The following is a 288,358-nucleotide window of genomic DNA, read 5'->3' on the forward strand; positions in this document are numbered from 1 at the left end:
GAGCTCAAAATATGTGTTGAGTCACAATGATCAATAACTATTTTAAGAAGCTGTAATATTTAACGTGAAAGCTTTTGTTATCTTGGAGAAAGTGTAAAGCGGAATCTGACTGTCAGCAATGGATCTTACAATTTAGGATATTAGTCATTCTAATTAGAAACGCAAACTTACTGAATGTAAGGAAGTAGAATAATAATAATTATTAAACTCAAAATGTGTATTCTGAACAAACTAACTATATATTTAGTTTCAGGATAACTTATTTTGTCAAAGACATCTTCCATGTAATCTTTGATTTTCACAGCAATTTTTAAAGGAGAGTGAAAAAGATTTGTGTGAATTCCTGTGGAATGTGAAATCTCACAGTTGATTAGCGTGAAGGTGTTGCGGTGCTGGGAAATAGGGATTGAATAACTTTTATAGGCCTGAAATGAAGAAGCTAATGGGATCTCAGTTTGGAGTCTGGAGATATTAGTTTGCTTGTACTACAGCCAAACAGAAGCTGAGGCTGCCAGTTCTGTGGTTACTGTCAGCCTTGGAGAACTGATTTGAAGTTGTTATTGGTTTTAGATCTAGTTGACATGTTGAAAAGTGGGTTTTCAGCCAATCATCAGCAAAAGTGCCTTTGGAATGACCAGGAAAATTGATTATGCAGATAGCACGTCAGAAATTGATTTCAGCCTTAGATGCAGTCCATGAATCAGTGAAACATACTGGCATCTAATGCTGACTCAACATGGATCAAGCTATTTTGCCCTAAGGGTAATTCCCTAAGAATATAGTACACTTCCTCCCAGTCTTTATATAGACTTTGTAATCCGATTCCTTAACATCTGCTTTCAAGCACAAAGTTAGTGAAAAAGTTATTCAGTGTTATTGAAAAAAAAAATGTTACTATACCTTGTGCGTGGCAAAGATGAAAAAGCAACATCACTAACAATCCATTATGAGAACACAGTCCCATGGTGGAAAACAGATGTCCAAAGTGGCCTTCTTTCTGGAGGGTTGGTGTGTATGGGTTTTTTTGTGTTTGAGATGGATGCAGGATTGGAATTAGCTGTCTCCAGGTGTGTTGAACTCAAAAGCGGAGTTCTCTGGACTGGGATGCTTGATATCCCTTTGGGATGGTGTATCGAGGATTTGCCCTTGTCTGGAAAAGTCGCAAGGCTCTGCGGAATGCTGCGTGGACTCCTCGGAGTAGCGGCACCAAGCCATTATGGTATGTCTCACTCGTGTAGTAATTAAGGCCTTCCTGTGAATTCGTCCGGGCAGTACATCAGAGAAATAGGCCCATTCAAGAGTATTCAAACTCTCAGCCCTTTGTGCCACAGTTTTGATTTGGAACTTAATTTTTATTTAGTTTAAGGTAAACATGATTAAAGGAGTAGTTCCCTTTTTTAAAAAAACAAAAAAACTGTTGCTGATAATTTACTCACCCCCATGTCATCCGAGATGTCCATGTCTTTCTTTCTTCAGTCGAAAAGAAATAAAGGTTTTTGATGAAAACATTCCAGGATTTTCTCCATATAATGGACTTCAATGGGAACCAAACGGTTCAAGGTCCGAATGAGAGTTTCAGTGCAGCTTCAAAGGGCTTTAAACGACACCAGACGATGAATAAGGGTCTTATCTAGTGAAACGATCGGTCATTTAAAAAATCAATAAAAAAAGTTTAAGTTTTATAAGCACAAATGCTCGCCTTGCTCTGTTCTGTGATGAGCGTTCATCAAAATGAACAAATCTTCCAGTCATGACTCGAAGGGTCCTAGATAAGACCCTTATTAGGGATGCACGATATATCGGCCAGCATATCGGTATCGGCCGATATATGTTCAATTTTAATGTTATCGCTATCGGCCTGGTAAGAAAATGTGGCCAATATATTAAAGCCGATAAATAATGTATTATTCCCTTCAGCTGAGACGCTTGTTGAGCACTGTTTATGTTTTTGAATTTCTTGAAATATGATTGAAATCTCTTCAAAAAATGAAAATACGGTTCGGTACAACTGCAGCGCAAATCTGTCATATCGGGTATACAACGCTATAATGAGAACATCATTATAATCGTGCGCTTGGGACATGGATTTAATTGTGAGACTTTTGTTTTTGTAATCAGGCTCTCAAAATTAGATAAAAATTGGATGGAATTTTTTTCAATAAATGGATTTAAATTTATCGCCCAATATATCGGTTATCGGCTTTCAAATATAAAGAGTTATCGGTATCGGCCAAAATTTTCATATTGGTGCATCCCTAACTCTCATTCATCATCTGGTGTCGTTTAAAGCCCTTTGAAGCTGCACATTTGGACCTTGAATCGTTTGGTTCCCAATGAAGTCCATTATTTGGAAAATCCTGGAATGTTTTCATCAAAAACCTTAATTTCTTTTTGACCGAAGAAAGAATGATGTGGACATACATATTGGATGACATGGGGGTGAGTTAATTATCAGACAAAGTTTTTTAAAAAGTGAACTACTCCTTTAAGGTAAACATTAATTAACCTTAATTCATAAAATAATTTAAAAACGTATTATCCTACGCTATCTCACGACCAATTCGTACGAATTCTAAACCCACGTGACGGTTATGTTTAGGGGCGGGGTCAGGGGTAGGTCATTCGTACGAATTCATACGAATTGGCTAATTCGTAAAATATGTACGATTTAGCAAAATCGTACTAATTCGTACGAGTGAGGTCGTACGAATTGTTACGAATTAGCCACCTCGTAAAATTCGTACGAATTCCCGTGAGATCGGGTTGGTACTTAGCATATTTATATTGATCATATATTGATTTTTTTTGGTACCATATACCTACACACAGTATATTTTGTACTGTATATCATGATAAATTTATGACTTTATGGATGATTTCAGTGATGTCCATAACATAGCCATAATCATAGCTCTACAAAACCAAGTTACATAGACTTTTTTAATCATTATTTTTGGAAAGTGAACAAATGAACATTATTTGACCCCTTTAACCATTTGTGTAAAATCAAATTCTTAAATGATTTTGCCCCAAAAAACAGCATGCCAAGAAATCCATTGAATGCTGTTTTGACCCTATTCATGCACGTCGTGGATTCTTGAGTTATTAACAGTTGTTTGGATCGTCTATTACAATAAGTAAAGATCCTATTGATTCCCTTGATTTTCATTCCATAACGTCATAATGACATATATTCAGTTAAAATAGTTTTGGTGATTAGGTCCAGCACCTGAAATTTCTTCTCACTAATTAACAAAAGCTTGAATGCCTCATGTGTTCAGTCGGCTGGCCTTTACTCCTTCAATTCAAAGAATTCTCGGAATGCTTTTGCCCTCAGTTCACTGTTCTGAATGGGACCCGAAAAGGAGGCATGATTGTAGTCATTGACTTTGCAATTCACATCATAACTAGTTCACATGACCATCATAGTTTCTGGCACATTGCCCCAGCCCTGAAACCCTTAACTTTTTGTAAGAAGTTTTGTTCATGCACTTTTTTCCGTGTTTTAAGAGTTGCTTTGTGTTTGATAACGCTCGCTCATTTGCTCATATGACAAAACCCCTCTTATAAAACTGAATAAGGTGAGAGGGTACGCAATCAATGGCTCTGGGAGAAGTCGACCATGTCTCAAAGGGCACAAATTAATTTTAAATGGTCACTAAAATAGTGTTTTATTTTTTCCTAAATAGCAAAATCTGTTTGAAACCCACTGCTGTGGACAGATAGTTCTTTTTCAAGAATCTCCTCTTGTTTAATTATTCTCTCAGGCTTTGTTGGTGCTGTGGTTCGTGACTGTACAGAGATTAGACCAGTGTAGTCTGACAGTGAGCTATGCTAATGCAGTCACATGCCGCTCACATTGTGTGCGCTAAGTCCCGGCAGGAGAGAGGCACTGTTAGCTTGTGACTGCACTGGGATTACTGAGCCATGCAACGCAAGACCCAAACACACTCCAACAGCGGAAGGGAGCTGAACACACTCTCTCACACACACACAAACACACACACTGGCTTGAGGCCCTGAAATTCACAAGAATAAACAATTCCTTTATTTCACTTTCAAAGGGAATATTATTGTGACGCTCACTTATTTAAGATGTTGTCACATATGCATGGGCAGTGTGACTTGAGATAAGACATCACTATTAAGAAACACCATAGGGAATGCTTTCGGGCTTTTTTTCATGATGCTCATTTTTTGTCTTATATTTTTTGTCTTTGTAGTCATTCAAAAGTACTTGAAAATCAAGTTTCAATGATTTTCTAAACTAAAAATATGATATGTCCTTATATAAAGGAATTCAATTATTGAAAAGAAAACCTTATTAAATCACCTAATGTGGTTGTCTACACTGTAAAAAAATATTGATGGTTTAACTTAAAAAAGTAAGTAACCTGGTTGCCTTAAAATTTTAAGTTCATTGAACTGGAAAAAGTGTGTTAATACAATGAAGGAGATTAATTTAATCATCAGAAACTCAAAATTATATGTTATCTGAACTAAATAAATTATTTAAGTTGATTTGACAAAAGAAAAATTGTTGTGATTACTAAAAATATTGTTGGTTTAACTTAAAAAAGTAAGTAACCTGGGTTGCCTTAAAATTTTAAGTTGATTGAACTGGAAAAAGTGAGTTAATACAATGAAGGAGATTAATTTAATCATCAGAAACTCAAAATAATAAGTTATCTCAACTAAATAAATTATTATAAAGTTGATTTGACAAAAGAAAATATGTTGTGATAACAAATCTTGAAAATATTTTTTACAGTGTAATTCCTAATCCATTTGTCTAATAAATCTGGCATTGCACATGCAGGTATATTATGAATATTGTTGGCTCTTTGACAAATTGCTTTTGTTCTCCTTTTGTAAATCATTATTTTGTACACTGTAAAAATGAATATGCAATATATAATCAATAAAATTGTGCCAACAGATTACAAGCAATATTATTAATTAAATTTAACAAATTAAAATTGAGTAATAATTAATCAAATTGTTCCATAAAAGTTATCCATTAAAAATGAGTAAAGTTTACACCAAAAAAATTTAAAAAAATATCTGAATAAGGACAGAGGTCAAATATTAATTAAGAACTCTTTATTTTATACTGCCAACATTGAAGACACCCGATGTTAACAAGAAGAATCACTGATGGAGAAACCTAAAACAAACACCGATCACCATAATGGTGACTTAAATTTACTTAAAACAAATAAAGGTTTTACTCATTTTAAATGGTTAACTTTTAAGGAATTACTCAATTCTAATTTGTTAAATTGAATTAATAATATTGCTTGTAATGTTGCCACAATTTTTTTGATTAAATAAAGCGCATTCATTTTTACAGTGTAGGTTAAACTTTTGTATACCAAATCAGTCATGTGGTGCAACCAAAATACTTTCAAAAAACTTAATGATGTCCATGAATGAATTGATGTATAAGTGTTTACCAATATTATTCAAAATATATTTGAATTTCACAGAAGGAAAAAAAAAAAGTCACACTGGTTTGGAATGATGTGAATAAATTATCACAGCATTTTCATTTTGGGGTGGACTATTCCTTTAATGATGACAACATAAGGGGTTTTTAGAGGACAGCTCTGTCTAACTTTTAAAAGTTTCTTTGGATCAAAGTGCAGACTCTCCCTTAGCCTTCACAGCTTAATGTCAGCATGCATGACACTCTAGTGAGAGTAACATAGAGGATCCACTTGCACACATCCCTAATACCATAATTTTAGACAGGTATCAAAATAGTATTCATCTTATCACAGCAGAATCCATGCAAGTTATGAACAATGCGGTTTGCGTATTCTCTAGTAAGATTATGTTGTTGCAGGCGTTTTCAAAGAGACCGGCAAAAAATAGTATCAAAAGGAGATCATTAAAAACATCACGGCTGATATATAAACACTCCAATCGTTAGTGAGTACAGGGTGTGATCAAAGTCTTTCATTTGAATCATTATGACAGCTTCAGCTAAAAAATTATTCACTATAGCATACGCCAGCCATGAAAAAAAGCAACTAATTATTTTGAAAATCTGACAAAGATGATGTCATGGTACCTAAAAATGGTGGCTTAGCTTGTGTCCCTACATGTGAGTGTGTGTGGAACCGAGAGAGAGAGGGGAAGAGAGGGAGAGGAGCATGTTTGATGTGGATTTCGAGGTATCTAGGACATCTTTTTAGGTCAAAAACTTCAGAAATTCTGTTTTCAGAAAGCTTCCATTTTTCATATGTAAATCAGCTTCATGGAAGCAACAGAAACAACAGCTCCAATGATATATGCGTTATTAATATTCAGAGAGAAACTTCTAATTTATGCAGCCTTCGTTAGGAAACTTATCAAAGGAGAGAACCAGTAACCGTGGCAATACCAGTCGACAGGCAAGCTGATTTTGTGGTGTGGTTGTTGGCATGTAGCCTATACGTCTAAAAAAGAGAGATTTTGTCCTGTTCACTCCCAATTAGGAGGATATACTGTAGGTCTGCCATTGAAACAATGCCTATTTAAAGGTTTATATTACTTATATTACTCCTATCTCAGATGATGTTTGGGTGCGGTTAACGTGGCCCTGTGATCCCCTGCTGGTGGATGCTGTAACTACACACACGCACACACACACACACACACACACACGCACACACACACACACACACACTGCTTCATTTGTCCTATCGAAGAAGTCGGGGAAACCTGTCTGAAAACAGGTGGATTTGTCTTATGAACTTTTTGAAGCGTCAGAGTGGTGGTAGTTGCGTAATTGTCAATGGAGAGTACAGAAGTCGCTCAAGTTCATCAAAAAGATTATCATTTGTGTTCCGAAGATGAACAAAAGTCTTACAGGTCAAGTCAAAATGACATGAGGGTGATGACAACACTTTCAATTTTGGGTGAACTAACCTTTATATAATTACTATACTAAAGCTAAATGTATAATCAATCCACGAGGGCACATGTCCAGAAGGTGACTCTTAAAATACAATATCTATAGTTTAAGTATGACGTTCTGTCATGGTGATTTATTGACATGGATTGTAAGGTCTTAAACATATTGATTATTATGCCATCCAAATGGAATATCATTAACTTAATACCATTTAATACCATCAGTCTGAAAGTAAACAGATAGAAATCCACTCTCACTTGATTCTGGTCCAAAAAAAATTAAAAAATAATCAAATAATAATTGTCATGGTTTAAGTAACTGAATGGACCACTTAACACTCTCTGGTATTTGCTGTAAATAATTTTTTTTTCTTCCAATTTAAATTGTAGTCGTTTTATTATGTATTTTGCCATTTTTTTGTCATTGTCATTCATTACTTTTTTTGTTTCCTTTATATTTATATTAACTTTTTTTTTAGTTGTTAGCTTGGTGTAGAGTTATTAATTCAGTTAGCTTTACACCAATATATATATATATATATATATATATATATATATTGGTTATATATTCCATTACTTCACCTTTTGACTTCAGCAGCATTCTTAAATAAAAAAGCATATCAAACCATATGAGTTTTTAGAGCTTTTAGGACCCAAAGCTATAATGATATCGTTATCATCAAGAGTTTGATAGCCTACAGAGCTTCTTATTCAGTTAGCACCAAGCTGGCTACTAAAAAGCAAAATAAATAAATAAACATAAATATTAAGGAAACAAAACCTACTAAAACTACTGTTTAAGGATGCTTCTGAGGGTAAAATGTAAAAGTAATGAAAGCTGCTTAAAGTTACAAACCTGACCCACCTCCAGCAAAGTGTAAATATAGCCTAGCATCATTACTTTTTTTTTCTCTCAGACTCAGTTAGCATACCCACTAGTCGATGTGTGGGACAGCTTGCTCAAATGGGTCTCCGTTCAAATTCTGTTTCTTCATTGCCAAACTGATGTCATATTATTTATCTGAGCCCTATGTATGTAATCAATGGAACCGACAGGGTTCCTCCCTTTTTCGAGAGATCATTAGACAATATCCTGTGCTTAAATAGAGCGCTTATATAAGCATTGTACATTATGTAAGTGGGATGTCTTCTTTATTAATATTTCATAAATGTGTGGTGGGTGGTCGTCTGTGTTTGATGTCACTCTTGAATTATCTGTGTCCCTTGAACATTCTCGGTGGTCCTCCACAATCACGCCGAGAGCGCGCGCCTGTGAGTCTGTGCACGTGAGTTCTACCGTGGGAGGGCGAGGGTGTTTTCGCGATCATTATTTAATACAGTCAAAGTGTACAGACAGACATAGACTACTGAGTCAGAGAGGTAGATATCTTTCGTAATTCCTACACGCACACCCTCTTTAAACAAAGAAATACTGAGGGGATTAAAAAAAGACACGAACGGTGAGATAAAACTGGGTGGGTGCTGAAAAGAGAAAGCAATATCTGTATGTTGTCGGCAGAGGGCGCATGCGTCTTTATAGAAACCCCTTATATCATCGATTTGAAACCTAAAACCTTACATCAGCATGTCCTTTTTCACACACCTCCCCCTTATCTCTCCATAATTTACACACTTTCTCACACAAACACCTCTTTTTCTTTATTCGTCGTAATATTATTGTTTTAAACTGTCACTATCGCATGCATAATTTCCTGTGAGAGCGAGAAACAGAAGGAGAAAGAAAAGGGAGGAAATAGAGGGGAAAAGATTCCTCACAGCATCTTCTCTGAGGCAGAATTGGGTCAGGCAGCCTCTAGGGTGTAAGAGCATAGGCCTACCTACCAGTCGTAAAACCTGTGTGTTGTGTGTGTGTGTGTGTGTGTGTGTTTCTCTACCAGAGCTGCACTTGAGTGTACAACGGTATTACATTTTCCAGTGATGTCTTAAGGTCTGATGTGTCTCAGATTTACTTTAATGACTCATAACTTTAACGCCAGCTATCCCAGCTTCCTGAGTCTTAATGGATTTGAGTGTGTGCGTGAGATGGATAGAAGTTAAAGTAAACGACTGATTGAAGGTTATAGCGTTAGAAAGAATGATTGTCCCGTGTGTAACAGCAGATTGGGCTCTTTGTGTGTGTGTAGGTGACATTTTGCCTACATTGTTGGGGGTCCAAATGTCGCCATAAGGATAGTTAAACCTGAAATCAGCTACAGCATTGTGGGGACCAGCTAACAGAATTCCCACGAGGAAAATGGCTTAATCAACTTACTAAATCGTTTTTTACATATAGCGGAATCTGACACTGAAAGTAGACTACCGGTCAAAAGATACATTGAGATATCTGATAATAATAGCAACAACATTATTAATAATTGAGCAACAATCATTGAGCACAATTGAGCACCAAATCAGCATGGCTGTATCTTTGTAATTGATGTAATGCATGGCTGCTGAAAATTCAGCTTTGACATAACAGGAATAAAATACATTTTTAAATAAATATACATAGAACACTTTTAAATTGCAATATTATTTCCAATATTACTGTTTTTACTGTATTTTGATCAAATAAAATCAGATTTGGTTAGCATAATAAACTTCTTTTTTAAAAACATATTGTTTAGGCTAAGTTTAATATTAACACAAAGAAATGTACATCTGTGTAAGCATAATTACTGTGGTCTGGTCGTGTCGTTGATTGTACAAAATGAAAGAACAGGTGTTTACATCCCACCATTTGGATGTGGCCACTATTTCATCAACATGACAACTGAATCTGGTTTGGCCAAACAGCGGGGGAAGTAGTGCCTTGAATGACAGGCCTCTGGTGTGATGTCATTACAGTCCATGTGGATTGCCTCAAGAAAAGTTGATATGGGTTTCAATCATTCATTTTCCATTGCCAGATTGAAAAAAAAAAAGTTGCCCCAGTCGGATCTAGAAATGAGGTGAACTGATGTCATCTGAGAGGACAGATGGGTGAACCATTTTTGTATGTGCACTATTGTAAAATATGGACAATGGCTTTGTCATAATAACATGGGGTTTGGTATAGCATTCCAAAAGTAGAGTGTCTACTTGTGAGATACGTGAGCATCGTGACCAAGGGCTCGACACAGTATTTTTTTAGTTTGATATACTGTACATGTTTCACGTAATAACTACTTTTTTAACCAAATTAATACTTTTATTCAGCAAGGACACTTTACATTGTTTAAAAGTGACAGAAATATTCATAATGTTACACAAGATTTCTATTTTTAATAAATATATGATGTTCTTCTGAACTTTCTATTAATCAAAAAAATGTGCTGACAGTTGACATTGTCATGTCAGAGTCAGAATTGTCATTTGTCATGGTTGCTGAAAACTGAGCTTTGCTATGATGGCATCACAGAACTAAGCTACATTTTAAAATAAAATGAAATAGAAAACAGGTATTTAAAATAATCACAATGTTATTGTTTTTCCTGTATTTTTGATTAAATAAATGCAGCCTTGGTGGACACAGTGTAACGAATTATCCACTGATGGTGTGTCGAGTTGAGAACTCATGTGTGTTTTTGTGAACAAAATACAAAAACAAAACTAAAGTACTAGGACTTAAAGGGATTGTTCACTTTGAAATGAATTTTTGGTATGTTTTAGCTTACCTCATGGGCATCCAAGATGTAGGTGTCTTTGTTTCCACAGTATTTTCAATTTTGATATTTTTAGGTCAAACCGTTCTTGTCTGTCAGTCATATAATGGAGGTTTATGGGGTCCACCTCAAAGAGCATGCACAGAGAAGTCCAAATTAAACATGATTTAATGACTCGTAAATGTAAGTACACATTGATGGCCTAAGACACGCGGTTTGTGTGAGAAAACGAACAGTATTTATATCGTTTTTACCTCTTGTAACCACAGCCACGTCCAAGTAATCTGCACTGGCGCTTCTATCTGTGCAAGCGCGCCGGAAAGCCCCAGAAGTGATCTCTTGTGCGGTTGCAAAAAAATAAATAAATAAAAATCAATGTTCTGTTGATATATCGAAATCATCTTCCATTGCAATTTCCTGTATATCTAAATATGTTTAGATCTTCACAGTGAAGGTACACGCGCGAGAGATCACTTCCGGGGCTTACCGGCGCCAGCCGGCGCGCTTGTGCAAATTTTTTGTTTTATTTATTTATTTATTTTTTGCGCTTGTGCAAATAGAAGCGCCCTCGCCCTCAGATCACTCTGACGTGGCTGTGGTTACAAGAGGTAAAAATGATATAAATACTGTTCGTTTTCTCACACAAACCGCTTGTTACGTGTCTTAGGCCATCAATGTGTCATTAAATCATGTTTAGTTTGGACTTCTCTGTGCATGCTCTTTGAGCTGAACCCAGGGTGGACCCCATAAACCTCCATTATATGACTGACCCACATTCTCATCCTAGGGCGTCATATAGTGACACTTTTGAAATTTCGTCTAAATCCAACGCACATGGCACCCTTTAGCGTCAATATAACACGCACAGAGCTTTGTTCGGTTATGGTAGGTTTAGTTCTGGGGTAGGTTTAGGGTTACACCACTAGGAGGCGCCTTCTGGCACATATATATATATATATATGCATCTCATATTGATGCTAAAGGGTGCCATGTGCATTGGATGTAGACGAAATGTCAAAAGTGTCAGTATATGACGCCTTGGGATGAGAACGGACTGGACTGACAGACAAGAACGATTTGACCTAAAAATATCAAAATTGAAAATATTGTGGAAACAAAGACACCTACATCTTGGATGCCCTTGCGGTAAGCTAAAACAGATAAAAAAATAATTTCAAAGTGAACTATCCCTGGCTTTAACTAGTATTCTTTCGAATCACTCTCACGGTATATTAATGTTTTTGACCGATTGTTCTGCACAGCTATTGGCTGCATCCACAATTGTGTACTTCCCTACAATGTTGTAGGTGAAAAACAGTATGTGACAAAAGAACTATGTCGGAATTCACAGTACTCGTAAAAGAGTAAAAAGTACTACTTCTGGCGAGATTAATACGATGGACACTTTACTTTCCCATGAGGCCACAGGAGAGAGATTCATTTACGACTGGCGCCGTAATTCACATGATAATGACAACATTGCGAATGTAGTACGTCTGAATTACATTCCTACTGCACGCATTAATACTATAGAACATACTTTTTTAGTGATCGCAAAGTAATTATTTTTTTTCAAAATAAGTAGTAAAAGAGCATGCGATTTCGGACGCAGACATGACAAATAACCAATAAACAAAACCCAAACATATCCTCACTCAACGTCTTTGTGAAGGATGCATTACGTAAGCCTCCAAGCCTATACTGGAAGAATACTTGCTTCCTGTTCCCTAACTTGAAGGGTTAAGGAACAGGAAATCACAAGAAATGAACATTAAAACCCAAACAGACGTTTCAAAAATAGGCTTTAATGTTGTAAAGCTACACTGTGTAATTTTTACCCCCATCTAGCGGTGAAAAGGTATATGACCATCCAGTAAATATTAGTTTCTGTTCCTCTCAGTTCCAATTTCGTTTTAACTCCTACGGTGGCCAATGTAGTCCAAGATTGGCTTCCAGTTCGACCTCGTCCATGAGTGTTAACTCAAACGTAAACGCGAAAGGCGAAGCTTGAATTAACGGATATGTCCCTCTTTGGCTAATGTACTTTCAAGATGGAGGGGCAACATGGCGACCGACATTAGAGCCCCTTACCCGTATGTATTTTCAATGGCATATTATACACACACGAGAATACTTTATTACTTGAACGAAGTAAATATACATTAATGAGCACATTTATTTTTGAAAGAACTAAGTGTTTTTAGCTAAGAATAAACTAAAAGAGTTACACATTAAAATAAATGTTAAACAATAGCCTAGTTTTTTTAATGACAAAATATAATGTCATATTTCTTCTTATTGTTAGAATAACATTCATGTGTTTGGACAGATAAAAAAAAAAGGATCATGTGAATTTAAATCGGTAAAATGGATTTTATTATGGGCTTTTTTGTGGAAGCAAAACAATCTGACATTACAAATTTGGTGCATCCTATTGAAAAAATGCTCCAACCGCCCATCCCCGTATCTGTCTTCTTCTCCAAGATATTCCCATGCGATCTAATGAACAGATGATCAAAGCTGTTTCTGGGACTCTGCTATACGTCTAATGGTCCCTCTACTGTTAAGCCTGCGAAGGAGGAGAATATAAGACAAAGAAGACAGAGGAACATGAAACTGAGGCTGTGCGCGTGAGAAAAAAGGAAAAAAAGAGAGTGATAAAGATGTAATGTTGATATAGGGACAATTAGATATAAGACAGGAACAAATCGCAGTGAAAAAAATACCCAGTGCATTGAGCAGTGTGTGTGTGTGTGTGTCCATCGTGCATGTAGGCCACAATGTCAAGAAATATTAAAAGACACGTAAGAGTAAAGAGCATTCAAAATAGACTAAATATAAGATTGTGTATGCAAGCCTAATTAAGAAGAAACACCTTTCTTCACACTTCTGGTCTCGCTTTGAGTGTGAGATAAGGAGACAATGCATGTGAGGAAGGAGAGTGTGTGTTGATTGTGTACATGTGTGAGAGAGAGCTGTGTGAGAATGTGTGGTTGTGTGTGTGTGTGTCTCATCACCATACAGCTGAGACTGCAGGTGGTGGATCTTTCAGTGAAAGACTGTCTCACATTTCTAATAAGAATCACTGCCAGATAACGCACACAGGAGCCACTGTTTATCGCACACACATACACACACCACTGCAAATCATGAAATAATCAAGCCTGATCATAAAGCATGTTGGACACATAAACACAATTACAGAGCCGATCTCCTAAACAAATGTTTTAGAATGTATTAAATGTCTATCGTTTATGATTCTCTAAATAACAATAAAACAGGTATCAATTAATCCTATAAAGCAGCCTCCGCTACATACGCAATTAAAAACAATGAAATATGAATTATGGGATCCACTATTGATCATTAAAAAAATTCAACCCGTCTTGGGTGTTTAATGCGTTTGCCCTCCAGAGAGACAGTGCAGAGATTAATTAGGGTCTGAACACGCACGCACACACACACACACACACACACGCACAAGTGACTTTTTATAATCATAATGATTTTTATCCTGTACAAACTCTATCCCCCTACACTAACCATACCCCTAAACCTATCCATCACAGAAAACTTTCAGCATTTTTACATCTTCAAGAAACATCTCTTTGTGATTTATAAGCTGCTTTACTCATGAGGACCTCAAAATGTCCCCACAAGGACAAGGATTTCGGATATTGGCATATTTATGGAGACATTTTGTCCCCATAATGTTGGGTTTACCAGACCCCCCCCCCCCCCCAACACAAACACACACACACCCAGGGGATTGATTCATAGAGAGTTATGGCTGTGCTTCTTTGACCCCTCATCTATTACAGCGAGGTGCTGAGTTGCAAGTGTGTACAATATGTCTGCTTTCGAGCGTTAATAAAGGTTTAGACTCGACCTCTGAATTGTCGTTCCAAATCCGTATTTTGTCCATATAAAAAACTAATGGCTAACTTTGAAGACATTCATAATATAGGCATATTGTACAGCTAATATCTGAAAAAGCAGAATAGGGACACTTTAAATATTATTTAAAATATATTCCTTTGTGTAAAGGTTAGAACGACATGTGGGTGAGTAAATTATGACAGAATGTTTATTTTTATACAGTTTATTTATGTGAATCCAAATACAATACAATAATTGTTTTTACTCTTGCCATCATTCACAGGTTTTTTCATACCCATCTTCCCTTTCATTTATTAAATATTTCAGCTCGTTTGAAAACGCTTCCAGCTTCCAATAAAAGTGTACAGTATAATCTCAGCTCCCTTTATGTAAAATATCATATTTGAACTGTTATTATATTTCCATTCCACAGATATTCACCCAAAATCTGTGCAGAAAGTGTGAAAAGGGGCCTGCTCATTATTCACATTCTCTGTTATTCATTTAGCCATGTGAAAACAAGAGATGAAGGCTGGTATTGGGTCATATAGTGTGGTTTACATGTTGTGTAATTGAGTGTTTGATGTGTTTGTCTGTGTTGCTCCCATAAGCACAGGAAGCACTGGGTGGGCTATTCGACCTAGTTTTTATTTTCACACAAACACATCCACACTCAAAATATCATACATCGGCACAATGGTGCTCATAATGTACTTGAATATGTATGCTGTTAAAGCATTGTGTTGTGTTGTTAATGAGTTCACAGCAAATCTAATGAAGCCATGGGATGTCCTGGAATAGATGCACTGTGTGTGTGTGTGTGTGTGTGTGTGTGTGTGTGTGTGTGTGTGTGTGTGTGTGTGTGTGTGCGTGTGTTGTCTTGATGAGTTAATGAATGATGATGAGCTTTCTATTGCTCTGAGCTGAGCTCCCCTTTGGGCTTGTATTAACATGAAGTTGTTCATTCGGCCCTCTTATCTTTGTTACATCTCCCACAACAAAAACAAGTGGATTTCCTGCTAAAATGCAGTTTAAATGTAATTGAAATTTTGTATGTAGCTTAAAAAAATCTATTCCAATTCGTCACCCCCCTTTACGCGCGCGCGCGCGCGCACGCGTGTGTGAGTGTATGGGCTGCATCCTGCATATCTTTGTTCGTGTCTTCATCAGATATGTGTTGAGAATCAACTTGCCTTCGACTCTTCTGCCTTTGCGCGACCCCGAAGACCACCTGAGAGTCTGGAGAGTATTTTTAAAAGCAGGGTACGAGCGCGTCGTTTGAATCTCAGCACTTCAAAAGCTTCTAAAGCCATTCACTCGTCGGGTTTTTGAGAACCGTGCAGACATCACTCGTCTTTTGTCGGAGTTAGCGGATCTTGGACTCTCACTTGGGCGGATAGAGAGACTGATCTCCACCGGAATCTCCTCGCACCGCGACTGTACCTGGAGAATCCGGTAAGAGCTCGCGCAGCTTCAAGATGATGCGAGGTCGTCCGGTCCTTTGGTCAAGTGTGTGTGTGTATGTGTGAGAGCTGTGATATTCGCTGAAAGACAAACTATATAGGGAGTCAGTTCAGGAAAAAAAAAATGTCTGGATGTGCTTTCACAGAACATGTCGCTATTCAGCCACAATGTGCAGAACGCTCTAAAATTGAATTATTTATTAGATTTGGACGGGCTGTCGAACATTTTAGGACAGGATGAACTCATTAAAAGTCTTGAAGTTTGGTTGGTTTTCAAACTTTCACAGACTGCGTACTATTACATGCAAACCACACTGTAAAAATGCCCGTGATATTAACTGGAATAATGCCAAAGTGCTACAGTAAATTACATTAGCATATATAGGCCTACATTACACATTACACTTTAGACAATACATGTAATGGCCTGCATGTCATACATTTTACAATACATGTAAAAAAAAAATAATGCTTGCTTAAATTTGAGTGAATTGATAAATGTTCACATTAAATTAATAATTACGCTATAGGTCTACATTATTGTTTAAATAATGTTATTTATTTATCAGGTGATAATTATGTCATTGTGCAGAAAATGATCACATTTTACAGAAACAAATAGATTTAACACTGAAATGTATTGATATATTTAATATCATACAGCCAAAATGCATCTTGTGACACAACGGTCACTGTATTTTTACAGTTAAGTAAAGAATTCATAAAAACGTGGTGTGATTCTTTTTGCTTAAATCTATTGTCTTTATTTTGCCATCTATACTTTTAAATGACATTAAATAATGTTTACATACTGTATATGCCTGTGAATGCTCTTGAGAAGCAGAGGTCACTTTATTCTAGAGATTCTCTGAGAGACAAGAGGCTTGCATAAGCAGTTTTTTATTTCTGTTCAGCCCTGTCATATTTTGACACTTTCTCACAAGACTTGTGTAAAGTGCTGACTTCTTCCCGCTGCTCTAATGTGTACCGAAAAGACAGCCCAGTTTGAATATCCATGTCCTCCCATAACTCAGACACATGACCGTATTATTTTAAAAGTAAGAGTAAAATCGAATGGAAAACATCGTGTTGTCCTAGAATAGAAGTTCTATAGGCGCTTTTCTCCTATTTCAGCGCCTCTAGATTTAGGCGAAGTGAAAATGAGAGAGAGAGCTAGAAATGAGCTGTTTCTCCCTCGTGCTGTGAGGATGACTTAGTGTCTCTCACCTTCATCTTGACACCTCATCTATTATCATTAGGCACACAGTCAAACAACTCTCTCAAGATGTGGGTGTGAAAGTGTGTGTACGAATGTGCGGGAGTAGATGAGTGTGAAAAAAAAGAGAGAAACAGAAAAGGAACTTAACATCTTCTCGTTCTGAGTTCATGATTGACAGGCCTGGGTCACAGTCTTGACCTGCTCTATTTTCACTCAAACATACATACTTGACTCTTTTGGTGGTCAGTGAATTTACTTGATGTGACCCTTGACCTGTCAGGCAGTTGATCCCTAAATGATTTAACCTACCCGTAACAGTTCTGCAGGGGGATAGAGAGACGTTAGACCAGTGTTTACCAACCTTTTTTTTTTTGTCTTAAAGGGTTAGTTCACCTGCAAAATGAAAATTCTGTCAGTAATTACTCACCCTCTTGTTGTTCAAACCCCGTAAGACTTTCGTTCATCTGCGGAACACAAATTAAGATATTTTTGAGTAAATCTGAGAGCTGTCACTCCTCCATAGGCTTCTATTGTAATTAAACTCTGCTGGCCCAGAAAGTCAGTAAAAACATTGTTAAAATGTGACTACAGTGGCTCAACCTTAAGTTTATCAAGCGATGAGAATGCTTTTTGTGTGCAAAAAAAAAAACGACTTTATTCAAGTAATTTCTTTTGTGTAGGCCTCTGAGCTCACCTAGTGTAACTGCCATAGACAGTAAAAGAAATGGACACAGTGACCCCATAGACTTCAACTGAGAAAATTGATGTCAATTAGAAGCACTCACTTCCTGATTGCCAAGCGCACTGCGCAGGCTCAAACTGAGATTGACGACTTATGTGATGTAAGCAACCTGTCTCACAGTTGTTCATCTTCTAGTAGCTGTGCCAAGAGGAATCTGAATCATTCCCTTCTGAATGTTGCAGAGCCAGAGATCATGAGGATTAGCTGTCCATGAGCTCGCACAGGAGCAACTTTACAACTCTCTAAGGGCTTCTCCTTTGACTTTAATGCCTCCACGTCTCCCTGATTGTGCCCAAGCTTCTAGTTCTGTCTATACGCGTGTTATAACAGAGAGTTGCGCGTTATGACGCAATCGTTAGCCTATTTTTACAAAAAAATCTCCCCGGGGAGACTTCAGTTTCCGGCTGATGGATTACCCCCTTGCTAACTGCGCAGCACTTCTGGGTTGTAGACTGTAACAAAAAAATATTGTTGGGTTAACTTAAAAAATGAAGTAACCTGGCTGCCTTAAAATTTTAAGTTCATTGAAATGGAAAAATTGAGTGAATACAATGAAGGAGATTGATTTAATCATTAGAAACTCAAAATATGATGTTATCTGAACCACATAAATAATTGAAGTTGATTTGACAAAAGAAAAAATGTTGTGATTACAAATGAAAATATTTTTTACAATGTACTTCAGAACATGGCTCACTATTAGCCAATGCTGGTCATGTGTGTGATGCTTGTGATGCTGGAAATAGTGAGCCTACGTTCTGACGGCGTACTTACAGTACTTTCTGGGCCGGCAAGTTTTAATTACGATAGAAGCCTATGGAGGAGTAAGCCAGCTTTCAGATTTAATCAAAAATATCTTAATTTGTGTTCCGAAAATGAACAGAAGTCTTATGGGGTTTGAACAACATGAGGGTGATTAATAATTTTTGACAGCTCTCTCATTTTTGGGTGAATTAACCTTTTAAGTAAGACACCAAACTAGAATTTGATTTGATAAATAATACAGTAAAACAGAGCACAGGGACTGGGCAGATTATGTATCCTTTAAAGAAAAAAGTCCTTTTTGTGGGATTTATTAAGACTTGTTACTAATGCGAGACAAAGCAATTGTCTTAAAGGGGTGGTTCAGGATTTTGATTGATAGCCTGGCATTATAATTTATTTTTTTTGGTGTACTGTGGAGAGGGTAAAACTGGTTTTAATGGCAGGCAGTTACCGTTGATTCATGCTAGCCTAGCACCGGCGAACTATGCAACTAGAATGACTGGATGAAAATTTTTGAAAACTGTCTCCAATGATATATTAACAATAAGACTAACTTGGAAATGAGGACTGATGTCCAAAATCCTGAACCAGCAGCCCATTCTCATCCTAAGGCGTCATATACTGACGCTTTAGCCAATATATGGGCCAGAAGGCGCCTCCTAGTGGTCTAACCATAACCCTACCCCAGACCTAAACCTACCATAACCGATATAGACGCTAAAGGGTGCCATGTGTGTTGGATGTATACGCATTGGCAAAAGTGTCAGAATATGACACCTTGGGATGAGAATGCGTTGGAATGACGATTATTTATAGTTAATCGAGTGAAGCATAAATAGTTATCACGATTTACCATAAATACGATACGCCATTTAATATTTTTGTGAAAGCGTGATCAATGTTTATTTTGAAATACTTGAATAAATACAAAATCATAAAAAACGTCATTTATTTGAAATGGAAATTTTAATGCTGTAAATGTCTTTATTGTCATTTTTGATCATTTAATTTGTCTGGCAGAAACCTCAAATGTCCAAAACCGCAATTTTTCAGGAATTGGAAAACAGTTACTATATTAAAAAATATTTGGTCAGACACTTGCATGTGTCATTATATAAAAAAATTACTAAAATCAAGCTCAAATGGAGAATGTCGAACATAGCTAGCCAATGTGTTTTGTCCGCCATTTGAAGGCAGTAAGTGCATCGCATTACATTTTCATCAACTTAGGTTATAAATTTTATTGTAATTTGCCCAAAATCTCATGTAATGAGATGAAGTGCTATGTGCGCACATGCTATTTATGACAGTATTGATATGACTAGGTGACAAATGCTACGCTCCTCAAATGCATAAAACATTAGCCTTTATATAAAGAGAATTTCTTGAGTAAATAAAGTAATGTACTTATTCAAAAAACCCGTTTATTTACCCTTGCAAACAAGCAGAGAAGGTCCAAACATGTGGTATAAGAGTGGTGCAGGTGTGACGTCACAAGATTCCCACAAATTCAATGTCACCACCAATAAGCTTCTAACAACTCTTTCAGTTTTTTTTATCTAAAAACATTTCCCCAGAACGTTTGAGTTAGAATAGTTTATAAGAGCACAATTATAAGCATAATGAGGCTGTAAAAGCAGATTCAGTTTACCTGTTCAGCATAATGTTTAATCTCCTGTAGTCCAATTTTGCCTCTTGTTAGTAACCGCCTTTTTCAAGACATAACAGCTTCAAAAAATCACGAGCGGGGTACCAATGTATATGCCTCGTTCACTACAGACCTTATTTCAGCCAATTAACCAAACCCCATTAAAAAAACCCCATTGACTTCAGAATCGGGACAATGGATCCGGGAGTGCTAAAATGCTAAAATGCTAACTTGATATAGCCTACAAAGTCATAGATATCTATATAAAGGCTAGATGTCTTAAGGCGGAGTTTCCATTGTCATCACCGGCAGCCATCTTGTCACAGGCAAGCTGATGTAAAACGAGTGGTCAGGACGAACACAAATACTCTTATCTCGTTGAAATCTTGACGGATTTACAAACGGTTTGGTTTCTTACAAATGTTATTAACGTGGCTATAATTATCTGGATGATTATTTATTTATACACTTATTATTCATATCATAAGTATGCATCTCTGACGTTTATAACAAACCAAACCGTTTGAAAATCAGTAGAAAATTGAGCAAGTTATGGTGATTTAAATAGGACCATTAATGTACCATTAACACAATGTTACGAGTGAGTGAGCACAAGATGGCCGCCAGGTGCAGACGTCGACCTCCATTGGCCAGCAGCGTGGACGAGATATCTAGCCTTTATATAGATATATATAGATATATATGTACAAAGTGATGTCATACCAGCACCACGCTGGTGGGAGAAGTTATGAGGTTTGATTGACAGTTTGAGAATCCAATGAATATATGTTAACTCACACGCTCTTTTTAGTTTCATTGGTTAAATATTTGCAAAAACCCATGAACAGATGTAAAGTGTGACACAATAGTAATGATTTATGAAAAAAAAAATGGAGATACGAGGTTTCACATATTTAAAATATAGTTAATTTAGATAGATATTGTCGTACAATTGTTTTACCATTAGATTAAAATAATACTTATAATTAAAAAAAATATATTGTTTCTCCTCATGCGAGCATAGGCAAGTGCTTTGAATGCTTATGCATAAATCCGGACCTATACTTTTGAACGGTAGTTGTACACTGTATATTCAAATATGTTCCATGTCACAAATTGACTTAACACCCTTTTTTCCCTTAAAAAAACAACTGCAAATTTTCTCTGCAAAAATTGTTTAACACTATTTTAACGATTTGATTGCCCTAAAATATTTTATTTTAAAGTCGTGATTCCTGTTTTAACAGGTTTAAAAAAAAGCAAAAGCAAAATCTTTGCAAGTATCCTCTTGGGTATTTGTGACCCTGAGTGGGAATCACTGCCTTACATCAACTATGACAGCATCTGATATTGCCACAGTTCATGGAGACTGCATTTTTGATCTTTTGTCTGGAAAACAGTTGCATGATAATGAAGTGTTGGTGTAATGCTGTCATTTCGGATGATTGTATTCAGCTCACTCGCTTTTCTCTCCTTCTCTCTCTCTTCCAGATTGACTCAAATAGATCAGAGAGGTAAGTGAGATCTTCACGTTGTTTTTTTTTACAGCTTGAAAAACTAACAAGCAGGGTGACAGAGTGGGAATGAGAGGTGAATTCTGGCACGGCAAAGATCAATCTTTACATTTCTTAAACCAGAAACTCTTTTAATTACAAGATATTTGAACAGTCACGAATGGAATCTGCATCGAACTCCACAGAATTGGAACACCCGTCTGCACTCATGCTGCTTCTTGTGTGTTTGTTTAGGAGATATTTTGCATAATTTGAAAATGCTTTCAGCTACTGAAGATTTTGTACTATCAGCTCCATTTAACACATATTACTATGTTTAAATCCACTAAAATCAACACAGAAAATGCAAAAAAGTAATCAGATTCCTTCTGGGCCTGGCATGAAAATGATGGTATTCAGTTCAGTTGTTTCATCTACAGTAGCTACTTGTCTTCTCTAAATATGAAGAATGCCTATCCAGAGCAGTTAAAAGCATAAAAAGGCCATTTTTGCATTTTTTCCTTTTCTTTCATAGCTAGTAGATAAGGCTTGTCTTGTCTCATTTTCAACGCCCTAACACTGTTTAGACATTTTAATGTGCCTTTCTGTACAAGACCATGCTGGAAGGCGCTGATGTCCACTAAGATCAATAAAACCTCCATTCAGTGAGGGGTTGAAATGTCTTCTCTCTTTTTCACTAAACCCTTTTGGTTTTTCTCTCTCTCTTTCACACACACACGCACACGCACACAAAGGGCTGACTGTTTTAGACTCTTCAGTCTGTATACTGTCTCACTCAGGAACGCACGCTCTGCATATTAGACCCTACTGATCATATATTGTAATAAATAGCCAATGCTGAATTTATGTTCCCATCACTTCTCAGGTAATATTTACAACCTGTTCCCAATCAATATTGTGATAGATGAATGAAAGTGAACAGCACAACCTAGTGGCCACTTGTTCTTACTGCAGTCACACCTTTCTGCTCTTAAAATGCAAAAAAACACCCCATCTGTCATAGCAATCTCACACAAGAGCATGATCTCTCTCACCGGTGTTAGTATTTAAAAATAGCCCCTATCCAGATGTTTGCAAGTAGCCTACAGTATAAAGTGGGGTCCATTACATAATGACATATTTTTAGCATTATTTCTAGGTCACTAATCGAATGTAAACAAATTTGTAGCAAAGGTCAGACGTTCTTGCTTCTATTGAAGCACATGAAATGCTCAATGAAATTTTCTCAAATCATGCCGGAAGCTTTTGTCAGCTCGAGTAATTATAAATTACAATGCCGATTTTATAATCACACTTCCTATTCTAATCATTTAAAGAGACAAAATGCCAAACAGAAGCATTTTTACTTCTAGGTATTTTCTTCCACAGTATTTTTGTCTTGCTTTCCAGTAAAAATGTCAAAACACACTTAAATCAAGATACACTTAATGACTTAAAGTATTAGTTTAAGTTTAAAATAATAACAAATATTTGCAGACAAGGTCAGAAAAATAATCTTAATTCAAAGGGAAAACAAGATTATTTTCCAACCCCATTGTCAGATTATTGTTATTGTTTTAAGCTCAAACTCCCTAATTTTGATGTGTTTTATTTATTTATCAGAGAATCAGACTTAAAGCTGCAGTCTGTAGCTTTTTTGGGGTTAAAAATGTGAGAACATTAAGTAGTCACGCAATGCTGACGTTGTTAATTTGAGAACAAAGTATAATTTGCATGGTTTTGCGTGATATGATAAGCAATTGTTAGATTTAATCAGCACGATTTACTGCAATGTAAGAACCAAAACAAAAGTGGATGTGTCTTACTAATTCAGATATCATTTTCCAGTGAAAATGATGTTGGTCATACTTCCAAAAAGAATAATCGGTGATTCTGAATGGCAGTATCCACACCGGCGCAGTGACTGACAGCCTCACAGTCTCCTCAAACATTGTGTTCATCCTCGCTGTGCCGTGTCGAAGTACAACTCACGTAAAGTTGATAATTCCGTGAATAACTGCAATTGTAGACTTCGAACAGAGATGGCGACAAAGAGGAAAGACTGCAGCTTTTAGACTGCGAGGGAACCGGTAGTGCTAAAATGCTAACTAAAATGCTAAAATGCGTTTTGGCCTACAGAGTGATGTCATAACTCCGGCACTCTATTCGGTTGTTAAGTCGTGACGTAATCACGCTCTGATAATACTGTTTCCGGGTCCAAATGCTGGGTCCTCTCTACCGCTTTTGCCGTGTCCCATGTTGTTTAAATAGATCGGAGTTAAAAAAAACAAGTGACATTCAACTGTCATTCTACCGCTTTCCCTGTGACGAGAAAGAAAAGAGAAAATGGCTGCAGTTGATAAGGATGAGCTACACTAATCACCCTATTGGAGTTAAAAGAGTTTAAACCTTTTTTGACTGCCAAGGGTGCATCACTAAAGTAGGACGTGATTGTAAATAAATTAACAGGTTCCGCCATTGTAACGTTAATTAGATATGGACGAGCGGAGCGCTTGGACCCGGAAGAGGCTAAACGTCACGCGTGACGTCAGACTTAACAACCGAATACGTTACAGCACTGGAGAAAAGTCGTTTGCAACTTCCGGTTCACGGGGACTTTAAATATTTCTTGATTTAAGAATGTTTAGACATTTGTAATGGAAAACAGGACAAAAATATGTTGGAAGAAACTTTTTTTTTTTTTTTTTTTTTTTTTGCAGTGCACCATATGCCAAATACACATACACTATTGTTCAAATACTTGGGGTCAGACAGATTTTTTTTATTTTTATGTTTTTTAAAAAGTATCATATGCTCACTAAGGTTTGTAGTTTTAAGTAATTAAATATTACAATGTTAAATAACTCATTAAACAACTCATTAAAATATTAAATTTGTTGGCAAAGCTGAATTTACCGCAGCAATTGTCACCTGTGCACCTGATCCTTCAGATATCATTTTATCATGCTGATTTGGTGCTTAAGAAACATAAAAAATTGTTAATGCCTGTTTTCAGAATTCATGCATAAATATAGAAAGTTCAAAATAACAGCATTTGTTTCAAATAGAAATGTTTTGCATCCTTATAAATTATTTTTAATGCATTTTCGCTGAATAAAAGTATTAATTTCTTTTAAAAAAAATCTTATTGACCCCAAACTTTTAAATGGTACATATACACTGGATTATATAGGTCCATTTTCTGTCGTGCAGAGTATATCTTAATACAAAAAGTCTAATAATAGGAAGATTTTCACACCATCTGGTTAAAGTGACAAGCTCACCGTACGATCCTCATATTCTGACAGATGTCTGTTGATCTCAGAGCATTAGTGCTAGAACACCTGAGTCAGTCGTTTCCAAACTCGACTGAAAAAATCATAAAACAGTCAAATCCCAACTGGTGCTTTCAGTGAGTGTGTGGATGTTTGAGAGAGAGAAGGATTTAAAAGGGCTGCGTGTTGAGTGTTTAATGAGTTTTTCATCTTTCAGGAGAGTCCTGTGGAGTCTGTCCTTCTTTCACCCAACGAGAGACATCTGAGTTTAGACTCAGTTTAGACTCATTTTAGCACATGTAAGTTGTCTGCATTATCACACACACACACACACACACACACACACACACACACACTGGCTCTGTCCAAAACCTAGCTTATAGCCTTCTGAGTCATAAGCGACTGATTTGGAACTCTTTAGGTAGCAGCAGCAGCTCGTAAAACACACAAGTGACCCGAATTGTTTTATATATTGTTTTGTATATTTAGACTGATGCTGGACTATCTTGACCAAGAGAGGGTTACTCTCTGTAAAGGTTTATATAGATAATTGCTTACAGTGGTGGGTGTGCTCCTTTCACAGGGTCTTTCATGCAATTGTCTTCTGTCCTTGGTATGGTGAAAGCTACCCATATCTGGGACCCTGATAAATGCAAATTCCTATTGTAAGTGTCTGTCTCACTTTGGGCGATGTTTTGTCTTGGTCCGAGTATTTAAAGAAATGCTGCAAAGGGCATTTGTGCCCATCACAGACTCTGCATTATGTATTTTTCTATTGTCAGGTATCTTTTACTCATTATTTCTGAGCATTTGATGATATTGATTTTCTTTGAATTGATTATGTCATTAGCATGATACATTTACCTGACTAATAATAAAAAAAATTACATTTTTTTATTTCAATATAGACTTACTCTGAAATTATTAACTCTAGTAGATTATGTTGCATCCATTGTTACCGCAAATCTGAGGACAAAAGTCCAGTTTTGAGTGGATCATAGGGCGCGCCAACTAAGATTTTAGCGATCTGGCAAAAATTTGGCACTAAAGGCTAATAAAGGGAATTTCTGTTTAGGACAACACAATGTTTATTATAAAATTATTATAGCTATCAGGGCGAAAGTAATATTGGTCAGCTTATATCTGTACACTTTCGCTAAAGATAGTGTTACTTTAGTTCAAGTTTATACAGATCAATGGGGACTAAACAAAATACTTTTATAGAGTGTAAGCATGGCAGTGGCCCTCTAAACAGTATAGTCAATTACCTCTGTCCAGTGACCAAGACTGGTGAGTTTGTGATCCTGGGATCCACGTTAAAACGGTCGGCTCAAGACTCTTCAATAAGAGTTCAATATTAAAGAGTTAAATAGAATAATCAAATGTCTATTAAACAAATAACCAATTGCCAATCCAACCAAAACTTGAGGTCGTGATAAAATGGAGTTAGATAAAAGTAAATCGCAATTAATGCCACGCTGAAAAGACAGATCGCACAGTAACCCTTCAACCACTCTTTTGAAACCATTTTTGGGCCGATTGGGCGGGCCTTACAATATAGAGTTTGACTTTAGGATGTTGCTAAGCTAACAACATTATATGCTCACACAAATAGTAGATAAAATGGTACCATTTTTGTATTTATTATTTTATAATTGTTTGCCGACAATCTTCTATAGCCTATTGGTCAGTTAAAAAGATAACTCTGCCCCAAATCAATTACAAATTTCTATATTTATTATTATATTAGTTTATTAAAGAATTTTAACACAGATTTAGCACTATTTGGATTTAAATAGGCAAATACTTAAAGGAGTAGTTCACTTTAAAAAAAACTTTTGGCTGATAATTTACTCACCCCCATGTCATCCAAGATGTCCATGTCTTTCTTTCTTCAGTCGAAAAGAAATTAAGGTTTTTGATAAAAACATTCCAGGATTTTTCTCCATACAATGCACTTTACTGGTAACCAAACGGTTCAAGGTCCAAAAGACATTTTCAGTGCAAACTGCAAACTGTTCAAAGGGCTTTAAACGATTCCAGACGATAAATAAGGGTCTAATCAAGCGAAATGATCGGTCGTTTAAAAAAAAAAACAAAGTTTAAGTTTTATAAGCTCAAATGGTCGCCTTGCTCTGTTCTGTGCGCGCGTTCGTGCGTGTTTTCCTGTTTGAACTCGTTTATCAAAATGAACTAATCTTTTTTCATGTCATGTGGTTCATTCAATGAATGAAATGAACAAATTGACTCGGGAAAAGATTCGTTCGTTTTGATAAATGAGTTTGAACAGGAGAGCCACGAACGTGCATCACAGAACAGAGCAAGGCGACTATTTGGGCTTATAAAACTTAAACTTTTTTTTTTTTAAATGAGCGATCGTTTCACTTGATAAGACCCTTAATTATCGTCTGGAATCATTTAAAGCCCTTTCAACAGTTTGCAGTTTGCACTGAAACTCTAATTTGGACCTTGAACCATTTGGTGCCCAATGAAGTCCATTATATGGGGAAAAATCCTGGAATGTTTTCATCAAAAACCTTAATTTCTTTTCGACTGAAGAAAGAAAGAGAAGAATATCTTGGATGACATGGGGGTGAGGTGAGTAAATTATCAGCAGAAGTTTTTTTTAAAAGTGAACTACTCCTTTAAGAATAGTTTATTATTGCAGTGATTATTATATTTCTAACATGTTATATGAATATGCTATACAACACGGTTGTCATTTCTTAAACAACCATGTAGGAAAACACATCATGGCCATATTCCAGGATGGCAAAGCCAAGATTCATCAGGCTCAAATTAAATGTTGTGATGTTATTTCCATCAAGAGGTGCGTCATTTTTTTGGTCAAGATCTTGTATTGACAATGCAAGAGTCAAGCACTCTGTAAACTCTCCCTTCAGCATCCAAATACTTTCAATGAATTTAAGGTCTGGACTCAGAGGTACTAATTCATGTCTGAAAATGATTCTTCATGCTCCCTCACAACCATTCTTTCAGAATTTGAACCTGGACATTGTCATCCTGGAATATGGCCATGATGTGTTTTCCTACATGGCTGTTTAAGAAATGAAAAGCTACTACACATCAATTTACTGTTAGAAGCTACACACTCCATTAATTAGGGTTAGATGAACTGTTGCCAAACATATATACTAGAAACATAATAATCACTGCAAAAATGATCCTAGACTCTTAAGTATTTGCCTATTTAAATTTAAATTAAAAAAAAAAAAATGGCAGTGCAGTGGCCGGGCAGTGTCATAAGTGAAAAGAAAATAGAAATGAATACTTTTAAGAAAAGATGCATTAAATTGATCAAAAGTTAAAGTAAATACATTTTAATTTAACAAAAGTTTTCTATTTCAAATTAACACAGTCTCATCCCAAGAAGTCATACAACTGACGTCTTGGGACGTCTTTTGACCATACGTCAACATCCGCCTTTTTAGGGTACCCTTAAACGTCGGTTACATGACGATCCCGGGTCGTTGTTACGAACTGCTCCGAGACTGGGAGATGTAGATCCAAATGCAGCTTTAATATAAGAATAGTCGTACAGGCAGGGTCGAGAATCAGCAGACAGGACAATGGAGAATACACAATGGGAATCCAAGAAGCAGGCAGAGGTCAGGGCAGGCAGCAATAATCAAAATCCAAGAACAATCCAAAAGTCAAAAAACCAGAAAACAAACACAGAAAATGCTCAGAAATGCAGACAAACAGTACAACAAGACTTCGCAGGGATTGAACAAATGAACCAGGTATATATAGACAGACAAACAGGATGATACACAGGTGAATGCTATAAGAGAACGAGGTACAGGTGAGTGTGATCAGTGAAGATGAGTCCGAGCAATGAGTTATGGGAAATGTAGTCTGAGAGTGATACAAGACTAATCTGGAGTGCCTTCTGGTGGGTATCAAGGGCACTCCAGCTGGTGACCGTTACATAGCCCCCCCTTTAAGGAGCGGATTCCAGACGCTCCTCAAAATGTCCAGGAGGGAGGTGGAGCAGAGGCGGACCTGGGGGCGGGATGGAGGGCCAGGCCCGTGGAGCGGAAGAGGACCTGGAGACTGCGGCGGAGCTGGCTGTGGAGGCGACCAGGTCGGAGCAGGCTGTGGAGGTGGCCAGGGCGGAGCTGGCTGTGCGGGAGGCCAAGGCAGTGGAGACCCCTTGGGTGGCCACGGCGGTGAAGACCCCTCGGGCGGCCACGGCGGCGAAGACCCCTCGGGCGGCCACGGCGGCGAAGACCCCTCGGGCGGCCACGGCGGCGAAGACCCCTCGGGCGGCCACGGCGGCGAAGACCTCTCAGGACCAGACACCGGCTCAGGAACAGACACTACAACAGAAATGGTCACAAGGACAGATACAGACACAGAAACAAACACTGGATCGGGAGCAGACACTGGATCGGCCATCTTGTCCGGAGACACTGGATCGGCCATGTTGTCCGGAGACACTGGATCGGCCATCTTGTCCGGAGACACTGGATCGGCCATCTTGTCCGGAGACACTGGATCGGCCATTTTGTCCGGAGACACTGGATCGGCCATCTTGTCCGGAGACACTGGATCGGCCATCTTGTCCGGAGACACTAGCTTGGAGGAGGCCATCTTGTCCGGAGACACTGGCTCGGAGGAGGCCATCTTGTCCGGAGACACTGGCTCGGAGGCAGCTATCTTGTCCGGAGACACTGGCTCGGAGGCGGCCATCTTGTCCGGAGACACTGGCTCGGAGGCGGCCATCTTGTCCGGAGACACTGGCTCGGAGGCGGCCATCTTGTCCGGAGACACTGGCTCAGAGGCGGCCATCTTGTCCGGAGACACTGGCTCGAAGGCGGTGACGTGAACAGAATCTGGATCAGCAGAAGTGATTTGAACAGTCTCTGAAACAGCCATCTTGTCTTTAGACACTGGCTTGGAGGCGGCCATCTTGTCTTTAGACACTGGATTGGCAGAAATGACGTGAAGCATCTCTGGCTCGGTAGAAGTGACGTGGAGCGTCTCTGGCTCGGCAGAAGTGACGTGGAGCGTCTCTGGCTCGGCAGAAGTGACGTGGAGCGTCTCTGGCTCGGCAGAAGTGACGTGGAGCGTCTCTGGCTCGGCAGAAGTGACGTGGAGCGTCTCTGGCTCGGCAGAAGTGACGTGGAGCGTCTCTGGCTCGGCAGAAGTGACGTGGAGCGTCTCTGGCTCGGCAGAAGTGACGTGAAGCGTCTCTGGCTCGGCAGAAGTGACGTGAAGCGTCTCTGGCTCGGCAGAAGTGACGTGGAGCGTCTCTGGCTCGGTAGAAGTGACGTGGAGCGTCTCTGGCTCGGTAGAAGTGACGTGGAGCGTCTCTGGCTCGGCAGAAGTGACGTGGAGCGTCTCTGGCTCGGCAGAAGTGACGTGGAGCGTCTCTGGCTCGGTAGAAGTGACGTGGAGCGTCTCTGGCTCGGCCGAAGTGACGTGGAGCGTCTCTGGCTCGGCAGAAGTGACGTGAAGCGTCTCTGGCTCGGCAGAAGTGACGTGAAGCGTCTCTGTCTCGGCAGGGCTGACATGGAACTCTGGCTGGGCTGTCTCGGCGGGACGAGACTCTGGCTGGAAGGTGAGCGCAGGCTCGGCAGGGCTGACGGTAAGCGCGGACTCGGCAGGGCTGACGGTGAGCGCGGGCTCGGCAGGGCTGACGGTGAGCGCGGGCTCGGCATGAAGCTCTGGCATAACGTGAAGCTCTGGTTGAGTAGATACCACGGGTTCATGGAGCTCCTTCTCTACAACGCCCACAGTAAACAAGGAACCGCTTAGCAAAAGGGCCTGGTTAATATAGTCCTCTAATGTCCCGTGACGATTGTGTAAGGGCATGAGTGAACTGAGTGGTTCAGAGAGTCCTCCTCGGAAAAAGATCATTAAACACTCTGTGCTCATTGAGGCGAAATGGGCCAGTTCAATGAACTCAGAAACATAGTCCTCGACGGACCGATTCTCCTGACGGAGACGCAAGATCTGGACGTCTGGGCTTCTTGTTGGCATGGCTGCTGGATCTCGGTGTGGCGAAGTCTTCTGTTACGAACTGCTCCGAGACTGGGAGATGTAGATCCAAATGCAGCTTTAATATAAGAATAGTCGTACAGGCAGGGTCGAGAATCAGCAGACAGGACAATGGAGAATACACAATGGGAATCCAAGAAGCAGGCAGAGGTCAGGGCAGGCAGCAATAATCAAAATCCAAGAACAATCCAAAAGTCAAAAAACCAGAAAACAAACACAGAAAATGCTCAGAAATGCAGACAAACAGTACAACAAGACTTCGCAGGGATTGAACAAATGAACCAGGTATATATAGACAGACAAACAGGATGATACACAGGTGAATGCTATAAGAGAACGAGGTACAGGTGAGTGTGATCAGTGAAGATGAGTCCGAGCAATGAGTTATGGGAAATGTAGTCTGAGAGTGATACAAGACTAATCTGGAGTGCCTTCTGGTGGGTATCAAGGGCACTCCAGCTGGTGACCGTTACAGTCGTCATGCAACTGACGCTTTACCTTTAACGTCGGCTAGGTGACGGGGTAGGTTTGGGGGTAGGTTTTTACACAACATCAAAAAATTAAACATAACAACTGTTTCAACACAATGATAAAAATATATCACCAAATCAGCATATTAGAATGATGTCTGATGGATCGTGTGGCACCGAAGACTGCAAAAAAGCTTATAAATGCTTTTAAATCAACATTTCTCTTACATTGTTCACCAACGGATACATTTAAGTTTTTTGCAGTGCATTGTGTGGTACCATTCTCTGTGAATGATGCACACTTTTAAACTTAAATATCAGAAGGAGCACAGCCATGTGGAACAACCTTCACATGTTTGTTTAATGTCTTAAAATGCCGCCTTAGAAGGCAGCTCATTAGGATTTGGAACAGAGCCAGTTTTAGGAGCTTTAGACTGCTCCCCTTTTTACATGAGCAAGTACAAATGCCTCTCTGTATTCCCCACATCCCTGTTTCCCGCTTCCTGTGTTCTCACACAGTTGTTCCTGAAGTAGCTTCTCTCTGACCAGCTGCTGTCAAAGCCTTGCAGCAAATAACGCGCGCACATGAATACTGTATATGACCATAAAACCTCAGCGGATTTAGCGCGTTAAGAGTGCGTGTGTGTTTTATAGTGCATACACTGCTGCATTATTGAGAGCTACTCACAGATGCATCCAACTCTTTTTGACACTAAAGATGTAATCCACTAAAAATACTTACTTACCTCATCTCCCCCTTTCTGTCTCTCTCTCTTCCTGTGTTGGTTTTCTTTCTCCCTCTTGTCTCTCTCTCTTCCTTGTTGCCCTCTTTCTTTCATCCTTACTCCCTCTCTCCAATTATTTTCTTTCACTTCTTGATTCACTTCTCATCACTCTCTTTCTGGCCCTCTCTAGTGTGTGTGTGTGTGTGTGTGTGTGTGTGATCGCGTCTGACTGTTTTAATGCGCTAAACTGGAGCTGCATTAGATGCATTAGATCGTTTTTCCCCTCTCCTTTCAGTCGCTCAATAACTATCCCTTTCTTTTTCTCACTCTCCTTTCTCTCTATCTCTTTATTAGAGGTGGTACTTATGAATCTGGTAGTGCATTAAAGTGATAGATGAATATAGTATATTCCACATCGCTCATCTATAAATAGACGGTGCAAATAAAGCATTAGGGAAAGCAGACGCAGCACCTCGTCCTCTTCTGTTTATTGCCACAACTTTTTACTGCTGATTTTAAGGCAATATCACATGCTGTGAGACTGCTGCTGCCCTCCTCTGGAGGCTGATATTTTAACATTTTAAAAGCCAAAAGAAATAAAAATGTTTCTTCTTTTTGTCTCATATCAGCTTTCGTAAACTCTGACGAGCGGCATGTGGGATATTAAAAGGTAAGAACATCCCAAGCAAGCTCAACACAACACCAGTTAATCCAGGCTTGGTTTGCAGTTTGTTGTTTTGTATTATAGTATGTATCCAACCATGTCTCTCTCAGCCAGTTTTGTGCATGATTTCTTGGTAGGAAGTGGAACAGTTCTTCCTTTGACATGTTGTGTCAAAGGATGAAGTAGACTGGCTAGATCATTTTTGCCTCAGGAGTAGGCCTAATTTGCACTGGCCTCTTAGTTGAGTTACAGCAAAATGCAGCCCAATAGACTGGAGTCAGACAAAATCTACAACAAAATGGAAATTAGTTGGAGATTTGACTTGAAAAGTAATGTGAGAAAGGTAAAATATGGCTGCATATTATATTATATATTATATTATATTATATTATACTGTATTATTGTACTTAACAACAGCATGATGGCAAGTGTGATATTGATTTAACAAAACAGTTAAACAAAAGAAATCAAAATTGAGTCTACATTTTAGGAAAACTTTTTTTTCCAGCAAGGACACATTAAATAGTTTAAAAGTGGAAGAAAAGAAATGTATAATGTTAGAAAAGGTTTCTATTTTAAACAAAATTTTCAAACAAAAGTTTCTAAATTTATAATAAAAATAATTACTCTTGAGCATATTAGAATTATTATTCTGAAGGATCATGTGACAAGACTAATGGCTGCTAAAGTAATGGCTGCTTTATAGTTGCATTATTACAGTATGAAGATCAAGCATTTATTTGAAAAGAAATACACTGTAGCTCAAGCAGTCAATTCAATTAAAACATTTCACAAAAACGTGTTTGTAAGTTTTCAGGGTATGATGAAGTAATAAATATTTAGTTCAAAATGAAGATTAACAATTCGTGGACACTTTCTGGTTGTCAAATGTTGTGGGACATGTTTATAGTGTGTAGTTTAATATGATGGTTAACTTGAGGGGAACTGACTTTTTATATCCATAAAAATTGACCAGTGTGACTAAATTGTCCAAATAAATGTAGTTCATTGTAAGACTGGAAACATTTCTGAACTCACACACAACTGAGTGTGGCTCTTGGGTGGAATATGAGAATATAAGAAATTACATCTTACTCATAAAGACAAGATATATCTTTGAATTTGAGAGAGATTATTGAAATCTGAGGGGGAACTTTCATAACGTTGATCCTTACTTGTGCACATGAAATCACTGAGAGAGAGAGAGAAAATGTGTGTGGTATTTTAGGTGTGCAATAGTGTGGATATAAGTAAATTATCTGATTATTGTCACTTCAGCTGAACATCAAAAATAAAATAGGCTCACACATAGATGAACTGTGACTAACAGCCCTTTGTGTGTGTGTTTGTGTTTCTTTTGCAAGTCTGTTCAATTTGTTGTTTTTTAAAGGGTCATGAAACCCCCCTCTTTCAGCTCAAGTCTACCTCACGATCTTTTTGAAAATTGCAACTTAAATGGATGTGTGGATGGCTGTGAGTAGAAGGGAGGCGAGTGGGTGTGGCACTGCAGGGGAGAGGGTAGGGCAGGATAACTGTCATCAGCCAGTGGCCCATGTATATTAACTGTCACTAAAAATCAGTGGTAAAAAGTGAGGAAATGCTAGATTTTTTATAGCTGACAAAGTTAAAGTGTAATGAAATACACTGACATCTTATTTTGTCCTTTCAAAAATAACTGAAGGCCCATATTAGCTTACAGTAATCATAATTCTATTTAAAACATATTAATGTACATGTACGCTTATACTGTCTTTATAATATATATATATATGAATATATATGAATATATGAAGAGTTCAGATGCAAAAGCCTCTAAGTGCCATTTGAAATGTTCTCCTAGAATGATCATTTTTATCAAGCTTGTATATTTAAGTTCAGTAATTTCACTTAAATGACAATTAATAGGTAATCTTCATTGCAATTTAAGTGAAATTACTGAACTTAAATATACAAGATTGATAAAAATGATCATTCTAGAAGAAAATTTCAAATGGCACTTAGAGGCTTTTGCATCTGAACTCTTCATATATATATATATATATATATATATATATATATATATATATATATATATATATACTTGTATATATAAATTCATATATTTGAAAATAATTCATTTTAAATGATTATAAAGATATACTACTTTTGCCTGGGTGAATAGTATTCGCTGAGTTTTGATTAAGTTTAGAGACGTGCTCCAGAAAACACCCTGTTTATTTAATAGTTTTTTCATATTTCTTAAGTCTGTGTCACCATAAAAGACGAAGTATTTTAAATCTATTTTCCTGCTGTGTAAAAAAAATCCAGCAAAACGTGCCGGTGCGCTTGTCGACCTCAGAGGTTTAATAAAACTAAGGCAAGTAAAACGGTCAGGGTTACATTTTAGACACAGACACCTCTGAAGGAATAGAAAAGTCCTCAGGACTTGGTACCGCATCACTCACAAGACGCATCTTGGATTGGTGAGGCCGAAGTCCACCATTCCAGTTCTCAAAGCTCTCTCGCTACAAAAATGCGTGCTACACACACACACACACACACACACACAGTTTAGATGTGTCTGTGGTTGACAGTAGCACCTTATTGCAGTGCATGAGATCCAGGGGATGGAGTTGGATCTATATCTAAGGGGTGGAGATTGGTAGGATTAGGAGTGTGGTTAGGAATCAGGGAGCGGAGATGGGTAGGTTTAGGTAGATGTAAGGTTCCAACTCCTCCCCCAGGATTTTGTGTTCTGCAGTGAGGACCATCTCGTTGTTGATAGCCAACCAACCACCCGCAGCCAGAGTCTAGCCCTGGCAGCATCGCAGGGAAAAATATTCAATGCACTGGAACTTTTGCTCATCTACTGTGCGATCTCACAGTTTGACATGTCGGTCATTGGAAAGATCCATGTGGTGTCATGAATAATTAAGAGACAGTGTCTTCTCATAGGATAAGAAAACTCACTCTCATGAATAACTAAGAGACACCAATGAGTCATCAAAACACTTACAGTGCACTGCCACGTCACAGCCTGTGAAAAACTAAAATTTAACCATTTTCCCCCTACTATTAAATCTAAAGATGCAAACATTGTCTTCAATGGTGTTCAACACATACCTCTGTTAAAATCTCAGAAAATTGTGTTTTATGACCCTTTAATTTTAATTAAATAAAAAGGTCAGCTGAAGTTGAACAGTATGAGAATGACTCAAAATCGGCTCAGGAAAAAAATAGACACTGGTCATGCACACAACATGTGTCTGTGTGTACGAGTTTGTTTGTGTGTGTGTGTCAGAGGAGAGATAGGAAGAGTGAATATCTGGGTTGGGTTGATTTTCTCTTTCTTTTTCACATGCTCACACACAAGAAATCAGATTAGTGTGAGGATTACAGAGCACCAACCATTTTAGAGAAATCGAATGAGCATCTAAAACACAAAATCAGTGACGGGGAACGCTAAACAATCTATAATAAATAGTTCACCGGAGAATACAGATCACAGATGATATGTTACCCATTCTTATCTTTCATTTTCAAAGGCCAGATCGAGATTAATTAAATGTCAGCACACTGATGTCGTGTGCGTGTGAGTGCATGCGTTTGGTGTCTTGCTGCGTGTTAATTTGGTGCGAAATGTCGAGTGTCTTCTGCTCTTACGATGATACTCAATGATGCTTTATTTAACATGATGCATTATACATAACCATACATTTGTATGGTTGATTAAGAGTGTTTCCAGAAATAACTCTTCTTTATGTGCGTGCTAGTGTTTGTATGCAAGGGCTGTCGGGTCTGTGGTTACCTGGGCACTTTCTGCAACTAAAGCAAATTACTGCCTTCATTTACATATCGCTGTGGGAACTAGGGTACTGATGAGGCATACATCTTTTTGTCTGTGTGTGTGTGTTTGTGAAAGAGACAGTCAGCATGAGAAAGACAAATTTCATTCTGCATTTATTTTGTGTATTGTTCAAATTCAGCCCAGTAGAAAAATTGGCACCTTAATTTGCATATAATTAAATTCTGCTGCAGTAAACAGTTAATTAAAACAGTTCATCATAAGTGTCCCCCTTATTTCTCGCTTCCGCCTGAGACTCCGAAATGTTTTATTTTGTGTTGTACACAAATAGGCAATATAACAATGTTTTTTTATTTTATATATATATATATATATATATATATATATATATATATATATGTCCTTATAACTTATGTCCTTATATATATATATATATATATATATATATATATATATATAAATATATATAAAATATGTCCTTATAACATACAGTATTTGTATTACAACTTGAATAAGTAAGCCATTCATAAGATGAAGTAATATTCACCATGATGTGAATATTATTTCAAAAATATTATAATAATAATATAATATTATATACAACAATAATATTATTTCAACACTGTGAAAAATATTGTTGGTTTAACTTAAAAAAGTAAGTAACCTGGTTGCCTTAAAATTTTGAGTTCATTGAACTGGAAAAAGTGAGTTAATACAATGAAGGAGAATGATTTAATCATCAGAAACTCAAAATTATATGTTATCTGAACTAAATAAATTATTTAAGTTGATTTGACAAAAGAAAAAATGTTGTGATTACTATCACTGTAAAAAAATATTGTTGGTTTAACTTAAAAAAGTAAGTAACCTGGTTGCCTTAAAATTTTAAGTTGATTGAACTGGAAAAAGTGAGTTAATACAATGAAGCAGACTAATTTAATCATCAGAAACTCAAAATAATAAGTTATCTCAACTAAATAAATTATTATAAAATTGATTTGACAAAAGAAAATATGTTGTGATAACAAATCTTGAAAATATTTTTTACAGTGAACATCCAACATAACACAACAGCCAATGGCGTAAGTTTGGGGGTGAGGCTATCTATTTGTTTGACCAATGACAGATGGGTTAGTGTTTGGGGGAAACATGCTTGAAAACAGTGCTTTAAAAAATGCATTTGATGATGCATTCAAAACCTTTAGTCTCCAGTGCCACCATTTTCCAGAACTGCATCCTACCTGGAGTCTCCAGAAGTACAAGACTTTTTCCTGAAATATGACCCAAACTTAATAAGAATCACAAGCTGAAGTGTTGTGAAATACATGAAGACTGTTCATAGACAACCCATCTCTCTGAAGGCTTTATGGACACATAGGATGAGAGTGACTTTTAAGGGACCAGCACAAGTCAGACAACAGCAGCGGTGGCGAGGGAGTCGTGCTGTGAGCTGCTACTAACAAAGAGCAAGATGGGCCTTTCAGGGTAGCAGATTGACTTAAAATCAACTCTCGAAATTTACTGCTAGATTCTGGAAGATGAATTCTTGTCATGCTGGTCCTTCAAGAGTCACTCCCAACCTATCTGTCTATAAAGCCTAAAAAACTCTTCATGTATTTCACAACACTTCAGCTTGAGATTCTTATTAAGTTTGTGTCATATTTCAAGATTCTTTACTAAAGTCTCTGAGATCCGGACACCTTGTTCTTCTGGAGACTCCATTGCAGTTCTACCAGAAAGACTCGGGAGAATAAATACTGTAACAATAAATACATTTATTAATAGCCCAGCTGCAATACATTTCTTTGGCGTAGGCCCCGTCCATAGCTCACAATTCGAGGGTCCGGTTTCCTGAAGACGAAGGCAGGGGCACAGCCGACCCCCTGGGAAGTATAGAAAGGGACCATCCTGGTGGTGGTGGGTAGGATGGGGGGAAAGCAACCATCTTGGAGATGGTGGGGAGGATGGAGGTAAATCATAGCGTCAGAATCTGCGAACTCAAACATGTGTAAGTACCGGCCGTTTATACCGCAAGTATTAGACACGATTGGATAGATGAGAAGGTAATAAGTGACGAAGCAATTGAGTCTTTCTGGCAGTCAACATGTGTCTTTTCTTCTTGGCCTGGTTTTGTCTGACCCTGTTAAAGCAATGAGCATCTTGCTGTCCATTGGTCACGCCTTAATTGAGCAATTGCATTTCTCTCATTTACTTTAAAGTGCAAGTTACAGTAAATCTCTTTTTGGCCACTTTACATAAAAGAAAACCTGCTTAATGATTATGCACACCTGAATATAAGGTGTTTTTCACTTCCAGTGTTTTTCACTTAATTGTAGTTATTAAGATTGGTGTGGTTTGGAACTGGTGAAAGGTGCTTGGAGAAAAAAAATATGATTAGAATATTAAATCTGCAGTCTGTAGCTTTTTTTGGGCTAAAAATTATCCAAAATACATACAGTAACCAGCCAGTGTTCACAACTCTCTGCTTGCCGTAGCTCGATTCAAAGCGGTAAGCTTGTAATAATGTTTTTAATTCCAGTGGTACTGGTGGATTTCCGCGGGAGATTCAAGCATGTCTTTGCGTCATTACGTCACATCTGTACACATAAAGAAGAGTCTCGACTAGTAGACTATATTGCATGTGAGGATGTTGGAGGTGGAGATTTCTAGCCTTTTCTCATTGCATTTGCTATAATTAAACTTATCAATTTGATGGCGGATCCAGAAAGGTTCAAACGACAATCACCAGTGACAACAGATTCACCCGCTGTAAAATACGAAAGACTTTGTTCGGACTTCGAAGTAGCTACAGAAAAAAAGAGACTGCAACAGGACCCATGCGAAAACAAGGATACACATCAGAAGGACATTCATGTAGTCACGCAATGCTGACGCTGTTAACATTAACAATTTGAGAACAAAGTATAATTTGCATGGTTTTGCGTGATAAAGTGTTCAAAACTTAGCGATAGTTAGATTTAACTGCAATGTCAGAACCAGAATAAATGTGGATGTGTCTTACTAATTCAGATGACATTTTCTGGTGAAAATTATTATGTTGGTCATCCTTACAAAAAGAATAATCTGTGATTCTGAATGGCAGTATCCACAACGCGGTGACTGACAGCTTCACAGTCTCCTCAAACATTGTGTTCATCCGCGCTGTGCCATGTCGAAGTACAACTCACGTAAAGTTGCAAATTCCGCGAATGACTGCAATTGCAGATTTTGAACAGAGATGGCGACAAAGTGGAACATCTGTGAACTGCAGCTTTAACTTGCATAAAAGTTATGCGTGTGTGTTGCGTATATATAATATATATATATATATAAAGAAAGAATTTACAGTTTATTTTAATAAACTCTACTTTATATTAATATTATTTATTACATCGACATTTTAGGTGAGCCAAGTGCTAGTTGTCATGCTGCATGATAAAGTTGTCACAAGGCCTATAAGTGAGCTTGTTGTAAAAGTGCTGGTTGGTACAGGCTGTAAAATCAAATGTGTTTTAAATTTACACATTTATTTAAAATACTTTGTGTTTTAAAATCGTTTTACTTTTATATTTTCCTGAAAAGCCTGTAATGGGCCATTTCATGGAGGATCAATTGTGACAACTTACCCCTTCTTATTTCGGTAGCCATAAACAGAACTTAATAAAGTTAACATTAGAGATATTGACTGTAGTTAAAAGTGACAACTTACCCCAGTCTCCCAATTCAAATTATTAGCCTTCATAACCTACTTTAGTGTCACACATTAATATTAGGCTATCATATAGATCTTAAAAAAAAAAAAAAAAAAAGAATAATTCCTTTTTAAAATATATATAACCCTGTGAATTAAAACAGTGTCATGTATGGTCTCAGTAGCCTATCAAACAAAACAATTTCAGGATGAGTTGGACCCTGAACGGTTAATAGCCTACACAAACTGTCAAATCTGACTGACCTGGTTTCTGGACGCTTACCTTAAGTGTCTCCAATGTGCAAATGCAATTCCTCCAAATTATTTATTTTCCCTGAACCGAGGATTCATTCCGGGGCACCTGACGTCACTCCGCCGTCGCCGCTCTGTCCTGCCTCGAGCCCGTCCCTCGTATTCCGCTGTGCGTTTGCGTGAGTGTGCGCGAGCGCTTTTGTATGCTCGCGCGCTCGGCTGCACACACACAGCATCAGCATCATCAAAAAGAAAGACCTGCGAGCTCTTCTGCTGCTGTTGTGCTTTTTATAGTTCAGCCCTGCACCGGTGAACATCAGAAAGGAGAGGACGGGCTTCTGGATTATATCTCTGGTGCTTATAGATGATTTCACGAAGGTACCGAGCCGGTGAGACCCGAATGAAAACCTGAACCCGACAGCGATGTTGATCAGGTAGGCGAGGAGTAAAAGCCTCATCCGCTCCCTGGTTATTATAGACCAACTAGGAAATTAAAAAAATCGTTTCATTGTTATGATCAGTCATCCACTCGAGCTTGCATGTGAATCGATTGTCAATCATTGTTTTTTTTAATCGTTTTTAAATCATTGGCAGGCTAATAGCCTACAGAAGACCATATTGCATGCACATTCCCACTTTTTTGGGTGCTGCTTTGCAAGCATATCAACATTATGATATGGAGTATTGCATCATATTCCTTATATTTCTTATATATTCCTTATATATGGCTTTGTTTACAAAATCACACACACACACAGACACACACACACACACATACCTATATATATATATATACATACATACACAGTATACAGTATACAAGCATATGTTGTTAAATGAGAATTTAGGCAATTGCAATTGGCTTTATTGTCTTAAATGGCATGTATTTCTGTGGTGGCTTCCCCACTCTGCTGCTTTTTAGATCATTCAGTGATGTTCGGGGAACCCAGTGCCCGAGGGCATTATGCCGAGCTTAAAGTATTACTGTGACGGAACGGTCTCCACGGATAAGCATATTCTTAATGGACCAATAAACTGAATGACTCTACATTTGAACAAAGTTCACATTGAAGGGGATTATGCGTGATGACTTTTGCTATAGGCTTCCTCGTAATGCTCTTAGTGTGTGTGAGAGAAATTGAAGGGAGGGAGAGAGTGAGGGATATTATGATGTTAGGGTATTAAGGTTTGCATACAGTATGTAAGAGAAAGGAAAGGAGCGGAGAGTTCGGTGGTTGGTCCGAGGTGTAAATATTTGATCTGTAATGCCCAGAGCACAAGCAGTGAGAAAATGACAGATGGACGAAGAGAGCGCGAGAGAGAGAGACAGTGATTTTCTGACTTTTGAATAATTTATTTCATTCCATACCTGCAGACTAAGGGTTGCTCAGAGCACACTTGAAAATCTGCACTATTTAAAAAGGAAGATACCTCAGCTTTAGTGGCATATGGTTTATATTAATAATGTAGATATCACAGAGGCACAGTCCCTGTGCTTATTGCCCAGATGTACGTCTTTGATACCATTTATAGGTGTGGGTCTTAAGTGCTTCAGCTAGAAAAAAATGTTGTGCTTATGACACTGAGCTGAAAGCGAGCTGTAAAATCTCTTCCTGAAACTGGAGAAGAGTTTAATAGCACTGATGTGCTCAGTGCTTAAAGCTTGATCAGCTCAAGTGTTCTGCATGTGCATTACTGTCAAACCATATGGTTCAAGTACTTTTTGTATGCGATTTCTAAACTTCTTGAGAACAGCTTGTACTCGGTAGCAATTATATAGTGGTAAAGTTGGCCTGATGGACCAGGGCAAGTGATTGAGTGTCAAACAACTGGCTCAATTGGTCAAATACTTATGCCAGAAGTTATGTTTGGGTGTGCTTCTGTGTTTAAAGCTACACTGCTGAGCAATTAGTGATACAAAATAGTGAGGAGTCGTCAACGTGTGATGTATTCCTGCAATGGAATAGAACCGAACTTTTGCATACTTGACAGTAGAGTTTTAAAAACTGAAAGCTCATGGCACTAGATGCTAAAAAACAGTCAGATGAATTGCAAAGAAGTCTATTTGATGCATTTTCTAACGTTGACAACAATTAAAAAGTATAGAACAGGAGCACGTCCTGCCTGTTCGCCATTTTAAAGTAAACATTACTTTTGCAAACTTACTTGTGGAATGGAATATTCAGTCAGAAAATGGTATATTTGTTTCTTTTCTGTTATTTGATGTACATTTGTAAATTTTAAAGAAGCTATAATGTTTAATATAAAACGTTTGAAAAAAATATTTTTCATCAGTCCCTCGGGGCCGGAAATTTTCTGATTGCTAAATCATTTTTAGTTGAGTCCTGTTTTGACTGTATTATTGTAATATTTGAGCAATCGCAATCAGCTCACTCACAGCATGATTAGGATTACCGACAGGAGACAAGACTGTTGCTTATAGATAAGAGGTAGAATAAAGCATGGCTCCCGGGAATATTTCATTTCATGTACTTTTTTTTTTTTAATGACAGCTAAACTGTGCAATTGACATCCGATTTCCTAAATTCTATCTACATAGTTTCTTGTTTAGCTCTTTTGACTTTTGCTTCTTACATGACCGAATAATTTAAACTCAGATTCATTTTTCATGTTCAGCTTTTTATTTATATTGCAAGTTGCTGTGTAATAAGTGGGATAATGCACAGACGGATAATTTACAGAGACGATCGTTATTCTAAAGTAAACCTCAACGGGGTGATCCAGTAATTACTGGCTGACTGTACATTATCACTTGTAATCTATGTTTTGAGCATTAACATACAGTAACTGTCTAGGAGGTTATATTTTCACTTCTCTCATGTCACATCTGTTTTCATTCATTATGCTTACTTACCAGTCTAAAATGTTTAAGGTGACGCATGTCGATGTCATTTCAATGACACTATTATCTCCAAATGGCACCGCAAAATTTTGTCTTTCAACAAGTTTTCCAAACATCTGCCATTGTTCAGAAAAACATAATTCCGGCCCAAATATATTCCATTAACAGCCATTGTTGGTATTTCGGGCTTCTCAGGAAGTAAACAGAGGAATGTTTAGAAAGTGACACAGTAAAATAATTAACTGATAAGTAGCTTCTAGTTGTCCGTACATTAACATTGAACAATTTACCACTTTACCTTTAAAGGTATACTCCACTGGTTTTTTTTTTTCATATTAAACTATCATTTATACCTCTGTCGTCTCAGTACGGGCACTCAATCGATCTGGCGCGCGAGACACTTTGATCGCACTTAACTAGCCCAGTACATTCAATGGGCTATATGCACGCATAAGTTCCGCATTTGACGTAAGGATGCTCGTCCATTTCCGGTTGTGTAGATTAAAGCGGAGGAAAACCGGAGAAAACGGGATTATGGCAGAGTCTTCAATATTTACTGTCCTCCCGTCTTTGAAACGAAACGTACATACGTTTAGATGTAATTTTATATATAGTTATGTTTATTTAATATAATTTTAAAAAGAAGCATAAACACAACGAGGGGTGTCTGTTTTATCTGTTTTTGTGACTAACGTTTCATTAGTATAACCATGGAGTATAAAATTCAATATAAATTCTCGGTATTGCATTGGACTCTATGATCGGCGGAAGTTATCGAGCATCCCTAATGCTTCACCGGAAATACCGCCGTGCATAGAGCCCATTGGATCCAAGCAGAGAAGCGACCAAACACCTCCACATTTTCCCTATTTAAAATCAGTTTCACGAGTAGTGTAACTCGACCAAGAATGGTGACACAAAATAAACCGTTGCGCTTTTCTAAGCATGTAAAGTGGATAACTAAAATGTTTGGTGGAATACCACAGCAAGCGCCTCATCATTCTTGGTCGAGTTACACTACTCGTGAAACTGTATTTAAATAGGGAAAACGTGGAGGTGTTTGGTCGCTTCTGCTTGGATGAATGAACTGGGCTAGTTAAGTGCTATCAAAGTGTCTCACGAGCCAGAGTGATTGAGTGCACGCACTGAGACGAGAGAGGTATGTATCAACTCGTCTTAGTTAAGGGAATAATATGAAAACACGGTGGAGTATCCCTTTAAAACAGCTTATAGTATGTGTGGTTCGTTGAACTTAAAGGGAGATCTTGCAGGATGCAAGCATTTTCTAGTTTAATTTCCATATGCTAAACATCAAAGAGTGGAGACCTTGTAGTGATGTACAGTACAATTCATCAATCAGTTTCAGATCTTTTTTTTTTTAAGCATTTTTGCCTCTTTTTGGATAGTGGAGCCAACTTAATATATTCACCATGGCTTAATGTGGTAGGCAAGGCAAGTTATTTTGACATGTTGTTTTAATGCAACATTGCAGCTGATTCACGAAACACTGAATCGGTCTAAATCACTCATGAGTTAATGTTCAATTCAACAACTCTGAGTTCTTTCAAACTGGTTGTTTCATGAATCACTTTGATTCAGTGATTTGTTAATGTATTTTTTTAACATGATGTAGGAAATATTCATATAAATAACAATGTTTCAGCTTTATTTTTTGGAATATAAACACTGACTGTACAGGACATAGGCAACCTTTTGTGTCCTTGTACTGTATTATTAAATCTGTCTAGACTTTGTTTTATAGCTTTTAGTGACTTTCACAGCTATTTAAGCCCATATCTTATTTCTTGAATTGAATGTATTTGTTGTTTGTTTTTTAATGGTTATATATCTTACATTCAATACTCAGTAATTTCAGTTTTAAATTTTAAAAGCCTAATCAGGGACATTGGTTGCAAATTAGTCTTGGCTAGAAACCTGTATGCGTGGCAGCTTTGTATTCATTATAAAGCAATGTTTTATGCATTTGTCCCTGTCAAATAAAATATTAAATAAAATAACTAAAATATGTTAAATCAGTTAAAGAATATCGTATTGACTGTAATTTTGTGGTTTTCAGTTTCAGTCTGTTCAGTTACTCCCCAATAGTTATATAGAATTCAAGTAACATAAAGGAATACACATTTGCAGCACTGTTCTTGAATAGAGAAGTCTGATTCAAGGTTGGCCCATTTTTCTTTGGAACTTATTTAGAACTATCCATGAGTGGTTTATAGATTCATTTTCTAGTTTTACTGCCCACTGTATGATGGAAACTACCTTATGTATTATGCTTTGCATTCACTGATCTAGAATGTCCTTATATAGATAAGTGTTTGCATTCCATTTTCCACTGAATTCTGAAATACATGGACTTGACAGATATAGGAATATAAAGTATACAAATTATAAAGTATACAAATATAAAAATAAGAAGTCATCAGGCACTTTTAAATGGCTTGTTATTGATTATGGTATGTTTTAACTTAGTGCTGCAAATCCCATTGGTTGGATATAAAATAGGACATTATGGTAATCCATTTAAACAAGATGTTTGTCTTCTCAAGTATGTGTTCCCCCCCAAATATCTAAGATGTTGATCTATTCTCAAAATATGTATTTTGGAAGTATTCAGATCTTTGTTTCATGTTTGAATCATTTAGCAATAATGAAAAACAATTACATAAAAACTGGACTGAAGTTTTGAAATAAACAGGCTTTCATTTGTTTATTCACAGCAAAAAAGATTTTTCTTCCTCAGTATTTTTGTCTGTTTTCCAAAAATAAAATAAAAATCTTAAATCAAGAAGATACATTTACTTGAGAAGCAGAACCTTTTGGGAGATATTGTTCAAGTTTTTTTTTTTTTTTTTTTTTTTTAGCTTAAACTCAATTAAATTTGATGATATTTTTAGAAAACAATACCTAAAGGGTTTATTCACACAAAAATGAAAATTCTCTCATTAATTACTCACCCTCATGTTGTTGCAACCCCGTAAGGCTTACATTCATCTTCGGAACACAAATTAAGAAAATTAAAATCTTTTTGATTAAATCTGAAAGCTGGCTCACTCCTCCATAGGCTTATAATGGATTGAAACTTGAAGGCCCAGAAAAGTTATTAAAGACATTGTTAAAATAGTCCAAGTGACTACAGTGGCTCAACCTTAAAGGGATAGTTCATCCAAACATGAAAATTCTGTCAGTAATTACTCACCCTCATGTTGTTCCAACCCCGTAAGACTTTGGTTCATCTTCGAAACACAAATTAAGATATTTTTCATTAATCTGAGAGCGGGATCACTCCTCCATAGGCTTCTTAACTCTTTCCCCGCCAAACACGGAATTTTCCGTGTTTAATGAAAAAACGCATCCCCGCCAAACACGGAATTTTCCGGGTATCCGTGTTTTAGGTGGTATACGGTAAGGAAGACCCTCGCGCATGTTCTGAATGAGTGCGCAACTCTTTGATTAGAGAAAAAGATTGCAATCGTCTCAAACAGTGGAGTAGTGAGAATGTATCAGACAGACAATGCAGAGGTATATGGCTGAAGTACTGGAGGTTAATGGACTCGGAGTCCGATCACTCTTTATTTGATAATTCTGAATCTGATCGGGACGAAGTAGTCAGTGAGAGAGATGCACATGTTGTCACAGAAAGTTCTAGCCATGGACGTGCCGCAGATAGATCGTATAATATTATGACACTATAATATGTGTGTGTGCAGGCATTTATGTGTGGCTGTCTAAATATGAAGGTGTAATTGTCAAATTATTTCTCTCTTTGTGCACCTTTACCACATTGTAATATGTATTTGTGTGTGTGTGTGTGTGTGTGTGTGTGTGTCTAGGCCTGTTTATTGTAATTCCAATTATTCATTATTCACAGGTAGAACACAGAGAGGCAGAGGCAGAAGTTTTATTGCAAAAGTTACATTTCCCTTACATCCTGGGAAATTTGATATATTTTACATTTATTTATGTTTTTAATTTATTTTGGAAAGTTTTATATATGAAGGAAACAACATCTGAATGTATTCTGCTTTTAAATGCACTTGTTTGATAAAAATACCTTTTTCTCAGTTTTTTGTCCAAAATGTTGTGTTTTTGACAAAACCTACCTCTGTTCAAGAGGCAATAAAAAAAGAACAAATGAAGATAAAATAGAAACGTTTTTTTTTTTGCCTAAAAGCAGAGGCTCAGATCTTTATTTTTATATATATCATCTTCATATATTCATGGAAGAAAATATTCAGCGGGGCATTAAAATTTAGCGAAAATCGTCAAAAACCCTGGCGGTGGCTGGCAACTTTTTTTTAAAACGCTGGCGGGGAAAGAGTTAAAGGGATAGTTCACTTTTAGCTTACAAGGGCATCCAAGATGTAAGTGTCTTTGTTTCCACAGTATTTTCAATTTTGACATTTTTTGGTCAAACCGTTGTTGTCTGTCAGTTGCATAATGCAGGTATGGGGGTCCGCCTAAAAGAGCATGCACAGAGAAGTCAAAATTAAACGTGATTTAATGACTCATGAATGTAAGTACACACTGATGGCCTAAGACACGAAACGAGTGGTTTGTGTGAGAAAACGAACAGTATTTATATAATTTTCACCTCTTGTTAACAGCCGTCGAACTGATCTGAACTGAACTGAACCATCTCCAACATTACGCCGGAAGTGATCTCTCGCGCGTCTACGTCACGCAATGTTTACACAGAGATTTCGGGAGTTTTACCTTTCACTAAACATATTTACATATATTGAAATCGTCTTCCATTGTGATTTCCCATATATATAAATATGTTTATTGAAAGGTTAAACTCCCGAAATCTCCGTGTAAACATTGCGCGACGTAGATCACTTCCGGCGTAATGTTGGAGACGGTTCAGTTCGGCTTTCACGCTGTTCTGAATGGCTATGATTTTTGATTGACGTGTGCCGTCTCACAGTCGCTTCGCGTCTAGTGTGGACAGACACACTTCCTGTCGCTGGAATTTTATCACGTCGTGTTTAGTTAGGACACGGTGTTAACGTTACATTGGCAAACTCATTAGTGAATTACTCTCCGTTTGTTTTCCTTTCTATATCAGCTATGGTGAATAACTGCATCATACCTGGATGTTCAGTCAGGCGAAACTAGAATGGTTCACATTACAACACAAACGCTGTCCGTGTGCTTGTCTGATTCAGAGAATTCTTCCAGGAAAAACATGCCATCGTTGAAATTCTCTGCGGCAGACGGACTCTAGCTGTGTCCGTAGCAGAATTTCAAAACCCTCTTCTTCCATATCATTTTTAGTTTCTTCTGTCATTGTCATAACTTACTATCTCCACAGCGCTTGTTAGCTTAGCTTCCAAACAAGATGGCTTACATGATTTCAGTTTCTTCAAGTGAAGTCCCACCCACTGATCTGTAATAGTAGGGAATAATGAGGAGCTAAGTTTGTAGTCTCTAACTTTACAATGAAATGTGACTTCCTGCTTAATGTGACACAAAATGACGATTTTTGCATCATAATAAGCATAAAGTAAAACACTTAAATGCTTATTTTTCCCATCTCAGGGGAAAATAAGTGAATAAACCATGACCATTCAAAAATATGACTGGGTTTAAGCTTAATGCAAATGGGTGAAGAATAGGTGAAGTGTCCCTTTAATTTTGTGTCTATGTGTCCCTTTAAGCACAAATAGATGAGAAAGAGAACAGAATTCAGTGTCCGCGTGCTGTCAGCACATGGGCTCCAGTCTTCTTGTGCTCGATGTTTAAACTGAAAGGACTTAAAAACTGGCAAATGATAAACTTTTATTATAAGATACACTGTGCAATTAATCCATGAATCACATGTTCTGAACTGAGGGGCAGCTAGCCTGTACATGTCATGGATCACTATACTTGACATTGCATATCCTCCGATATGCTCAAACAATATATCGTGCAGCCCTACTGTGCATTAAACAGTTTTAATGCACACCTTCCAGCCAATCAGAATCGTATTTAGAGTCTTTTGAGAGAGACCATGGTATAAAGTTATTTAGACAAACATTTTATTTGTAATGAATTGCAAGTTCTGCACATCCAGGCAAGTAGTTCTTTTTGTTTGTTTTATTGAAAACAAATGTGATGCGATCTGGGAAATGCCGTCGCTGTATGTTTTCAGTAAGGTCTAAATATAGATTAAATGTCAGTTTTTTTGTCAAAATTGGGTTTTTATTAAATTATTTTTCTATAACATCTTGTTTATCATCTCTGAATATATCTTGGGAAAATTCACTAGTTTAGTGCAGAAAAATAGCGATTTATAATGTCCAGCTGAAAAGACTGTGTGGTTCTCTTTAAGAACACACAGGCGGAGCGGAGGGGCAAAAAACAATATCTCCAATTTAGCTCTCAACACTACAAAGACCGTTCACTGATCAAAATAAAACACATAACAGAATAAAGTCCAGTCCTGTGTGAACTACAACAGTCCGCAAGTTTTTATTTATTTATTTTTATCCAGCGTTATATCCATCGAACAACGAGTTTGAAGCTGCTCGTTTAAAAGACCTTGCTCGTCTCTCACTCGTTCAGTTTCTAAACGGTTTTCACTGGTTGAATTTTGAGTTCGTAAGCTTTCGAATGGTACCTAATCTATGATGATTACTAAATTATGTGATATGAAAAAAGGCTATAAAAAAGGAGTGCCAGTCGTCCCGCTAGCAGGACGTGAGCGTTAATTAAACCTGTTTTTCTCAAAATTTCGTTTCTGAAAATCATGGCGATCAGCCGACTTCAGATAACCATAACTTTTGTTACAGACAAATGATAAAAGAAATAAAAACAGATTTGGAAAGGGTTTGAACCCAGCTGTAATACGGTCTCGAAACCTGTAATATGTCAAATTTTACCATGTGGTGGGTTTTCCCAGATCGCATCACAAATGTGGAATGTAACATCTAGAAGGTTTTTAAACGTTGCATTGAAGTATAACAGAAGCCACTTGAAATACGCAGAGGAGAGGACCCATATGATTTTGTCATGCTGGGCCTTCCATATGAAGAAGCTTGGGGTCACTTTTCGCCAGGGTGAGACAGATGTGTGTACCTGTTAACTGTCACAGCTGCTCCATGTCAAAGTAGCTCTAATTGGAGTTCTGCATTGTCAAGGCAATGAGTGCCTGCCAGCAAGACTGTCCCACATCTACATGTCATTTTGTTCTCATCTGTCTCTTGCCCTGACAGCTGCATCTGTTGTACAGAGACTTAATGAGGGGTTTTGTAGAGTTTGTGTTTGTTACAGACTTACATGTTCTTGTGTTGAGTTACAGCGGCCATATGGCCAAAGAATTGTTTTTCCTTGCTGTTATATGTTTGAGTGCTCATGTGATGGGATGCATATTAGAGAAGTTTGAGCTGTTCGAAAATGAGAAAACTTGGATTTGATTCCAATGTACTTTGTACCTTAGAGAACAAACATTTGGAAACACTGCAATTTTCCTCCCCAATATTGCAAATCACCTTATGTAACTTTCGTTATTACCATGTCCTCATCTGAGACACACATACTGTACACACTACACTCTATAAGCACAAACAAATATAAACAAGTTTCACTAGCCTTCTACATGAACAAACAGATTTGCTTAGAAGATCAGCAGGGGTCTGTAACCTTTTTCAGGCCAAGGACCCCCTGGTGGATAAAAGACCGAGCAGGGACCCCCTGTTACATTTGAAGTCTGGCCTTCAATAATATGCGTATAGAATGAATGTATAATGCTTTACATTACAAAACCATAAATGATCATTAACTATGTACAGAGAGTTTTCATTTTTAAGTTTAATTTTACTTAATGCATTCTAGTGTGGAAGGGGCAATGTAATTTAGCTGAGTTCATTTGATTAACTCTAGCTTAATTGTATTGAAGTTTACTAGGGCTGGGTAAAAATCGATTCATCAATGCATTGCAATTATTTGTTTCTCAATTCAATATTGATTCATCAAATCCTATGAATCAATTCAGCCCACAGGCCAGTGGTGGCGCTGTGGGCAACACTCTAGTGAGAGCGTTCAGCGTTGTACAAGATGCGCTTTACCAAAACAGCAAGATGGCGGACAGCAGCTGCGCCCGTTCAAGCCTGCACCACCAACTAGGGGTGTAACGGTACATGTATTCATATTGAACCGTTTCAGTACGCATTACAAACTGAACGATTCCTTGGACCATTTTTTCCTGCCGACGTAAGTCCACAGATCAGCAACATTCACCATGGATTTAAAGGGACAATGTGTACTTTTTAGACATTTTATTTTCTAAAATCAATGTTTGTATTCATAAATATGTCCTCAATGGTGTACAAATACCTCTGCCAATTATCTGACTTATCCACGTAAACGAAGAATTTATTATCTTTATATACATGGGACAGGTAGGTCCACATGGTTTCCATGTAGTTCCGCCATCTTGAAAAACTATAATAGCAGAGAGGGACAAAAAGTACTAGGCCAACACGTTTCCACAACGTGTTTTCGTTGTAGAAACGGAGGAGCAGAGCAGTGAGAGGCGCTTGGCAAATTTCACAGTCAGAAATTCACTGTAACATTCATTTGTTCGTTGTGTCAAGTTGTTGTTTGTTTGAAATAACAAACCTGTTCACCTGAAGGAACACTCGACGAAGTGCTATTAGAAGACATCCTGTCATAGCTTTTTGGTATATAATGGCTACCGTAGGTGCAACGCGCATTTGAAAAAGTGAGGCGCTGGAGAGCACAATTCATTTAAATGCAAAATACAATTTTTATATATATATCAATATTTAAATGTTATTTTTAATGTGATGACCAAAAAATTATTTGTTCATCCTTCAAAGATTACCCCCATTTATAAAGCTGAAAGTTTCAAGATGTAGGAAAACTCACAATTATTTTAAAAAATATTTTTCCTTTAATAACAAGGAAACTTCTCTGGAATTTCTTCCTTTTTGCTGACGAAAACACACCGAACCGTGACAGCACTATCGTTTCCAACCGAACCGTGAACTTTGTGAACTGTTAACACCCCTAACATTTTGTGCTTCTGTTTACATTTCTTGAATTTATATGAAGAAAGAAATATTCTTTCTACTACTTACAGTAACATGCACTTTAGAGGTGTTAATAAAGCACCTGTTTCTTACAGTTGTGGTTTGTATTCAACACGTGTACAATATTGTACAGTTTGTTCTGCTAAAATAAACCATGTCAAGAAACATGCTGGGGTCAACTTTTTCTTAAACATTGGTAATACTGCACACAATATAAAAAAAATATACTCGGGTACTTAATTACTTGTGTATTTACTTATTATCGAATCGATATCGAAGCTAATAAATCAACATCAAATCGAATCGAAATCGAATCGAAGCCTCAAGAATCGAAATGGAATCGAATTGTGAAATTCCTAACAATACCCAGCCCTAAAGTTTACTCACCATATATTTTACAAAAACTACTTCCCGTTGAAGACCCCTGCTTTACAGCATTAATAGATCAGCAGTTGTATGTATTATTGGCATTGCAGCTCCATCAATAGTTAATAAGCCACATTTTAAATTGCCGCTCATGTCCATGGGCCTTACAGCACAAATTGATTTAATAGTTAAAAACTGACATGGTTCAGCAAAATAAGAGTGCATCGCTCATTCAGGGTTTGTAAAAGAGTTTAGTGGCTAGTCATTCAATGTTTTTTAATGTTGACCTTGTGTTAGATTTGATTGAGATGTTTTGCTAGGTTTGACGTCAATGACATCAAGCAGCATTGCTTCTCGCATATCTTGTAATTGAACGCCTATGAGTGTGTTTACATACCAAAATGACAAAAAGCACCATCATTATCAAATGTGGCAGATTTAGATGGCGTATTAGGTTACATGTCAATGGCATCAAACAGCATTGCTTTTTACACATCTTGTGACCAGTGTCAGTGAATGCGTTTAAGTACATGCATGTTCTTAAACCGATTATGCTTAAAAACTGGCATAAACCTGCTTAACAATAAACCAATCGTCACTGCTAGATTTTTGCATCCTTCCTTCAGATGTTAGCGCATCCAAAGAGAGTGAGTGTTTCTAGTTGTATCATAGAAATACCCAAGAAATTGTAAAAACGTGTTCTCATCTTGTGTAGGCGAATGAGAAGTAGTACAGTCATAGAAACATGAGATGAGAATATGAGTGTACAAGTTTCTGACATTTAACATCATGGAACTGAATCAACTGAATGGAATACATAGAGTGAAATACATGCTTACATTTTGGCATCACCATGGTCAAATAACCTGATCTTGCATTGCATTATTGTTTTGCATGTATGATGGATGTATCATGAACAATTATATGCTTTTGAAACCTGAAATGTCCCCAAACAATCAATCAGTCAGCGTGTCTGAATCATGTCTGAAGATAACAAAAGGGGGAATGGATATCGGATGGACGGATATCTACGTTTTTAAACGTAACAAAGTGAAGTAAATCAAGAAGTCAGATTTTGCATCTACCTAGTAACAGAAAGGTTTGTTGAATCATACAAATGAAGAACCAATCTTATTGTTGGAAAATGATGTGATGTATCATGTCACATTTGACATGCTCCTATGCTATAAAAACTGTTGCATTGTTTTTGCTGGTGGGATTCTCTCTGAAATTTGTCTGAGATCCTCCGGCCGTCAAGGCATTCGAAGAAGAAGTAGAAGTTTTATTTATATAGCGCCTTTCCAAAGCTCAATTACAAGTTGAGCCAGACCGATTTATCGGCAGGCCGATATTATCGGCTGATATTAGGCATTTTCCAAACTATCGGTATCGGCAGTTATAATGGTCGATAAATGAATATTTCAAAAATAAAATAAAAACGGACGAAATACGCTTGAACCATGTCATGAGTGTTGAAGTTGTATAGTTTGTCCACCAGAGGGCACTCTACACAGTCCCTGTTGGCAACACTTGTTGAGTTGGTCACCAGACATACATTGCTTGAATAACAATTAAAAGTACATGCCCATCAGTTCTCAAATAAGCATGACAAAATTTGTGACTATCATGCCCAGTTTTGCTGCTGTTTAATAAGCCGAGAGTGAAGCGGAAATAGCTAGTAATAGTTACGTTACGTTGTTACAGTGTAGTTGACTGATTGTCCTTTTAAATTTTGACAATTAGGTTACGTTGTTACAGAGTAGTTGACAGACTGTCCTTTTAAATTTTGACAATGTGACTGAAGAATTTCTTTAATAGCGCGTGACAGTTATAACAATAAGACGTATCATCTCTCCTTGGCCTGTTATGTTGATAATGTATGTTTTACAATTTGCAGTATGACGTTATCCATTCCTAAATTATGGCTCACCATAGACTAGCTAGCTAACCACAAAGCTAGCTAATGCCACTATCATCGATCTGTTCTGTTGTGACAATAAAAGAAACAAATTTCTTTTTAAAATGAATTATCATATTATTTTAGTTAAAACTCATAAATAACTACAAATTACTAATGTTAGGGAAATAAAAAAAAATATCGGTCGATATATCGGAATATCGGATTTTAAAACCAACAAATATTTGTATAGGTATCGGACTTCAAAATCCTTTATCGGTTGGGCTCTAATTACAAGCTTACTTTACAATACATTTAGACAAGTCACATAGGTTACATATAATCACATTACCCAAAATGCATGTTAAATATGTTTTTAACTGGGTCTTGAACGTAGCCACAGATGAGGTATTACTCAGTGTAAGAGGTAGCAAATTTCATAATTGAGGATCATTAATACTGAATGCCCTTCCACCTACAGTAGACAACCGGAAACAAGAGATGGACAGTAAACCAAGTTCAGCTGACCTTAGAGACCATGTGGGGCGGTAAGGGTGGAGTAGGTCAGACAGATATTGTGGAGCAAGACCATTTAATGCTTTGAACGTTAGAAGCAATACCTTAAAGTGGATACGTGATGCCACAGGTAGCCTGTGAAGTTCATAAAGCAGAGGAGTAATGTGTGCAGAACGCCTTGTAGAGGTGAGAACTCAGAAATAAGACCAAGAAATAAGGCATTGCAATAGTCCAGACGTGATGTGATTAATGCATGAATTCAAAGGCATTGTCTGGAGTCTGTTTAGTTATTGCTGTGCTGCAGGTTAGTGGAACACTAGAGACCTTAATCCCAAGTGATAGTGTTCAAAAAGGAACGAGACGTCGTTCGACTCGGGGGTTAGTTTGCGGTCAGGTAGCTAAATATCCAGCCAGGATATTCTTTAAAACATCTCAATTTGTGTTACGTGCAAGAAAGGAAGCTGTATGAGTTTGGAACGACATGCGAATAAATACTGGAAGAAGTGTAATCCCTATCCCTTTAACAATGGACGATGAGGGTATCTCAAAAGACAGCTCATCATTCACTGTTGTTTAATATGATGTTAGCTCTCTCATTATCACCTAATTGCAGGCTAATTGTGTCAGTGCATGTTAACATGATTGGTGCATTAATAAATATCAATTATTTGACTCATTGCATCTGAATAAGTAATTAAGATGCAGATTTGTTTAGTCAGCTATGTCTCACTATTCCACAAATACACACATATGCGCGTTTGCTGATGGCTTACTTTCATAGTCTCTTATGTTTCTCTCTCACTGTCTCTCTCATATGCACACAGACGTAGCCACAAAGCTTAGCTATCGACCTCTGACACAAATGGAGTTGAAGCAGGAAATATCAGGTTATCATAATGATCTCTGTTCTTTTCAGATTAGGCAGGGTAGCATATGGCTCTAACACAGGGGAGAGGAATATAATCCACACACACACACACACACACACACACACACACACACACACACATGTACACACGTCGGGTTTACAATCTTTGTGGGGACTCTCCATAGACGTAATGGTTTTTATACAGTACAAGCTGTATATTATCTCCCCTTAACCCTACCCATAAACCTACCCATCACAGAAAACTTTCTGCATTTTTACTTTGTCAAAAAAAAACCCAAAAAAAAAAAAAAACCATACGGTATGATTTAGAAGCTTGTTTCCTCACGGGTACCTCAATTGTGTGACATGAGTCTGTGTGCATTCAGTTTGAAGTCCCCACTGGGATAGAAAAAAACATGTACACACAGACACACAAAGTCACAAATACACACTTACCCAGTTTGGTAACACTTTATTTGAAGGGGTGTGAATAAGACTGACATGACACTGTCATAAACATGACATAACACCTGTAATGAACATGAAGGAGTCTTTATGAATGTTTATGACTGTTGTCATTAAGTGTCATTCGGTAAATTATGACACATTTAATGCAAAGTTGACATTGTTTAAAATTACTTTGTTATGACAACTTGACATTATCAAAGACAAAAAAATGTCTTGATTATGACAACTTGACATTAACAAAGACAGAAATGAAAGAAATCATAACCTGTCAACCTGACATCTTTATAACTAGTCCAACGTGTTCCACTTTACTTGAGGTAAGGGACAATATTAATGACACTGTTGTTAAAGCATTTGACAGTGTAATAACCCTTAATGACATCTTTATAACTAGTACAATGTGTTCCACTTTACTTGAGGACAAGTAAAATATTCATGTCACAGTTATAATGGTGTCAGGACAACCAAAGTTAAAACCAACCATAACATGGTAATGTAATGTTAACACAAAGCTAAATAACTTATTTAAGTTTGATAATCAGACCTGTTATGACATATTTGTGATGGGTTGACAGGTTATGATTTCTTGGTTAATGTCAAGTTGTCATAACAAAGACATTTTAAACAATGTCAACTTTGCATTAAAAGTGTCATAATTTACCGAATGACACTTAATGACAACAGTCATAAACATTCATAAAGACTCCTTCATGTTCATGACAGGTGTTATGTCATGTTTATGACAGTGTCATGTCAGTCTTATACCTCTTGGCGACTTTCCATAGACAATGATTTTTATACTGTACAAACTGTATATTGTATCCCCTACCCCTAAAACTAGCATTTTGTCCCCATAACTAGGACACGCGCACACACAAAATTATTATTTTAGAAATTATTTTCGATTTGGACAATGTGGATATTGTGCATGACAATATCCACAATTGTCCAAATCGAACATAACTTCTTATTTAAACCTGTAAATAAACAGTTAGTTCTACAATACAATTTTCAGCAAGAGTCAGTGCTATTTTGACCTTTGTTCAAGAAGATGCTCTTTCAAATAATGCTGAACATAGATCATCAGACTTGTGAAGTATTCCAGCTTGAGTGCATGCTTTAAAAAACGAAAATAAATAAATAGATAAAAAACTTTGAACTCTGACTTTGAATTTTATTCATTTATTTATTGTTAAATAATGTAAAAATGTTTTAAAAAATTGTTATAATCGTTAAATTAGAAATATATAAATTAGAATAAAATAATAAGCGTTTTCATTAGTGGTCTTAGACTTTTAGATGTGACGCATCTTTGGTGGATATACTCGGTTTATTTGTGCTTTTGCGTATGCCTTGCGTGCATCTACGTATTTTCCTGATAATAATGTGTATTAGGGATTGTGTTAAGCTGCTGCGGAGTGTTTTCCAAGTGAGGCAGATGGTGTGTGTGTGTGTGTGTGTGTGTAGGTTTAGGGGTTTGAAGGGCTTCAGTTTTACATGAGTCAGAGATCAGATTGACCCATTTCCTCCACAGTCGAATCCAGACATGTGGAAACACACACACACACACACACACATTTGGGGTTTGTATGTGTCACCTTTCCCTTCTTTCACTCCCCGTTTCCTACATCATCCTGATTCCCTACAGGAAGTGACACGTGTGGTCTTTTCTCTCTCAGCACTGTAAAAGTGAAGGAAGCCTCAGAGTGCAGTGGAGGAATTAAATATGGATAGGAGACGGGGGAGGCAGCACGGATGAGGGGGTCTGCAACCACTCTCTCTCTCCTAATGATGTGATGTGATGTGACAAGCGTGGTGCTCATGGGGGCAGAGTTACCATAGCGATTCCCAACACACCCCCCATCTGTGGCAGTCTCCCATGCACAGCATCCATATTTAATGCAACTTTTACTTAGTGCAGTTCAACTGCCCACCCAACTCTCTCTCTCCCTCTCTCTCTTTCTTTCTTGTTCTCTTAGTTATATTTTCAGAAGTGAGATATATTATACATTTATGGGCTCTAGGTTATAATTATTGAGTTTATGGTAAAGTTTTCCGGCCTGCTGGGGAGAGAGAGGCCTTTAGGAGCTATCATGTATTATCATTCCATGCTGTTGTTTTACTTAAAGCTTTACAGAGTTATTGTAATCTGAACTTTTTTTAAAAACTTTTTTGTCCCACTTTTGTTAAAACCAGAACAGATGTTAACAGTTTCTGTTCGTCCAACTATCAGCAATTTCCCCCCAAAAAAACTTTTCTGCTAACTCGGCTGACAGCTTTAAAGTGTGAGAAATGGCAAATTGTTTTAAACTTTATCGCTGAGAAATGTTTAGCACGCTGGAGGACAATTACTGCCAGTGAACCAAATTAAAGGAATAGTTCATGCAAAAAGGAACATGATTAATTCACCCTCATGCCGTTCCCGAAAAACATACACCACTGTTTAAAAGTTGGGTAAGATATTTTTTTTTATGTTTTGAAGATTCTTATGCTCCAAAAGGAGGTATTTATTCGATCTAGAATATTGTGAATACAGTAATATTGTGAAATATTATTACAATCTAGAATAACTGTGGTCTATTTTAAAGTAACTCAATCCTGTGATGGCAATTAATTTTCAGCAACCATTACTGCAGTTTTCAGTGTCACATGATCCTTTAGAAATAATTCTGATATGCTGATTTGCTTCTCATTATATTATTCTCAATATTGAAAAGAGTAATGCTGCTTAATATTTTTGTGGAAACCTTAATTAGTATTTTTCAGGATTCTCTGGTGAATAGAACGTTCAGAAGAACTGCATTTATTGTCTTTTATAACATTATAAATATCTTTACTGTCACTTTTGATCAGTTTAATGTATCCTTGCCAAATAGAAGTATTCATTTCTTTTAAATAATATGTATTTTTCCTTGTAAGACTGAAGATCTGTTGCAGGATGTCTTCATGGAACTTTTCTGTAAATGAAATTGAATGGGGACTAGGGCTGTCAAGTTTAAAAAACAATATAATTTTAAATAATTATATAAAAACGCATAATTTGTGCCAGTTTTGATGTCAACGACAATCGTCCTTGATGCATCACATTTGAATATACCTAAACATGAATGACAGAACTTTAAGTAGTTAAACATTTCATTAAGTACAGCTTCAGAAGATTTATTTGTTCATTCATTCATTGTTTATTTATTTTTTTTTTAACAGCCCCCATTTGGTTTGGAATAACATTAGGGTGTGTAAATGGGTGCACTATGCCTTTAATGCAAGCCAGACTCTCTGCCTGTGAAGGCTCTATGTTAAATGATATGTTCAATGTTCAGGAATTGATTGACCACTCAGTAATTTGTTATCTGATCCTCAGAGAAAGTCTTACACACAGAGTACTAATTGATTAATGCGATCGATTCATGTCATGTGCTGCGGCCTACACATGTGACTGACAGATATGGTTGCTTGTTCACATGTGTATTTTAGGTTATGAGTGCACTTACAGCTTGGTGATCCACATAAACAGACAAGCCAATGAGAGGATGGCCAGAGGTCACATGGTCTACAGAAGCGCCCACCAGCCGGTACTACTTATTCTACTGAGCGTGCTCCAGCTGGTGCATACGCAAAGTGAGTACACAGGCATCAAAAACATATCAAACAGTGGCAGGATCCTCTGAAACTCAGAATAATTGATGGCTCTTTTCATGAAATGCTCTAGTTCCCCAATCCTCACCAGTGTAAAGGATAAAGGCACACTTTAATGCAGCTTACAAAGTATGTAATTAAAAAAATAAGGTTTGTGAACATGCTAAGCAATTTCATAATGCTAAACCAGTTGGATGGATTATTATACTACCCTCCTTTTGTTTCTTTCACTACACCAAATGTCCGGATCAGTGTTTACCAGACAACTGTGCCCTTCGCTGACTACGTAAAGAAATGACGTCAACATTTAATACATGGATTTAATCTTTTCATTCTGCGAAACATTTAAGCAGATAATCAGGCCTGCATTTTGGTTGTAGAAATGCCATTGTGTTTTTAGTTTTATGAAGAATTTGAATGCAGAAAAAATTATTACATTTCATTAAAATATAGTTAATTGTATTAATTTAATGTATTAAATAGATTTATTATGTGGGTGGTGTAAAAATATTATTAAATTATTTTTTTATATAATTATTTTATTGTAAACATTGTATTGTTCTCTCTATGGTCTTTGTAATTGAATATAAAATATATATAAAATATAAATATGAAAATGGAAGAGTAGCTGCACTCATTGGCTTTCTTGTGCAAATGTTTAGGGCTGGACCCGAATATTTGAATATTTGTTCAGTGGGTTGGTATTCGATTTGAAAATGTGACATTCGAATATTCGTCTTTTTTTTTTCTCTATACTGTCCCTTTTTACCTGTTATTAGCAATCTAAATTAATCTACTGCGAAATATTAATTGAAATTTGTGATGTTGTTATTGAAATTGTTATTGCTACCATGTTCTCTATTTAGGCCATTACATTTTGTTCATTTATTTTTAATTTTTCTTTATTTAAATGTTTTTTTTAAATTTATTTAAATCTGCCCTACTTTGTCAGTAAGACTATACCATTTACTCACCTTCAAGTTGTTCCAGCCCTGTACTGTATGAATTTCAATACTCTGCTAAACATAAAAGATGATACATGTATCGATATGTTGGTAATGAAACAGTTAATGGGCCCCATTGACTTCATAGTATAAAAAATACTATGGAACTCAATGGGGCCCATCAACTGTTTGGTTACCCAAATTCTTTAAAATGTCTTTGCATTCAGCAGGAAAAAATAAAATCATACAGGTTTGGAACAATTGAAGGGTGATTAAATGGTGACAGAATTTTCATTTTTGGGTGACCTATCCCTTTAACCATGCTTGTGTTCACTCAGTCATTGTTAAGTATGGGTCACCTTATACAAACCACCAATCTCTGTCCTTCTTGGCAGGCGCTCCTCAGTTCACTCGTATGCCCACTGATCAGATAGGTGTTCAGGGCGGCGTCGCCTCGTTTGTATGTCAAGCCACGGGAGATCCACAGCCCAAAATCACATGGAGCAGAAAAGGCAAAAAAGTCACCAACCAGAGATTTGAGGTAAACTCCCGACCCCTGACTGCACATACACAAACTGTACAGTCAGCTTGCTTACACATGGTGCAAGCAGCAAACTAAGGTTGTAACACTACTAAAGTGAGATTCCCATAGTACACTTCCTGTAATTTCACACCTTTGTCCTGGCTCAGTGGATTCCATTGACATGGTCTATAAAGACACACAAGCTCAGGGAGTTACTAACACATTTTCTCTGTCTGTAGGTGATAGAGTTTGAGGATGGTTCAGGGTCTGTGTTGCGAGTGCAGCCGCTTCGGACTCCACGAGATGAGGCTATATATGAATGTGTGGCATCTAATGATAGGGGGGAGATCAGCGCTTCCACACGTCTCAGCGTTCTCCGAGGTAAGTACAGGATCTGACTGGAAGCTTCTTCAAAATAATTTGCTTTAGCTTGGAGTTCTGATGCTGTCAAGCTTACCTGATACATGGCATTTCTGCTATTTTTAGAGAAGTACCACAGAATTTTGGGAAATACCAATTAGAAGTAATTAGAATGATTGTTTTCATGCAGTGACCAATAATCAATATAATGGCCAATATACAGCTATTGGCCAACATTGAATCTACACTTTTTACACATTCTGATTTTGGAGTAAATTCCTCTATGATAGATCATGTTGCACTTAACTGTATTTCAAGCAATTCAAAACCATCATGGCGAACAGTGTCACAGTGTTTGCACGTTGTGAGTGTGAGTGTGGGAATGTGTAGGGGAATATCGGATTTTAAAACCAACAAATATTTGTATCGTTATCTGCCTTCAAAATCGTTTATCAGTCGGGCTCTACTGTTCAACACTGTTTCACAGAAAAAAGTGGATCAGACCGAGAACCAAAACACACAATAGTAGGCAATCATCAGGAGCTAGAGATGCGCGGTTGGTGGTTACAGCGGCGGATGACGTGACGAAAAAATATTTGTATTAAATTCGGGTGGTTGAACCAATCAAATGAAAAATATATTTATACATTGGTAAATATTGTTATCTGACTATACCTACATCCAAAAAAACCCAAAACAAAACAAAACAGTACACTTTGAAATAGTCAAATTTTCAGGTAGCTAGTTGAGTCTTGTTATTATCAGAGATGGCAACGTCGGCGATGGCGGACGAATGAAGAGTTTTGTGATGCGGTTGCAGATGAAATAATAGCCCATCCGCGCATCTCTAGCAGGAGCATAGACACTCATGAAGGGGTGCCTGTGTTGCATAGTGTTTGTTTTAGTGATTTCCAATATCAATAGAGGTGTGAATGAAATGTTTGTTTTGTATTCATTAATTTCAGAGGACCAGCTTCCCACTGGTTTCCCTAATATTGATATGGGTCCTCAGCTGAAGGTGGTGGAGCGTTCTCGCACTGCTACCATGCTGTGTGCAGCTAGCGGAACACCTGACCCAGAGATCACCTGGTTTAAAGATTTCCTCCCCATAGATACACACACTCATGGCCGGATCAAACAACTACGCTCAGGTGTGTGTGCTTTGAAGGATTTGCTGTGTTTGTTCTCTTATTCTCGTCATTTGTTTAAAGGTGCACTTAGCTAATTTTCCTCATTAAAAAATAAATAGTACATTTTACAACTATGTTTTAAATTATGTACACTGACATGAGATGAAGAGTCATATCAGTAGCTTTATAAAAAATGGTTTAGTCTACACGGAGCTGGTCTCCTCGTGGGGACAGCCATGTTGATATCACATGACCAGCTGTGTTTTTACAAATAATGCTAATAATAATGTAGTAAGTTTTCTTCATATATATAGGTATGCACCAATATTAAAATTCTGGCTGATACGATACAGGAAAGCCTATAATTAATAATAATAATGTTGTGCCCAATATTAAAACGATATACTTCTTTGTCTAAATAAATTAAAATCAATCATCTAAATAAATCATCTTAAATGCTAAATAAAGAATGCATCACAACTAGGGCTGTATAATTATTTTGTATATATATATATATAAAAACACACACATGCATGTATATTTAAGAAAAATATATTATTTATACAGTATATAAAATATTTATATTTATTTATAATATAAATTATATGTAAATCTATACACAGTATATACATGAAAATAGTTCTTAAATGTATACAAGCATGTGTATGTATGTGTATATAATATATATATATATATATATATATATATATATATATATATATATATACACACAGTGCCCCCACATATATTATGTAAACCCAAACTTTTATTTTGGATGCGATTATTCATGATTAATCGTTTGACTGCCCTGATCACAACATTATAATGTACAGTATGAAAACCGATATTTTTTTTTAAATTTTGTTAAGGATGTAGAGGATCTAACAGTGCAAGTTAAAATGTAAGCGCTTTTATGTAAGTATTTTTAAGTATTTTTACTGTTAAATGCCGGTAGATCTAAATGTAACCTAAAAATTGCATTCACAAAATAAAATATCGGCTGATACTGATATATCTAAAAATTCTAGTATTGGACAATAATCAATGTTGTACTGACATTATATATATATATATACAGTATATACTGGTGAAACTCAAAATTTTCATTAAAATTTATTAACATTTTTCGAATTTCACCTGTGTGTGTGTGTATATATATATATATATATATATATATATATATATATATTACTATATTCTTTTAAAAAAACATAATTAAAAATGTACATGTAAATGTTTTACTGGTCTGTAAAAAAGAAACAAGGAAACCAGAAAATACAATAGACATATAAAAGATACAACATAACAGTGGGAAAAATATAATGTCTAGACACTCGGTCACTGCAAGACCAATGAAACAATCCATGTGATTCCATGCCACGCAAACTTGCGCGCAAAACCTCTCTGAGTGCATCTTTAAAGAAATCATGTAGCCTAATGTCCTTTCTCACACACACAGTCTCAAACACACTGTTTCTGCTGTGTGACGACATTAAGTGATAAATGTGCTGTCTCTCTTTCTGTGTTTTAATCTACAGAGTCCTTTGGTAAGTGTGTTATTCTGAGGCACAACACACACTCACTCATGTTCAACCACAAAACACACAAACATGCCGTTATTGGTAAAGCGCATGATATATCTACAGCATAAGTTGAATTTCCCCTAACAATATAGTCACCCTCTCTCCACACACATATAGTCAGAACATAGTTTAACACTCAGTATTCACGCACAGTAGATAGTTCTCCTTACCCGAGCGCTGCCCCTCTAACGTGTGGTACTGAGCCTCTCGCTTCCACTCTCACTTACGTTTTCTTGCTCCCTCCTTCACTGGCTCACTCTTTCACTTCTCCAAACACTCACTGCCCTTGGCATTGGATTTCCTGCATCACTACCCCCTTCTCACTCTTTCAGATCTCTCTCTCTTTCTCTCTTTCTTTCTCTTACTTTATTATCTAGATAGGTTTGAATGTCCTAATGCTGAATGTTACAGTGGCTTTCACCCAAAACCGTGGCCTTTTTGGCTTTCCTTTCTCTGGGCTCGAGTCTGCCTGTCTTAAGTCTCTGTGTTCTTCTCCATGAGTTTTATGATCAACTTTTTTAGAAAGGTGTCATCCAGAGGTTGTGCTACGAATAATTGTTATCCGTCACTGAGTGGACTTGGTTGTAGATTTTTCCGTCATGTCCCCCCCAGTTTGATGAGATATTGATATTACAAGAACTTTAATGGAAAAAGTTTTTCAGTAGCAGACTCTTGGCTTTTTGTTTTTATTTCACTCTTTGTTTTTGTAATCTGGTTATTAATGAACAATAATTATAAAGTATTGTTTTTCTCCTCGAATAATTATTTAGATTTCACAGGTGTTCTTTAATGCTATGTTCACACTTGTCAGGTTTGGTTCAATTAAAAAGAAACTCTGGTGCGATTGCTCTTAGATTTGCTTATTCAATGTGGACCAAAGACATGTAAATGAACCCAAAATAGTATGTAATGATGTCACAAGATGCGAGCCTAAAAAGGAAAGAATTCTTAAGCATACCTGATTTTTCTCATTATAGGAGCTATGTTGTTTATCATTTCGGCATATGTATTAGAAACAGTCTCTCCTCACAGCATTTTTGTTTGTATGCACAATGGAACAATTTCTGGCACTCTTTTGATTCCTTTTCCCATTATAAGCTCTTTGTGAGCTCTCAGCTGGTAAAAATACCATCATATGTATGTATGCAGATACAAGAACCACGTTTAGTACACACAGCATTGTTTTGGATGTTAAGTTCCGTTTCAGAATATACATGCATGTCATAAAAGCTGGGTTTTTTTCTTTGTTTTGTATCTTTAGGTTGGCTGTTAAAACGCTAAGCAAAACAGGACTAAATGTATCATTTTCTCTTTTGGTTCAGAGACTCCATAGTGTGAAGCAAACTACAAGTGTGAACCTAAAACTTTTTTACACCTTTTTTTTCTTTACTTCTAATTTGGGTTGTGCCCGAAGCTTAAATCCAGATTCACAAAGGCATGGAAAATGTATTCTACAGAGCCCCTAAAGGGACATGCTGAGGCTTGCAGCGGTAGTCGGTTATTAGAAAACATCAAATTTCACTGATCATGGGAAGATAGGAGGAGAGATAACTGACAGGACGAGATCATAAGATTTAGTGCACAACAGCTCCCGAGTGTGATTGACAGATATCTTATCTTGTAAAATGTGGTGTCAGTACCATAGATATGTATATAAAGGCTAGATGTGTTACGGCGGAGTTTCCATCGTCATCACCGGCGGCCATCTTGTCACAGGCAAGCTGATGTAAGATGAGTGGTCAGCACGAACACAAATACTCATATCTCGTTGAAATCTTGACGGATTTACAAACGGTTTGGTTTTTTACAAACGTTATTAACGTGGCTATAGTTATCTGGATGATTATTTATTTATACACTTTTTATTCATAAGTATGCAGTGTCATAACTACATCTCTGACGTTTGTAACAAAACAAACCGTTTGAAAATCGGTAGAAAATTGGGCAAGTTATGGTCATTTAAATAGTACATGTACCATTAACACAATGTTACGAGTGAGCAAGCTACCTGTTACAAGATGGCCGCTAGGTGCAGACGTTGACCTCCATTGTTCCAGCAGCGTGGACGACATATCTAGCCTTTATATACATATCTATGGTCAGTACCGCCTCTCCCTCCTCTCAGTGCACGTGATAGAGAATTCGAAAGGGAAAACAAAAAGCGAGCATGCATTCAAAAGTCATTTCAATACCCCACATATTGATAGCTACTCCCTGATGCCCGAAAATTATATACAATATAATTCCACAACTAAATGATTGTGAAAATGCTACAGCATCTATGGATATTTTTTTACATCACCATAGAATGCGTCATTTATTTATTTTATTTTTTTCGAACATATTCGGCTTTGGGCACATCTCTTCTTCTAATCCCTATTTGCATACTATAAGTAACTCTGCAATTACATGTCAACTAACTCTCGTTCATTTACAATTGTATTAGGAGACTGGGTTAGATTTGGGGTTAGTAGAATAAGTTGGCATGTACATGCAAAGTTACTTATATTAAGTAGAGGCTCTGTTGGGGTACCATTAAAATAAAATGTTAAAAGATATTAAGCAGACAGTCTACTAATAGTCTAAAAACTGGTACTTGACATGTTGCAAAGGAACTCATAGCTAGTAGAATGTCTACAGTGAACTATCGAAATAAAGTGTTACCACACATTTTACTATGGCAATGGCTAAAAATGTGTCTGAAATATAGGGATACAAATTAGACCAGAAGCTTTTTTTTTATAAATTTTTTGTTTTTGTAAAATTGCAACCATATTTGAATATATTTATAGAGTATAACCATTATACTCATTAAAATGTGCTAAATTATGGAAAATGTTCAGTTCTTTTTTGGTTAAGACAACCTCTGTTGCCATCTTATAAAATCCCAACATACACTTTGCACTTAAGACATGAAGAGTCTCCCTCCCCTCTCTCTTTCTTGCACACTTTATTTTTGCTGTTTCTATTTTATCCCTCTATCTTTCTGTTTTCTTTCTCTGTATCTACTTTTCACTCTCTCTCTGTCACTTTGTTTTTTTTTTCTCATTCTCCCTCGCTGCACTAACTCGTCTTCTCTTTAATCTCCCATCTGCTTTCATTCTCACACATCCAGGGGGTACGCCTATCCGAGGTAAGAGACTAAAGCAACCCACCACATCTATCTTCACCTATCTATCACTCTCTTTCTTTCTTCCTTTTCCCCTCTCCCTTGCTCTCTCTCTCTCTCTCTCTCTCTCTCTCTCGCTCTCTCTCCCTCTCTCTCTCTCTCTCTGATTGTTTGACTAACCGTGCCATTTTCAGAGACTGTGTTTATCATGATTAATGTTTGGGTTCTGTTGGTTGCCATGATAAAATTACCTCCCCTTTACGCAGATCTTATCTGAATGTGTTATTTTCATGGTGAATTAAAATCAAATAGACATTCATTTTGTGAGTTGATAAAAATAATTTGAAATCTTTACTTTAGGGGAGAAAAATGAAAGAGGATTTACTTTAGTGGTTGTTCAATGTGGTTTTTAAAGGCCCCATGGCATTGTCTGATGCAGTTTTCTTTCTTGTGGTGATGTATTAGCTATTGAAAAAGGAAGCATGGGCAGGACATACTGAAAGGCTAATCTCTAAAACGTTTATATGAGGTAATAAAAGGAAGGATGTTCTCATTCTAGCTATCAAATTCTTCAAGCAAAAATTGATAGATGAGTCATTTTTTATTTTTGACCTGTTGTCCCAAAAGGCTATACATTTAAAATGTGTATATCCTCTAAAAGTGCCTAGCATTTAAACAAGTTCAAAGCTAACTGCCATGGAAAAATGTTTGGAATATAAAATTTTGATGGGATCTTTAAACTTTTATGTGTATTCCCCTTTCGAGGTAGATAAATAGAGTAGTAGCAGATATCAGAGATGACTTAAGGCCTCGATATACTTCAAGTGAAATCGAGGAATGAACTGATGTGATGAAATGAAGTTGGTTTGGAGTTCGTTTTGGGAGATCAAAACAGTTTACCAAAGCGAACTTTCCGGAAAAGTTTTCTACGCCTGGTATAGTTGGGTGTGCACTGAGGCTCCGCCTTCTTTCTCAACTTTTCTGGTTTTCCGCTAGAAAAACATGAACACACTGGAGAGCTGCTTTTATAGATGAAAATGAAGTTGTATTTCTTGATGTTAAAGGAGCATTTCACCCATTTCAGCATTAATCTGTATTGAACGTGGATCATATATGTAGTCGAAATGTAAAAGAATTTTTGAATTTGGTGCCCTGACCGAGAAAAGACAGAAAATAACCGAGGGACGCATTTGTATGTAAGACAACAACTCCCACAATGCACCACATTGCACATCTCCGCAAGCCACACCCACTAATCCGGAAAACTGCAAACAGAGAAATCACTCTTCCGTCTACAAGGCTAACATTAGCTGTCACCAGAGTTTGAAATTCATTTCACACAAAATTTCTCGTTAGTTGGCTGGGGCGAGCAGGACGATCGAGGGCGAGGGACGTAAGAGGATGGCGCGAGGCCGGTTGCGGGAGTGATAATGAAAGACACCATGCGCTGGTCTAGCGAAAGCATAAACTGAAGAGCGACGATGTCAGATCGAGAGAGAAACAGGCCTGATTTTATGATGTGTTTTGTGTAACGTTACAGCAGTCGTCAATGAGGGGCTGCTGGCTTATACTTTCGTTTTGTATTTGTACATTTTACTATTAAAATGATGAAATGTTCGCCGGTTCCCGCCTCCTTCTTCCCACAACAACGAACCCCGTTAACGTTACATTGGCAAACTCATTAGTGAATTACTCTTCGCTTGTATTTATTTCTATATGGTGAATTACTGTATGATACCTGGATGTTCAGTCAGGCGAAACTAGGATGGTTCACATCACAACACAAACGTCCGTGTGCTCGTCTGATTCAGAGATTTCGTTCAGGAGAAATTGCCATCGTTGAAATTCTCTGCAGCAGACGGACTCTATCTGTGTCTAGCATGCAGCGATAGCACGGGCACCAGCAGTCTGCCTCAGCTCGAGCCAGTCCGAACTCCTCCGCGAGCACATGCACAGCAGTCCGCCTCAACTCGAGCCAGTATGGGCTCCTCGTCCGCGACAGGCAGCCGCCTCCTGTTCCTCCATCAGCCTCAGCTGCTCTAACCTATACTGCGGCTTAAAAATATAGCCACGAACATCAGATTCAAGCAGCAGAATTTCAAAATCCTCTTCTTCCATATCATATTTAGTTTCTTCCATCATTATCATACTTCCTGTCTCCACAGCGCTTGTTAGCTTAGCTTCCAAACAAGATGGCTGATATTGATTCAGTATCTGCAGGTGAAGTCCCACCCACTGATCTGTGATAGGCCTCTAGGGTGAGTGGGTCCCACACCCTTGAATAATGAGGAGCTAAAGTTTGTAGTCTCTAGACACTTCAATGAAATGTGACTTCCTGCTTATTATGACGCAAAATGAAAATTTTTTTACGTCATAATAAGCAGGAAGAAAAACACTTAAATCCTTATTTCTCCCATCTCAGGGGAAAATAAAGCCGTGTGTCCAACAAAGCGTTTTTTTGCCAGCTGAAAACGCTTGACGCTCTGCTGAAGACGCTGTGCTTTGGGCGCTTGAGAGCGTTTTGTCAGCATAGTGTTTTTTCCGTTGAGACGTTTCGTTGCTATGATACAGAATATCCGCAGCACAGTTTACTTGTAACTGATTTCGCAGATAATTTGTTTAATACTAAAAAAATATTTTTCATCCATTTTGTTCAGTTAGCTCTTCTGGTTGATGCCGTTGTAAAGAAAGAATGTTGTGACAGTTGGTCAGTATGGTATTAGTCCCGCCCCTCCTCCACTGTGATTGGACGGCTGGGTAAGAATTGACAGTGATGAGCGCTACATTTTTCAACTCTCAGCGACCAGTAAAAAACGCTGGGCGCTTGGCGCTTCAGCGTGAAAAAAACGCTCAGCGCTTCGTTGCGCTCATGGCGTTTAAAAAACGCGGCACTCCCATTGAAAACAATTGAAAACATGCGCCAGGCGCGTAAAAAAAACGTTTTGGTGGACACACGTCCTAAGGGAATAAACCAAGACCATTCAAAAATATGACTGGGTTTCTAAAGATACAAAGCGTAATGCAAATGGGTGAAGTGCTATATAAATAAACGTGACGTAACTTTACTAGAGTGCCTAATTGCAGAGCTTGTGCAAACATATCCACGTTGCTATGATCAGAAACTTTTCTTATGCTTTATTAAAATGCTTGCTGTGTCAATTTCATTGTGTTTTTATTTTTATTATTGAGAGGAAAGCGCGCAGCATGTATTTACATATTTATCAAAACTTTGCTCTCAGCAGTATGGTCACATATTTTGAACTTCGTTTCATATATTGGGAAAATATAGACCAAATTTATTTTTTTCTGTCAGTCATTATTGTGACTCATTTTACTGTAACTAACATTACAGAAAATATTGATATTTTTCTGAAATGATGTTAATTAATTCCAATTAAAACATTTTTCCTGCTTTTGCTGTTTTTCCCATGCTCTTCTGATCCATCTGCTGACCTTTTCACTTATTTCTCTCGCTAATTAAACATCACTTCATTTTTCAGCTAGAAATTTCTACTTGGATGATAAATCAGGCATTTTATTATTTTTATCTTGTCTTTTTAATGAAGTAGTATCCGGCTGCTCTACATGCTGTGCAACAGCAATGTTGTGTCTCTTTTTGGAGTATTTTCTGTCTGTCTATGTCTATATCTAAATATTAAAGGTGCTCTAAGCGATGTCACACGTTTTTTAGGCCAAAACATTTTTTGTCACATACAGCAAACATCTCCTCACTTTCTGCTAGCTGCCTGTCCCCTAAACACACTGTAAAAAAAATGCGGTCTATGCAGACAACCCAGGCTCCACAAATGGCAACAAAAACAAACTGCGGCACCCTGCTCCACTAAACATAACAAACTGTTCCAGCCAATAACTGACAAGAAGGCCCTGGGGGTGGGGTTTGGGGGTCAGTGCAGATGAGGAGGAGGAAGGGTCTATCTAGCCTCCGTTTTGTTTGAAAATACTTTAAACGTCAACAAGAAGTCACGTCACCTGACATCGCTTAGAGCGCCTTTAATATTTACTGGTAAAAAAAAATTATTATTAAAGGAGACTTGACTTGCTTTGTTTCTCTTCGGTAAGAACATTTGCTTGAATGCTTTGTTTTTGAGTTATCAAGGCAATATTTTAGTATTTAGTTTGTCTAAATACACTTATGATTTATATGTTGTTTTAACTCTCTTGGCCACTGTAATTTTGACCTGATATTTACATTACACCCACACTCTCAGAAAAAAAGGTACAAAATCTGTCACTGGGGCTGTACCTTTTCAAAAGGTAAACTTTTGTCCATTTTAGGTGCTAATATGTACATTTTAGGACAGGTGCTAATATATACATTTAGGTTCTAATATGTACATTTTAGGTGCTAATTTGTACATTTAGGTGCTAAAATGTACATTTAGGTGCCAATATGTACATTTAGGTGCTAATATGGATATTTACTTGCTAATATGAATATTTTAGGTGCTAATATGTACATTTAGGTGCCAATATGTACATTTTAGGTGCTAATATGTACATTTAGGTGCCAATACATTTTAGGTGCCAATATGTACATTAGGTGCTAATATGGACATTTATTTGCTAATATGTACATTTTAGGTGCCAATATGCACATTTAGGTGCTAGCCTATTATGTACATTTAGGTGCCAATATGTGCATTTTAGGTGCTAATATGTACATTTTAGGTGCCAATATGGACATTTAGGTGCTAATATGGACATTTAGGTTCTAATATGTACATTTTAGGTGCTAATATGGACATTTAGGTGCTAATGAGTACCATTAAGATACCAATATGCACCCTTTAGATACAAAAGCATACCTTTTGAAAAGGTACAGCCCCAGTGACAGCTTTTGGACCTTTTTTCCTGAGAGTGCAGTTTGTGTGGTGTTGGCATGTTTGAGTTTCAGTTAACAAAATTGTTGAGCTCTATGGACAGCATCTGTGACATACTTTAGATTTTCCATAGAAAATAATTTTTACTAATCCCTTAGTTTGTGAAAACAAACAGAAATTGTGTGTACAGTAATGCACTCATAATAGATGTCAGTAGAGCAAGGCAAGTCTGGGAAAGGTCGACCGACCGAATCGTTGCAAATACATTTTTTATATATATTGTGCAGGATTTATAATTTTCTTTTAATTAAAATAATAAATTAATTCCTTTTTTTCATTAATTTTATATTAGACTTTTTTCCGACACATGATCCGACTAATAATTTGGTTATGCAAGACATAACCAAGAAGTTGGGAAAAAAAATGAATATGTCTCTTACTGACTTTGTGAAAAGTACGTGATATTACAGTAAGTAGGCCTATATTGACTTAAATAAAACAATATACAGTATAAAATGTCTTTGTTTGGTGAGTTAAATTATTTTCTGTGATGATCAACAGCATGCCATAGATATTGTCGATAGAGCTTAACTTGTACAGAATATGGAACATTCCATCCCAAGGACTGGGCTCGTCTGGTGACAAAGTATGTGCACGTGTCGTTGTGTTGTAAATGTTTTGCCTTTATATGTGCATATGTATCCAGGTGCTCTTCAGATTGATCAGAGTGAAGAAACTGATCAGGGTAAATACGAGTGTGTCGCAACCAACAGTGAAGGAACGCGCTACTCGACACCAGCTAACCTTTACGTCAGAGGTACAGCTTTGAGTAACTTATTTGAGTGCTGTAGAATAAAATGTTTTAACCTGTAATTACACATTCTTATGAAAAGATACATGTCAAAGCAAATCTCTGTAGTCTGATCTGTCTGATTCTTCTTAGATCATCTCCTCTTATTAAGGTCGTAACCATGTCTTGAACACTGTGGGGAAACAAAGTTTTTTTTCATTTAAAGAAATTAAATAATTAAAGGATTAAAATGAATTCAAGTGAGTAAAGACGAAATAAGAATGGTAAAAGAAGTTCCGGGTCTAATTGTAGCCAATATAGTTGTGAAGTAATCCATTTAGAAGATTTGCAAATAATTTTTTATTTCAAAATATGCACACATTCACTCTTGTTTGAATGTCTAATATGTAAAAACGTTCATGTCTCGTCACATTCAGTTATTTTCAATTCAAAATTCCGTAATTGAAGTAAAGAAGTTGAGAAGTTTGCATCACTGTATATAGAGTGCCGAAGTGATGACGTCACTTTGTTGGACAACTCGGAAGCTAGCGGCGTTGCTAGCTTCCGAAAAAGCTATGTATTTTTTCCATAGACTTTTGGAAAATCACTAAAAATAAGATCTCTGTTCAACAAAGAGTTGTGACCCTTACACGTTTTGTCTATCAAGATAATCTATACAAGTTAATCCAAAATTTATACATTTTGAAGCCTATATAAAGTTTAAAAAAACACAAGCAGACACAATATAGTTTAAAAAAAAAAACCACAAGCAGGTTATAACTAGTGTGTTTTATGTCAGATCAAACCGTGAAAATATTTAGAGGCTTTGTTAACCACAGACTTTATTTCAGGCGATTTAGCAAAAACCCATTCAAAAAACCCATAGACTTAGGGCAAGGGAAGCGGAAGTGCTAAAATGCTAACTCACTTCCGTTTTGACCTACAAATTGACGTCGTAACTTCGGCACTCTATTACTTTGGTTCATTAAAGATACATCTGTTGTTAATTATTAAATGTTAAGCTGCTTGTATCTTATTACGCACACACCCTTTCACTGTAAAAACTAAAAGTGTTGCGTTGGAATTCACACTCGTGAATACTAGTAAGCCCCGCCTTCTTAATCTGATTGGCCATCATTTTGACATTGACAAGCACTGTTAGACCACTGAGGCAGACCATCCTAAGAATTTCACTTTTTAATTTTTCTGTCATCCTAACAACAAACAAAGCAGGGCGTAATAGAGAGCACCAATAAGAAATATTATATATTGTGGGGGGTGGGACGGCAATTTGTCCATTTCTATTTAAATACTTGTCCCCCTCAATGCCTTTGCTGGTTACGGCCCTGCCTCTTACATACCTTAGACATGTTGTCATTGTTTGTTTGTTTCTCCCTGTTGGCTCACGTCTCACCGCTGGACTCCTGCGTAGAATTAAGAGATGGTAAGTGCTCTTCAAATCAGTGCTCTGTGTCTTACTCTAATCTGAGTTTCAGACCCTCACATCTACTGTACATAATCCTTCCCCTCCACTGGGATTCCCTCCCTCCGGACAGACTAACTCACATTCCAGATCCTAATACTGCATATGTCATTTGACACTAATCTGCCACATTTTACCTGATCCTTCTAAACTGCATTCCATAATATTATGCTGATAGAAAATGATATCATAGTAATACCATGTAATCATATGTACAATTTGTTTCATACATTCATCCTAGGTTACTGTATTTGTGTGTTTGTAATAGTAAACTGTATACTTTTGCTCCACTAATTATTTTCACTATTTGTAAGCAGGGAAAAGTGTAAGAATTTTATTCTGAAAGTAAAATTTATAATATAAAATATATTTCTTGGACTCAATGAAATGACAAGAAATCATCTATAGGACCATCATTTAAAAATATTTCCAAAAAATGGGATTACTAATGCATCCCAGTTTTGTTATTAGCATTTTCATAAACCAGCTAGTAAAAGCCAATATAAAAAATAAAAAGATACCAGTTTGAGAGATACTTTTTTTATTTAATGCTTGGATAATTGGAGATGTATTGTACTAAATATATGAACTTATTATATTTATGAAATATATTATACTTTTAGTCTTAGGATAGATTTGCTTTGATAAAATGACATGATGAAATGATAAAACAATTTAGAATATGTACTTTGAAATGCCAAATACAGTTAAAAATGCATATCACTTTTTAATGTGCATATCTCTATCACAGTCAGCTGTATTTGATGGTTTATTTTCTTTATATAACATTTCTACACATATTCGATGGCTTCTTCTAGTATATAGTCACCTGATAACAATTATGCATAGTTTGATCCATTAAAGAGGTGACACAGTCACTTCTTATACTTCTCTCTTCTCTACAGAGCACATTAATAACCTGTAGCGTACAACACCCTGAGGGCGTATCATATTAAGTGGTGCTCTCCGTAGCATTAATAATGTCTTTAGCATGAGTTAGTAAACGGCTCACTGTCTTTTACACCCTCAGTGCGTCGCATCCCTCCTCGGTTCTCAGTGCCACCGATGGATTATGAAATCATGCCGGGAGGAAGTGTGAATATCTCCTGTCAGGCAGTGGGTGTTCCCATGCCATATGTCAAGTGGATGCTGGGAGCCGAGGATTTGACACCAGAAGATGACATGCCTATTGGACGAAATGTTTTGGAGCTCACAGATGTACGCCAGTCTGCCAACTACACGTGTGTGGCAATGTCTACTCTTGGAGTTATTGAAACTGTTGCCCAGATCACAGTCAAAGGTACACAGGAGTGATGTTAAAAGACTCTCAAAGAAAATGCCTTATGTTATTGAAGAAAGAAAAAAAATGTTTAGTTAAACTATCATTTCTAGAGGAGGAGCCAATATTGAGGAAGCAGGGGGGCTGATGGTTGTTCCAAAACCTTGCTATGTCTTGCCTGGCTAATTAAAACGTAACCTCATATAAGTCAATGACTTGGAACACTCTTCATAATAGGCTATGACTCACTCTGAGTACACATCAAACACGTTTGATTTCAAAAGGATTGTTTTTTAAGCAAACAAGCTGAAAGAAGCATAAAAATTGCTTTTCTGCTTTAGAATTTGGCAAGTATTAGCTATTATATAGGAGGCAGTATAACTGCTGTCTATCTTTTGTTACAACCTTTGCATTAGGAACGTCTGTAATGCCTTTAAATGCTATCAAATGTCGTGCAATTCCATGATACCAAATGAAAATAGTTAAATAGTATTTGCATTTTTCTTAAAGTAATTTTATTTTTCACTACTATTCATAAGTTTGGGGTTGGTATGATTTTTTTGTTGTTGAATGTTTTAGAAAGAATTCTCTTATGCTCAACAAGGCTGCAATTATTTGAACATACATCAAAACTGTAACATTGTGAAATACTATTACAATTTAAAATAAATGTTTTTTTGTTTTTTTTTAAATATCTTACAATGTAATTTATTCCTGTTAAATCAGAGCTGAATTTTTAAATTTTGTAAATATTTTTTTTTTTACTTCAGTCATCAGTGTCATATTATATTATATTATATTATATTATGAATTTTTTAATTTTTTAAATATTTTTTTTACTTCAGTCTTCAGTGTCATTATATTATATTATATTATATTATATTATATTATATTATATTATATTATATTATATTATATTATATTATATTATATTATATTATATTATAATACAGTACATTTGTGCTGCTTAATTTTTTTTGTGGAAATCGTGATGCATTTTTTTCATGATTCTTTTATGCATGTCAAGTATTTATTTTAAAGTACTATTAATTTTAAATAGATTTTTTTTTGTAAATCTTTGTAGAAATTTTCCCTAATTTATTTCTCTCCTTCTCCATAGCCCTCCCCAATCCTCCGGGAGCTCCAGTTATCATGGAGCGATCTGCCACCAGCATTACTCTGATGTGGGACAGTGGAAATCCACTTGCTGTTTCTTATTACATTATTCAGTATCGCCCCGCCTCCTCCACCGACTCCTTTAAAGAAATTGATGCCATAGCAACAACTCGTTACAGCGTGGGTGGACTCAGCCCCTACTCGCACTACCATTTCCGGGTCATGGCGGTGAATTCGATTGGCCGAGGCCCACCAAGTCAGACCGTGGAAGCTCGCACAGCCGAACAGGCGCCTAGTTCCCCTCCTCGTCGTGTCAGAGGTCGCATGCTCAGTGGTTCCACAGCGATGGTGCAGTGGGAGGAGCCAGAGGAAGCCAACGGTCAGGTGGTTGGGTACAGGGTGTATTACACGTCGGATTCGTCTCTGTCTGTGAGCCAATGGGAGAAGGAAATGGTTCGAGGGGCTAATTTTTTAAACATACGAGACCTGACACCCAACAAAACATATTATATTAGAGTGCTTGCCTTTACCGCAGTCGGAGATGGACCTCTTTCCAGTGATCTGCACATCATTGCCAAGACAGGAGGTGTGCAGTTTGTAAAGTTGGGATTATTTTATAGATTCTAATATTGCAGCTTATTTTGTTTCGGTTGCATCATTCCCTAAGCATTGTCTTTTTGCCTCCTTTCTTTTCTAGTCCCATCCCAGCCCACAGAGCTGAAGGCAGAGGTGAAATCAGAGACTAGCATTCTTCTGTCGTGGATCCCTCCTGCTCACAGCGGCACAGATGCCATCACTGGTTATGAGCTCATTTACAGGCTTGGAGATCAGCCAGAGCAGGTATGCACACAGACACACACATACAACATTTTCATTTTGTGGTGTCTGGTTTAATGCTGTTTCCTTTACACCTCTATCTTCCAGAAAATATCATTTGATCCAAGCTCCAGTTATCTGCTGAAGAATCTGAAGCCGTTTTCCACCTACATATTTCAACTAGCAGCGCGCAGTAAACACGGCCTGGGGGCATTCACCAGTGAAATCACCGTTCAGACTCCACAGACACGTATGAGTGATTCTATAATTGGAGTTACATTTTACATTTTAAAAAGTTACGAAAAAAAAAACTGTTCCAGTAACTTATTGAAAACGTATTCAATTTTAATAATTCAGTGCTTGCCAACATAAGTTACTTCCTATAAAAATACAGATTTCTTTATAGTATTGTTTGTGAACTTCGTTACTGTGTAATCATCAGTGATAAAAATTCGTTTCCTTATGATATTATGTTTTACAAAATAATTTGCCTAAGTACTTTTTAAATGAAAAAATATTCTTAGAGAGAACTCACACATACTTTTCAGTGGGAAAGTGACATCATTTCCTGTATCTTACATAGTTGTGGGTGATAATTCCACCAATTTAAAGGCAAAGTTTGGTGCGGTAACATAATTGACACAGGATTTATAAACACAATTTTATAAGATAAAAGTTATTTTTAAATAATTTAATGTTGTAGAATTAGGAAAATGACTATTTAGGGCTTTTATAAATAAAATAAATGAAATATTACCTAAAGTAAAATAAAATATTTTGATTTCACAATGATATACTAACTTATTCAAACAACAAGAAATCATTATTTTAAGCTATGTATGTAAGACATTTTTACAGAAAATATGATTTTGTTATGGCCTGCAATATCGTTTGATCCATGGCAATAGGTTCAAAAGTTATAGTAATAAACATTTAACATTTTAAAACATATTCTAATAGAAAACTGTTTAAATTGCTCAATATTATTGTTTTACTGTACTGTAAATGCAGCATAAAAGGTTTCTTTTAAAGTCATTAAAAAGTCTCACCGATCCCAAACTTTTGAATGGTAGTGGATCTTTAAAAAAATCTTTTTTGACTCAAATAGGGTGACAGCATTAATCTTGAACAGAATCATTCAATTAAAGAGTTTATTTAATTAAAGAGTTTAAATACAGCTAATAAAACACCTAGATTTTATTTATTTAAATAATAACTGTATCAGAAACATAGTGATAATCAGCTGCATTACCTAAATTACATGTCATGTATCTTGCATACTCACTGAATCAATCAGTATGAACTGATTCCTTAAACAAATCAGTTTTTTTTTCACTCTAGACATAGAGAATACAGTTTAAGAAAGCGTGTTTTTCATTGCATTTGTTCACTCGGCTGTAAAGACTTGGATTCTGACATGACACACAACGCTTCTGGTTAGAAGTTGTCTGGGAAAGATACGGTAAACCGCTGTCAGGCTATTGAAAATTTAGTGAAGAGTAAAGAGCAGGTAAGAATATGAGACACTCAATGACAATCATCTGGAAAGAGGGAGTCAAACAAGTAAGTTTTACGTTGAATGTATTCGTTTTTCGTTTCAGTTCACCATACGTGAACGATCACTTGCAGTTTGATGTCTTGCTTTATTTGACCTGTGTGTGACAACACCACATTTTACGTGTCAATTTTGTCCTTTTATGTCTTTTTTTTTTCCATTCTCTGATTTCATTTCATTTCCACACATTATCATCCACAACAACACTTAAACTAACCACCGCTGCCTCAACACACACTATTAAACCCACCCAATCAGAGTCCACTTCCCCTCCCCAGGAAGTCACATGCATAAGCCCCTCCTCCACAAGTCTACTGCTCAGCTGGGCTCCACCCCTCACAGATGAAAACGGAATCATAACAGGATACTCCATTCGATATGTGGCGGTGGAACGGGAGAATGACCCTGTGCAGAGGATCCCGAACATCCCATCGAACTGTTTCCGGTACCGGATAGAGGGGCTGAAGAAAGGGACCCTGTACTCTGTGACAGTTTCTGCCCACACTGACACAGGTCAAGGGCCTGAGAGCCTACCGATATTGGTCCGCACAGAGGAAGACGGTATGTGACAGTGCCTTAATTTGACCCTTAACCTGAAGCTGAGCCTCTCCCAAAAGTCCTTCAACATTTGCCTTGGAGAAGTCCCAAGTTCCTCTTTGGATTTCCTTCATTCAGAATTATTTTTCCATATGCATAAATAATTGCATTTTTGTCTTATTCACCCTGGTGATAACATGTTCAGATCCCGTTCCATGGCTAAAGCTTTTTCCCAAAGGATTTATCAAGATAATTGAACCCCTACCATACCTCTTTTCCTGGCCTTTCCTTGTCCTTCTCCCGTGAGCTGAAAGGAATGTTCAGCTGTGACTATATGTCCTTTACTCAAATGCCCCTTTAGTGCCCAGCGCACCGCCGCGGGGTGTGGATGTGGTGGTCTTAAACGCCACCTCTGCTAGAGTGTCATGGAAACCTCCAGTTGCTGAGCGACAGCATGGAAAGATCCGTGGTTACCAGGTGACATACGCCAGACGAACAGCAGGGGAGAGAACAGTCTCTCCCAGAATTAGGGAACACCTACTGAGAGAGCCACAGGTAGGAGACCTCATGGACACACACACACACACACACACACACACACACACACACACACACACACACACACTTCTGAATATATGTGTTCTTTAGAAATGTGGTGTTTATTTTTGAGTTGTTCTCAGCTTGAAAATAATGAATTCTTGATCTCAAAAATCAAAGACTCTCCAAATTCAAAGGCACGCAACTTCACTCTTTTGACACCAAGATGTTCCGAAATAAAATAAAAATTATATTCACGCATTAGAAAGTCTTAAAATAATGTTTTATGGTAGTTTTCTTATTCTGACTTTTAAACAAGTCTTCAGTCAGTCTATAAAAAGTGTTAAATTTGACTTTTCATAAGAAATTAGATCATATTTTAAAGTTTTTGGTAAACTTTTCTTTTGGTAAAAAAAAAAAAAAATCTTGAAAATGTTCCTTAGTAACACTATTTCGTTTTGTCCATTTAAATTTTTTAAATGAAAAATGCATGATTCTACCAATAAATTCATCAAATTTTCTTGTTTAACACATTTTCATTCCACATAATTTTTTTAGCCATATATATAGTTCTATTGGACACTTAATATCTTAAGTGAACTTTAATTCTAAAGGTACGATTACTTTACAAAGCAAAGATGTCTAGAATATAATACATAGACCTCGACACTTTGCTTTAATAATAACCTTTAAAAAAAATGATATGATGATTTGATCAAGTTGATTTGGTATGTGTGAATTTTTATATTTTGTGTAATGGAAATGACTTTTTTATGTTTTTAGAGAAAAAGTTGGATGTACTAATTAACACAACAATTATAGCTAGCAGTAAATTCTGAGTGTTTAAAATAAATAAAATCTGCCCAAATGTAGTACCAACTAGTCAAGCACTTAACAAATGCTGAAATGTTAAGGGTTGAGTTCACAGCATTCAATGCAGCATGAATAAATTATGAATAAATTACTGTTATAGGATTACGGTTTGAAGTAGTGCCACAAATTGAAGAATCGCTCACATACTGTATACTAGGGCACGATGTAGATCCTAACTATCTCTTGATCTGGATGAGCTGTTTGTTTGTCAGTAATTAGGCTTCTTAGCTCAGCTAATGCTCTCTAAATGGACTTTCATTTTGCTTTAATCGTCAGATAACATCAGTATCTGCTTATCCGCATGCTAAGACAGAACCTCAGATAACTATCTTAGAATCTAACAGCCTTAAAACCACTATGTAATTGTTCCAGTGAACCTTTCACACCATTTATTCTCAGTAGACCTTTATTCATTGTGTTGGAAATAATCATATTACATCTTGGCATTCAAATTCATTTTACTTCTTTGTGTGTGTGTGTAAACAGCCACAGAATGACTCGAAACAATATGTGAGTATAACTATTTTAAACATGACCATGAATTTTAATACATTTACTTAAACCAAAGTCCCTTTAAGGCACATCAGTTCACTCTGCGGCCATCTTGGTAATGTTCCAATCCAGACAACTGTATTTTATCTAGGCAATAGGCATGTACAGCTCCTATACTTGAAGTGGGGGGAAATGGAATCTGTATATCAAGATGATTTTTTCAATAATGAATTTCAAATAAAATGGGACATTTAGTTTCTTTGATTTTTTTTTTTTTTTTTGTAATATTGTTTTAGTAAGTGCATGTGTTTATTAGGACCTGATTTTGACCGATTTATGGCCAAACACGGAATACTCTGTGACCGTGGCTGCATTCACCTCAAAAGGCGATGGAGCACGCAGCAAGCCTATCGTCATCAGAACTAAACCATCATGTGTGTACACCCTCTCACATACATACACGTTCATGTTTTGGTATACACACTTTATTTTCAGTGTTAAATAGAAAGTTCACCCAAAAATGAAAAGCATTTACTTATCATATAATTCCAAATCCAGTCTTTTTTTCATAGAACACTAAAGGAGAACATTTTAAAATAGTTTTATGCTCTTTTTAATGACAATTCCCCTTGCCCTCATGTGAGCTGTTGAACGTTTCAAATTGTAAGGTGTGAGCTCAACTTTTTGATTAATAAATGAATCATTGAGACCAATTCTGTGCACCAGATCAATAGATTCATTCTACTTGTATTAACTTAAAAATGCTTGAAAGAAAGCTATGGCAGGTGTCAAGATTTTTAGTGAATAACACTGGATTTTGAGTCCATGAGGTAAACTTTTCAATTCATAAACAAATCATTCAGACCGATTTTGTGAACCGGATCAAACGATTCTGATTCAAATGAATTATCTGTTAACAAACTGGACTACTTCTCTTATTCACTCTTAGAAATATACCAAGGAAACCTATGGTAAATGTCAAGATTTTCAATGAATTCATTTTGTAGTCAATTTCAGTGAGTCTTTTCATTTTAAGGGGGTCCTATTATTCCCTTTTATGAAGTCTTGATTTTGTTTTTAGGGTATACTAGAATATGTTTTCATGCTTGATTGTTAAAAAAACAATTTTTTCACACATTTTACATTACTACAGCTCTCCCCATTCTGCCTCGAACACGTCGTTTTCAATTAAGCCCCTCCTTTCTGGAATACAAAATGTACTGTGATTGGTTAGCTGGCCCAGTGTGTTGTGATTGGCAGTGCTTTGTGCGTGTTCAGGAAATGTCCCGCCCCTCTACATCTGTGAGTCCTTGATGATTGCGTCAATTTCAGACTAATTTGAGCGCGATTCAAACCCTGACAATGTTAAAGCTGCAGTCTAGAAGGGAAAACAAGATTATTTTCCGACCCCATTGTCAGATTATTGTTCTTGTTTTAAGATTAAACTCCCTAATTTTGTGTTTTATTTATTTATCAGAAAATCAGACAAACTACAGTCCATAGCTTTTTGGGGTTAAAAATGATCCAAAATACATATTTGAGAAAATACATTACCAGCCAGTGTTCAAAACTATCTGCTTGCCGTAGCTCGATTCAAAAGCGGTAAACTTGTAATAATGTTTTTAATTCTAGTGGTACTGGTGGATTTCCGCGGGAGATTCAAGAATGTCTTTGTGTCATTACGTCACATCTGTACACATAAAGAAGAGTCTCAGCTATTAGACTATTTTGCATGTGAGGATGTTGGAGGTGGAGATTTATAGCCTTTTCTCACAGCACTTGATATAATTAAACTTATCAATTTGATGGTGGATCCAGAAAGGTTCAAACGAGAATCACCAGTGACAACAGATTCACCTGCTGTAAAATGCAAAAGACTTCGTTCGGACTTCAGAGTGGCTAAAGAAAAAGAAGAGACTGCAACCGGACCTATGCGAAAACAAGGATACATATCAGAAGGACATTATGTCACGCAATGCTGACGTTGTTAACATTAACAATTTGAGAACAAAATATAATTTGCACGGTTTTGCGTGATATGTTAAGCGATTGTTCGATTTAATCAGCGCAATTTACTGCAATGTCAGAACCAGAACAAAAGTGTGTTACTTGACATTTTCTGGTGAAAATTATAATGTTGGTCATACTTCCAAAAATAATAATCTGTGATCCTGAATGCCAGCCTTACAGTCTCCTCAAACATTGTGTTCATACACAGTGCCCTGTCGAAGTACAATTCTTGTAAAGTTGATAATTCTGCGAATGACTGCAATTGCGATTTCAAACAGAGATGGCGACAAAGAGGAAATACTGCGGACTGCAGCTTTAACAAACGAGAATCATGCATAATGAATTTCATGCACTTTGCAAGCACGGATTTCACAGGACGTTTCAGAGAGTGATATTTGTTGGAAAACCAAGGTAATAGAAACAGTAATCGATCTCTAAACCATGGTTAATTCTCCCAAGGAGCAGTGAACCGTCTTACAAAAATGAGAGCTTACAAAAGCTGTTCTCCATAAAATGCGCTGCGCACAGATAAACGTTAAAGAGTTAGTTCACCCAAAAATGAAAATTAAGTCATTAATTACTCACCCCCCATGCTGTACCAACCCCGTAAGACCTTCGTTCGTCTTCGGAACACAAATGAAGATATTTTTGATTAAATTTGAGAGCTGTATAACAATCACATTGGCTGCCTAAGGGACTGCCTCTTGACGGCCCAAAAAGTCAATGAAGAAAATGTTTAAATATCCCAAGTGACTACCGTGGCTCAACTATATGTTTATCAAGCGACGCGAATACTTTTTGTGCGAAAAAACAAACAAAAATAACGAGTTTATTCGACTATTTCTTTTCTTCCTTGTAGGCCAGAAACGAGACTTCCTTAGATTTCCACGACGCATGCGCGAGAATTGCGATCTGCTTACACCAGCTTACACTACTTCAGATCGCAAATCTCGCGCATGCGTCGTGGAAATCTAAGGAAGTCTCGTTTCTGGCCTACAAGGAAGAAAAGAAATAGTCGAATAAACTCGTTATTTTGTGTTTGTTTTTTCGCACAAAAAGTATTCGCGTCGCTTGATAAACATATAGTTGAGCCACGGTAGTCACTTGGGATATTTAAACATTTTCTTCATTGACTTTTTGGGCCGTCAAGAGGCAGTCCCTTAGGCAGCCAATGTGGTTGTTATATAGCTCTCAAATTGAATCAAAAATATCTTCATTTGTGTTCCGAAGACGAACGAAGGTCTTACAGGGTTGGTACAGCATGGGGGTGAGTAATTAATGACTTAATTTTCATTTTTGGGTGAACTAACCCTTTAAGCCTTATGAAGGTCAAACAAATGAGCTTTGGAAATGGGGTGGACAATACAGCATCTCTTTGACATAGCGACAACACTGTCTTCTCTAATGCAGCTCAACCAGGCCTCGTCCCCTTTTTGGGGTACTCAGTGGGCGGAGATTATTTAAATGAGAAACATTATGACTTCATAAGATCCAGAAAAATCACGTTGTAGTCTAAACTCGTTCGTTGTGGTTCATAAAAAATTGATTCTGTTAAATAAAATATCTCCCTTTGGAAGGGACTTTGAGCTTCGTAACCTTGTAGATACTGCCGATCTTTTTTATACTCAAACAGCAAAATTGCACTCAAGTGGAAAAGCATAATAGGACCCCTTCAAAGAATGAAAGCTTTGGTCCCTGTTCAGTGCAATTCAGTTGAAAAGAGCACTGTCTTCTTTTGTAAAATGTGCAATTTTACAAAAGTCTTTTTTGGAGCTGTGAGAAAAATTCTTATTTTTGAGTGAACTTTTGTAATAAAAGTCAAGTATTTCACTCAACCTAACACATTATGACTTCACTACAGCGCTATACATTTAGTGTTGATCTAAAGTATTGTTCTCTACTCCACAGTGCCAGGTTTGCCCCTGCTTACAGTTTCGCCATCAGAAGATGGCACTGCCCTACTAAAATGGCAGCCTCCCCCTGCTGGTCTGTCTCCTGTGCTGGGCTACAGGCTCTCATATGGCCTGGCTGACCCGACCTCAGACTCCTTCATGGTGCAGGAGCTAGACGCTAAGGAACGCACCTACACCGTCTCCTCTTTGAGTGCAGGGATGCTGTATGTGTTCCGGCTCGCAGCCCGTACCATATGGGGTTATGGTTCAAGCGCTCAGGTCACATTTTTAACACCAAACGTGGTGCAGACAACCACAGATGACATGGTAACAATCCCGGGGACAACGGACGGTCAAAATGTGAGCATACAGGAAACCTTGCCAATTTTGGCTAACTTAACGGCTGAAAACATCAACTCCTCGTCTGTGATCCTGAGATGGGAGCGACCTAGAAGCTATGACCGGATCCAAGGTTACCGCGTGTGGTTCGCTGTCACCTATAGTAATGGCACGGATATTGCCATGGAGTCAGACGTTTCAGAGACTACAGTGGTTCTTAATGGCCTACGGCCAAATACTGAGTATGTGGCGAGAGTGTGCGTGCTTAGCAAACACAGCCCTGGGGCGTATAGTCTCCCAGTATCCATCAAAACACAACCAGCACAGGAAGGTATGACACTTGTATATCCTCACAGACAAACATTTACTGTCAGGCAACACTTCCTAATCCAAACCACTACATTTTCTTTACTCTGGAAGGTTTTTTTTTTTGTTTGTTTGTCTTGTCAGTTTTGTCTGTCTTTGTTGGTCTGAGTCTCTTGTTTGGTGACGTTCACTAAGCTCAGATAAAAGGTGAGAATCTTTCTAAAAATGGGTCTAGGTATACGTGGAGTGCTCCAACGATGGTAAAGGTAAGCCCTTGGAAAAGAGTGGCGAGTTCTTAATTGGAGTACTGGATGAGAAAAGAGTGACTAGCTCTTTTTTTTCTCTTTTCGGCTCTGTGCACACTTTGTAGATAACAACCTGATGTGGTAAATGTTTTTTGTGGAAACGGTTGAAAAGATCCTTTGATGTTCTGCTCATACTGGAGGCTAGAGGTTCTGCTCAGGTGAGCTGAAGTAATGAAGTGTCTTGTGTTGATCTTTTGTTCTATTTCTCTTTAATAGTGTTTGCCGTGAACTTCAGAGTGAAAGCTGCCATGAAGAGTTCTGTACTGCTGACCTGGGAGCCACGAACCACCAGTAATAAAGCACAATCTCTCATTGTAAGTACCGCAAAAAACTGCGTATGTGTCTTCACATGAGTCAGGTTTTGCCTATTTTTTTTGGGGTCTACGTGTAGAAAGCAGTTTATAAATATGAAATAATTTGATGTTGAAAATCTAAATGTGTGAAAAAGTTAGGGCAGTGGTTCTCAACCTTTAAAGAATCCAAGAAAATTTTCAAAAGCCTCTCATATAGACAAAGATATTTCAGCTTTTGTATTGTGTAAACTTTTGCCGACCTTTTGTATTGTCAAGCATCTTAACACAAACTAGTAGTGGCAATATATTAACATAAAACAATAAGGTTAAACTTTATTTCGATAGTCACTTTAGACGTTCTACTAATTATCTACTAAGTAACTTTTCAACTACATGTCAACTAACTGTTATTAGAGTATTAGTATATTATATTAGACTGTCAGTAGACTGTTAGGTTATGGTTGGGTTAGGAGAATAAGTTTACTTGTAGTCGCCAAGTTACTTATAGTCAGTTGAATGTTTTTTGGGGGACCAACAATAAAGTGTTAGCAGATATTAAGCAGACAGTCTACTAATACTCTAATGACAGTTAGTTGACATGTAGTTGAAAAGTTACTTATAGTTAGTAGAATGTCTAAAATGGACTATTGAAATAAAGTTCAGTTTAAAGTTCAAATTAAATTCAGTATTTCTAGAAGTTTCAAGAACTGAATGTTTTTTCATGGTTCACATTCTTTGTAAGCAAGACATTTACATTACTTTCCCTGTCATTTGTTTTTTTTTAAATATGTTTTACTCAAAATAGAAATTTCTCTAAAATATTTAAGAGCTTGACTTGACTCGAAAAATGTACATTCGGAATAGACATTTCAATAACACAATAGTTTAGGGTCCAATGCTCACTATTAACTAGTTGCTTATTAGCATGCATATTACTAGGATATTGGCTATTTATTAGTATATTAATGCCTTTTTCTGAATGACCATATTCTACATCCCTTAACCCTACCCAATACCTTAACTTAACAACTATCTTACTAACTATTGTTTAGGAGTTAGCAATTAGGAGTTTATTGAGGCAAAATTTTTAGTTAATAGTGAGAATTGGACCCTAATCTTAAATATGAACCTTTTTTTTTATTATTGTAAGATTTGATTTATTTTCCATGTCTAGAAATCACACTTTTCACACTTGTCCTCGTACTGTATATCCCGTTTTTCCAAGACCACGGGAACTCCGCTCTTTTTATAAAAATGGTTAAAATAACAAACAGGATGTCAGTTTTATCTTATTTTAAAGCAGTTTTTTTTCTCATTTTAAATCATTTAAAGTCATATTGTGGTGCCCATAATGGCTTGGTTATGTGATAGACAATATTATTAACTCAGTATAAAAATAAACGTTGGGCGTGTGTTTTGTTCCACCATTGCTACCCTTCACAACATATTGAGGTGGAATTGTGTATGACAGTGTTGGTATAAAAGTGTGAGTGTGTGCATGTTAACAAGTTAACAAGGTGTCAGTCTTAATCTCACTCTGCCTTCCTCTTGAGTGTGTGTGTCACAACATGCTCATAGTCTTTGCTGGTGTGCTTTAGAGTCCATTCTCTCTTTTTCCCTCAGATCTCATATGGTGATGGCGAAAGTGTGGAAGTGGATGGGCGGCTCGGGCAGAAGTTAGTGACTAATCTGAAGCCCCAGTCTCTATACACCTTCTTGTTGACCAGTAAAGCTGATGGCATTGGAGGTTTGCAGCACCGCGCAGATGCCATGACCGCTCCAAACCTGCTGACCAAGAAACCCCAGCTCCTGGACAAGACTAGCTCTCAAAGCATCGCTACCCTACAGCTGCCCGCTGTCCAGGGACAGGCTAATGTCAGGTCAGCAAAACACCAAAGATTGATTCAAATATTCAAAATGATTTCTGAAAATTTGTGAAACTCTTTATTTCCAGCTTTAAATAAGATATTGAACTCCATATTTCCAGTGATGTCTCAGAATTTTAAACTCAACTGAATAATGTATGTTATACTGTTTAAAAGTTTGGGGTCAGAAAGATTTTCTCTCAAAGCTGGATTTGATCAAAAATACAGTAAATAGAATTTAAAATAACAGTGTTAATATATTATACATTATCATATATATATATTCCATTTTGATATATTTTAAAATATATTTTATTCCTTTGATGGCAAAGCTGAATTTTCAGCAGGCCTTACTCCAGACTCCAGTGTCACGTTATTCTTCAGAAATCATTTTAATGTAGGCTACTAATTTATTTGGTTTGCAAAATATTTTATTTTGTCTAAAAACAGTTGTTAATACTTTAATAACTTAAATAAATTAAGTTATTTTTGTGAAAACTCAAACAATTTTTTTCAGAATTCTGTTTAATAGAAACTTCAGAACAGCATGTATTTGAAAAAAGGTTATGCTAATTTTATATATATATATATATATATATATATATATTCATTATTTATTACAGTAATCTGAATAATATTTTTTCATATTTTCACAAAGCAAACAATATTTAACTGCCGTCATTTTGGGCGGGAAAAGACACTTTTCTTCATGAGATTCACCCATTATAATATAATATCATGTTTATAATTGAAGGGGTTTCTACATTGTGGTTGTCCCTCTGAAGAGGCAGAGAGGAGGAAACTTCCAGAATTTATGGAGTGATCCAGATGAGATGAACATTGATGAGGTACTACATTTTTGTAATGAAATGCTGATGTCGTAATTTAAATATTTCGGTAAATCGTTCACTGTCTTTGCTGACAGTTTTAAACACATGTTGGTTCAGCATAAGGCTGTGGAAAAGCAGTGTCTGTTGTGGTTAACTTGTCTCATGTCATGTGCTTGTCCTGTTTTCTGGTTTCTCCAGCTACTGAGGGAGATTAATGGCACCGGTCGCTCTGTGCGTCTTCGGAGGCAGGCGGAGGCAAAAGCATACATCAGTTCTTATTTCCAGAATCTTCCAGCCGAGTTTAAACTAGGAGACGGCCGTGTCTATGGAGCATTCATGAACCGACCGCTTGTGAACGGACAAGAGTATGTGTGCTTCGTGCTGGCTATTCTTGAACTGGGCCAGAACGTAAGTCCTTCTTTTCTCTCTCTTGTTGAATGTTTTAAGGTCTACAATTCAATATTTAAAGCTACACTGTGTAACTCTTTTAGTTTATTCTTTGCTAAAAACATTTAGTTCTTTCAAAAATATATGTGCTCATTAATGTATATTTACTTCGTTCAAGTAATAAAGTATTCTCGTGTGTGTATAATATGCCATTGAAAATACATACGGGTAAGGGGTTCTAATGTCGGTCGCCATGTTGCCCCTCCATCTTGAAAGTACATTAGCCAAAGAGGGACATACCCGTTAATTCAAGCTTCGCCTTTCACGTTTACGTTTGAGTTAACACTCATGGACGCGGTCGAACTGGAAGCCATGTTAATCTTGGACTACATTGGCCAACGTAGGAGTTAAAATGAAATCGGAATTGAGAGGAACAGAAACTAATATTCACTGGATGGTCATATACCTTTTCACTGCTAGATGGGGGTAAAAATCACACAGTGTAGCTTTAAGCAATAATTTATAAAAACAATGTTATATTTTGAGTACAGTGCCTGCAACCCTTTAGCTGTCTCTGTATTCACAATACCTTTTCTTTTTCTATTAATATTTATTTTATATTAAAATTGTGTATATATTTTTATCCTAATATGCTAATTGTCTGTTTGATCCTTGATTGACAGACTGTGTACTCCACAAGTCCATTCTCTGATGCCGTGCTGTTCTCCGATGTTGAGCCGCAGCCAATCGTAGATGAGGAGGAGGGGCTTCTGTGGGTGGTTGGGCCAGTGCTGGCTGTCATCTTCATCATCAGCATTGTCATCCTCATTCTCCTCTTTAAAAGGTGAGATTGAGAAGTAAAGTGTATTTAGAAGGAATTTAGAATTCAAAAAGGTGAACGTAGATCAAATGACATCAATTGGGGTTCCTACAGTGGAAATATCAGAGAATTTTCTTTTAAATTGGAAAAATCATAGTTAACATACATTGCTCTGCTCTAAAATGTTCTAAAATCTAAAATTTTACCTGTTAGATATTGCTTTTATGTAGAGTAAAACTTGAAACCATCAATTCACTCAATGAATCTCTTGAACTATTCACAAATCGGCATGAATGATTCATTGATTTGAATGATAAAAAAGATAATAGGCATAGGAATAAAAAAATGCTAGATGTTTTATATTTTACTTACGCAGAATCCTTATTTCTTTTGTCTTCCCTCGTTTTATCTGTGCACAAACCAGCAAACCAGACAGGTCTGTGTATTATGTTTCTCTGTAAATCTAATTATGCTCGAAATGCAATATAAACTATTTCCTACTAAGTGAGTGTTGCTTTAATGCCCCTACGCGTGTGATGTTACAGGAAGCGGGCAGAGCTGGAGGGCAGGAAGTGCAGCTTTCCCAGCAACAGTAAAGCCATGAGTTCCCAGCATCCATCTGATCCAGTGGAGCTACGTAGAATCAACTTCCCAACGGCTGGTAATATACTGATGAAAAGATATGTCACTAACACACACACACAGGTACAGAGTGCTGAAGAATCAATTTCCCAGTCCTTATTTAATGCTCACACACTGTCGGTTTAAACACAGTGTTGTCTTTTTTTCTAGGTTTGCGTGCATCTATCATTGGTTATCGACGGTTATCAAGTTAGTTATGGGTTTTGTAGTCTATATTAACTAATTAACCCCCATATGCTCGCACATATGCAGTAACTGGTTTGGCTTTTTTCATCCTCTTAACTCATTTGAGTCATTACAGAGGTCTATGTAAACAAGCTTTTCTCTCTGCTCTGACTGACATCACAACACCTTACACACATCAGCAAACACACACTTTCCATATGGTTGAACTTTCATATATATATATATATATATATATATATATATATATATATATATACATTAGCTAATGCTATTTTCTATCCCCTAACCCTTCCTCAAACCCTCACATAAACCTTCCTACATTTTTAGATTTTCATTAAGACATTGTTTATTGATTGTTATGGACATTAAATGCCCACAATGATAATGGAAATTGATCTAAATACACACATACATAACTAGTTATCTACAGGAGGACATTAAAACAAAGACGTTTTTAAATAAAGCTTTCTGTAATAAAGATTACAGTAATGTTGTTGATGTTGAATCAATGTTGATCTATGACTTTGTTCTTTGTTAAACAGACAACTATTGCAGACATTAAATTAACTCTTCTCAATTATATTCTAAATGCAGCAATATTGATTTTTTTGCTTTAAGTCTAATTTGATCTGATTCAGCAATTTCAATGCTAATTCCATCTTGCTTAATACTTCTGACTGTATTGTAATCTATACCCTCCACCAAACATCATTCAGTAATGTTTTTATAGTGGGATGTGAATATGAGGCCCTGCCCACAGACACCAAAAAACGTTGGATATCATGAAATAATATCAATCAAGTTTTCTGTGAGGCTGTTTACTTCACCAAATAAAACATTTGTGTACCGGTATATTCTTTCCCACTGAGTAGGTAAAAAGTGAATAATCTAAACAATTCTATTTAAATAGTATTATTTAAATAAATTAATTTATAGTTGTCTAATCATATTACTTTACAGCATTTGTCATTAAAAAAGAAAATGATTTTGGTCTATCCTTTAAATGGAATGAGCTGTTTTAAAACTGTTCATTGTACATTAAATGTATTAAAACAGGATATATTTACATATGGCCCCCTAAAAGTACAATTAGCCCAAACTATCCACTTTATTTAAATTGGTCTAAACCATCAATGTTATTACATTTAGAAGATGAATCTCTGGGTGCAAACAACTACGACACAAATCCTTTTACATTCTTTTAACAATTTCTATCCTCAAAACACACACACTCATGAACCGTAGTGTTAAAATATAGATCATATCACTAACATTCTCTCACACTGCTCAGAGCACTTAATCCAGTAACATGTTGTGCTCTCAGAGTGTGAACTGATCTTTGTGTTTGTGTGATGTGATTGACAGGCATGACCAGTCACCCTCCAGTTTCTGTCTCAGAACTATCCACTCACATAGAGAGGATGAAAGCTAATGACAACCTGAGGTTCTCTCAAGAGTATGAGGTCAGATCACTCTCACACACACACACACATACATTCGCACCCTGCGGATGTACATTAAAAACATATTGGCCAATGATGTACATTAGCACCACATTTCTGCATGCTTTAAGTTCTTTTTCATGTTCTTTTTTGTGTATGAGCACTAACGTCATTGCACAGGCCATGTGATGTTTGTAACGTCAAGTACAATATGGGGCTTGTCCAGCGTGATGTGTAATTCATGGCGTGCTTCTCTCTTGTAGTCTATTGATCCAGGGCAACAGTTCTCATGGGAACAGTCTAACCTTGAGATTAACAAGTCAAAGAACAGATATGCCAACGTCATTGCCTATGACCACACCAGAGTATCACTCTCCAACAATGATGGTGAGTGTGTGTGTGTGCTAAATATTGCTGTTTCTCTGTGTATTCATTAGAAATAACACAGGAGTATTAACATTGGAAATCAACTTAAAGCTATTACCTGTTCACATGGCAACTAGCACCATTGCTTTTTGTTATCTCTAAATGGTCACATACTGTACCAGTGTTGGTAAAGTAAAAACCATTTTGAGTAAACTAAATGAAGCTGAAGTCAAATAAAAAGTCAAATAAAACATAAATATCAGAGAAGATAATTTAATTCGAAATTGCCGATTTTGCCAACTTTTGCACCTTACTGAAATAAATGTATCACTAAAATTGAAATAAAAAGAATGAGAATGAAAACGAAATATAAAAAACTAATTAAAAGTAAAAAAAGCACATAACAAATTTAATAAACCTTAAACTAAAACTAATATAACTGAAAACATAAAATTAAAACTAATTTAAAATATTAATAACTACTATGATTGCACATAAATAATAGTAAAATAATGCTGATACTTTGTCCATGATCTAAATCGTCTCTGACAAGTTGATAGATTTTTTTTTTTTTAAATCCTGTTGTCATTTTGTCATTTTAGTATAATAAATATTTTTAAAAATTAGATCTGAAACACCACGGATGGAATTGAATTATATCTCTCATTTAATTACACCCATTAAAATTTATGACAGGCATTTTCGATTTTTTTGTCTCTTGTTAGGTTGAATGTGATTTTGTTTTTTCCCATCCAATCTTGTTATGCAGGTGTTCCTGGTGGTGACTACATCAATGCCAACTTCATAGACGGGTACCGCCGACAGGGCGCTTACATCGCCACCCAGGGCCCCATGCCAGACACGTTTAGTGATTTCTGGAGAATGGTGTGGGAACAACACACAGCAAATATCATCATGATCACCAAACTTGAGGAGAAATCCAGGGTGAGAGCACTACATACACAAACTCAGTCCCAAATCCTTGCTGTCCCTACTACCCCTATATAGGTATACTCTTGACTAAAAAAAGAAAAAGCACACTCACACTTTGATTAGCACTAGAACATTAGCAGCAGCTCAAAGCACACTTCTCTTGTTAGCATGTTGCTAAGCTAACAACAACATGGTCTACTGTAATAAGCACAAACATACTGCACACACAATTATCAATTAATTCACCTTCACCTTTTTGATTTGACCTTTTTGCAATGGATTCTGTAAAGGATATCTGCAACGCTGTATTTAGCTCTATTCACAATGAGTAAACTGTAGTAGTGCATCTTATATCTTACAGAACAATGTACACTATCATTCAAATATGTGGGGTCAGTATGATTGTACCCAGCTGTTATTATTTCAATTACAAATAACTATTTTCTAATTTAATATATTTTGAAATGCATTTTATTAGGGATGCACCGAATATTCGGCCACCGAAAATTTTCGGCCGAAAATGGCCCAAAAGTGCATTTTCGGTTTTCGGCCGAAAGACTTTTATCACCGAAACAATACGGCCGAAATGTTGTGATGACGCAAACAGAAACCGCGACCTGCACGTGCTTGTCTGAAGCAACATGTTTGCGGTGCGGACGTATTTCAGTGAATCTGAACCCGTGAGGAGACGGAAGTTTATCCACCTATACCTGCTCTAAACAATGCGCGCCGCCATGACAACGACTCCGGATGCGAGCGGGTCAAGTATAAACTGTGGAGACTCGCGCTGCGGAGGTAGGCGAAAGTATGCGCGAGTCTCCTCAGACAGCGCGCACACCGCTCCAAACGGTCGAGGCGTTTATACTGGACCCGCTCTCCGTCGTACTATTCCTTGAAACGACAGGGGACGACTCAAGTAACTATCCTCTAAACATCAGGAATCGGTGAGAAGAAGAATAATCATGTAAAACCCAGTAAACTCTGAGATTATTACTTGTGTGACATTACAAAAAAATATATATGGGAACATGTATGTATAGAACTAAATTAATGCTCTCTTAAATATTTTCTACATTCACTAAACAGGTTTCGTTAAGTTTCATGTGCATTTGTATTAATCATGGACCTTTGTTCATTTAAAAAGGCTTTTTATCCTATTGTATGCTAAATTTTTAAAATGTAAGAAACTAATTTAGACGTGCAAAGGGTGCTGGTGTGATGAGAAGAAGTTCGCACTCGGCTTTGTTTTTATGAGAGAACATTTAATTTTAAAACCTTTCTGCAGGCCATTAGATTATTATTTAATGTACACATGAGTGGGGTCAAAAACATTTTACTTTGAATTTTATTTTATACTGTACATTGTGCTAAATAAATATTTGCAGAATTTGTAATTGATTTATTCTTTGAAAATTTTATATTAATTTTTGCAATGCCTTGATTTTAGTAACGTTTGTACACAGTCATAGCCATAAATGCAATGATACTGATAATTGGCATAATTTCTTTCGGTGTTTCGGTTTTCGGCCTTGGTTTCCTCTTTTTCGGTTTTCGGTTTCGGCCAAGAATTTTCATTTCGGTGCATCCCTACATTTTATTCCATCATCACTTCATATAGCGTCATTACTTCAGTCTTCAGTTCAGAAATCATTCTAATATGCTGATCATGAAACATTTCTTGTTATTATTATTATTAATGCTTATTATTATTTATTATTATTATTATTAACAGTTGTACTGCTTGATATTTTTTTACATTTATTTTAAGTATAACAAAAATATTAAAAATATTTTTACATATATTTTAAATATTTATTTTCAATTATATTATAAATGTCTTTACTGTCACTTTTGATAAATGTAATGCTGCATTCCTCCTGAATAAAAGTATTAATTTATTTTTAAAATAGATCTTTCCAACCCAAAACTACCTGTAGTGTATTTGCAAACACTAACTGCAGAACGTAAAGTTTTAACAGTAAGCTAAATGCTTGTCAAAATCACATTTTTATCAGGAATGTAACAGATTTTCAGAAGCTATGGCCATTTATGCAGCCCACCAATACATTAAACTAACTAAAAACTGTTTGACTAAAATCTGAAACAGTCTTTGCATCAGGATCAGGATCAAGGTAGTCAGCTGACTAGATTTTGGAACAGAACTACTGAGAGATTGAACACTTAATCAAACTCACACACTTACTACTGTACATACTAACCTAACTAACCATGTTTAATCAAACACAGCATTGATATTTTGCATATTTCTCAGTGAATCTTGTGTGGTGTTACGGAGCAGAGTAAGTCTTATGATGTTTGTCTGTTACTCTCCAGATGCCTTCGTATTTCTTCTCAAAGGCAAGACGTCTCACTTGGCTAATTAGACCACTCTCACTTTTCACTTGAATGGTTGATATTTCGTGTCACACCTCTTACTCCTATCTCTGCTTCATCCTTTATTTACACCTACTCTCTCTTCTTCTGATCTGTCTCTTCTCACTTCCTCTTTCCTGTTGACTTCAGAGACACATTTTGCCACAAGTCACAAAGTGTAACTTGATATTTTTGGCTGATTATCACACTATCACTGCATGCCAAAATGTACTCACAACGGGTGTGTTTCAGTCCATTCCCTAGTTCCCTTTGATGGGAATGAATAAAAATGAGACGAGTTAAAGGGGCATTCTTTTAATTTCTAGGGAGTGAACTGTTCAATGCACTGGAATGGTTTTAATAATGAGGCAACCCACTCCCCGGTAGTATACTATTATTGAACTAGAGAGCAGACTGACACATAGCCATAGTGAGTACTGTTATTGATGGAAAGCAGCCAGGCTAAAGCCAGCCAGTTTATCTCAGCTGGTTCTTTTGCTCTCCTCTAATGTTTCCTTTAACATTGAGACATATGCAGCTGTGAGAGGTTAACTAAGTGTCTGCTGAACTGTGTGCAGAATAAGTGTGATCAGTACTGGCCCAGCAGAGGCACAGAGACATACGGACTCATGCAAGTCTCGTTACTGGACACGGTGGAGCTTGCGACCTACTGCGTCAGGACTTTTGCCCTGTTTAAGGTAACAAAACACCAGTGATCAGCGCATAAACACAGTATACCAACACTTCATCACCTCACAAACCTTACGGCGCGGTCGACCTGTTGGTTTGTGGAACCCTAGACGAGTAATGAAACTTTGAAAATGCTCAAAAGTGAATACATTAGTCAAACCATTCAGGTACAAAATCCATTAAATAAATAATTGAAACAAAACCTATATATTGTATAGAAACACAACACTTGAAAAATATATAGAAAATTAACATTTTGCAGATGAAATGCGCTCTGACATCATCATCTCTTCGCCAATGTCTGAGTTTCTTCTCCATATTGTTCTTGATAAAATCTTGCAAAAGTACTGCAAGTTCACCAAACACTAGCTTATTTTTCTGCTTAGTTCAGGCTAAGCTTTTTCTGCTTATTCAAATTCAGAGCAATGCATGAATAAATGATGCAGATTACTGCTTTGTGCAGCTTTTATTTATGCTGTTGTTGTATTTTTCAAACGTTTAAATTATTATGTGGATTATTCAGAAGTCATCCTGTAAAGTTTTTTTTTTAGTTAAGACTGTTAAGACCATACACACTAGATGGGAAGTATGTTGAATAAGTAAGATTGAACTAATTTTGTTGCGGAATGCTGCTGATTGAATGAGTAGTTTGGATGAGATTATGTTGTATGTGATGATTTGTACATTTATAAATGGACTTATTGCATTATTCTATTCTAGAAGTATCTGTACTGAATTGTGTTGTTTCTGTGTGCAGAGTGGGAGTGGTGAGAAAAGGGAGGTTCGTCAGTTCCAGTTTACAGCATGGCCAGATCAAGGGGTTCCTGAACATCCCACTCCTTTCCTGGCTTTCCTCAGACGTGTAAAAGCCTGCAACCCCCCAGATGCTGGACCCATTGCAGTCCACTGCAGGTAACTAGTACAGAATTAAACAAACATATTTATATCCAGTCAGACATGCAGGGTATGATTCTGAGAAACTATTTATACGTCTTTTTTTTTCTCAAATCATTGGCCTAAATTTTATTGACTATTTACAAAATGTCAATGCACTGAATGCTTTTTGTGGAATATGAGTTTTTATTTTAATTTTGCTTGAACACAACAAAGGAACTTTACTATATACATTGATGCGTTTTTTTTTTTTTTTTTTTACAAATTAACTGACACGAGAAAAATGTAGATTACATAAAATTACATGTCAGAATACAAGAGTACCAAGTACCAGATTTACTTACAGCTTGCGCCAGCTCAAACCCTCTTTTGGCGTTAAAAACTACTGTTAGGATTTACCAAAGACGTGCAGTGAATTAATTAGCGCTGAAAAGGCGTGGACAGGGTTATTTTTGCAGTTTCTCTTTCAGACGCAAAATTGAAGAGTATTTACATGAATCACTCAAGATGATTTGCAAGGTTTGCTTTAGTCAACTTACTGATATTCCTGTCAGGTCCACTATCGTCAAATACGATTGACAATTAGCATACAGTTATGATTGGCGGTATGGTCCACTGAGTCTGCTCTTTTAAAAATTTGTAATGACATTTTCATAACGACAGATGCTGGCCATACCATGGCTTTAGTGCTATTAGATTTGAGTTCAGCTTTTGACTTTGTAGCTCACAATATTCTCCTATCTCGGCTAGAATGTTCGATCGTAATCTCAGGTATGGCACTCAAATTGTTCCAGTCTTTCCTATCAACCAGAAGTTTTTCTATTAGATTAGATACTCATCTATCTTCTGCAACTCACCTAAATTGGGGGGTACCTCAGGGATCGATTCTGGCACCCCTACTATTCTCACTCTACATGCTCCCTTTTGGGATCAATTATGAATAGACTTGGTGTGTCATAACACTGTTATGCGGATGACACCCAACTCTATATATGTATAAAACATAACAATAACACTAGATGTAAGAGCCTACAAGACTGTCTTCACGAACTTAAGCTGTGGCTCACTAACAACTTCATGTTGCTAAATGACAACAAAATCCAAATCATCTAATTTGGACAGACATTGTACCGATCTTGGTACCATCATACCATACCTCACTTCCTTAGTTTAAAAACTTAGGATTTTACCTCGACAGTAGTCTTAAACTGAACAAACAAATGAATGCCACAGTTTTAAACATTTACGCCGATTAGCCAAAGTCAAGCCTTTTTTAAACAGAAATAGCTTTGAAACAATTATTCACACATTTAACTCAACACAAATTGACTATTGTAATTCATTATATGTCGGGCTACCTCTCTCTTCTATCTCTTGTCTCCAGATGGTTCAAAATGTGGCTGCCCATCTGCTTACTGGCAGCCTAAAACAAGATCACATCACCCCAATCCTATACTCTCTACACTGGTTACTAGTCCAGTTCAGAATTGATTTTAAAATTGTATTATTTGTTCATAAATCTCTTAGCAACCAGGCCCACAAATATCCGGTTGGGAACCCCTACCGTTTCCTGAGATTTCCTGATCTCATCATTTATGAACTTACTCAATATAAAATACTGTTGTATTAGAATCTAAATGTAACATTTTAATAAATTTGTAACAGTACAGTAAATATAACAGAACTAACATGAAATGCAGATATCATTAATTCAAGATTTTAAAGTTCAACATAATTCGAGAATTTATTCTGATTCAAGGGGTAATCAGAATGCCAAATCCTGACTGGGCGAGAGGAGGAGCTTTTCAAAAGATGTAAACAACACTGGTCCAGAAGCACTTCCTGTTTCAGTTTTTTAACACTACATAAAAGATACAACCAACATAACATTTAAAACTGAATCTGAAAGTTAAACAAGCATCTTTAAGATGTTTTCTTTACATGTGAAATAAAGAAAAGAGTTACAAACTGAAACAGGAAGTGTTTCTGGACCAGTGTTGTTTACATCTTGTGAAATGGTCTATATATGTCTACAGTGATTGGCGTCATATTCCTAATAGGTAGACGTGGATCAGCTGATGCGAGCTTGACTAACGTGACCTGCCAGAACTGACGCTACTCGATTTGCGTGATTTGCGTCATTATTTACCGCCCCCAAAAAAAGCACGTCTTAAACCAGACGCTAATTTGCATTGCTCTTGGTATATTGCGTTGGTCATTATGTAAATTGAAATAAACATAAATAAAATATTTTTATTGCATTTTATTAACCAAGAGTGAACAAAGCAGGCACTTACAACAATCGAGGGGAAAATACATGGGAAAAGAAGAAAGCAAGGGAAAAATAAATAAATAATGATTGAAAAATATAATATACATTTATTAAAAAAATATAATTTAAAAAGTTTTCTCAGGCTTCCCTCATCTAATATGAATGTTTTTATGATATTATTAATTATTAAGCGGGAGACAATCACAAATACTTTTTCATACAACCTTTAAATCAGAATGCACTATTGTGAGTGCTTGTGACAGAAGCATTTTCTCTCTCTCTCTTTCTCAGTGCTGGTGTTGGCCGAACGGGCTGCTTCATTGTGATAGATGCCATGTTGGAACGTGTGAAGCAGGAGAAGACGATAGATGTTTATGGTCACGTGACTCTGATGCGATCTCAGCGAAACTACATGGTGCAGACAGAGGAGCAGTACATCTTTATTTATGATGCGCTGCTGGAGGCCGTTTCCTGCGGCAACACAGAGGTACCGGCACGAAACCTTTACGCCTACATCCAGAGACTGTCACAGACAGAACCGCCAGAGCACATCAGCGGAATGGAGCAGGAATTTAAAGTGAGTTCATCCCACCAATGTAATTTTGTGAATTTGAAGGGAACAGTGACATAATTGGGAATTAAATTAAACAACCATGAGCTGAACTCAAAGATCTAAGACTTTTTCAATGTACACAAAAGGTGCATTTCTCTCAAATATTGTTTACAAATCTGTCTAAGGGAAAACGCAGATATTTCCCTGCGGTTTGCTCTCTCGTTTACACGAAAACCCCGTTTTTATCACAGAAAACGATTATTTCTAAAATCTCCGGCCAAAGTGGAGATTTCAGAAAACGCCGGTTATGTGTTGTCGTGTGAACTGGGAGAAACATCGTTTTAGGTTCTCTCTTGTCGATTCTGAGGATTCTGATTGGCTTACATGGCTTTATCCTTAACCCCTACACTGCCGCCAATAGGTTTGGCATAGATATGATGGCACTCGACGGCGTATTTATGCGGGTGTGTGAACGGGGGATGGGGGGTCCCTTTATTGTGGCCAGCCTAAGGCACACCTGTGCAATTAAGAGAGTTCAGTTCATGAAAAATGGGGGCAGTGTATATTTTTTCTTGTTGCCGGCAGTTGTACATTGCTTTTTATTGTTCATAAAATTAAGAAAATTGTTTTGCTAATTTCTTTTTTCTTTATCTCCATTTCAGCGGTTAGCTAATGCCAAAGCGCATAACTCCAGATTCGTCAGTGCCAGCCTTCCATGCAATAAGTTCAAAAACCGACTGGTCAATATCATGCCATATGAAACCACACGTGTGTGTCTGCAGCCAATCAGAGGAGTGGAGGGCTCAGACTATGTCAATGGCAGTTTTATAGATGGCTACAGGTACATTGTGAATTTTTTATATTTACTGGAACAAATAAACACAACTTCAAAATAAACCACTGACACATCAACATTTGCTGGTGAAATTCTCCATTTTTGAAGCTTTAATTTCTTTCTCATGCTCTCTAGGCAACAGAAAGCGTATATTGGGACTCAGGGGCCACTGGCAGAGACTGTTGAAGATTTCTGGCGGATGCTTTGGGAACACAATTCTACTATAGTAGTTATGCTAACTAAACTCAGAGAAATGGGAAGGGTTAGTTCACACATACACACACGTCAATAGTGTTTAGATGCTGATCAAGAACGATAACTATATTAGTGTCCACACCAGCGGGCGATATCATTCTGTTTTTTTGTTGTTGTTTTTTGTCACCTGCCCCTTTAAATGTTCAAGCTCTTTAAAGCAGGATGGATTCTGATTGGCTGTCAATATTCATTCATCAGCTGGAAAAAAAAAACATTTTTTGAATGTGATACCTACAATATCATTTCTTTGTGCAGTTATTGTTATATTTGTGGTGTGGACGATTTTTATAACTTTATCTTTATACTATAGTTGTCATCCTTGATGTAGAGGTGGGATTAGCATCCCTGTTGATGCTAATCAGTGTTATTCTAGTATTGTTTATTCATATACTTTGAATTAGCATTTTTTTTATAGGTTTTAGTTTTGAATTTGTGCTTTTGTCATTTTCATTAGTTTTTGTTCTTCTAAAATATTACTATTTAGGTTTAATACGTTTTTCAGTTTTCAGATTTCAGTATTATTGTGCTTCATCAACTAATTCCAGTTAGCAACATTTCTAATCATCATTTGATTTACATTTTTCATCTAACATTTATATCTTGTTTTAGCATTTCATTTGACAAAAATGTTTTTAATATATTTAGTTTTAGGTAAACGGTAATAGAAGCTAATGGGTGAACGTCTTTCTTATGCAGGAGAAATGTCATCAGTATTGGCCATCTGACAGGTCAGCACGGTATCAGTATTTTGTGGTGGATCCCATGGCGGAGTACAACATGCCTCAGTATATACTCAGAGAGTTTAAAGTCACAGACGCAAGGGTAGGTCAAACACTCATTAAAATATCATGGAAACTTGTAGAGTGAATATACATTTGCCTATTGTGATGTAATACCTGACCATTCAAATATTCGTAACTCTTACCCCACCAGCGTTTACTGAAAAAGTTGCCAACTAGCGCCAGCATTTTTGATCACACAATTTCATGGCCCCCAGAATATTTTGTTTTATGAATATGTAAAAAGTTAATATATCAAAAGAAAGAATTGAGTCTCTGTTTTTAAAGACCCATTTTATTCTAGCTTCATTTATTCTTTTTTTTCAAGACAACAAACAACAAAACAAAAAGCTGAGAAAATCTTGTTTTTCTCAAAGACTTCACCCAGATCAGATTTAGAACGATGATCTAAACATAGATAGAGTAGACTGAGACCATCAACACCACCAAAGATTCACAGTCCTATACCTTTTTGTGGGATCGACATTTTTCTCTGTTACGTTTGGCAGTTTTGATTTTATATGCTGTTGAATATTTAATGATCATATTAGCTTTCTTGTGCATAAGCAACTTTTATCCGATTCTTCTGTGCTGTGTCTGAAATCGCCCATTATACACTCATTCACTATTCCCTACAGTAGTCCACTAATGTAGTCCACTTGAAGGAGTGAGTGAATTCGGAAGGGCTGCTGCTTTTGCGTAGTTTGTGCTTGCTGTTTAATAATTATTTGAAACTTTAGCAAACTGGCAGCTCCAGTAAGATGAAAAGATATGTAAACCTTAAATAAACAATCATAGCCACATTGGACCAGTGGTTTGGAAAATGGATGGATGGGTGATTCGGCTGTGGAATTCATTCGGCATTATATCATAAATAATGGAAAATCTCTTCAATAGTGGAGAAAGAGTTAAATGGCTTGTATTGCTTTTGTGTGAAACTTGCATTAGTGCTGTCTGATGCTTTGAGTTGGTTCTTTATATATATATATATATATATATATATGTGTGTGTGTGTGTATTATATAAATCCTTTACATGGTGTGAGTTGGTTCTTTTGAATGATTCAGTCAGATCGATTGGTCTGCATAAATTATTAGCATTGGGATTTCCAACTTTTACAGACCAGAGACTCCCAGAATAAAAAAAAGCTAGGTTTTCTCGATTACACTTTATGAAACTTTAATTTGGAACATTAACTAACATTACTACTATATATAATGCTTAAAAGTCAGCTGGCAAATTATTTATTAGTTAGAAATGTCATGAAAATGTTATATGTTTTATAAAACTTCTCCACACAGAACCCTGGTTGAGATGCTGCTGCTGTCTGTCTGTCTCTCACTGGTGTGTCTCTCTTCTAGGACGGGCAATCCAGAACGGTCCGGCAGTTTCAGTTCACGGATTGGCCAGAGCAGGGTGTGCCAAAATCTGGTGAAGGCTTCATTGATTTCATCGGTCAAGTGCACAAAACAAAAGAGCAGTTTGGTCAGGATGGGCCGATCTCAGTACATTGCAGGTGAGGAAAATAAATCCTAAATAATTTAGGATGTATTTTATTCCTTTTTTTATTATGTGTTCAGTGGTTATTTTGGCTGACTTCATTTTTTTTTATCTTTTTGCAAGGATACCTACCAAATATAAAATATATACAATAGATTTGAGTCAAATCACTTCATTATTTGCTTACAGTTCATATTTAACCGCAAAATGTCATGATTCAAGTCTTACAAAGAGTTGTGAACTAAAATGAATTCTCACATGTTCTGGGATGTGCGTGTGCAGTGCTGGCGTTGGCAGGACAGGTGTATTTATCACTCTGAGTATAGTATTGGAGAGGATGCGTTACGAGGGAGTGGTCGACATCTTCCAGACTGTCAAAATGTTGCGTACTCAAAGACCAGCCATGGTGCAGACAGAGGTGAGAATGTGTCCTGCAACCCATATCATGCAGTACTGATGTCTTTCTACCCATAATTTCATCATTGCTTTAGACTAGTAAGAGTTAATCACTTTTAAAACCGCTGAAAAATTCTGTTGATGTTAAAATACCTTTTCCCGTCGTAGCTTAACATGCAGTTGTTGGTTGACTCTCCCTAAAAGCTCTATTTGCTCCATTTAGAAACATTGGCTCAAGCGATGACATCATGTTTTTTTTTTTTTTCATTATTGTGACTTTCTATGCCATGATTTATTTTATTTCTTACTATTGTGACTTTATATCTCACACATGACTTTTCTTATAATTTTGACTTAATGTATCATAAATACAACTTTCTCCTCATAATCTCCTTTATTTAGTAGTTGACTTTAGTTCTTACAATTGTGACTTTATTTCTCACATTTGTGCTTTATTACTTGTGATTATTTGTGACTATTGTTATTCAAGAAACAAAAAACAAATATTAGACATTTTTTTTGTTATTGTGACTTTATAGCTCATAATTTTATCAAAAATATCAAAAATAAGCTCAAAAATATTACTCATTATTATGACTTTATATTCCTCAACTGTGACTTTCTAGTAACTGATTTTTATATCTCATAATTACAACATTTTTTCTTATAATTATGACTTTATTTCTCATTGTGACTTCATATGACATAATTGATAATTTCTTACAATTGTGACTCTATTACTCTTAATAATGACTTCATATCTCACAATTGTTACTGAATATTTTACACAAAATAATATACAAAGTTTATATTACTCTCCATTTTACTTTTATCTTGGAAGTGTAAAAGTAGTAACATTGCAGTAGTATACTGATCAGCTCTGAGATTCGGATCAAATGATGTGTGTGTGTGTGTGTGTTTGCCCTTCACAGGAACAGTACCAGTTCTGCTATCGAGCTGCGCTGGAATACCTGGGCAGTTTTGATCACTATGCAACCTAAAACCTTTCCCTGGACCAAGAGCCACGTCATCACCCACCGAGACCTGCGTCTGATCAATCTGACTGCCTCTTTGTGTTGCCCACAGCTCCAGAGTCTGTTTGAGTTCTCTAGACAGCACACGTTTTAACAGCCAGTCAGGGAGGGCAGCTGAGATACAGAATTGTCACAACAAATTGTTGCTGTAATCATTTAGCTGAAAGTTGTCAAGTCATATTCGGGGGTTGAGTGCAGATTTGGCATTACAGCTAACAGGCCAACACATCCAATGAAATCTCCTGAAATCATCCATGTGCCGTCTGGACCAATTCAACAGACCAATGAGACTGTGGGAGACGACAATAATCAACAATTTGATGGTACTTCTTATGTCATAATTTGTTTAACAAAAAAAAAAAAGTAAGGTCATGCAGTCCGGGTTTAGCGTTTCCACTATTTTTTTTTTTTTGTCACCAGTTGTATAGTGGATCCACCAACTCACTTGTTTAAGTGATAGAGACAAAATGAAGTTCAAAAGAACCCCTAAGTATTGGTGCTTATGCCAGTAACCTGTTCGTTTATCTGTAGCACACACACATAGATATATACGTACATATCTATCACAGATTTAAGACAAGGAGAAATAACACAAGCTGAAAATGGAGATTTGTCTCAAAAACTGTGCAATATTGAACGTGATGGCACCTTCAAGTTTTAAACCACTCAAGTATTAGCGATATTGTCACTGTAATTATATTGTCTCATTAATCCTATACAATGTAAAGTATAAAACAAATTTGTTATTACGCATATTAGCTATATATATATAAATATATATATAAACTGTCAATGTATTGAGTGATATTTATACTATGTGAGTGAGGTTCTTGTCAATGCACACAAGTTAAGAAAAGTATTGACTGCAGTAAAATTTTAAAGTTTTTTTTTTTTTTTCCACTAAACTATTACCAAAATAATTATTGAGATGCTTTCGATCAGGTTTGGAAGTTCAAATGTTGGAGCTTAACTCTCTAAACATGAGTTGATGTGTTCAAAACAATAACATAATGGATCATTTGACACTGGTAGTGCCTTATCATAGTCACATGTTTAAAATGGTTATATGTTCAATATTTATGGATATGAACCTGCTTTTATCTTTAAAAAACACATATAAAACAATATATATATATATAAAACAGAATTAAATACAGTTATATCCACCCGAGTAAATTTTAATATATGATATATTTCACACACAGACCAACTTGAAGTATCAGTGCGGTTTATTCATTGAGGTGAAGTACTGCCAAGAAGACTAGACAATTATATTATTGAAAGCCAATATGTGTCCATTTTTGAGAGGGCACACGTTTATTGCATCTATATTGGGCCAAGAGAATTGCATATTCCATTACATATATAATAGCTATTACATTATAAATGATTTGCATTTGAAATTATAATTCAGTAAAGTTTTCCGCAGTTTCAGTCCATACCGCTGCAGGAAACTTCCAGTTCTAATGGTTAATGTCTGCTTTCTTGTTTATCAGTGTTGTGAGGTGTCATCATCTTCACATATGTTTGAAAGCATCAATGATGTTGGTGTGTCAACATCAACAAAAAGAGGATATGACTTTTTCTTGCCGGTGAGGACTCATTCGAAAGGCAGAGCTACTTGCTTCAAACTAAATGAAATTGAAACATGTTCAGTGTAAGTTTGATGTCTAAAATTTGATTAATAAACATCAATGCATGACAAATTAGAGCTACAACATAAAAATGACCCTGACGTCTCTATATGAGTGTCATGGCCCATGACGGTCTGGTTATGGGTTTGGAAATGACTGCACTCTTGTTCTATGCACTAACCCTTACTATTTCTTCAACACAGAATGTTATTTGTATTGAACGAGATTAATTTCACAGTGTTGCTCACAGTGTGTGCATGTAAAGAGAAAAATAAGTTTTGGTTACAAAGCTTAAGACAATATGCGCATAATGTTATTGTTGAATACTTTAGATGACAGGGTGGTATAAAATGAGTGATTTTTCTTCTAATAGTCATCATTCAGTAATTCCCAAGGAAGTCTGGTCACTGCGAACTTCAGCTCATTTTACTTTCGGTGTAAGGAAATGTTTCTTTCTTTGCAACATCTTTGTCTTTGAGTACTTTTTTTTTTAACCAGAGTTGAGTTAGTTTTGTATTTGAAAATCTATCTTGCAAATCTACCTTCTCCATATTGTTACACCTTACAGCATATTAATATCACAACCAAGTTTCAGGGTTTTTTCAACTTTCAACTTTTGTTGAAACTAGCTATGCTTATTTTTTCAAGAGGATATACATTAGCGTTTGTGTAATGGGACATTATCTGCTAATGTCAAAAAAATAAAAAAATAAATTCATCTATTTTCCAGTGCATGACAGTCCCCATTTGTACAATATGAAGGCACCATCTGATTTTGATGAATCATGACATTGTTTCATGTGAAAAATAAACTAGCACAATCTATATCATGTAATCTGACCAAATATGCATTGTATCACAATTTTCATATTGTCAAATGTTGTGAGTGGTTTTACAATTTCACCCATCAAGTAATGTGAAACACGAAAGGGAAATCTTTTACCTCTGATTTTGTAGTAAATGTAAATATTTCAGAGGACGTTTTCTTTTTTAATTTCCTACTTTATGTTGTAAGGACAGCTGTGTGAGAATACAATTGTATTGGAAAAATTTTATTTGTTACAAATAAAATGGTAAGAATAGTCCAGTGAGTCATTATTTATTTCCTCTTGGTAATGGTTTGTGGGGCTTTCTATTATTCACAACAAGTGATTGGTTATAGGCCTATTGACCAGTGAAATGGCCGTGATATAGCCTAGACAAACGTCTCGGTTACGTATGTAACCCTCGTTCCCTGAGTAGGGAACGAAGATGTTACGTCGGATGACGAGAATGGGGTTTCGTTTAGAAAGCCTGTCATCTTCAAATATTATAAAACGAGACAATGGCGATGAAATGCCATGGGTCTGTGGAATTTGCATAGCGTATCTCCGCCCCACCGCATGGGTATTTAAAGGGTTAGTTCACCCAAAAATGAAAATTAAGTCATTAATTACTCACCCCCATGCTGTACCAACCCCGTAAGACCTTCGTTCGTCTTCGGAACACAAATGAAGATATTTTTGAATTAATTTGAGAGCTGTATAACTCCCACATAGGCTCCTAAGGGACTGGCTCTTGACGGCCCAGAAAGTCAATGAAGAAAGTGTTTAAATATTCCATGTGACTACAGTGGCTCAACTATAAGTTTATCAAGCGACGAGAGTACTTTTTGTGCGAAAAAACAAACAAAAATAACGACTTTATTCGACTATTCCTTTTCTTCCTTGTTGGCCTGAAACGAGACTTCCTTAGATTTCCACGACGCATGCGCGAGAACTGAACTGAAGTAGTTGAAGGACATCGCAATTCTCGAGCATGCGTCGTGGAAATCTAAGGAAGTATCATTTCAGGCCAACAAGGAAGAAAAGGAATAGTCGAATAAAGTCGTTATTTTTGTTTGTTTTTTCGCACAAAAAGTACTCTCGTCAAATTTAATAAAAAATATCTTCATTTGTGTTCCGAAGATGAACGAAGGTCTTACAGGGTTGGAACAGCATGGGGGTGAGTAATTAATGACTTAATTTTTTTATTTTTGGGTGAACTAACCCTTTAAGGACAATGCAGACCCAATGGCAGTCATGTCTTCGCTGAGGAGCCGGGACTGAACTCAGGCGTCTACCCAGCGGTACAGCGGAAGTGGCAGGGAGACGTAACCCTAAACATTTGTAAATGTTAAAAATGGCTCTATAGCGGTAAGGGGAAACCGGAAAAGCTACACTGCTGAAATTATGTATAATCTGACCTATCACAGCCCTTGCTGTCTGCGTCGCCTCGATGCGTAGTTACAAATTTTTGGAGGTGCACGTCGAGCTACAGCGGAGGGTTCGGAGAGGGGTTCGTGTTGACGCAGAGGGGTCTGCGGGGGTACGCCGTCGTTTCGACGCAGAAGCATAAAACAGGCTTAACCCTACTCAGGGAACGAGGGTTACAAACGTAACCGAGACGTTCCCTTTCGTAGTCACTCCGAGTTACGTTGGATGACGAGAATGGGGTCCCCGTGTAATCACGCCACCTTCACAGCTGTCGTCCAGTGCCCTGCGAAAGTCTGATCCCTCTGTCGTGAATTTGGCACGGACGAAGGAGTCCTACTTAATGCAGGAATACCAAGGTACACTGGGAAACATATCTCAGAGGAAATATGCCTACCCGTAGGGAGGACTTAGGAATACACATATGGCCCAATATGGGGGGCTTCATATGGAAGAACACTAAAGTATCCAGCCCGTGGGGTGGCAACTTTCAACTCCAAGAGTGGCAAGGTGGCTTGCCAAGGGAAAGACACATGCTCAAGGAGGCTTACAGTAGAAATACACGTGGGGGTTGCTCAGAGGAGGAACCATGCACACGGAGGCACCAAGACACACGCAGGCCATAGACACTGGTGCCAGCGTCAACAGTGCTGGAGGAACTCATTGCTTCAGACAGGAAGGCTCACCTGAGGAGAATATTGCACGTATCCAGTCCATGGAGTGGAATGGCAAGCAAGCGAAGACACCTGAGCGGATCCAGTACTAGCTGGTTGAAGCGAGTACGCGAGAGGACAAAGGCTCCACTTGGAGATTATAGAATCTGGCGAATGAGTTAGCTGTTGCCCAGCCTGCAGCTCTGCATATGTCTGCCAGCGAGGCGCCATACGCTAGAGCCCAAGAAGAAGCCACACTCCGGTTGGAGTGTGCCGTCACACCTAGGGGCCTTGCTGCTGGTAAGCCAAAGCAATGGCGTCAACTATCCAGAGGGACAACTTCTGCTTTGAGAGAAAAAAACACGATAGGGGTACCACTGTCGTTTTTTTTTCGGGTCGAAATTTTGAGTTTCAATATCTCAGCTCTGGAAGGGTCTAGAGCCTCCATTTTTGCACTCAGGTTTAAGTCTCATGGCCCTCTATCAGAATCCAGAGTTTTGAGAGGATTGGAGAAACTTCATTTTTCGCCTGAAAAAAAAAACGAAAGGGGTACCACTGTCGTTTTTTTTTTCGGGTCGAAATTTTGAGTTTCGATATCTCAGCTCTGGAAGGGTCTAGAGCCTCCATTTTTGCACTCAGGTTTAAGTCTCATGGCCCTCTATTAGAATCCAGAGTTTTGAGAAGATTGGAGAAACTTTATTTTTCGCCCAAAAAAAAAAACGAAAGGGGTACCACTGTCGTTTTTTTTTTCGGGTCGAAATTTTGAGTTTTGATATCTCAGCTCTGGAAGGTTCTAGAGCCTCCATTTTTGCACTCAGGTTTAAGTCTCATGGCCCTCTATCAGAATCCTGAGTTTTGAGAGGATTGGAGAAACTTCATTTTTCGCCTAAAAAAAAAAACCAAAGGGGTACCACTGTCGGTTTTTTTTTCGGGTCGAAATTTTGAGTTTCGATATCTCAGCTCTGGAAGGGTCTAGAGCCTCCATTTTTGCGCTCAGGTTTAAGTCTCGCGGCCCTCTATCATAATCCAGAGTTTTGAGAAGATTGGAGAAACTTGATTTTTCGCCCGAAAACTGAAAAAAACGTAAGTGGTAACACTGTCGTTTTTTTTTTCGGTTCGAAATTTTGAGTTTCGATACCTCAGTCTGGAAGGGTCTAGAGCCTCCATTTTTGCGCTCAGGTCAAAGTCTCGCGGCCCTCTATCATAATCCAGAGTTTGAGAAGATTGGAGAAACTTGATTTTTCGCCCGAAAACTGAAAAAACGTAAGGGGTAACACTGTCGTTTTTTTTTCGGGTCGAAATTTTGAGTTTCGATATCTCAGCTCTGGAAGGGTCTAGAGCCTCCATTTTTGCGCTCAGGTCAAAGTCTCGCGGCCCTCTATCATAATCCAGAGTTTTGAGAAGATTGGAGAAACTTGATTTTTCGCTCGAAAACTGAAAAAAACGTAAGGGGTAACACTGTCGTTTTTTTTTCGGGTCGAAATTTTGAGTTTCGATATCTCAGCTCTGGAAGGGTCTAGAGCCTCCATTTTTGCGCTCAGGTCAAAGTCTCGCGGCCCTCTATCATAATCCAGAGTTTTGAGAAGATTGGAGAAACTTGATTTTTCGCCCGAAAACTGAAAAAAACGTAAGGGGTAACACTGTCGTTTTTTTTTTCGGGTCGAAATTTTGAGTTTCGATATCTCAGCTCTGGAAGGGTCTAGAGCCTCCATTTTTGCGCTCAGGTCAAAGTCTCGCGGCCCTCTATCATAATCCAGAGTTTTGAGAAGATTGGAGAAACTTGATTTTTCGCCCGAAAACTGAAAAAAACGTAAGGGGTAACACTGTCGTTTTTTTTTCGGGTCGAAATTTTGAGTTTCGATATCTCAGCTCTGGAAGGGTCTAGAGCCTCCATTTTTGTGCTCAGGTCAAAGTCTCGCGGCCCTCTATCATAATCCAGAGTTTTGAGAAGATTGGAGAAACTTGATTTTTCGCCCGAAAACTGAAAAAAACGTAAGGGGTAACACTGTCGTTTTTTTTTTCGGGTCGAAATTTTGAGTTTCAATATCTCAGCTCTGGAAGGGTCTAGAGCCTCCATTTTTGCACTCAGGTTTAAGTCTCATGGCCCTCTATCAGAATCCAGAGTTTTGAGAGGATTGGAGAAACTTCATTTTTCGCCTGAAAAAAAAAACGAAAGGGGTACCACTGTCGTTTTTTTTTTCGGGTCGAAATTTTGAGTTTCGATATCTCAGCTCTGGAAGGGTCTAGAGCCTCCATTTTTGCACTCAGGTTTAAGTCTCATGGCCCTCTATTAGAATCCAGAGTTTTGAGAAGATTGGAGAAACTTTATTTTTCGCCCAAAAAAAAAAACGAAAGGGGTACCACTGTCGTTTTTTTTTTCGGGTCGAAATTTTGAGTTTTGATATCTCAGCTCTGGAAGGTTCTAGAGCCTCCATTTTTGCACTCAGGTTTAAGTCTCATGGCCCTCTATCAGAATCCTGAGTTTTGAGAGGATTGGAGAAACTTCATTTTTCGCCTAAAAAAAAAAACCAAAGGGGTACCACTGTCGGTTTTTTTTTCGGGTCGAAATTTTGAGTTTCGATATCTCAGCTCTGGAAGGGTCTAGAGCCTCCATTTTTGCGCTCAGGTTTAAGTCTCGCGGCCCTCTATCATAATCCAGAGTTTTGAGAAGATTGGAGAAACTTGATTTTTCGCCCGAAAACTGAAAAAACGTAAGGGGTAACACTGTCGTTTTTTTTTCGGGTCGAAATTTTGAGTTTCGATATCTCAGCTCTGGAAGGGTCTAGAGCCTCCATTTTTGCGCTCAGGTCAAAGTCTCGCGGCCCTCTATCATAATCCAGAGTTTTGAGAAGATTGGAGAAACTTGATTTTTCGCTCGAAAACTGAAAAAAACGTAAGGGGTAACACTGTCGTTTTTTTTTCGGGTCGAAATTTTGAGTTTCGATATCTCAGCTCTGGAAGGGTCTAGAGCCTCCATTTTTGCGCTCAGGTCAAAGTCTCGCGGCCCTCTATCATAATCCAGAGTTTTGAGAAGATTGGAGAAACTTGATTTTTTGCCCGAAAACTGAAAAAAACGTAAGGGGTAACACTGTCGATTTTTTTCGGGTCGAAATTTTGAGTTTCGATATCTCAGCTCTGGAAGGGTCTAGAGCCTCCATTTTTGCGCTCAGGTCAAAGTCTCGCGGCCCTCTATCATAATCCAGAGTTTTGAGAAGATTGGAGAAACTTGATTTTTCGCCCGAAAACTGAAAAAAACGTAAGGGGTAACACTGTCGTTTTTTTTTCGGGTCGAAATTTTGAGTTTCGATATCTCAGCTCTGGAAGGGTCTAGAGCCTCCATTTTTGTGCTCAGGTCAAAGTCTCGCGGCCCTCTATCATAATCCAGAGTTTTGAGAAGATTGGAGAAACTTGATTTTTCGCCCGAAAACTGAAAAAAACGTAAGGGGTAACACTGTCGTTTTTTTTTTCGGGTCGAAATTTTGAGTTTCGATATCTCAGCTCTGGAAGGGTCTAGAGCCTCCATTTTTGCGCTCAGGTCAAAGTCTCGCGGCCCTCTATCATAATCCAGAGTTTTGAGAAGATTGGAGAAACTTGATTTTTCGCCCGAAAACTGAAAAAAACGTAAGGGGTAACACTGTCGGTTTTTTTTTCGGGTCGAAATTTTGAGTTTCGATATCTCAGCTCTGGAAGGGTCTAGAGCCTCCATTTTTGCACTCAGGTCAAAGTCTCGCGGCCCTCTATCATAATCCAGAGTTTTGAGAAGATTGGAGAAACTTGATTTTTCGCCCGAAAACTGAAAAAAACGTAAGGGGTAACACTGTCGTTTTTTTTTTCGGGTCGAAATTTTGAGTTTCGATATCTCAGCTCTGGAAGGGTCTAGAGCCTCCATTTTTGCGCTCAGGTCAAAGTCTCGCGGCCCTCTATCATAATCCAGAGTTTTGAGAAGATTGGAGAAACTTGATTTTTCGCCCGAAAACTGAAAAAAACGTAAGGGGTAACACTGTCGTTTTTTTTTTCGGGTCGAAATTTTGAGTTTCGATATCTCAGCTCTGGAAGGGTCTAGAGCCTCCATTTTTACGCTCAGGTCAAAGTCTCGCGGCCCTCTATCATAATCCAGAGTTTTGAGAAGATTGGAGAAACTTGATTTTTCGCCCGAAAACTGAAAAAAACGTAAGGGGTAACACTGTCGTTTTTTTTTTCGGTCGAAATTTTGAGTTTCGATATCTCAGCTCTGGAAGGGTCTAGAGCCTCCATTTTTGCGCTCAGGTCAAAGTCTCGCGGCCCTCTATCATAATCCAGAGTTTTGAGAAGATTGGAGAAACTTGATTTTTCGCCCGAAAACTGAAAAAAACGTAAGGGGTAACACTGTCGTTTTTTTTTCGGGTCGAAATTTTGAGTTTCGATATCTCAGCTCTGGAAGGGTCTAGAGCCTCCATTTTTGCGCTCAGGTCAAAGTCTCGCGGCCCTCTATCATAATCCAGAGTTTTGAGAAGATTGGAGAAACTTGATTTTTCGCCCGAAAACTGAAAAAAACGTAAGGAGTAAAACTGTCGTTTTTTTTTCGGGTCGAAATTTTGAGTTTCGATATCTCAGCTCTGGAAGGGTCTAGAGCCTCCATTTTTGTGCTCAGGTCAAAGTCTCGCGGCCCTCTATCATAATCCAGAGTTTTGAGAAGATTGGAGAAACTTGATTTTTCGCCCGAAAACTGAAAAAAACGTAAGGGGTAACACTGTCGTTTTTTTTTTCGGGTCAAAATTTTGAGTTTCGATATCTCAGCTCTGGAAGGGTCTAGAGCCTCCATTTTTGCGCTCAGGTCAAAGTCTCGCGGCCCTCTATCATAATCCAGAGTTTTGAGAAGATTGGAGAAACTTGATTTTACGCCCGAAAACTGAAAAAAACGTAAGGGGTAACACTGTCGTTTTTTTTTTCGGGTCGAAATTTTGAGTTTCGATATCTCAGCTCTGGAAGGGTCTAGAGCCTCCATTTTTGCGCTCAGGTCAAAGTCTCGCGGCCCTCTATCATAATCCAGAGTTTTGAGAAGATTGGAGAAACTTGATTTTTCGCCCGAAAACTGAAAAAAACGTAAGGGGTAACACTGTCGTTTTTTTTTTCGGGTCGAAATTTTGAGTTTCGATATCTCAGCTCTGGAAGGGTCTAGAGCCTCCATTTTTGCGCTCAGGTCAAAGTCTCGCGGCCCTCTATCATAATCCAGAGTTTTGAGAAGATTGGAGAAACTTGATTTTTCGCCCGAAAACTGAAAAAAACGTAAGGGGTAACACTGTCGTTTTTTTTTCGGGTCGAAATTTTGAGTTTCGATATCTCAGCTCTGGAAGGGTCTAGAGCCTCCATTTTTGCGCTCAGGTCAAAGTCTCGCGGCCCTCTATCATAATCCAGAGTTTTGAGAAGATTGGAGAAACTTGATTTTTCGCCCGAAAACTGAAAAAAACGTAAGGGGTAACACTGTCGTTTTTTTTTCGGGTCGAAATTTTGAGTTTCGATATCTCAGCTCTGGAAGGGTCTAGAGCCTCCATTTTTGCGCTCAGGTCAAAGTCTCGCGGCCCTCTATCATAATCCAGAGTTTTGAGAAGATTGGAGAAACTTGATTTTTCGCCCGAAAACTGAAAAAAATGTAAGGGGTAACACTGTCGTTTTTTTTTTCGGGTCGAAATTTTGAGTTTCGATATCTCAGCTCTGGAAGGGTCTAGAGCCTCCATTTTTGCGCTCAGGTCAAAGTCTCGCGGCCCTCTATCATAATCCAGAGTTTTGAGAAGATTGGAGAAACTTGATTTTTCGCCCGAAAACTGAAAAAAACGTAAGGGGTAACACTGTCGTTTTTTTTTCGGGTCGAAATTTTGAGTTTTGATATCTCAGCTCTGGAAGGGTCTAGAGCCTCCATTTTTGCGCTCAGGTCAAAGTCTCGCGGCCCTCTATCATAATCCAGAGTTTTGAGAAGATTGGAGAAACTTGATTTTTCGCCCGAAAACTGAAAAAAACGTAAGGGGTAACACTGTCGTTTTTTTTTTCGGGTCGAAATTTTGAGTTTCGATATCTCAGCTCTGGAAGGGTCTAGAGCCTCCATTTTTGCGCTCAGGTCAAAGTCTCGCGGCCCTCTATCATAATCCAGAGTTTTGAGAAGATTGGAGAAACTTGATTTTTCGCCCGAAAACTGAAAAAAACGTAAGGGGTAACACTGTCGTTTTTTTTTCGGGTCGAAATTTTTGAGTTTTGATATCTCAGCTCTGGAAGGGTCTAGAGCCTCCATTTTTGCGCTCAGGTCAAAGTCTCGCGGCCCTCTATCATAATCCAGAGTTTTGAGAAGATTGGAGAAACTTGATTTTTCGCCCGAAAACTGAAAAAAACGTAAGGGGTAACACTGTCGTTTTTTTTTCGGGTCGAAATTTTGAGTTTCGATATCTCAGCTCTGGAAGGGTCTAGAGCCTCCATTTTTGCGCTCAGGTCAAAGTCTCGCGGCCCTCTATCATAATCCAGAGTTTTGAGAAGATTGGAGAAACTTGATTTTTCGCCCGAAAACTGAAAAAAACGTAAGGGGTAACACTGTCGTTTTTTTTTCGGGTCGAAATTTTGAGTTTCGATATCTCAGCTCTGGAAGGGTCTAGAGCCTCCATTTTTGCGCTCAGGTCAAAGTCTCGCGGCCCTCAATCATAATCCAGAGTTTTGAGAAGATTGGAGAAACTTGATTTTTCGCCCGAAAACTGAAAAAAAACGTAAGGGGTAACACTGTCGGTTTTTTTTCGGGTCGAAATTTTGAGTTTCGATATCTCAGCTCTGGAAGGGTCTAGAGCCTCCATTTTTGCGCTCAGGTCAAAGTCTCGCGGCCCTCTATCATAATCCAGAGTTTTAAGAAGATTGGAGAAACTTGATTTTTCGCCTGAAAACTGAAAAAAACGTAAGGGGTAACACTGTCGTTTTTTTTTCGGGTCGAAATTTTGAGTTTCGATATCTCGGCTCTGGAAGGGTCTAGAGCCTCCATTTTTGCGCTCAGGTCAAAGTCTCGCGGCCCTCTATCATAATCCAGAGTTTTGAGAAGATTGGAGAAACTTGATTTTTCGCCCGAAAACTGAAAAAAACGTAAGGGGTAACACTGTCGTTTTTTTTTCGGGTCGAAATTTTGAGTTTCGATATCTCGGCTCTGGAAGGGTCTAGAGCCTCCATTTTTGCGCTCAGGTCAAAGTCTCGCGGCCCTCTATCATAATCCAGAGTTTTGAGAAGATTGGAGAAACTTGATTTTTCGCCCGAAAACTGAAAAAAACGTAAGGGGTAACACTGTCGTTTTTTTTTCGGGTCGAAATTTTGAGTTTCGATATCTCAGCTCTGGAAGGGTCTAGAGCCTCCATTTTTGCGCTCAGGTCAAAGTCTCGCGGCCCTCTATCATAATCCAGAGTTTTGAGAAGATTGGAGAAACTTGATTTTTCGCCCGAAAACTGAAAAAAACGTAAGGGGTAACACTGTCGTTTTTTTTTCGGGTCGAAATTTCGAGTTTCGATATCTCAGCTCTGGAAGGGTCTAGAGCCTCCATTTTTGCGCTCAGGTCAAAGTCTCGCAGCCCTCTATCATAATCCAGAGTTTTGAGAAGATTGGAGAAACTTGATTTTTCGCCCGAAAACTGAAAAAAACGTAAGGGGTAACACTGTCGTTTTTTTTTTCGGGTCGAAATTTTGAGTTTCGATATCTCAGCTCTGGAAGGGTCTAGAGCCTCCATTTTTGCGCTCAGGTCAAAGTCTCGCGGCCCTCAATCATAATCCAGAGTTTTGAGAAGATTGGAGAAACTTGATTTTTCGCCCGAAAACTGAAAAAAACGTAAGGGGTAACACTGTCGGTTTTTTTTCGGGTCGAAATTTTGAGTTTCGATATCTCAGCTCTGGAAGGGTCTAGAGCCTCCATTTTTGCGCTCAGGTCAAAGTCTCGCGGCCCTCTATCATAATCCAGAGTTTTAAGAAGATTGGAGAAACTTGATTTTTCGCCTGAAAACTGAAAAAAACGTAAGGGGTAACACTGTCGTTTTTTTTTCGGGTCGAAATTTTGAGTTTCGATATCTCGGCTCTGGAAGGGTCTAGAGCCTCCATTTTTGCGCTCAGGTCAAAGTCTCGCGGCCCTCTATCATAATCCAGAGTTTTGAGAAGATTGGAGAAACTTGATTTTTCGCCCGAAAACTGAAAAAAACGTAAGGGGTAACACTGTCGTTTTTTTTTCGGGTCGAAATTTTGAGTTTCGATATCTCAGCTCTGGAAGGGTCTAGAGCCTCCATTTTTGCGCTCAGGTCAAAGTCTCGCGGCCCTCTATCATAATCCAGAGTTTTGAGAAGATTGGAGAAACTTGATTTTTCGCCCGAAAACTGAAAAAAACGTAAGGGGTAACACTGTCGTTTTTTTTTTCGGGTCGAAATTTTGAGTTTCGATATCTCAGCTCTGGAAGGGTCTAGAGCCTCCATTTTTGCGCTCAGGTCAAAGTCTCGCGGCCCTCTATCATAATCCAGAGTTTTGAGAAGATTGGAGAAACTTGATTTTTCGCTCGAAAACTGAAAAAAACGTAAGGGGTAACACTGTCGTTTTTTTTTCGGGTCGAAATTTTGAGTTTCGATATCTCAGCTCTGGAAGGGTCTAGAGCCTCCATTTTTGCGCTCAGGTCAAAGTCTCGCGGCCCTCTATCATAATCCAGAGTTTTGAGAAGATTGGAGAAACTTGATTTTTCGCCCGAAAACTGAAAAAAACGTAAGGGGTAACACTGTCGTTTTTTTTTTCGGGTCGAAATTTTGAGTTTCGATATCTCAGCTCTGGAAGGGTCTAGAGCCTCCATTTTTGCGCTCAGGTCAAAGTCTCGCGGCCCTCTATCATAATCCAGAGTTTTGAGAAGATTGGAGAAACTTGATTTTTCGCCCGAAAACTGAAAAAAACGTAAGGGGTAACACTGTCGTTTTTTTTTCGGGTCGAAATTTTGAGTTTCGATATCTCAGCTCTGGAAGGGTCTAGAGCCTCCATTTTTGTGCTCAGGTCAAAGTCTCGCGGCCCTCTATCATAATCCAGAGTTTTGAGAAGATTGGAGAAACTTGATTTTTCGCCCGAAAACTGAAAAAAACGTAAGGGGTAACACTGTCGTTTTTTTTTTCGGGTCGAAATTTTGAGTTTCAATATCTCAGCTCTGGAAGGGTCTAGAGCCTCCATTTTTGCACTCAGGTTTAAGTCTCATGGCCCTCTATCAGAATCCAGAGTTTTGAGAGGATTGGAGAAACTTCATTTTTCGCCTGAAAAAAAAAACGAAAGGGGTACCACTGTCGTTTTTTTTTTCGGGTCGAAATTTTGAGTTTCGATATCTCAGCTCTGGAAGGGTCTAGAGCCTCCATTTTTGCACTCAGGTTTAAGTCTCATGGCCCTCTATTAGAATCCAGAGTTTTGAGAAGATTGGAGAAACTTTATTTTTCGCCCAAAAAAAAAAACGAAAGGGGTACCACTGTCGTTTTTTTTTTCGGGTCGAAATTTTGAGTTTTGATATCTCAGCTCTGGAAGGTTCTAGAGCCTCCATTTTTGCACTCAGGTTTAAGTCTCATGGCCCTCTATCAGAATCCTGAGTTTTGAGAGGATTGGAGAAACTTCATTTTTCGCCTAAAAAAAAAAACCAAAGGGGTACCACTGTCGGTTTTTTTTTCGGGTCGAAATTTTGAGTTTCGATATCTCAGCTCTGGAAGGGTCTAGAGCCTCCATTTTTGCGCTCAGGTTTAAGTCTCGCGGCCCTCTATCATAATCCAGAGTTTTGAGAAGATTGGAGAAACTTGATTTTTCGCCCGAAAACTGAAAAAACGTAAGGGGTAACACTGTCGTTTTTTTTTCGGGTCGAAATTTTGAGTTTCGATATCTCAGCTCTGGAAGGGTCTAGAGCCTCCATTTTTGCGCTCAGGTCAAAGTCTCGCGGCCCTCTATCATAATCCAGAGTTTTGAGAAGATTGGAGAAACTTGATTTTTCGCTCGAAAACTGAAAAAAACGTAAGGGGTAACACTGTCGTTTTTTTTTCGGGTCGAAATTTTGAGTTTCGATATCTCAGCTCTGGAAGGGTCTAGAGCCTCCATTTTTGCGCTCAGGTCAAAGTCTCGCGGCCCTCTATCATAATCCAGAGTTTTGAGAAGATTGGAGAAACTTGATTTTTTGCCCAAAAACTGAAAAAAACGTAAGGGGTAACACTGTCGATTTTTTTCGGGTCGAAATTTTGAGTTTCGATATCTCAGCTCTGGAAGGGTCTAGAGCCTCCATTTTTGCGCTCAGGTCAAAGTCTCGCGGCCCTCTATCATAATCCAGAGTTTTGAGAAGATTGGAGAAACTTGATTTTTCGCCCGAAAACTGAAAAAAACGTAAGGGGTAACACTGTCGTTTTTTTTTCGGGTCGAAATTTTGAGTTTCGATATCTCAGCTCTGGAAGGGTCTAGAGCCTCCATTTTTGTGCTCAGGTCAAAGTCTCGCGGCCCTCTATCATAATCCAGAGTTTTGAGAAGATTGGAGAAACTTGATTTTTCGCCCGAAAACTGAAAAAAACGTAAGGGGTAACACTGTCGTTTTTTTTTTCGGGTCGAAATTTTGAGTTTCGATATCTCAGCTCTGGAAGGGTCTAGAGCCTCCATTTTTGCGCTCAGGTCAAAGTCTCGCGGCCCTCTATCATAATCCAGAGTTTTGAGAAGATTGGAGAAACTTGATTTTTCGCCCGAAAACTGAAAAAAACGTAAGGGGTAACACTGTCGGATTTTTTTCGGGTCGAAATTTTGAGTTTCGATATCTCAGCTCTGGAAGGGTCTAGAGCCTCCATTTTTGCACTCAGGTCAAAGTCTCGCGGCCCTCTATCATAATCCAGAGTTTTGAGAAGATTGGAGAAACTTGATTTTTCGCCCGAAAACTGAAAAAAACGTAAGGGGTAACACTGTCGTTTTTTTTTTCGGGTCGAAATTTTGAGTTTCGATATCTCAGCTCTGGAAGGGTCTAGAGCCTCCATTTTTGCGCTCAGGTCAAAGTCTCGCGGCCCTCTATCATAATCCAGAGTTTTGAGAAGATTGGAGAAACTTGATTTTTCGCCCGAAAACTGAAAAAAACGTAAGGGGTAACACTGTCGTTTTTTTTTTCGGGTCGAAATTTTGAGTTTCGATATCTCAGCTCTGGAAGGGTCTAGAGCCTCCATTTTTACGCTCAGGTCAAAGTCTCGCGGCCCTCTATCATAATCCAGAGTTTTGAGAAGATTGGAGAAACTTGATTTTTCGCCCGAAAACTGAAAAAAACGTAAGGGGTAACACTGTCGTTTTTTTTTTCGGTCGAAATTTTGAGTTTCGATATCTCAGCTCTGGAAGGGTCTAGAGCCTCCATTTTTGCGCTCAGGTCAAAGTCTCGCGGCCCTCTATCATAATCCAGAGTTTTGAGAAGATTGGAGAAACTTGATTTTTCGCCCGAAAACTGAAAAAAACGTAAGGGGTAACACTGTCGTTTTTTTTTCGGGTCGAAATTTTGAGTTTCGATATCTCAGCTCTGGAAGGGTCTAGAGCCTCCATTTTTGCGCTCAGGTCAAAGTCTCGCGGCCCTCTATCATAATCCAGAGTTTTGAGAAGATTGGAGAAACTTGATTTTTCGCCCGAAAACTGAAAAAAACGTAAGGAGTAAAACTGTCGTTTTTTTTTCGGGTCGAAATTTTGAGTTTCGATATCTCAGCTCTGGAAGGGTCTAGAGCCTCCATTTTTGTGCTCAGGTCAAAGTCTCGCGGCCCTCTATCATAATCCAGAGTTTTGAGAAGATTGGAGAAACTTGATTTTTCGCCCGAAAACTGAAAAAAACGTAAGGGGTAACACTGTCGTTTTTTTTTTCGGGTCAAAATTTTGAGTTTCGATATCTCAGCTCTGGAAGGGTCTAGAGCCTCCATTTTTGCGCTCAGGTCAAAGTCTCGCGGCCCTCTATCATAATCCAGAGTTTTGAGAAGATTGGAGAAACTTGATTTTACGCCCGAAAACTGAAAAAAACGTAAGGGGTAACACTGTCGTTTTTTTTTTCGGGTCGAAATTTTGAGTTTCGATATCTCAGCTCTGGAAGGGTCTAGAGCCTCCATTTTTGCGCTCAGGTCAAAGTCTCGCGGCCCTCTATCATAATCCAGAGTTTTGAGAAGATTGGAGAAACTTGATTTTTCGCCCGAAAACTGAAAAAAACGTAAGGGGTAACACTGTCGTTTTTTTTTTCGGGTCGAAATTTTGAGTTTCGATATCTCAGCTCTGGAAGGGTCTAGAGCCTCCATTTTTGCGCTCAGGTCAAAGTCTCGCGGCCCTCTATCATAATCCAGAGTTTTGAGAAGATTGGAGAAACTTGATTTTTCGCCCGAAAACTGAAAAAAACGTAAGGGGTAACACTGTCGTTTTTTTTTCGGGTCGAAATTTTGAGTTTCGATATCTCAGCTCTGGAAGGGTCTAGAGCCTCCATTTTTGCGCTCAGGTCAAAGTCTCGCGGCCCTCTATCATAATCCAGAGTTTTGAGAAGATTGGAGAAACTTGATTTTTCGCCCGAAAACTGAAAAAAACGTAAGGGGTAACACTGTCGTTTTTTTTTCGGGTCGAAATTTTGAGTTTCGATATCTCAGCTCTGGAAGGGTCTAGAGCCTCCATTTTTGCGCTCAGGTCAAAGTCTCGCGGCCCTCTATCATAATCCAGAGTTTTGAGAAGATTGGAGAAACTTGATTTTTCGCCCGAAAACTGAAAAAAATGTAAGGGGTAACACTGTCGTTTTTTTTTTCGGGTCGAAATTTTGAGTTTCGATATCTCAGCTCTGGAAGGGTCTAGAGCCTCCATTTTTGCGCTCAGGTCAAAGTCTCGCGGCCCTCTATCATAATCCAGAGTTTTGAGAAGATTGGAGAAACTTGATTTTTCGCCCGAAAACTGAAAAAAACGTAAGGGGTAACACTGTCGTTTTTTTTTCGGGTCGAAATTTTGAGTTTTGATATCTCAGCTCTGGAAGGGTCTAGAGCCTCCATTTTTGCGCTCAGGTCAAAGTCTCGCGGCCCTCTATCATAATCCAGAGTTTTGAGAAGATTGGAGAAACTTGATTTTTCGCCCGAAAACTGAAAAAAACGTAAGGGGTAACACTGTCGTTTTTTTTTTCGGGTCGAAATTTTGAGTTTCGATATCTCAGCTCTGGAAGGGTCTAGAGCCTCCATTTTTGCGCTCAGGTCAAAGTCTCGCGGCCCTCTATCATAATCCAGAGTTTTGAGAAGATTGGAGAAACTTGATTTTTCGCCCGAAAACTGAAAAAAACGTAAGGGGTAACACTGTCGTTTTTTTTTCGGGTCGAAATTTTTGAGTTTTGATATCTCAGCTCTGGAAGGGTCTAGAGCCTCCATTTTTGCGCTCAGGTCAAAGTCTCGCGGCCCTCTATCATAATCCAGAGTTTTGAGAAGATTGGAGAAACTTGATTTTTCGCCCGAAAACTGAAAAAAACGTAAGGGGTAACACTGTCGTTTTTTTTTCGGGTCGAAATTTTGAGTTTCGATATCTCAGCTCTGGAAGGGTCTAGAGCCTCCATTTTTGCGCTCAGGTCAAAGTCTCGCGGCCCTCTATCATAATCCAGAGTTTTGAGAAGATTGGAGAAACTTGATTTTTCGCCCGAAAACTGAAAAAAACGTAAGGGGTAACACTGTCGTTTTTTTTTTCGGGTCGAAATTTTGAGTTTCGATATCTCGGCTCTGGAAGGGTCTAGAGCCTCCATTTTTGCGCTCAGGTCAAAGTCTTGCGGCCCTCTATCATAATCCAGAGTTTTGAGGAGATTGGAGAAACTTGATTTTTCGCCCGAAAACTGAAAAAAACGTAAGGGGTAACACTGTCGTTTTTTTTTCGGGTCAAAATTTTGAGTTTCGATATCTCAGCTCTGGAAGGGTCTAGAGCCTCCATTTTTGCGCTCAGGTCAAAGTCTCGCGGCCCTCAATCATAATCCAGAGTTTTGAGAAGATTGGAGAAACTTGATTTTTCGCCCGAAAACTGAAAAAAACGTAAGGGGTAACACTGTCGGTTTTTTTTCGGGTCGAAATTTTGAGTTTCGATATCTCAGCTCTGGAAGGGTCTAGAGCCTCCATTTTTGCGCTCAGGTCAAAGTCTCGCGGCCCTCTATCATAATCCAGAGTTTTAAGAAGATTGGAGAAACTTGATTTTTCGCCTGAAAACTGAAAAAAACGTAAGGGGTAACACTGTCGTTTTTTTTTTCGGGTCGAAATTTTGAGTTTCGATATCTCAGCTCTGGAAGGGTCTAGAGCCTCCATTTTTGCGCTCAGGTCAAAGTCTCGCGGCCCTCTATCATAATCCAGAGTTTTGAGAAGATTGGAGAAACTTGATTTTTCGCCCGAAAACTGAAAAAAACGTAAGGGGTAACACTGTCGTTTTTTTTTTCGGGTCGAAATTTTGAGTTTCGATATCTCAGCTCTGGAAGGGTCTAGAGCCTCCATTTTTGCGCTCAGGTCAAAGTCTCGCGGCCCTCTATCATAATCCAGAGTTTTGAGAAGATTGGAGAAACTTGATTTTTCGCCCGAAAACTGAAAAAAACGTAAGGGGTAACACTGTCGTTTTTTTTTCGGGTCGAAATTTTGAGTTTCGATATCTCAGCTCTGGAAGGGTCTAGAGCCTCCATTTTTGCGCTCAGGTCAAAGTCTCGCGGCCCTCTATCATAATCCAGAGTTTTGAGAAGATTGGAGAAACTTGATTTTTCGCCCGAAAACTGAAAAAAACGTAAGGGGTAACACTGTCATTTTTGCGCTCAGGTCAAAGTCTCGCGGCCCTCTATCATAATCCAGAGTTTTGAGAAGATTGGAGAAACTTGATTTTTCGCCCGAAAACTGAAAAAAACGTAAGGGGTAACACTGTCGTTTTTTTTTTCGGGTCGAAATTTTGAGTTTCGATATCTCAGCTCTGGAAGGGTCTAGAGCCTCCATTTTTGCACTCAGGTTTAAGTCTCATGGCCCTCTATTAGAATCCAGAGTTTTGAGAAGATTGGAGAAACTTTATTTTTCGCCCGAAAAAAAAAAACGAAAGGGGTACCCAGAGTGCTCCCTCCCACAGGTGGAGAAATTTTTGAATTAACAAATAAGAAAAAAATGGACTTTTCCTCTTTTATTATAGAACACAAACTACTTAGACAAGGCGCTATTGCCTTACACATCTCTCTCCATGACGGTGAGAGACACATTTATACATTAGGCAGTAAATGAACCAAGAACATCTGATCTAACATTAACACACATAACTATCACAAAAACTTAAAGATCTTACTGCAATAACACAACTCTCAATAAAAAAATACCCATAAAATTACACATAACCTGCAGCAGTCTTGTCTGTCTTCTCATTAGCAACAGTATTTTTGTCTACTTATATTCTATACTTGAGTTTACATTTTTTTAAATGAATTTGACTAATAAAAAGTGTGGATTGGTGCTTTATCCTGCCTTTTTAAAATAGTTGAATGAATGATCGCGAGATGCGATCGTAGATCAGAACGCCCGCAGCATAGAGGAGAATGAGTCAACTCTGAAAATTAATTAAGCATTTTGGTCATGTTAAAGGGTGTATTGGATGGGCTTTTATTCCGGGTTTGGTTTTATTTGTTGGAAAAATAAATATAGAAATATAATTTGACACAAGAGGGCAGTAAAGCCCTATTTATGGTTGTGAGTTTAAACTAAACCGTGACATCTACACGTTTTCCAAAGTGGACCAACTACAGCTCACTGCATCCTGCGGTGGATATCCAACCCGGCCCACATCCAAGTGTGACGTCAGAAGCCACGCCCATCCACGTGTGACGTCAGAAGCCACGCCCATCCATGTGTGACGTCGGAAGCCTCGCCCATGTCCAAAGACGGCACGTGACTCAATTTGATGTGATTGGTGACGTGTACACATGCTCAAAATGCCGCTGCTTCCTGTCGGAATATGTTTATGGTTGTTATCATAGTAGTTATTGATTTATAATAAAGATGAGGTTATTTGTGTAGAGATGTGGCACTACAGATTATTGGTGCAGTTAAATTGTGACGCTTTGGCAGGCTTGGAATCGTCTAAATCACAAGCACTCCCTTAACAGCTGTATTAGACAATACGTTTGCATTGCTCACTGGTTTTGTAAGTTAATGACAAGTAAACAATGTACCTTAAAACGATATTTTTGTATTTCTCTTGTATTTCTGTTACAAATGGTAATCAATAATCATGGTTTTGCTATAATAAACATATAAGGGAGCATCTATACTTAAACTAAAATGAGTTTTTATCTCTTTCTTAATTATATGGGATCCAAACTGCACTTATAGTTATCCCTTCTTAAAAATAATTAAGAAAAAAATTTTTTAAACATTTCTTTCTATGTGGTTATAGAAATATTGCATTTTCACAAATTAAGAATTCACCTGTTAATGCCTGTTATAGCAAATTACTTTGAAATGGCAGAATGGAATTTATGTAAACCTTAAATCATATACTAATATATAATCTACTCATTAGTCATTATAAGCAAAGTGAGATATTTCATGCCTTTATGTGTTATAAATTTGATGATTACGGCATATAGCTATGTTGAATTACCGAAATAAATGAACTTTTGCACAATATTCTAATACATAAAAAAACAGTTAATCTCTCGCTTCCTCTTCTGTACAGGTTTTATGAGTTTAACATATCAAAATATCATCATAGTTCAAAATATCTTGGTCACAAATGATTTTTTTAATGTAATATTTTGTGTTAATACATCAAGTTTACACATATGGTTAAAAAATGACCCATTTATGCAAGTGTGATAACTTTTTGTTAAAATAAGCAATGTCAGTTGTTCAGAGCAAATCCCTGCACAATCGGAGGCTGCAGCTTTAGGACCCCGGTTACAGGACCCTTGTTTTAGTTTGTACGTACATAGTTCGAAAGACATTTAATCTCAGGAGTATTTTTATAAAATGTGTTTTTTTATTCAAAATGCATCAGAGACATTTACAAAAATGTAAATTTATACAAAACAAATTAATAATGTATATCAATCTTATTCAACTGAAAAGTGGTGTGAGCCCTAGTTTCTTGAATTATGCTGTATATTGATTAACCTACTCAAGTTTAACTAATTTGCTCATTATCAGATAAAATAACGATGGAATCAGCACATGCAGTCACTAAATGATATGGCCAGAATATCAGAAGGCAAAACTCGAGAATGATTCAAGCATGAATTTATTTATATATACATATGTATTTATTTATATTATACGAAAGAACAAAATTATTTATGTTAGATAAATAGATAAATTATAAAAGCACCAAAAAGATCCCCCGTTTTCCACAAGTTGCTGCAGGAATTGCTTCAACTCTGAGAGAGAGAGAGACAGAGAGAGAGATACAAATGAGTTTAACATGTTCAAATATATATTTCAGATCTACCACTAAACAGTTATGAAATGTTGGAGTTGTAGAGAGAGAGAACGTCAAACTGAATATTCATGTTACTGACATCTAATTCCAGAGTCCAAATGTGTAAATGTAAAAGTAACAGCCAACAATTGAATGGTCTCCTTTCTTTCCTCAATTGTTTGTCAATTTGTCAGTTAAAATCTTCCACTTCACTGAAATAGTTATCAGAGAACAGTCACAGTTGTGTTACTGTAACAGAATTATCAGTAACAAAAGGGTGCATGGGGCATTGTGCAAAAATAATGAATAATCTACTCTGACCTGCAATGATAATCCAGAAAGGAAGACCTGCTCAGCCTCCTGTGAGGAGATATCCCAGCCAGGAGACAGACAGGGCATTTATGATTGCCTATGGAAAAAGTAAATATAAATGTACAATAATATATCTCATATTCTTTTTCAAGTAGAATAAGATTTACAGGATGTAACGTCACACATAAACACTAAAATAATATATTTTTATATTTACCCTTAGTCCAAATAAAAACATGAAATTGGTGAAATAATAATAATAGTATAGTAGACATAACAAAAGTTTCAGTTGAGAGTACTGATACTAAATACACCAAGAGACATCACAGGGGAGTTAAATGACCAATATGCAAGTTGAAGATAATTCATAGCTCTAAAACAACATCAAACCTTATTGATTCGAATTACGTCGATATTTTGACAATTTATTTCTAGACTATTTATTTAGTCGTTTGCGTTATTCGCCTCTGCCATAACGACCTATTGGTTTTCATTAAACCGAGAAAATGGAATTTTGTTTTATTTACGATCACTGAGAAATGTTCTATTATTTAAAATGCAAAAAACAAAAAAAAACACAAAAAAAAACAACAAAACTTTTATTATTTTCAAGGTGAAAATGATTCATTTGCATGGATCCACGCCGAAGGAAATGTCTAAATGTCACGTTTTTAATGAAGCAGGCTAATGAGTAAAATGTCTATTTTTCCGGCGTCCCCCCAGCTCCTCGTTTAAGCAAAAGGTACGCTAAAAACAACGTATTACATCGATGTTAAACCACGTTAACCGTGTTAACCATAACCTTTTAAATACTCGACCTAGCTCCATTGCTTAGCAATGAGAAGAAACTCCTGTAACTTCAGTGCCCAACCCGTATCACGACAAGACGTGAAATAATCACGTTGGTCCACTTTGGAAAACGTGTAGATGTAAACTCACAACCATAAATAGGGCTTTACTGCCCTCTTGTGTCAAATTATATTTCTATATTTATTTTTCCAACAAATAAAACCAAACCCGGAATAAAAGCCCATCCAATACACCCTTTAACATGACCAAAATGCTTAATTAATTTTCAGAGTTGACTCATTCTCCTCTATGCTGCGGGCGTTCTGATCTACGATCGCATCTCGCGATCATTCATTCAACTATTTTAAAAAGGCAGGATAAAGCACCAATCCACACTTTTTATTAGTCAAATTCATTTAAAAAAATGTAAACTCAAGTATAGAATATAAGTAGACAAAAATACTGTTGCTAATGAGAAGACAGACAAGACTGCTGCAGGTTATGTGTAATTTTATGGGTATTTTTTTATTGAGAGTTGTGTTATTGCAGTAAGATCTTTAAGTTTTTGTGATAGTTATGTGTGTTAATGTTAGATCAGATGTTCTTGGTTCATTTACTGCCTAATGTATAAATGTGTCTCTCACCGTCATGGAGAGAGATGTGTAAGGCAATAGCGCCTTGTCTAAGTAGTTTGTGTTCTATAATAAAAGAGGAAAAGTCCATTTTTTTCTTATTTGTTAATTCAAAAATTTCTCCACCTGTGGGAGGGAGCACTCTGGGTACCCCTTTCGTTTTATTTTCGGGCGAAAAATAAAGTTTCTCCAATCTTCTCAAAACTCTGGATTCTAATAGAGGGCCATGAGACTTAAACCTGAGTGCAAAAATGGAGGCTCTAGACCCTTCCAGAGCTGAGATATCGAAACTCAAAATTTCGACCCGAAAAAAAAAACGACAGTGTTACCCCTTACGTTTTTTTTCAGTTTTCGGGCGAAAAATCAAGTTTCTCCAATCTTCTCAAAACTCTGGATTATGATAGAGGGCCGCGAGACTTTGACCTGAGCGCAAAAATGGAGGCTCTAGACCCTTCCAGAGCTGAGATATCGAAACTCAAAATTTCGACCCAAAAAAAAAACGACAGTGTTACCCCTTACGTTTTTTTCAGTTTTCGGGCGAAAAATCAAGTTTCTCCAATCTTCTCAAAACTCTGGATTATGATAGAGGGCCGCGAGACTTTGACCTGAGCGCAAAAATGGAGGCTCTAGACCCTTCCAGAGCTGAGATATCGAAACTCAAAATTTCGACCCGAAAAAAAAACGACAGTGTTACCCCTTACGTTTTTTTTCAGTTTTCGGGCGAAAAATCAAGTTTCTCCAATCTTCTCAAAACTCTGGATTATGATAGAGGGCCGCGAGACTTTGACCTGAGCGCAAAAATGGAGGCTCTAGACCCTTCCAGAGCTGAGATATCGAAACTCAAAATTTCGACCCGAAAAAAAAACGACAGTGTTACCCCTTACGTTTTTTTCAGTTTTCGGGCGAAAAATCAAGTTTCTCCAATCTTCTCAAAACTCTGGATTATGATAGAGGGCCGCGAGACTTTGACCTGAGCGCAAAAATGGAGGCTCTAGACCCTTCCAGAGCTGAGATATCGAAACTCAAAATTTCGACCCGAAAAAAAAAACGACAGTGTTACCCCTTACGTTTTTTTCAGTTTTCGGGCGAAAAATCAAGTTTCTCCAATCTTCTCAAAACTCTGGATTATGATAGAGGGCCGCGAGACTTTGACCTGAGCGCAAAAATGGAGGCTCTAGACCCTTCCAGAGCTGAGATATCGAAACTCAAAATTTCGACCCGAAAAAAAAAACGACAGTGTTACCCCTTACGTTTTTTTCAGTTTTCGGGCGAAAAATCAAGTTTCTCCAATCTTCTCAAAACTCTGGATTATGATAGAGGGCCGCGAGACTTTGACCTGAGCGCAAAAATGGAGGCTCTAGACCCTTCCAGAGCTGAGATATCGAAACTCAAAATTTCGACCCGAAAAAAAAAACGACAGTGTTACCCCTTACGTTTTTTTCAGTTTTCGGGCGAAAAATCAAGTTTCTCCAATCTTCTCAAAACTCTGGATTATGATAGAGGGCCGCGAGACTTTGACCTGAGCGCAAAAATGGAGGCTCTAGACCCTTCCAGAGCTGAGATATCGAAACTCAAAATTTCGACCCGAAAAAAAAAACGACAGTGTTACCCCTTACGTTTTTTTCAGTTTTCGGGCGAAAAATCAAGTTTCTCCAATCTTCTCAAAACTCTGGATTATGATAGAGGGCCGCGAGACTTTGACCTGAGCGCAAAAATGGAGGCTCTAGACCCTTCCAGAGCTGAGATATCGAAACTCAAAATTTCGACCCGAAAAAAAAACGACAGTGTTACCCCTTACGTTTTTTTCAGTTTTCGGGCGAAAAATCAAGTTTCTCCAATCTTCTCAAAACTCTGGATTATGATAGAGGGCCGCGAGACTTTGACCTGAGCGCAAAAATGGAGGCTCTAGACCCTTCCAGAGCTGAGATATCGAAACTCAAAATTTCGACCCGAAAAAAAAACGACAGTGTTACCCCTTACGTTTTTTTCAGTTTTCGGGCGAAAAATCAAGTTTCTCCAATCTTCTCAAAACTCTGGATTATGATAGAGGGCCGCGAGACTTTGACCTGAGCGCAAAAATGGAGGCTCTAGACCCTTCCAGAGCTGAGATATCGAAACTCAAAATTTCGACCCGAAAAAAAAACCGACAGTGTTACCCCTTACGTTTTTTTCAGTTTTCGGGCGAAAAATCAAGTTTCTCCAATCTTCTCAAAACTCTGGATTATGATAGAGGGCCGCGAGACTTTGACCTGAGCGCAAAAATGGAGGCTCTAGACCCTTCCAGAGCTGAGATATCAAAACTCAAAATTTCGACCCGAAAAAAAAACGACAGTGTTACCCCTTACGTTTTTTTCAGTTTTCGGGCGAAAAATCAAGTTTCTCCAATCTTCTCAAAACTCTGGATTATGATAGAGGGCCGCGAGACTTTGACCTGAGCGCAAAAATGGAGGCTCTAGACCCTTCCAGAGCTGAGATATCGAAACTCAAAATTTCGACCCGAAATAAAAACGACAGTGTTACCCCTTACGTTTTTTTCAGTTTTCGGGCGAAAAATCAAGTTTCTCCAATCTTCTCAAAACTCTGGATTATGATAGAGGGCCGCGAGACTTTGACCTGAGCGCAAAAATGGAGGCTCTAGACCCTTCCAGAGCTGAGATATCGAAACTCAAAATTTCGACCCGAAAAAAAAACGACAGTGTTACCCCTTACGTTTTTTTCAGTTTTCGGGCGAAAAATCAAGTTTCTCCAATCTTCTCAAAACTCTGGATTATGATAGAGGGCCGCGAGACTTTGACCTGAGCGCAAAAATGGAGGCTCTAGACCCTTCCAGAGCTGAGATATCGAAACTCAAAATTTCGACCCGAAAAAAAAACGACAGTGTTACCCCTTACGTTTTTTTCAGTTTTCGGGCGAAAAATCAAGTTTCTCCAATCTTCTCAAAACTCTGGATTATGATAGAGGGCCGCGAGACTTTGACCTGAGCGCAAAAATGGAGGCTCTAGACCCTTCCAGAGCTGAGATATCGAAACTCAAAATTTCGACCCGAAAAAAAACGACAGTGTTACCCCTTACGTTTTTTTCAGTTTTCGGGCGAAAAATCAAGTTTCTACAATCTTCTCAAAATTCTGGATTATGATAGAGGGCCGCGAGACTTTGACCTGAGCGCAAAAATGAAGGCTCTAGACCCTTCCAGAGCTGAGATATCGAAACTCAAAATTTCGACCCGAAAAAAAAACGACAGTGTTACCCCTTACGTTTTTTTCCGTTTTCGGGCGAAAAATCAAGTTTCTCCAATCTTCTCAAAACTCTGGATTATGATAGAGGGCCGCGAGACTTTGACCTGAGCGCAAAAATGGAGGCTCTAGACCCTTCCAGAGCTGAGATATCGAAACTCAAAATTTCGACCCGAAAAAAAAACGACAGTGTTACCCCTTACGTTTTTTTCAGTTTTCGGGCGAAAAATCAAGTTTCTCCAATCTTCTCAAAACTCTGTATTATGATAGAGGGCCGCGAGACTTTGACCTGAGCGCAAAAATGGAGGCTCTAGACCCTTCCAGAGCTGAGATATCGAAACTCAAAATTTCGACCCGAAATAAAAACGACAGTGTTACCCCTTACGTTTTTTTCAGTTTTCGGGCGAAAAATCAAGTTTCTCCAATCTTCTCAAAACTCTGGATTATGATAGAGGGCCGCGAGACTTTGACCTGAGCGCAAAAATGGAGGCTCTAGACCCTTCCAGAGCTGAGATATCGAAACTCAAAATTTCGACCCGAAAAAAAAACGACAGTGTTACCCCTTACGTTTTTTTCAGTTTTCGGGCGAAAAATCAAGTTTCTCCAATCTTCTCAAAACTCTGGATTATGATAGAGGGCCGCGAGACTTTGACCTGAGCGCAAAAATGGAGGCTCTAGACCCTTCCAGAGCTGAGATATCGAAACTCAAAATTTCGACCCGAAAAAAAAACGACAGTGTTACCCCTTACGTTTTTTTCAGTTTTCGGGCGAAAAATCAAGTTTCTCCAATCTTCTCAAAACTCTGGATTATGATAGAGGGCCGCGAGACTTTGACCTGAGCGCAAAAATGGAGGCTCTAGACCCTTCCAGAGCTGAGATATCGAAACTCAAAATTTCGACCCGAAAAAAAACGACAGTGTTACCCCTTACGTTTTTTTCAGTTTTCGGGCGAAAAATCAAGTTTCTACAATCTTCTCAAAATTCTGGATTATGATAGAGGGCCGCGAGACTTTGACCTGAGCGCAAAAATGGAGGCTCTAGACCCTTCCAGAGCTGAGATATCGAAACTCAAAATTTCGACCCGAAAAAAAAACGACAGTGTTACCCCTTACGTTTTTTTCCGTTTTCGGGCGAAAAATCAAGTTTCTCCAATCTTCTCAAAACTCTGGATTATGATAGAGGGCCGCGAGACTTTGACCTGAGCGCAAAAATGGAGGCTCTAGACCCTTCCAGAGCTGAGATATCGAAACTCAAAATTTCGACCCGAAAAAAAAACGACAGTGTTACCCCTTACGTTTTTTTCAGTTTTCGGGCGAAAAATCAAGTTTCTCCAATCTTCTCAAAACTCTGTATTATGATAGAGGGCCGCGAGACTTTGACCTGAGCGCAAAAATGGAGGCTCTAGACCCTTCCAGAGCTGAGATATCGAAACTCAAAATTTCGACCCGAAAAAAAAAACGACAGTGTTACCCCTTACGTCTTTTTCAGTTTTCGGGCGAAAAATCAAGTTTCTCCAATCTTCTCAAAACTCTGGATTATGATAGAGGGCCGCGAGACTTTGACCTGAGCGCAAAAATGGAGGCTCTAGACCCTTCCAGAGCTGAGATATCGAAACTCAAAATTTCGACCCGAAAAAAAAAACGACAGTGTTACCCCTTACGTTTTTTTTCAGTTTTCGGGCGAAAAATCAAGTTTCTCCAATCTTCTCAAAACTCTGGATTATGATAGAGGGCCGCGAGACTTTGACCTGAGCGCAAAAATGGAGGCTCTAGACCCTTCCAGAGCTGAGATATCGAAACTCAAAATTTCGACCCGAAAAAAAAACGACAGTGTTACCCCTTACGTTTTTTTCAGTTTTCGGGCGAAAAATCAAGTTTCTCCAATCTTCTCAAAACTCTGGATTATGATAGAGGGCCGCGAGACTTTGACCTGAGCGCAAAAATGGAGGCTCTAGACCCTTCCAGAGCTGAGATATCGAAACTCAAAATTTCGACCCAAAAAAAAAACGACAGTGTTACCCCTTACGTTTTTTTCAGTTTTCGGGCGAAAAATCAAGTTTCTCCAATCTTCTCAAAACTCTATATTATGATAGAGGGCCATGAGACTTAAACCTGAGTGCAAAAATGGAGGCTCTAGACCCTTCCAGAGCTGAGATATCGAAACTCAAAATTTCGACCCGAAAAAAAAAATGACAGTGGTACCCCTTTCGTTTTTTTTTTAGGCGAAAAATGAAGTTTCTCCAATCCTCTCAAAACTCTGGATTCTGATAGAGGGCCATGAGACTTAAACCTGAGTGCAAAAATGGAGGCTCTAGACCCTTCCAGAGCTGAGATATCGAAACTCAAAATTTTGACCCGAAAAAAAAAACGACAGTGTTACCCCTTACTTTTTTTTTAGTTTTTGGGCGAAAAATCAAGTTTCTCCAATCTTCTCAAAACTCTGGATTATGATAGAGGGCCATGAGACTTAAACCTGAGTGCAAAAATGGAGGCTCTAGACCCTTCCAGAGCTGAGATATCGAAACTCAAAATTTCGACCCCCGAAAAAAAAAATGACAGTGGTACCCCTTTCGTTTTTTTTTTTTAGGCGAAAAATCAAGTTTCTCCAATCCTCTCAAAACTCTGGATTCTGATAGAGGGCCATGAGACTTAAACCTGAGTGCAAAAATGGAGGCTCTAGACCCTTCCAGAGCTGAGATATCGAAACTCAAAATTTCGACCCGAAAAAAAAAACGACAGTGTTACCCCTTACGTTTTTTTTCAGTTTTCGGGCGAAAAATCAAGTTTCTCCAATCTTCTCAAAACTCTGGATTATGATAGAGGGCCGCGAGACTTTGACCTGAGCGCAAAAATGGAGGCTCTAGACCCTTCCAGAGCTGAGATATCGAAACTCAAAATTTCGACCCGAAAAAAAAACGACAGTGTTACCCCTTACGTTTTTTTCAGTTTTCGGGCGAAAAATCAAGTTTCTCCAATCTTCTCAAAACTCTGGATTATGATAGAGGGCCGCGAGACTTTGACCTGAGCGCAAAAATGGAGGCTCTAGACCCTTCCAGAGCTGAGATATCGAAACTCAAAATTTCGACCCAAAAAAAAAACCGACAGTGTTACCCCTTACGTTTTTTTCAGTTTTCGGGCGAAAAATCAAGTTTCTCCAATCTTCTCAAAACTCTATATTATGATAGAGGGCCATGAGACTTAAACCTGAGTGCAAAAATGGAGGCTCTAGACCCTTCCAGAGCTGAGATATCGAAACTCAAAATTTCGACCCGAAAAAAAAAATGACAGTGGTACCCCTTTCGTTTTTTTTTTTAGGCGAAAAATGAAGTTTCTCCAATCCTCTCAAAACTCTGGATTCTGATAGAGGGCCATGAGACTTAAACCTGAGTGCAAAAATGGAGGCTCTAGACCCTTCCAGAGCTGAGATATCGAAACTCAAAATTTTGACCCGAAAAAAAAAACGACAGTGTTACCCCTTACTTTTTTTTTAGTTTTTGGGCGAAAAATCAAGTTTCTCCAATCTTCTCAAAACTCTGGATTATGATAGAGGGCCATGAGACTTAAACCTGAGTGCAAAAATGGAGGCTCTAGACCCTTCCAGAGCTGAGATATCGAAACTCAAAATTTCGACCCGAAAAAAAAAATGACAGTGGTACCCCTTTCGTTTTTTTTTTTAGGCGAAAAATCAAGTTTCTCCAATCCTCTCAAAACTCTGGATTCTGATAGAGGGCCATGAGACTTAAACCTGAGTGCAAAAATGGAGGCTCTAGACCCTTCCAGAGCTGAGATATCGAAACTCAAAATTTCGACCCGAAAAAAAAACGACAGTGTTACCCCTTACGTTTTTTTCAGTTTTCGGGCGAAAAATCAAGTTTCTCCAATCTTCTCAAAACTCTGGATTATGATAGAGGGCCGCGAGACTTTGACCTGAGCGCAAAAATGGAGGCTCTAGACCCTTCCAGAGCTGAGATATCGAAACTCAAAATTTCGACCCGAAAAAAAAAACGACAGTGTTACCCCTTACGTTTTTTTCAGTTTTCGGGCGAAAAATCAAGTTTCTCCAATCTTCTCAAAACTCTGGATTATGATAGAGGGCCGCGAGACTTTGACCTGAGCGCAAAAATGGAGGCTCTAGACCCTTCCAGAGCTGAGATATCGAAACTCAAAATTTCGACCCGAAAAAAAAAACGACAGTGTTACCCCTTACGTTTTTTTCAGTTTTCGGGCGAAAAATCAAGTTTCTCCAATCTTCTCAAAACTCTGGATTATGATAGAGGGCCGCGAGACTTTGACCTGAGCGCAAAAATGGAGGCTCTAGACCCTTCCAGAGCTGAGATATCGAAACTCAAAATTTCGACCCGAAAAAAAAAACGACAGTGTTACCCCTTACGTTTTTTTCAGTTTTCGGGCGAAAAATCAAGTTTCTCCAATCTTCTCAAAACTCTGGATTATGATAGAGGGCCGCGAGACTTTGACCTGAGCGCAAAAATGGAGGCTCTAGACCCTTCCAGAGCTGAGATATCGAAACTCAAAATTTCGACCCGAAAAAAAAACGACAGTGTTACCCCTTACGTTTTTTTCAGTTTTCGGGCGAAAAATCAAGTTTCTCCAATCTTCTCAAAACTCTGGATTATGATAGAGGGCCGCGAGACTTTGACCTGAGCGCAAAAATGGAGGCTCTAGACCCTTCCAGAGCTGAGATATCGAAACTCAAAATTTCGACCCGAAAAAAAAACGACAGTGTTACCCCTTACGTTTTTTTCAGTTTTCGGGCGAAAAATCAAGTTTCTCCAATCTTCTCAAAACTCTGGATTATGATAGAGGGCCGCGAGACTTTGACCTGAGCGCAAAAATGGAGGCTCTAGACCCTTCCAGAGCTGAGATATCGAAACTCAAAATTTCGACCCGAAAAAAAAACCGACAGTGTTACCCCTTACGTTTTTTTCAGTTTTCGGGCGAAAAATCAAGTTTCTCCAATCTTCTCAAAACTCTGGATTATGATAGAGGGCCGCGAGACTTTGACCTGAGCGCAAAAATGGAGGCTCTAGACCCTTCCAGAGCTGAGATATCAAAACTCAAAATTTCGACCCGAAAAAAAAACGACAGTGTTACCCCTTACGTTTTTTTCAGTTTTCGGGCGAAAAATCAAGTTTCTCCAATCTTCTCAAAACTCTGGATTATGATAGAGGGCCGCGAGACTTTGACCTGAGCGCAAAAATGGAGGCTCTAGACCCTTCCAGAGCTGAGATATCGAAACTCAAAATTTCGACCCGAAATAAAAACGACAGTGTTACCCCTTACGTTTTTTTCAGTTTTCGGGCGAAAAATCAAGTTTCTCCAATCTTCTCAAAACTCTGGATTATGATAGAGGGCCGCGAGACTTTGACCTGAGCGCAAAAATGGAGGCTCTAGACCCTTCCAGAGCTGAGATATCGAAACTCAAAATTTCGACCCGAAAAAAAAACGACAGTGTTACCCCTTACGTTTTTTTCAGTTTTCGGGCGAAAAATCAAGTTTCTCCAATCTTCTCAAAACTCTGGATTATGATAGAGGGCCGCGAGACTTTGACCTGAGCGCAAAAATGGAGGCTCTAGACCCTTCCAGAGCTGAGATATCGAAACTCAAAATTTCGACCCGAAAAAAAAACGACAGTGTTACCCCTTACGTTTTTTTCAGTTTTCGGGCGAAAAATCAAGTTTCTCCAATCTTCTCAAAACTCTGGATTATGATAGAGGGCCGCGAGACTTTGACCTGAGCGCAAAAATGGAGGCTCTAGACCCTTCCAGAGCTGAGATATCGAAACTCAAAATTTCGACCCGAAAAAAAACGACAGTGTTACCCCTTACGTTTTTTTCAGTTTTCGGGCGAAAAATCAAGTTTCTACAATCTTCTCAAAATTCTGGATTATGATAGAGGGCCGCGAGACTTTGACCTGAGCGCAAAAATGGAGGCTCTAGACCCTTCCAGAGCTGAGATATCGAAACTCAAAATTTCGACCCGAAAAAAAAACGACAGTGTTACCCCTTACGTTTTTTTCCGTTTTCGGGCGAAAAATCAAGTTTCTCCAATCTTCTCAAAACTCTGGATTATGATAGAGGGCCGCGAGACTTTGACCTGAGCGCAAAAATGGAGGCTCTAGACCCTTCCAGAGCTGAGATATCGAAACTCAAAATTTCGACCCGAAAAAAAAACGACAGTGTTACCCCTTACGTTTTTTTCAGTTTTCGGGCGAAAAATCAAGTTTCTCCAATCTTCTCAAAACTCTGTATTATGATAGAGGGCCGCGAGACTTTGACCTGAGCGCAAAAATGGAGGCTCTAGACCCTTCCAGAGCTGAGATATCGAAACTCAAAATTTCGACCCGAAAAAAAAACGACAGTGTTACCCCTTACGTCTTTTTCAGTTTTCGGGCGAAAAATCAAGTTTCTCCAATCTTCTCAAAACTCTGGATTATGATAGAGGGCCGCGAGACTTTGACCTGAGCGCAAAAATGGAGGCTCTAGACCCTTCCAGAGCTGAGATATCGAAACTCAAAATTTCGACCCGAAAAAAAAAACGACAGTGTTACCCCTTACGTTTTTTTTCAGTTTTCGGGCGAAAAATCAAGTTTCTCCAATCTTCTCAAAACTCTGGATTATGATAGAGGGCCGCGAGACTTTGACCTGAGCGCAAAAATGGAGGCTCTAGACCCTTCCAGAGCTGAGATATCGAAACTCAAAATTTCGACCCGAAAAAAAAACGACAGTGTTACCCCTTACGTTTTTTTCAGTTTTCGGGCGAAAAATCAAGTTTCTCCAATCTTCTCAAAACTCTGGATTATGATAGAGGGCCGCGAGACTTTGACCTGAGCGCAAAAATGGAGGCTCTAGACCCTTCCAGAGCTGAGATATCGAAACTCAAAATTTCGACCCAAAAAAAAAACCGACAGTGTTACCCCTTACGTTTTTTTCAGTTTTCGGGCGAAAAATCAAGTTTCTCCAATCTTCTCAAAACTCTATATTATGATAGAGGGCCATGAGACTTAAACCTGAGTGCAAAAATGGAGGCTCTAGACCCTTCCAGAGCTGAGATATCGAAACTCAAAATTTCGACCCGAAAAAAAAAATGACAGTGGTACCCCTTTCGTTTTTTTTTTAGGCGAAAAATGAAGTTTCTCCAATCCTCTCAAAACTCTGGATTCTGATAGAGGGCCATGAGACTTAAACCTGAGTGCAAAAATGGAGGCTCTAGACCCTTCCAGAGCTGAGATATCGAAACTCAAAATTTTGACCCGAAAAAAAAAAACGACAGTGTTACCCCTTACTTTTTTTTTAGTTTTTGGGCGAAAAATCAAGTTTCTCCAATCTTCTCAAAACTCTGGATTATGATAGAGGGCCATGAGACTTAAACCTGAGTGCAAAAATGGAGGCTCTAGACCCTTCCAGAGCTGAGATATCGAAACTCAAAATTTCGACCCCCGAAAAAAAAAATGACAGTGGTACCCCTTTCGTTTTTTTTTTTTAGGCGAAAAATCAAGTTTCTCCAATCCTCTCAAAACTCTGGATTCTGATAGAGGGCCATGAGACTTAAACCTGAGTGCAAAAATGGAGGCTCTAGACCCTTCCAGAGCTGAGATATCGAAACTCAAAATTTCGACCCGAAAAAAAAAACGACAGTGTTACCCCTTACGTTTTTTTTCAGTTTTCGGGCGAAAAATCAAGTTTCTCCAATCTTCTCAAAACTCTGGATTATGATAGAGGGCCGCGAGACTTTGACCTGAGCGCAAAAATGGAGGCTCTAGACCCTTCCAGAGCTGAGATATCGAAACTCAAAATTTCGACCCGAAAAAAAAACGACAGTGTTACCCCTTACGTTTTTTTCAGTTTTCGGGCGAAAAATCAAGTTTCTCCAATCTTCTCAAAACTCTGGATTATGATAGAGGGCCGCGAGACTTTGACCTGAGCGCAAAAATGGAGGCTCTAGACCCTTCCAGAGCTGAGATATCGAAACTCAAAATTTCGACCCGAAAAAAAAAATGACAGTGGTACCCCTTTCGTTTTTTTTTTTAGGCGAAAAATGAAGTTTCTCCAATCCTCTCAAAACTCTGGATTCTGATAGAGGGCCATGAGACTTAAACCTGAGTGCAAAAATGGAGGCTCTAGACCCTTCCAGAGCTGAGATATCGAAACTCAAAATTTTGACCCGAAAAAAAAACGACAGTGTTACCCCTTACTTTTTTTTTAGTTTTTGGGCGAAAAATCAAGTTTCTCCAATCTTCTCAAAACTCTGGATTATGATAGAGGGCCATGAGACTTAAACCTGAGTGCAAAAATGGAGGCTCTAGACCCTTCCAGAGCTGAGATATCGAAACTCAAAATTTCGACCCGAAAAAAAAAATGACAGTGGTACCCCTTTCGTTTTTTTTTTTAGGCGAAAAATCAAGTTTCTCCAATCCTCTCAAAACTCTGGATTCTGATAGAGGGCCATGAGACTTAAACCTGAGTGCAAAAATGGAGGCTCTAGACCCTTCCAGAGCTGAGATATCGAAACTCAAAATTTCGACCCGAAAAAAAAAACGACAGTGTTACCCCTTACTTTTTTTTTAGTTTTTGGGCGAAAAATCAAGTTTCTCCAATCTTCTCAAAACTCTGGATTATGATAGAGGGCCGCGAGACTTTGACCTGAGCGCAAAAATGGAGGCTCTAGACCCTTCCAGAGCTGAGATATCGAAACTCAAAATTTCGACCCGAAAAAAACGACAGTGTTACCCCTTACGTTTTTTTCAGTTTTCGGGCGAAAAATCAAGTTTCTCCAATCTTCTCAAAACTCTGGATTATGATAGAGGGCCGCGAGACTTTGACCTGAGCGCAAAAATGGAGGCTCTAGACCCTTCCAGAGCTGAGATATCGAAACTCAAAATTTCGACCCGAACAAAAAAACGACAGTGTTACCCCTTACGTTTTTTTCAGTTTTCGGGCGAAAAATCAAGTTTCTCCAATCTTCTCAAAACTCTGGATTATGATAGAGGGCCGCGAGACTTTGACCTGAGCGCAAAAATGGAGGCTCTAGACCCTTCCAGAGCTGAGATATCGAAACTCAAAATTTCGACCCGAAAAAAAAAACGACAGTGTTACCCCTTACGTTTTTTTCAGTTTTCGAGCGAAAAATCAAGTTTCTCCAATCTTCTCAAAACTCTGGATTATGATAGAGGGCCGCGAGACTTTGACCTGAGCGCAAAAATGGAGGCTCTTGACCCTTCCAGAGCTGAGATATCGAAACTCAAAATTTCGACCCGAAAAAAAAAAACGACAGTGTTACCCCTTACGTTTTTTTCAGTTTTCGAGCGAAAAATCAAGTTTCTCCAATCTTCTCAAAACTCTGGATTATGATAGAGGGCCGCGAGACTTTGACCTGAGCGCAAAAATGGAGGCTCTAGACCCTTCCAGAGCTGAGATATCGAAACTCAAAATTTCGACCCGAAAAAAAAAAACGACAGTGTTACCCCTTACGTTTTTTTCAGTTTTCGGGCGAAAAATCAAGTTTCTCCAATCTTCTCAAAACTCTGGATTATGATAGAGGGCCGCGAGACTTTGACCTGAGCGCAAAAATGGAGGCTCTAGACCCTTCCAGAGCTGAGATATCGAAACTCAAAATTTCGACCCGAAAAAAAAAACGACAGTGTTACCCCTTACGTTTTTTTCAGTTTTCGGGCGAAAAATCAAGTTTCTCCAATCTTCTCAAAACTCTGGATTATGATAGAGGGCCGCGAGACTTTGACCTGAGCGCAAAACTGGAGGCTCTAGACCCTTCCAGAGCTGAGATATCAAAACTCAAAATTTCGACCCGAAAAAAAAACGACAGTGTTACCCCTTACGTTTTTTTCAGTTTTCGGGCGAAAAATCAAGTTTCTCCAATCTTCTCAAAACTCTGGATTATGATAGAGGGCCGCGAGACTTTGACCTGAGCGCAAAAATGGAGGCTCTAGACCCTTCCAGAGCTGAGATATCGAAACTCAAAATTTCGACCCGAAAAAAAACACGACAGTGTTACCCCTTACGTTTTTTTCAGTTTTCGGGCGAAAAATCAAATTTCTCCAATCTTCTCAAAACTCTGGATTATGATAGAGGGCCGCGAGACTTTGACCTGAGCGCAAAAATGGAGGCTCTAGACCCTTCCAGAGCTGAGATATCGAAACTCAAAATTTCGACCCGAAAAAAAAACGACAGTGTTACCCCTTACGTTTTTTTCAGTTTTCGGGCGAAAAATCAAGTTTCTCCAATCTTCTCAAAACTCTATATTATGATAGAGGGCCATGAGACTTAAACCTGAGTGCAAAAATGGAGGCTCTAGACCCTTCCAGAGCTGAGATATCGAAACTCAAAATTTCGACCCGGAAAAAAAAAACGACAGTGTTACCCCTTACGTTTTTTTCAGTTTTCGGGAGAAAAATCAAGTTTCTCCAATCTTCTCAAAACTCTGGATTATGATAGAGGGCCGCGAGACTTTGACCTAAACGCAAAAATGGAGGCTCTAGACCCTTCCAGAGCTGAGATATCGAAACTCAAAATTTCGACCCGGAAAAAAAAACGACAGTGTTAACCCCTTACGTTTTTTTCAGTTTTCGGGCGAAAAATCAAGTTTCTCCAATCTTCTCAAAACTCTGGATTATGATAGAGGGCCGCAAGACTTTGACATAAACGCAAAAATGGAGGCTCTAGACCCTTCCAGAGCTGAGATATCGAAACTCAAAATTTCGACCCGAAAAAAAAACGACAGTGTTACCCCTTACATTTTTTTCAGTTTTTGGGCGAAAAATCAAGTTTCTCCAATCTTCTCAAAACTCTGGATTATGATAGAGGGCCACGAGACTTTGACCTGAGCGCAAAAATGGAGGCTCTAGACCCTTCCAGAGCTGAGATATCGAAACTCAAAATTTCGACCCGAAAAAAAAAACGACAGTGTTACCCCTTACGTCTTTTTCAGTTTTCGGGCGAAAAATCAAGTTTCTCCAATCTTCTCAAAACTCTGGATTATGATAGAGGGCCGCGAGACTTTGACCTGAGCGCAAAAATGGAGGCTCTAGACCCATCCAGAGCTGAGATATCGAAATTCAAAATTTCGACCCGAAAAAAAAAAACGACAGTGTTTCCCCTTACGTTTTTTTCAGTTTTCGGGCGAAAAATCAAGTTTCTCCAATCTTCTCAAAACTCTGGATTATGATAGAGGGCCGCGAGACTTTGACCTGAGCGCAAAAATGGAGGCTCTAGACCCTTCCAGAGCTGAGATATCGAAACTCAAAATTTCGACCCGAAAAAAAAACGACAGTGTTACCCCTTACGTTTTTTTCAGTTTTCGGGCGAAAAATAAAGTTTCTCCAATCTTCTCAAAACTCTGGATTCTAATAGAGGGCCATGAGACTTAAACCTGAGTGCAAAAATGGAGGCTCTAGACCCTTCCAGAGCTAAGATATTGAAACTCAAAATTTTGACCCGAAAAAAAAAAACCACAGTGGTACCCCTTTTGGTTTTTTTTTCGGGCGAAAAATAAAGTTTCTCCAATCTTCTCAAAACTCTTGATTCTAATAGAGGGCCATGAGACTTAAACCTGAGTGCAAAAATGGAGGCTCTAGACCCTTCCAGAGCTGAGATATCGAAACTCAAAATTTCGACCAGAAAAAAAAACGACAGTGTTACCCCTTACGTTTTTTTCAGTTTTCGGGCGAAAAATCAAGTTTCTCCAATCTTCTCAAAACTCTGGATTATGATAGAGGGCCGCGAGACTTTGACCTGAGCGCAAAAATGGAGGCTCTAGACCCTTCCAGAGCTGAGATATTGAAACTCAAAATTTCGATCCGAAAAAAAACGACAGTGTTACCCCTTACGTTTTTTTCAGTTTTCGGGCGAAAAATCAAGTTTCTCCAATCTTCTCAAAACTCTGGATTATGATAGAGGGCCGCGAGACTTTGACCTGAGCGCAAAAATGGAGGCTCTAGACCCTTCCAGAGCTGAGATATCGAAACTCAAAATTTCGACCCGAAAAAAAAAAACGACAGTGTTACCCCTTACGTTTTTTTCAGTTTTCGGGCGAAAAATCAAGTTTCTCCAATCTTCTCAAAACTCTGGATTATGATAGAGGGCCGCGAGACTTTGACCTGAGCGCAAAAATGACAGTGTTACCCCTTACGTTTTTTTCAGTTTTCGGGCGAAAAATCAAGTTTCTCCAATCTTCTCAAAACTCTGGATTATGATAGAGGGCCGCGAGACTTTGACCTGAGCGCAAAAATGGAGGCTCTAGACCAGGGGCTCCCAACCTTTTTTAACCTAAGATCTACTTTTCAAGTAGCCATCCTCCCGAGATCTACCAGTCCAGTGTCAACATTGCAAACCCACACACATCGTTTCCAGCCTGCAGTAACGAACCTCACAATACTATTTCTTGTTGTCACACAACTACTAGACATCACAACACAAACCCTCCCTCTCTCAAACACACACACAGACAAATTCCTCTCACACAGTTGCCAGTTTGCATAGTGCACTATAGTACAAACCCGCTCTCTCTGCTCCTCTCTCTCTCTCTCACACACACACACACACATGCCAATCTGCATGATGAGCAATAGTCATAACTGACCTTAATATGAACCAAACACAGAAGATTAACCAGATACAAAACAGGTAGATCTCTGAGTTTGAAAAAAGGAAATCATTTTCTACCTTAGTGGGAGACCTGGCACTGGGAGGAGGAGGATAGCTTCTCGTAGTCAGGAGTGTAGGAGCTGGTTGCAAGGCGTAGGCAGGCTGCAAGGTGGTCATCAGTCATTGTTGATCTGTACTTGGACTTGATGATTTTCATGTGCGAGAAAGCAGACTCGCACAAATAAGTTGATCCAAAAAGAGCTGTCAAGTTCAAGGCACATCTTCTGAGATTGGGATGCCTCTCCTCCACCAGCAGATTCCAGAACACTACATGCTCTCCAGGTTGAGCGGATGTTGATCTGGCTTTGATTTCAATGTCATTTTGCAATGTCAGAATCTCATCCTCAAGAGCAGAGCTTTCCAAGTCGAAAAGTGATTTAATTTTGGAAGCAATGTTACCAACATCAATACTTGCACCAAATGGATAACACATATAGCTGGCTACAGGCTCAATGGATGCAAAATCAGTAAAACGCCTCTCGAACTCTGCTGAGATGCTCTGAACATGCTCCTCATAACGTGCACTGTCAAGCTGTGTCTCACCTTTACCTTGACGTTGTAGTTCGGCTTGCATGTGAGGAAAGTTGCGCAGGTTACCACGCTGCAGCCTGCTTGACATCAGCTGCAGCTTGCTTTTAAATGTGTTCACTGAACTCATCATGTTGACTACATCTTTATCCTTACCCTGCAGCTCTAAATTCAATGCATTGAGCTCGCCAGTGAGATCAGTGAGGAAAGATAAATCTAAAAGCCACTGGTGGTCCTCTAGCTTTGTATGGTAATCCACATGTTTTGAAAGCTTCAGGAAGTCCTTGATTTCAGGCAATAGCTCCGTGAATCTGGCCAAAACCACCTAACCACCTAACATCAGTGTGAAGCAGCAGGTCTGTGTGCTCAGCATCATTTTCCTCCAAGTGAGCACGGAAAAGCCTTCTCTGCAGACTCCTGGCCCGAACTGAACACACAATCTTCATCGCAATATCCATCACTTCTTTCATATTTAAAACTTTTCCACACAACGCTTGCTGGTGAATTATACAGTGATAATTCAGGAAATTCGGGAAAGATTCACTTTCTTTGCACAGTGCAATGAACCCATTGGTGCGACCCATCATAGCAGGCGCCCCATCAGTTGTGATGGAGATAAGCTTGAAGAGCGGCAGTTTTGTCTCGCTAACAAATCCCATAAAAGCATTAAAAATATCCTCACCTCTGGTGTGTCCTTTTAATGGCAAAATTGTGAGTAACTCTTCCTTGGTGCTCATGTCTCCAAAAACCATCCTGATGAAAACACACAATTGTGCCACATCCACCATATCAGTCGACTCATCAAATTGGAGGGAAAAGCACTCACACGCGTCAATATCCCTCTTCAGTTGCTCCTCTACATCCACAGCCATTCTCTCAAATCGCCTTGATGTAGTATTGCGGGAGAGTTGCACTTCTTTAATGGCCTTCATGATCTCTGTTTTATTTTTAAAGTTGTCAAAAAGGCTATCAGCTGCCTCGAGAAAGGCTTCTTTCACCATATCGCCGTCATTGAATGGCTTCTTGTATTTAGCAAGGACGTGACTGACGCGATAGGAAGCAATAGTTGCGGCCTTACTCTGGGTCTTCGGTTTGGTGAAGATTGACTGCCGCGCTGTAAGTTGTGCTTTCAAATCCCGCACTTTTGTGGCACGTAAAGGCGTTTTTGCAGTGAAATCCCTTTCGTAGCTCCCGTGTACTGTTTTAAAATGCCGCTCCAGATTTCCTTTCTTTGCCAACGCCACCGTTGCATTGCAGATCAAACAAACAGGCTTTGAATGAGAATAAACAAAAAAATAATCTTCCTCCCATTCAGGGTGAAAATGGTAGGTCTTGGCTCGTTTCCCCTCAGCCATGGTAATGTTTCGCTAGCTTCTAGCTACTGTTGACAGCTGTCAACTTCCTGTCATGCATGTCACGCGCGACAGTAAGGTTAGGTTAAACGTGACCTTAAACGCAAGCTTTTTTTTAATTTTCTCTTTTTAAAAATACTTTTTGTGGACGTGTTGGCAAGGACTCATGATATAGGCTGTAATTTACATTTAGTACAAAATATAACACACACACAAAAAAAAAAAAAACTTTTATTTTTATCATTTTTTTTCTACACCCCTCGCGGTCGACTTGGGATTAGTCTGCGGTCTACCAGTAGACCGCGATCGACTGGTTGGGCACTCCTGCTCTAGACCCTTCCAGAGCTGAGATATCGAAACTCAAAATTTCGACCCGAAAAAAAACCGACAATGTTACCCCTTACGTTTTTTTTTTTCCGGGCGAAAAATAAAGTTGAGCGCAAAAATGGGGGCTCTAGACCCTTCCACAGCTGAGATATCGAAAACTCAAAATTTCGACCCAAAAAAAAAAACGACAGTGGTACCCCTTTCGTTTTTTTTTTCGGGCGAAAAATAAAGTTGACTGCAAAAATTGAGGCTCTAGACCCTTCCAGAGCTGAGATATCGAAACTCAAAATTTCGACCCGAAAAAAAAAACGACAGTGGTACCCCTTTCGTTTTTTTTTTCAGGCGAAAAATGAAGTTTCTCCAATCCTCTCAAAACTCTGGATTCTGATAGAGGGCCATGAGACTTAAACCTGACTGGAGGCTCTAGACCCTTCCAGAGCTGAGATATCGAAACTCAAAATTTCGACCCAAAAAAAAAAGGCAGTGGTACCACTTTCGTTTTTTTTTTTCGGGCGAAAAATAAAGTTTCTCCAATCTTCTCAAAACTCTGGATTCTAATAGAGGGCCATGAGACTTAAACCTGAGTGCAAAAATGGGGGCTCTAGACCCTTCCAGAGCTGAGATATCGAAAACTCAAAATTTCGACCCAAAAAAAAACGACAGTGGTACCCCTTTCGTTTTTTTTTTCGGGCGAAAAATGATGTTTCTCCAATCTTCTCAAAACTCTGGATTCTGATAGAAGGCCATGAGACTTAAACCTGAGTGCAAAAATGGAGGCTCTAGACCCTTCCAGAGCTGAGATAGCGAAACTCAAAATTTCGACCCGAAAAAAAAAACGACAGTGGTACCCCTTTCGTTTTTTTTTTTAGGCGAAAAATGAAGTTTCTCCAATCCTCTCAAAACTCTGGATTCTGATAGAGGGCCATGAGACTTAAACCTGAGTGCAAAAATGGAGGCTCTAGAACCTTCCAGAGCTGAGATATCGAAACTCAAAATTTCGTCACGAAAAAAAAAAACGACAGTGGTACCCATTTCGGTTTTTTTTTTCGGGCGAAAAATTAAGTTTCTCCAATCTTCTCAAAACTCTGGATTCTAAAAGAGGGCCATGAGACTTAAACCTGAGTGCAAAAATGGAGGCTCTCTAGACCCTTCCAGAGCTGAGATATCGAAACTCAAAATTTCGACCCGAAAAAAAAAAAGGCAGTGGTACCACTTTCGTTTTTTTTTTTCGGGCGAAAAATAAAGTTTCTCCAATCCTCTCAAAACTCTGGATTCTAATAGAGGGCCATGAGACTTAAACCTGAGTGCAAAAATGGAGGCTCTAGACCCTTCCAGAACTGAGATATCGAAACTCAAAATTTCGTCACGAAAAAAAAACGACAGTGGTACCCCTTTCGGTTTTTTTTCGGGCGAAAAATTAAGTTTCTCCAATCTTTTTAAAAACTCTGGATTCTGATAGAGGGCCATGAGACTTAAACCTGAGTGCGAAAATGGAGGCTCTAGACCCTTCCAGAGCTAAGATATTGAAACTCAAAATTTCGACCCGAAAAAAAAAAACGACAGTGATACCCCTTTTGTTTTGTTTTTCGGGCGAAAAATAAAGTTTCTCCAATCTTCTCAAAACTCTGGATTCTAATAGAGGACCATGAGACTTAAACCTGACTGCAAAAATTGAGGCTCTAGACCCTTCCAGAGCTGAGATATCGAAACTCAAAATTTCGACCCGAAAAAAAAAAGACAGTGGTACCCCTTACTTTTTTTTTTTCAGGCGAAAAATGAAGTTTCTCCAATCCTCTCAAAACTCTGGATTCTGATAGAGGGCCATGAGACTTAAACCTGACTGCAAAAATTGAGGCTCTAGACCCTTCCAGAGCTGAGATATCGAAACTCAAAATTTTGACCCGAAAAAAAAAAAACGACAGTGGTACCCCTTTCGTTTTTTTTTTCAGGCGAAAAATGAAGTTTCTCCAATCCTCTCAAAACTCTGGATTCTGATAGAGGGCCATGAGACTTAAACCTGAGTGCAAAAATGGAGGCTCTAGACCCTTCCAGAGCTGAGATATTGAAACTCAAAATTTCGACCCGAAAAAAAAACGACAGTGGTACCCCTTTTGTTTTTGTTTTTCGGGCGAAAAATGAAGTTTCTCCAATCTTCTCAAAACTCTGGATTCTAATAGAGGGCCATGAGACTTAAACCTGAGTGCAAAAATGGAGGCTCTAGACCCTTCCAGAGCTGAGATATCGAAACGCAAAATTTCGACCCGAAAAAAAAAACGACAGTGGTACCCCTTTCGTTTTTTTTTCAGGCGAAAAATGAAGTTTCTCCAATCCTCTCAAAACTCTGGATTCTGATAGAGGGCGATGAGACTTAAACCTGAGTGCAAAAATGGAGGCTCTAGACCCTTCCAGAGCTAAGATATCGAAACTCAAAATTTCGACCCGAAAAAAAAACGACAGTGGTACCCCTTTCGTTTTTTTTTTTTTTTTTGGGCGAAAAATAAAGTTTCTCCAATCTTCTCAAAACTCTGGATTCTAATAGAGGGCCATGAGACTTAAACCTGAGTGCAAAAATGGAGGCTCTAGACCATTCCAGAGCTGAGATATCGAAACTCAAAATTTCGACCCGAAAAAAAAAACGACAGTGGTACCCCTTTCGTTTTTTTTTTTTCAGGCGAAAAATGAAGTTTCTCCAATCCTCTCAAAACTCTGGATTCTGATAGAGGGCCATGAGACTTAAACCTGAGTGCAAAAATGGAGGCTCTAGACCAGTGTTTCTCAAACTTTTTCAGCCCAAGGACCACTTTATCTTCCATTTTTTTTCTGAGGACCACCTAACAAAATCCCACTCTAACACGCCCCCAAAAACAAACAAAAAATGTAAGGATAAGCTAAATTTAAGTTTAAATTTAACTCCTAACTGAGCTTTGACTGATATAGGCTTTTCATTTTTCTGTCAGTGAAGAAAGTAAACATAGGGTCAACTGATATAGGTTGATTTTGCCTATAAATAATTTTTTTTCAGACGCGTTTATTTACTGAAAGCTAAAGCTTGGTAATTAAGTTTATCAAATGCATTCACAATATGTATAGGCTACACATTTATTATTGTTTGTATGCCTAATACAGGGCTTTATAATCAAAGAGGTCCTGCTGGTTTTGACTTTGAGACCATGGTGAACTTGAGACGGTGTTGCACAGCGCACTTGAATCCGACTCTGAGGTCTCAAAGTGACAGACGCTGCTAATAAAGATGCTGTCGCCATGTGTGTTAATAATGTTAATCAAACATCAGAAAGAAAGTAATTTAACGTTACTGTATTTGACTGAATTACTTTTGCAAAATTAACAAGAATGAATGTTGAATTTATAGTGAAAACCATGTAGGCTATTGTAGCCATTTGATTACTTTATATAATATAATATTATTCAGTGCTTAAAGTTTTTCATAAGTCGATTTATTGTGCCTTTGTTCTATTTTAATTTGTGACTCTTGTCATCAGTAAGCTTGAGATTATTTTCTTAAGCTATTATTTTTTGGTGATATTGAAATTGGTCACAATAATTATGAAATTTTAGTCGCAATACATTTTGATATGATAAAAAAAAAACCGTGTTAAAAGTAACATAACTTAACTGTGAAGTATATCATAGATGGATAAAATGACTCGTATAATAATATAACATTTAGCTCATGTAGTTGGTGACCTAAAGTGGTGGTGGTGGGGGGGGGGGGTGGCTGCAGTAACTCATAGCCCCTGGGCCCAGTGAGCTCTTAATACGGCCCTGCTTGCAGGTTCACTACCTGGTCCCGGAAGGGAGTGGTAGGAACCTTGGGCACATCTCCAGGCCGGGGTCTCAGGATCACATGAGAGTGACCGGGCCTGAATTCCAAGGGCACGCTTCGTCAACGGAGAATGCGTGCAGGTCCCCTACCCTCTTAAAGGAGGCCAGTGCAACCAGGAGCACCGTCTTCATAGACAGAGGCTCAAAGGGAGCCCTCTGCTGGACTTTTAAGACCACTGAGAGGAGGATTCAGTCTCGTGATCAGGTCGTGCTTCCCTAGTGACTTACCTTCAACTGCTTCGTGATATGCGGCGATAGCGGCCACATACACCTTCAGGGTGGAGGGAGACATTCTTCGCTCCAGCCCATCTTGCAGGAAGGAAAGCACAACACTGATCAGGCATCTCTAGGGGTCTTCTCGGTGAGAAGAGCACCAGTTGACGAAGAGGTTCCACTTCAACGCATAGACATGTCTCGTAGGCGATGCTCTAGCGGAAGTGATAGCCACCACCGCAGGTGGTAGGGTACTCAAACCTGCCTCCCATCCAGGAGCCACACATGGAGCTACCAAGGATCGGGACGAGGGTGGCGTCTCTAAAAAAGGACGTCCTTCCTCAGAGGAGTTGGTGAACCGATTTCGCTTATAGTATTGGTTCTTATGGGTTTCCCGAATTATGAAATCGGATTAGTCTTGATTTTGATCTGGATCAGATCATGAGTTTGGATAAGAACTCAGGTTCTGATATTTCTCACGCAGGTTTTTAACCAAACTATCCTGTGCCATGCAAACCCTATAAAGCCTACATTTTTGATACGCAAAATTCTCTAAAGTATTTAAAGGCCTCTAAATTTCAACATTATCAAAAAACAAACACAAAAAGCCTTCTGTCATCTGTTTCTGATTGATAGTTTAAATATATTTAAGTTTTTAATGTAGCCCATCATTTAAAAAAAAACTTTCTGCTTCAGGTCATGCTAGACAGTAGCTATTTGTACTGATATTTTTACAGATTTTAAAAATAAAAGTAAACATAAGAATGTTATAATGTTAGTTATTATAGATAATTAGTAGCATTGCATTATGTTTTGCCCCCACAACAAAAACTAAAACATCTTACCAAGACGTTATGTTGGAGACAGAGTGACAACTGGTATTTTATAAATTTTGCTGTACCTTTATAAAATCAGAATATTATCTTACTTTTTGGCCATATACACTGTAGTTATTAGCAAATAGAAACAGCACCAAATTGCATATTTTTGCTCAGTTTGGACCAGTTTTTCCTCCTCGAATATGAACTCCATATTTTCCATATAAAATCCTGATGCATCAAATGTGAAAAAAACAAAAAACAGAACTATTATTTCATGTCAGGCTTTACAGTGTTAAAATTAACTCCAGCACTGTTGCAATGCTTCTTGTTCTGATTTGACCATTTTAAGATTATTGCCACCAGCAAATAAACTTGTTCGATTAACAGCTGATAGTGCCCCCTAGTGTCAGTTCAACAATTTACCAACAGTCTTCACAATGTTTTACTGTTTGAGTACATTTGGATTAAATATTTTGTAAACATGTTAACACTGTTTATATCCCCTTTCCAGTTTTAAATTGTGTAATACGCTATCAGCATTTTAGCAGTCACCCAATAATTTTTCAATGTTTTGTATAAACAAGGAAGCTAATTATAGTGAAAATCAATAGTGGAAACAATGTCCATAGTGCTGGTAAGCTTTTTTTCTTATATTTATATCTAATTCCAGGCTAAACAGAGTCTGAGAATAACATCCACCTTCTGTTATGAACAAATACAAATCCATATCATAATGCAGCTTTCTGTTGGACTTACACACAAGCAAATCTCTTTAGTTCCAGGCATCAATTTGATAGTTTTGTTACTACTTTTATGTGAAGCTTTTAAACTACCAATAAATCAGACAATTGGCTTAAATTACACCAAACTGTAGCTGATTTCAAAATAAATCACTCCTTTCTGAAAACAAGACAGTTATATATTTCTATACATACAGCCATTGTTTCAAGTTTCAATCCTCATCAACATTTAACACACAAACACGCTCATTTTCAGAGTAATATTCATGTTTACTGCGACATTGCTGCAGATGTCGGGTAAAAAGGCCATTCCTCAATCACAAGAACTTTGGGCACCAAATGAAAAAAGACACGCATTGCATTCCCGACTGCTTTAATAAATCAGAGACAAATGTGTCTTCCACTTAGTCTCATTTAAGCAGGAATCAGCTGTATAAAACAGTCAAGCATGTTCTGCACACCTGCATTGGACAAGTCAGTCAACGAGTAAACATTAGATGAGAGGGACGTTTCACACATTCACTACCATGTGTCATCATACAAGCATTGATATTCAAGGAGAAAGCATTCCAAAGTTCTCCCAAAGACAACGTGGTTTTTATCTAATCATAACATTCAAGTTCATATCCTGTTTTTTTTTCTTCTTCTTCTTCTTGTTTTTTGGTTTTCTTACATGTAAAACCTCTTTGTCTTGTTGATTGGCAAATAGTTAAAAACTGTTAGTGGCAGCCGTGCTAATGGGTCACGTGTCTGTTTCAGTCTTGGCCCTTTAACAGTTCACAGAATATGAAAAATGTTCTGCTACAGGCATCTGGAAAAATAAATGAGTGTTTTTCTCCCAAAACACAATGCTGAGTAACATAATTCTTAAAAAAAAAAACAAAAAAAAAACTGATCAGTCTTTTGTTTTACGGTTTGATTTCTTTAGCTTATCCGTTTAAAATAGAATGACTGTTCATTATTTCGTACCAACATTCAAATTTCAATACTGCTGAAGTTCTACAAAGGCATAAATAAAAACAGAATATAATACATGATGCTGTATAAAATTCTAAATAAAATGTATATACTTATTTTTTTGTTTGTTTGTTTGTGTTTTTTGGAAATAATTGCCAGAGAGGCAAATTACATTTTTGAGAGCAGGAAAACACCAAGTATACCCCTGAGATTAAAAATAAATTCCCTATATGCATGTGAGAACAGTTGTTCTAATCGTTGCCTGAAACTACATTGCGCTACGGAAAACTTGAAGGCACAAAAACTGAGGCTTTTTGACCCCAGGACTACACACCGCACAGCTGAAGACCCCAGCTCACTCGTAACAAATGACTCCACAACACTTCACATCAGAACGGAACACTTTAGATAATCGTGGTAACAGAATTAGTCTCCGTGCGGCTCAGGATACTTCAACTTGGGGCTCATTGTTTCTTGTTTTTTAGGTAGAAATAAAAAATAAAAATAAAAACAGCTGAGTCAAAGTTCATACTTTAGAGGGAGCAAGGCAGTGATTGAAGGTTAAGGGCCAGAATTCAGAGAGAATCAACAGTTGAGACGCTCTATAAATGATAGATGCCCTGCATTAAGGCTGGATAATCATGGACTACGGTAAGTTAAAAAAATGAAAACTGCAGGACCTCCAGAACAGTCACCAGGATACCATATATAACATAGTTGTGTTCCTCTTTTCCTTTTGTTTTTACCCAACATATATTCTTATATATTTTTATAGATAGATAGAGAGAGATGTGTATATAGATACACATAATTCTGAAGAAAGTTAAGAGTATTATATTAAAACAAGGCTTTTCAAAGGTTGTTATGCACAATATATAGATGTATGTTACAAGATATACAAGGGTTTAAGTCACAACGATCATTACGGATACATCCAAGCATTCGACACCATACCTTTGGCTTGAAGATTAGTTTAACGGTGAAGAACACAAATAATAAAAAAGCAAAGAAAACTGTTGGAATCTGTTCAGACAAATAAATTGCTATTTAAATGTGACGGAGAAGAGAGAGAGAAAAAAAAGAATATTCAAGTTTTATGTTCTTACACTTTGATAAAAAGTGTGAATTTAACCCCAAGTTGAGTGATATTGAATTTCAACAACACTTTGAGCAAAAAAAAAAGAGCAGGTAATACGATAAACTGGATTTTTCAAGTTTGTCATTCCACATGTGCAAGTCAGTACTTATATTTAGATGTATAAAAAAAATGCTACAACTCGTACACCAAGCCACAGTCTCTGATCTCGTTCAGATCAGAGTAAAAAAGAAGGGCTTGAAAAGTGGCAGGATAAAAGCATCCTCCGCTCCTCGTTTCTTTCTCTCCGCATCTTCCTGGGAAGAAAAGAGGTGGCAGTGGAGTCTACCTGTAGCCCGGAGAGGGGAAAAGACCACTTCTTTTCCTTCTGTGCCTCTTGCGCCCTCTCGTGTGAGTTCTGTTTTTCCTGAATCACTCGCTGTCGGTCTCCAGCTCTGTGTCGGACCACTCTACGGGCTGCAGCAGGCCGCTCTGTTGGGCGTACTCGATCACTGCTTTGTAGCAGAAGTAGTACTGGTCCCAGGTTTGGATGCTGAAGGCACGCTGCGTCCGCATGCGACGCACCGTCTGCTTAATGTCCACTGTCCCGATGTCCTCCAGACGGGAGAGACAAATGTCTAAAGTACAAAACGTGCCTGGGGGAGAATAGAGAGAACTTGTAAGACATGCTTTAGTGTAGGGATGTCCCGATACCACTTTTTCACTTCCGATACCGATACCGATGCCGCACCTTTGGCTTTTGCCGATACCGATATTAGTCCGATATTTTTTTTTCGTGGTCCGACGTGCCGTATACGGCCCACAGGGTGGTTTATAGGTTTAACTTTGTGAAAGACAAAACAAAACAAACACAAAAGTAAACATAATACATATCTTTGGAAAGCTGAGAAACTCGTGATTCGAACGACGTAAACCATTTTAAGATACAATCAACACAGCGGGCACAATCTGTCTCTTTGTCAGACCACCAACAGCCAAAACAAACCAACACAAACTGGAAGAAACTCACCAATTAGCCATCTGTTAGTCCACATTCCAACAAAAATGGTTTGGTTTCACTGTAAAGCGTCCATACAATCCAATTTGAAGAAGTTTTTAGTCCAAAACAATTGTATATATGAATAAACATCCATGGAATGTAAATAGTAGCATTTCGCGTTAGCCGACAGCGCTATCACAACTTCGACGCACTAATGCTACGTTCACACCGGACGCGAATAGGGCGTCAGGCGCGAATGATTTCAATGTTAAGTCAATGCAAGAAAAATTCCTGCGGCGCGAATGAGGCGTGGAGCGCGGCGCGGAAGACGCGAATACGCCTCATTCGCGCGTCAAGTTGGCGCGAATTGAGCGTTGTGCATTCACGCGTTTGACGCGAATTCGCGTCTGCCGCCCGAGTTGAAAAATCTGAACTTTGGCGTGAATTCGCGCCGCGTTAACCAATCAGGAGCCTAGCTGCTTGCTCACGTGGTGAAGTGTCTGGATGCTTCAATAAATTATTTTGTTAATATGACTAAATGCATGGTGGGATTATGCACAACAAAGCAAATGTTTCATCACTTAAAACATTATTTCTATATGGAGACATGTTCATTTTGTATTAAATGTTATTCATTCCATATCTAGAAATAGTATTATGTTGTAAAGACAATCAAATGTGCATTCGTGTCTGGACGTGAGAGAGAGAAAAAAAATCACAGGACAGGTTAATAACTTTTGAAGGCTGGCTCTATTTATTATCAAAACAAAAATAAATGACAGCTAGATTAGATGGATGAGGGGCCGGGCGAGGGTGATCCTCGCTCAGATGCGGGACAACAGGTCATCAAACTGGGCGCGTGACAGGCGAAAGTACCGCTGACAGCGGCCGTCATCCAGCGCAGCTCCTGGAGCGAGCAAATGGTGAAACTCGCCAAACGGTTCGGCTCCGAAGGGTCCGGTGGACACAAATATACGGCGACGATGATCCCCACGCCGCTGTTCTGCTATCCAGAGTAAATACAGAGCGGTAACTCTCTTGATGAATGCTCGGTCGACATAAAAACAATGACCGCCAACGGATTTTGATTCTGACGCGCGTCACGCGCGTAAATTTCGCTTCAAACTTTACGCGTGCCAGTTTCGCTCTTGACACGCGAATACACTAGTGGTCAAGCGTCTAGACGCGTCAGGCGCGAATTTGACGCGCGATTCGCGTCCGGTGTGAACGTAGCACAACACTATGATCCGTCTAACTTCAGTTGAAACGTAAACATTGGAGAAAAAAGAATGTCAAAATGGCCGCTGACCCATGAACTATTGATTGACAGGTCATTTTAGCCAATCGGCGAGTGTTAGGGGTGTCTTCTAAACTCCAACAGCCAACGAGCGTGCCTGGTGAAGATCGGTACCTACCTCTCTTTGAGTGACAGTTTATCTATCCAGTTGCAATAGAGAATGAAATGACGCTATTTTCTGATAGCCAATGAATTTCTGAAAAGACTGAAATGCAGCTTTTGTGGGTGGAATCATCCGATTACATTAGAATCCGTGCGCAAAGCGAGAGTGCGCGCGTGTGCGTAAACACAACAATCATCACGTGACAGGCTGCGCCGCTAAACTGGATATCGCTCATATTTGTTTCTCCCCTCCGATCTCCGATCTAGCGTTCTGGGCCGGTATCGGCGCGATACCGATGCCGTGGATCGGATCGGGACATCCCTACTTTAGTGCAGTTAAGAAATTAGAAAAAAAACAAAAAAAGTAGACTCACCTGTTCTGCCGATGCCTGCACTGCAGTGCACCACCACTGGGGGGCCTCCTGGGGGGCCCGTCCAATCAGGATACAGTGTTCGTAATGAGGACTCTTGTCTCCGTTTCACGTGTGCCTGGAAATCCAACATGGCTGACGCCGACTTCGGAACACCAAAATCTGGCCAGCTCATGTAGAGATAATGAGACACTTCCCTACATTCCCCTGTCTGAAAGAGAAGCTTGTACGGTCATTTACATTATTACAGACATTAACATGCATATAAAAGGCCTCAACGTATCCCTTGTAACTAAACAATAAGTGTGTGATCTAAGGGTGTTCACTCTTGGCTAGGGATGGGCATCTATTAATCAACGATCTCTCCTTAAATAGACATAAGCCACACCCATTCTGGCGGGACGCTCATTGGTGCTTACGTCACGCAAGTTCCCACGATAGGTTGCAGCTGTTGCCGCAGAGCAACCAATAGGCGTGCGAGTTGCCTCGCCTAGGTCTGCTCTGTGCAGCAATGCGTTTTAAATTTTTTGGCTTCAGTATTCTTGAGAAAAGGGATTTTCCCAAAGCGTAACCTAGCTTACACAATACGAGAGTACTCTCATAAGAGAACTGCATTATATGCAATTGTATACAAATCAGTTGTTAATTTTAAACTTTAATATTATAATAATACCAGCTAAGTGAGAAAAATGTACGAAATCAAATATGTCGGAATCGAATCACAAAGCTCATGAACAGAAATAAAATTGTGAAATTTGTCAATGCCCAGCCCTAATAAAATCAGTAAAAAGAATATATAGGCAAAAAAAAAGATAAAAACAGAGACTGAGGGACTGACCTGAGTGTTGAAGAGCTCCAAGTGTGATAGCTTAAAGTCCTGAAACATCTCAATATGGACATTTCTCACCAAAAAGTACCCATAATCCTCAGTGCGGCCAGCCTCTAATGGCCAGTACTGTCCGCATTTCACTCGACCTCGCTCTACAACTCTGAGATGGACAAAGACAAGATTGTCAAGAATTAAACTGGTCTTCTTTACCAGACATTAATACTTATACAAATATTATAAAGACAACAGATAAATACATGGAATAAACGGACAAACATTCTATGATCAGTTCATATTGTTTAAATTACTATTTCTGACATCCAACTGCATAAAATGTAAATATCATAGGGCTGCAACAATATAATTCTACCACAATTTTATGTCAAAGAAAATGGACTGCATGAAGAAAGGGAGAGCAATAATTGTGTGTGTCAAATTTGGAACGTGTTAGATTAAATTAAAAAACAGCAAAAGCTTTTTTTTTTTATTGAAGTATTTGACAAAAGAGTACACTACCGTTTAAACGTTTGGGGTTAGTAAAATGTTATAATGTTGGTTCGAAAGAACCATGGTTGCATTTATTCAATCAAAAATAGAACAAAACAGTAATATTGTGAAATATTGTTCAACTGTTTTCTATTTTAATATTTATATTATATAAGGTCATTTAATTCTGTAATGGCAAAGCTGAGTTTTCAGCGGCCATTATTTCAATTTTCAGTCCCATGACCCTTCAGTAATCATTCTAATATGCTGATTGGTGCTTAAGAAACATTTTTTATAACTACCAGTTGAAAATAACTGTGCTGCTCAATATTTAAAAAAAAAAAATCATGATGCTTTCAGGATTCTATGATGAATAAGGAGAACAGCATTTATTTGAAATAGTAAAATCTTCTGTCACTTTTGATCAATTTCATGCATCCTTGCTGAAAAAAAAATCTTAGTGACCCCAAACCTTTGAATGGTATTGTATTTTAGTTGCAGCCCCAAATACAGTTATTGTGTCCAAAATCCTGTTAAAGAATCATTAAAAAAATCTTAAAGGAAAAGCAATATAACTTTTAACTAACCTTGTAGTCATAACAATGATTAAAACCATTTGCTCCCACACCATTCGCCAAAAGTCTCCAAAAGTTTTTGGCAAAGGCCCTGAAACAAGCCAAAATGTACCATTTGCACATTTACTGTATGTGTACTTCACAAAAAAAATGTTTCGTTTTGAAAAACAAAGTCTCACCCTGAGTAGCGATGTAAGCATTACTCCTCTTGTAACCATCCATGAAACTAGCATTGATGTAGTCAGACGTCTACATAAAATAAAATGTAGTGTGTAAGTTACCAACTGCATCCAGAATTTTCAGTTTCAGCCCAGAATTCTCATTTCAGTGCATCCCTAACATTGCACACATAAATTTACTAAAATTACAGTAAAAAAAGAAAGAAGCTAATATTAAACACTTAAATAATACTATAAAATGACTGCAATGAACAATGACAACCATAAAGATCATCATAAGGGGATATGGGCATTACTCTGACCTCGTCGTCCTCATCATTGAGCGGACAGAGTCGAACGCGTGATTGGTCAAGGCAAAGGACGTCACTGTAGCGATTCTTTATCTGGTTAGAGGTTTTCCTGTCAGAATAAATATCATATTTATACAAGCAAACACTTCTTGGTCTGTGAATGTATCGTCAAATACATTTACAGACAAAGAAGTTTAGAATATGCCAAAAACCCAAATGCAAATGTCACTTACTTAGAGTAGTCAAAGGTTCCAGCAGGAGGTTCCTTGCGGATCTCCTCATACTCCTGATAAATGCCCTTCTTCTTTTTGCGTTTCACGTGCTGCACCAGATCCTGCAGGCTCATTCCGCCTGGCTCAGCCACGTGCACCGACAACACAGCCGGTTCAGTCGTCGTTCCCGGAAACCAGCTCATATCTGGATTGGGGCTGTGATGGAGGGGCGGCGGCCTTGATTTCAGTGGGAGGGGTGGAATGCCATTTCCATCCACTTCCTCTTCCAGAAACTCCATTTCCTGTTGGCTGTCCTCAGCACCATTGCCATCCTGCCTACTGTCATCTACACATGCTCCTTCCACACCCATAGTCCCTGCTCCTCCTGCTAATATAGCACCGGCTGTGTGTTTGTGATGTAGGGGCGTGTCTGGTGGCGTGTCTGACTGTGGGGGAGGCTGACGGCCACGGCCATTGACAGCATTGGCGTTGGACCCCGAAATGCCCCCGGAACCTGGCATCACAGAGCCATTCCAATGCATGTGCCCTGCTGCCCTGTGGTTCTGCAGGTTGGCATTGCCGTCATCTAGTAAGGTGCAGTTCGAGTTCAGTCCATCGCCCAGCAGGGTGGTCCCTGAAGTATTGGCAGTTAAGGGGTCAGCTGAGGTGTTCTGCCCATGCTCCATGGAGTAGGAGCGGAGCAGGCTGCCCAAGCAGTCCGCAGTGACGTAGGAAGAGTTATTGGGGTTATTGGGGCTGGAGTTGACACAGGACTGGATCCAGGCAATGTGACTATACTGTGACGAACCACCCAAATGTTCTGGAAGGGAGCTGACCGGGATGTGATTAACCAGTTCGTGGGCTCTTACAGTGCACACCTGCAGAGGTAGAGAATTTTCACATATATATAAATAAGTAATCAAATTCAAATTATTGAAACCTTCAAAGAGTTTTCAAAGAGTTTAATGTTTGTATATTCAGTCACACAGAGCTCTAGACATACCCTCTCTCTCAGTTTCTCTCTCACAAACAGACGGAGCACCGCAAACGGTGCTCGGAACCACAGCGGAGACGACACAATGAAGACGCATTTCAGACGAGCAGGGAAAGCCCCCTAAATCACAAAAAAGACAGACAGTAAGCACAATACACAAAGGACTGTGGTATTTCCATTCACAGACCCACCCATTAAACAAACCATTTAAGAAAATCAGAAACTGAGGTTAGTAAGACTTTTAAATGTTTTTAAAATAAGTCTCTTATGCTCATGAAGGCTGCATTTGTTTGATCAAATATAAAGTATAAATAATATTGTGTGAAAAATTATTACAATTTAAAATAACTTTTCTGGTTAATATATTCCTGTGATGGCAAAGCTGAATTTGTGTAGTTATCATCCTTGGTGTGAACGGCCTTTAATTTACTGATCTCGCATGACCCTTCAGATATCACTTTAATTTGCTCCTCAGGAAATATCTGTGTGAAAACATTTTCAGGATACTTTGAATAGAAAGTATATTAATTTGAAATACAAATATTTTATAAAAATGTAAATGTCTTTACTGTCACATTTTATTAATTTAATGTGTCCTTGCTGAATAAAGTTTTAAAATGCATTTTTATAAAAAAAAAAATGTACTGACTCAACTTTTTCACTGGTGGATTATCTTTGAATACACTATGTGCCTTAAGGTGTGTAGGCTAGGCATATATAGTGTATGCCTACAAACTCATGTGCTTGCTAAACCATCTGTATTAATAAGCGGTTCATCCCCTCTGTGCTGCAGCTTCCACTATTCTGGGAAGGCATTATGTTGGGGACTTGCTCCCATTCAAAGACTACAGCATCAGTAAGGGCAGGCAGTGAAGATGAGTGATGGTTTCTGGATTGCAGTCAGTGTTCCAGTTCATCCCAAAGGTGTTCAATGAAGTTCAGTTCCAGGTTTTGTGCAGGCCAGTCAAGTTCTTTCACACAAAACTCATTCAATAATTTAGGCTTGTCTCTTTCTACCAAAATGTTTGTCTATGGAGGCGACTGCGTGCTTGATTTTGTGCACCTGTTCTGGGTTAATTAAAAGGGAATGTTTACATACTTTTCACCATTTCCGGACAAAGCACTCTCAGAATAATCCTTCTAAGGTCAACAGTCTCCCTAAATAGCAGGACTCAACAACTTGAACAATAACATTTTTCAAGACATTTCCTCCATTGCCACTTTTTTCAACCAGAGGAACCAACCAAACCACTGTTTCCAAGTAGAAGATTCAAAATGCAAGAACTAAAACACTGAAAATCAAGTTAAATGAGCACTAGTAATCATTTACAATACCAGTCAAATGAGGGTCAGTATGTTTTTTGTTTGAATCTCAAAAGAATCTAAACTTTAATCCAGCAAAGAAACATTAAATTAGTCAAAAGTAACAAAAAAAAAAGACCTTTACATTGTTACTAAAGATTTCTATTTCAAATAAATTAAATGGTTTCCACAAAAACGCTAAGCGGCACAACTGCTTTTAACATTTATAATAATAAAAGTTTCTATTTTTTATTCAAATCAATGCAGCCTTGGTGAGTACTTGTCAAGAAGAACTATAGACCCCAAACTTTTGAATGCTACATATGAACAAACGTAACATGGCAAAAAGCAATATTATCACTCTACCTTTTGTTCACTAAAATACTCAGTAGCTTTTGCAACTGAACTCAGACACTATTACAAACCTTTTGACACCCTTGCCAGTTGCAAGAAAACCAACGATTTTCAAGGAAGTAGCAAGGAAGAAAATAAAATCTTAGTGATATGTAACATGCTGTAATATGATATATTGTAAAAACACAATACATCACCATTCCTTCTTGCATGTTATTGATTATTAATAAAACTCCAGTTCTCCAATAATTAGGAGTATAACAGTAAGGGTTGTCGCGGTGAAGGAATTTTCCTTAGTGACGATTATGAGTGGCTCAATATCATGATATGCAATATCTACATTATTTGCATTTATTTATTTTTTTGCTATATGAATAAGTGTTACAATGTGGTCAAGATGAAGGAGAATTCAAAAACAAAACAGGCTTTATTAATAATCCAAACATTCTGAATGAGCATGCAGAACAAAAATGCAAAACACACAACGAGAACTGACCAAGAACAACTAAAACACAGGGCTATATAAACGGGTAGAACCAAGGAACGTAAACTAGACATATTGTCTCTGTACAAATCACAAACTGTCTAGTATGTCTAATACGCAACTACAGAAACATAATTAGTAAGTTAACCAATGAAACCAAAACTAAACAGAGCGGGAAACAGGAACTAAAGGACACAGAACAAACTGTCAAAATAAGGGTCCACATAACAGAATAGAAATCAGGCAAATTGCTTGTTGGGCTATTGTCATATAACAGTTCCGATCCTCATATCTAAATGGATGGGAGGATTTCTAAGATTGTTGATATTTCACCAGAATCAACACTGCTAGTCTCTGCTTTTTCTAGACAGGCTGTCAGTCAGTACAGGTTACATTGTTACGTCACTAGGTGGCGTCCAGTGACAGTCTTTGAGTGACGCCTCACTTTATTGAGACCAAAGGCATTGATTAAATGCATAGGCCAACGCTGATGCCATTCATTAGAAATATCCTTAAATGTTGACAGGATGCTACGACAAAGATTTCGCTTTCCTTTTCTGACATTGCAAACTTTTTTTTCTTTCACAAATATATGCCTTGACCTGAAGAAGGACAGATACAGGTAATCGCACCTGCTCAGTCGATCGCTCACTCTTATCTGTTTAGGCTTGTTTAGTACAAATCTACAGATCCTCCGTACAAATCACAATTGTACACGGACTCTTAAGTAAAAAAAAAAAAAAAAAAAAAAACCAGTTGGCCGGAAAACAATACATTCTTCACTCTTGTTATTAACTTGTTCAACATTCAAAACACATGCATGAAATGTAAAACAAGAATAGCATAGCCTTGTAAAAAAAAAAAACGTGAACAAAAACGTGGTTGCGGCGGTTGCTTGTATTACAGTAATTCCGTTATCACGACAGCCCTAATAATAGCAAATGCACATGACAGATGAAAAGCTTAATAGATCTCAAAAGAGCAGTTCTACTGATGAAACAGACAGATGGTCTTGACAGTATAACAACACTTACTTTAAGCAGATTCAAAATCTTGACGCAAAGCTCATAGTCAAAGTTGGCATATGTAGAGTTAGTCATATCATAGATGAAAATGAGCCCATCTCTCTGTGTCTGAACACTAAGGGGGAGAGAAATATGTTTTAGATGAAGATGCAAAGCAGTTAACCACAATAGATTTGATCAGATTTATGGATGTGGTCTATTTTACCTCTCAATGGCCTTGTCCAGCTGATATATAATGGCTTGAAGAACAGCCTTATGGGTAGTGAGGTCCGGCCGATGGAGACGTGCTGTAAAAAGTGCCAAAGCTGCACCTTTCGCGTCACGGCCGGGCTAAACACAAAGAAGCCAAATTATTGCAAATATACAACTTACATACACAACATACTGGTAACTAATACATACAAAAATTACCAGCAAGTGAATGTGAAACAAACACTGAGCTCTATTAAGCTTTTTTAGACAGGTGAAATGTACAATATTGCAGCCACTTGCTCAGATTTTTTCTCTCTCTCTGAAAACAGGCATTGTGCCAGAAGACTTAAAAATAGCAAAAGGTATTCCTCTGTTTAAAGCTGATGATTCACAATGTTCTAACAACTATAGACCTATATCTATTTTGCCATGTTTCTCAATTTTTAGAGAAAATTGTATATAAACAGATTCCTTTTCATCTAGATTCAAATCTCATTCTTACAAATATCAGTATGGTTTCAGTAAAAATCACTCTTATGTGGCTTTGCTTCACTTGATTGACAAGGTTACCCTTGGACTTGAACCATGAATTTACATGTATTTTTATAGATCTGTCAAAAGGTTTTTTTTACAGTTCATCATTTCATTTTATTGGAAAAACTGTATATGATATATGTTGCAATTAATTTACATTTCCGTCATATACATTTATATATTTGTTAATATTTTTTAGCTCATTCTTTAATTTTATAGTTATTAAAGGGGAGGCTTTAAATAAGCCTTTTTGGATTTTCTGCCTCTCCCTGCACGTATTGTATACATTTAACATTTGTGGAAAAAAAAACTAAAAAAACTAAAACGGTCAAGGTAGCTGACTAATTTAAAGTAGTAGTGGTTGCATTAAAATTGATTATTCCTTATATCATTGGAACAGTTCTCAAGCATGCTCTATGCTCTGAAAACTGTTTGAGATGTGATGAATACATCAGACCGGCCTACACAAACACTTGAGCAAACTCTGTATACAGCATGATCCTAAATGAAAAATGGCTGAAACAAACACTAACGACCAGACTAAACAAAGATCATGGAACTGCTCTGTGTGTGACGGTATGATATCAGAGATTAAATTTCCTTCACTGTCACTTTAGCAATGATGGTGGCCTTTATTTTCTGCTTTATTTACAGAACAGTAAATATGAATAATTGCGACTTACGCAGTTTTTTGTTTCGCATAATCTGAAAGTGATTAAAAATTCTTCTGTCCAAATTCTTGTCATAGCAGTTAGCCAAAGTTTGGGTTTCTTACTGAGTTTCTTTCATTCTTCAGTCTTTCATAAAGTGCAAATGCAGATACACCACCATTTAAAAGTTTGGGATTTTTTTATGTTTTTGAAAAAGTCTCTTATGCTCACCAAGGCTGCATTTATTTGATCAAAAATACAGTAAAAAACAGCAATGTTGTGAAATATTATTTCATTTAAAAATGGCTGTTTGCTATTTTAATGCATAAAATCACATGTTTTAAAGTAATTTATTCCTTACATTTAGCAGCTATTACTCAGTCTTCAGTGTCACATGATACATATCATTCCTTATCACAGAAATCATTCTAATATGCTGAAGATGTTGTGCTTAAGAAATATTTCTTAGCATTATCAATGTTGGAAACATTGTGCTGCTTAATAATTTGTGGAAACCATGATCATTTTTTTTTTAGGATTCTTTGATGAATAGAAACTTCAAAGAAAAAGAATTTATTTGAGATACAAATATTTTGAAACATTTTAAAAGTATTTACTTTTGATCAATTTAATGTGTCCTTAATGCGAATAAAATAATAACGTAACCACAGCATTTAAAAAAAAATATTTTTTTTTCGAAAGTTAAATACATTCCTGCAAATGTAAGTGATGTACTTATTTGATCAGATGACTGAAAATGTCAAAAAACAAAAATAGTTTTTTAACATCCAGCAACCAGAGCTGATCTGACCACAAAAACAACAGCAGCAAACTGGTAACAGCATCCAGTTCACACATTATACTCATCTGAAATAACACTCACCAGAACTGTGAATTTCCCACTGAGTAACTCGCTCCTTAAAGGCTCCTCGTTTGGGTTAATATTGTAGATGCCTTCCTTTATTCTGGTGTTCTGCAGACACACATGAGTTAGAATGTAAATGGACTCTCTCACACAGTATATTGGATGTTATCATATGAGAGCAGCCACACACACACTTTTTATTTTAAGTTACTGTACCTTGTAAGCTTGGAAGAGGTCAATGGCTCTGGAAACATCAAACTTTCTTGCCATGAGGAACTTAACCGCTGTCATCTGACTGACAAGATCTGCATTCTGAGACTGTTCCCGACATCTCAGCTCAGCCAGAAACTCCTCCACCGCCTGGCACACACACAAACACAAATTTCATCCAAAAAAAACATGTTAATGACAGTTACACATCCCATTCACAGCATTATTTTATTCTCTTTTCTATTCTTGTGTTGGGTCATGTTTTCCTATATAGTGTTAATTTTGTCTGGCCGCTATTACTAAAGATAAAAATACATAAACCTTGTTGATAAATCAGTTGATACTTGGCATTCTGAGATTATCGTAATGGCCATTAACTGTGCTGCTTGTCCAAGTTTGGCTGATTAGCATGACACCATCTGGCTGCAAACAGCATCCTTTTCATTGAGTGCCATTCAAAAGTCAATGTTTATTCTGGCAAACTACACTAAAATGAAAGGGAATGCTAGCAGATGGCTTTCTACAGGTATGATTACGGAAATATTAACTCTCCCATGTCAAACCAACAGAATCAAAATCTACCAACAGCCTTGTCAAAGAATAATGCATCCGTTTCTTTATGTCATAATTTCAGTGTACATTAAAAAAAATGGTCAGTAAATTACTTTTTCAAAGAAATTAAAGTAATACTTATATTCAGCATGGATGGACAAAATATATATTTCAAATAAAAGATGTTCTTTGGAACTTTCTATTAATCCTGGATATCTTTGTTTCCACAAAAATGTTTTAAACATTGCTATGAGAAATGTTTCTTGAGCAGAAATCAGCACATAGGAAGGATTTCTGAAGGATCTTGTGACACGGAAGACTGAAGTAATGATGCTGAAAATTCAGCTTTGCCATAAAAGTAATAAATTGCATTAATAATATTTTAAGATTATTTTTGTTCATTAGTGAGCATATGAGACTTCTCATTAAAAAAGACTCACAAATCTTATGGTAATTTAGTTTATATATTTGCTAGGCTAAAATAACATCCCACCCTCTTAGCTATCCATATTACCAGACATTAAATGCCACTAGTTAATGCACTAATAACCCTAAAATGTTTTAAACATTGCTATGAGAAATGTTTCTTGAGCAGAAATCAGCACATAGGAAGGATTTCTGAAGGATCTTGTGACACGGAAGACTGAAGTAATGATGCTGAAAATTCAGCTTTGCCATAAAAGTAATAAATTGCATTAATAATATTTTAAGATTATTTTTGTTCATAAGTGAGCATATGAGACTTCTCATTAAAAAAGACTCACAAATCTTATGGTAATTTAGTTTATATATTTGCTAGGCTAAAATAACATCCCACCCTCTTAGCTATCCATATTACCAGACATTAAATGCCACTAGTTAATGCACTAATAACCTTCCAGTCTATCTACAGTAGCTACCTCATATTAACTGCTTTTTCAAAAATAAACCAGTTTTGCCAATAAAAAAAAAACGTTTACTTCTGCAGTGCCCAAAGATGATACTACTCAAATCAAACGCATGTGCAGAAGCAGGAGGATGATCTGACATCTGTAAAGAGAGACGTTATGCTACACTCATATTACACCGTTTCCTCAACGAGTCAGAACAAATGGCACCTCCAACACTATTATACGAGTGTTCACACGGTGGTGAGACAGGTTAACCTTAACTTACCTGTCTTACATTTTACAGCACTGGAGTACATCACACACACGGTTCGCTGTTATTTGGCGACAGCGACATGGGCTTTCATATCCACATATTTGACAGGACAGCGACGCAGAACTGTGTTATAATCGCTTTTGTTTAATGCAGTCATGCTGGAATAAGACTCACGTTAAACAGACTAACGTTAGATGACGCGCGTCACATTCAGGTTTTATGCAAACCTAATGTTACTTGCTGCTAGACAGCTGGTGTTCAGTCCAACACATGTAAGGGTCGTTATACAAGAAACCAGTTCTCCAAAAATCTACAATCATAACAATCAATAAATATTTAATAAGGCGCTCAATATTCTCTTAAGCGTCGTTAGCTCTCTAACGCGGCTAGCATTAACCTCAGCTAAGTTACCTTAAAAAATTGCCACAGGGCCGCGTTTCGTGTTAATAAATAAAACACAAACTGTATCATCAGACATATCACCTTGATACATGCTAAAAAGTAGCTTGTGGTGGCTCAGCGTGAAACGCCACGGAATCGACGGAGGACTAGTGAAAATATTTAGGTATCTTACCACCTCCTCTTGAGTTGTCAGGGCTTCCGCCATCTTGAAGCCTGAGCAGCAACGTCTACGGGCGCGCCCTCTCTGCTGACGGGAACGCGCCGCTAGTGCCAGTCAAGCGTGCATCGGGATGGACGCGCATGCGCAATAATGTAGTTAAACTGTGCTTGAAAGTTAGCACACAAGATATTTATAAAAATGAACTAAGCAAGCACAAGGAGAATTGACCGGGAGCAGTTTGTTTTACAAAATTGATGTTCCAAATTTGTACAACAAATCAGCTAATTTTTAAAATAATATGGTTCTCCACTATAATGTATTGGCCGGTTAGCTCAGTTGGTTAGAGCGTGGTGCTAATAACGCCAAGGTCGCGGGTTCGATCCCCGTACTGGCCAGATGCATGATTTTATTGAAATGTTAATGATTTCACTTGCCATGGATCTAAAAAATGTTTAAACATTAGTAATTTGGTTCATTTATATGACCGTAAACATTATTTAGTTTAATTTAATTTAAATAACTCAAAAACAAAACGATTCCGTATTTTTACATTTTATTTCAATTTTGTAATACAAAAAAATATCAAATATTGTCCAGTGGTATGGGAGTCTCATATTTCACCATCTCTTTCCTCTGCAGCACTGAAGCTCATTTTCGATTCTTCTTGGATTTCCTTAGAAAATGAATATTTTTGGTTATATCACACTGTATGAAGGTATGCATTCATTATGTGGATATATTGTACTTTTATGAGTGCGATAACAGATTTATTGACTTTACTCACTGAGCTTCTTCATTAAGAATGACAACTTCATCCTCTTCACTGTCTGAGATTACCATCACTTCATCTGCACGCACGCACACACACACACACAAATGTTTTTAGGCAGATAATTTTTCTTTGATTTTAGAACAAACATATATAGTGTTTATTACTCTACAGCACAAACACACACAAGTCTCACCACAATGTACCTGTTTTTCTGTCCTCTGTCTGAGGTTCATCCTCTTCATCCTCATCGAGTCCCCATGAGTTTACAATACCCTCACCTACGTGTGCAGTTCCCGTAGCAACAAGAACAGGAGAGGGAACACTGGCTCTGGGGTTAAGGTGTAATATAAGGGTAAAAAAAAAAATACCTGGCACCGCAATACAATATTCCTTTAACATTTCATGCTCCTCTAAAGAGATGTCAAACCATCACTGCTTTTTCTGCTTTCCTTAACAAGATATTAAAACAACTCAATCAACAAGTTATTGGCTATTGCCCATGTCCCCATGCTGTATGCATTCAGATACGCTTCTGTGGAAGTTTCTGTTCTGTTCACAATGTCATTGGCCGTCTCTTTGACATCTGTCATCTCCACCGGGGCTTCGTCTCTCTTAAGAGTTGTGATTCGCTCTTTGGGCATGGACTCAGCAAAGCCAAACTTTCCACCCTCCTTTCTAAAAAATAAAAAAAATAATAAAAACAAGAGGATGACTTTTTTTTAACTGTAAATCAATTTAATATAAATGTATAATATACATTGAAATTATTCCTTTGCTTTATATTTGCTGTAATATTACACAAATAGTGATTAAAGGTATTGTATGAATTGGAAGATCAAATTCTAACATCTAAATGTAATTTAAAAAAATCTTCTTAAACTACACACATACCTGATTTTTTTGTCATTCTCTAAGGCTTTGTTGATGAGCTGTGTAATTTCAGAAACTTTTACACTTGCTATTTTGCTGCATCTCGAAACCTGTGGGAAAACAACATTTTTATGATTCTATAGTACAGAGTAATAGAAAAAAAATAATTTGAATTTCATATGTGATAAATCAATGACATTAACTTAAAATAAGTCATCAAATTACTTATTTGACTTGAATTTACTATTACTACAAAGAAACTATAACTAACACACACTCTTACCTGATCTTTCAGTAGCATGATCCCACCACTGGACTGAATGGAGCAGATCTCCTGATGTTTGTTCATGGCTATCACCAACAATCCATCCTTCACTCGCTCTTCTCGTTCACAAGGGTCCACAAGCAAATACGAGCTTAGGAAGGAATAAGTAAACAAAGATTGTAAAAAAAATATCTCTACTGTCAAATGAAAACCTAGCAATTACAGTATTAGAAGAGAAAGTTTGAAATCCAACTCAATACATAATAGTATTTGCAATAAGTCAATTCCAGTGAATTCTATGGAAACTTGTTTCCACACCTAAATAATAGGTAATTGTGACTTTTTATCTCACAATTCTGACTTTTTCTTTTTCCTCAGAATTGCATGATATAGTGTCTCAATTGCGTGTTATTAAGTCATAGTTTTTCCTCATAATTGGACTTTATAGCTCGCAATTAATTTGCGAGTTTAATTTTAAGAAATTCTGACTTTTTTTCCTCACAATTCACACCATTGCAAGTTATAAAGTCAGAAAGAAGAAGAAAATTACGTTTTTCCTCAGAATTTGACATTCAAGCTCGCAATTCCGAACAAATTTCAAGATATATTATCAACTCGCAATTGCGACCAAACATAAGGCTGAATTGCGTGTTTATATCATGCAATTCTGAACTCAGAAATGCGAGATGTAAACAAATGTGAGGACATTTTTTTACAGAGTTTATGTCACATAATTCTGACATTATAACTATGTTAGAATTCTATTTTATTTATATAATTTTGAGAGTTTTTTTTATTGCATAGCGTAAACAAGCTTCAATATAATCCATTTTCCCAATTTCCAGCAAAATCATATCAGTAAAGAGATTGCTGTAAGAGATTGTGTGCATGTGATATTTCTTACCCCTGCAGGAAGAAAGCAAAGCTGACACAAATGGGCATGTGATAAATACTCAGAGGAATCGGATCTCTCTCCTCTGGACTGAACTGCTCGAAACAACAACAAAAATATTATAGAATAAAGCACCAATACAAAGATATCACCTGCCAAATGCATTCATTCTGGGGTTTCAGGACTCACCACAGTAACATCTCGTCCCTGAATAGCGACGTCTGGCCGCCTAAAGTGTGAGAGTGCAGATATGGCAGCAATGCTTGCCGCATCCATCAAGTTTCCATCATGATTTAACACATGGACATCAACCCGTATCTGCCAAACCTGTTGATAACAGAGGCATGGTGAGTGAAGGGGCATTTCATATGGCATACACTTTTTTTCGCCATAATCGCCATATAAAAAAAAATTATACTGACACCAAACTTTTGAATGATATTGTATTATGTTATCATATGACAGGTGTGTATATCACCTTTTCTCCTGAAACTACACATAGAGACTCCGTGTCTATGCATTTAGAATTCCGTAGACACCTCTCAAGCTGTCTGTTTAACAACACCAACAACTCAGACTGCCTATAAAACACACACACAAACAAACAGTAGGTAAGAAAACAGACAAGAGAATAGTTTACATGTTTGTGTGTGACTGAGTGTGAACCTGTTGGGCTCGAAGGTTGGCGATGCCATGGGAGACAATTCCAAATTAAAAAACACAATGCCTTCTGTGGGACGTGAATCTTTTGGAGGGACCAACTCACAAGTGACCTGACACAACACCCTGAAATGAAAAACACTGAAATGTGTTTAATTTAAAATGGGATTTTCAAAGTAGACTTAAGGCCTGCTTTCACAGACAGGGCTTAGATTTAAGCCAGGATGTGGCCTCAGTTAAATTAAGAAATTTGAGTATCTTTTATAAACATGCCTTAAAACACTGATGATGTGCATCTGACAAAACAATGGTACAGTGACATATTTTAAGATATATCAGTGCAAGTGGCTTTCCACTCAATGATGCATTTTAGTCTAGACTAGGCTAGGCTTAAGCGTTGTCTGTGAAAGAGAGTAAACAAGAGATTGTTATGACTTCCTGATCGGTGGTTTGTAATTTTCAAAGCAATTAATTTATATCTGATACGGTACCTTGTTTTCCCAAGTTCCACGATGCAACAGCCATAATCGGTTCCAAAAGTGATTTTAATATTCCGGTAATCGTATGTCTGTCTCCCATCTAAGCGCTACAGAAAACAGAAAACCACTAGCTAGTCAGCTAGAGAATCACAACATTTCATTACTAATAATGACGTCAATAAATATGCATATATATAGCCTATATATGCACAGGTGCTACTTACTTTTTTCTCTTCAATAGCTTTAAGAAGAAAAAGCTTCTCACAGTTTGACAACGGAGTATCCCTCATTTTTGACAGCTTGAATATCACATAAACAACTCGATCCACCACTTCATCCTCTCACACGCTTCTTTTACATGTTCTTTTAACGCAGAACCTGCGCGATGTTATGACGTAAGTGTAACATTGGCGCACAGTATTTGCGTAGGCACTAGAGGAGCTTGGTGAAGGTCGGAACGTGAAGGAACGATCCCGCTCTTTCTTTAGCTCCCCCTGCAAATTTTATTAAAACATGTTCTCGGAAAATGTATAATTTTATTTGGAGGCACAAAGCTCATTATATTAAAAAAGCAGACATCATTGAACCTTACGAACAAGGTGGTTTGAATGTGATTGAATTCGAAAACATGAATATTTTGTTAAAAACTCAAATGGCTGAAAACCTTTGTTTGTAATGAAGTTTTTGGTTTACAGTTAAATCAGCTTTGTTTCAAGAATTTGGTGGAATTCAATATTTTCTCAAATGTGATTTTGATTTATCCAGACTCCCGGTGAAACTATCAACATTCCATCAACAAGTTCTCTTATTTTGGAAATTGGCACATGTAGGCTACACACAATTTTACACCTCTTCAATTTGGAAAAACAAATATATATTGCACAGGAATAAATCTTTATGCTTCAAGAATTGGCTGAGCAGAAGCATATCGGTGAGGGATCTAATGGATGAAAACCTTTTAAGATAATGATTTTACATTAAAGCATTTACTTGTCACCCCAAAGAATTCTTCACTGTCATTATTGCAATACCTTCTGGCATAAAAATGCTGATGAGATATGCTCTTTCTTATGCTGAAGTTAACCCAGCTCTTCCCACTTTATTCATTGGTGATATTCATTTTGAAAGTGCTCAGTGTACTAACAAGTAGGCTATATAAGACAGGTCGTCTTAAAAACATGTTATCCCTGTCAAATTAAAAGAAATAGCCTAAATTAGATCATTTAATAAGACAACTGTAAAATATCTTAGAACAGCTTATTTAAGTTTTCCTATTCCCCCTAAAGCAAAAGAAACACACTTCAAAATCTTAAATGAAATCTATCCTTCTAACAAATTCTTAAATCAAAAATGTAATATATTGTCCCATGTTCATTCTGTAATAACCACCCAGAAGACACTGACCATATCTTCTTTACATGCAATTGTTCCAAAATCTTCTGGATAGTTAGTTGACAGAAAAGAAGGTGGTTGTTGATGGTTTTGCTTTTACTTTATATGGAATTCCCAAAGACTGCTGTACTAACGTTATTTGATTAATAACGTCATAATGTAATAATGGCAAAATCTTCACAAATGTAGATTATTTAAATCTCTCCCATTACTTGTTGTTTTCAAAAATGATTTAAAATGTTTTTCTAGAGCCCTTAAAAAAATGAGAGGTGGGAGTGCGATTAAGTTGCTTGATCTTTTGTTTATGACTTGGTATGACATTGCCCCTTAATTCTAAATTTGAACTTTGTATTTTATTTTATTTTATTTTATTTATTTATTTTTGTTAATTTTAAGTTAATATAAGTTATGATTTAAATTTTTATTTATGTTTTGTTAAATTGTGTTGAGCCTTTTACTCATTCCTACGCATTGTAAAAAGAATACGTTTGCCTTGGTTGTATGTATTTTTTGTATTCAATTATAAAAAAAAGAACGTGAAGGAACGACTCAGTTTTAGAAATGATAAAATATAAAACACAGTCGTTCCATTTGTTTGACATTTCTTGTTTTAACAACAACAAAAAACGAAGATTAAATATTTAATTATATAATTCACAATTGAAACTTATAAGGAGATGGATAATTGTATTTTACTAATAATAAGCAAACAAACCTTAAAAATTTTGTAAAATCCGATAGAGATAGAGATAGCCTATAAAATCCAAGGAATTCGTTCAGTTTTACCAGAGGTTTTACGAAGCTTGCCAGAATAAGAAAATGTTTGTTATAAAATATGTTGTAAGGCTATTTGTTGTTGAAGTTGAAGTGCAGTCGAATTTTGCCGAATTGTTTTGTATTTGAATATCTTGGGGATTTTGTGCGTAGGAAACTCATAACCTATAATTCTATTTTATGGAATTACATGTGAATCTGTTATGTAGGTCTATCATTTTACAAATCATTATATCGAGCCTATACACCTTTGAAACTGATTGCGTGGCTAGCAATATTTTACGTATTTTATGGTTTTAACTGATATGAATAACTTTGTTGTGAGAAACTTCATGGGCACGACGCACGTTATATGGGACAAAATGCGTTTATTAAAAACTAGACTGATTTATTAACCAGTTCCCCCTTTTTTGAGTCAAAGATACAATGACTCATTCATAGACATCTCCTAGCCTATTTAAACGAGATTGTTTCTGTCTGCAGGTGTTTTATGCCTCAGACGTGTTTTTGTAACAAGAAAAGAAAAACAACTCGGTTTCACGTTCACTGTTTTTTTTTTTATTATTATTATTATTATTTCAGCACCTTGGACAGTCCCTAATTCCTTCATTCGAGACACATAGCAAATTTTCCAGTTGTATTTCCAGTAACACTTTACAATATACATTATTTTTTTAAAAAAATGCATAAACCACGAGTTTCTGACGCGTGTTTTCCGTGACCACATAGTGCACGTTAAGAACACGCGTTTTTATGGCAAATCGCGTGTCCAGCATGCTTTTGACGGGTCAGTGTGCAATCAGACGCCTGACCAGCGTTTATGAATATTTAAGCTTGCCATATGCATGTGATGCAGGCTGCAGCGCGCTCGAATGTCCAGGCGTGCATATGCCGCGGCGAGATGACAACATCTTAACTTTTCAGAGAGTGCCGCAAGCGCACCGCAGGTGACAAAAACCAACTGATCAGCTTCGGCCTTTCCGTAACAACTTCGAAAGCTCGACAGAACAGCTGATCATAGCTGTACAGTGCATTTTTTATTTTTCATCTTCATAAATATAGCCTATAATAGTAAAGGCAAGCTACAAAATCTAAACCCTCGATTCTGGCCCACCTCGACTTAATCCAGGCCCACCCATCTGTCATGTTCTGCATCCGCCACTGCTCTGTACACTGCTAATTCAAGTCGATCATTATATGCTGTATGCTTTCGAATCAGTACTGTGATGTCATACACCAATCTTCTACTCTGTCCAGTGTTGATTCAAGTCGATCACTGTATACTTTCGAATCAGTACTGTGATGTCATACACCAATCTTCTGTACTCTGTCCAGTGTTGATTCAAGTCGATCACTGTATGCTTTCGAATCAGTACTGTGATGTCATACACCAATCTTCTGTAGCCTACTCTGTCCAGTGCTGATTCAAGTCGATCACTATTTGCTTTCGAATCAGTACTGTGATGTCATACACCAATCTTCTGTACTCTGTACAGTGCTTCTTCATTTTCTTTTTTTATTAGTTACTTTAAATGATTTTATCTTTGTCCTGGGTAACAACATTCATGGATTTAACACTGCAAAAATAACTTTAACAACGCTCATCTTTTTGTTGACCAATGTCTTTTCAGTAGATTGTCAAATAAGAAAATGTGCTCAATTCTTAACAGAAATCAGATTTCTTTACCTGCCTGTGTAAGTTTTTGGAATAATAAATTTGATGATAGGGTGGGAGGCTTTCTGTCTCCTTCGGCAAAATTTTTTCTCATCTAATAAAGTTTTTGAAGTCTCAATTAAAATGATTCACAATTGCTACCCAGTTAATCATAAATTTGCTAAATTCAATAATACCATTTCTCTCTTGTGCTCCTTTTGTCATCAGTTTGATGAAACGATTATTCATTTGTTTTGGGAATGTATGTATTGAAAAATCTTTTGGATTGTGTTTTCAAATTTTATTAAAAGGTATCTTTCTTTAGACTTCTGTAGAAACAAAAAATTATGTTTGGTGACTCTATGAAATTAGACCCCTTTCATTTTAAAATTGTCCTTAATTTGCTACTTTTTCTTGGCAAATTTTACTAACAAGTGTAAATTTTCAAAGAAAACTCATTCTTTGTTATTTTTAAGAAAGATAGCCTATTGATATGTATTTAAATTCATTGAAGAACTCTAAAAACTCTACTGCAAAGACTCTGCAATACTGCCAATCATTTAAGCTTGTTTAATGTTATTTAAGTTTATGGATTGTAACCCTCTGTTTTGTTGTATTGTGTATTTAATGTCTTGATTTGTAGGCCTATTTGTTTTTTCTGCATAAAAAACAGAGCTGCTTCAAGTCGATCACTGTATACTGTATGCTTTCGAATCAGTACTGTGATGTCATACACCAATCGTCTGTACTACAGTGCTGCTTTAAGTTGATCACTGTATACTGTATAATTTCGAATCAGTACTGTGATGTCATAGCTACACCCAGATGTAGTGGAGGCTAAATCCACATAAATGCCGTTTATGCACCTCCCAATATTCGGGAATTGCGTTTACCTCCAAAGTGCGTTTATCCACCTCTCAATTGCGTTTATCCACCTCTAAATATCCTGTAGTTCCTACATTTCAAATTAAGCATGTCGTTTTAGTTTATTGTTCATTATTAATTAATTTCATAGGTTGTTAAACCTAAGACGAACTCTTTCATATTGCGCTGCATTACAGTCAGTGTTGTTGACTACAGGTATTACTGATGGTAAGGTAGGTTGCTCTGTTGACGCTCGCGCAGCCTCTCGAGCAGAAATCTACACAATGAGCGCAACACACACACACACTCAGTTAACAACATACTGCCAATAAAAATCTAAATGTGGAGTTTTATATTTTTAACATATGTTAAGCAACCTCATCTATTTTTCATGACCACCATTCTTGAATGAATCAGCCATTTGAAAGAATCGTTTGAATGAATTAATCAATGACTCACTCATCAAGACGGTCGCCTGCTAGTCTGCCACCACCTACTGGCGGTTTAGTGTTAAACGTTTAAAAGTAGCATCATTCTTTCCAACGTTTCTTATATGTAAATTAAAATCAATTTCATAACATTATTTTATGCAATTGTAATTTTTCAGTGTAAATGATTTAATTCGATCAACCCTTAGGGTAACAGCCCTATAGTGTCTTATTATTCGAAATAATTGAATTTATTGATCAAATTTAGGAATTTAAAATGAAAGATAAAGCATACATTGGCGGAGGGGATGCCCTTTAAAGGTGAAGAAATTACAATATGGTGATTTAAATATCAAAGCTGATTGATCACTCATGAGAATATTGTTTCAGAATAAAAAATAAATTAAAAAAAAAAATCCGGGCGAGCAATTTTTTTTTTACTCGAATGGCAGTGAATAGCAGATTTACTTAGCGTATGAAAAGGCTTAATGTCGAGCCCTCCCTATATAGCAATATCATCAGGAGACACACATACACCGGTAGGCAGTGACCCACCTTACCCGGTGACCACGTCTTTGTCCACCAAAATTTATAATTTACCCAGCTCTTTTTTTTTTACCACTAGGCTACACCTTGTTTATGGGTCATAATATCGTGCAATGTGTAACAGAATAATGTGATTTATCATTTGATATCATTAGAAAGCTTTTGTTAAGCCCAAATGTGCCTGTGGCAAATTCACACGTTCGCTGCAGATGTCCCTTTTAAAAACGCTGTTAATGGTACCAGCCGAACAGACTAATCATGGCAGTATTGATATTGTTCAGCTGGTGCTCTTGTGTAGGACTGTTGCTCTCATAACGTTATGATGGATGGACTGCACACTCGCCAATCTTTTGAGCAGCTCAACGTGATACCCGCTTGTTCAACACAAAGAAAGACGCGTGGATATTTGCATCAAAACCCACTCCATCATCTCTTGCCTCTCTTCTCCACCTACATATAAACTTACACGACACAATATATATTTTGACCTAGTTCATGTCAAATGTCAGGCAAGGTTAAGATCAAATAAATGTGAATAGCTAAAGGCCTACAAAGCCTACAAAGAAACTTTATACAACATTTTTGGTTATGAAAAATTGCTGCATTTTTAACAGGGTTTTATAACTTTTATGTATCATACTGCGTACAATTTTTTTTGCAGTCCTTTTAGTTCTTTTGACATTTTAATTAGCCTAAAAGTGTGCAACGTGGACTGTATAAAAAGCCTATTGTTATAAAAATCTGTCCTTTTTAATATACTATTACAAATACAATAACAGCATGACAAATGCACAAATATTTCTGGTAAAGGCAATATAAAACCACCTTCAGAGGTGTAGAACGTTGTTATTTAAATTGTAAGCTGACTAAATGAATGAATATAAATAAATAAATCGTCTATTAAATGACAAATCAATATGTTTTGAGTTGTGTAAAATCTCTCGGGTATTATTAGCTATTATTCACACAGTGTAATGGGAAACGGCAGAGATTTGCTTTGTAACGTTTAACTCAAACTAATTTTATGCATAGGCACATGTGAAAAAATAGGATATGATCAATAAGTTGTACACATGCTTTTACATTGCTTTAACTCTTTAAAATAAGTTGAATTGATTTAAAAATCCAAGTTGATTTAATTTTTTTTTTTTTTTTACAATGGACATTTTATTTATGAAAAATATAGATATAAGTGTAGAGGCTATTTGGATCATTATAGGTCGCTGAATGATATGATGCAGGTGGAGGCAGAGATGATGGAGAGGCATGTCAAAAGAATAATACAATGAGACCCACGGCCACGTGTATAAAAGCCACAGAGCCCTCGCGTTACAACAGTTCGGACTGCTCCATAGATAGTTCAATACTGCAATAGCTTAGCCTACTAATGATGGATTACAGCTACCTATAACTTCTTCTTCATACGAGTCTGGGATGGACACTGGCCGAACTTCTATCAGCTCCTGCAGTCAGCCCTTCAGCTTTCAATATAACAGGTGCAATTTAGGTAACACAACCAGTTGCCATTTGATGGCGGCCGGTTCTCATCAACCCTCACATTACATAACAGGTTGGTCTGTGCTTTAATCATATTCATTAATTAGGTCTATTAATTAAGGATTCTATTTGCATTTGAAATTTGACTAAGATTTAAAATTGAAAGAACTATAACCCTTTTAACTACAGAAAAAAAAATTAATACATTTTCATTTAGCCTATTTATATTGTTTGTATAAATTTGGGTTTATAGGCCATTTAAAGACATTAATAATTGTATTAAGCAATAAAGCATTAATAAATTCAAGATTTTATATGAAGACGTGGCACTGCTACAACAGGAACACCCACAATTATCCAATTGTGGGTCAAATATGTACAAACTCAAACATTGGGTTAAAAATGTAATTAAATAATGCAACCCAATGGTTTACCCATATTTGATCCAAATTTGGGTTAAAACAACCCAGCTTTTTCAGAGTGAATGTGTAACAGGAATTTTAAATAGGCTATTTAAATAGAAGAAAATATTTGAAATTGTAAAAATATTTCACAGAATTACTGTTGCCTATAATGTATTTTGATCTTGTACAGACTTTGTTGCTATATCTGCAACGTTTGTGAGCGTAAGAGACTTTGTTCAACAAAATTAATCAAATTTTTAGTGTAGGGCAGGCAAGATATTTATCAATTGTATAACTTTTTTTTGTGCGTGTGTTCAATTAATATCTCATTTAATTTACAGTTCATCGCAATCTTTTGAGTTATGAACGAGGCATCCAGGAGAGACGCAAACAAAGACGCGTCCGCACCATTTTCACCAGCGCGCAGCTGAAAGCGCTCGAGCGCGTGTTCTCACAGACTCAGTATCCAGACATCTACACGCGAGAAGAGCTCGCGCAGGAGATCCATCTTACTGAAGCTCGAGTTCAGGTAGCCGATATGTTCTTCTCTTCTTATGTTCCGTTTAGGCTCAGTCAGAGAGTTTAAGACCACCTTCATAGTCGTAAACCCAAATATTTGAACAACAGGGCCTAAAGCTTCAGGATTTTAGAGAAAAGTGGCAGTAAGCTACTACAAACCAGAAAGTTGAAGAAATAAAATTACATAATTGCTTTTTTTTCCAACATGTTCAGAGGTATTATTATATATAACCTCTTTTTATTTATCATAAATAGGCCTATCTAATAGCCTAGTGTTGGTTGAGAGTGAATGCCTGCAGCCTATGTGACGCAGACTGTTAGTTGTCAACAAAACACAATTAGCCATACGCTACTATACTGAATACTAAAAAAGTTATTATTTTTTTTTTTTTTTATTTATTCAAAACGCTTTTTTATTTTATTTTATTCAGGTCTGGTTTCAGAACAGGAGAGCTAAATTTCGTAAACAGGAGCGAGCGGCCACATGGATTGAGTCATCATCGAAAGTGCACAGTTTGCCTTCTCATGCCAGCTCCAAAACAATGAAAGTCCCTGACCCAGACAGCACACAGCCCACTCTTACCCTAACCGAAGACCAGAAACAAGACAGCAGCGGTCTCAGAGAAAGCCAAGCTCCAGAAGAACTGCCCTTGTTAGGCATAACTTCTCTTGAATCACAGAGGTCAAGCGGTCACCTAACTCACTGTGCTACTGCTGCGTGCATGTGTTGAGCAGTAAAACACATGATGTGCCATTTCAAACATCACTGTATATTTTCTAACCTTATTTATGTTATTTATCGGTTAAGATCTTCTTTGATGACCAACAAGTTTGTAGGCCTACACATAAGACATGCATGCTACATTTATCTTATTTTATTGTGTTGAATTAATGCAGTTGGTTACGAGAATCATTCCACATACTGTAATCGTTTACCGCTGTTTGTTCTAAAAGAGAGAGATTTGCTCCAGTGATTCAACAACTAATAGTGTGTGACAAAACTGCTAATTTTCCCCCTTAAAATGATATTCATATTATAGAATGCTGTTACAAAATAAATCGTCACCCCATCATTATTCAGTCTTATACTTCCAGTCACAAACGCAAGGTGGAGGTGCATTTAAAATAGTTTATTGTAGTTTATTTAAAAACATACACTTGCTATAAAAGCCATTGCATTTCAGCGTCTTGTAGGTTGTCTTATATCACACATTTTTAAAAGGGTATAATAAATATAGAATATGAAGTTATTTGTCACACACATCTCACTCATCCTTGGCTAATCGTTCCAGTAATTATTGCCTTACTTTAGTTCGTTTTCTTACAATGTCACAAAATAAAACAAATGATGAACAAGCAAGTCAAACCCCCCTGTATCTAAATGATGATGTGTTTTAATCAAATTTCAAATATTAACAGAAAGCAAAAGAAGAAGTTATAAAAGCAGGAATTATATGCTATTTTTGCTGAAATATTTTGATATTTTGGTGGCATTCAACAGAATATGAAATCCTTTCCAGCTGATTTAGATGAATATAAATATGGATATTTAACAATTTTACATCTCTACATGGACATGAAAAGCATACAAAGGGTTTGCTTTTCATTTTTTAATCTCTTGCTCGCACATTCATAGTGTTTGAATAAAGTACAAGGGTAAAAGCAGAGTGCTCAGTGCATATGCATAATACGCTCACCAATACACATTGGTAACTTGAAGCTTTGAATGCAAGGGTGGCCGACACTAGACATTATCTGGATTGCATTTCTAAGGCACAACATTGCAGAAGAGAGAAAGGCAACAGAACACAAAACCGATTTTAACGGAATATTTTTAAAAGCTAAAAAAAGGGTTACACTTTACATTACAGTGCTTCAGTACATCAAATGTTTGATTATAGAGCTGCTTTGCACACTGTTAATATTATTACTTCAGTAATTCATTTAGTAGCATGTAATGTATGTGTAACATTGGCATTGTAATGTAAAGCGCCACCAAGGAAAGTTACTGGGATCATGCAATTGTCTTACCATTCGAATGCAGAGCAAAACGTAAATATTAATAACATAAAGTTGGAAAAATAATCAAATGGAAATGTAAGATCTACCTGCTAGCAACATGCTGTCTACATGGGTTGTTAAACAATACTGCACAAATAAAGTATCAAACCCCTCACTTATCAAACAGGATAAAACAGGCAATGCAAAATGGAGGAAGCAACATTTAAATCAAATCCACTCCAGTTCATGAAGAAGGTTTTTTTCAAACCAAAAAATAAACAATTTTATCAGTATTCATTTCACGTTGTCAGTTAAGGCATCAGGACAAATCAGCTAGGCCTAAGAGTCGCACATCATGCGTTCGTCAACAACAGTTGCCTAACATTTATTAATAATGTGAGAGACCTGCAAGACCATTACAAAAACTGAGATTATTTTTTATTAATAAAATAACAGGTGCAAAATTTTCTTAGATGAAAACTGGACGATTGTGCTACCTAACAATAGATATGGACTCAGTCACACTATACATTACAGTGCCCATGTTACGGTGTATTTGAGTAATACTAAAAGAACAACATGTTTTTAATTCCATGACATTATTGTACACTAAGTAAGTACAACCTCATTTCCAGGAGAGTTGAGACATTTTGAAAAATTCAATAAAATCAAGAATCTGTGATTTGTTAATACTCTTTAAGACTCTTTTAAGAGATGTGAAAAGATATCCAATGTTTTCACTGACCAATTAAAGCCACACTATGCAGGATTTTCGCTTTTGTCAAACTGTGACCCCTAGAGTCGCTGTGGAGTACTTGTACTGTCATAAATAGCACTCATGCAGAGATGTCTCTGCGCTCACGGCCTGATCTCCTTCCCCCGTATACTGGTACCTGTTCAGTAGGATGGAAGCTGAAATGCTACGTTCACACCGGACGCGAAAAGTGTGTCAAATTCGCGCCTGACGAGTCTAGTTTGACGCTTGACCACTTTGTGTTAATTTGCGTGTCAAACTGACAGTAAAACTGACGCGCGTAAAAACAAAAGTTTGAAGCAAAATGTATGCGCGTGACGCGCGTCAGAATCGAAATCCGTTGGCGGCCATTGTTTTTATGTCGACCAAGCATTCATCAAGAGAATTACCGCTCTGTATTTACTCTGGAGAGCAGAATAGCGGTGTGGGGATCATCGTCGCTGTATATTTGTGTCCACCGGACCCTTCGGAGGCGAACCGTTTGGCTAGTTTCACCATTTGCTCGCTCCAGGAGCTGCGCGTGGATGACGGCCGCTGTCAGCGGTACTTCCGCCTGTCTCGCGTCCAGTTTGATGACCTGTTGTCCCGCATCGGAGCGAGGATCACCCTCGCCCTCATCCACCTAATCTAGCTGTCATTTATTTTTGTTTTGATGATAAATAGAGCCAGCTTCCAAAAGTTTTTAACCTCTCCTGTGATTTTTTTCTCTCTCACGTCCAGACACGAACTTATGCACATACTGTATGTTGATTGTCTTTACATCATAATACAATTTCATATAATCTAGATATGGAATAAATAACATTCAATACAAAATGAACATGTCTCGTATATAGAAATAATGTTTTAAGTGATAAAATATTTACTTTGTTGTGCATAATCCCACCATGCATATTACAAAATAATTTATTGAAGCATCCAGACACTTCACCACGTGAGCAAGCAGCTAGGCTCCTGATTGGTTAAAGTGGCGTGAATTCACGCCAAAGTTCAGATTTTTCAACTCGGACGGCAGACGCAAATTCGTGTCAAACGCATGAATGCACAAATGCACTAACTAAATCATTCGCGCTTAACGCGCCAGACGCTCAATTCGCGCGAACTTGACGCGCAAATAAGGCGTATTCGCGTCTTCCGCACCACGCTCCACGACTCATTCGCGCCGCACGAATTTTTTACGTGCGAAACGCATCTTTGCATTGACTTAACATTGAAATTATTCGCACCTGACGCGCTATTCGCGTCCAGTGTGAACGTAGCATAACGAGTGGAAATAAGGTGTGGCCCCTTTAAGAGTTGCGCCCTGTTGAACTGTCGGCAGTCAGCAGTGTATTGTGTGCGCCTTGAACACCACATGTATACGGCGCCGGGTCATTTCTGTTTGATGTTTATTTTAGTACATCTTTCTTGCTGTAAAGCAATTAATTACATCGCGAGACCTGATATCACGCAACACTTCCTGATGCTGCGGCCTCAAATTTGCAAGTGTGTTTTTTCCGCTCACAGGCAACAGGGGGTGGGGGGAGACGCCCAACATTCAACACGAAAATAGTCATTAGAAAAACCATTCCGATAAATCCGAAACTATTCAGTTAAGGTAAAAAAAAAACCTGCATAGTGCTGCTTTAATTGTATTTTCTAAATATAAACCCATTTTTGAAGTTGATGGCTTCAACACACTCCAAAAACAGTTAAATAAATGTTAAACTGTTTTGAAACAGTCCATAATAAGGAAGTGGACTGGACTGGTACTAGATGAGTGTCTCCTGATTGGGAATAATAGTACAATCCAATAGTACAAGGCTCAGTCATGGCTCACCACTTTGTGCCAAATTTCATGACAAAATTTCTCAATGCAAGATTGCAGGAGAGATTTAGGTCTTTGACCATTTACCATACATAATATTGTTAAAAGATTAAGGGAATCCACAGAAATCTCAGTCCTTGTTGGGCAAGGGAGGAAACCTCTGACACTAGGAAACCACGACCACTGAGCAGCTGGACAATATCAAGTAAGATTGGGCAAAAAAAAAATCACTTTGCAACAATTAGTATCCTTAATTCCTAAACTATTTAAAAGTGTGATTAAAAGGAAAGGTGATGTGACAGTGGAAAACATTCCTCTGACTTTTTGTTGCAGCCATTAAAATCAAAATGTGTTTATATTTACAAAATACTGGTCAAGTGAAAACATCGGAAATCTTTTCTTTACACTTTTGTCAGTTGCGTAAAGGTTAAAGATAAAATGTCCCAGCGTTTTCCTGAAATGGTGTTGTATTTGGGTTAACGGCACAGACATTTGGAATGATCTCTCTCGCCCCATTAAGTACTGAGGTTTGTTACTGATGCATTTAAACAAGAAAGCCTCATTGCTATTGAACTGTGTGTAACATGGCCACTGTGAGGTAAAGTTCCACCAGTGCTCATTCTAAAGTGTAAAACTAACAGTTATTAACAGACTCGCTGTAATATATTTTTAAAACTCTTTATCATGTCATATTTCAGTGAGCACAAATTCCAGAGGAAAATCCATCATGCGTTCATGATTCCAGTTCTGAAGTTGATGTATATGTGCTTGTTTGTGCTGTAAGGAAAATAGTTGGAAATGTTGTAGAAACATAAAATCCGTTCTTCTTGGGTCTGGTCCTGTCTTGGTTTAACCTGATTCCGGTTCCATTTCCTTGTCAGAAGTGCAGAGGCCTCACAATGTTGTCGGCTGGCCAGCAGCTGCAAGGAAGGAGTGCATTAGAACTGGCCTAAAAAGTGTCTTGAGTCTTGACAATTTGTATTGTACCATTTTACCCTTGTCCCAGACCCAGGGGACCTTAAAATATCATAGAAGAAAAAAAAAAATCATAAAAATATATTTACATTAAAAAACTATGACTAATCTAATCTAAAAAGATGAAGTGATGAAGACAAACTACACATGTAATTATATTATAAAAATATAATTTTACTTCTTTTATTTTTTTTATTATTTAGGATACATACAATGTTAATTTATTCTGTTAAAAAAAATAATTACAGAATGATATTAAACACTGTACATCATTTAAATTTTGGTTTGTCAGAAAATAAAAAAACCCTTATGTGGTTTAAATATATTGACAAATATATTGAGATTATTTTCTAAAATTATTAAAATTAATTAAAAGCTAAATGTTATTTAGAACATGTTTTTTGACCACAGATTATCTTACCACATTTAAGATCATACACATTGACTCACCCCTTGATTTTATGTAGCATTCTTGACAATTAAGAAGTCCATTTCGAATTCGGACATCAGTCCCAGCACTTGTGTCGCCAAGTAACCCTTTACACACGCCACACTAGAACACATCATATATTCATATAAGAAGACGTAGACGTTACTCACGTAAAACAGAGACTAACACAAATGAGAATTACCTTAAAGCACTGAATATGGAAGTACAACCCCAAGGTTTCAATGATCATAGCTGCTCCTTTACCCAATGGATGTGCACAGCTGGAGCAAAGTTTCTTTCCACTTACTGACCTGCAGAGGGCGCCACACAAAGACATATATTATTGGGTGGGTCTCAATCAGCTCCCTAGCGTCCTTATGGTGTGAGAGTCTGCGTCTGAAATTGCATACTCTTTTGAGTTGGTACTTTTTTTGAATAAGTAATTACAGTGCTTAGCATAAGTGAACACACCCATGCAGAAGTTGACTAAAAAGAGGAATAAAAAAATCATCTTTTGGAAAATGATCTTAATGCCTTAATTTAAAAAAATGAGGAAAACTCAAACCTTTAAGGGCACCAATTTTCTTTGTGAATGAATGATGTATTAAAAATAAATGTTCTTCCTTAAAATATTAATATAATAATTAATAATAACCCAATAATAATATAAAGTTCCCTTGGCCTTTGGAATTAAAATAGCCCCACATCATCACATACCCTTCACCATACCTAAAGACCGACATGGTGTACTTTCCATAAGGTCATCTCTCAATGCAAATCAATACAGCTATTAGGTTAACTGAAATAAAACCATGCCAATCTCTAGGTATGGTGAAGGGCATGTGATGATGTGGGTCTATTTTAATTCCAAAGACCAAGGGAACTTTATCAGGATTCATAGGATTCATCCTGGATCCATGAAATAACTGTCCTTTAAAAAAAAAAAAATCAGCCTGTCTCTATGGGAATTTAACATAGGGGTATCCTGACTTGTGCACCCTGTATTTTAAGGAAGAACACTTATGTATTTACAAAACATTATTCATTCACAAAAAAAATTGGTGTTCCTAAAGGTTGGAGTTTTCCTCATTTTTTTTTAATTAAGGCATTAATACCAATTTACAAAAGATGATTTTTTAATTCCTCTTTTTAGTCAACTTTAGCATGCGTGTTTTCACTTATGCTAAGCACTGTACTTCACGAACGATAAAAAAAAAAAGTTCTTTATAGTATGAATGTGTACTGTGTAGTATGAATGTAATCAGGATACTACGTTCACCATGTTATCATTATCACATGACTTTCCAGCGCCAATTGCGTCACTTCTCTGCCATTCATAAATCCTCTCCAGTGGCCTCATGGGATATTAAGCCTACTATGTATGAGTACTGTGAATTTGGGCATGACGACATACTGTCATCGTTTTGGGTGCAGCCATTGTGAGCATCGATGCTCCCTGCAGTGTTTGCAGTGCATTGTGGGACTTTTTAGGTGCACTGGAAGGATTTTGCTGGACTAGAGCTGATTGAGATCCACACGCATAAAACTTCGACACTGACTTCTTGAAATAACAACAGTTACAATATCGGTAACACGTTACAATAAGGTTTCATGTGTTAACATTAGTTAACATGAACTAACAACTTATTAATCTTAGTTTCAACATTTAATTGTAACATTTACTAATACATTAGTCAAAACAAAAGTACTTGTTAATATTTTTCAATGGACATGAGCTAACATGAACTAACAATAAACAGTTGTATTTATATTAACTAACATTAACATACTGCAACAAATGTATTGCTCATTGTTAGTTAATGTTAATGCATTAACTAATGTTAACTAACAGGACCTTATTGTAGAGTGTTAAGGTGCATCACACCACACCGTAATTATGAGATTTCAACTTGTAAAGAATGTTCACTTTCTTGTACCATGTGACTGCTGCATATTAATTTAGGCATTGATAATTTTTTCATAAAAACACATAATTCCCAGACAGCTCAGAGTATAAAACATTGCGTGTTGACATCTCGAAATTACGGTAACTAAACTATGCTGTGAATGCAGCTTTACCATAATATCCGTGTAATTATAAATAGTATAAATAGGTTTATATGCACAGTGCAGACCAAAAGTCTTAAAAGACCATTATTGTCTATTTTAATGAAATTGTTTTCAATTAAATTTTTTTCCCCCCAAATCCTGAAACTTTATTTGCAGATTTAAATGATTTTAAGAAACAACAACGATATGGTCCCACACTTTTGGACCCCTAAAATATATACTTAAAAGTGGTAACAAAAGCAAGATGCAATGCAAATATGCAATTTAAATGAATGGGTTTGTGTGCACATGAGCACTTGGCATGATTATGAAACTCCTGAAATGAAAGCATTTGATATGCCGTATACGTATGATGACCATACATCAAACTGAAACTAACACTTTTGCATTTTAAGAAGATACATTAAATCTTATAGGCCAGTTCAACAGCATGACCTGAAGCGCACAAATGCATTCGAAGCCTATTACTGAAGCGCTCCACATACACACGCGCATATGCGATCGAGTATGTGTTGGAGGGAAGGCTCGTACCTGCTGGGTGATGGAGGTGGCGTGTCTTGTGATGGTGTGGGTGATTTTGATGGGTGTGTCCCTAAAATATTTTCACACGACCCAGTCCTGCCATCAGCAATACACACACACACACACACACACACGCACGCACGCACGCACGCACGCATAGAGACACAGAACTGAGAAAGCAAGTCATATGCAGAAATGTGTCATGTGCCATAAAAAAATTAAATAAATAAAACTCATACTGATCTGATCTTTTAAACATCCTTCACTCATAGCAAAGCCAAGCAGCATTTTAGCACAAATGTGTGTAAGCAAGCCAGCATGCATCCTCAAACACACACACCTCCTCATCCCCGTGGTCCGGCTCTGGGGTGGACTCTGTTTGCGATCAAGTGAGGCAGTTTTCTTCAAATCTTCTTGTACGCCTTTAGACTTACAGCTCCAAGAGCCATCTGTAATAACACAGAAACTGGTTTAATTGAGTATGCATTGTGATTTATATAATAAAAATAGCCCGGACTTAATGGAAGAACATCTTTTTTAAATGTCTTAATCATCTGCCATAATAATATTTCTATTATTTAAAGATTTCTGAAATGTTGATAAATGATATTTGGCTATTTCTAAAAACCTTTTGTCAAAAGCAGTGTGGTGTAACCAACATGCAGGAAGAAACTGTGACAAGAAATCAATAGACGATCCCTTGTAGATTTTTATGAATGTGTGTCAAGGTCATTGATTTTTATTTTAAAACAATATCCGATATTTTTAATGAAAGCTTTGTTCAGGTCAAATGTAGTAACCCTAAGAAAACCACTTGAAACACATGACTCAAAAAAGTATATTGTATGAAACATATATAATAATATAAATAAAATAAAATAAATACAAACTTATAATCAAACAACAATAATATTTTTTATTATTACAATTATTTTAAATCATATATTTGTTAATTATGCACATTATGCGCAGGTGTGGCAATATAATTACTAATCTCACCATCAATGTGCAGCATCCACTTTTTAGAAACATCTTTTATCTTCAGAAACGAATAAAACCAACAAAAATCACATTTAACTAGATTTAAAAAAAAAGATTTGACCCAGATTGACCCAATTTTTAGTGTGTGTATCTTACCTTGTAAAAACTGTAGTTGTGGTGTGGCTGTTTGGCTCTCCTGAGGTTCAATCCTCTGCCCATTCTGCTGAGCTGGTTCGATTACTTGATCAGGGCTAGAGAAGTTAAATTGAACATTGAAAAACCATTTGACATTATCAACATTTGAATTTGTATTTTTTATTACACCTTTTCCAATGCCAGGTTGCCAGAGTACGTCAATATGGCACAATGACACTGATTTAAATTCCGTTGAATTTTAGATTTATATATATTTTTTGCGGACAGGTTACCATAGTCACATAGTCAATCACATTATCACTTTGCTCAGTGGAAACACAAGCCATTCTGAGAGAGATTCGCAGATCGCCTGGCTGGATACCAGCACCGTTTTTGGTGGAAAAGGTATATGGATTTTGCATATATTCCACCTGTGTGTCAGTCTGTTACTCTGGTTCGTCTGTGCCTGTTTCTCCAGCATTTCCTGTTTCTTCTCCCAGTCAGCCAAGGAGAGGACAATAGTGTCCTGTGAGACTGAGGGCTGGGTGAGGGACGGAGCCTCGGTCATGATACCGGGTGGTGAAACTGAGGTGCGAGGGGTCAGTGGGGTCACAGTTTCCTCCAGTATCCGCCTCTCCTATTATAGATTAAGAACTAATTAGTCGTCATTAAGAACTAATTAGTTGCCATATAAAACAATTTGAAGACGCACCTCTTCATGGTGTCTCCTCTCCTCTTCTTCCACCTCTCTCTGCGCTCTCTCCCACTCCTCCTTCAGTTTCTCCTGCTCTCTCTGATATTTCTCCTACAGAGAAAGAAAAGAGGGATTCAAGAAATATTTCACACCAAAAGATTCATTTGTGCAACTTTCTTTTTTTTCCCAAGGAATACAAAAGAAGAAATTTTGAAGAATGAGCTGGTTGCTCTTTTCCTTGCAATAACCATAGATATGTATATAAAGGCTAGATATGAAGAGTTCAGATGCAAAAGCCTCTAAATGCCATTTTAAATTTTCTTCTAGAATGGTAATTTTTATCAAGATTGTATATTTAAGTTCAGTAATTTTACTTAAATGGCAATTACTAGGTAATCTTCATTGCCATTTAAGTGAACTTACTGAACTTAAATATACAAGCTTGATAAAAATGATCATTTTAGAAGAAAATTTCAAATGGCACTTAGAGGCTTTTGCATCTGAACTCTTCATATGTCGTCCACGCAGCTGGCCAATGGAGGTCGACGTCTGCACCTGGCGGCCATCTTGTCACAGGCAGCTCGCTCACTCGTAACATTGTGTTAATGGTACATGTACTATAAATAAATGACCATAACTTGCTCAATTTTCTACCGATTTTCAAACGGGTTGTTTTGTTATAAACGTCAGAGAAGTAGTTATGACACTGCATACTTATGAATAAAAAGTGTAATCATCCAGATAATTATAGCCACGTTAATAACGTTTGTAAGAAACCAAACCGTTTGTAAATCCGTCAAGATTTCAACGAGATAAGAGTATTTGTGTTCGTGCTGACCACTCATCTTACATCAGCTTGTCTGTGACAAGATGGCCGCCGGTGATGAAGATGGAAACTCCGCCGTAACACATCTAGCTTTTATATACATATCTATGGCAATAACAATGAATAACAATATTTATAAACGCTAGTAATTATGCAGTTTAATTTTGCAGTTTTTTTGCAATTATGCACTATTATGCAGTAAATTAAATTAGGCATAGTTACAAGAAACTAACCCTAATTATATAGTAAGCACATTTTTGAAAACCAATTAAACTAACAAAAGCACCTTAAAATAAATTGTAACCAGGAACTCTAAGAAAACGTTTTTTTTTTCATGTTTTCGAAAAATGTCTCAAAGGCTGCATTTATTAGATAAAAAATACAGTGAAAACAGTAATATTGTAAAATATTATTACTATTTAAAATAACTGTTTAATATATGAAGAGTTCAGATGCAAAAGCCTCTAAATGCCATTTGAAATTTTCTTCTTTAATGATGATTTTTATCAAACTTGTATATTTAAGTTCAGTAATTTCACTTCAATAACAATTAATAGGTAATTATCATTGCCATTTAAGTGAAATTACTGAACTTAAATATACAAGTTTGATAAAAATCATCATTAAAGAAGAAAATTTCAAATGGCATTTAGAGGCTTTTGCATCTGAACTCTTCATATATTTGTGATGTGTATTCTCTGTTTTGGTTCTGTTTTCCCTGTTCCTTTGCCCTGACATTGTAGGTTGACCTAGTTTCCTAGTGAGTGCCAGTTCATTCCCTTAGTTACTGATTACGTTCATTGTTCCCTCATTTACCTCTGTGTATTAAAGCCATCAGTTTCCTTTGTTCTCTATCTCGTTATGTTGAGTTGTTTAAAAAATGTTTACTGCTTCTTTTAGATCCAACTTTATTTGCAACCCATCTGTGAATTCATTACATATTCATTACACATTCATTACATATAATTAAAAGGTAATTTATTCATGTGATGGCAAAGCTGAATTCATTATCATTCAGTGTTACGTGATCCTTCAGAAATATTGTTAATTTGTTAAATATTACTCCATTTTTATTTAATTTTTATTATCTCAGTTGAAACCCAATGTGCTGCTTAATATTTTTGTGGAAACTGAAAGTTCTTTTTCAGGATTCTTTGATGAATTGAAAGTTCAAAAAAACAGTATATGAAATATATTTTTTGTAATAATGTAAATGTCTTTCGTGTCACTTTTTGTATGAAAACCACAATACCGGTAAACACAGAAGTGATTTCTTCTAAATTTCTCCCTCAAATATTCTTTTATCTTCGAAATTTGTCCTTTTATATTCCACAGAAGTAAAGAAGTCATACAAGTTTGGGTCTGGTTGTAGAGGAAGTCAACAAACTGTGTGATAAATTGGAGAAAAGGTGAAGGGTTGAGAGGACAGGTAGGAAAATCTCATGCTGACCAGAATACGGACACCTACACCAATAACACTTTTGTGGTGCGCACTTCTCTCAGACAAACCCCAAGCTGGCTATTGTATACCTGCAGTAGGCGTTCCTGCTCCTGTTGCCATCTCTCCTGCCGTCTACGCTCTTCATTAGGATCCCACGTCCAGTGATCAACCCTTTTTGCAAGATTCAACATTGGGGTTTCAATCTGATTCACGCACACACACATACAGAAGAAGAACGGAAGAAAGGGAAAGGAAAGGAATGTAAGAAGACAGGGTGTACCTACTCTGTATCAACAGTTATAAGCATGAGCACTTGAAAGTTGATCTGAGACGCTGAAACACCAGTGAGACGCAATGCAATGGCAAAAGACATAAAACACAATCTGCTCCCTCAAGCCATCTTGAGCCAAAATGACTAAAATACACATCCAATGAGTGACTACCAAGGAAAAAAGACTGAAAAGAGGTGCAAGAAGAGGAAATAAGTAGAAATTCTGGAAGAATGGGCGAGTTTGGCACGACTGAAGTACTTACACATTCAGTTGAGTAGTCAATCCCCTCTGTGGAGGAAAGGAGAGGGAAACAGAGGCTTTAGAAACTCATCATATACTCAATTATATAGTCTTACGCTAATGAAAGTGATAGCACCACAGGAGTTTAAACTGGTGCACAGATACACAGAGCATAAAACATTAAAATGACACTAACAAAGACGGAAAGTGTTGAGGAATAATGGCTCTGTTAATACCCGATACTCACATCCATCTCATTGTCCTCTTTTAAGACAGATTCCTGTTTACACTTTTACATAAACCTTGAATGCACCACCATTTATGATTTTAATTTAAGAGTATCAGATTTTGTGGCTACTTCACTCTACAAATGCATTTTGGTCGAGTCACAATATGTATTTGACCACTTTTGATCACAGATTGTGATTGTATCATCTGAGATGGATGTGAATACTAGGTATACATGGGGCCAAAACAAAAAGGGTGTAGGTATTCTCTGAGAGTTGTTAAAGGGATACTCCACTTTTTTTGGAAATAGGCTCATTTTACAACTCCTCCAGAGTTTTACCGTTTTCGAATCCATTCAGCCAATTTTCTGATATTTACAAAAATATCAGTAACCAGACAGTTTATGGTCTCATTGACTTCCATAGTAGGAAAAATATATACTATGGAAGTCAATGAGAACAGAAACTGTCTGGTTACTGATATTCTTCTAAATATAAAAAAAATCGGCTGAATGGATTCGAAAACGCGTAAAACTCGACTGTTTAACTCTGGGGGAGTTGTAAAATGAGCCTATTTCCAAAAAAAGTGGAGTATCCCTTTAAAAGACAGACAACAGTAAAAGCAATATAAAACAGAACATCCTAAGTTCTATGTAATTAATTTCTGAGCACGACTGCACAATGATCAGATTAAATAAATCTATTATATGCCCATGGAGTGCTAACACATGTCCATGCTACAGATGCCTGATGAGGACAAAATGACGCACACATCTATGTTTAGAAGGAAAGGTCTTTAGTTGAGGAGAGAGTGGGGACAGATGGGAGAGTGGGTAAACTCACCTCAGTTTACACCTCAATAAGAAATGGCAAGACTTTTGTCATGTGACTATACTAGTAAATTATATATATTGATAAATCAAAGTCAAAGGAAATGTTCTACTTCTCTACAATGTTCTTCATTCTGCAAGTGAAATAATTTTACGTCAAAGCAAAAATACATATATCATACATATTGGTACATTTTCAGTGCAAAACTTTTATTTCTAATAATATAATATAATATAATATAATATAATATAATATAATATAATATAATATAATATAATATAATATAATATAATATAATATAATATAATATAATATAATATAATATAATAATCAAAAGCTTAGGGTCAGTAACATTTTTTTAATATTATTTGAATAACTCTCCTATACACACCAAGCATGCATTTAACACAGTAAATCGGTAATAGTGTGAAATATTTTTTACAATATTACACATAACTGATATTAAAATGTTATTTATTCCTGTGATGGCAAAGCTGAACTGTCAGCATGATTTCACCAGTCTTCATATGCTGATTCGGAGCTCAAGAAACTATTTTGATTTTAATGTTGAAAACAGTGCTGTTTTACATTTGTGTGGAAAGTGGAAACTACGGTACATGTTTCTTTGATGAATAGAAGGTTACAAAAGAACTGCATTTATGTTAAATATTATTTTTTTGGAACAAAAAGTCTTTACTGTCAGTTTTTTTTTTAGCAATTTAATGTGTCCTTACGGAATTAAATGTAATAATTTATTACCACAAAAAAATGGTATTACTTTATTTTCAGGTTATGTATAAGTAATAACAGTAAATTATGCATAATTACAAGTAACTAACCCTAAACCAAACCCTAACTGTAACTCTATAAGTACATGTAGTTAATTAATAATACTTACTTATTTGACTAACTATGTAACTATGTCACCTTAAAATAAAGTGTAACCAAACTTCCCAGACAGCAACATAGTGTCGGCCCAGATTTGGCTCACATCTGGTACATGTTGAGTCCACGTGTACAAGATGTGGGCCGGATCTGGGCTGACACTTTGTTAGAGTCTATGTCACTGACCCCAAACTTTTGAACAGTAGTGTGTAATATATATTTCACATCTGTCTCCTTTGTCGTTAACTATAGGACAAATTAACTTAAAGTGGCACTGTTTACCCCACTTTCCTCTACATTTAAATACAGTGTAAAAAGTATTGCCTCATAATGCCCTCATCAGACAAGCGTTTACTCTACAATGCACCTCCACAGGAGAAGAAGTCAAAGGAGGTTGACAAACGAGAGATGATGCAGATGGATTATCTGCTGTTCATGGAGAATGAAAGCCCTGTGCCATTAGCTCATCTATCAGTTTTACCTGTTGGAGCGAAGAACTCCGTGCGTAACCTAGAGCTACTAGAGGTATGTGAGGACTCTAACAGACCCACACGCACATCAAATGATACCAGCCAGAAAAGATGGATAGTCAATGAAAGAGACAAAAAGCAAGAGAAAAAGATCGAAAAGGATAAACCAGAAAGAAAGGTAACCCAAAAAAAGATTCAGTGGAGGTAAATGGTGGACTAAAAAGTGGGAAAGTTGGAGTAAGGATTCATTTGTTCACATTATGAGAGATTGAGGACGTAGCAAGTGGACTTGTATTACCTGTCAGTGATAGTGAGTTTGAAGTCTGGTCAGCCTTGTTGGTCTCGGCAGTTGAGCTCAAATCACATGAACTGTGGATTGAACCAAGCTGATGGGAATGAAAGGAAATCATTAAAGATTCTCAGGTTTTTCACAAAGTCAATGGAAATAAAACAGGTTTCCAATCAGTATATAGTATAGAGTAGCACATTCACCCTATTCATCAAGGTATGATATGCAAAAAAATAAACCCAAACAGGGTAAACTAAATTTGTGTCTATTCTGTGAAAATGACCAGCTGACTGTTATCCTGGTTATTACATGGCAACTTGTCATTTTAAATATTGGTTTATTTATTAGGAATTATTTTATCACTTGTGAAGTCACTAGTGCAGCTATATTGGAAATTAAACAGTTTAGAAGTCGTGAATTCAACGACTGACCAATCAGAAGTATCAAAGTTTAAAGATGCACCAAACAGAAGTCATCTGAACTGGTCTAGTCCCAAACTAATCATTTACTTTCCGCCAACTTTAGGCTTTATATTTAGGAATCAGTGGATGTTTTTCTAAAACCATTGAACTTAATTAAAAAGTGAAAAGAGCAAAATCAAAGCCCACCTGTTCAGTGCAGGATGTGTCATTTGGTGGGATTTGGTGTGTCTGAGTGAGTTCTGTCACTATGGTCGTTGTGACAACACAGCTGAGCTTCATCATTGTGTCTGGCACTGGCTGATTTCCTGATAGAATAGGAAAATATAAGTTAATATAAAAATAATTCAGTATAGGCTACCTGTCCTTTAAAGGGATCACACATCATATTACTTTATATTATAACTTTATATGTGCTTGATTAGAAGTTTGCATGTAAACACACTTAGTGTAAAGTTGCTGAACACAATTGGCATTGCCAAGCATCAATGTATTAATGTAGCTGACATCAGAAATTTATAAAAGTTGGAACTACTTAAAGAGATAGTCCCACCTAAATTCTGTTATTATTTACTCACCCTTTTGTTGCACTAAAAGTGTATGCATTTTTTTTTATTCTGTGGTTAATAAAAGATATTTCGAAGAACATTGGGATCCAAAAAAACATTGGAGCCCATTGTATTAACAAAAAAAGTCATGTCTCAAAACAGAGGAATGGGTGAGTAAATGATGACAGAATTTGCAGTGATATATCTCTTTAAAGAATTTTTGGACCGGAGATGAAGTTTATTTCACACACACATATATATATATATATACACAATATAAAACTTTGGATAATATTTTAACCTGCTGGTTCTGACAACGATAGTGCGGTTGACTGGTCTTCTTTGATATTCTCTGCTTGAGAAATAAGAGAACATTCCTTTTCCATCTTTACAACTTCTTTCTCTTGTTCAGGAATGGAAGTCTGTAAGTTTTGCTGGTGGTCTGAGGCTTCTAACACAATGAGCTCCTCATTTTGTAGACTTTGAGTGGCTGGCTTTGGAGGTGAGGGAGAGAAGTTGATAGGACGATGCATATTTCTATCCTCCCTCTCTCTGCTCTCCTGCTGAGTGCTCTCACCATTCACACGTATCAGCCCATCACTCTGTATTAAAAACAAAGAACACACATTTATTCAAGCTAAAAATGAGAGATTATTTACTAACCTTCATATCATTCTTGTATGGAACACAAAATGAGTCTAGAAAAATATCTAGGTTGGTATTTTTCATACACAGGAAGCAATGGTAACCTCAACTGGTTCTATTCACTTTCATGATATGGAAAGTAAGCAACACGGACATTCTGATAGATAACTTCTGTTGTGTTTCACGGAAGAAAGAAAGCCATATAGGTTTTGAAAAACAAGAGGGCGAGTAATGACAGAATTGAATTTTTTAGGTGAACTATCCCAAGAAAACATTGTCTCAATTTTTCAAACTGGGGACCACATAAAAGTTGAGGGGAAGAAAGTATTTTATATTTCTAATTAATTTATTTTTTAATAATTCTGCTTTTGCTTCACGTGTACTAATGATATTTTTAAAGATGATACAGTATATTCATTAAAAGCCAACTATTTAATTTATATATATATATATATATATATATATATATATATATATATATATAATACACATTTTCTCATATTGTTTAAATGGGTCTATAGCGGTCTTTTTATTTCATTTTTATCTGAAATTATCATATTTGGGTTTATCCAAAAGTTTGAAAATCCCAATATTGTCCTACCTAGTTAATTTTTAAATGAATTGGTTATTGGGCTTAATGTCCAGGATAAAACATCCTTGCCTTTATTGATTTGCGGAGGCCTTGGCTGAATTTTGGCTGGCTGTAGGGTTTTGGGGTGATGAGGGGTACAGGCTTTGATGGAGCAGGAGGAACTCGTGTGGGTGCTGACAGGACTTCTGGAGCTTTGATGGACTTGCCAGGTGATGGTTCAGTGGTTTTGGGCAGCGCTGGTGCCTGTTTTTGTGCAGTCTTCTGGTCTACAGGGTGTGTTTGGGTAGTTTGTGCAAGCTCTGGAACCTTTGCTTCCTCGAGGGCGGTGCATGTTGGCTTCTTCTCAGGCTGATGGAGAGGTGAGGCAGCAGAAGGCAGTTTGGGGAGCTGAAGTCTCTCCAATATGGCATCGCTGATGGTGAAACGGAGAGCATAACGTTGAAGCACAGCTGCTTTCTCTTCTGGAGTGGAGGCTTTACAATATTGTTCATGTAGTTCCTGCTCCCTACGCTCTCTGAAAGAGAAAGAGAGTGAATCAATAGAATGTCAATTACATATTAGAGTGTGTCCGACAAAGAAAACTAAAAATCTTACTTTAAGACACATGTACTAAAAGTAAAAAGTAATAACAAATTTTCCAATAACAAAATATAATCTATTTTAATATATTCTAAAGGGGTGATGAACTGAGAAATCAAATTTTCCTCGAGTTTTGACATCTAAAGGCGGGCGTACACGGTGCGATTTTTTGCTGTTTTACGAGCTCGCAGATGATTTTTTTCACTCGGGGGAAATCGCGTGTAAATCGGTTATGCTCGCATGTCGCGGCTCGTATCGTGTGTGAGGAAGATACGAGCCGAGCCGAGCACCTCTCGACCTCCCGATAATTTTTAAGCATGTCGAAAAAGTTCGGGAGCTGTTGGCTTGCATTCGTGAGGTGTATGCGGTTGAATGAGCCGATTTGTCGATCTATCTGAATTTGACCAATCGGGAGCTGAGGAAATCCACAGAAGAAATACGAAAATGGTGTGGACTACTAGAAACACTGCTTCAATTAATGTTTTTATGATGACTTTGTGAAAGGTTAACTAAACAGCATCTGTCGTGTTCCTACTGGCCAGTATTTGGCATATTTCGTTCTGAAACAACTGTAGGCTATGCTATTGTTTTTGATAGTGTTATACATTTCTTACAGATTCTTACACATCACGATGATCATTAGGCTATGTTTGTATCCTCCTAAAAGCAATGACATTTTGTCTACAGCCTAAGCTTTTTTTTATTAATGCCGACAGAACAATGTTGCCAGATATTGCTACGAAAAACAAGCAAAAACTAACAAAAACAAAGAAATTATATAAAAATCCAAAATAAGTTCAAAGCTTGTGTTTTGAAAATAAGATAAATATATTACGAACCACTTTAATAACTTCCTAAAGCGTGACATTAATCCAAAAAGCAAGTCCAGATACTGGCACCTTTCCATTATGTGGATCTTGCAACACGGGATCTGGCACCCGCGCCCTCACTCTCACAACGCGCTCAAGCTCACTCAAGCCCCGTTTACGGCGATAGCTTCTCGCAGCAAAAAGAATTGCAAACGCTCACATGAGGTGGTTTAAACGGCTAATTAATCATTCAGAGAGCTTGAAATTTATTTTTGAATGTGTAGCCTACCGTAACTATGTCCGTCCGGACGTCCGTTTCGCGGTGCTGAAAAAGAGCCTATAGCAAAATAACCACGGCTTGTATCAATGTTTTATATGCAGTTATGAGAGTTTTTAGTGCGGAACTTTGTGCGATTTCTTCGGAATTCAGCAGGTCGTAAAATCGTGTCGTATATCACTGCCTCCATACGATTTTTGTATAAACGCACTCGTAACGTGTGCCTGGGCATACGATCTTCCGACCGTCAGAATTCGTACCGTGTACGCCCGCCTTAAGAGGTCATCATATTATAAGAATATCCTGTAAGTTTCCGAACGGAAAATGTCCTTGTTAGTCCAATAAAAGCTTTTATTGACACCAGCCTCAGCAAACGACTCATTTTTCAAAGGGGGGAACTATGACGTCAAAGAGGATAAAACACCACCCCCGCAGAAGAAGATCAACGCCTACTTCAACACGACCGTAAGCCCCGCCCACCGATTCGTGCATTACACGCATAGCTAAATAACATAGAATCCTACCTCGTGATGACAAACAGGATCCAGCTACCGAGCAATAAACATGCCGTTTACAAAATATTGTGCAGTGCCTGGTTGTGGAAGAAGACAGTCGCTGCATAAGCGAGTGAGTTGAAACTCATTATAACATGCAAAACTGTTATCCACTCACAGCAGTGGGCGTTCAGAAGTCTTCATTGCGAGACGCCCATAAAAACCGAGCGTTTTTAAGCTAGGCTCAAAACTAGGGTAGAAAATTACCTATTACTTATTCATTTTAATGTTTTTTAATGTAAAAACCAAGAGAATCTCATAAGTTGACCTCAGATGACAATATAAAAAAAATTAAAAAGCCAGTTCATTCATGTGATGGTAAAGCTGAATAGCATCAATTTCACTCCAGTCTTCAGTGTCAAATGATCCTTCATAAATAGTTATAATATGCTGATTGGGTGCTTTTCTTATAATTATCAATATTTAAAACATTTTTGTTTATTAATATTTTTGTGGAAACTGTGATACATCTTTTCAGAATTATTTGATTAATATATTATAAAGTTCAAAAGTACAGCATTTATTTGAAATATCCTTTTTGTTACAATGTAAAAGTCTTTACAGTCCCTTTTTGAATAAAAATATTTATTTATATTTATTCTTATCTTACTGATACCAAACCTTTGAATGGTAATATACTTTTCATTAATTTTTTTTTTTTTTGACATCTCTGACATCTAAATACGAAGATTAAAATCAAGCTCTTTCTAGGAGGTGGAATCTATTCAAGAATAACTTGATTGTATTTTTTTGACTTGACAAAAAAAAAAAAGTCAATGCATTGCATTGTCACTGTACTTCAATGCCAAAATGTGCATCAATCTAAATCTACAGGGAGTAAATATTTCAAATTGTCTCACTTCTCTTCTACTATTTCTTTGTATGTTTTGATGCTCTTTCTGCGATAGGCGGATCCTCCATCCGTTGTCATTAGTTTCTCCATCATCTTCCTCTCCTCTTCCTTTTTGATCAGATCTTGAGAAGCACTTCGTCTCCGACTCTTCCAGCGAGCCAAATCCTACACACAGAAGCCAGAAAACGTACATGTATACACTTGTGAGCTTGTTAAATGTGTGTTTGTGTGTGGGTTTGTACTCTATGACTCACGTCCTGCCACTGGTCCTCGTCCTCTTTGAGTTTGTTGTACTGATTGTGTAGGCGCTCATGCCGTGATTGGCTGTGCGCCCGAAGGTAGGCAAGCTCATCCTCTTCATCACGCATGTCAATCAAACTCACACTCCTTTGAATAACAAACAAACACAAAAGCATATTTAGAAGTGCTGTAATGCTTTTAGATGAAGAAAAATGAAATTAAAGTCATATTATTAAGAGTAATATTATCTCTTCCTCTGAGACCTGAAGGCACAAAGACAGGAAATTCTTGATAAAAGATATGAAGTGTCAGTAAGATGTTAACTGGGAATGATGTAGAAGAAATGTGAGTAGAAGAACAACATATGGTTATCAGGATCATGTACAATACAAACAGAACAACTACGGGAAAGGTAGATCTACATATATGACAGTTACATTTTTTTTTATTGTTCAAGAAACAATCGTGTTGCTCAAAACCAATATTATCAATGCAACTGGGAATGCTGTAGTGGATTGAGGTTATAAAAGTGTTTATGCATGTGTATCCACTTCCAAGGACAATAAGTATCCACAACAGCAAACCATGAGAAAGATTCAAACATATGCCATTACATGCATGTGTAGGGGCAGGCTTGACTACACACAGCTTTTGAATATGCATGCATAAAGAGTAAGAGAGAGTAAGTCAGTTTATAAAATGGCTGAATAGAGACACTGTTTTAACATGTGTTTATAGTACATGCAACTGCTCAGTTCTGCAGCAACGGCAAGAAAGAAAAGGAATGAAAGACGGAAAGATAGAGAGGAAATAAAAGAAACTTACTCTGTTTCATCAGAAACACTAGTAGCTCTGAATCTAGAACATTAATGAATAAAAAAAGTAAATAAATAAAGTTGAAAACAAAACAAAACAGCTGAACATAGAACACCAAGCACATACATTTATAAATAAAATACTGATTATACCCATCAAAATAAAAACTTGCCTCATTATATTACAATTACACACACACACATATTATATATACATTGGAAATACCTATTTCCAGAAAAGCTGGGACATTTTGTAAAATGCACAGCCTGAGATTTCTCTGGATTCCCAGAATCTTTTGAATTGTGTGAAATTTGGCATGATCCACCTTTGCTTGCAAAGACTGAAAATTTGGTGGATGGTATTTTATTACCAAACACAATACCAATACCCTCATCTAATTCACCTAATAGTTACCTGTTTTAATACAGTTGGATATTCTACAATCCTTTTACTTTGCCTCTGTCCCAACTTTTTTGGAGTAAATTTAAATAAATTTTAAAAATAAAAAAAATTTAAATAAAAGGTTTAAATAAAGTTGGTCGGTGAAAACATGGGAAATCTTTTCTTTGCACTTTTGTCAAATAAATAAAGATTCAAGAGAAATAAAATAAAAAAATCACATATTCTTGATTTTATTGCATTTTAATGAGGTTGTGTGTATATATATATATATATATATACACACACACATTACATAAATATTAGCTACTGCGCAATATAATTGTTTTTATTTTCATTTTTAAAAGCTTCATTTTAGATGTAATTTAAAAAGGTTTTGACACTTTATGCTGGAAAATACTCCACTGATTTTTTTTCATGTGTTAATCATCATTTAATGAATCAATATGAAATAAAAATGCAACCTATTTAATTTCTTAGTGTACTTTCCTGATTTTATTGTGCAGGATTACACATAGTCAACTTTATTAAAAAATAAAACATAGCTAGCATAATATTCACACAGGATCACAGTATCTATCAGGTTCTTCTGAGCAGCATTTATGTTGACTTTAAAGGTGCCATAAGTGATGTTAGCCATAACTGCATTAGATCACCTGCTCTATCCAAAATGCCACACTCTAATGACTTGTAAGCAAAGGTAAACTCTTTAAATGGGAGTGTCTGTGTTTAATTAAAATATTCCTATAATAAAATCCTTTATAGCACCTTTAAAGGAAACCATTGCACCAGTGAGTGAAGTAAAGAAAAACAATGATAAACTAAAGAGATACAGACATGAGACACTCTTTCCATGCAAAAATACATTTCAGTAAGAGCTCTTTTCAAAAGTAATAAATTGGTCCTGGAAATGCTTTCTCACATTGGGGGGAGATCATCATCTTCCTGCCAAAGGGACCGGCATGAGGGTTGGTCGGGTAAAGGGGAGGGGCTTTTGGTAATAGTCTCATCTTTAATAAGACTTTCATGTCCCACCACACCTACAGATCCCGCCTCCTGCCTGTCCATCATCTGATGACACTTCTTATGCATGTCCTCAGCATCTCTTGGGCTAAGGGTGAAGCTGAGAAAGTTGCCATGGTTACTAAAGCAAAGCATGGCAGTGAAAGGGATGCTGAGGCTCTCTGTTCTCTGACTACAAATCAGACCAGCCAGACAAAACTGAGAAAACAAGTGCAAAAACATTGAACAGAAATTCAAAAGCCAAAAGACCTATTGATACTTATGACAAATGAACATTATATATATATATATATATATATATATATATATATATATATATATATATGAAGAGTTCAGATGCAAAAGCCTCTAAGTGCCATTTGAAATTTTCTTCTATGATCATTTTTATCAAGCTTGTATAAGTTCAGTGATTTCACTTAAATTGCAATGATGATTACCTATTAATTGTTATTTAAGTGAAATCACTGAACTTAAATATACAAGTTTGATAAAAATCTTCATTCAAGAAGAAAATTTCATATGGCATTTAGAGGCTTTTGCATCTGAACTCTTCATATATATAATCTGAGGAAAACCCCGAAATGAAAGAAAGAATATACAATTATAATTTCCATATTTTTTTGCATTTTTTAAAATCACTTTCTTTGAAACAATCTCTATAAATGAACAGAATAAAACAGTAAAAATTAAATAAAATTTAAATCAGAGCTATAAATCAAACAACGCCTAGAGACAAGAACGATAGTTTTCCAAATGAACGCCAAACCAGTCACAGATATTAGTAAACAGATAATAGCCACCGAAAATCATTGTTGGACAAGACTTCTCTTTTCTGTACTCTGAAAATCAACACAGCAAGCTCAAACCCACATCTAAAAAATCTGTTAATAATTGAATAGAAATGTAACCATTTTTCTTTTGCACGGGCACCGCAAATGCAACATTCCTTGCACTCATAGACAAACACTTCATTCCCAGGCGGTCCTAACCTGTCCAGAGACGGGGCTGTCTCTTGCTCTCTAGTCTTGAGGAATGATTGCGATCCACTGACAGGGATGGTTTTGTGTTTGACAGAACCAGGTTTAGGCAGAAATACATTAAAAGCCTGTCCTGCCCCTGCATTGGGCTTTTGATAAGATCCAGTTCTTCTCGCTAACATGTCATCCTTCTCAAAATCTGGCAGATGACCATCATCCCCACATTCATCATCATCATCATCATCATAACCGCCAGAGCAATCGACATTAGTTCCAGATGAGCGCACAATGTCAGGGCTCTTTTGGGTCACTGCGTCAACTGGAACAGGTGTCTTTGGTACTTGATCGACTGGTTCATTTCTGTTAAAATAGCATATGCTGATAACTAACTCACACAATTAAACTTAGTTTCATATAGCAAAAGTGTAAATACTCACAAAGCACAACTTAAAGCAAATAGGTTAAGTTTTTGCCTATTTTATTATGGAATCTAGTGATGCACGATATCGATACCATATCAGTAATTGGCCAACATTCTATTTTTTTTTTATTTACCCAGCCGTATTGATCAATATTGGATATTTAATTTGCTGGTAATTTTATTTATTGAATTAATTTCCCCTATTTTTATATTTATATTTAGTATTCCCACTTCAAAGTGTAACTTTTAGCAAATCCCAAAAATATAAATTTCCCATACTGTACATAATAGTGTTCTTATATTTTAAATTAATGTGTAGAATTGATTTTAGTTTCTAGTGTTTTATTGTACATTACATAATGTTAATATTAGCCATTTATTGGAAATTATTTAGGCTTATCTATAGCCAGAATTTTAACAGAGCAAACAGTGCAGTAAATTCTTAACCAAGTATGAAGAAAGCTCAAAGTCATGTTTGCCTTAGCCATAAATAGTGCACTCAAAAGACTGGGAATAAATCTTTTCCACCACAGCATGTTAGCATGCTAGACTAATGCATAATGAACATAAGTCTGAGATTACTAGTTAGTTTTGCTTGTCCCACCTCTGTCCAATCTTAGTTCTCTTTATCTTTATGTTTCTTTCCAGGTACTGGAAGTCTCTGTCTCCACTCATCCCCATCATGATACTTCCTTTCTGGGCTATGGAAGCCCCTGCAGTGCCTTCTCTCTTGGAACTCGGCTGCGGGAGGAATCTGTTATATGACGTCCCGCTTGCTGGCTTCAGAAATGCTCCTGTTCTACGAGCTAGCATGTCATCCTTTTCTATATCCGGTTGACTCTCCTCTTCTTCATCATCCTCTTCATCATCCTCCCTCTCATCTTTAGCTTTCTTATCCAGTTCCTCCTCTAGCACCCTGCGCTCAGAGGAGGTCAAGGGCTGTTTAAGGTCAAACACGGCAGTGTTCGGAGGTTCAGGGGGCATGATGGGAGCAGGCTCAGTGTTTGCATCTCCACTAAGTTATTAGGTCATGATGTATGAGACGTGGAAGAAAAAAGAGAAACAATGAGTGAGAAACAGAAAAGGTAAAAAAATGAGGGTGAGAGTGCAGATACAGGCAATGAAAGATGCAGTCGAGTGGGAACCACATTGCAGCATTGCAGTAACTCAAAACTACAGAATCACACTTTATTGCTCAAATGGATACTATTTCATCTTTTTCTCCTTCCTTCACAAATATTTCAATCCACACCACCACAGTAAGCCATTCACTGCTAATTTCTCTCCAAAACAGTCCAAAAAAGCCCTGTTTTAGCATAATTCATGGTTGCTACAGTTGTTAGCATCATGCTAACAGCCTCACTCTAAGCCATTCACAGTTAAATTCTCTTCTAAACAGCCCAAAAAGAGCACTTTTATCATCATTCAGGGATGCTAGCTACAGTTGAAAAAACAATACAAACAGCATTAATTTATCTCCTAAACAGCCCAAATATAAGCATTTTAAGCACCATTAGGGGGCACTACAGTTGTTAGCATCATGCTAACAATCTCTCAAGGCATGAGTCCACCAGCTTCATAACAGTGAATTGAAACCAACATGCCCTTTTAATGCAGCATCACTGCTAAGATTCTTACACACATTCACAAACTCCAACACACTCTGAGGGTGAATATGGATCCAGAACCTTCAGTAAACAAACTGAGAGCAGGCAGTCCTCAACAAGCAGTGTTTGTAATAGTGTGTTGGTAGCCTATACTTCAGATCACTGGACCAACAATAACTGCCCCTGACAAGATTCTAAGATGACAAGGGGTCATATTGTGAAGTAATAACAACGGAACAGGAAATGAATGCTGCGGTCACACTATGTCGTAATTGATTACCATAAACAATAATGACAACCAGGACAATCTACTCAGAGCTGTTCACGTCCTCAGACTCTGAACTGTGCGTTTCCATCTATTAAATGCCAAAATGAATGTAATTTGAATAATCATTAGACAAAACCATTATACAACAAAGAACAGTCATTATGCAAATTCATTATTAATAAACTTTAGCAAATTAGCAAAACATTAGCTAACTGTTCAACTCTGTGTTAACGACATTAACATGAATAAAATTGACCAAAAGTGACAGGCATGTATAATTCAGATTGTTCTGAAGCCATTGCCATTTTGACTCATTTCCTTATTGTGGTCATACGAATATGAGTCAGAGCTCTCAGAAAGTTCAGTTTTCAAGTTGGAATTACGCGTTCTATGAGGACGTGAGCACTTTTTATAAGTCGGAATCTCGTGATCACTGTAATTCTGACATTGCGCCTTTAAGAGTTAGTTTAACCAATGAAAATTCTGTCATTAACTATTAAGTTTGTAAGACTTTCAGTCATCTTCAGAACACAAATGAAGATCTTTTTGATGAAATCTGAGAAATTTCTGTCCCTGCATTGACAGCTACAGAACTTTCAAGCCCCAGAAAAATGTAATAAAGACATCATAAAAGTAATCCATGTGACCCAAGTGGTTTAACCTCAATTTTATAAAGCGTTTGTTTGCACAAAAAAACAGTATATCACTTTACAAAATATTAATCTCCAATGCACAGTCACGCAACAACGTCTACTCTCACATCAACACAATTCTTATGCGTCATTATGCTCTTATGACATTATGCATAAGGCAAGGCAAGCCAAGTTTGTTTGTATAGTATCATAAAGTGGTAAATTATGTTTTTTGCACAAACAAAGCAATTGCGTCGGTTCATAAAATTGAGGTTAAACCACTTGGGTCACATGGATTATTTTTATTCCAGGGGCTTGAACGGGGTATAGTGGTGTAGTTGCATAGCTGCCAATGGAGGGACAGAAAGTTCTCAGATTTCATAAAAAATATCTTAATTTGTGTCTTACAGGTTTGGAACGACATGAGGGTGAGTAATTAATGACACAATTTCATTTTGGGGTGAACTAACCAAAGGCACAGCAGCTAATAAAAAAAAAAAAAAAAAGAAAAAAAAAGAGGCTTGTTTACCTCTTATAGGCTTGGAATTGATTATTTTTAATAGAGTGGAAAATTGTTATTAGAAGCTATATTAACTGTTCTAGTTTAAAAAACAAACAAAAAACTTTTGAACCTCTTTTTGGTCCCCTTTTTGGTCTGTTGTGCATGAATGTGCATGATCTATCCTTCTCTGCTGTCTTTCTTTCTCTCCCTACCTGCCCACTGCTCTCTTTGTCAGTCTGGAGCCCAGCCCTATGGTGGGCACAGCAACAGTTGCCATCGAGAGGAGATACCGGAGCTTCTCTGCCTCGTCCCCCTGTCCCTCTTCCCTTTCCTCATCTTCCTCCTCTTTCCAGGAAGTATTCTCCATCTCTGTCACACCCCCAAATGTCACAAAACGCCGCCGTTCACCGGAGGAACGTTCCTGGCAACCGGCCAGGTCGTTCTTGGCAACCTTCGTCTTGGAGGAGACAGAGAGGCAGCCTTTCTCAAGACACGTCTGACACAGAGGGACAATAGGGTCATCGCTGTTCACACGCACACACATACATGAGACATGTGAGTAAAGAAGAGAAAGAGAGAAGAATTAGAGGAGCAGAGGGAATTATGAACACTAAAACTAATGAAGAAAGACCACGTCAGTCTGACAACAGTCAAGTCAATGATGTAGAGAGGATTGTCATGGATGTCTGGATGGGAATCTACCAAATAAACCCATTGATGCTGATGCAAGCATGGCCTTTGGACTCTTTTAAAGGGAAATTACTAAACTCAAGGAATGATGCACAGCCTTGGCTCCTGTACAACAGTTTAGTATGTGGTCTTACACTCACATGCTCCCCTCCCTCTTTCTCTGCAAGCATCTCTTGGTTTCAATAGTTGCCTTGGTGACGTCTGTTTGCTTGAGAGGGGCTTCCCTCTGCAAACAGAATGAGTCTCACAAAGGCCCACTTCAACAAACATCTCCACAACAGCGTAACAAGACACAGAGCCCTCTTACGCAGCACTCACCCAATGGCAGACAGAGCTTTTTGGCTCTAATCTGTGACTGATTTAAATACATTCTAGGCTCGCACTGTGTCTTAACCAGCCGCAATACTTTTTCAGCAACAAGTGATTTGTCTGTCTACACTGACTGCAAAAATGTGTGATGGCACACAATGACAGCCAATCAGAAGTATTTGAAGACTTTGCAAGATGTAAACAACACTGGTCCAGAAGCACTTCCTGTTTCAGTTTTTTAACACTACATAAAAGCTGGGATAAAATACAACCAACAGAACATTTAAAATTGAATCAAAAAGTTAAACAAGCATCTTTAAGATGTTTTCTTTACATGTGAAATAAAGAAAACAGTTACAAACTGAAACAGGAAGTGTTTCTGGACCAGTGTTGTTTACATCTTGTAAAATGGTATGCAGACTCATTTATACTGCGTGTGGAAAATATTACGTGAGATATTAATAAGATAACATTATTGGCTTTATTTGTCCTTGTACTAAAGCCTCAATAAAATAATAAAATATTATGTGGAAAATATTTACTTAGATACCTAGAACTTGAGTATTTTTTTTTTTTTTAACATCACAATATAACTTAAACATCCATTCAAAAGTTTGGGTTCAGAAATCATTCTAATATGCTGATTTGGTGCTCAAGATTGAAATCAATATTGAAAAATCTTAAGCTGCTTAAACCATGAGGCATTCTTTAAGGATATTTTGATAAATCAAAAGTTTTATTAAATATAAATCTTTTGTAACATACATGCATGTCACTTTTGATAAATTTTATTTGTCCTTGCTGAATAATGACAAAAAAAAAAAAATCCCCAAAAAATCATACAGACCCCAAACTTTTGAACGCTAGTGTATTTTGAATGTAATTTTTAACTTACAACTTGTGTGCAAGTTAAGGGCAATGATACAGTGGGGAAAACGTGTTCTGCCAAAAAAAAAAAAAAAAAAAGGAATAATAAAATAACTTATATAAATATAATTATGGATATAATTTACATGAACACAATTATATTGCCTGTTCCTTTATTGCACCATGTCTGGTGAGGACACAGTGCTATAGACCTTATGTACCAGAGAAACGTGGGCACCGTCATCTTTAGAATATTGTCTTTGAACTTCCGTTTTTGCGGTCGCTCTGTATATTTCTATGGCATCGCTGTCGAGGAGTAATTAGCTGGTGAAGTGGATTTACTTATTGTAGAGTTAACAAAAGTTATCATGAGCATTGTAATGTTTATCATAATCATTGTAAAGCAGATGTCTTAACAAATGTCCACCGGGAATTTTTTTACGAGCAGTTCATTCATACCTATGCAAGATGGCTGTGAAAATACAGACCGGAAGTCAAAAGACAACGAGCGCAACGCTGAAAAGGTGGAGGGGCTACATAAGGTCTATTGACACAAGCTGGAAAAAAAAAACCCAATAAGGCTATTTGCTTGGATAATTGACTGAATATCAGAAACTGGAGTGGTGTCATCTGTTTTATGTGTGAAAAAACACAATAAAACATACAATTAGAGTATAAGAGTTTCACCCACACCCATGTGAAACTTCTAAAAGCTCTTGAAGTGTGTTGAGTCATGTTAGGTCAGGGGTCAGACATAAAAGTCACATGTCAGGCACCTGCTGTCTGTATTCATCTTGAGCCTCTGCCATTTCTCCAGGTCTGACTGAGTGATGGTTGTTTGAGCCAATGACTGCAGGGGGTCTCTCTGTGGGACGGACCCACTTTGGGCCCGCCTTCTGGCCAGGTCATCTGTCTTTACATCAGGCATCACCACCCACCCCACTTTCTCTCTGACTGTCCCTTCCTCATTCTCCTGCTCACTCCCACTTTCTTTCTCAGGAGTCAGGAAGGGGTTGTCCTTGCGGGTTAAGATTGACACTTCAGCAGGGGTGGAGTCAGACTCACTGTAGATCAGTATGAAGGATAAACTGAGCTTAGCAAGAGGACTGACCAGAATACTCAGAGAGAGAGAGAGAAAATGGATATATGGGTCCAGAAATAACTTTTTGCCACACATGCAAATACAATAGCAAGTAAATTCAAATATGTTCTTAACATTGGATATAAATAACAAAATATTAACATTAAAATACATCTATTGTTACGATAATTTTTAAATTTTCTATTTATTCCTTCTTTGCTCCAATAACAATGGGATTATTTAGTTTTTTTCTTTCTTGCATACTTTTTATACTTCTTACTTAACATCAAATTTAAACTATGTATAAGGTTACAGTTCCTAATGAAGTTACCAGCAAAATAACCAGTAACCCTAGTTTATTTACTCAAGGGACTCATAAAGTGTTAATTTTGACACTGTGGTCAATGTATGAAAAGCAGAAAAATGTATGAGAAAGTGTGTGTGTTTATTTCAAGGCACCTGCTCTCTGTATTCATCTTGAGTCTCTGCCATGTTTCCAGGTCTGATTGAGTGATGGAAGTCTGGACCAATGACTGATGAGGATCTTTGGGAGGGCGTGGCCTTCCCTCAGTCCGCCTCCTTGCTAGATCATCTTTGTGTGGGTTTGGGACAACTATCTTCCCTTCTACCTCTTTCATATCTTCCTCATCCCCTTCTTTTGCCCTTTCTTTTTCAAGATTCAGGAAAGGACTGTCCTTACGAGTAATGATTGGTATCTCAGGGGGGGCGGAGTCAGCCTGACTGTGGTAGAAATGTAATATTATAAGAGGCACAAGAAAATGGATGCTTAAATCCCACAGAAGTTCAGAACATAGAAAACATTCCAATAATCACATCCAGTATGATCATAGTCAGTTAGCTATAATACACCTAATTACTATATAAAATGCATAATACCACATGTTTGGTATATAGGGCGAAACTCTGTAATCATAAAAGTTATTAGAGCTACTTTGATGAAATCAAAATAGAAGTATGTTAGCTCTAATGTTAAGGTAGTGTATACTAGCTTTACTGTATCTATAAGGTAATGTGTTTCAAAACAATGACAAAATTTGTATTTAGAAGATTTAAGCATTTAAAACCTACAGTCCGCCAATATTGATGATTTTGATTACATAACTTAGCACTTCAGCTTCTCATCAGATTTTCTGTCCAATCAAACGTTCTTTAGAATGTAGAATATAAAGGGTCCCACCCCCCACGTTATAAAAGAGACGCTGATGCTGCAACTAAAATCAGTCATACTGAATGTTTTCTACATGGTGAATAGCACATAGTGCACTAGGGGACTGGGAATGATTCAGACAGTGTAAATATGCTTTCCATTGGGGAAATGTCAAGCAAACCGACGCAGCACGCACACAGTCCAGAGACACAATAACAAAGCAATCAAATGCACCAGTCGGCACATACCAGAAAACGTATCGAACCCATTTGAACCCCATTAAAGCGATATGGAGGAGAATAGGAGGATAAAAGGTTAGAGATTAGGAGGAAAACACAGCTTTACCAAGTTTAACAGTTCTGGCCGAACAGTGATATAAAATAAATGTTATTGGCTATTCTAAAAGAAGGGGGAGGAGCTGTTTGATATGTCCCACCCAAGCGGCAACCTTCCAATCTCTCTCTTGAAACCAACACGAAAGTGACTTAAACTGTAATTCGTCGATTGGCCGCTAAAGACAGGCTGCAAAAGAGAGTCAATCCCATATACTCCTAAAATGCCCTCCTAAAGTTCACAGCAGAAAAAAAAAATGTGTTTACAGCCTGGTGCAAAAAGTGGTTTTGGTCTATATAGCTAATTCTGCCCAATTCACCCACAACTGTGAGGTGGGTGAATTTTCATCCGTTTAAATTTTATTAAGCCTTAAGGCCATTGCACACTGAGTCCGAAATTCGCATCCGAAATTTTTGCACGTTGAAAAAAAAATTCGATCTCACGTTATGTCAATCACGCTTGCAAACCGCCTCCTTCGTCGAAACTTTTGCCATAAAATTAATCGGATCGGGTTCGATTTTCTGCGTTTTTCGCATCCACAGCCAGCATTTTGAGAGGTCTTTTGACAATTCAGGGCCGAGGGGGAGCTCGTTCTCAAATCATTGCACATATGTGAGGTGCTTTCAGTTTCGGTTTTCAATTCGATCAAGTGTTTATGTTCTCTTCTCTCGACTGGATTATGAAATTAATAAACCTCCCCTTTCAATCAGATTGAAATTTCGGATCGAGTGTGATTGAGTAGCCAATTCGATAACTAATGTAGCCTATTATTTGGGCATAATATATAACAGCCTATACAGCTGTTCTGTCTGCCCAGCGCTTCCACCGGGCCGCGCGCGGGTGTGTATGTCCATACCTTTAGACATACTGCCAGTCTCCGTTCAGAATCGATTGGTTCACGGAAATTGGTAGTCTTGTTTTTAATATGTGGCTCCAGAATCGCTAGCAAAGCGTCAAACTGTCCCACTGACATTCTGAAGTAAATTTTGAATCGCTAGGGATCAATTCGCAACTCCTTGATAAGGAGGTGGAACTCTCCTTCCTCTCGGCACAATTTCAGGATTGGATGGACCGACGCAATATTTTCACTTTCTTCTCTTTTCAATAAGAGAGAGGGCAAAAAAATCATCCTCACTGCTTGACGAATCCATTTGGTATTTTTGCGTTTTCCCCCGCAAAGGTTTAATAAATACGCATCGGACTCGGTGTGCAAGGTTTCTATGCGTGACGAATTTTTAGGCTGACGAACACAAAAAAAAACGCATACGAAAATTTCGTACTCAGTGTGCAATGGCCTTTAAAGTGCTCCATAAACAAGGGCGTGGCCACTTGAGTGACAGGTGGATTGCCGCTGCTATCAGCGTTTGTCTGCTGTCTGTTAGCCGCCATGTCAAATCAGCTAGTCTCGCCCTTTTGCCCATTTTCGTTTATCCAGGAGTGACGAGCAGTGAAACGCTACCAAGATGGCGCCCACTTTGGGCTTCAAAAATGCTCTTCAGAAACCTACAGGTGACATCACAGACACTACGTCGATATTTTTTTACAGTCTATGGTCCCACACTGTGTTCCTGTTTCAGTGAAAATTACGTCAACACATTGAATAACGCTGCACATTTCAAGGCACTTCAGTGGGTTAGTGCTATGGGGTAGTTATGTGGTTACTAGGGTGTTCTAAGTGGTTGCTAGTCAGTTGCTGAGGTGTTCAGGTTGGTAGGGCATTGGGGGAAAGCAGGGAAAAGATGTACTGAAACTGCACTAATTTTTGATCGTGCACTAGGAGAATTTCAATCAGATAGCGAAGATATAATCACTCAGAACAGACTAAGGGCTGTGCAGAGTTTAGTGAATGTAACTTAAAAGCTCTATGAGAAAAAACCCTGACTCAAAGCAGCGTGCAATAGCATTGTGTTGGATTTGTTAAGCCAACATAACTAGTCCCTGAACATATGACCCCATCACTCTCGGACACAAGCACACCTCTTTTTTTCCAGTTCCATCTTCTCCATTCTCTCCAACACAGCATGCTGGGATGCCAGCCTAATCCCCTCCCATTTCTCTCGGTCCTTCCAACTACAAGAGCCTGGCAGGAAGTTATGGGCAACACTTGGTTTGAATTGATTCATGCGGGCTCTGCGAGAAGCAAGATCATCCTTTTGGACATCTGGAACCTTCTGCTCTGCCTCTGCATCTTCATCTTCCTCATTCGAGTCCCACTGATGTGGGGCCGCAGCCCGCATGAAGTCATTGTCACGCCGAAGAATGATGTCAGGTGAAGGTGGTTTAGCTTTATTATCCTCCACAGGATCCTTGATTGGACTGAGGAGAAAATTCACCATGGCAACATTTGAAAATATTTTAGCAAAAATAGAGTGCAAAAGTGCATCCACTATTTCAGTGGCCTTGGTTCCAGAGGTATTTTTCCCATTCATTTTCCCCATATAAAACATTGAAATTTAAAACTATTGATTTAAAGATGTTGATTATATAGATACAATATATTCAACATTTATTGCAAAATATGCATATTATGCATATATTTAATGAGTTTGAGATTGTAAGTCATTTGTGGTGCTTCAAGGGAGTCGGTGGGCGCTAAAGAGTTATTTTAACATGATTTGCTGATTGTGATTATTCCATTTCCCTGCAGAACCATGGTGGCTAATGTCGTTTTTTTCACCAGGAATTCCACTGTTGAATATGAACATTTAAAAATAAGTTGCAACTTAGTTCCAGACAATGCAGACTCCCAGCAAACAAATTTAGGTTCTGGGAAGATTAGTTTTTGGTTCCTAGAACTTTCCCTTGAAGGAGAACTCCGGCGCAAAATGAACCTTTGGTCTAATTACACATTGTTACCTAGTCAACCGTTATCTGAGATTTGTTTTCATGATTGCTGAATATAAATAGTTTTATCTCTAAAAACAGTTTAGCCTATAATGCTAGTATAACGCTAGTATATAGGACATAGAGTAATGACAAATAAAAATCGCTTGTTATTACCACTAACAAGGCTCAAAATAGCCCCACACTAACACGGTAGCATAATAAGGGTCTCTACATTCAAACCGAAGCATTGAGAACTTTGTCAGTGTCCATACAGTTTAATAAGAAGATATTTTATACATACAGTCAACTTCGCGAATACAGGAAGAAGCCATCTTTGAAAAATAGTCTCTACCAGTCGATCTACGAGCGCCGATCCAAGTGCGCTGAACTGTGCAGAATATGGTCTATTGTTTCCAGAAGAAACACAAACACGAACCATTTTCTACTCTTCAATATGTACATGTAGACTACTGTTCGTGCTCACCTTTTCACCTTATTCACATCTCACCAGCGCACTTGGATCGGCGTTCGTAGATTGACTGGTACAGACTATTTTTCAAAGATGGCTTCTTCCTGTATTCGTGAAGTTGACTGTATGTATAAAATATCTTCTTATTAAACTGTATGGATACTGACAAAGTTATCAATGCTTCGGGTTGAATGTAGAGACCCTTATTATGCTACCGTGTTAGTGTGGGGCTATTTTGAGCCTTGTTAGTGGTAATAACAAGCGATTTTTATTTGTCATTACTCTATGCCCTATATACTAGCGTTATACTAGCATTATAGGCTAAACTGTTTTTAGAGATAAAACTATTTATTTTCGGCAATCATGAAAACAAATCTCAGATAACGGTTGACTGGGTAAAATGTGTAATTAGACCAAAGGTTCATTTTGTGCCGGAGTTCTCCTTTAAGGTTAAGGGAACGTTCCCGGAACATTCTCCTTACGTTATAAAAACGGAACCTAAAAATAACCTACAAGGAACATTCCTATAATGTTCTTGTTTGGTTCCCAACAAAATAACCTCATGGGACCATTCGGGAACGTTAGGGGAACGTTCTGTGTTTGCTAGGCCGATTGCTCCAAGCATTTACCATCGATTAACAACCTTATAGCACACAAGTTAGTCTATCGTTGAAAAGAAATTCCCCTACAGAAAAAATGAATGGGACATAACTTGACTAACCAACTTTTGCACTCGATAACGTAGAGATGTTAGTGCTTCCATATCAGGAGTTCATACCTTTAAAATAAGTCATATTAGCATAACTAGCATTATCTGCTCAACCCAATAAAACACAACCAATACACACACACACGCACACTTCATTACAACCTAGCATAAACAGATTCAGACTAGTCAAAGGGTCACATCCAATTAACAGAACAAGCCAGTATAACTTTGCGCTACACAACATTAGCAAAGCTACAAAGGTTAAAGCCAATTGACAACTGTGTCACTCCATGCTATAATGTAGCACAAATAAATCGGCAGCCCAAATCGAAAGCAAACGTACATAGTGTCACTCCCCACACAGCAACCTAAGTTACATGACAAACTCATGGCTTTGAACACACAAGTTTTGTGGTTACCACCAGCACCAATTTTTAACAAGGTCCCACACACATCTAGTTAGCAGTTTTAGTCGCTGCATACACATGCCGAAAGATCCCATTTTGACCGCTAACCTGCTAAATCGCACAGAGGCGGGTAATACTTTAATTCCCGACTTTTCAAGCTTCCTTATTTTCTTAAGCTCAGCATCCTCACGCTCTGCCCCTTTCTCATCAGCCCAGGTGAAGTTTTTCTTCAATCCAAGGCTTCGAGACACGCCAGCCCCCTCTTTTACCATTTCTACGCATTCTTGTCTGTGGGGAGCAATAGGGAATTTCACAGCTCTTACAAACACACATGTGGATAAAACAAGATGAATAAAACAAACTCTGACACATTAAACAGATGATGCTTGTGTACGGATTTTTGTGCAGCCAGAAGAGGAATTTCCTGCCAATTCCCTGAGAAATCAAACAAACCAAACACTTACTGTCGATCACAGCGGCTGTGATTACCTGAGAGGTCTTTCTCCCCCTACAGGAGATGTTGAGTTGCTTGGACTTCTCCTGTCTTCCTCTCTCTCGCTCCTCCTCTTCCTCAGGGGGGCGGGAAGGTAGTTGGTTTGGTTGCTCTTGTTCGGCAGATACTGGTTGAAGGGTAGGGCGGCACGAGGCTCTTTGTAGGACACGCGACGGGCAGACATGTCATCCTTACGCATGTCTGGCAACTTCCTTAAACCACCGTCACCTTCAGAATCTGTGAGAAGGACATATTGAAAGAAAGCGCCATTTGGTATTAGTTTCTTTTTAGATTAAATTACTAGAGACACAGAACCAGCATTCATATTTCAACACATACATTGCATATGAGGTGAGATGTCACCATCTGACCATCATCCGGATCAGGGCCAAGATTAATGAAAGGCTCAGTGCATGTATTTGAGTGCAAATATTTACAAGCTTAAACATCTTACACCATATTTGCCATATTGAATGAGCTTATTTTTCATGAACGACATTGACGTGCCAAGAAGCTTCTTGCTGTAATACTTCCACAGTCTGTCTTATTTAGTTATGAGACATGAAGTAAAATACTTTAATAAATAAATAAAAAAAACCTTAAAACAAATAAAGTTATTTTTATAAATCTAATACAATTTTTTTCACCGTAATCTTAATTAAACTTGTAACAGAAATCAAACAATCAGAATAACAGTGCTGGTTTCAACGTTTAAAATGTTGGGTTTTCATGTTTTATTTCAAAGACATAATAATTTTTATCCTGTAGAAATTGTATATATCTCCTAACTCTAACTCTACACATAAAACCCATCAGAGAAAACTGTCTGTATTTTTACTTTTTTTTTTTAAACACATCACTTAGCATGCTTTATAAGTTGTTTTCCTCATAAGGGACCAATAAATGTCCCGACAAGATCAAGGATTTCGCCATGTTTTGGAGACATTTTGTCCCCGTAGCGTATAGGGTATACCTGAACCACACACACAAACAAAAATTCAATTTATAGTTTAAAAGTTTCTTGGGCTTTTATGTTCTTTCAGTCCCTGTTTTTCCCTGTTGTCCATGTCTGGATTCACTAATAAAATGCAGTTCATGTGAACCCTCTCACACACTCAGCACACAGATGAGTGTGTGAATGTCTGTCCAGCACAACAGCTGCACTCTCACACCCACACTGACATACTGTATGTAGAAATGTATGACTCTTCTCTTTGAATCCAGAGTTTTTACCCTCAGCCTCTCTTGCATGAATGTTTGGATGTGGACATTGAATTCCTGCTCAACAAACATTCCTTATTACTATCAATTTTGAAAAAATGTTGACTTCTTGAGAAATAGGAAGTACAAAAGAACAGTATATAACATTTTTGACTATTTTTCTTTCTCATGAATTGCAAGACATATTTATATTACAATGTTGTCTACGTTTGCATCACCACCTAAATCATTGTGAATGCATTATTACTGCTGAAAATATTGCCTAGCATAATCTAATAAAAAATGTAAAAAATAAAATGTAAATAAATCTATAATAAATCTAATAAAAATGTAAAGGATCAAGTCATACCATCACTGTTGCAGCAGATAACTGTGTCTGGAGAGGGTGTGTTCTGCGATCGAGAGCCAAATGAGTCGAGACTGTCGAACGAATCATCTCGGCCGTGCTTCGGAGGAGACAGCGAATCAGAGCGCTCCGATTCCCAGCTGTCAATGTAACCGCTGTCCCGTATACTGCGCTTAGGGGAGTCCAACTCTTCATTTGCACACTCCTGTGCACAAACATTAAAAATATAGAGAACGAAAAACATTATAGCATACAGTATATTTAATTAATCAGAATTAGTGTTCTTGACTGGATTTAATTTACCTTTCGCAACATGGAAAGGAGCCCCTCAAACTCTTTCAGGTCGAGTGTGGGGCCGTTATACGTTGCACAGCTGTTAGCAGCTTTACCGAGCCAGTATATGGTTATAAGCACCTAATCATTCAAAAAATAGTGAAGAATAACATTAAATAAAATGTAAAAGTTGTAGAAATTCACATTAAGCAAACAGTTCAGTGCACTTACATTCTTCAGCTTTCTACTGCAGTCAGAGCCTCTACAGCAGAAAAAAAGAGAGAAAATAGCATAAGACGACTGTCAGTCCTTTCAAGCTATAAATGAGCCACATCAAAGTGCTTTTAAGGCAAGTCAGTGACTCACATCATGACTATCTAGGCTAGATCAGACAGCTGTTTGCTATATGAATGAAACCATATGGCCCGATGTCATGATATACACAACCGCACTGTATCTGAAATACATCTCTTATGCTTGCCAAGGCTGCATTTATTTGCTCAAAAATATAGTAAACACTGATATTGAGAAATTTTATTATTTTCAATTTGAATATATTTTAAAAAAATCTTTTATTCCTGAGACGGTAAAGCTGAATTTTTAGCATCATTACACCAGGCTTCAGTGTCACGTGATCTTTCAGAAATCATTCTGATATTCTGCGTTGGTGCTTGAGAAACATTTCTTATTATAATCAATGTTGAAATCAATTGTTCTACTTAAAGGAGTAGTTCACTTTAAAAAAAAAAAAACTTTAGCTGATAATTTCCTCACCCCCATGTCATCCAAAATGTCCATGTCTTTTTTCTTCAGTCGAAAATAAATTAAAGTTTTTGATGAAAACATTCCAGGATTTTCTCCTTATAATGGACTTCAATGGGCACCAAACGGTTCAAGGTCCGAATGAGAGTTTCAGTGCAGCTTCAAAGGGCTTTAAACAACACCAGACGATGAATAAGGGTCTTATCTAGGAGTCATGACTCGAAAAAAGATTTGTTCATTTTGATGAACGAGTTCGAACAGGAGAGTCATGAACGTTCATCACAGAACAGAGCAAGGCGAGCATTTGTGCTTATAAAACTTAAACTTTTTTATTTATTTTTGAAATGGCAGATGGTTTCGCTAGATAAGACCCTTATTCATCGTCTGGTGTTGTTTAAAGCCCTTTGAAGCTGCAATGAAACTCTCATTTGGACCTTGAACCGTTTGGTTCCCATTAAGGTGCATTATATGGAGAAAAATGATGGAATGTTTTCATCAAAAAACTTAATTTCTTTTCGACTGAAGAAAGAAAGACATGGATATCTTGGATGACATGGGGGTGAGTAAATTATCAGCAAATGTTTTTTTTCTTAAAAAGTGGACTACTCCTTTAATATTTCCAAAAGGAAAGCGTGATGTTTTTTTTTTGTTTTTCAGAATTCTTTGATAAATAGAAAGTATTATTTATTTGAAATCGATTTTTTTTCTAGCAATCTAAAAGTCATTGCCATTCTAAAAATGTCACTTTTGCACATTTTAATGAATCCTTGCTGAGTAAAAAAAAACAAAAACATCTTTACTCCTTTGAACAGACTTATAAGAACAGCTCTCTTTTTTACTTGAATAGGGATTAACCAAATTCTCCAAAATCTGTTGGATAAGCTTATGTTTCAATAGCTTCTTCTTTTTAATGGTTAGCTAAAATGAATATATTACGTTCTAGAGCAAAAAGATGAGCTGCTGTGAATGACTGATTTAAGATGTTCTGTAGCTGCCAAACTGATTATGATTTATCTAATTCATTTTTATGCACATAATCAGTTTCCTCTTCGTGTATAATCTGGTCACATAGGCACACACATACGTTAGGTTTGCACGTATCGATGTATCTTGCAGGTCTCCAGGATCGAACAACTGTGATCCCTTCAATCCCAGCTCTTCACATCCTCTCAGAAACATGGTCAGATTATCCTAAAAAGAGAAAAGACACATATAATGCAATTACAGGCAAAACCTCACAGTTTGTGTGTGTGTGTGTATGTCTGTATGTGTGTTTGTGTGAGAAAGAGTGTGTGTTTGTTAAACCACTTGTATTCTCACGTTCTAATATGTTACACTGTTTATTTAAAATTATGCTATAATATTTTCTTCAATTATTTTAATGTTTTTATTACATTTCTATGTATTCCAAGATTTGGCAATTGTATTATTTACAGGCATGCCAATAAAGCAATTCTGGTTTGAATTGAGAGAGAGAGAGAGAGAGAGAGAGAGAGAGAGAGAGAGAGAGAGAGAGAGAGAGAGAGAGAGAGAGAGAGAGAGAGAGAGAGAGAGAGAGAGAGAGAGAGAGAGAGAGAGAGAGAGAGAGAGAGAGAGAGAGAGAGAGAGAGAGAGAGAGAGAGAGAGAGAGACTTACAATAAAATACCATGGTAATACCAGAATAAGTTATTCAACTTCAGTTATTATGTATGTATTTATCGGATATCTTGATGAGGTAAATATAACAGGGATGTTGAAAGGGGGTGGCCCGGTTGCTTGAGCCAATGCCCCTCTACTCTTATCAGCTGAAGTGCCCCTCTCGGCCAGTTTGGACCCCTGCCCCTAAAAAATGTCTGTGCACGTCCCTGAGATGTAAAATAACTGCCACAGACACAGACAGAAACTTATTTGTTCTGAGACAGCAATGCAGAGACTGCCTGAGACAAATAGGCACATACAAAAGAACAAATGAGCAAACAAACACACAATAACCGCACTCACCAGTCCTGCGATGGGAGTTGGGAGTCTGTTGATCTTTTTCACAAGCCCTGGTTTGATTGAACTCAGCAACCTAATGAGTCACATAATGAGAGAAAAAGAGAGATATAACATTAGAGAACAATAATATGGGGGTTGAATCATACCATCATCAAAATGACTCTTGATACTGCAAAAATTCCTTTCTTTTTTAAGACATTATGACTATAGTTTGGACAATAAACCAGTTTTTTAAATAATTGTTTTAATTTGTATGCTTATGCAAACATGTTTATGTTTATTTTTATTTTGTATATACACTCGCATATTAATTCATTTGCAGTGCCTGCATTTATTTAAATAATGAATAAATCAATTGAATTAAAATAAATTTTAAAAAAAAGTAACTACAGAAATGGCAACTTCCACTAAACATTTTAAATGTACATATAAAGTGTAAAACTCACTCGCAGAGCAGAATGCCGTTCTCCAGCCCACTTCTGAAATCCTTATCACCAAAACTTCTTCCTGTCACTGCCTGTCAAGCACACAAAGAGCAAAATCATCATCATCAGGGAAAACTTAATTAAAAATGATTTAATGTAGATGTAAGACCGTGCTAATGTGACTGAAGCAATTTGAATATAGTCAAATGAATTGTCCACATTCCTCTTCTATAGTTTTAGATTATATTTTAGATCTAAATGCAAAAAGATGCTATATATTTCTTTAGGGAGAAACGATAGTATCCCAAAGTTTAATATGTTATGATATTGCCATTATATTATGTGAGTGTGTTCACAGGCTCATAGCTCGTTCTAAGTTTAAAAAACAAAATTGTTTTTTAGAAGAACAACAGCTGCTTTTTTGTCAGATAATCATATTCTGGTAGTTATTAGGGCAATTCCTGATATATCTAGATGCACAACGTGTGTTTACTGTAGATAGGTCAGAGTGTATAAATATGTAGGTTATGTATGTATATGTTTTTCTGTGTGTGAGTGATTATATCAACTATGTGGAGTATGTGTGCATTTAATGAGCACAAGTAAACTACTAAACTAGATAACCTGCCCTTACTTAGCACATTCACACACACACACACACACACACACACACACACACACACCAAACATGTGTGTATGTTAAAAGAGAGAAAAAGAATGTGAATTTGTTCTATATTGCCAAGTACATGACCAAGTAGTTGAGATTAGTAAAGATTATTTTCAATGATGCAAAGCACGTTGGAATGAAGGCAAAAACCTGCAAGCACACACGCAATTACCCATAAACCTGTTAGCCCCTAAACCTTTACACAGCTTCTCTTAGAGCAGGAAACAGCTGACCTGTAAATCAGTACAAGGTCACTCATTGTCCATTGTCCTTCAGCTGCTAAGAAGGGAAGCCACAGCATCAAACAGGACTATTAACATGAACACTGTACTTCTCTGAATTACCCAATATCTGCTAACCTGATGAATCACATTCCTTCCTTTCTCTCTCTCTCTCTCTCTGCTCTCTTCATTCATTCCCAATATGATTATACATTAATATGTGCCATATTAGATCATGTCTAAACTGCAGAGTTGATTATGATTTTCATTATGAAGATAATGACATTATGATAGGATGATGGAGCAAAGGTAATGAGGAGAAACCCATAAATGCTATCATTCCTTAAAGGGGTGGTTGATTATGATTTCACTTTTCTAACTGTACTGTTGCTGTTTGAACATAAATAACGTCTACAAAGGTACAACGCTCAAGAAATTGATTTTTTAAGGAATACAACAAGCGGCTGGAAGGGACTACAGGACATTCCTCCCAGGTTGGTGACATCACTAACCCTAAAATTTACATAAACCCTGCCCCGGAAAGGTATTTATAGATTATCACAGAATATGCTAATCAATGATTAGAAGATAATAGACATAAGCTACATAAATTCATCAATTAACCATTCAGAAATTTCCTGTTGCATTCTACATGTTGCTCTACTTCTTGAGTCTCTCCATCATTGTCTGACTCCAGTGGGAACATAAAAAGCAAAAAGTCAGGTAAAAGGACAAGCTCCGCCCTCTTCTTGAAAGCGAGCCACAGCTCATTTGCATTTAAAGGGACAGACAAAAACAGTGCGTTTTTGCTCACCCTCAAAAAAATTTAACATGCTATATAAACATATCTGTGGGGTATTTTGAGGTAAAACTTCACATGTGGACTTATCTAAGACTTATTTAACATCTTGTGAAAAGGTCATTATAGCACCCTTTTAATACATCCTGAAACATGTTGCTCTGCATGCTTTCAAAGTTTATTTTTAGCAGATTCCAAATCATTCCATTCAGATCATAAAGTCGGCCTAAAATGGAAGCGGCAATTGTCTTTTCTTCACTATTATGACTCATTTCTGAGTGAAACGGCTTCTCGAACAAGAAAAAATGTAGGCCGGGACATCATTCTTTCCATCTGAAATTGATTGGATCAATTCTGGATTTCTATTGATGTGATCTCATGTGAGAAATATACGTCATCAAGGAAGAGTTGTAAGAGGGAGATGAAGTTTTGATTAAAGATTACGAAGGCGCATGAATAAAGGCTTTTACTGCAAAAATACTGCAATATTCTGTAAAAATAAGAATTGTCTGTTTTGATTTTTAGCATAGATATTTTGCTTTGCAAAAAGGCTGTTATTTAAGGATAAGGTAAAACAATTATATTAAGCTTAAAGGTTCTATAAGCGATGTGGGGCCAAAACATTTTTTGTCACATACATCAAACGTCTCCTCACTATCGGCTAGCTGCCTGTCCCCTAAACACACTGTAAAAAAACGCGGTCTCTGTAGACACCACAGGCTCCACAAACGGCAACAAAAACAATCATGTCTTACCCGGACCACGAAACCTAACAAACAGTGTTCCAGCCAATCACTGGCAAGAAGTATTTGAGGGTGGGTCTGGGGGGTTAGTGCGCGTGCACATGAAGGGTGTGTGTGTGAAGGAGAGCAGCGAAGCATCAGAGGGAAGTTTGAAAAATTACCGACACACGACCAAAGAGACGTCGTTCTGAGGAACAAATTAAAAAGAAGAAGGAGTCGGATAAAGAATGTGCGAAGTTCCGAATTTACATCGGTAGCAAAGCTTTTGGCGAAACGATGGCGAGAACTCCGGCGGCAGAAGGGCTTCCAGTCCGACATTCAGGTTGCTCTGTTTTTGCTTGACAGGTGGGTAACGTTAAATTGTTTTTTTTCTTCTAAATTGACGCTTATGTTCGCTAAACCTACACAAGGATATAATTAGCTAGAACTATGCACGTTCACAATTATTTCAGGAAGCACGGAAGGGAGGGGGAGGAGATGAGATGCGGAGGAGGGGTCTAGCTCCGATTTGTTTGAAAATATTCGTCTCCAACGTCAACACCCAGGATCGCTTTGAGAACCTTTAACAGCAACGCTATAGTCTGTTGCTCATTTCACATGGTAAGAGGTATTTTTAAAAAAAAGCCCATTTAATTTAAAATGTCAGCGAGAGAGTGAAAAAGGGTCACAAAAAAACTAAAATATGCACAAAATGGCACAAAGATATTACAACGATATAAGTATTTTAAAAAAGCAAGAAATTACCCCAAAACTTTTGTTATTGTATTTGTCTTAAGTATTTGTTAATTAGAATGCATTAATATCATAAACATGTCCTTTATGTTCCTCAATAAAATGTAACTTTTTCTGTAGTTAAAAAAAAACTGGTGTTCTGTGAATGATTTGTTGGTTTATTTGTGTAGCTGTTGCTAGCTGTGCAAAGGGCTAATGATGCTAGCAATGAAATATGGGTCACTGGATTACCCAACAACACACATGCTGTTTTTGAAATTACTCACTCGGTCACTCATTCACCTCCTACATAGCAAATGCCTTATTGCTCACTATAAAGGGAAAGAGTGAATGAAAATGATGTTATGAAATTATGGGGTCAGTTAGCTTTTTTTTTTTTAAATAATTAAATTAACACTGTAATTCAGCAAAGATGCATAATTGATCAATTGATCAGAGACAATACAGACATTTATAATGTTACAAAATTCCTGTTTATTTAAACATTCAATGTGTCTTAAAACTCAGCTTTGAGTCACAGAAATAAATAAAATTTTAAAATATATTAAAACTGTAATAATATTTCCAAATATCACTGTTTTCATGGTATTTTTGATGAAAATAAAAGTAGCCTTGGAGTCTATAAGAGAGTTCTTTCAAAAGCATTACAAAATCTTACCGACCCAGAATGTTTGAACAGTATACCAAAGTTCATGCAGTCAAGTGAATTATATAGCGAAATAAAAATTCAGACAACACTAGCAGTGCAACAGTAGTGCATTATAGATTCAGGACACACAGACACACAAACAAATTTTCACACATGCACACATCTCACAATCACACACAGATCTTTGAGAAATCCTCTGCAGCTGTCTTTGACTGTTAGAAAGACTCACTCTTCTGCCTTATGTCTTTACTCTCTTCATTACATACACTCACAGTCTGGTTCGCTATCTTTGTGTGGACTCTCCAAAGATGTAATGGTTTTTATACTGTCCAAACTGTCCAAAGTCTCCTTACAGTAACTAACCTGACCCCTAAACCAGCATCACACAAAACTTTCTGCATTTTTACATTTTCAAAAAAACTCATTCTGTATGATTTATTTTTTGGACCCATGGGGACCTCAATTTAGGTCTCCACAGTGACACAAGTCCCCATGAGTCTGTGTGCATTCAGGTTTAAGTCCCTCCCAAAATTCGAAAGAACGGCTATATGCTTGTTTCTCCGAGACAGCTGATTGATAGCAACATTTTAGGGAGAACCAAAAAAGATTCTGGTGGCAGACAAGCAGTTCCGTTACCTTGACGCCAGGGTCGCAAACACACACACACCTGCTGGTGACAGTCTAGTCAAAATACCCACAGGAACAGCTCCCCTACAGTGCAGTTGTGTAAGAGGCCATAATACAACATAAAAGCCAAGATGCCATACACTAGCGCCAAAAAAACAGTGAGCTGCTCAATTTGGTTTTGGTACAGGATATCCGACTTAACACCAATAGTTTTTACAAAGATCCTGCTCTCTTTTGTCCATCTGTCACACAGACATATTGCAAAACCTTATTTTGGTTGGAAGTCAATATAAAACTCTCTGAAATAAGAACAGGAGTAGGCCACCAACATAAACTATTGTACTGAATTAGGACATAATTCATGGACTGGCTGTGAATGTGTGATTGTGTTTTTGTCCCTTTGTCATTTAAGTGTAGACAAACCTGCCTTACACTGAAATAAATACGTTAAGTTCTAAATAAAGCTGCAGTTCGTAACTTTTTTGGGGGTTAAAAATAATCCAAAATACATATTTGAGAAAATAAATAACCAGACAGTGTTCAAAACTATCTGCTTGCCTTAGCTCGATTCAAAGCATTAAGCTTGTAATGATGTTTTTAGTTCCAGTGGTGGATTTCCGCGGGAGAGTCAAGCATGTCTTGCGTCATTATGTCACATCTGTACACATAAAGTAGGAGTCTCGGCTAGTAGGCTATATTGCGAGTATTAATTTGATGGCGGATCCAGAAAGGTTCAAACGACAATCACAGGTGACCAGGGACGGATTATAACTTATAAAGGCCCTGGGGCCAGTTATCTCCAAAGGTCCCCTCAACCCCACTCCCCCTCAGTGCGATTATAAAATTATCAGTTTTTGATATAATGCTGCCAAATCTTGCGCATGGTGTTGACATTTCTAAAAAAAAATTTCACGCAATGAAAAATCCCGAGGCAAAGAGGACATTGACATTGATAGACAAGTCAAGGCAGGTTACTTATTATATAAAACAAAGTCTCAGCTTTAATTACGAAATTCAAACAATAAATACTATTCTCTTTCTAACATTCGTTCGGTATCTCACTAAGGGAACGCCTTTAGGCGTGTCCGATAGTCGAAGCACCAGTTACATTACGCTTATGGAATGTGGATTTCTGCTAAGGATGCACACAGCCTTTGCATCTCCTGTCTGGGCGCTAAAGCCGCGCAGGTAGTGCTGTCCAACCCCGAGGGATGCCCATACTGTGGTACGGTTTTACCCGTACCCCTTAGAAAGAAGGATACGCGTGGCAGTCGGTGGAAAATTGGACCCATGCCTCTCTGCTCAACCCAGAGAGGAACCCATGGATTGTCTTTGGACCACCACCTCATGGGCAGAGATGATGGAGAAGGTGTCACCCATCCTTCCCCCGCTGTTCGATGATCCGGTAGCAGGTGAGGAAGATGACAATGATGAGGTGTTGTCGAACATCCTCAAGGACAACGACGATTAAAGATACCATTCTTCCCCCGAACCTGTCCAGGAGTCCGCTAAAGACGGATTCATATCTAATCGAGGTCTGTCGCAGGGCCATGGCTAGATTGTCGATCAACTGGCCATACCAACAGGCAGGCTGAAAGAGACCTTTACGGTGGAAAGAGACTTCCGTCACATCTCCCGCCAGCAAGGCAGTTCATTCCGGCCGTCCCGGCCTGTGTGACGGAAGCGAAAAAGTTTTGGGACAAGCCTTTTTAACATTGAGTGCCCGTCAAGGGCTTCTCAAGGCTTGACGTTCAGGGAATGGACGATCTAGGGATGGTCAGGACAGGTTGCCCTCTGGGTCCGATCGTACTGAGAAAAGTGGTGACGACAGGTGCATCTCTCACAGGCTGGGGAGCAGTGCTCGATGGCAGGAGAGTGAGAGGAGTTTGGTCTCCCGCACTCAGAGAGAAGCACATGCATTTTCTAGAGCTACTAACAGTGTTTCTAGCTCTGAGACATTTCATGCACTTTCTAAAAGATCATCACAAATTTGTTAAGGACACACAATATAGCGGTGATAGCCTACATAAATCGCCAGGGAGGAGTGCATTCTCAGACGCTTCACATAGTATCAAAGAAACTGATTATGTGGAGTAGCAGGACCTTCCTGTCATGGACGACACATGTCCTGTGGATAAACAGGGAAGCGGATCTATTGTCCAGAGGGAATCCCCTGTACGGGGAGGGGAAACTCCACCCCAGGTGATCCTCATGGTGTGGGAGAGATTCGGCCAGATTGCCATAGATCTCTACGCATCGCGCAAAGATGCACAATGTCCCCTGTTCTTCTTTCTGGTTGGCGACAATGCACCCTTGGGTGTGGATGCTCTAGCCCATGAGTGGCCAGACGTGTTACTGTATGCGTTCCCCCCATTGAGTTTGATCAAGCCGACACTACGGAGTATTCGGGAGCGCAGACGTGTGATGATTCTGATCAGGGCATACTGGCCAGAGAGACTGTGGGTTGCAGAGACTGCGCAACTGCTCTACGACCAGCCTTGGCCATTACCAGGGTGCAGGGATCTCCTCTTACAAGCACGGGGGGAAATATTCCATTCCTCCCCTCAGAAGTTAGGTTAAATCTGAGTGCAGCCTTACTACCTCTAAAGGTTATTGAGACAATTCAGAATGCGAGGACTGCCTCGACTCGTTCTTTATATAACCTCAAATGGAGAGTTTTTGAGGAATGGTGCGCTGATAAGAACATTGTTCTATTCTTGTGCTTTGTTTTGGATGTGCTGTGCTTTTCTTCAAGGCCTCCTGGATAAAGAGGCAGAGCTTTTTCCAAGGTTAAGGAGTTTCTGTCTGCTATATCGGCATGTCATGTGGGTATTGATTAGGGTCCCATTGGTCCAACACCCTCTAGTCTGTCGTTTTATGATAGGTACACATAGACTACACCCAGTATCGAAGCCGCTGCTCCCGCCATGGGATTTGTCTGTTCGAGCCCATTGCCTAAAACCCCTGTTCGAGCCCATTCAGAGCATTGCCTTAAAGCTGCTCGCTTTAAAGATGGCTCTGTTACTTGCTCTTACAACACCAAAGAGGGTGAGTGAACTACAGGCTTTATCAGTTCACCCTTCATGTATGAAGCTCGCTCCAGGTGGTCAAAGAGTAGCCTGACTTCGTCATACTCATATTCAGAATGTGTCTGATACTGCTGCTGAGTCTGATGAGTCTGATACTGCTTTGATTAAGAGGTGTGGCTTAAAAGAACCAGGAAAAAAACAACAACTCTGCACTCAGCACTCAACCAATCAGAGCAACGCAGTAAGTGTTTTTTTATGAGCTACGCAAAGTTGTCAACAGAACTCAACTACACGCATGCGAGAATAATTTATTTTGTGCTGTAAAGCCTCTTCTCCATTGACAAAAACAAACAAAAAAACAGATACAATCCTTCCCCGTGTACCACCACAGCCAAGCGTTAGCATTAGCCGTTACGCTAATTGTCTAAAGGTTGGTTGCAGGCTTGTCTTCTAGTGTCTTTGACAAAGGAAAAAATTCCATGAAAATGAAACTGTGACAATAATGTGATATGCAATATGTTTGCTTGAGAATCTGCTCCATGACATCATTAAGGCCCAACACAGACCAAAATAGCAGTGTACAGGCTTAGGTATAATCACCTAAGCAACAGCCTCTGCAGCAGAAAGCAGGGCTACTCTCACTGAGGCAGAAACAGACAAGGGATGATGTCTCTCGGGACATACTGTCTTAAAATACATCTGCAAATAGGCCACCTGACTAGGGCTGTTTGAAATAGACAACTCCAACTCATCCGTCCAGACAAAGACACACACAGGATTAACAAGCACTCTCGCCACTACAAAATTAAAAGCTGTAAAAGAACAATGGATAATACGTGGGCAAAAGCGGATTTTAAAATGTTATGCTCTTCCATTTGCTCGTTGTAATCTGACCCTCACCAGAATTTGCATGTGAAAATTACTGTTTGCCAATGTGCAAAAGTATTGATCAAAAAATTAAATGTAAAACTATCAGAATAAAAACACCAATAACTAAAAATGCAGATTAGGCTACTTTTCACACTCCAATTGGCAGCTTGTTATTGCTTTCCGTCAAGCTGTACGGAACTTAGTACTGCTTGGTTGGCGATCCAAATTAACAAAAATATTTTAATTATTATTTCAATTAAATGAATGTACAAGTCTATTTTAGTATGATACAAAAAGTTATGGAGGTTTTAAGTTTATTATTATGAAAAATGCATAAACAAACTATATCGTCCCCTTGGAATTATAAGGTTCTATCTGCGTTCTAAACAGTTTTGAGATATTGAGCTTCAAAGTTTGGGGAACAAGTTTCTTTCAAACATAAAAATAACAGGGACCCTAAATGTACAAAACACATCACATAATGTAAATAAATTAAGAATATGTGAATAACTCAATTTTGACAAACATGTCAGATAGAACCTTATAATTCCAAGGGGACGATATTTCAATTTTATATGAAATATTTCTTTTTAAAAACATAAATAAAGTGTGCCTATTTTTGAAACGTCCATAATGTTTGTGTGTGTGTTCACATAGCAAGTGCCAAAACCTTTACCAAGTCTCGCTTCCATTGCGAAAAACAAAATCTAAAATCTAAAAAAAATAATAATTTTTCGGTCAAAAATGACTGAACAGCACCACAGGGTTAACTGGGTCATAAATACATTGCACAGTAACCTTCAATGCATCTCCAGTCAGTTAACTTATAGTCATAATAAATATTTATCAGCTATAGTAGAATTGGTCAATCTTATTAACACACATTTAACAACACCTTTTTCCAGCTTTTTTTCCAGCCAATTAGCTTCTGCTACTGGGTGAATTTCACAAAATATATTTAATATTCATGTACAGGTTTAACTGAAAATAGTAAACTGTGTCACAAACATTTTGTAATGTTTTTAATAGAAATGTATCAAGAATCAATGTCCAAATATGTTATATCATGCCATGAATTAAAAAAAAAATCTTTTTTGGTGACACTAAAGAAAAATGTATGCATTGATCTCTGCATAGAGAGAAGGACACATAAACAGGGAACTAAAAGTCTGTTAGACAAGGTTGTCAGTGTCAGGGCAAGCATTAACAGAAGGATGTACACACACACACACACACACACACACACACAAGTGAAAAGAACTGAACAGCTGTAGGTAGCCTATATTTAAATGGCCAGAATGTGGGTGACTGGAGCATTTTAAAATAACCAAGCAAATGACATGTGTATGTGGGACAGGGGCAGAGGCACCTAACACCCACAGATCAGCACAATGCTATATTGTGAATAAGAGAAAATACATTTGCTTCAAATTAATTCCCCGAATCTATTATGTTATATAAGACCTACTATTCATAAAAGTATGCGTTGGGACTGTTTAGTCCGAATAAATGTTTTCTATCATCATCCCACAACCACATGGCAACCATAGTTTCTACCAAAATACCACAGGTACGGCAATTATTGTGACAAGCTCTACAGAAAAACATTACATTCATTTAACTGTGTTAAAACCTTGCAAAATACTTTTTCAATGGCAGTTGTTGTGAATACCAGGTTACCACAGTTTTATTGTAAGAGCAATAACTGTAGCAACCATGGTATTTTTGGCAGAAAATAAGGTTAGCAGAGTGCAATTTTTTAAGGGAAAAAGGAAACCGTTCAAAACATCACATTAAGTAATATTTCATTCAAGTTAAAGCTGGGTATATTATCAGTTTTTTTTTTAAATATATATATGCTATATACCTGTTATCAGTGTTCATGTTTTAATTAAAATGTTACATGTAAATCTGTGAAAGAACAATGGTTCCTTTAAGAATTTATTTCATGATAAAAAGCCAAGAAATTATCTGATACCATTTTGGACAATTTCAGTAAAGACAAAATATCTTTGGGGCCAAGAAAGTTTAATAACTCCTGATTTATAGCAGCAGAAACTCTACTTTCAGTGTAAGATATTTTACACCGCTCTACCTTATTCTCAGAGTATCTTTCCCTCAGATCCTAGAAGTGTGTGTGTGTGTGTGTGTGTGTGTGTGTGTGTTGGTTTTCTATTTCCAATCTCTCACTGTTTGTGAGTTCATTCACATGTTAATAATCACTCGGCTAATCGGTTGCTTAGACACTATACGATAACTCCACCTCAGTCAAGACTCATACACACACTTCTTTCATTAGACTCGTTCCTCTCTGGAGGACTGAAGGGTTTTGATTCATTTCTCTATTAATCCATCTCAATGCAGTTTTGTTGTTGAGTCATAATGTAGGCGTAGGGTTCTGGGGATGGGATGCTTTAAAATTAATATACTGTATATATAAAATTGTCTGTCATAAAGATGAAATTTGACAGTAAAACATGACTTTACATTGGGATGCGGATATACATTCACTGATATTGAAAAAAAGAAACATGTAAAATGATTGTTATACAGCTGGGAGAAAAATATTCAGATAGTGGGACTGAGTTTTCCTTTCATAATCTCTTGCAAACAAAAGCCATAAATACAGTTTATGTTACTACAGTAAATGTGTGGATTAAAAAAGCTTTATGTCACATGGCACAGCTTTCTCCTGTTGTACTTGTTTACAATGTTTAATCTTGTTAAAGCAATTTCGAGTTTGCACCGAGGCCTGAAATAAAGAATTCTGTGTTGCATTCAAATGGACCATGCAGTGCATTACTCTGATGCACGCAGCATTGGTCAATCTGTAAACAAACCCACTTTGTGATATTGTCTAGTGCCACATAGTCCAGGAAGCCCAGTTTTGTTTTGTTTGGCATTGGTGTTTTCCATGTACTTACTAAATATATAACTACAAATTTCATATCATAAAGAAAAAGAGCTGGACCAACACAACTGCTAGCAAAACAACCAAACTAGCAGAAAAAAAAAGTTAGCATGCAGCATTTTTGAGGTCAGAAGCCAAAACTACCACACACACAAATACAGACAGGGACAGCCACACTGTCTGAGTGGCTGAAATCAGAATAGCATACAACTCATAATATTTCTTCCATATCTATCTTATATATATCTTCTCCTCTCCTATATAGTACAGCAGTGAATTATGGGAGTTATGCTAAATGTTCCATGAATTGGTGCAGATTATTCCTCGACCAGGAAGACTGCTTTTTCCAAGATGAGTAAAATCAGTGTTATATAACACTGCGTTTGAATGATTGCAAAATACATGAGGATTGTGTTTGCTCTCAAGGGTGGGTGGTGAAGCTGGAGAGCTTTTGATGCTGGAAAGAATTGAATTTCTTTACATAAGCTAGAAGACTAATTTAAACAACATGAACATTGTGTTGGAGATGAGATAGAGGACAAGAGCATTGGATTAATGTGTCTTCATCAAAAGCTAATCAGACACCAGTACAAATCAGAAACAGTCCTGGTAATGTCCTGTAACACTACATTACCGCCGAATTGAGACTAAAATGTGTGTAAATGCATCAAAACGTTAGAGTCATCAAGTTGTTGGAGTCAGTGTTTCTTACACACAACATGAACAGCAAGCTATGATTCATGAAATGGACTCTTTATATATATATATATATAATATATGAAGAGATATCTAAATGAATCGATGTCAAACTGAAATCAAATTGCAAGCTTATGAATCAAATCATGCACTTTGTGTCAATAACCCAACCCACCCTCCCTAATTCTCACTCCAAGCTGAACTCAAAAGTTGGCAATGCTGATTTTACACAGAAACAGTTGGACTGAAGGTCATTTGGCTTATAGTGTCTCTTAGTGTGGTGATGAATACTTGAATGCATAGTTAATGGAATAATGGAGAGCTCATTTTTAGTCTGTGATTTCAGTCGTCGTGTCCCTGAGAGGACTTTATTAAATGAATGTGAATAGTGTAGACAGCCCGTGTCTGTCTCCCAAATCTCTCTCACAGTGTAAGCTGTATCATTTAATCCCTATGTCCATGTGTGTGACTGCACAGCTGTGACAGCTGGCTTTATGAGGTCATATGACGGAGCCATCTGTACTCAAATGTAGCAAGCTCTTTCACTCACACACACTTGACCTCAAACTCTTGATGTGCCAGAAAGATGCACTCAAAGTCGAGCAAAAGTTGAAAAGCATTCAACGAGACATGGACTAGGGTCTCCATGGTGACTCTATGACAGTGCCGGTCAAATGGTAGGATGGAAAGAAACAGGCAGAGAAAGAGAGAAGTGCTCTGAAAGCTGATAGTCAATGGGAGAGGAACTTCATGGCACTTGAAATATGATAGGCCAAGGCAGAGAAGGACTTTCTGTAATGTGATGTGGTTGCTGCTGTCCGTCTCTAGCCACCGACAGGTGCACTGGGAGGGTTTCCTCATACAATTTCCGTACAGTGTCACATGGCCCATCCAGCACACGCCTATGAGCCCTATGAGGTGTTGAGGTCTCCTCAAAACAAAGACTGCAGGACATACAATACTCTTGTCTGAAAACAATCCTTCTAAGAAGTGCCAGACCGATATATTGGTAGATCAATTAAAGGGTAACTCCACCGGTGGAGACATGGATATGTATTGAAAGTGGGTCATGTATGTAGTAGAAAAGTATCATGAATTTCTAATTTGGGTGCTTCTTGGCCGATAAAAGGCAGAAAGTGACTTTTTAGTGCTGGTGGATTGTAGACAACAATCCAAAAGGCAGAAAGTGACTTTTTAGTGCTGGTGGATTGTAGACAACAATCCCCAGAGTGCATTGCAATGCTCAGCTCCGCAGGCCACTCCCACTACTCCGCCCATCAATGTAGACTAAAGTTGAGCTCCACTCCACCTGGAAATCATTTCGCACAATGAAATCAGATAAGGCGCACTAATATAATATGACGATGTAAGAGCGTCAAGGCAGCGCCCGCGCCATCAGCCAATGGACTGGCTTGATTCTATATGGGCTTCAGACAATCGCCAGACAATTTCTTCCTAATCATCAAAGTTTTTGTGAATTTTGAGCAAATATTGTGCAAAAAAGGGTTTGCTTGACTTCAGCCATTTTTGTCACATTATGCAGCTTATATATCAACATTATATTGTCCATCGGCCAACACGCTTTCTAAATATCGACTATCAAGAACCTAATCTCAGATGACCAATACAGGCTCACTCTGAATGTGCCACAAGAGAGCATGTCTGCTGTTCTTGTTTCAGTCTACCATATGCTTTGGTCAGTAATTTTCTAGCTCTTTCAGTGACTCACTAAGGAACAAGCATTTTTAGCAGGAGACAGAAGGATGTCTCTCTCCGTGCCAATTCAGTTTAAACTATTTGCGAGCAGCAGGGTGCTAGGCTATTTCAGCCTGTCTATTTATACTGATCGTCCTAAAACGTGTGACTGACATAAGAATACCAGTGAAATACATGAATAAAAAAGTCAGCTAAATCAACACATAGCTAGCAAAGCAGACCGAGGAAAGCGTGAACGGGTTATGGCATGGAATACAGACCACTTTTGGTGGGATTTGTGATATGTAATCACACACACCTAACACAGGAAACACAGGCCTACATTCCAACATCATAAGGAAATACCGATGGTCCCAATTTATATTTATATATACCGATGGTCCAAATAAATAAAATAAATGGGGGCGACAAGGAAGAAATTTTTTTAGAGAGTAAATAGGTGTTAGAAATAAGATTTAAAAAAAAAACCTCTTATTAAAATAATTACACAATATATCCAATAATACAGTAGTATAATGAGTAGAAAAAACATAATGTAACCTAAAAAATATATATTTCCCAAATAATAGTTTTTTTTTTTTTTACATATTTACATAATTTATACATTTAAATATTTAATAAAATAAAAATAGTAAGTAGTAAAAATAAAATATTTATAATAATTGTTCACAGTATAGGGTCTTTATACAAGAAGTTATATAGTTTGCTTTACAATTTTGTCATGAGGTGAGAATGATCATATTTGGAGGTCAATCTAAAAAGATTGAAAAACACTGATCTAATGCACACGACTCAAACTCAAATCTAGATCAGTGACGTGAGGATGCTCCCTATCCAATCCTCGACCCCTAAAATAGGTCATAATATTAATACCAAGACCTACATCTAAAACCTTTAACATCTCAGGGGATGAAATAGTTCTGCATTCACATGTTACACTTGACAGTTAATCAGGTCAAATAAAACAAAGGCCACGTAGTAGTGTAAACTAGTGTAAGTGTATACCTATGCCACAAACGCTCTGTAAACAAACTGTTTGATTGAGTATGTGAGCTGCCCTGACGACAGCGCTCGAATATAAAAGGGGCGTGGTCTGTAGAGGACAAGTGGGCGTGTCTTTGTCTCCCACAACAACTGGAATCGCTTAGAAAGGGGGTGTGTCCGTTCGCAGAATATGAGTGAATCCTTCTGTAGCTGCATATTTTTGATTGAGTCCTGTTTTCTGTTGAAAAGTGTTCATTAGTGGCGACCTACAGTAAAAAAAACAACCTGGCAACAAATTTATACAGGCTGATGGTTGTCATGTGAGTGAAAAATTCGGTGAGCCATCAAAGCCTAGCTAGTCCGATTACAGCACCGAATCCCGCGCACATGATCCCCGCGCTGTTGGGATCCAATGCCCGCTGTTGTAACCAAAGACGATGCACACGCTCGCGCACTCACAACAGGTAACGGTGCAATATTTATAAGCTCTACAGAACGTAATGCAACCTCTTTGTATGAGTGTCGAAGCATGTTAAAATGATACAAAATAAATGTTTACTTTTACTTCTGTGCGCATATGAGCAGCAGACTCACCTCGATCCATTTCTGAGCTTCTTGAAACGCTGGTTCAGGGGTAGCGTCTGCACATTCACCCTGCTCCAGCTGGGCATTTGAAGCCGAATCGTTTCCAGGACTGGCCATTTCACCCCCCAAAAAGCGTCTTAGCAAGAGGCCACTGAAAGCCTAGATGCGATATCCAAACAGACCTGTGTGTTTACCTCAAATCATTCGCCGTAATAAGCGGACACGTTCTTCAATATGCTGAGCTCGAGCGTTCGCGGCGCAACACACTGCGGTTCTCCAGCGCGCAGCAGCACTGCAGATGAACTGCGCGAACTACCACGCTAGATGCAATACGAGTCCGACCTCCGATGCTAAAAATATCAACTAAAAAAACACCAGAGGTCCACATTCAGCCAATGCGTTGGGGGGCAGCAAGGCGAGCGCATCAGCCTCCCTGTCTCTTCTCCTAGAGAACGGGAGACTGGCATGCGCGAGAGCGCGGGGGAACGGAATTTAACGAGAACAATAGAGTTCCGTTACCGCTCCAGTTACGGCCAGATATCTCTCCCTCTCTCTTTATATAGCCTATTATATTATATTATATTATATTATATTATATTATATTATATTATAGGCCTATATTATATTATATTATATTATAAACAACTCACTCTCTCTTGTCTCCCGGTCTCTCAAAGAAGGCTATAGTATTATATCAATAGATTAGCCTATTAGTTTATATTAAGCAGGCTTAGCCTAAACCTAGTTGCATTTCCCGAATACCAGTACTTGAATGGCTGCACAAGATTTTTAAGTAAATTCATAATTCTAAAAGTTTCTAACGTTGTAGGGGAAAAGTTTTATAAAAGTTTCCTAAAAAGGTAAAGACTGATAGCAAAATACAACTGAAATATGCTATTGCTATTTGTCCCTTAGAATGAATTTTCAGAGTAATTTTATACCTTAATAAGGATTTATCCAACCGTTTAAATCTGTCAAAACTTGACCCTATACATTTAACTGAAACAAATACTTCTGAATAGTTGGGCTGTTTCTTAAAAACACCACACCACTAGCCATAAATAATGGATACATCATAAGACTAACTAAATACTGCTAGAATAGGCATACATATAATACACTAGCATATCTAATTAGGCCTAGAAAGGAATATTAAATATACTTAATTATACAGCAAGTTTGAATAAAATCTACAGAATGCAGTTATATTTAGTACATTCCTCACCCCACATTATAAATGTCTTGGTATTTTTGCACCAAGCACTGGTTCATTTCTGACCCTGGTCCCGTGTGCCACTTTTAGAGTTGCACTTTTGTCAGGCAAAAAATATTCATTGTCTATTGATGCATGAGGCAGCTCACATGAAGCAACTCTCAGCAGCTTTCTGTTAACACATCAAATCCTTTACCAACCTAAACCCCGCTATATGAAATTACATGATGTGTACATCTTTTAGAAATTCCTGATTGTGCGGATTCATTTTAAAACTGAACAATAATAAACGTGACTGCAGCTTTAGGCTCATAAAAAAGTGTATATGCTACAAATAAATATAAGAAAATATTTGTAAACCCCAAAGATTTATTGAATTCTTAATTCTGAAATTATAAGTCTATCAATTATTGTTCAGGCAGAATTAATTTCAGATGTTAATACTTTATGTTAAGGGTTTGTTCAGAATGTTTGATAAATATTAGTACAGCTAATCTGCAGTCAAATAAACATAAATTTGATTTTAGGCCAAGAGGTTCAAAGGTCAATTTAGTATTTTTTTTACAACTTACGAGTCAGGAGAGGGAAACAGTGCCCTACCAACACTGTTTACAGTGGAGGTGGGCGGCTGTTCACCTCAACTGGGGATGTCGTCGGACGGTGTAAGGAATACTTCGAGGATCTCCTCAATCCTGCCGTCACGCCAGAGGTGGACTCGTCCATCCCCCTAGCTGAGGTCACAGGTAAGGCACCGGGGGTGGATGAGATCTGCCCTGAGTACCTCAAGTCTCTGGATGTTGTGGGGCTGTCTTGGCTGACATGCCTCTGCAGCATCACGTGGCGGTCGGGGGCAGTGCCTCTGGGATGGCAGACCAGGGTGGTGGTCCCTCTTTTACAACTACAGGGGGATCACACTTCTCAGCCTCCCTGGGAAAGTCTACGCCAGGGTACTGGAGAGGGGAATACGGCCGATAGTGGTACCTCGGATTCAGGAGGAACAGTGTGGTTTTCGTCCAGGCCGTGGAACACTGGACCAGCTCTATACTCTCTACAGGGTGCTGGAGGGTTCATGGGAGTTTACTCAACCAGTCCACTTGTGCTTTATGGATTTGGAGAAGGCATTCGATTGTGTCCCCCAAGGTCGGCCTGTGAAGGGTGCTCCGGGACTATGGGGTCCGGGGTTCTTTGCTAAGGGCTGTCTGGTCCCTGTATGACCGAAGCAGGAGCTTGATTCGCGTAGCCGCTAGTAAGTCAGACTTCTTCCCAGTGCATGTTGGACTCTGGCAGGGCTGCTCTTTGTCGCCGATTTCTAGGCGCAGCCAGGGGCCGGAGGGTGTCAGGTTTGGGGACTATGCAATTTCGTCTCTGCTTTTTGCGGATGATGTTGTCGTGTTGGCCCCTTCACACCAGGACCTTCAACATGCACTGGGACCAAGTGTGAAGCGACTAGGATGAAAATTAGCAGCTCCAAATCCGAGGCCATGGTCCTCAGTCGGAAATGGGAGGCAAGCCCACTTCAGGTTGGTGGAGAGATCCGTCCTCAAGTGGAGGAGTTTAAGTATCTTTGGGTTTTGTTCACGAGTGAGGGAAGGATGGAACGGGAGATTGACAGACGGATCGGTGCAGCATCTGCAGAAATGCGGTCGGTGTACCGTTCTGTTGTGGTGAAGAAGGAGCTGAGCCGTCAGGCAAAGCTCTCGATTTACCGGTCAATCTACGTTCCTACTCTCACCTATGGTCATCATGAGCTTTGGGTCATGACCGAAAGGACAAGATCCCGGATACAGGCGGCCGAAACGAGCTTTCTCCGCAGGGTGGCTGGGCGATCCCTTAGAGAAGAAGCTCGGTCACTCGGGAGGAGCTCAGTGTAGAGCCGCTGCTCGTCCACATCGAGAGGGGTCAGCAGAGGTGGCTTGGGCATGTATCTGTTCCGGATGCCTCCTGGACGCCTTCCCGGGGAGTGTTCCAGGTACGTCCCACTGGGAGGAGACCCTGGGGATGGATGGATGGATGGATGGATGGTCGGTCACTCTGGATGGATGGATGCTCGGTCACTCTGGATGGATGGATGCTCGGTCACTCTGAATGGATGGATGGATGCTCGGTCACGATGGATGGATGGATGCTCGGTCAGGATGGATGGATGGATGCTCGGTCACTCTGAATGGATGGATGGATGCTCGGTCACTCTGGATGGATGGATGCTCGGTCACTCTGAATGGATGGATGGATGCTCGGTCACGATGGATGGATGGATGCTCGGTCAGGATGGATGGATGGATGCTCGGTCACTCTGGATGGATGGATGGATGCTCGGTCACTCTGGATGGATGGATGCTCGGTCACTCTGAATGGATGGATGGATGGATGGATGCTCGGTCACTCTGGATGGATGGATGGATGGGTGCTCGGTCACTCTGGATGGATGGATGCTCGGTCACTCTGTCACTCTGGATGGATGGATGGATGGATGCTCGGTCAGGATGGATGGATGCTCGGTCACTCTGAATGGATGGATGGATGGATGGATGGATGGATGCTCGGTCACTCTGGATGGATGGATGGATGGATGGATGCTCGGTCACTCTGGATGGATGGATGGATGGGTGCTCGGTCAGGATGGATGGATGGATGCTCGGTTACTCTGGATGGATGGATGGTTGGATGGATGCTCGGTCACTCTGGATGGATGGATGGATGGATGGATGGATGGATGCTCGGTCACTCTGTCACTCTGGATGGATGGATGGATGGATGCTCGGTCACTCTGGATGGATGGATGGATGGATGCTCGGTCAGGATGGATGGATGCTCGGTCACTCTGAATGGATGGATGGATGGATGGATGGATGGATGGATGCTCGGTCACTCTGGATGGATGGATGGATGGATGCTCGGTCACTCTGGATGGATGGATGCTCGGTCACGATGGATGGATGGGTGCTCGGTCAGGATGGATGGATGGATGCTCGGTTACTCTGGATGGATGGATGGTTGGATGGATGCTCGGTCACTCTGGATGGATGGATGGATGGATGGATGCTCGGTCACTCTGGATGGATGGATGGATGCTCGGTCACTCTGGATGGATGGATGGATGGATGGATGCTCGGTCACTCTGGATGGATGGATGGATGGATGCTCGGTCACTCTGGATGGATGGATGGATGGATGCTCGGTCAGGATGGATGGATGCTCGGTCACTCTGAATGGATGGATGGATGGATGGATGGATGCTCGGTCACTCTGGATGGATGGATGGATAGATGCTCGGTCACTCTGGATGGATGGATGCTCGGTCACGATGGATGGATGGATGCTCGGTCAGGATGGATGGATGGCTGCTCGGTCACTCTGGATGGATGGATGGATGGTTGGATGGATGCTCGGTCACTCTGGATGGATGGATGGATAGATGGATGGATGCTCGGGCACGATGGATGGATGGATGGTTGGATGGATGCTCGGTCACTCTGGATGGATGGATGGATGGATAGATGGATGGATGCTCGGGCACGATGGATGGATGGATGCTCGGTCACTCTGGATGGATGGATGGATGCTCGGTCAGGATGGATGGATGGATGGATGGATGGATGCTCGGTCAGGATGGATGGATGCTCAGTCACTCTGGATGGATGGATGGATGGATGCTCGGTCACGATGGATGGATGGATGGATGGTTGGATGGATGCTCGGTCACTCTGGATGGTTAGATGGATGCTCGGTCACTCTGGATGGATGGATGGATGCTCGGTCACTCTGGATGGATGGATGGATAGATGGATGGATGCTCGGTCACGATGGATGGTTGGACGGATGGATGCTCGGTCACTCTAGATGGATGGATGGATGGATGCTCGATCACGATGGATGAATGGATGGATGGATCTTACAAGTCATGGTGCTGATCGAACAACTCAGGATGGGAAGCAGAAGATATAATAAGGCTAGACACCAGCGTACAACAGTTTTGAATAAAAGTTGCCACATGGCTGACATATAAATCAACCCCATATTGAACTTGTAAATCATATCAGCTTTTCAGGCACAAATTGGGAAAGAAAAGTCAATTGACAAACTGATGTTGGTCCAGAGGGTTTGAAACCCCCTGCCACCAATTCTTATATGATTGTTTAAAGACCCCATCAAATCAGTTGGCCAGCAGTTTTATTTCTAATGTTGACATAATTCTTGAATCAGTGAGGACAATAGAGGTTTAAAAAGTGCATCCTTTTCCAGCTAATGTCACCTACAACCACTTCCACGATAGTTTGGGATGGTTTACATTTCAATTTTCAAGAGTTTAAAAATAACAAATATGAGGATTATAAATACATGACCCTGGTAGGCCTATACATCTCAATAAGGTGAGAAATTTGTTTTGCTGTTATCTACCTAATTATTTATTTAAAAGCATGAACCATATGAAGCAACTGCTATTGAGGTGAATAGCACTGCTGACGGATAGCTTTCTTCAGGTAGGCTATTAATAGAAAAGTGCTTTTCAGTTGTCTTGTGGTCCCACAGCAGCACTGCATATTCACCTCTCCATGAAGTGAACAGAGTGTGTCTGTCAGATAGGAGAGGCATACAAAATGTGCAGTGCTATGTACGACCAATAGGTGTCATTGCACTTCAGCTTAACCTGATCCGAGTCCCCTTTTTTATCTTAGTTGCCATACGACCCCTGCTGGAAGGACAATCTACTGTACCCATTTACATCCAAAGGGAGATGGTCCTCACTGCGGAACATGAAATCCATGGGGAGGAGTCGGATCCAGATCCAACTCCTCCCACCTTACATACACCTAAACCTAACCAACTCCGCCCCCTGATCCCTAAACCCACCCCTAATCCCTAAACCCAACCCTAATCTTACCCATCTCCACCCCTTGGATCGTGATCCGACTCCTCCCCGTGGATCTCATGTTCTGCATTGAGGTGCTACTGTCCAAAGGTGGATGCTACCTACTTGTTCAGATGACATTTTCCAGTGAAAATGATTGTTGTTCATACTTCCAAAAAGAAAAATCTGTGATTCTGAATGCCAGTATTTACACCGGCACAGTGACTGACAGCCTCACACTCTCCTCTAACATTGTGTTCATCCACGCTGTCCCGTGTCGAAAAGTACAACTCATGCAAAGTTTATAATTCCGCAAATAACTGCAATTGCAGATTTCGAACAGAGATGGCGACAGAGGAAAAATGGCAGACTGCAGCTTTAAAGGTAGGGCTGGCAATTTCGGACAGACTAGCAATAGCAAGCTTGAAAGCATAAGATCCCACCCTCCCTTCAGAGTGCCCCACAAAGCCAAGCTTCCTTCAAAACACATGAACACGGACAGCAGCCATGCACTGCAAAGCGTCACGAGACAGCGTTAAATTGCCTCATGTCTTACATTACACCATACTGAACGTTAACAATTTACAGTGCTCTAGTTGAACCACTTGTGTGGTGCCGATTAATTTCCGCATTTACCTGGGCAAGCAGGGTGCGTGGAGGTATGGAAATTATGTTGACAGGTAGGTAGAACATTGTAGGCTATGCATTCGGACTGTAGTAGTCATTCCACTTTTTCATACGTTTTAAAGGGATAGTTCACTTTGAAATTGATTTTTGGTATGTTTTAGCTTACCTCAAGGGCATCCAAGATGTAGGCGTCTTTGTGTCTGTCAGTCATATAATGCAGGTCTATGGTCACCACCTCAGAGCATGAACAGAGAAGTCCAAATTAAACACGATGTAATGACAAGTACACATTGATGGCCGACCTCTTACCTCTTGTAACCACAGCCACGTCCAAGTGATCTGAGGGCGAGGGCACTTTGGTCTGGAAAGCGTCTGAAGTGATCTTTTCGGAAGTCAAGAAGAGTTTACGCGAGTATACCTGATTTTCTTTTACGACAGTTTAAACATCCCGGATAAGCGCGAATTAGTACCATTTTAATTAGCTGTCTTACCTACAATCTTTTTTCTGTGTAAACAATGAGTGACGTACACGCGCGAGAGATCACTTTCCGGGGGTTTCGGTGCTTGCGCAGACCAAAGCGCCCACGACTTCAGATCACTTGGAGGTGGCTTTGGTTACAAGAGGTAAAAACGATATAAATACTGTTTGTTTCATGTCTTAGGCCATCAATGTGTGCTTACATTTATGAGTCATTAAATCATGTTTAATTTGGACTTCTCTGTGGATGCTCTTTGTGGTGGTGACCATAGACCTCCATTATATAACTGACAGATAAGAACGGTTTGACCTAAAAATATCAGAGTTTAAACTACTGCGGAAACGAAGACACCTACATTTTGGATGCCCTTGAGGTAAGCTAAAACATACCAAAAATTAATTTCAAAGTGAACTATCCCTTTAAAGTCAAAAGTTACCTGCTAGTACCTCAAACAAAACCCTGATACCACTAAACTTTCAAACTTTTGGAAATCTAGTGAAATTTCTTCCACAAAAGTAATCATTGTTTCAAATCTCGTGACATAGGTTACTCTGGCGAACGTCACAGCATCAGTCAATATTCAAAGTTTAGCGCAATAGTACAGTATAGTTGTATAGTTAGTGTGACCAAAAACAAACATTCCTTCCATCCAGAGAACAAGCACAACACATAGCCTACAGACATATGCCCTGGACACATTGCGAAGAAAAAAGTGGTAGGCAACCGTTGGTTTGGGGGCTTTGCTTTGGCATCACAGGTACCAAAGAGAAAGAATCAATTGTTGCGAATCTCAAATTGTTTTGCAAATTCGTTCAGGGTCTAAGATGCACTTTTCCAAGCATAGAGCTCAAATAAGCATCATATCAATGACTTTGTAAAACGTTTTACAATTTAGAGCATAGTCAGTATGATTTAGTTACATATATAATTCAGAAAACATACAATGTTTCCATTATGTGGGAATGACATGTTCTGTATTTGTGTGTATATAAATAAATAAATAATGGCTAATACATGTAGAGAGATGCAGTGGATTTGGATTGCTCTCAATAACCCTGACATTTCAAGGTTTGACCAATTGTTGAGACTTCCCTTGAAGTTTCAATAGCAACGTTGCAGACCCAACCAGAGAGAGATACTTTGGTTTGCTGTAAATTAAAAATTGCAAAGCCACCTTTAATAAGAACCAACAAACTTGCTTCAGCTTAAATATATGCAGGCTTAAAATATCCGCATAAAGCAGTTTTAGCTTTTGCCAAGTCTTTTAATCCTGATTTCACTGTAATGCTATGGAAAACCGCCGCTTGGAAATAATGCTATTAACGTTTTCATACAGGATGTGGAAAAATATGAGGAAGAGAGTAAATGGTTTTTTTCATTTTGGGAGTGAACTTTTCATTTCAGAAAAAGAGATGAGAAGAATGGAGATGAGAATGGAAAAACTGAAAAGTTCAAGGAAGAGAAAAGTATAGATTTATTACTGAACCACCCTTTGAAATTCAAAAGACTAGGAATAGGGGTCAAAAAGAATTTGCACTACCAAGTAAAGCATTACTAATAATATCTCATAAAAAAAGTACAAATGTTTGTTAAAAATTTTTTTATATCAAGCCTTCAAATGATTTTGGTTACAGATATTATACATATGAAACTACAACATGTTAAATGATACAATTGTATTTTTAATGGTAAGAATTAAAACAACCAATAAACAAACGCAAGAGAATTCATAAGCTCTCTTATTGGTTTTGCAAAAGAATAAGGAAAAAAAAAAAAAAAAAAAACATAAATAGTAAAACTGAGGTAACTGCTATTGTACCAAGCAGGGGAGAAATAAAACTCCTATAACACAGAATGACAATAGTTAAGTAAGGTAATGCACATTTGTTGTTTGAAAAGAATAAAGGATTCATAATTTTCTGGTCGCCATGATTTCGACTTATGACACTAAAGCGGACAACACTGGAAAATGTTTTAAAGGCATCTCTCATTAAGACACTGCAGGCTCTGAGACTACATTACAGAATTCATATGACACTTTCTACACCAGTCATAGAGCCTACATAATGCACAACAGAGGCAGTTATATCCATTCATAATGATAATGCATGACAAAACAATCATACACATACAAACACCCATCTAGTTCATGTTCATCTCAGGCATTCATTATAAAGTAACGCACATGGCTATGAATGGCTATAAAAGCCTTATGGAGGCTGTATGAGTGGGTGCACTGGAAGGCCGTTTAAAAAAAAAAAGAACAGCTAACTGTATAGAGAGGGCAGTGAGAGAGCAAAACGACAAATGAAAAGACTTAAACAGAATTAAACCATTTACCAAGACCAGGAGAGCCTTTTGGGAATGAAGGGAACGTATTTAAAACGCCACAATTCACAAGGGATCTGTCTCTCTCTCTTTGCGCGCGTGTGTGTGTGTTTCCCTCCCTGTTGTCCTGCAGAATCTGTGCATTTTCTTTTTTTAAAGAAGCCCAAACGCTATGATATAATCTCGGTCCTCTTTGAAAAGGCATCCCCGATTACTAAAGGAAAGGCATACGAAACCAAATGACCCAAATTCAAAATTAGAGCTAATTTTTGTTAAACTCGTGAGTACTGTGGGCAACACTGCTACAGGGTTAACGGGCATAAAACGAATTTCATAGGCAAAAATTTTACTTCAGCTTGGGCTTAAAAAGATGGTGAATCATTTAAGAGATGCCAGACTTAAGGCAAATACCAGGATTTAATCGGTGCCTACGCAGCCATCAAACATTAAACTATGGTGCCTTAAGTGCTTAATGATAACAGTGGTAATTAGTCTACACAATCAATCTGCAGGACTGGATATGGATTAGGAATACATATTTGAATTGTTATGTTTTGTAAATTGCAATACTATTGAAAAATGTGATCGGTGGCAAAAAAAACCCAACACAAAACAAACAAAAAAAAACATTGCAGCAGGATACATCTATGAACTTTGAGAATATTCCACTGCCCCTCCAAACCAATCACGTCATGTCAGTGCACATCCTCAGCCAATCCCAGACGAGAATAAAAGTGAGAGTGACAAGCCAGTGTTCTGTACCACACATATGGGATAAATAACAAACAACTGAATCTCTAATACACACACTCTTTCACGCAAAAGCACACACACCTCACAGTTTTCCAATTCTATAAAGACTGCTAAATCATAATTGAGCAAGACCCACCCAAAAGCCCCTCTTTATGTATAGATATAATTTGAATCTTATGCAATCTTTTGTTCCATTTTTTGAAGACAATTTTTTTTTCCTATTAAAAAAAATTCTGAATTTTGTCATTTTTCCCTCTATATTGATACATACATATTTATATATAGCTATATTTGTTGGTAAAATATAAAAGCCCATGATCACAACATTAACCTTCGTAAAGACCACCACACCACGGTGTGCTCACATAGCCGGGAATGTTAGTGCACATACACACACTCATTCACACAAGACTGCAACATACCAAAACACCCACCCCCAAAGGGGAGAACTAAACTATATATATTTATATATTAAACAACCAAAAAAAGAACCAAAACATAACCAGAATGATAATATGAACCATAATCTTTGGACTTCCACTCAAAAGAATTAATGATCAAACAACCAACAGGACGTGTGTTTGTGTGTATGTGTGTCTCAGTTAGTTGGATATTCATAGTTGAATATCAAACAATGTTTTTGATTCAAAGTTCTCAAAAATCATTTGCAGCAGTCATCTGTGTGTGAGGAGTAATTTAGCATTTGGAAGTTAATTGAATGTAACAGGGTAAGAGAATGACAGAAGTGTTTAGTGGTGTGCATGTATGTAAATGTGTGTGCGAGTGTTCGGTGAGCAGCGTCACTCGGAATCCCGCTGGACTTCAGAGGCATCTGCTCGGCAAATAGGACAGGTTCTGTTAGCCTAGAAGACAGAGGAGGGCGGATTGTCAAATTGATCTAAGAAACATATAGATCATAACTTGGCAAAAGCTGTAGTTAGGCAAGTCTACATCTGCCTGAGGGTGCGGTCACACTAGCAGCTTTCTGTTGGGTCAATGCGGCAAATTCGTGTGACCAACTTGGTTGTGAAATCAGCATGGGGAAATCTTTTGCTCTCACATGAAATTCACGATTTTGTGGATTCCTAGTGATATGACAATTCGCTGAACAACAATAAATGTGACCACACCCAACGATAGTGTTCTCAAACAGTCAGTCAAGGGACCTTAGCAAACCTCCGAGGAGGCTTATGATGCGTTCTATTATTTATCCATCTCGGAGATCTGAATCAGAAGACAGACGTTGCCTAGCAACACGCCAACTTTCCTCGGATTTCTCCTCTCGGACGTCGGACAACCGTGAGGATACCGAGCAAGAATTCCGTTTCGTAATTCAAGATGGCTGCGCTCTGTCACTTTTAAGTATGAATTGTTTTCATTGTTATTGAACCGCTTTGGTATTTTAAATGACGATTATAATCACTCGTATTACTGCGTCCCCTGTAGGTATGGGAATCGGTTGTTGTGAGTGCTAACGTTGCTAAAACATGAAATAAGTGAACATTTTCAAGTTCAAATGGCTGTGTTTTGATGAGGTATAGTCATAATATTTTTGGAGCGCCTGATACTCGGCCAGTGCTACCATTACAACAGCTTTCTGGGTGGCATCCATTTTTCTCTCCGATTTGGATGCGATCCGACACGCAAAACATAATAGAACGCTTGAAGTGTGGGCGAGACGTCATATCCGAGGTCTAAATCGGTTCGTTGGCTATAATAGAACGCACCATAAGACACAACTAAAAAGCATCAATATATTAAAATAATCGAACTCTGATCTAAATTGCAATGCTAAAAAACAAATCAAAATGTAACAACTTTATTTCCTATATAATACAACTAAAAATATTTGACAATTAATACAATAACTTATTTTTAAATAATAATAATAATAATAATAATATTATAAAGTTAATTAATTAGCATGCTTGCTTACCTTGAGCCATTTGTCGACACACTTGGCATGGAATTCGTGATTACAGGGCAGTACTCTCAACAGCTGACGAGACTCGAAATCACACATGCACACTACACACCTGTAGGGAAAGAAGGAAGACAATGTCATTAATTAACTCGTTCCAACATCACAATTTTTGTTCACGTATTTTTTAAAACAAATCAAAGAAAACGTGTCTATTTTAAAGCTGCAGTCCGGCGTTTTTCCTCTTTGTCGCCATCTCTGTTCGAAATCTGCAATTGCAGTTATTCACAGAATTATCAACTTTACGCGAGTTGTACTTCGACACGGCACAGCGAGGATGAACACAATGTTTGAGGAGACTGTGAGGCTGTAAGTAACCGTGTCGATGTGGATACTAACATTCAGAATCACCGATTATTCTTTTGGGAAGTATGACCAACCTCATTTTCACCAGAAAATGTCATCTGAACAAGAAACATCCACTTTTGTTCTGGTTCTGACATTGCAAGTTATCATAATCGCACAAAACCGTGCAAATTATACTTTGTTCTCAAATTGTTAATGTTAACAACGTCAGCATTGCGTGACTACATGTAATGTCCTTCCGATATGTATCCTTGTTTTCGCACGGGTCCGGTTGCAGTCCACTCTGAAGTCCGAACGAAGTCTTTTGCACTTTACAGCGGTTGAAACTGTTGTCACTGGTGATTCTCGTTTGAACCTTTCTGGATCCGCCATCAAATTGATAAGTTTAATTATATCAAGTGCTGTGAGAAAAGGCTAGAAATCTCCACCTCCAGCATCCTCACACTCAATATAGCCTATTAGCCGAGACTCTTCTTTATGTGTACAGATGTGTGTGTACAGATGTGACGTAATGACACAAAGACATGCTCTAATCTCCCGCGGAAATCCACCAGTACCACTGGAATTAAAAACATCATTACAAGCTTACCGCTTAGAATCGAGCTACGGCAAGCAGATAGTTTTGAACACTGGCTGGTTATGTATTTTCTCAAATATGTATTTTGGATCATTTGTAACACAAAAAGCTACGGACTGCAGCTTTAAGCATTTTAAAAGGCTTTTTTTTCCTTTTTAGAAGTACAAATATTCCATTTAGGCCACAAAGTAGATAAACAACACTCAGTAATTTTAAAGTTTGTGTATTGTACTCACAAAGTCTGCTCAGACTGATGGTTGCTGGGGTTGAATCTGTAGGAAGGCAGCTGTTCGATATCGGCTTTCGTCAACCCTCTAGGCTTCGCTTCTCCGAGCCGCTCGGCAAGGTTTAACAGAGCCTAATCAAACATAAGAACAAATACACATGTAAAATATAATAAAGTATTCTTAAAACGTATTCCTAAAGTGTTTCCTGAGATAATAATAAACTCGCACCTCATAATTCTCAACCTCTCCATCATCTACATCCAGCTCTAAGCTAATGGCGGGACCCACTGCTGTTGGCTGGACTGGAAGAACAGATCTGAACCACCAAAAAAACCAAAGAGACAAACAGTGACATTTTCTACAGCTCATTGTTTCTCTAAAACAACACTCTGGTGTATGTTTTGCATGTGTAACTCACAGGAAGTAGGGCAGCAGACTTGGGTGGTACGGTGGCGGAGGTACGGCCTGCTGAGAGCGGTAGCGTCTGCCTGTGATTCTCCGAGGCATGAAGTGGGGATACGGCTGGAAATAACACAAAACCATTTTAAGATTGTTTAGATTGCATTAGCCACGTTTCCACTGTTGGGCCAAAACAAAGCGACAGTTCGTGCTATAGTGACTGCCCGGTCCGGTCGCATTACCACTGTCAATACCGGACCTTCCACTGGGCCAACAGCCATGCTTTTTTGGCCCGCCGAATACCTCTGTCCAAAGCGGGCCAACTGGGGCTTGAGAAGTGGTTATGAACAAAGGCAGAGTATATGAATTATGAGAGGGTCAACACTGCTGCTCATTTCCCATGCTTTCATTTCAGGCTATCAGCTATTTGCGAGAGAAAAAAAAAAACCCTTCAGATTGCAGATATGTATATATTTTTATATGTGGTGCTAAAGGCCACTTATGCAAACCACTGTCATAATAAATCAAATAAAAAATAATACCACAGACTGCTTGAAGAAATTAGACAAAATACCGTACTTATGCATCCGCAAATGTTATAGATTAGATATGGCCCGGTTAACTCATGTACCTTTGTTCTCGTGAGCTCCCTCTATTGCTCTGGCTGATAGGATAATCATATTGTGAGATAGGAGAGATTACTCAAATTACCTCGGATTGCATAATTTAGTGGAAAATTCTATTTTTTTTTCTAAAGAAATGTGACATAAACATGATATTTTATCAATATTTGTCTAAATGTTTTAGCTTTTGGATTTAAGCATTAATGGAGTTGTCTAATGCATTCAATTGATCACACAAATGGAAGCAGGCGCCACTGAATAAGTAGGAACATGTCTCTTTTTGTGTGCAATAATAATAAATATGGTACAATGATTAATGTGCACTCCTGACAGAAATTAATAAATTTACTGTCCCTGTAACATTTTTGTCATATATCATTGGTTGATGGTGGAGTCTTAAGTCTCCAAGTAAAGACCAAAAGTTTGCTTCCGTCATGCTTAGTTTTCAATCAACTGGTGAAATGGTGACGTTATGTGTTGTTCTAAGGAGTGTTACGGGCAAGTTTTAGGGTAGTGCAGCGGCCCGACAGTGGATACGTAGTTTAATTTGGGCCTCACGGCTCGGGGTCCGAGGCTATTGGCCCCGCACGGCACGTCGTTGTTGTTAGCCCTGGTTCTCACTGGCCTGACAGTGTTAAAGCAGCAATTGATCTGAGGTGATGAAGCTTGAAGATTACTCACCACACCAAAGAGCTCCTGGTGCAGGGGTTCATGGGAGAGGAACTGTAGTGGGGTGGAAGGGGGCAGAGGACTTGGATGGCCAGAGTGAGGATAGTTAAACCCTCCACCTACCGACAGGTGATCCCCCAACAACTCCACCTCATTCTCTATCCTTTGCAGCGGCTATTCACAAAAAAACAAACAAACAGGATTTATTCATTTTTTGATTGTTGTAATGTGAACTGTAAATATTATTACTAGTATTTTAAATACTTTCAATTTTTTTTAGTATAGCAGAACTACAGTAAAAAAAACTAAAGTATACAATTATTAATATGAATATTTAGAAATTTTTTGAAGTCAGTCATTAAAAAAAAGAAGAAATTGACACTTTTATTCAGCAAGGGCCAAGGATGCATTAAAAAGAAAAGAAACACACTTAAGATATTTATAACGTTACAGAAATTTTATATTTTAAATAAATAAATGTTCTTTTGAACTTTCTATATTGATCAAGAGTCCTGAAAAACAAATTATTCCCACAAATTTTTTAGAAAACTGTTTTAAACATTTATAATAATAATAAAAAAAATGTTTCTTGAGCATCAAATCATTGTAATATATTATATTAGAATTATTTCTGAAGGACATTGAAGACTGGAGTAATAATGCTGAAAAGTCAGCTGTCATCACAGGATTAAATTTCATTTTAAAATATATTAAAATAGATATTGCAGCTATTTAAGGTTGTAATAATAATTCACAATATTACTGCAATTGATCAAATGAATGTAGCCTTGGTGTGCATGAGAATTTTTTCAAAAACAAAAAGATGTACAAATCCCACAATTCTGAATGGTAGATTAAATGCATAAAAATATAAATATAAACATTGTGAGGGAATTGCTATTGCATACTCACAGATCGAGACTGTTGTGTCTGGAAGGGTAAGAACTGTCCAGGATTGGGGAGGTGGCCCGGATGATGTGACAGATGCGGAGGATGGAGGAGGAAGGGTGGATCGCTGGAGAGAAGAGAAGGAAATGCGTACGGCACTGGCAAATGCTGCACCGAACATGCCGGCAACATCTGCAGGTCAAACAAACAAGCAGACAAATTATTTCAGGCCATTTAAAATGGAAATTGCACCCTCAGAGATTCAATTAGAAAATGTAACAACTTCCAACCACTAGGAGGCAGCATATCCAAACAAATCAAGTGAACTCAAAAAACACACCCTGATATATACTTACTGGAGGTGGTACGCTACAGATTGGATAGTGTTGCTGTCCACTGAAGACCACAGAACAGGCAGGGACCTGCTGCTGAGAAGAGCATGCTGGGAGATGCTGTCCTGTGCAGAGGGGAGCGGGTAGACCATGGGGCGGCACTGGAGAAACTGTATATGATACCGGCACTGTACCCTGAGGGAGCTAAAAACGCATGCAAAAACAATAGAAATAAATATATACACACAAAGAGTCATTACTTTTGTCAAACATCCCAAATAAGTTTGAATTATAAAATCAACCATCATAAAAATGGCCACTTGAATAATGATATCAGTACCTGCTGAATTCGGGTCCAAGCCACTACTTGTTTCAATTGAGAATCTTAACAGCTGTTTATAAGCACTATTTATTCATATCATACATTTAAGCTAAGCTTTTAAAAACTCTCTGGGCTCACGGTGACCCAGTCGCCAATATTTTAACGATTCATACAAGATGAATGACTGTCTGGTCAGATTTCGGTATGGAGATAAAGGTTATGATCATAATTTTTCGGTAGTACTACAGCATAGCAGGAGTGTTTATTAGCACCGTTTGTTGTTTGCTTTTGACATCTGACATCATTTGGACCTGGAAACTGAGACAAGTGGCGTCAGACGTGAGATTTGAAAAAACAACAAAACATTTCCATGAGATGTGGGGGTACGCATCACAAACACAAAAAGGTTATGATATAGGCAGTGTTGGGGGTAACTCATTACAAGTAACTTGAGTTACGTAATCAGATTACGTTTTCAAGTAACTTTTAAGTAACAAAATATCTGAGTAAGTAACGCAAGTTTTCCCATTTATTGACCGACAGCTCTCGTCCCCACGTTGAGACAAATCGAAGAGCAGAGGCGTTGTGTAAACATGATGTGCATTTACTCATCTCACTTGCACACAAAAAATTATTCAATATTCCTCAATGGATGAAATCAGTGAAGCGCAGAATCAGAATACTATGCAAACCTCCAATAAATTTTTACGCATTTAATCTCACTTTATTGACCAATGTACTTGCTTCTGTTCTGACCTTCGATGATTCAACTGTACCATAAGCAAAAATGAAAAAAAAAAAAAGTTTTTACTGGTAAAGTAAGTCTTAAACTTTTTTCTCCTGCATCCTATTCTTCTGTTATCCAGAATGGCAGCACATCTGAAAGGTTTGCTCAAGCTGCACACTCTACTGTGCAAGTGTGAATATGCATTTCCTTCAGGCTTACCTGTATTATTTCAATTTGGGTGAGGAAGGGTCTTTACATTTTCCCTAAAATATAACTTTTGTTATAAAAAAAGGCCAGCCCAGGTAAAAAAAAAAAAGTAACGCAACACATTACTTTTCAAAAAAAAAAGTAACTAATTAGCGCAATTAGTTACTTTTTAAGGGAGTAACGCAATATTGTAATGCATTACTTTACAAAAGTAACTTTCCCCAACACTGGATATAGGACATCATAGTCTGCTTAATATTCTCAGTTAGAAACCACATTAGGGCACCTCTAAGCCCTCTTATGAAGCACTGAAGCTCCCGGTCCAACCCTCTGACCTGCTCATGGAGGTCCATCACCATGGCGCCCTGCTGCGGCGGGTGCAATAACCGTGGCGAGAGCGTGGGTGGGTGAAAGGCCCGGGGCTCGTCAAGGCCGGGTGGAGGGTGGGATGGTGGCTGGCCGTAGGGATGAAGAGAATGTGGGTGAGGAGGGTGGCGGTAGTTTTCATCCTGCCCCCCACCCGGGGAACCATGAGGGGGATGGTGCCGTGACAGACGCTCTCGTCGGCCACGCTGACGCCGCACTGGAGGACTGCACAGAAAGAGTCACATTTATTTATAATGTCTGCACTGAATGCTTACATAAAAGACCTACAATATTTATTTGTAAATAAAATAAAAACAAACTTTAATTAAATCTAATAAGTTTATATTATAATATGTCCATTGGCTGCACTAAATGTTTATTTAAGCATTTAATAAAACCTATTTATACAAAAAAAATAGCTTTCTTTAACATTCACTAGATGTATAAAAAAAGTATAATAATATTATATTAATATATCCACTGGCTGTATTGAATGCTTATTTATACATTTGATTTTTTTTATACATCTTTTATACCTTTTTTTTATTTACTAGATGTAAAATAAAAACAAACATTCACTAAATGTAATATGTTTATATTATAATATGTCCATTGGCTGCACTAAATGTTTATTTAATTTTAAATAAACATTCAATACAACTAGAGGATATTATGTCCACTGGCTGTATTGAATATTTATTTATGCATTTAATAAAACCTATTTGTACAAAAAATAGCTTTCTTTAACATTCACTAGATGTATAAAAAAACTATTATAGTATAATATTAATATATCCACTGGCTGTATTGAATGCTTATTTATAGATTTGATAATATTTGTACAAAAATAGCATTCTTTAACATTAACTAAATATATAAAAAAAATATTATTATTTTATCCAGTTCTAATAACCAGCTCTAGAATTTATATTGCTCACTGAGGGACTAAAGAAAAGACAAGAATTATGGGCTTTCCCCCCAGAATTAGTCATTTTCCAGCATAGTAATTGATATAATTCAAAATACAGCAATACATTTTGAAACTGCTTTGAAACAACACATTATATAGACAAACTTATATCAGCTTATGTCAATTAGTACTAGCAGTCAACTAACACAACATACCTGCGTCTGTGCCGTGCAGGTGTGTGGCAGCGCTCGGGGTGGTAGTGTGGGTGGGGATAGGGGTGTGGCCTGCGACTGGGCGGAAGCTCCCATGGTCTGATTGGTGGTGAGGGCGTGGAAGGAGGGGCCGAGGTAAACTCCAATACAGACTGCTGGGAAAGACGCTGTCTCTTCGGACTAGGAGAATCCTCCGTCTAAGGGACAGAGCACAGTAAATCACTCATTAACTCCTCTACAATTACAAACCAAATCAAACTGCATCAGTTTTTTGGTGCACTTAAAGGAACAGTACACCCAAAAACGTGTTTAAAATGTCAAGCTAAATTTGAATGTGGAAGTGCTAATGAGCTCTGAAAGCTAAGCTAAAGTGGTTTGTCAGCGAATTTCAGACTGTTCTTCTTAATATAAACCTACTATCTTACATTAGAAGACTTTAAACAGGAGTTGTCAACTACTTTCTGGTACTTTTTGAGCTTGACGGCATTCACTGGATTCAAAACAGCTTAAACATTCTGCAAAATATTTTCTTTTGTGTTTCACAGAAGTCAACCAGACACAGGTTATTTAAAAGGTTATGAATATTTAATGCATAAAAATAAAGTTTTTTTTTTACCTTATACATATGCTAGTTGAGTGTAAAAACAACAACCACAATTAAGATTTCATTTCGAATAATCAGTATAATAAATATTGCTCATTACTGGGCAAAAAAATAATAATACAGCACAAAAAGGAGTGATTTAGTACCACAGGACTTCCCTACAATATTATAATCCATGATTGTGAATTCAAATATTTTTTTGTACATATGGTAGTTGGTTGCCCAATGAGAGCACACGCAGCTTTTGTGCCTGACGGCATTAGTGGCATTTCCTGTCAATGACATCACTCTGTTGCCCAAGGCAGTGTGAGGTCACTTCCCGAAAGTTTGAGGAAACCCATGGCTTGTTGCTCAACAAGAACACTTGCTCAGTCTGTGTTACACAAACTCATTCATCTCCAAGTCATCCGTTTCCTCCAAGACATGGAGAAACGTGCAGCAACACATGAGTCAGTATGTGTAACATGCAGCTTCATCTGACACTCACCTTTTACTGGAAGTCAACACATGTGCTCAAACATGACTAAAGACACACACGCACTTTATGGCCTGATGAGCTTGTCAAAACCTGGGCCAACTCATTTAAAAAAAAAAAGAGTCATTGTTTAACAAGGGGTGAGATCAGAAAAGGGACGACTGACTTTCTAAAAGCACTTTCGGGTGACTAACAAGTTACTCAGACAAACCCACACACGTCTCTGTAAGGATTTTAAGTTGCAAACTAGAGGGAAGTCTTAAGATCACAAGTGCAACTTCGGCGAGAACCACACCACATGGTACACACGCAAATAATTGGACATTATACACACAGAGAGACAGAGAGACAGTCGTTGTGGGTGGTGAGCTCACAAAACAGGGTTAAGCCAAGTGTGGAGATACAGAGAGCAGCCGTTGACACCGGGAAAGGTTTTTTTTTTGTGTGTGCGTGTATGTGAGTGAGACATCAGTAACAGGAAACAGCTGGGGAGCAGGCTAGACTTATCTGCATATGGATTTGAGTCGGGTTTATTTGAATGTCTCTTGAAACAGATACACCATATTCCTCCTCGTCTCATTTTCCATGAGGTAAAAATGTCACTTCGATGTGCTTAGACTTCCAGCAGACACTTCTTTACATCTCTCTGTGCGAGAGGCGAGACCTTGCAAAGCAACGTGAGTCGGCTGCCAAATCCCATTCAAAACAATGATATCAACCTACAATATGCAGTGTATACTCTCTTACACACGTTTAAAATTATCTTCTGCAACTTGTTTCCGCATCTTATTCTTTTTTTTTTAGCAAAATATTAAGCAGCACAACTGTTTCAACTTTGATAACACGATATGTTTCGTTGAGTAACAAATCATCATATTAGAATGATTTCTGAAGGATCATGCGACACTGAAGACTGGAGTAATGCTGTGTCAAAAATATATTAAATTTGAAACATCTCAATGTTACTGTTCTTGATGTATTTTTGATCTAATAAATGCAGCCTCTAAAATCTTACAGACCACAAACCTCTGACTGCTAGTGAATAAATCAAGGTTTTATAAGAAGAAATAATCAAAGTTTGATTTATGAATAAATTAGACAACTTTTTTCATCATTTACTGATAAATGAGAGTCTGGGTGTTTTGTGTGTTAGTGTTGATTTTTAACCTCACAAATTATACTTTAACTTTGTTGGCTTAGGCTAATTATTTTATATTATCTACTAAAAATTAATAACCATTGAATAATGAAAAACAAACATATATATTCACAACACATTACTAGATTCGGTCGGTACTACACTAAGGCCGTGTGTCCACCAAAGCGTTTTTTGCCAGCTGAAAACGCAGCGTTTTTTTCCGTTGGGTCGTTTCGTTGCTACGATACAGAATATCCGCAGCAGTTTGAATTTTGTGACAGTTGGTCGGTGTGGAATTAGTCCCGCCCCTCCTCCACTGTGATTGGACGGCTGGGTAAAAAGTGACAGTGATGAGCGCTGCGTTTTATCCAAAGTTGAACATTTTTCAACTCCCAGCGACCAGTAAAAACGCTGGGCGCTTCAGCGTGAAAAAAACTAAAAAAAAAAAATAAAAACGCTCAGCGCCTCGTTACGCTCATGGCGTTTAAAAAACGTGGCGCTCCCATTGAAAACATACGCCAGGCCCGTGGAAAAACGCTTTGGTGGGCACACGGCCTAAGGACGATCAAATCACTTAAAACAAAACATCAACCAAAAAAACAAACAAAAAAAACACCAAGGCAAAAATCCTACTGTTCTGAATTCTTCATGGGAAATTCATTTTATATACACACACAGTGATTTACTAGAACAGGGTCTTGGAAAGATGAAGATGTCATTTTCAGCACAGCTATGGAAGTTAACAGCCTTGTTCTAAAATTGGATATTAAAACTACAAGCATGTTGAAATGCCTCTCTTGTTCTGACGGCCATATGGTCACACTGTCGGCCTGTTTGACAACTTTATAATGAACATTCTGGATCTTTCCACTGTGGTCTGACTACACTTGAAAAGACCAAGAAACATTCGCAAACAATTACACAGCTGGCCGTTGCTTTTATGAAAGTGTGATTCGTGGACTTGAGGATGTAAAATGGTCCTTCTGACAAAACAATATTGTACCACCATGTTACTATTTTTCATAGTTAATACATTCAGTTTATTTCACACTTTTTGAGTTCAGACAAAGGAAAGAGTCCAGAGACTGAGCTCTGACTAGTTTCCCCTCAGTCCTACGGTTTCTTCCTCGGAGTCATGAGAGGAGGGCAGGGGAGAGGAAGGTGAAGGGAAGGATGAGAAACTGAGGCTGGAGGGGGAGAGTGGATGGATGGGAGGACAGGAGTGATGCCTCAGGGGGTAGCACGGTGGGGCTCAGAGGGGGAAGTGCACCACTGAAAATGATGAACTATGAACAGTTCCTGGAACACAGCCTCAGGACATTTAAACACAACCATCCGAAAACAGTAACTGTGCACACACGCACACACCAGTCCCTTAAACCAATCCTTTAAAATGTCAAATATTAGGTGTATATTTTATTAATTGTATAATACAAAAACCGGGGAACATTTTAACATATGGAAGAGGGAACATTAAATACATTAATAAATATCTAAATGAGGAATATCTACATTTGTACTGTTTAAACAATAATAAATAATATTACATAATTATAATTATATTACATAACATAATTATTATATATTCTGATATTTAATTAATATTGCATTATATTTGCAACATCATTTGTAATTACTGTATAGACTAACCAAAACATTATCATTATTATATTTAGTATTAAATGTTTATGATATCATTATTATATGAACTTAGAATAATTAATAGTCATTTAACTACTGTAGACTAATATTCTATTATACACATGTAATATTACATTATAAATGACAATTAGTTATTTATTACTTAATTAGTTATACAAGTATATAAACGCGCATCTGTGAGAGAGATGATATATATATATATATATATACATACACACACACACACACACACACACACACACAAACATACATAAACACACACATATATATATATATATATATATATATATATATAAATCATCTCTCTCACAGATACGCGTGTATATACTTGTATAACTAATTAAGTAATAAATAACTAATTGTCATTTATTATATTTGTATATATATATATATATATATATATATATATATATATATATATATATATATATATTAGGGGTGCAACGGTACAGATAGCCCACGGTACGGTCTGTACCTCGGTTTTTGGGCCACGGTCTCGGTTCGGTTTCGGTACATGTTTTGTGCAGAAAGAGACTGCTATTTCATCCCAAAAATATGTTTTATTTTTCTTATGAGCATAAACAGAATGTCACAGTAGGAAGAACATCAATGTGTATGGAATAAATTAACACTCTAGTCTGTACTGAACAACACTAAGCAATACAACCTCTTCAACTACCACTTATGATATACAAAATGTAAACGAGCACACTTTAAAATATTCAAGTGGATCCCAATTCCAAACCTTGATAACTGGTAAATGAAGTGATCAATGTGAAAGAAAAAGTGCACTTTTACCTTTAACATAAATTAGCTTGTGGTTTGAATAAAAAGAGTAGAGCAAAATAATATAATAAAAAAAATACTGCATTCAGGATACAAAGTGCAATGTTACTAATCCACTTTTGAGAGATTCTTGTGCAAAAAAATACTGCAGTCAAACATTTGACTGGGTTTGCGTTATGCATCCACTATGTGCTGGGAATGTAGAGAGTAGGCTACGGAGCCGGAGGTGAGGCGTTTATTTAGTAAGCGTGAGCGCGCTGGGGCGGGCACGTAACTTACATTCGCAGCCTGACTCATGAGTATTCAATGTGCGGCGGCTAACTAACAACAGTTGGCGGTTTTGAATGAGACGACCCGTGTGAACGGGGAGCGCTTTATGAACATCTATGACGCGCGAGCAGCGCCGGTCTGTTCGTGTGTCTGTTAGAGTGAGCGCTCGTGAGCGACACACACATAACCTGATTTATACGAGGTTAAACTGGCCGTGTGACAAAGCGGGCATAAGCTGGACACGAGCGCGAGTTCGCGGGCGAATTTAATAACACTGAGCGTTGTTAACTAATTGATCCATATATAGTAAGGCGCTCCGGAATATAAGGCACACTGTTGTTTTTTGAGAAGATTTTTTTTTTTTTTTTTTTTTTTTATTGAATCTTATATCAAACATACAACAAGGCACATCACAACCGTCTTCAGATAATCTTACAACATGAATTGAACATGGAGTACAACATTGTAAAATAAAAAAAAATAAAAAAAAATAAAAAAAATAAAAAATAAATAAAAAAAAAACCAAGAGACTCAGCAGTAGACACTAGGAAATAAGTTTGCATAAGTATTCATGAAAAATTAGGGCTTTTTTTGTTTTACAGTATTTCAGGGATTGTTTATACAGAATTATATCATTTAGAAAGGCATTAAAAACAGGGGATGTTTTAAGAAATCGACATTTATGTATGAAATATTTGGCCATTAAAATCAGATTATTCACTCCAAACTCAGTTTTTCTGTTCTCAATTTTTTGAGAAGATTAAAGGCTTTTAAGTGCGCCTTTTATAGTGCGGAAAATACGGTTAAAGGATCAGCACGAACTCTATGGCAGAACCGAAGTCCCGCGGGACACGAGGTTAGATTGTCCCGTGCAGGGCTGACCGAACGGTCCGGGATTTTACCGTGTACCGTTGCATCCCTAATATATATATATATATATATATATTAATTCATTTGCATTTTTTCAAATTCATCAAATGTCCCTAAAGGCTGGTTGTCAAATTTCTCCTCAATTTACAGCAAGTAAACACACCTAAATAAATACGCAAATTACAAGGCATTCACTGAAAAACTAAAGAAGCACAAATGCAGGTAAAGTCACAGGATCACACGAGCACATCAGGACAAAGCTAAACAGCAACCAAGATGCGCGGCGCAAACACACAGAGACAGACACATCCATTTAACCCAGTCAGACAGGTCCATTAGAATGAAACATTAATGGGGCCTTACATCCGAGTTTGGGGGAGGCGGGTGGGTGTGGGGTTTGGAGAACAAAAATTTTAACATGCGTGTGTGTACTTAACATGTTAGGAGAAGATTAGCAAAAACTTTTAACATACTCGGTCGGTGGTCTCACATTTTGACCTGATTCATTGTATAGCATAAAATGGAGCATAAAACAGTCCTTAGTGCCACACGATTATGAGCGAGCTCAACATCCTGCTTAAAAACCATAGCTCCAGGACCCGCCATCACATGCTCAACAAATACCAAGCCCTCTCTGCCTGGGGGGGGGGGGGTGCACTACAGCGTATAACCGCTGCTATTGTGAAGGGGCTTGGCAAAGTGCTGAACAACCAGCAATATATCCCTGCGATCTGAGGGCAGTCAGCACTGCTGTGGGTAACTAGAGCTGAGAATCATAAGGGATTTACAGATTCTGGTTCTGATACAATTTCAGTTTAACAATTCTATGTTTGAGGACCATTTAAGTAAAAACGGCTTACAAGCCATCTAACTCAACTACGCCAGTAAAAATTTACATATGATTGCACAAATAGCACTGAATGATTTGGAAATAATGATTTTGACTTGTGATTTGAAACACCAAGTTGAAAAACTCCAGGGCTGTGTCCAAAAGCTTAGGAAGCTGGCTTGTTGCATTATCAGGCAGTTGCATTATCAGGCAGTGACTTAGCAGGCAGCATTTGCATTTACATAAAGGTACCTAACAAACCTGATTTCAGACATGCTTCTATGGCAGAGTAACAGTTTAATGATCAACCTTAAAGTGCGATTGTTGTAATAACGAAGCAAACATTTAATTATTATAATAGTAATTTCATGCTAAAAAGTGGAAAACGGTCAAAAACGTACCGTAACGTTCAGACGCCATCCTTATTTTTTATGCTCAATTTGCACAGAATTGGATATCGAATATTATTTGAATATTAAATAAAATAAGGAACGGAATTCGAATAGTATTATAGAGGAAGATCGACAGCCCTATTCCATACATTTCCAATGGAGGACAAAAAGCTCTCAGACTAAACCTAAAATATCTTAGTCTGTGTTCCGAAGATGAACGGAGGTCTTACGGGCTTGGGACGACATGAGGGTGACACCCTTTAAGTGCCACACTTCATAAAGTTGCTGTAGTCCAATAGACCAACAACTAGTGCAAATCGAGTGAATTATGCATTTTTCCACTACTTGATGGGAACAATTTAGATATTTTTGAAGCTGTTTCTTAAAATACACAAAATAGAAAAAAATAAAAAGTATGGGGAAAAAATGTGTTCAAATAAAGTTAAATAAAATTCACGTGAAGAGTCCCTTCACAAGTTGGCACTTCAGTCTTAAGGTACTGATGTGTCCCTACTACCTAGAGGTTTTACCCAAAGTGATGAACAGTACACTTACTGTGCGTTCACACCGGACACGAATATCACGTCAAATTCGGGTCTAGTTTGACGCTTGACCACTATGTGTTAATTCGTGCGTCAATAGTGAAACTGACGCGCCTAAAAACATAAGTTTGAAGCGAAATTTACGCGCGTCAGAATCGAAACCCGTTGGGGGCCCTCTTTTTTATGTCGATCGAGCATTCATTGAGAGAGTCACCGCTCCGTATTTACTCTGGAGAGCAGAACAGCAACATGGGGATCATTATCGCCGTATTTGTGTCCACTGGACCCTTCAGAGGCGAACCAGTTGGAGAGTTTCACCATTTGCTCACTCCAGGAGCTGTGCTGGATGACGGCCGCTGCCAGCGGTACTTCCGCCTGTCCTGCGCCCAGTTTAATGACCTGTTGTCCCGCATCGGAGCGAGAATCACCCTCGCCCTTATCCATCTAATCTGTCATTTGTTTTGATGATAATTAGAGCCAGCCTCCAAAAGTTATCAGAGATGTATAGTAACGAAGTAGAACTACTTAAGTACTGTACTTAAGTACTAAAATGCTGTATCTGTACTCTACTAGAGTATTGTTTTTTTCTCATACTTCTACTTTTACTTCAGTAGATATTTTCGATGAATTTAATACTTTTACTTCGATATTTTTTCAATGTTCTGCTAGTTACTCGTTACAATTATAAAAAAATGTACGAATCATTCGTTGCAAGTTGGCTTTCATGCTGCCTAAATCACACACCAGTTTTATAGGGTAATGGTATTGATTGACACACAAATTGACACACAGTTTTATAGGGTAATGGTATTGATTGATTGACACCGTGCGTTTTACACCGAGGAAACTAAAGCGCTAAAACAAGCTGTCAGATATTTTCGCGCCACTCCCGGTTGCTAAGCAACGCGCATGAGTTTGACAGCTGCCTGTCGAAGTCACTCAGTCGTTTTTTAGGATTGTATAATCTTGTAAAAGAAATGGACAAATACAAACAGTGTGTGTGGACAATGCACAGTAAAAGTGTACAGCATGTGCGCAGCTTTCATAATACGATACATACATTTAATTAACTTTTTTTTTCAATTCTGCAATTTGCGCCACATCCAGCAGATGGCATCCCGGGCGGACGCCTGTGTTGCCTCTCGGCAAAGCCGACCCTGCTTATAACCATTCAAAATTTCTAAGGATTGATAGAATAATTTGTCGGATATACTGTCAGTATAATATATGTACATGTACAGGGATGGGTCACAACGGAAAGCTGACTAAAATAAATTAACAAATTATTTAAATAAAATACAAATAATTATACTAATAATAAAAACAAAAATAACAATTTCATTTAAAGGGATACTCCACTTTTTTTGGAAATTAGGGATACTCCATTTTTTTTTTGGCTCATTTTACAACTCCCCCAGAGTTAAACAGTTGAGTTTCACCATTTTCAAATGCATTCAGCCGATTTTCTGATATTTAGAAGAACATCAGTAACCAGACAGTTTCTGGTCTCATTGACTTCCATAGTAGGCAAAAAAAATATATACTATGGTAGTCAATTAGACCAGAAACTGTCTGGTTACTGATGTTCTTCTAAATATCAGAAAATTGGCTGAATGGATTCAAAAATGGTAAAACTCAACAGTTTAACTCTGGGTGAGTTGTAAAATAAGCCTGTTTCCAAAAAAGTGGATTACCCCTTTAAGGTTAATAGTCAACTGTCACTGTGCCAGTGTGACCAATCCCTACCCATTAACAATACTAGTAAAAAAAAAATGCTGTATTGTTTCAACCCATGCTAGGGTCAAATTTAGACAAACCCAACCACAGGGTTTAAAAAAAAAAAAAAAAATGGTTGGGTTTGTCCATATTTGACCCGCACATGGGTTGAAACCAGACATTTTTTTAGAGCATAGAATGAACATATGCTCTCAAATAACAAATGCATCTAAAAGGGAAATATGAAAGGTCTAAACTGCACTACTTTGCTAGGCACCGACATTACGAGATGCCGTATTTTCCAACCTCCCGAAACAATCAGCAGGAGATTCCACATTCTCACATGCCTAACCGAAACACTGCTTTGATGTGAGAATCCACAATGTGCTTCTGTTTCAGTGTTATACTTTAATATTTAATAGGCTGAGTCTATAGAGTCCTTGCGCTGGGTGACTGCTCTTCAAACGCTGGGACTTTATGAAAGTGCTCCGAATAAGCGGGTCCCCCTCATCTCCTCCTCAGTCTCATTATTTTCCACCCTTTCATTTCTCCTCCCTCTTTTCCTCCCTCTGACAGGCAAACCCATTTGAGGCCACCTCTACATTCTACACCATAGCGAGCTTGTTTCTGCCTGTGCGGAGGCCTAGGAATGGACACGCACACGTCTCAGTTTCAGCGCTCTATATTCAGGACCTCCCAAGAGCCAACACGTCCCGTTCTGCTGTTCATATAGACGGCCAGCAGCGAGCACAAAGCTTTCAAACAGCTCCACACACCCCAAAATATGCTTTGTTTAGTTCTGAACAGTCAGCAGACACAGGATGAGATGCAGTTACCCACAGGCCCAAACCCTCTTCTGTGCGTGTATGTGTGTGTGCGGTGTCTCTCGCTCACATTTGTCAAAAACAGGAAACAGTAAGGGTTGTTGGCCTGGTTTCTTTTCTGCCACTAAGCAAAAGCAAAATTTCTTTTTTTTTTTTTTAATGGGACAAAATCCTACATTCCCTTAGTTTCATTCGGCCATAACTCAGTCTCTTGCTCGCACCAACACAGCCCTATCGGTCTTTTTCCACTCCCTTCATTTCGACAGCCATCCATTTCTAAGCCACTGTTCCCCTCTCTCCATGTCCCACAGCTGGAGGTGAAATCATTAGTGCCCCCGCTCCCCCTTTCCATGCTTTCCTCTTCCTCTCTCTCTCACACACATATCATCCCTTCTTCCTCTCCCGCCGCCCGCTCGCATTCCTCCCCCTCCCCCTTTCCCTCCCTCACAGGGCCAGGTCCGCCCCCAGAGGCCGTTGTGGCCAATCACAGAGCTTCAGTCAGCTAGCCCTCCTCCTCCCTTTGACTGTAAACACAGTAGAGTAAAACTGGGCAGGAACAGCCTTTTGTTTTTTGCACCATCTCATCTCCCTCTCGATTTTAAAAGGCCAGCAATGACAGAACAAAATTTCCCAACATGTACCAGAACAGTCTTCGTACAAAATAAGCCACATTCAGAGTGACTCCAAAAAGTATTTGGACACTTACAGCTGAAGTGCGTCATCGAAAATATTTTCTCTCATAATCACTGTAAATGGAGAGACTATTAGCAATCCAAGTTGATTTCCTCAAAAACTGGTTCTGTGCCATCAAAACAATTGTTCATTGTTCAGATTTGTTCATAACATATCAATAATTATTTTAGTACACTACTTTTCAACAGTTTGGGGTCAGTAAGATATAACAATTGTTTATAACAATTTATATAACAATTCAATAGATATAACAATTTACTCCTGTGATGGCCAGGCTGCATTTCATTACTTGACCCTGACTCTTCAGAATCATTCTAATATGGTGTTATATTATTAACTGTCACTTTTGACCAATTTAATACATTCATGCTGAATAAGAGTAATAATAATAAATAAAAAAAAATCTTACTGACCCCAAACTTTTGAATGTTGAAATTAAATGTTATTGGCAAACGTTTAAATGCACATTGTCATATTAACAGTTACCAGTAAGGAACTATGCCGATTTAAAATCTCATGAGCCAAACAACAAAATAAGCTATAGGAGACGAGTATATGTTTGAATCACTTAAAAGAACTGACTCACAAGAGTCGCTAGTTCAAGAATGCCTTTATCTCTTGCACATAAGGCAGGGTAGGAGAAAGTATTTTAACATTGAAGAAATAGCTTATATAACAATGTTTTACCAGATAAAACCACAAACAAAAATCGGAGCTAAATTGTAATTTAAAAGGAGATTATTTAAATGGACAAATAGACAAGACAATGCAGTTATGGGCATTTCATTTGTAGCACCTTGAGTAGTCCTGCTAAATGCTCTTAGTCAACGTTAGTAACCGGCGATAAGTAGTGATGTCTTACCTTGTCAGTGGCGTCTGCACACGCATGCTCTGAATGATAGTGGTATACTCCTCCCATTGCACCTAGAGACAGCACAAGAACAGTTAACTCAACAGCCAAGTGTGTTGAAGCAGCTAAAACACTATAACCATGTGATGCAGCATAATTATTTACAGCTTGTATGCAATGTTTGGCAGTCAACAGTTTCAACAGGCCCAAAAACAGACTCTTGATCCAGCAGCTTTACAGGATATCAGCAGCATGTTGAGACATCTGGGCAATACTTTAATCTTGCCTGGCCCTGGTGTGTTATTACAATAAACGGAATCACAAATCACCATCACATAATCACAGTCACACAACCCAAATGATCTCTATAATGTTTAATACTGCAGTATAAGCTTCTGTAATACAACTGTTGTTTGTAAAGGATAAACCATATTTACTTGGGCCAGTCTTTGCTAATTAAACGATAAAAGTGCTCTAGAGGTTGACAGTAACAGTCCGTCCATTGATGACGATATGTTATTATGAGAGAGATTAATCCTAGATTATAGTATGGTGCTTTCATGACAATACATCCAAAGGCCTTTGTTTTCTTTGGGTCCTTGTTTTTGAGTTTCAAATTATTTGTATTTTTTTTGCCCGTCTGTGTTTGTTTGCGTGTTTCCAGTGTTTCTGTGAACGTTTCATCAGACGAGCACAGGATTACACTTGAAAAAATTCATAGTAAAAAAAAAAAAACCTCTCTCCAAGGACAAGGACGCTTGCGTGTATGAGCGAGGAGTGTATGAAGTGCCCACAAAAAAGCTTTTGAACTCGTGCTTCTATTTTTTTTTTCTGTCACCATAAGTTTTCTCTTTTCTCTCAATGACAGAGTGAGTGAGTGAAGCAAGGAGTGACTGACGACACTGAGATAACAGGGAGAGAGAGGGAGCGAGAGAGATGAGGCGCACTACACTCTTAGAAGAAAAGGTTCTATACAGAACCTTAAAAGGTTCTATCAGCGCTACGTATTTGGAACCCCTAAAAGGTTCTATACGGAACCCTTTTTAAGGGTTCAATAACAAGAACCCTTTAGGGCTCTTTGGAACCAGGGAAAAGGTTTTATATGGAACTTTTTGGGTCCATTATCATTTGTTTTGTCCTTTACGGATTCAATATTTCATATTATTGACAAACATCAAGACCCTAAAATGTATTCATGAATGCATGTGAATGATCACAAAATTCAAGATATGGGGGTTAGAAAATATTTACATTTATATCATTTTATGTAGTTAATCAATATCACACGAAGAGTACCATTTCAGTTTTTCTCCTCCAAAAATCAGCATGATTAAAATGTGAAATTAAGTTACTACACTGTAAAAATCAATATGCTTTATCTAATCAATAGAATTGTGGCAACAGATTACAAGCAATATTATTAATTAAATTTAACCAATTAGAATTGAGTCATAATTAATCAAATTATTCCTTAAAAGTTAACCATTTAAAATGAGTAAAGTTTAGACCAAAAAAATTAACAAGAATATCTCACTAACAGACAGACAAAGATTAATTAAGACCTCTATTTTATATTGCCAACAGTGAAGACACCTGATGTTAACAAGCAGAATCACTGAAGGAGAAAACCATAATTTTAAAACAAACACTGATCACCATAATGGTGACTTCAATTTATGTTTTTTTTTTTTGTTGTTGTAAGTTTTACTCATTTGAAATGGTTAACTTAAGGAATTAATTTGATTAATTATTACTCAATTCTAATTTGTTAAATTTATTTAATAATATTGCTTGTAATCTGTTGCCACAATTTGTTTGATTAAATAAAGCATATTAATTTTTACAGTGTACAACAGTTTAATAAAAAATAATTTAATTACAACAACAAAATGTTGCAGGATAATGTAATATATGAATGAATAATAGCATATAAAGAACGTTTGTGCCAAAAGGGTTATTTCTTGTCACTATAGAACCGTTTTTAGCATAAAAGGTTCTTTGGAGTTGAGAAAAGAACCCTGTTTCATATATAGAACCCCAATGAACCCTTTTTTTTAACTACTAGACAATCTCAAGCAACCAATTAATCCATCCAAAGTGAGACTGTCTAGTTGATTCAAGAGTTAAAATTTGGATTTTTTTAGCAGTGGTGCATTAAAAGGAAGGAATTAACTACTGGAAGTGTTTTAGTGTCCTGACAGCATAATACACTTTAGTGTGATACAAGTCTAAGCAACTGGAGGCAAGCTTAAAAGTTCACTCTAAAATCCATTCCCATTAAAACATGGCTGATTATTTGTAAGATTCACCATCTAAATAATTAAATAAGCTAATAATAATAATAAATATTAATATAAAAAATATAATAATACTTTGATTGTTTACATAGCATCTTTCCCAAGGTCACATTTATACAGAGTCTCTAAAGGGACATGTGATTGGCAAATTAGATGGGAGGAACATTTTTAAAAAAATATTTCAATGTTCTTGCTTTCGCCCGTGAAAACTTTTGAACCCTGCCTTGAGAAACTTTGCGATGTCATAAAGGACTGAAAAGGTTTGCCGGCAAAATTAAAGTTTCTCGGAGCAATGCAAAATTTTTGCAAAAGAACACAAAAGCATTGACATTGTTCCTTCCATCTTTCTTCCAATACCATGTCCCTTTAGGGGCTTCATTACCGATTAATAATAGTTACAATAATAATAATAATAATAATCCACTCAATTTAACAAACCATTAAAATCTGAAAAAAATCTTAAACATGAAGGAAAGTATGTGTGTTTTAAAATGATGCAAAGGATATAACATAAAACTGGTTGTCATTGCCATAATCTAACTTGGTGTATAAAAAAAAATAAAAATTGATGCACTCGGATGAGGAGTGAGACTCATATTTAGCCACAGTGTGAACATGGCCTGTGTGTGCCTGAAAGTCACCAATTAAACCATCATTAGTCTACCAGACAGACGAGTCTCATCAACTAGGGATATCTGCAGTGCACTAAAAGGTAGCCTACATTTTCATGCTGACAGAATCATGTTTCCAATGACAGAAACATAAAATATCAGACAGACTAACAAATTTCTTGCAGAGTAATAATGATTTCAGTTTCTCAATATTTAAATCCCTCTGTAGTCATGCCAGCCGTTGCCATGGGCAACTAAATATCTAAAAAAAAAAAAAAAGTGTTTATTTCAATGCAAAGCAATAAACTGTCCGACATTAACAAAGTTTGCACAGCATATCAATGCTCACGCATGTTTAATTTGTAAATTTTTGTAAATAAATAAATCCATTATCATATAAACATCTAATGATTTTATTTTCTTTGTAAATACACAGCTAAAAAAAAAAAATCACAATATTTTGTGCTGGCCAGTCAAAATGAATCCCTAATACAAAAGGTTGCCCAGTAAAACTGGACAGATCAAGACCGTTTCAGTCAGAATCATTCATAATGCTTCTGAATTCAGACCGCGCTATTTGTGTGTAACATGTTAACATGGTTGTTCTGTTCAACTGTAGCAACAATATTTCAGTCCACAGTAACAGGACAAACTCATCGATGACGTTGTGAAGGGGTACATGATGTTCGATGCACCAAATTACTAGTACACCCACTTTTGCGATGATAATGAAGGGAAAGGCAAGAAGGGGGAAGGAGGAAAAGAGGAAGGGAAAGAGGCCCACAGAGGGAAAGAACAAGAATAAAATTTGAATTGAACTGCAAGCAAGACACTCTGCAGAAGACAGAGGCACACAGACTGGGACAGAGTCAATTATTAATTTTTAAAAAGGACATATCAATAGAGGGAGCATGACAAACGTCATCTTTATTTGGATGGTCTCAGTTTGAATTGTGCAGTCACAGTCATCTCCGAGGCTCAGATGATCATGTAGCTCAACTTAATCAGCAGATGGCCAGTAACTTGATGCAACTGCAACATGGTTTATTTATTTGTCAAAGCCAATTTTTACCTGCATCTGGTGCACACATCGTTTATTCTGGACCTCATTTCGAGAGGAGATCCTGGTGTCATTGTGGACAGTGGGGGAAGGGGCACACAAGGTGTCCTGAGTAATGTTATGGGAAGGAAAGAGATCCAGGGAAAGTGAGAGGGAGAGGGAGAGAGAGAGAGAGAGAGAGAGAGATAGGGGATTGAGGCTTTCCCTTCTTGACTACCATCGATTTTTCTCTGAGCTTCAGAGTGCATCAGCTTTATCTGTCCATTCCTGCTCCCCCTTTCCCTCCTGAGCCCATCTATCCATCGTTGCCTTCTACTGTCACAAGATTCCTTGCTCCTCTCTCACCCCCTAAACACTACAAAAACAGGCATATCTCAACCTCTACATTATGGAGCAGTGACATTACTCCCCACAAAACATTGACATTCATGAAGTTCCTCTGCCGAAACACTTTGCATAAGAAATTTAAAAAGGGGTACAAACAGACCTAGAAAAATAAATGTGAGAGAGAGAGAGAGAGAGAGAGAGAGAGAGAGAGAGCACTAATGCTAATGTTGCCATACATTTTTATTGATCGCAGAAATTAGAACTGTTACATTGCACTGGTGTAAATAACATTATAGTATGCATGTATGTATGTATGTATATGTATATATGTGTGTGTGTATGTGTGTGTGTGTATAGCCTGGTTCTTTTTTTAAATATTATATGATTATTTATTATTTTGGTTTTAGTTGATTCATTTAAAAACCTGTATGAATTTCTTTCTTCTCCTGAACACAAAATAACATATTTTGAAGAATTTGGGTAACAAAATTAACATTGACTTCTATAGTATGTAGAGAATAAAGTACCATGTAAATCAATGATTTATATCATTTTATTTCAGCTTTATTTCAAGAAACAGAAATGGTTTAATATTATTTAATTAACGTTAATTAAATACTTTAATTATTTTTAATTAAGATTGAATTATTTGAAATGATGATGTTTATTATTATTTAATTATTCTTCTCATTATTGTTTTATTATTATTATTGAGAGCAAAGAGACAGATGGAGAGCTACAGTTTGTCTTTTAAAAGCCAACAGCCAAAAGAAAAAAAAGGAGGAAGGAAGGTCAGAGTTGGAAAAGTTGAGCCAACAGAGAGAGAGGAAGTAAAAGGAGTTTAAATGAGCGAGTTCAAGAGTGTGACAGAACATGAGCGAGAGAGAGAAAGATTTGGCTAATGTTTCTCAGCTTGGTTCAGCTTTCCCTCTCACCCCTCTCAGTTCTCCAACACACAAAGAAAGGGACGCCAGAAAGACGCACACATCCACTCCCTCTCTTTCTCTTACTCTCTCATAACATGTAGACTACCTCTCGCAACAAATCGTCCACAGCCCACTCATACAAGCTTTGATTTGGTCTGTCTTTTCCCAGTCTTTCTCTTATTCAGACATGCACAGAGATGGCTCAAGATTGCCCGACAGTGACAAAACTGGCATTATAAGCCGCTCCCCAGCACCGAGCCTCTCGGTTAACCTGGGAAAAGATAGCATCTAGAAAATTTAACTCTTTGGCCGGCTCAAATCCCATTTACTGTAATAGGCTCTACAGAGTGACGCTGAGCCTGGGCTGGGACTAAAGTGGAGTCTTGGTGAAGACTGACGTCAGATGTGAGATTTACACACAGACAAGAGGTCAATGTGGTTTGAAGAAAGCCACACATATGCTTTGGTCTCCAACAAACACAAAGACTCGAGCACAAGATGGAGCTCCTATAAAGGCAGACACTGGAATGGTGTCCCACAATGCCGTTTGTTCCCGAGTGGATTCTGCTGTGACGAACACTGGGCAAGTTGAACATGGAGTCAAGTCCTGATTTGGAGGGACCCATTCAGTAATGACACTAGGATTCACCATTTACAGACTATTGACACAGAAACTACGCAAAGAAACGTAAAGTAAGTTGGTGCACATATACATGTTATACAAATATATAAACTTCAGTTAAGTCAAGTCTCATCAGTTTATGACTATGCTGAATTTGGCTCATGATTCAAATCAAGCAGATTTGTACTTTTTGGTGAATTTTCTTTAAAAAAAAAAAAAATACTAAAAAAAAAAAAATCAGAATTCAGTCCACTTTAAAGTGACGACATTTTTTTTAATAAAGTCAACTTTAAGAGACATTCTCCAGAAAAATGTTGGCAGTCCAGAAAAAGTTTGTGACCATTTTAACCCACTCTCTGACTCTAAGGATTAAATAAGCCATTGTTGCTACTGTACCTTTAACATCTTCTATATGAAATTGAGTCTATTATTGGGAAACCAGTGCATACTGCTGTAGTTCATGCTGAACTTGCTCAATAATAATTGCTAAATGTGCCTTGATGTTAATATACTCATGGTTGAGACAATGATGACTTTTCAATGACCCATTTCTGCAGTTAATGTTCAGAAACCATCTTGTTGGACTAGAGTGGGAGCTTATGCGTAGTTCAATCTTATTTCAAAATAGCAAGGGAAATACCGTTCAGAAACAATTTGATCAAAAGAATCGTGAACAGAATCATTAAATAAAGTCAATATTCCTAGCGTCTAGCTGACTATAGGTTTCCTGACAGCTCTGCTGGTCGATACTCGCGTCCAGATACAGTGGCGAGTAGAGTCCTCAAAACGGAACTGTTGAAGAGGTTGCCTGGAGACGGACAAAAGCAGCCAAAACAAACACACTCTTTTGTTATGAAAATGGAGTGTGAGAGTAAGTTTTTCAGAGAGTAACACAATAAGAGTGTGTATGAGAGTTTTACTGCCCTAAACACCACATACATGGATGAGATTCAGTCATTCATCATTCCCTAGCCCATGTTTTCCCTATTATCCATCTGACAACAACACGTGAGATAAGGAAAAAAACACAACTCCTGTCTATCTGTAGCTCAAAGCCTGAGACTTACAGCATGAACGGACAGAAGTATTAATACTAGAGACTGCAATATTTTTTGTATACAAAAATGTAATTCTACTTTGACTGTAATATTTTTGTGTTTATGGGGTGCAATGTAACATGTTTGTGTTTTTTTCTTTTTTTAAAAAGTCTTATTTTTCATAAATTTCACCTTTATTCTAAGCCTCTTTCTCCTCCGTCATTTGAACGACCGGTTTACAACCTGATTCTATGAAACCACTCCCCCACAAACAGCCAATGGGATCAGATTGGTTAGTAGGGCCGGTGTGTTGTAATTGGCTAAACTGTGTAGTCCACGTTGTACGGAAACGTCACGCCTAGGGGTGTAACGGTACACAAAAATCACGGTTCGGTACGTACCTCGGTTTTAAAGTCACGGTTCGGTACATTTTCGATACAGCAAAAAGAAAGAAATGCCAGAGAAATTTACTATTTGTTTAAAGAAATAATATTTTTAAATAAGTGTGAGTTTTCCTAGATCTTGAAACTTTCAGGTTTATAAATAGGGGTCATCTTTGAAGGATGAACAAATAATGTTTTGGTCATCAGATCACATTAAAAATAACATTTAAATATATATTTATTTATATAATATTTGAATTTTGAAGTGCTGGAAAAAGATGTGTGAAGTACTTGAAAGCATTTCACCATTCCAGCCAAACTGGTTCCAGTTAGTGTTACTATATTAAATCCATGGTGAATGTTGCTGGTCTGTGGACGTAAAGTACTAGTTCATTCACGGCACAATGTTTCTCCTGGTTTCCATGACAGCGCTGTTTGATCTAATAGAGATCTACGGTTAATAATGGAGAAATGTGAATGCATCTCACTAGATCTCGCAGCCATGTTATTACCTCAGTGGCGAATTCAAATGTTTTCTTTACCGGATCTCTTAGCGCGGTGTGGTAACAGTGTTGCTTGATCGAGATCGGCTCGCGCTGCACAGATGTTGCTGGTCCGAACTGATAAACGATCCGTGAAGCACATAACGAGGAGCGCAGTTTCGTTCTGCTTTCATTACCCTTGCCATTTGGATGTTGCGCAACGTTGTGTTGGCCGCGTCAGCACGAATTTTGCCGGCAAGAAAAATGGTCCAAGCAATCGTTCGGTTTGTATGCGTACCGAACCGGAAGCCTCGAACCGAAAAGGTTCAATACGAATACATGTACCGTTACACCCCTAGTCACGCCCATTACCTTTATGGGTGAAAGTTGCATGTGCTCCGGTCAAATATAAATAATGGTGTCAATACTGCCGTATCAGTTTGAGCCAGAATCAGACACGGAAAGTGCCGATGAAGAGAGTCAAGCAGAACCCACCCAAACAATGCAGTTCCTGAATGGTACATTTTAATTATTATAGTTCTATTCTAGGCTATTATTATTATTATTATTATATAAGAATTTCAACATGCTGTTACTTGAAAAAGCTACTGCTGCTTGTAAGCAGGCGTAATGTTATGACGCAGCACCTGAAAATAGTGCCCAAATAGTCATATCAGCCTAGCGAATCGCAACTTTACATTTTCCGTCTGTCTTGCTGCACGATGTAACTATAGAAAGGTCAAGTTTTAAATAGGAAAAATATCGAAACACTTTGGTAATTTTTTTTGGGAGAAATGCTAATGGCCTTGTGCACTTCAATGATGTATGCTAAGCTGTGCTAAAAAGTGGTACCGCCAGAACCGGAGATCAGCTGAATGGATTCAAAAAAGGTAAAACTCAACAGTTTAACTCTGGGGGAGTTGTAAAATGAGCGTATTTCCAAAAAAAGTGGAGTATCCCATTAAACTTCCCGAGTTGTAAAAAACGATAACTGTGCTTACGTTGAACTTTCAGCAAAGAAACTTAGCAGATATGCACCAACAGACACATTACACAAATCGCAATCAACCACTCCTTTAAGCAAATCTTAAACCAATTATCCAAAATTTTGAAATATATTTCCAGAAAAAAACATCACCCATTACAGTATTTTTAACAAACACTTTGTGTACTAAAAACAAACCATTTTTGAGATAATGTGAGAAAAAAGTGACAAGATATTAATAGATGATTTTTGCTTTCTATAAAATAGTTAACACACAAAAGTTAACAAAACGTTATTTTATTAAGCAAATTCAAAAAATATAGCCCCCGACACATCCATATTCACATTTCCTTGACATGGTTGTACACTAATGTATTTTCACGCAACTGGAACATTGTATTGATCAATCACCATTTAGTACCAGTTTTATAACATCTAGTTGAGTTTAGATTAGAATTCAAGTGAAAATAAGTGAATGCTCTCAGATACAAAATGCTTGGCTCTCTGACAGCTGGCTGTCTGTACGACATGAACCCAGCCAAATTCCAGCTGAATTCACACCCTTATTTCACTGGAGTGATGAAACAAGCTTCTTACTGCTGTGGTGAGGACAGTGTGTGTGTGTGTGTGTGTGTGTGAGTGAGAGAGAGAGAGAGAGAGAGAGAGAGAGAGAGAGAGAGAGAGAGAGAGAGAGAGACAGACATCATCATAACGGCTAATATAATAAATTACAGTCTAAAAGGAGCTTATAAAATTTAATGTAATTTATTTCAACCGCAAACCCATCCTGTCCCTCATTCCACCTTCATCCTTTTCTCTTTCAACACACCTGGCACCTGTAAGTACTTCTGAGCGTCTGTTCTGCTTTTTTGTCTGTGTTCACTTCTCTCTGAAGATGGTGCCAGGTCAGTGCAGTAGAGGAGAGGAGAAAACCTCCAGCCTTCCTTTTAACACTCGTCCCTGTTCCTCTGTTCCTGGGCTGAAAGGAAACGGCCGTGCTTTCTGAATAGTTTATTGAGAGGTAAGGATGAGGACTTGTGCTAATGCTCAAACTGCACTACTGGTTTAAATAATGATCAGGAGCGTAGTCCAATTAAAACAGCTTACTGACACTACAAAGCCCAGCGCTCATCTCCCGCGCTGCACCTTGCCTGCTGAACAGCCCGCCTCGCGAATGTGTGTGTGTGCGTGTGGCGCAGATCTACTCAAGGTGAAAACTGAAGAGTCCTTCAGGGACACCGGCTTGATTTTGAGCCCGCAGCAACAGTTGTCTTCATGTTAAGTGGAGTTCTGCAATTTTCTGATTTGGGCCCAAGTGTCTCATAGAGCAGAGTGCGCGAAAATAGAACTGCTGTTCTACTACAAATCAGACCACAAGACTAAAACTGGGAATGGACTCTTCACAAAACCCACACTAGCTCTGGGGACCAGCTGGGGCCTCATAATACAAGGTTGGTCGGCCCTAAATGAAAGTCATGAAGCCTGACAAACAAGGAACAACCATCTTAAGTGTTCCTTATTCGCAGGAGTTGAGACATTATAAGATTATGTCTAGGTCTAAAACACTGTGACACACTCCAACTTCACAGTCCTATACTTGCAGATTCCCATGACCAATAGTAACATTTCAAATAAACCACAGCCAATAGGACAGCAAATTAAATAAAATAAGTTCAGGCTTAGCGCTCTCCAGCATTGGAAAGCTTTTCCAATATTAATGCAGATCCTAAAGCTCTTTCCTGTTCATAACCCTTCATTTTCCAGTGATATTCTTATGAGCTTTTCTCTTTTGTAATGTCTCTCAGCGATCTCTTTCTACACTCTTCAAATCTTGCTTGTTCTCTCTCCTCCACCTAAAGCTGATTGGCTATACACGTTTGTTGTTTCAGACCAACTTTCAAACAGCGTTGTTCAACTATCGCTTACCCTACCTTTCAGGGTAGTTTCACACAAGTTAATTTGGACCATTTGATTCAAAAGCTATTTTAAAAAAAAGAAAAATGAGGTTAAAAAAACATGTTGATAAGCGATAGGCATGTTAAAAGGCTTATTATAGACATTTGGAGACAAAATCTGTGGGGCAGCACAGTTTCACCGTGAGTTAGTCCCGGTTTTGAAAGAGCACTGAAAGGATTTAAAACGCCCTAATTCACCAATTATGTTTTTTGCCAAATTAATTTTCTTACCTGTTTTGACATAACTAAATCAAAAGCCATGTTATGACTCCCACATCCCACTTTCCCACCCTTTTGAAAAATTTACAAAAGACTTTGATGTTCAAGCTGTACATGTGAATACACAATGCTAACCAACAACAGAAAGCTGCTTAACCCTCTGGGGTCGGCTATCGCGCCGGTGCGACAAGCTCACTTTTTTTAACAATTGAAAAAAGCACAAATGTCAGGGAATGAAAATGTCACAAATGTCAGGGAACATCTTAAACCCCAGAGGGTTAATTTGAAAGTGACTTCTAGTGTGCTGTGCATCATAAATCTCTTCACTATGCTAGTTTTTTCAAACAAATTTGCCAAAATCTTGCGATTCGCAAAAAGATTAAAAACAATGTATTATGCGCATCCCAGGCCAGTAGTTGTCAATGTTACTTTGTAAAAAAACACCATACACCTATAGACTGAATATGATATTAGCATGCTCCAGGTATGTGACTAGGGGTCGACCGATAGGCTATGTGATTTTCAGGGCCGATGCCGATAACGATACCGATTATTACAGACCAAATAGACCGATAACCGAGATATATTATAGCCCATCTCTGGTGTAAAACTGTAAATTAAATGTCAAAATTAAGAAAGTTGACAAATACTTTCTTTAAATGATTTTAATCCTATCTTTGAATCTGAGAACTGTTATTAATAATTATAATAATAATAAAATTTGCTGCTGCCTTAACTTTGAGAGACAACTGATGCGTGATCAGTGAAGCAGCTCCAGTCAGCGAGTGATCTCGGTGAGAGTGCAAAACTTTTAGTGCTTAATTGTTTGCCGCGCTGATTGGCCGGTCCCGTGACTCCCAACAAATCAGATGTGTGGGGACATAAGTCTAGTCTACAGAGTGGTGAGTTCCGACAGAGGTGGCTGCGTTAGACCCAAATATAGCGCATTTCAAAATAAAATTATTTTATCAGCAAATCGGTTTGCCGATACCGATAACCAAAAATGCTTAATATCGGCGCCGATAATCGGTCGACCCCTATTTGTGACTGAGGAAATTTTCCCAACAGATAATACATGCGACAACACCGGTAATAACAGTATCAAAATGGGGGAGAGACCTCTTTTTCACCTCGCTTTTAAATCGCTAATTCCAAAGTAAAATGCGCTCGAAATTAGCACCAATTTGGATATGGCAATTGCTTGAATGGTGGGTTCATTATTATTCTTAATGGAAAACATAACAAAACTGTACAATGGCAAACTTGCTTAAATAGGTGCTTTTACGTTTCGTTTAAAACCAAATCTTCTGCCATCTTCATGTCAGTCAAGAGTAAGCCGAAGTGGGTGAAGTGAGGAGAAATCTGACTCCTGCTGCTGATCTGTGCTGCGAGTCCTGCGACACTCGTTCGGCTCACGCTCCATTGAGCATTCTCTAACTGAACTAAATGAATTTTATTACTATAAAAAAAAAATCTAAATGACAGTGGAGGGCGGTGCACCGGTGGGCAAGAGAACACAGACTATCGCAGCAAGCCTCGCACGCCACCGTTTTCACAATTACCCAAATTTTACCATGGAGATGAAAACGTTGTTATCAAAAACTTGCACTTGGAAATCCATTTTCAAAAGTTTGCATTTTCAGGCCCCTCAAAATGCCATTATCATGCAAATGAACAGCCAAAACACTAAAAGATTTCTATTTGAAAGTAGTGTCGTCGTGTAAATGGCCCCTTAGATCTTTAATCCGTCTGATCACCTCGAACACATTCTCTGAATTTCTGTTAAGAGTCAGCAGAACTGAGCTCGGTCTGGACCGGCCCCAGGGGGGATTCTACACCCTTCAAATGATCTTGAACTGTCCACATGTACACACACGAGTGCATTCTCAAACACAGACACTCACGAGGACAAGCCCACTAGAAATCCATTTCTCTATTGATTTTATGGGACCTGATAGCCCTTTTGCTCCCGCTCCGCTCAGCTCTGAGGACAATACCAAACACCTACAGCAGAAAAAGCCTCAGGAGGTCTAACATGGTTCCTCCTTGCATGCATACATGTGCATTTACAGGCATATAGGAGTTCGATGAGAGGATGAAATATGCAGGAGGGTAAATGGACAGGGAAAGTCAGTGTGAGAAAATGAAAGGGGGAATCGGGTGGACAAAAGAGATAAAGGGATGAGGAATGAGAGCGGGAGAGGCAAAGAGAGAGAGAGGGCGCTTCTGTATTGAGAGCAGATGGTGTTGAACTCAGGGGATTTCAGTGTGCCGAGCTTCTCTCATTATCAAAGCGGCCTATCTGATCTCAGTCAATATCACACACACACACACACACAGCTACTGTATATCCAACTAGTCAATATCACATATACACTTTAAGGTAAAGTACCTCTGATTATCCATCCAGTTAATATCACATACTTACCCCGAGATGCATTTAAACATGAGGAGGACAAATCATGGCACAGAAAAAGAGTGAAGTCTTGCTTAAGGACAAATGGCACCAAACAAAGCTTAGACACACATGTGCTAGACTAGTTGGTGCAGTGGCGGCAGCAGGCAGGCAAAGCAGGTAGCTTGATGCTCACTCCATCAGACAGGTATTTCCAGTCTGGGCTTTTTAGTAAAGTGTGTGTGCAGTGCGGCTCAGCCACAAAAAGCAACTGCCAGTAGGCAAACACACCTGAGCTTAAAGCGCAACACCTGAGATACTAGAACCCACCCACTATGCACATGCATGCATGGTCATAGTGGCCATGAGTAATTTTTTTGTTTGACTTTTTTTGCATGCGTATGTCATCAAAGCCCTGCTCCTATCTCGTAACAGTATATTAAAGTCTAGGTGCATGAACACATGTGCGTGTGTGTGCATCTGCTCCCACCAGCTTGTTGTCCATGTCAAAAAGGAAGTGCTGTGGCAGATTAAGGCCATCGTGTAACAGGAAATAAGGATGCCAGAGGCTTGAACACTTTTTATTTTGGAATTTCCATTCGGCTATACAGAAATCGTAAAGCACCGTGATGCCGTTGGATGGACAGGGCAATCAGGTCAATTATTAACTTAAACCCTAAAGTCGGAGGGAACAATTGTCCTATAATGTGGAGGAAAGCGCTGTGCTATTTTGGACCAGCGAATAACAACATTAGGCATCTAAAACAGAAGAATAGTCACAGCTTGTGTAATTGAATGAATGCATGTCTTTCTGCTTGCACGCCCTAGTACGACAGAGTATAAAATCTGCCGCTAAACATGGACCATGAAGTGCTAAAAAGTCAATAGGAATGCTTAGATCGGTGTGGGGCTTATCAGAACTTATGCAAACATTAACGAGGTAATAAGGAGTGCAATTTGTTCTGTCTTCAGGAAAGACGCCCGATCGTGACCCTTAATAGCACAAAGTCTGCCGAGTTCTTCACATACTTGCTGACAAAGCTTTAACTCTTTTTATGAAGAGATCAGAGCTCACATGAAGCCAGCATGCAACTTTCCATTTTTTAAAAGAAGCTGGTTTAACACCTAGTTTAAGACTGAAATACCCTGCCTTACTGTATTACGGTTTTCAAGTAAAGTAGATCCAATTCATTTTCAATCAATTAACTTGGAGCTATTTCATTTTTTTTTAAAACATTGAATTGTTTTATTTTAAAAAGTTTTGATTTTCATCGCAACTAGGGATGGGCAACGATTAATCGCACCCAAAATAAAAGTATGTGTTTACATAATATATGTGTGTGTAGTGTGTATAATTAATTTCTATATATAAATACACACACATGAATGTATACATTTAAGAAATATTTAGATATATACTTATACATAATTAATTTTATATATAAATAGAAATATTTGATATATTAATAATACATTTTTCTTAAATATATACATGCATGTGTGGGTATTTATATATACAAATTAATTATACACACACATATATTATGTAAACACATACTTTTATTTTGGATGCAATTAATAGCGATTAATTGTTGCCCATCCCTAATCGCAACAAATATTGGAAATCATAATAACACATAAAATGACATTTAGAAGTTTTGCTACAGCCCCGACACAAATTATACCAGTAATTTTGTGAGGTAATGTTAAGTGGCTGTCATACAAGTTTGCATGGATGTGCACATGTACTGTACATGTGATATAAAATTCAATTTTGAAAACCCCATAAATATAGCTTGTTCAATCAGTCCAATAATTCCATACAACACTACACTAATTAAATATAGTAAAGCCCAAACCTTGATATCTTCATCCCCTATCCTGTCAGATATGTTCAAATATAACCACAGTTGGATAGTTGTCCCCTGTAAATCATGTTACAACCAAATATGGGACAACGTGATAGTGTTAGAAAAAAAAAACTCATGTTTATTGTCCACCCTCAAAATGAAATGAGATCCATAACCCAAAATTAGACTGGAGGTTTAAAAACCATCTTACCTGCTCCGGAGTTTCTGTGCATTCCAGGCCCTGCGTGTCTGTGGGCGCCTGGGGAAAGCATGCTCCCGGGTGGGCGCAGGTTTTCCATGTGTCCATGAGCAGCTCCGAACTGCTGCTGCTGCTGTTGGTGTTGGTGGTGGTGGTGGTGATGATGATGGCTTATTCCTCCAGCTGGACTTAACGCACCACCGCCACTCCCAGCATTACCGTTCGAGTTAGATAATCCACCGTGGTAAAATCCAGACCGCGACCGTGATCGAGTCCTGGGTGGCTCCATAGTCACTGGATAGGAGTGATGATGATGATGATGGTGGTGGTGGTGGAAAGGGGAAGTGGGAGGGGAATGAGACGTCGCAGAGGAGCTCTCAAGCGCTCCAGAAAGTCTAGTGCTGCCCAGGCTGTGGCCCCCCTCCGAACCCCCGTATTCCGCTGGCTGGGCCCCTGCGTCCTCGCATAAATCAGCACGCTTGGGAACGGGGTCCGGGGAACAGACGCGGGGCTCTCGAGATGCTGAATGACCAGTAGTGGCGATTGGCATTTCCTTTCGGCTTATACAATTCCCCCTCTTCCTCCTCTACGATTCCACGCCAGAAAACACAGATTAAAAACACTGTTTAAAAAAATTAAATACAAAAAACACAGTTCAGTCATTAAAATACTTACAAAAACACTGTTTAAATATGGTCATTAAAACATTAACAAAACAAAAAAGTTTTATTATTAAAACACGCTAAAACAGTTGCTAAAACATTTGAACAAACCAAAAACTTTCAAAACATATTGGATTCATAAACTTAAAATTAAATTTACAGTAAAAATCAAGCAGTTTTGGAAGCCAGAATTTCACTGTAAAACAATAGTGACATCACTAGAGAGCATTATCCGTAAATTTATAGTTTCTAGTTACATAAGTGATTCAATTTTATAAATCGATTTGATCCATTAAATAATTATATTGACAATACGCAAAAAAAAAACTAAATAAATACTATACTAACTTATAAAAAACAAGTATTAAGTTATGAATAACAAACAAAAGTTAATCACTTCATTTGATTATTTAACTTTAAGAACCTTTAAAACCTGTACTTTAAAATACCTTACAGTAAAATTACATGTATTGAGTCTTATATATCATATATATATTATACTATACTATACAAGTATAACTGGTATATTAATAAAATGTATGCGGTTTAAAAGCCTCTTTTTGTTTTAGTAACTTAATTCCTTCTAGGCGTGTCCTACTTACTACATGCAAAAATATATATAAAAATATCAATACAATTCCTTGTTGTCCCTTTAATGGTTTTTAAAGCATTTTAAAAACATTTTAGACGCCAAACTTCCGAACCCACGCCAAGTCTAAAGCATAAACAAAAACTAAAAACAACACAAAAACTAGCTTTGACTAGCTAGCTACACCAACACAGCACGCACGTGCGTTATGTTTATGCTAATAAAGTATGTAAATAAAAGTATACAAGTAAGAGGGAGCAGCTGGTTATCAGACACTTCCGTGAAGCGCTAGCGTTAGCTCCCAGCTACACAAAAACACACAAATAAACATAATATTGCCTGTCTACTGTTCTTTTAACACACCTAACACACAAATATACTATATCGCAACACGTCTTGCTCGTTCACACAGTGTTTAACTGATCTGAATCACATTTAGAGAGAACCCATGTAACGTTACGTTGGATGTATTACGTTAGCCTATGTTAGCTGTGAACGTCGCGCTGGCTTTAGTCCACCATCTGCCTTTAGTCTCACAAAACTACAACAAATAAAGCCCTTGTCGTCCTTTAAAGCCTCAGGGCCACATGTCCCGTCATGAACATCGGCTCATCGCTGATGAATCTGCTTGGGTTGAGACAAACATTTATATGTATAAACTGTTTTGTGGCGATCCGTGAGGCGAAGCGCTTTAAAGTCCCTAATTATATTTACATCTGTGGAAAAAACGGTTAAAAGGGCTATTTTTCCACTCCACCCACTCAAACAAACGCATATATATATCATCTATAAAATGAAAAGCGGAACTCACCCGGAGCTGAGTGGAGCTGTGCGTTATGAAGTGTTTTTGAGCTGATCTTGGCGTGGTGCTCCTCCGCTCAGACGGTGTCAGTGAGAAATAATGTGACAGACCATCAGCGCGATTTCACAGCTCCAGCACAGCAGACCAGAAAAGCCGAGCACAGAGCGTCGGTCAATGCACTAGATGAGGAGCAAACAGAATGGCACTTAACGCTCTCTCTTACCCAAATTGTTCACAAACGAGGCCCATTTCACAATCCCCAATTTTCAACTGAGAACAAAGACAAACTCCTATAATTATAAAAGGGAAACAATTCTTAAACCAAAGAAACTCTCATTTAAATGTATTATATCTGACATTTCGGCAGACAAGTAGCCTGAATGATATAGGTCTACTCCAATATGTAGGCCTAGGCTTATATGCTACAAATTATACTTCAGAAAAATATTACTTATGTATCTTTAAACAGTGTAAGCAATGTACAAGGAGAAATGTCTCAACGTTGCATTAGAAACTAATAGGCCTAATGATGATTTTTAGTTAGGTAAACATAGCAATATTAGCATACTATACTATAGCCTACTTAGTGATTTGCT

The 288,358-nt window shown here is 38.0% G+C and overlaps 7 protein-coding genes, 1 long non-coding RNA gene and 1 other non-coding gene across 15 annotated transcripts; 3 read left to right on the plus strand and 6 right to left on the minus strand.

Moving 5' to 3' along the window:
- Nucleotides 1-15,390: 15,390 nt before the first annotated feature.
- Nucleotides 15,391-109,192, plus strand: ptprdb (protein tyrosine phosphatase receptor type Db). Its single transcript, XM_089132372.1, has 41 exons — nt 15,391-15,878; nt 21,752-21,774; nt 25,246-25,327; nt 32,880-32,920; nt 60,150-60,293; nt 61,651-61,796; nt 62,018-62,159; nt 63,104-63,289; nt 64,807-64,815; nt 67,967-67,984; nt 73,508-73,618; nt 76,105-76,374; nt 77,474-78,055; nt 78,167-78,309; nt 78,394-78,535; nt 80,099-80,401; nt 80,739-80,932; nt 82,274-82,297; nt 82,596-82,713; nt 86,198-86,851; nt 87,348-87,445; nt 89,048-89,304; nt 90,044-90,137; nt 90,318-90,527; nt 91,190-91,350; nt 91,751-91,762; nt 91,872-91,987; nt 92,119-92,157; nt 93,520-93,617; nt 93,860-93,983; nt 94,732-94,907; nt 97,230-97,253; nt 97,847-97,966; nt 98,716-98,870; nt 101,416-101,701; nt 102,340-102,518; nt 102,648-102,774; nt 103,464-103,589; nt 104,908-105,062; nt 105,329-105,464; nt 106,375-109,192. Exons 5-41 carry the CDS (start codon nt 60,206-60,208, stop codon nt 106,441-106,443), a joined length of 5,892 nt encoding a protein of 1,963 aa, XP_088988498.1. The 5' UTR covers nt 15,391-15,878; nt 21,752-21,774; nt 25,246-25,327; nt 32,880-32,920; nt 60,150-60,205; the 3' UTR covers nt 106,444-109,192.
- Nucleotides 109,193-128,480: 19,288 nt separating this feature from the next.
- Nucleotides 128,481-128,920, minus strand: LOC148978745 (uncharacterized). Its single transcript, XR_016169031.1, has 2 exons — nt 128,718-128,920; nt 128,481-128,608 (listed from the first exon to the last, which is right to left on the minus strand). It is a non-coding gene; the product is annotated as an uncharacterized LOC148978745 (long non-coding RNA).
- Nucleotides 128,921-146,856: 17,936 nt separating this feature from the next.
- On the minus strand, nt 146,857-147,921 carry LOC148978746 (zinc finger BED domain-containing protein 5-like). Its single transcript, XM_089132826.1, has one exon. It carries the CDS (start codon nt 147,919-147,921, stop codon nt 146,857-146,859), a length of 1,065 nt encoding a protein of 354 aa, XP_088988952.1.
- Nucleotides 147,922-154,218: 6,297 nt separating this feature from the next.
- On the minus strand, nt 154,219-170,207 carry ptpn9b (protein tyrosine phosphatase non-receptor type 9b). Of its 3 annotated transcripts, none has more exons than XM_039691899.2 (13): nt 170,115-170,207; nt 167,852-167,995; nt 167,654-167,743; nt 165,600-165,724; nt 165,404-165,509; nt 162,239-162,349; nt 161,257-162,113; nt 161,036-161,132; nt 160,734-160,803; nt 160,567-160,645; nt 159,503-159,653; nt 158,668-158,875; nt 154,219-156,550 (listed from the first exon to the last, which is right to left on the minus strand). In XM_039691899.2, exons 1-13 carry the CDS (start codon nt 170,145-170,147, stop codon nt 156,327-156,329), a joined length of 2,295 nt encoding a protein of 764 aa, XP_039547833.2. In that variant the 5' UTR covers nt 170,148-170,207; the 3' UTR covers nt 154,219-156,326. The 3 variants fall into 3 exon arrangements, with proteins under 3 accessions (XP_039547833.2, XP_088988499.1, XP_088988500.1); XM_089132373.1 differs by lacking the exon at nt 170,115-170,207 and adding an exon at nt 170,024-170,096; XM_089132374.1 differs by lacking the exon at nt 170,115-170,207 and adding an exon at nt 169,952-170,014.
- Nucleotides 170,208-170,423: 216 nt separating this feature from the next.
- trnai-aau (transfer RNA isoleucine (anticodon AAU)) lies at nt 170,424-170,497 on the plus strand. The gene has a single exon. It is a non-coding gene; the product is annotated as a tRNA-Ile (tRNA).
- A 141-nt stretch (nt 170,498-170,638) lies between these two features.
- Nucleotides 170,639-174,440, minus strand: exosc9 (exosome component 9). Its single transcript, XM_039691885.2, has 12 exons — nt 174,265-174,440; nt 174,053-174,147; nt 173,568-173,687; nt 173,380-173,482; nt 173,091-173,228; nt 172,914-172,996; nt 172,028-172,160; nt 171,766-171,854; nt 171,403-171,549; nt 171,078-171,196; nt 170,887-170,950; nt 170,639-170,775 (listed from the first exon to the last, which is right to left on the minus strand). The coding sequence occupies exons 1-12, from the start codon at nt 174,328-174,330 to the stop codon at nt 170,751-170,753; spliced, it is 1,182 nt and encodes a 393-aa protein (XP_039547819.2). The 5' UTR covers nt 174,331-174,440; the 3' UTR covers nt 170,639-170,750.
- A 6,645-nt stretch (nt 174,441-181,085) lies between these two features.
- On the plus strand, nt 181,086-182,886 carry phox2ba (paired like homeobox 2Ba). Its single transcript, XM_039691872.2, is given in 4 exon segments — nt 181,086-181,106; nt 181,109-181,268; nt 181,941-182,128; nt 182,550-182,886. Coding segments are annotated over 4 exon segments (669 nt in total). The 3' UTR covers nt 182,850-182,886.
- Nucleotides 182,887-183,233: 347 nt separating this feature from the next.
- Nucleotides 183,234-240,191, minus strand: limch1a (LIM and calponin homology domains 1a). 3 transcript variants are annotated; one of them, XM_089132376.1, is made up of 34 exons: nt 239,725-240,191; nt 224,508-224,578; nt 224,065-224,134; nt 223,168-223,274; nt 221,553-221,583; nt 221,352-221,462; nt 221,052-221,253; nt 219,478-219,718; nt 219,097-219,276; nt 216,555-216,893; nt 213,536-213,817; nt 212,772-213,059; nt 210,342-210,653; nt 207,725-208,135; nt 206,712-207,059; nt 205,622-205,822; nt 204,310-204,342; nt 203,499-203,631; nt 203,252-203,409; nt 200,242-200,686; nt 199,237-199,537; nt 198,577-198,695; nt 197,978-198,065; nt 197,691-197,747; nt 195,289-195,314; nt 194,844-194,957; nt 192,506-192,598; nt 192,225-192,430; nt 191,815-191,909; nt 191,018-191,126; nt 190,687-190,773; nt 188,288-188,396; nt 188,106-188,208; nt 183,234-187,600 (listed from the first exon to the last, which is right to left on the minus strand). In XM_089132376.1, the coding sequence occupies exons 1-34, from the start codon at nt 239,830-239,832 to the stop codon at nt 187,575-187,577; spliced, it is 5,604 nt and encodes a 1,867-aa protein (XP_088988502.1). In that variant the 5' UTR covers nt 239,833-240,191; the 3' UTR covers nt 183,234-187,574. The 3 variants fall into 3 exon arrangements, with proteins under 3 accessions (XP_088988502.1, XP_088988503.1, XP_088988501.1); XM_089132377.1 differs by lacking the exon at nt 197,691-197,747; XM_089132375.1 differs by lacking the exons at nt 204,310-204,342; nt 205,622-205,822; nt 206,712-207,059; ... (4 more) ...; nt 216,555-216,893; nt 219,097-219,276 and having other exon boundaries at nt 239,725-240,188.
- An 8,285-nt stretch (nt 240,192-248,476) lies between these two features.
- rnf38 (ring finger protein 38) lies at nt 248,477-287,914 on the minus strand. Of its 3 annotated transcripts, none has more exons than XM_039691823.2 (13): nt 287,772-287,914; nt 285,722-286,331; nt 270,374-270,435; nt 258,714-258,907; nt 257,558-257,813; nt 255,991-256,170; nt 255,659-255,826; nt 254,759-254,920; nt 253,474-253,577; nt 253,284-253,371; nt 253,065-253,186; nt 251,901-252,000; nt 248,477-250,827 (listed from the first exon to the last, which is right to left on the minus strand). In XM_039691823.2, the coding sequence occupies exons 2-13, from the start codon at nt 286,257-286,259 to the stop codon at nt 250,765-250,767; spliced, it is 2,037 nt and encodes a 678-aa protein (XP_039547757.2). In that variant the 5' UTR covers nt 286,260-286,331; nt 287,772-287,914; the 3' UTR covers nt 248,477-250,764. The 3 variants fall into 3 exon arrangements, with proteins under 3 accessions (XP_039547757.2, XP_088988504.1, XP_088988505.1); XM_089132378.1 differs by having other exon boundaries at nt 253,284-253,377; nt 253,471-253,577; XM_089132379.1 differs by having other exon boundaries at nt 253,284-253,377; nt 253,471-253,577; nt 285,722-286,295; nt 287,772-287,863.
- Between the last annotated feature and the right edge of the window lie 444 nt (nt 287,915-288,358).

The sequence above is a fragment of the Pimephales promelas genome, chromosome 6, assembly GCF_988280905.1.
Source record: "Pimephales promelas chromosome 6, fPimPro1.hap1.1, whole genome shotgun sequence".
Taxonomy (NCBI): Eukaryota; Metazoa; Chordata; class Actinopteri; order Cypriniformes; family Leuciscidae; genus Pimephales; species Pimephales promelas.

Excerpts from the sequence above, each read along its gene's own strand:
- ptprdb (XM_089132372.1), top strand. The coding sequence starts at position 60,206 with ATGGCCAGAGGTCACATGGTCTACAGAAGCGCCCACCAGCCGGTACTA. Across the intron at positions 86,852-87,347 it reads AACACAACCAGCACAGGAAG|TGTTTGCCGTGAACTTCAGA; the intron begins GTATGACACTTG and ends TCTCTTTAATAG. Across the intron at positions 98,871-101,415 it reads CCCATTGCAGTCCACTGCAG|TGCTGGTGTTGGCCGAACGG; the intron begins GTAACTAGTACA and ends TCTCTTTCTCAG.
- LOC148978746 (XM_089132826.1), bottom strand. The coding sequence starts at position 147,921 with ATGGCTGAGGGGAAACGAGCCAAGACCTACCATTTTCACCCTGAATGG.
- ptpn9b (XM_089132374.1), bottom strand. The coding sequence starts at position 170,011 with ATGATACAGTTTGTGTTTTATTTATTAACACGAAACGCGGCCCTGTGG. Across the intron at positions 165,510-165,599 it reads CTGGACAAGGCCATTGAGAG|TGTTCAGACACAGAGAGATG; the intron begins GTAAAATAGACC and ends TCTCCCCCTTAG. Across the intron at positions 156,551-158,667 it reads TGCAGGCATCGGCAGAACAG|GCACGTTTTGTACTTTAGAC; the intron begins GTGAGTCTACTT and ends ATTCTCCCCCAG.
- exosc9 (XM_039691885.2), bottom strand. The coding sequence starts at position 174,330 with ATGAGGGATACTCCGTTGTCAAACTGTGAGAAGCTTTTTCTTCTTAAA. Across the intron at positions 172,161-172,913 it reads TTTGCTTTCTTCCTGCAGGG|CTCGTATTTGCTTGTGGACC; the intron begins GTAAGAAATATC and ends TTCCTTCCTAAG. Across the intron at positions 171,855-172,027 it reads TCATGCTACTGAAAGATCAG|GTTTCGAGATGCAGCAAAAT; the intron begins GTAAGAGTGTGT and ends GTTTTCCCACAG.
- limch1a (XM_089132376.1), bottom strand. The coding sequence starts at position 239,832 with ATGGCCAGTCCTGGAAACGATTCGGCTTCAAATGCCCAGCTGGAGCAG. Across the intron at positions 207,060-207,724 it reads AGAACTAAGATTGGACAGAG|AAATGAACCAGTCGATCAAG; the intron begins GTGGGACAAGCA and ends CTATTTTAACAG. Across the intron at positions 203,632-204,309 it reads AGTGTTTCTGATGAAACAGA|GAGTGTGAGTTTGATTGACA; the intron begins GTAAGTTTCTTT and ends TGTTATTCAAAG.
- rnf38 (XM_089132378.1), bottom strand. The coding sequence starts at position 286,259 with ATGCCAATCGCCACTACTGGTCATTCAGCATCTCGAGAGCCCCGCGTC. Across the intron at positions 256,171-257,557 it reads TGATGGACCTCCATGAGCAG|CTCCCTCAGGGTACAGTGCC; the intron begins GTCAGAGGGTTG and ends ATGCGTTTTTAG. Across the intron at positions 253,378-253,470 it reads CTGCTGCCCTACTTCCTGTG|GTTCAGATCTGTTCTTCCAG; the intron begins AGTTACACATGC and ends GTTTTTTTGGTG.